Source organism: Rattus norvegicus, chromosome 8 (genome assembly GCF_036323735.1).
Source record: "Rattus norvegicus strain BN/NHsdMcwi chromosome 8, GRCr8, whole genome shotgun sequence".
Classification (NCBI taxonomy): domain Eukaryota; kingdom Metazoa; phylum Chordata; class Mammalia; order Rodentia; family Muridae; genus Rattus; species Rattus norvegicus.
In genome coordinates, this window is record NC_086026.1 from 67,279,784 (window position 1) to 67,561,855 (window position 282,072).

The following is a 282,072-nucleotide window of genomic DNA, read 5'->3' on the forward strand; positions in this document are numbered from 1 at the left end:
GAATTCTGAGCCCTTTGGCTTGGGGCTCTGCTGGGGGGGGGGGCTGAGTTGATCTGACAGTGAAGAGCAACATGTCACAACTTTTTTGTGACTTCTGTGCCAGGGGGTATCCTACAGAGACCTGCATGCACACAGCACAAATACCTGGTAATTCCTGTGACAGGAAAGGACTGGAAACACCCTTCATACTCCACCAGAGGGGATTGGTAGCAGCTATGACAAGTCCTTGTGCTGGAATACTACGCAGCTGTCAAAAGGGAAGGCAAAGGTTTCCTATGAATGAATGTGTCAAACCACGCTGGGATTTTTGTTGAGTGAAAAAGCAAGTACAAGTCATTTTAGAACAGAGACAATAATGGGTCACTAGGCCAAGGTGAAATCAGCATGCCCAGTGTGCCTGTAGCTTGGGAGAGGCCCTGCGCTCAGGGAAGAAACTGAAAATTGCCAGGGACCATGGGAAAGTTTTGTGCTTAACAGCCACTGTCTTAGTCAAGCCTTGTGCTCCTGCACTCAACCCCATTTACAGATGTGGGAATGTAGCACAGAGAATGAGGGAACATGCTCAGAGCCACACAGCAGAATTAGGGCCAGAGAAAGACTCCACCAGGCTAGATACTGAGCCAATGCCAAAACCACATCAATCACTTTTTATTTTTTTCCTCTCCATCTTTATTAAATTCGGTATTTCTTATTTACATTTCAAATATTGTTCCCTTTCCTGGTTTCCAGGCCAACATCCCCATAACCCTTCTCGATCCCCTTCTAAGAATGTGGGTGTTCCCCTCCCCATCTTCCCCCCATTCATGCCCTCCCCCGAACAATCCCGTTCACTGAGGGTCCAGCCTTGGCAGGGCCAAGGGCTTCCCCTTCCACTGGTATCCCTACTAGGCTATTCATTGCTACCTATGAATTTGGAGCCCAGGGTCAGTCCATATAGTCTTTGGGTAGTGGCTTAGTCCCTGGAAGCTCTGGTTGGTTGGCATTGTTGTTCATATGGGGTCTCAAGCCCCTTCAGCTCTTTCAGTCCTTTCTCTGATTCTTTCAATGGGGGTCCCGCTCTCAGTTCAGTGGTTTGCTGCTGGCATTCACCTATGTATTTGCCATACTCTGGCTGTGTCTCTCAGGAGAGATCTACATCCGGTTCCTGTCAGCCTGAACCTCTTTGCTTCATCCATCTTATCTAGTTTGGTGGCTGTATACGTATGGGCCACATGTGGGGCAGGCTCTGAATGGGCGTTCCTTCAGTTTCTGTTCTAAACTTTGCCTCCCTATCTTCTCCTAAGGGTATTCTTTTAAAGAAGGAGAGAAGCATCCACATTTTGGTCATCCTTCTTGAGTTTCATGTGTTCTGTGCATCTTGGGTAATTCAAGCATTCGGGCTAATATCCACTTATCAATGAGTGCATACCATGTGTGTTTTTCTGTGATTGGGTTACCTCACTCAGGATGATATTTTCCAGTTCTATATATTTGCCTATGAATTTTATAAAGTCATTGGTTTTGATAGCTGAGTAGTAGTCCATTGTGTAGATGTACCATATTTTCTGTATCCATTCCTCTGTTGAAGGGCATCTGGGTTCTTTCCAGCTTCTGGCTATTATAAGTAAGGCTGCTATGAACATAGTGGAGCATGTGTCTTTGTTGTATGTTGGAGCATCTTTTGGGTATATGCCCAAGAGAAGTATAGCTGCTGGGTCCTCAGGTAGTTCAATGTCCAATTTTCTGAGGAACCTCCAGACTGATTTCCAGAATGGTTGTACCAGTCTGCAATCCCACCAACAATGGAGGAGTGTTCCTCTTTCTCCACATCCTCGCCAGCATCTGCTGTTGTCGGAGTTTTTGATCTTAGCCATTCTGACTGGTGTGAGGTGGAATCTCAGGGTTGTTTTGATTTGCATTTCCCTTATGACTAAAGATGTTGAACATTTCTTTAGGTGTTTCTCAGACATTCGGCATTCCTCAGCTGTGAATTCTTTGTTTAGCTCTGAACTCCATTTTTTTTTCTTTTTTCTTTTTTTCGGAGCTGGGGACCAAACCCAGGGCCTTGCGCTTGCTAGGCAAGCGCTCTACCACTGAGCTAAATCCCCAACCCCTCCATTTTTTAATAAGGTTATTTATTTGTCTCCCTGCAATCTAACTTCGTGAGTTTTTTGTATATTTTGGCTATAAGTCCTCTATCTGTTGTAGGATTGGTAAAGATCTTTCCCAATCTGTCAGTTGCCATTTTAACCTAACAACAGTGTCCTTTGCCTTACAGAAGCTTTGTAGTTTTATGAGATTCCATAAGATTGATTCTTTTTTTTTCTTTTTTCTTTTTTTTGGAGCTGGGGACCGAACCCAGGGCCTTGCGGTTGCTAGGCAAGCGCTCTACCACTGAGCTAAATCCCCAACCCCAAGATCGATTCTTGATCTTAGAGCATAAGCCATTGGTGTTTTGTTCAGGAAATTTTCTCCAGTGCCCATGTGTTTGAGATTCTTCCCCACTTTTTCTTCTATTATTTTGAGTGTATCTGGTTTGATGTAGAGGTCCTTGATCCACTTGGACTTAAGCTTTGTACAGGGTGACAAGAATGGATCCATCTGCATTCTCCTACATGCTGACCTCCAGTTGAACCAGCACCATTTGCTGAAAATGCTATCTTCTTTCCATTGGATGGTTTTGGCTCCTTTGTCAAAAATCAAGTGCCCATAGGTGTGTGGGTTCATTTCTGGGTCTTTGATTCTATTCCACTGGTCTATCTGCCTGTCTCTGTACCAATACCATACAGTTTTTATCACTATTGCTCTGTAATACTGCTTGAGTTCAGGGATAGTGATTCCCCCGGAAGTCCTTTTATTGTTGAGGATTGTTTTAGCTATCCTGGGTTTTTTGTTATTCCAGATGAATTTGCAAATTGTTCCATCTAACTCTATGAAGAATTGGGTTGGAATTTTGATGGGGATTGCATTGAATCTGTAGATTGCTTTTGGTAAAATGGTCATTTTTACTATATTAATCCTGCCAATCCATGAGCATGGGTGATCTTTCCGTCTTCTGAGATCTTCTTCAATTTCTTTTTTCAGAGGCTTGAAGTTCTTATCATACAGATCTTTCCCTTGCTTGGTTAAAGTCACACTGAGGTATTTTATGTTATTTGGGTCTATTATGAAGGGCATCGTTTCCCTAATTTCTTTCTCAGCTTGTTTCTCTTTTGTGTAGACAAAGGCTACTGATTTATTTGAGTTAATTTTATACCCAGCCACTTTGCTGAAGGTGTTTATCAGGTTTAGTAGTTCTCTGGTGGAACTTTTGGGGTCACTTAAATATAAATCATATCATCTGCAAATAGTGATATTTTGACTTCTTCCTTTCCAATCTGTATCCCTTTGATCTGTCTGATTGCTCTGGCTAGGACTTCGAGAACTATATTAAATAAGTAGGGAGAGAGTGGGCACACTTGTCTAGTCCCTGATTTTAGTGGGATTACTTCGAGTTTCTCTCCATCTAGTTTAATGTTAGCTACTGGTTAACTGTACATGTCTTTTACTATGTTTGCATATGGGCCTTGAAGTCCTGTTCTTTCCAGGACTCTTATCATGAAGCAGTGTTGAATTTTGTCAAATGCTTTCTCAGCATCTAATGAAACACTTTTTAATCTTTTAGACAGGCTTTCATTAAGTAGCTCTGGCTAGCTTAGAACTCACTAGGTAGACGAGGCTAACCCAGAGCTTACTGAGATCCACCAGTTTATGCTACTACTACTCAGTCACTTTTCTTTTGCCTTTTAAAGTGGTTACTGATGGAATGGGTCGACTGGAGGGGAGGGGTGGTGGAAGGCATTATGAAAAACCCAGGAGGCTGTTCCAAGCTGGTCATTCAGATGAGAGTGAGGGCTGAGACATCACCAGTGGGAGCTGACACACGGAGCTCTGGGCTTGATTCTCAGCGCGGAGGAAACTGTCCATGAGGGCTTTAGTGTCCATGTAGCAGATAGGAAGTCGGATGTGGAGATGTGTTGGAGCTGCAGAGATAAGTCAGTGGTTTGCTGCTCTTCCAGAGGACCTGAGTTCAGTCCCTGGCACTGTCAGATGCTCACAGCTGTCCATAACTCCAGCTCCAGGTTCCGATGCCTCTGGGTTCTGCACTCACATGCACATATTCACAGGCAAGCATGCACACCTTCACAGAATACAGATAAGCCTTTACAAAGGAACTAAGAGATTGGGTGGTGAACTGGAGAGGGTGCTGAGGAAGACGGAGCCTAGGACTGTGCATCCATTCATTAACTTCTTCATGTTCCTGAACGTTGGGCTGGGCCACAGGTGCTGTTTCCAAGCTGAGTTTGTGTCTGTTATCACGTCAGAGTTTCATCCCCGCTGGTGGATCTAGGTGCTGGAGATTAAGCAACAGGGAGGGGCTGGAGAGATGGCTCAGCAGTTCAGAGCACAGGCTGCTCTTTCTAGAGGACCTGGGCTCAACCCCCAGCACCCTCATGGTGGCTAACAACCTTTTGTAACTCCAGTTCCAGAGTACCTGACACCCTCTTCTGGTCTCCATGGGCACAGCACACATATGATACACAGACATATATGCAAGCAAAACACCCATACGTATAAAATTTAAAAGAAAATATGATTAAGAAATGCATGATTCCCTGGGAGATCCACATGGTTGAAGGGGAAAACCAACTCCCTAAAGTTGTCCTCCGATCTCTACACATACACTGTGGAGTCTTCCTATCTATGCACACAAAATAAACAAATTTTTGTTTTGTTTTCAAGAAAAAAAATGTGATGATAGTTTGTTAAAACCATGGGAAGACAAAGACAGGTCAGTATGATTGGCAAGTCAGTATGATTGACAGGTTAGTATGACTGATGGGTGAGTATGATTGACAGGTCAGTATGAGTGACAGGTCATTATGACTGACAGACTCTACCAAGGAGATCTCTAAAATGTTAAGTGGGGTTGTCATGGACACTTAGATGTTTGAACAAAGATTTGGAGAGGAAGTGAGCACTGTAGATAACGAGGGGAGGCAGAGGTCTAGATGGGGAAGGGAGTGGATCTGACATGTTTCAGAAGCAGAAGTGTGGTAGATGCTATCCCTAAGACCAGCAATGTCCACTTCTTTACTTCCGGGCCTAGAAGAGGCTAGGCACAATGTGAGATCACTGTAACCATTAAGATGGGAGAGGAGGAGGTGGATAGCCCTTCCAAACCGAATCATCTTTGAGTAGATGAGTGATCCCTCCAGTGTCTGATAGCAGGTGATGCTGCATGTGACCCAGAGTCAGGATGACGTTGACTCTGTGGATGGAGTCCTGAAACAGAACTATGCCCGCATTCCTGTGTACAGAGGACAGACTTTTATGTGTTGCTGGGCAAAAATGAGAGTTATAGATGTCCCCAGGGACATTTCAATCAAACAATTGACTTCTAACTTGAGAGGAATGAGAAGCCTTGGGCAAGGTTTAGGTAGGATGGAGATGGGACCCCATGGCATCTTATTGGCAGTGAGCAAACTGGCTAGAACAGAAGTGACCAAGGTAGAACAAGGATGTTGTCAAGAGTCTCTGAGATGATCCAGATAGGAAAGGATGCCACTTGACTTGGTTCAAAGTGGTGGCAGTGGCCAGATGCTGGTGTCCTTGCACACTTATTGGTGGATTAGAGAGGAGGAGCAGACCATGGTGTTCCCACAGTTTTTGATCAGAGAAATAAGGAGAGAATGGCCACGCTGGGCTGGTAGAAAACTAGGGATCAGGGGAGAGGCTGGGGCACTGCAGCTGGAGCACTGGAGAGACTACAGTGACAGCAGGTAAATGGCAGGTGGTCAGGTGTGAACTTTGGCAGGTGGTCAGGTGTGAACTTTGGCAGGTGGTCAGGTGTGAACTTTGGCAGGTGGTCAGGTGTGAACTTTGGCAGGTGATCAGGTGTGAACTTTGGCAGGTGATCAGGTGTGAACTTTGGCAGGTGATCAAGTGTGAACTTTGATAGTACCTCAGAAAAGATACTGTATGCCTTGAAAGGGGACCCTTCAGCACCCAGACCACATGGGGACAAGAGCAGGTAGGGCTGATAGTGGGTATTAACAGCCTGGAATTGATGTCTAGCAGGCACTGGGTTTATCTTGTCTGGAGCCAGAGGGCTGAGGCCTCAAGGACACAGGAGCAGAGCAGGCTGGCTAGGGGGAGTGGTTTGCCTCTTTAGCGGGGAGCAAGAGAAGAGAGGCCAGGGCAAAGCCGTGTGTGGGGTACCTCTGAGGGAGAAAGGGGAACCAAGAAGGACCAGGTAGATGGAGTTGCCAGAGAGTCAAGATTCTGGCCTCTAAGATGGTTGGGTGCTGAGATTAGTATGGGATCCCAAGGATAGATGTAGAGGGAGGCAGATGATGGGGATAAGTGGAGACCTTGAGGTGGAAGTAGTCGTATGGGCTTCTGCAGAATGGGTGACTCAAGGGGAAGAGGGTTGGAGCCAAGAGGAAGCAGAAGGAGCTGAAGGGAGGTTGAGTATGTGGACACTGGTGGGTTCCCTGAGGGTCCTGCTGGTTCACATAAGTTTGGAGTGACCCCTGCTGTTTACCAGGGCTTCTGAGAGCTGAGTCTGTTGGAGAGGCTAACAGTCTCAGAACTGGAGGGAGGGACAAAAAGGAATGGGGGCCGCCTTTTCCACTGCACCCCACTAAGGCCGTGGAAGCCTCCAGCTGTTCTGGATCACTGGTGGTCTGACATTGGTGAAGAGATGACAGAAAGGACAGGAGGAGCCTTCCAGGGAGCTCCTAGTAGACACTGAGGTTCCAGGGTGAGGTCCCAGGGTGGGAAGATGGTCATAGTAAAGCCACCTAGCAGGGAAACTAGTGCCAGCAGGATGGGAAGGATGATGGGGGAGGGGGTGGGAACAGGGGTTATGGCTGGAGTATTGGCCACACATCCTAACCAGAGATGTCTACTGCCCTTGAATTTACCTCCTGGGCTCACAGTCTCCCCTGCGTACACCCAAAGATGCCAGAGGAGAACAGATGATGGGGGTCAGAACTCAGGGGAAGGACCTGGCTTCATAGCTGTTCCTATCTCCCTAAGGTCTTACCTACTAAACCATCACAGCAAAACACTTGCCTGTAGGGTGGATCTGTGATCTCCTAAGGATCTGACTACTTCTTCTTTCCTGAAAGTCGGAAGTATCTTTCTTCTGGGGTAGAACTAGCCACTGTCCACACAGGAGTGGGCACTACACACTTGGTGGGACTCTCAGTAAAGCTACGGGAGATTGTATCACTGTTCTCTCCTCTTGATAGGAGAAGCTGATGTTAGAAGGACAGGGACCCACCCTGCGCTGTACTGTATGGGGTGGCTGGTCTGTTGAGGTGGTCGATGTGGCATGCCATGTGAGACTTGCTAAGAGGTATTTTTGTCCCCTGCACAGGGCTGCCCGTCCACAGGCTGGTGTGGTCAGGTAAATTCCTGTTTTCCCCATCTGTCTCTAGTGGGTTCCCATGCCTGTTACAAAGGAATAACAATTTCCATTTTTGGTCACAAAACTTCAAGCAGGATCCCACACCATAAGTGTGTGCTTCCTCATTCTGGCTTTGTAGGTTTGGGGTTCCTTCCTCTGAAGGACCGTGAAGGAGGTATGAATTCCACAGCAGGCTAATAGGCACTCTGATGACAGGACTAAGCCTTAATCTTTACTCTCTGTCCAGTTCTATGCTGAAGTGTTGGCAGTGGTTTTCATCCCAGGAGGCCATTCCTGAGAAAAAGAAGGATCTGGAATAATAATAATAAAAAAAGATGTAGAAATTTCTCCTGGTTTCATCAGTCCTGCCAAGAGGCATTTTAGGACCTGAGTGAGCTTAAATCTTGGGGTGCCTATGAGGTCCCTTATCATGATCCTTCCTGCAGCAGCTCAGAGGCCCAAGTGGGAGGTAAGAGCAGGACCAGGTAAATCTCAAGTCTACAAGGTTCCTAACCCAGCACTTCCTTACCTCCAGGAGCTCCTGCAAAGTCTCTGTGCTTGTTCAAGGCTTTGTTCTAATGTTAACTTTTTAGTGATGTCCTCTCTGACCAGCCACCTAGAGTCACATCTGTCCTTCCTTTTCTACCTGTTTGCTCCTGAGGTTGGAGTCCGTGGGACAGATATTTTTGGGAGGTGGGGAATGTCTGGGTTAGAAGGTTTGGGGGCTGGGGATTTAGCTCAGTGGTAGATGCTTACCTAGGAAGCGCAAGGCCCTGGGTTCGGTCCCCAGCTCCGAAAAAAAAGAACCAAAAAAAAAAAAAAAAAAAAAAAGAAGGTTTAAATGCCTTGGCTTCCTGGCTGGGCTTGACCTGTCTGTGTGCTTTATCTAATCTCCCTAATGCTTTTACAAGAAATTTTATTATCTTCACTTCATGAATGAAACTGCTGGGAACAAGAGGAGGCTTGTGTGTAATCACCCAGAGAATCTATGGTAGTGAGGAATTTGAAACAAGGGCTCTGTGAGGTTTGAGGAGTGGCTCCAACCCAGAACCGAATCTGAATCCAAGGTGGGTGTCCTGGCTCTATGGAATGTGGGATTGGGAGGGGCCCAGAGGAGGAAGGGATTGAGGCTGGGGAGGGTGCTGACAATGGGTAGCCAAATGCCCTGGCTGGATGTGCAGGTGGATAAACCTTAGAGGAGAGCACACAGATCTGTGATAGCATCACTGGGGACTGCCCAATACCCGCCCCAGGCTTTGTAACTCCGAGCTACACATTCAACCTCTCTGTGGCTTTTCCATATTTGGGAGGAAAGCCTAGTGCAGCAGCGCTGGCTGTCTGGCTTGCCTTTGCTCACCTTTTGCACTCAGTCTGCTGAGACCCTGCACCCACTAACACCAGGGGCAACACCAGCAGTCTGGAAACCCCTAGTTTGTCAGTTCTGCCTAGCTCAGTTTTGGGTGTCCACTCTGCTGGCCAGCAGGGGTTTTCTAAGCCCCTTCCTGGGGCTTGTCCCTGGGTTCTCTTGGACTCCTACTTCTAATCTTTTCTGGGCCCAGGGTAGGAGCAAAAATGGAAACTCTACATGCCATATGTCTAGATACTTAAAAGTTGTACATCAAGCCAACACACTGCTAAATAGAGCATGCGCTCTCCGCCTACACGGCCAAGCACACAGACTAGTAAGCTCTCATATCAACCCGGGAGGCGGGTCTCGTTTAGACTCCTGGAGTACAGTCCTGAAAAGAGGCAGCATCATGGGGCAGGTGCCCATTCCTCCCCCAGAATAACCTTGACTGACACATGTCACTGGCCTATGCTATTCTTCCACAGGACATCCCCATACTCAGCAACCCTGGCTGCTGGCTACCTCCTAGCCAAGGGAAAAGACTTATACAGACCACATAGTGAAGCTTAGGGGGTCTTTTAGACTTGGAATTCTGGGTGCTTCACTGGGAGGAAAGAGAGAGTGGCCTTGGGTGGGCATGTCCTTAGGTTTGGCCCTATTGGAGGGGTGACTCTGGAGGAGGCCAGAGTGAACTTCTCTAGAATCCAGAATCCAGAGCTGGGGGTTTTGTTGTTTTGCTGGATTCAAGGGCTGTACTGCCTTCCAGGCTCTCCCACTCTGGTGTGGACGGCCTTACTCTGCTTGGACTCCGTATTTGAAGCGTCTGCTAACTATTGGAACCTTCATACTTGGCTGAACCCGTATTAGGGCTTCTCCTCAGCTCCAAGCCCTCCTTCTCTACCCAGCATGCCTCTTTTTCCTCATGTGAAAGAGGAGAGGGGGCTATAGCCACGTGTCCCCTACCTGTTTGGAACACTGATCTCAGCCAGCACATAAACTGGCCTGGCCTCATCTGGTTGTGTGTATACCTCAGTGCAGAAGTGCTTCACTCGGACCCTGCAGGCAGAGGGCATCCCTCCCCCACTTGTGTCCAGAAAGTGGGACACCAACTCCACTTTAGCCAGTGTTTCTCGCTCACTCAGCTGAAAAGCTGCAGCTTCCCTGAGGCTCCCAAGCCTCACCCAGCACTGACAGCTCCTTCTCTGATGCTGTGTGACAGGCCAATGTCAGGGCTCCCACACCTGCTCCCCTGCTGCTGCTACCTCCTGCCATGGGGGGCACGACATCTGCCACAAGGGCACCAGGCACCAGCAATTCTACCCTGCATGCTGCCACCTCTTGGCTCAATCTTTCAGGACTACCCCCTTACTGTCCCCTCTGCCTGTGCTGTGGGCATGACAGGAAGGCAAGGGGGAACCGGGGGTGCTGAGGATGTGCGGTCCTTCTGTTAGCAGAGGAAGGCTTTGCTTCCTGGGAGAGCGACAGGCATTCTCAAGAGTGTAGCAGGTTCTGAGCTGTGGCCACATAGGGCCTTGAGCCGTCCCGAGTCCAAATATGTAATCAGGAACCTGCTGAGCTGAGAACTAGGGACAGAGAGCTCACATAGCTGGATGCCACCTCAGGATCCACTCCTAGACAAGCCTCTTCCCAGCCGTTCTTTGGAAACCGATGGTCGTGTGCTTAGTATGAGCATTTCATGGCCCCCCACCCGACCCCAAGGCTTGGATATATGGTGGTGCTGCTGACATGGCTAGCACCAGACAGGATTGTTGCAGGAGGTTGTTGCTAGCTGAGTGGGGACCTGGTCGAGAGGGAGGGCAACCCATCCACCTAAACCTTCAGGAGAGGTATCTCCCATATACCTGTGACTTTCCTGGAACAAGTTTGTCCTGCCTTAGGTGGTCCCTCTCCCTCCTTTCTCTTCATTAGGGTATCCAAGCCCTTGTCCCCTTCCTGTCAAGCTACCTGTCCTGGTTAGACCTGTCAGTACAGGAACTCTTGGATGAAGGAGAGCCACCATGTGTGTGTCTGATCATATCAAATTCATAATTGACCATGAGTAACGTGGTTGGGTAATGGTGAGCCCAGACCCTTCCCAACGAGCTGGCCCCATGGGTGAGGTGAGGCACAAGGTGGATGTACTTATGAGAGGAACCCATGGGTCCACAGTCCCTCCACCCACTGAACCTGCTGCTTCTTCTTCAGTGCTCTGGTAACACCCTCTCCGAGAAGCCCTTCTGACTACAAAGAGCTCAGTTTACGTCTCATGTGAAGGACTCGTCATAATCAGTCCTTGCTCTAAGCTGAGACCTTTGGAAACTGCGGGTATCCTCTGCATCTTATTCAACCCGTGAGGACTCAGTCCATTCTTGCATGGAGCTGGGGAACGGCTCATGGTACTCTGGCCTGTGTGTGAGCTTCTTTTGGAGAAACAGGGGCTCGGCTGCAACCTCTGTCAGAGGCAGTCGACCCCTCCCTCTCCCCTCTGCTGTTTTCCTGCAGGACCAGCCCAGCTGCATCCCAGTTGGGGGATCAGGAAGGAAGGGAGGATCTGACCTCATGTCTGTCTTTCTAGCCCTGCCTGGTGCTGCCTCTGTGATAGAAAGGAGGCAAGCAAGGAAGTGGGGGTGCAGGATCAGTAGCTGTATGGGACTCCAGACCCTGGGTTAATGGGGAACAAGGGCTCCCAACTAAGGAGTGACCCAGGCTACATCATAGCAGTTCATACCCTGGGCTACATCATAGCAGTCTATGCCCCTGTTCCCGACTTTCTCCACCATGTGGTGAGGGCTAGGGCTTTACCCAGGAGAAATACCAGTGGCTACCAGGTTTCAAGCCTGCTGCAGGTCTAGGAGCTGTGGGAAGGCAGTTTGAGGCTAGAGGAGGCTTAGGCAGGCAAATCAGGAAGGCTAGGCTCCCTGTCTGAGGACCAGACACTTCCTCTCTAGGGACTGCACCTTTCTGATGAGATCCCCACCTGACTGGCTGCCCCGCCCACTCTCTCATTTCGAGAGCAAATGAGGTGATGCAGAGACTCTGAAAAGCATAAAGGTGGCATTATTTTTAGCAGGAGTCATATTTGACTTGCTAATCAGCTTTCTAAAAATAGCCTCATTTATTATGGCACAGGGAGAACCCTGGGTAGGAGTTGGTGCCCTGGATCCTTGGTGTGGCTCGATGACAGTTCTGCTGTGTGACTCTGGCTGGGCCCTGACCTCTCTGGACAGTTAGACAGTTAGATCATCCCTGCGAGCCACTGGCCCTGAGACGGAACTGGCATCAGGATTTGAGATGGAAGAGGAAAGAGACTTCCTCTTGTCTGGAGTGACTTCCGGGGACTGGATCCCTCTGAGTCATGTGCTAGAACAATTGGCATCACTAAGGCTGTCCGGGAACCTGCTGTTGAATTTATACAAATCTGTCTTGTCTTGATCATGGGCTGTCTGCTTGGTCTCCACCATAGCGACCAGTCACCAGGAAGGAGATGAGAATGGTTACAGAGAGGCATGGGGCCAGGCAAGGTAGAGAGGGACGGAAGGGTTACTGTGAGGCATCCAGTTTACTGGAGAACCCATTCTTTCTGCGTTTATTGAGTACATACTACGCCTCTGGCACCGTGTCCCATGCTGTGGAGATAATGGGGCAAACCAAGCCAGGACCTGTTCTTGCTTCCCCGGCCCCTCAGATCCAGTGGGAAGGAACAGGCACCATTTACACAACTGAAGTCTTGGTCTGACTACAGAGAGTGCCAGGAAGCACGGAGTGAGGATGATGGAGAGGGAAGGCCAGAGGCCGCTCCTTAGAGGGGTGACACAGGTCGAAACACGAACAGTGAATAAGTGGGCAAGGCGGGGCTGAGAATGGGGGATCCTGAGCAGGAGTGAAGGCCCACGGTGAGTGATGGGAGTGGAGGGGCTGGAAGAAGCCGGAATCCCTGACTTTACTATCACGTAGTTCCCTGAATACAAAGGCAACTTCCCATTGGAAGCTCTTCCAGTGGTTCAAGCAAAGGAGCATAGCGTTGAATCAGGGTGAGGGGAGAGGTGATGTGGAGGGCGGGGTGCTTAGCTGTGAAATTGAGAGCACTGGGGCATCAGCATGAGTGGGTAGGAGGGTTGAATTGATGGCTACTGATTCACAAATGATATGCTGGCCTCCTCGTCTGGTTTCTGTTCCTCCCGAGGAAATGTTCATCTATTGCCTGTACGAGTCATCCATCCCTCCACCTAGTGCTAGTCAAGCAAGCGCTGCCTTTTTCCTAGTATGGTCCTATCTGCCAAGTGTCTGCTATGACTCCCCAGTCCTGGCCCCTCTGGGCAGTGGAGAACTGTAGGGTGAGACTGCTGGCTTCGATGGGACTTCACTAAAATTGCCTGACTCTGGTAGCATCAGGCAACTAGGGAGGCAACAGTGAAGGGGCCCTCAGGCAAGCTAGGCCAGCCACAGTCCCTCTTATTCTCCTCTGTAGCCTTCTCCCAGGAAGGGGCCTAGCAGCTGGTCCTGGGCTGACCTGACAGGTATGACAGAACCTCTCACACTAGGGCCTCTGTAGGTGGCTAATAGCTAGAGGTTCTGCCTCAGGAGTGGCCACAACCAGTTCTAGTCCCCTGTCTCATGTCCCAGGTCACAATAAAGCTGGGGTACAAAAGGGTACATCAGAGGCCCACTGGTCCATCCTGTCAGATAGGGAGGGACTAAGGCCTCAGCCAAGTAGATGAGGTAGAGCCCTAGCCTGAGCTCCTTTCGATCTCTAGTTTTTAGTCTCCCGTCCCTTCTATCTTGCTTAACCTGCTGCTCTGGGGCCAGGCCACCCAAGTGTCTCTCCTCAGAGCCCAAGAGGGTCATCTCTACTCCTGCGGGAGCCCTCCTGACTGGCCCTTCTTCCCTTCGTCCCATTTCCTGCCCTGGGGGCTGAGGCATACCTCTCTCCCCACAGCAGCTCGACCATCAGCCTCCACCCCAATGTGATTGCGTGAGGACCTTTAGCATGCAGTCTCCTGCTTAGGCCTAGCTTCCATTGCAAGTTGACTTTCTATGCGGTTATGGCCTGGACACATTCTCTTCCCCAGTCTTTGCCATCTCCTGAGAGCAGAGTTGGAGTAGAGTTGAGTGCGTTTCTAGAATGTTCTCTCAGCTAGTGGGCACACAACACAAGAAGAGAGGGAGGGTTTTGTTTATTTCTTTTGTGCTCAGGTAAGAAAGGATGAACCTCTTTTGTTACCCCTGCCTTGTGTCCTAGGACCAGAGGCAGATGGCCGGCACCTGAGTGTGGCCTTTCTAGGGAACAGCAGTGCCCCCTACTGGCCACCTAAGGTGATCCCAGTTGAGATGTTTTGTTATAACCTGCTGGGTCGCCCCTACAAGGGAGGAAACTCAGTCAGGCTCCATGAAGGCCCTGTGGAGGCTGCAGAAGGGAACTGGAAGGACCATGGCTGGCTTAGCTTGCCCTCCATAAAATGGGATAATAGCACTCAACACCTAGAGCTTGCTTGGTGACTAGACAGACTGATGATGTAGTTTGAAAAGAGCTGTGCAGGTGGAGGATGTAGGTCAGAGGAGAGCAGAGTGGAGTTCTGGAAGCTGCCTCAGACGCCGGCCTGGGCTCTGCTGAGGAGAGAAGATCCTGCTTGGCATGGCTCTACTACCTAATGGCAGTACTGTCCACGTAGGCCAGACCTCCACCACTCCAAGGCAGGATGGTCTGTCTCTGGAAATGTCTCCTGGGACTGTCTAAGAGGCACAGGTGACCAAAGACTTTAGACTTTACCCTAAAGGCTCACCACCTGTTTTAGGTGACAATCTTAGGCCCAAACGAGTACTGATAGTCTTAGGCTCCTGGTTCCTTTTCTACTTCATTATTATCCCCTCCTCCAGTTCCCATCAGCCACTTTGAATTTCTTCTTAAGGGGATAGATACTGCAATTAAGACAAAAATCACAGAGAGGTTAAATTTCCTCAGAGCCACACAGCAAGTGAGTGGAGAACAGGGGTGGAGTCTACTGGAGCCAGTCCAATCCCCATACTATAGTACCTTTCAGGGCCTCTGTGAGTGTGTGTGTGTGTGTGTGTGTGTGTGTGTGTGTGTGTGTGTGTGTGTGTAGAAGTCTGGGGAAGTAGAGAGATGGAGCTTGAGTGCGCTTGGGAGGAATGTTGAGCTTGGGTTTGAGGTTTAGTGGGGCAGGGCAGAGAATGCTGGTGGGTTTGACCCTGTGTGACAAGAGTGTGGGGCTGCTCATGCTGTATGGGTTGTGAGAGGAGGGGCAGAGGGCTGTGTATATGGCTATGTTTAAGAGGCTAAGGAGCTATTAGCTGGGTAGCCGGAAGAAGGGAGAAGCTACTGATCAAGATTAGAAGTACAGAGTGGGTAGGTGTTGCTGGGGGTCCAGACAGAGAGAACCACACACAGACACAGGGAAGTGGGTACCAGAGAATTGAGGTGAACCTGTGGGTAGACGCTATATATAGGGATGTTTCCCTTCCCTTCCCTTCCTTTCCGTTCCCTTCCCTTCCCTTCGATTTCCTTTTATTCCTTTCTTTTTAAAAATTTGAGACAGGGTATAACTTGCATCCCTGACTGGCCTGAAAGTGGCTATATAGACAAAGCTGGCCTCACACTCACAGAGATCTGCCTGCTTCTGCCTTCCAAGTGCTGGGATTAAAGGCGTGTGCAGTGAGGGCAGCATCTCCCAGAGTCCTAACTGAGGGTACTGAGCTCCTCCCCCAGCACATGTGAGCAGCTCAGCCTCTCTGTAGGGTAGGTGCCCTCTGCAGTGGGTGGTAATAACATACTCAGACCAGCGACTACTTCCTAAGCTTCACCCGGGTGCACCCTGATGGTGACCCCAGCTCTTGGAGACTCATCTACTGCGTGGGCAGAGACTTTCCACTTGGCCGGGAGAGGCTTCTTCCTTTTCTACATGCAAGCCTTCCTGCTGGGGTGTTTCATCTGCCTCCTTCATCCCATACCCACCCAAGGCTGGCCCTGGGTGGGCTGAAGACTTCCTGCCTGGTTGGCACAGGAGTGGCAGAGGGAGGGCTCCTGCGATATCCCAGCTGGCCTGGGGGGCTGCACTCCCAGATTGGCCCCTGGGAGGGGCTCCCGACATGTTTCTTTAGATGTGTAATTGGAATCTCATGGGCTTGGTAATTAGGGGAGGCAGCAAAGCACTCTAGAAATGACTGTAATTATAGTTACAAACCAGCAGCTAAGCCAGGAGTTTCGGTGATCACCTGGGGGAACTGGCTGGGGGAGAGGAGAGAGTTGGCTACCGAGGGTTTACTGTGGGCCAGATGTCTACTGTGAGTATCATGAACCAGACACCAGGCCCCTCCACAGATCTCTGGGGGGGGCTCTCTAGACACCCCCAGAGGCCTGGAGACCATCTGGCTTCTGGCCCCAATATGACAGAGGGGAGACGCCTGGAGAAAAGTGGGGACTTGGCCAAAGTGACAGAGCATTAATAGCAGAACTAGGGTGGAACCCAGATGTCCTCTCAGAGAGAGAGAGAGAGAGAGAGAGAGAGAGAGAGAGAGAGAGAGAGAGAGAGAGAGAGAAAGAAGGAGGAGGAGAGGGAGAGGGAGAGAGGGAAGGAGGGGGAGAGAGAGAGAGAGGGAGAAAGAGAGAGACAACACTTTGGTTTCTGTTCTATGCCATGCTCTCTCCTTTCCTGTCAACTCCCTCCACAAGCTCGGCATACTCCTTGTCCCCTCTCTGGAGTATTTAGAGTCTAGCTTCAGCTCAGTAGCATCATTTCCTCTGGGACGCCTTCTCTGTCTCCTGACTGACCACCCTAGCTTGAGTGGGCGGTCTTCCTCAGCGCCAGTTTGTGTGAACCTGAGAACCGAGAATTGTTTTCAGGAATTTTGTGACGGTTGTTAAACATAGCTACTGTTAATAATTAAGTTACATAAACTTGTAATTAGGTATATTTATACACACTGGAAACATCGTCTTCTAACTTGCTACACTTTTCAATTATCTGAGCTCATAGGTTCTTTGTGCCTACTGTATCTGGTGGTGGAGACTCACTGATAGTGGTGTGAACCCACTTAGTGTTTAGTGGTGTTACACTGGGGTTCTTGAATCAGGAGGTAGGACTATTTAAAACACTTCAGTCCTGTACCCCTAGCGCCCTGCTCCCAGCTCACAGAGAAGGTTGTTGAAGTCTCCAGCTTCCACTGGCTTACCTTTGACCTTTTGGTCTCTAGCAGGCCTGGTGTCCAGCGAGGGCTTAAAAGATTGAAGCAAGGGAAGGGAGAAAGTGGTTATTACCTCTGGAAGACTCATTACCTGTTTTCAACAGCTGCCCTCAGGGTTGGTTCTGGGTCCTGCATTACCCTGGGGCTCTCAAGGGAACAGTACCATGGAAGGGGTCTATGGATCGGTAGGTCCTGGGATGTCGGGAGAGCTGCTTTCTAAGGCAAGGGCAGCAGGGCACCAGATAGCCAGGTAGGTGTGGGTGGTTTTGGCAGGCCTCACAGGCGGCTGGGCCCAGGAAAGGTCCTGCCTCTTCCTGCCCCTAATGGTCTTGGCAAGGTGCCACCTTCTGGTACCCCTCTTCCCCAGGCCACAGCAGGAAAATGGGTGGAAAGGCTTTGGAGTTGGGCCAGCTTTTAACAGGTATCTAGTGGGTGAAGGCTGACTGCATGCATAAGACAGGCTGAGCAGCTCCACTGTGGGAAGATATACTTGGGTACCCAGGCACGAAATTCCCAGGGGCCCTTCAATTCGAGGTGAGTACAGGACTTACTGGGGGCCAGAGGGAACAGTTTGTTCCCCAACTGGAAACTTTGAGACTAGCATGAAGCATGTGCACAGTAGTGGCTCAGTAAATGTCCGTCAAACCAGGAAAATAAAAACTAAACTCAGAAAGAGAATGGGACTCAGGCTTGACACCATTGCCACATTTGCCCTGACTTCACTCGGGGCTTTAAAATTTTTAGGGTGTTTTGAGACCGGTTCTCACTAATGTAGATCTGGCTGTCCTGTACTCGCCCTATGTAGCCCAGGCTGGCCTTGAACTCACAGAGCTCCATATGACTCAGCTTCCTGAATTCTGGGATTAAAGGCATGTGTTGCTACACTTGGTTATCACTTAAGGTTTCTGAGGGAACACAGGTAGGACCTGTGTGGGCACTGTGCGTTCTTCCTCAGACCCAGAACCCTATATCTCCCTGTTCTCCTCTCCCTGTCCTAATCTGCAATTCCGTCTTCCTCACAGGAAGCTGGGAGAAGCGAGTGAGTTAATTTCATACAAATCATCTAGATTTGGTTGACCCAAAGTAACCTTCTGAAACAAGCGAACTGCCACTGGCAGTTTCTAGGAAGCCCCTCACACCTTACCTGAGTTGATGGGAACTCACGGAGGGCTTCTCCTCTCCCATTTTCTGCTGCCCTCTAGTGGAACTCAGAAGTATCTCCCTAAGACGACACCGTGAACTTGTCTGCAGACGTAATTCTTCAGATTTCAATGGAAACTGGCCATTTAAAAAAAAGGTTGACTTTGCGTAGACTAAGAACCCTGTCCGCTTGTGCCCAAATAGAATTCACCTGTGGGTAGCCATTCGTTGGTGTGGGGTTTTTTGTAGCTGTAGTTAAAATGTAGCAAAAAGGCAACCAAGAGGTATCTTTTTCTTCTTGACATTGACAATTGACTAGTGGTAAGTTTTAGGGTGTTATGACCCGTAACCTAACCTGACACACTCCTGCCAGCATCCTCACCCACCACTTAAGATCCTCCAAACTTGGGGACAGCCTGTCAGTTTTCTCAAGTTCTTACTCTTTGTCCTACAATATTAAGACTGTGACCTTGTGTTTTGGCTCCTGCCCTGGCACTGTAGCAGCATCTTTGACACAGGGTAGAAAACAGAATTCTTTCTTCCAGCTCTGGAGAGCTGGGGAGCTGGAGGGTGAGGGCTGGCATCTGCTGAAGGTCTTCTTGAGGCACGATGCCTTAGTGGGAAGCGACGGGCGAGCGGGGACATGGAGGAGCAAGAGGAGCTAAGTGCTGTGATACGGAAAGCGGCCCTCTCCAGGGCAGCCCTTGCGTCCTAAGCACTGTTATTATTGTCATTATTTTGAGACTGGGTCTCAGCTCCCTAATTACCTATTACAGGCTCCGTCTCCCATTACTGTTGCATTAGGGATTAAGTTTCCAACACAGGATTTTTTTTTTTTTTGGCGATAGCTAATCTTTTAAAAAATGTTATTAGCATATGTTAATTATACATAATAATGGGCTTCTTCGTGACACTTCATGTATATACATATTGCCATTGGAGTCATTCTCATCACACTGTCTTCTTTCCTTCCACTGCCTCTAATCCTCATTCTCTTCCCAGTAGTGTGTGTGTGTGTGTGTGTGTGTGTGTGTGTGTGTGTGTTTCAGTGAGTTTCATTGGGGATGTTTATAGGAGCATGAATACCTTACCCGTGACTAGAGTAAGAAGGAAAGAAAACATCTCTCCCTTTCCCATCAATTGTTAACGCTGAATAAATACTTGGGAGAGATGGGACCCCATAAGCACCCACCCCATGACAGGGTGTCATGGGCTCAGTCTTGCCCAGTTGATGACATGCAATGTGAGATCAAGTGTACAACAGCCACGTCATGCCTGGAAGTCATCGTTTCACACGTCTTCCTGCTCCAAACCCTTCTCCCAGATCTTATGTTTTCTGTCCCCTCCTTCATCAATGTTCCCAGAGCCGGGGGCTGATGTAGATGTTCCTTGTACGGCTGGACATTCAAGTACCTTGGCCAGTTGGGTGTATTTCTCTGACCAAAGCTGATGGCAGCGTTATTCTGTAAGTACAAATGTAGTGCTCGGAAGGCAAGCTTGTCGGACACATCGTGTCCACTTAGCCAAACAACAGTTAGGACTTCTCCCCTGTGACCTCCTCGGCCACAGGCTTTTGATTTGGCTTACGGTACCAGATGTGGACGCACAGGGCATAGCAAACATGTTATTATTACACAGTGGGCTCATCTTGCAGTCATCCAGACTGTCACACCTGGGGGCCACAGAGGAGTAAGACTAGTGATGATAATTCTCCTTCAGCAGCCTTTTGGCACAGTGAGGGCTGGTCAGAAGGAAGGAAGCTTCCAGTCTAGTTCTGGCTTAATGTCTGTATCTCCTCAGGTCAAGGGGCAAGGCTCTCTAGGGGTACAATGAACCATAGCACAGCTTTTCCTCTGATACCTGCCTCAGAACATGTACGTGCTAGGTGCTCAGTGAGTAACTATGAATTAATAATGAATTCACTACAGCCAGATAAGAAAGGACCACTACAAAAAATGGGGGGCGTGGGCGACTCTCTAATTGGCTGCCGGGCTGCAAAACCATCTCTGGAGAGAGGCTGCTTTAAGGGAGAGATGAGGGTAGAGGAAGGTATGGCTAAACTGGAAGAGGGCTGGACATCTCCTTTGTTCCTCTGGTGGGAAGCCAACAAGAGCTAGGGGAGGACCCCGCCAATATCTTGAGTTCAGTGCACCCTCTCCCCGCAACCCCCCCCCCCCAACACACTAGGGAACTAGAATTCTGTTTTGGGAGAGGTAAGGTACAAGAAGCATGCACACCTTGCCTGAAGGTGCACGAAGCTTGACTCTTCCTAGAACACCTGGGGCCACGTGCTTGTGGGCCTGAGGACAACACGGCTAATGGCTACTCTAGATGCCAGCTAAGAGCCCGCCACACCTGCACCAGGTTTCTACGCCTTCCTCACGCAGTCCTTTCAAAACCCACACCTCTCAGTCCATTCAGGCCGCACCCCCTCATCCTCAGCTAACCCTCCCTCGTCAGTGCCCCAGCAACCCCTACATCCAATGAGGGAGCCTCTGAGCCCCGAGCTCCGCCCCCTTCCACCTGTCTCTGTGGTCTATCCCGCACCGAGCAGCAGCAATTGCTCTGCAAAGCCTTAAGCTCCGCCGAATACCAACCTGGCCCGCCTCGGGCGGTGCTGAAGGCGACAGTCTCCGGAGAGCTTGTGCAAATATATACTTTGAAGTCTGGCTTCCGGTTCCAGGATAGCTCTTTCTGGAGGTGACACTTCTTCAAGCGTGCTCTCTCCATCGGCAGGACTTGGAGGAGCTGGGAGCAACTACCCGCAGCAGCCCTGTTCCTGGACCCTCTCTCATGGCCTCAAGACATTGGTAAGTGGGAGCTTGTGACTGCTAGGGTCAGCATTGAGTCCCGCTTTTTTAAAAGTGCGCTCGGGGACAGAGTTTTTTTGTGCCATGCCCTTTTCTAGTCCTCAGTAAGATCTCCGAAGAAACCTTAATCCTTAGTTCCTTAGTTCCTTAGTCCGTCGCCTCCCGAACCGACCTCTTTCAGGCCCCAGCTTCAGAGCCGCGGGCCCAATGTTATGGTGGACATTGGCGCCCCCTAGTGGTAAGAAATTAAATCTCAACAGATCTCCGTAAGGCGAATGAGGCAGGTAGCCTATGTATCTAGGAGACAGGAGCCTTTTTTCAGTCTCAGTCCTTGCTACAGACATGGCCGAAGGTTGACTCAGCTCCATTCTTCCATCTGTATCTTAAGTGAGGCTGGATGCTGGCCTTTGTGTCCAGTGTCTGCCTTTCGAAGCCTCCCTTCAGGGCGCCGTCCTTGTGCCATGCAGAAGCCTCTCCCGTCAGCTCACACCTGTGCTACCCACTTGGAAGGTAGAACCTGAAATCACAGTAAAAGTGCCAGCAACTTCACTGTGGAAACCAGGGGATACGACTCTCCCCTACCCGCTCTTCTCAGGATGACAGAAATGGCCTTGCCAGTTGAAAATCACCTGTTACGGGATCTGTCCCCTTTGCAGATTAAGTCACTGGTTGCAATAAAGAAGGACTCTGTTAGGGGACAGAGGGATGGCCTATTAGTGAAGACTGCTTGTTGATCTTCCAGGGAACCCATGTTGGTTCCAGCACCCACCCGGGTGACTCATAATTGTTTGTAATTACAGTTCAAGGGGATCTAGTGGCTTCTTCTGGCCTCCTTGGGCACCCCTCCATTTATGGCAAACACACACACACACACACACACACACACACACACACACACACACCAAAGTTTTTTAAAAGTAGTATTCCTGTCACATGAAGTGACAAGATATTGCTTCTGGGTCCCTAAGTTGATTTGCCAAGCCCCCTGCTACCACAGCCCTGCTTGGGCACATGCATATGTGTGTAAGGTGTGTGGGGCATGCACATAGGGCTCGGGGTCTGCTCACCAAGGAGCTCACTCCTGGGCATTCTCAGTGAGCATGATAGTTGGGGGAAAATGCTTGGCCTTCAAATGAGAACCCTGCCCAAGTGAAAACCAGTACACTCTTAATAAAGCATCCAACGGTAACAGTTTATTAGCCTCGTTACTTTCTAAGTTTAGTAAGTTTAGTATCCATAGAAGCTTCACTGCATTTGAAAGAATGTGTGGGCTGGGTTTCTCTCTCTTTGAGAAGTCTCAGTTAAAAAACTGCTACTTCTAGCTGTACGGTTTCAAAAGAAAAATTACAGCTATCCTTTAACAACAACAACAACAAAAACAAACAACTTTGGAGCAAATTTTAGTATTTTAGCTCATGCCTTCATGGGGAGGAAAGTGGTCTGGAGTTCCAATGGCCAGGTTTACAGGGGTGCTGGGTCACCAGTATCTAAGGGGGAAAGGGAAGAGTACGCTACTGTGAGGAGACAGGGTGGGGCTGGCAGGGACCCTGAGGTCCAGGCCGAGTGTCCTCACTGCATCCTGACAGCAGTGGTCTGTGACAGCCATTCATTGTTCCAGCTGGAGAGCCAAGAGGTGCTGAACAGGGCAGCAGAATGAAGACCAGGGCTTAGGTTGTAGGTAGGTCTTAGGGGAATTCAGGTGGGGAAGTTCTCATAGGCTGCAGTGAGTGAGGCCCTGGGGCTGCTCTTCAGAAGTGCAACTTGTAGGCTTCCTAGCTGGGAACATGCTCTGCTGTGTGCTTTGGGTGGATATCACACATAAAGAACTCAGCTGGTGTTGTGAGGCAGTGAGGACTATCCCTGCTACTGCCACGAACGGGGGTGTGTGTGAGAGAGAGGGGGGAGAAGGAGGGGGAAAGGAGGGAGGGAGAGGGAGAGGAGAGAGGGAGAGGAGAGAGGGAGAGAGAGATAGAGGAAGAGGGAGAGGGAGGAAGGGAGAGGAAGAGGGAGAGGGAGAGGGACAGGGAGAGGGAGAGGGAGAGGGAGAGGGACAGGGAGAGGGAGAGGGAGAGGGAGAGGGAGAGGGACAGGGAGAGGGACAGGGAGAGGGAGAGGGACAGGGAGAGGGACAGGGAGAGGGACAGGGAGAGGGAGAGGGAGAGGGAGAGGGACAGGGAGAGGGACAGGGAGAGGGAGAGGGAGAGGGAGAGGATCTGGTCTCCTTTGCCTGCAGCTGTTGTGGGGACTTGGTACATAGCAAAGGGTTGTTAACTTTTGCTCTGTGGACTTTTTCACCAACTGCCTACATTCCTGCTTTGTCTTCTAGCTTCTACAGTGCCTCTGCCCCGCACCTGCTCTCAGCTCCGACAGAAGTCACTCCCTCAGAGTCTCACTATTGCTGGGTAATGAACTACCGTCCCCTCCCTGCCTTACCGCCGCCTTCCTTGGAACAGTGATTTAGAGATTTGAGTCTGTGCCTCCTGAACTGCCATTCCTAAGACCCCAAATAAACTCCTTTGACTTTCACAGTCTCTGTGTTTGAATCAATTAACAGATTCCAGACTATCTCTCTCCCATTAACCCCAAATCCTCAACTATCCAAAATTTTCTGTCAACTGTATTCTGTTTCCTTCCATTTCACTTTTTCTGGACAGAGGAGTAGATCAAGATCCAAAGGCTGGAGGTGTAGCTCAGTGTAGAAGCTTGCTTAGTGTGAGCAGGGCCCCGAGTTTGGTCCCTAGCGGAGCAAGAAAGAGAGGCAAAGGCATATGGTGCTCACAGGGAGGCCCAGGTACTTGTGGGGCTAAGGCAGGATGGCATGAGCTAGGAGTTTGAGCCCAGCCTGGGTGATATGAACCTCATCACAGACGACAGAAAAGAAGCAGAAAGAAGCAGAAAAAACAGAGAAGCAGAGAGTGAGGCTCCTGGCTTTTCCTTTAGGACAGGAACCAGTCATTGCCTGGGCAGGAAGGCAATGCCTCATCCTTCCCAGGAAAGCCTCTCGTCCCTCAAGGGGCCACAGGACAGTCTGCCCTAGTTTGCTCCTTATTGCTGCGATGAATGCCACCATCAAAAGCAACTCAGTTAGAGGCCATCATGGAGGGAAGTCAGGGCTGGACCTCAAGGCAAGAACCTGGAGGCAGGAGCTGAGGAGGCCTTGGAGGAAGACTGCTTATGGGCTTGCTCCTTATGACTTGCTCAGCATGCTTTTTAATGCAAACTAGGACCACTGCCCAGGGGTGGTACTGTGGATGGTGGACTGGGTCCTCACATAGCAATCATTAATCAAGAAAATGGGCTGGGGATTTAGCTCAGTGGTAGAGCACTTACCTAGGAAGTGCAAGGCCCTGGGTTCGGTCCCCAGCTCCGAAAAAAAGAACCAAAAAAAAAAAAAAAAAAAAAAAAAAAAAAGAAAATGCCTCCTGGTTGGGGATTTAGCTCAGTGGTAGAGTGCTTGCCTAGCAAGCGCAAGGCCCTGGGTTCGGTCCTCAACTCCTAAAAAGGAAAAATAAAATAAAATAAAATAAAATAAAATGCCTCCTTAGATATACTCACAGGTCAATGTGATGGAGGACATTCCTTAATTGAGTTTCCCTATTCCCAAGAGACTCATTGTGTGCCAAACTGACAGAAGCTGACAGACACACCTTCCCAAGGTGAAGCAAGAGGAAGAAAATAACGAGAGGAGAGAGATGGAAGCAGCTAGATGGAGAGATTAGATACAGAGAGACAGACGGGGAAGCAAAAGGACTGAGTGTGACTGGCTGGGGAGATGGCTCCTCGGGTAAGGTGCTTGCTGTGCAAGCATAGGGATCCGAGTTCAGATCCACAGCACTCATGTAAAAAAGGAACAAGGCAGGCGTGATGGTGTGCATCTGTAACCCACGTGTGGGGAGGTGAAGCCCCCGGGGACTTGACGGCCAATCCAAAATAGCCAACTGCAGGTTCATTGAGAGAACCTGTCTCAAAACAAACAAACCAAACTGGAGATGCGTTTGAAGAATACATCTGGATGTCAGTCTCTGGCCTCCATGTGTGCCTGCATGGGCAGACACACCTGCATACATGTGTACACACACACACACACACACACACACACACACACACACACACACAGAGGTGGGGAGGGAGAGAAAGAAAGTAATGATATAATGATATAAAGGGTTAAACAGTAGCACACTGCTACTGATTAGTAGAGCCATGCATCTCCAGGGCTGGTTTCTTGTCAAACACCTTTCCCCAGTCTTGAATAACTTGTTCTGTCTAGTAGGGTGGAGGTTGCAGGGTGGGGTGGGGAGCTGATGTGTGACTTAGTGAAACATGCCTGGAGCTGGACCCATGATGTATTTATCTTTAGTTATGTGTCTTGTGAGTGCAGGTACCCAGGAAGGCCAGAGGAGGGCGCTGGATCCCTGGAGCTGGAGTTACAGGCAGTTGTGAGCTGCTGGGGTTAAGTGCAGGAAACAGAACTTTGCCTCTTTATAAGAGAAGTGTGCGCTCCTCACCACTGGCCCCTCTTTCCAGCCCGAGGACACAGGCTTTCAAAGTGGTGCCCAAACATTAAGCCAAACCACAGTGCATGGCCTTTAGTTCAGGGAGGTTACTTGAGCTATTTTGAGAATTTGAGACCTTCCTAAGTACTTTATTGTCCTGGTAAGTTCTCGTCACAACTCTGACAGGCAGGTCATGATTACATACATTTTGGAGATGAAAACCTTAGTTCTCACGCAGCTCAAAGTGAGCTCCTCACATCCACACAATTACTCAGGGTCTGAACTAAGACTTGAACCCAAGTCCATCTGGTCCCGACGCCCCTATGCAGTTATGTCTGTGGTCTGCTCAGAACTTTTATGCATAGGAGAGACCCTCTCTCTTCTTTTCTAGTGTTTCTGAGGCTCCATCAATCCAGGGTGCTGTGTGGCCCTGAGGCAGGCAGGGTCTGTGCTTGCCTGGAATAGTTTTTGTCCACTGTGATTGGACAAAAACTGGCCAATCAGTTCCTCAGTGAGATCATGGCATGGAGAGGGTGGTCCTTCTCTGCTTTTGCTGCAGAAATTTCCAGGGTCTCAGGGTCAGGGAGATCTTTCTGGGCTTCTTTTTGGCTGTGCCTAGTTGACTGCGGGAGAAGGCGGCCAACACAGAAGAAAGAAAGGGGGGTAGGAACCAGAAACTTCCTGTGCCATGCAAGCTTCTGCCCTTGAACTTTTCAAGATTTTTTCAATGAAATTTTATTTATATGCGGATTTTCGTTTTAACCAGTTTCAGCTGGATGTCTGCCACATGTTCCACAAAGAACTCTGACACGAGTCTGTCATTGAAAAGGGTTATAAACACAGGAGCTCGTCCCTGGTGGAAGGGAAAGGTGTCTGGGATAGTGAAAGGAACCTAGGTAGAGTTGAGCCCAGGGTGCAGCTGGATCTCTGGGAGTCATGGGACAAGAATGAGAGCCCTGAGAGTGACCAGTGGGACTTTGTATAGATTTCCTCCCCATGCTTCTATCTCTGGCTTCATTTTTTCCATCAGCGTCCTCCCCAAGAGTGAGAGCTTAAGAATTTTCTGAAAGAGGTTTTGGATAGAGTTCAGTTGGGAGAGAGCTTGCCTACCATGCGTACAGCCTTGGGTTCCATTGCCAGCATTGAATAAACCAGTGTTTCTAAACCGGTTAATCCTGATCCTTGGATGGTAGCAGCAAGAGGATCAGGAGAAGGTCATCCTCGGCTGCACAAGTTCAAGACTAGTCTGGGTTAGAGGCCCTATCACAAAACCAAAACCAAAGTTCTGGAAGACATGTGATTGACCCAGCCATGTCTAGACCATGACAATTACAATTGTCCCCTCTAGGGAAGAGGGTAACTTGGACCTCACTTTTGTGGTTCTGGAGTCCCTGCTATAGAAGTGGCGCTTCACAAGAGAGAAGGACCAACAGAATGTCTACCACAAAAATGAAAACATTAATTACGTTTTCTTTGCCAGCCGTTGTGATACCTGCTGGGGTTTCCCAGTGTTCCCAATAGGTTTCTGTCCCTGTATGTTCTGGTATGCTAGAATGATAGCCCAGATGCTTGATAGGGTCGGATCATCAGCGTTATTCTGGTGAAACGGCATGAGGTCATGCATATGCTCTTTGCGTCCAGCTTTTCCTAACTTACAGAAGCAGGGAACTCTATCTGGCGTGCCAGCACCAAACAATCCCCACTCTTTCTTAGCTCCGAGTAGCTAGGTGATGTCACGTGGTTGTGTTCTAGCCAATGAGATGCCTGGCCTTGTGTGTGGCCTCAGGCAAGTAGGTAGAGCCAGTCCCTCTCCTATCCTCCCCCTTCCCCCCCTTTTTTTTCAACAGGTCTCATTTTGTAGTGCAGACTGACCTTTTCTTGCGATTTCCTCTTCTGGTCAATGGCATGGAGATGATGGGTCAGGAAGCATTGTGGATTGTGGGATAGCCTTGGGGAAGCAAACAGGTGTTCACATAGGAAGCAGGATGAGGGCACCTGGGGTTTGGGGAGAACTCACCACCAGCTCTGGGCTGCCTTTGGACTTCTTTTATGCAAGAGACATTATACTTCTATCTTCTGTAAGCTTGTGACTTGGATTTTCTCTTTATCTATTCAAATCTTATCCAGGCCAATAAGGCTCCTTTCCTAATGGTCCCGTTGATGTGTGTGTTAGTTTTTCCACAAACATAGATGGAAACGTTTGCTGACGACCCCACAGCTAGCAGCTGATGGATCAGTTAGACTCATGAACGTTTTGCCCTTTCTCACTGCGCCCTGGTGTCTCCCTGAAGTGGTCTTCAACAGGTTGAAGACCTGCAAGATGAAGGACCCGACGAGGCTTGGTCTCAGCCTAAATAATGGTTCCTCTGAGGGAGGAACTGGCTTTAATCTCACAAACCTGGTGTTTGAGTTTTCTGTCTGGAAACATGCCACAGATGTAGCTGTCTGCAAGTTTCTTATTAATTGAGTGTCCTCACCAGGTGGAAGCCACTCCAGGTTGATTCTCATATAGATAAGAGCTTGCTGCCCCTCTGTGCCCACTGAGCTGATGACAGTGTCTTGGATGCCCCCCACCCCCACCCCAACTCCTACCCCTTCCCCCCCAGAGGAGGGATGACTCTTGTAAATATCATGGGTGATTTATGCCCATAAGACGGTCACCTTTCTTCCCACCAGGCTCCGCATGGAGTCCAAGCAACAGAAATCAAGCATCCTGAGACCCTAAGGAGGATGTGTCACACTGCACCCTACATGACTGTGAAGTCCCAAGGAAGGCCTGGCCTCGGTCTGGCTTATTTCACATGGGCATTTTGGGGCTGGCATCTTTACATCTCCCTACAAATTGGTTCTTCGTGGTCACAGGATGGCTAGTAAGTCTCTGAGGCTAGTGCTCAGGTTGCAAGGTCTGAGAAGGATGACTTCGAGCTCCCTGAGACAGCACCTGGGTTTGGGGAGTGACAGCAGCAGGAACCTGATGGCTGTGGAGACTGCAGGTCTGGGAGAGCAGCTGCCAGGATGGGGAGAAGGGATGCTGAGGGCCAACACAGTCCTGCATTGGGAAGAGCCTACCTAGTTTTCACGCCATTGTGGGTGTGGTCCCTGCTGTTCCTCATTAGTGTCTGCGACCATCTGTGCTGGCAGGTGCTTCTTGCTTGGTTATGCCTTCGTGTCTGGCTGGTTACCTTGTTCCCATCTTGGCACCTAGAATTTTTAACTCCACTAAATGGACCTCTTAAAGAACAACGAACATTTTGTGACACAGGCATCAGCCTAGTGAAAACTCAACACAGGGCTTTGGACTGGTGGAAACGCATCTTTCTGCTAAAGGAAGAAGAGCCTACATATACTTGACCATGATCACCACAGTCCTTTCCCTCCTGCAGTTGCTTGGGTGGGACAGCGAGTTCACAGGCTTCTTCTGAAAGAATAAAGATTTTAAACTATCCCTCACTGACCCTGCTGTGAGGACAAGTGCACCTCACAGCAAAGAATAGCATAAAATGTTTTGGGCATGTAGCCTGGCTATAGGCACCACAAACCATCTGGCCTCGAGAAGGCCTGACTCAACAATCCTGAGAAAAACGAGAATTAGGGTCAGCTTGCCCCAGAAGGAGGGTGGCCTAGAGTTGAACTGAGCCCAAGTTACAAATCAATGAAATTGCTTTGTGTGACTTTTGCTAACTGCCTATGTAATTTTCCCTATAAATCTCTTCCCCTAATTGGGCTTGGGGTCGACTCCTCTGTCTCCTGTGTGAGCTCTGGTCCCTCAAATACACTTGTTTATTACATCAAGATCGGTTTCTTGTGAGTTCTTGGGGGTTGTGTCGTCTCTAGACTTGAGTGGGGGTCTCTAGACTTGGGTGGGGGTCTTCCCCACCCCGGTGGTCTTTCACTTCTTGCTTACCTGATGGCAACTTCTGTGCTGTTGCTTTGTGGGCTGAGAAGTCACAGGATCGTTTAAAAGTGTATTGGGATGGGCAAGATAAACCAGCCATGAAAGCAAAAGGCAGAGAAGAGTGAACAGTGCACCCGCTTCCTTCTGTGCGGCTGGTGGAGTGTGCACTGACCCTGGGAGCAGTCTAACCCCACTTCTGGACACACCACGTTACAGAAGTAGGTCTTTCTCCACTCCCTTTGCCGGTGATGACAGACATTTGTGTAGTGTCTTGGTGCCATCCGGTAGGGTGCATGCTCTGCAGCTGCCCTTGATCACCCCTCCAAGGCTGATTGCATTTCTACTTTTTATGACGTCCTTTAAAATACTAACCTGATGAATTTTGCTCTTCTGTACAGTGGATGGAGGCTCCGGACAATTGTTGGTGTTGGCTTTAGCTAGAAAAGTCTGTAGCTACTGGAAGCTGCTTCTATTCTCTGCTTCCTGGGTCTGCCTGAGAGACCAGTTTCACAAATGCAGAGACCTAATTCACCACTTAATTAATTAATTTCAGACGGGGTTTCACCATGTAGCCTGGGCTGGCCTCAAACTCATGGAGATTTGAAGTAGAATCCCAAATACAGTCCTTCAGAAATTCGCCTTTCAAAAGTCCTTAAGGACCTGCTAACCTGAAGTGGGTACAAAGGGAGTTGGAGCTTGATCCTACGCGGTCAGATTCACCATGAGGACAAGGGACCTGGTGCTTCATAAGGATTGCTCCCTGCTGAGCAAGACAGGAACCAACTCAGAACAAGGCATGGGATTAACTTCCGCCTGTGTCATAGACATTCTACTCCTGGGAGACCAAGAGAGGACTGCATCTTCAGTTGCCTTCTCATCATATGGTAAACCTCCCTTCCTGACGTGGTGGCTCATTGTGAGTTCAAGGCCAGTCTGGTTGACATAGGAGGTTCTAGGCCAGTGTGGGCTATGAGATCCTGTCTGAAAACAAAACAAAAACCAATCAAAGTATGCAAAACAAAACAACCTACAACCTAACAGCAGCATAAGTGAGCTGTGGATCTCTCACTTCACCTGTGACACTGGCGTATTTCAGTTGCCACAGGTCCCCCCTGCCCCCCGAGAGATGGTAATGGCAGTGTCTAAGTTTCTTGTCATTTCTCCAAAAAAAAAAAATGCAAAACCTGTATAGAGATCGAACTTTTGGTGGCGCTGGGCTTTGGACAGGATAGATCCTGTCATTTCTCTGAAAATTTGTTTAATCATGGCCAGACACTTTGAGTGTCCAAATCTGTAGCATTAACCCTCCAGGGCCTCAATCAATCTTTTAACTGATGCTGTGAAACCCATACCTTGTGGTGAGCCCAGTTACCCTCTGTTTTAGCTTAGACCTGGCTTGGTGTGCTACTACTGCAAGCACAACAGAGTAGGGGTGACGGCCTGCTACCTCAGAACAGCCTTCAGCTCTCTTTCAGGACTTTTGTCCTCATGGTGGGAGGATGCCTACCATCTTGGGAAGGATACACAGTTGAGGTAAGAAACCGAGGCCCATGACCCACAGCTAGGGAAAGCTGGGGGCTGCTGCTAACAGCCACTGAAATATCCTGAAGGAGGGGAAGGTCAGTGCAGCCTGTGTGGATGCTGGCCCCTAAGCTCCAGCGAAGCCTGCGGTGACTGGGGCCCCTCAGGAGGAGCTACGAGCTAGAGCTGTATGCCCGAGGCTGCTCCTGGTTGTCTGTTGCTAGGAAGTACAGGGGGCAACCAGCATTTGTTGTTTTAAAGCCATCACCCTTTCAGATAAGTTGCCACACATCATGGGGCACCAACCCAGTCGTGTCTGGGAAGGACATGCTGGGTTTCTAGAAGTTCTTTGGGAGATGTGAAGAAGCCTCCAGAAAACTCTCCCTTGTGTCTCTCATCTGCCTACAGTGAGCTCCCGGCTCCCTTTGTGATGGTCCTGTGGACAGGGTGAGGGGGCGAGCTCCAGTCTATGCCATTTCGGGAGTGGCTGCTCTACAGCAGAGGGGCTGGCTGTGGGCTCTGAGGTTTGAGCTTAGGTCAGGGCAACTGCTAAGGACAGAATCTGAATGTCTTCCATGCCCCCGCAATCCAGACTCCCTCCCTGGGCAGGAGTATGGGGTAGCAGCAAACCAAGGTGTTGGTTTTAAAAGCACACTTGGGCGGTCTGTCCCTTCGCCCCAGCATCTCAGAGAGGACTGGATGCTTGCCTTTCTTTGTGAAACTCATGCCACAGTTATTCCCGGCTGACGTCATTGCAGGCACAAGGCCATTAGTGATGCAAAACCAGCCCTCTGTAGCCCAGCTTTATCAGCAAGTCTGTGGCTGACAGGACAGCGCTCGCTCCCTCAGGGAATGTGACAGCTGCTCACTAGAAGTGCTCATTTTCTGCTAAAAAAAAAAAAAAAAAAAATGGCTGCTCTAAATTTGCTGGAAGTGATTCAAATGTTATTGGGATCTTGGGTCTTGGGTCAAGTAGCTTTGTGTGGACAACTGTCACTATCACATGTGACCCCTACCTAACCTGATAGACACAGAAGGGGTTAAGAGGATACAGTTCTCTGTGCTGATTGCTCTGTGGAGATGGAATTTCCATACTGTTCAATTTACCTGTTTGTTTGTTTATTGCTTTTTATAATTTTCGAAACACAGTCTCCCTACAAAGTCCAGGATAGCCTCAAAGTCACTCTGTAGCCCAGGCTAACCCTGAACTTGTGATTCTCTGACCTGAGCTTCTTCAATGCTGGGACTGCAGAGACAGACCTCCATGACCAGAACAATGGACTCGTTTAAAGTATACAGCTTGGGGATTTAGTTTTTAAAAAAGGTTTAGTTATTTTTATTTTTCTGTGTGGATGTTGTGTCTGCATGTATGGATGTATTCCATGTTTGTGCACGGCACCCTCAGAGGCCAGAAGAGGGTGCTGTGTCCCCTGGGACTGGAGTTACAGATGGTTGTGAGCTGTCATGTGGGTGTGGTCCAACTAGGGGTCTCTGGAAGAGCAGACAGTGCCCTTAACTGCTGAGACGTCTCTCCAGACCCTTTAATGCTTTTATTATGTGCACATTTTTATGGTTATCAGGATCAGCGGTTGTAAACCATTTTTATCTTTACTACCCTAAAACTCCCACTATGTGGGACGTCCAAGGTATTCCAAGTCCCCAGCCTTAAGCAGTCATCAGCCTACTCTGTTACATGTGTTTTAGTTGGTGTGTTTGCATGCAAGTGTTTCTCTCTGTGTCTCTTTGTCTCTGTCTCTCTCCATCTCTTTGCCTCTCTGTCTGTCTCTCTGTCTTTCTCTGTCTCTGTGTCTCTGTGTCTCTGTGTCTCTTTGTCTCTGTCTCTCTCCATCTCTCTGCCTCTCTGTCTCTGTCTCTGTCTCTGTCTCTCTCTGTCTCTCTCTCTCTGTCTCTCTCTGTCTCTGTCTCTCTCTCTCTCTGCTGGTCAGAAGTCTACATCAGATGCCTTTCTCAATCACTCTCCAGTTGCAGTTTTTGAAACTGAGTCGCTTACTGAACCTGGGCCACTTTGGCTAGACTGGCTGCCCTCCTGTTTCTGTTTCCCTAGTGCTAAGATCACTGACGCCTGTGAACAGTTTCTTACACAGTTGCTGAGGACTAGAACTCAGGGTCTTCAGGATTGTGTGTCAAGCACCTTACCAACTGGGCCATCCTCCCAGCCCCTATATGTGTGTGAAACGGCCATTTTGTTGGCAGACAAGAAAGGGAAATGATTTTCTTCAATATAAAACAGGACTAGTATAGTTGGTGTCAGACAGTGTTGTACATGGAAGGTGTGTTTTCTGATAAATACACTTTTATCAGGTGGGCTTAGTTCTTATCTGTTGGTTTAACAACTCTCAGTGACCGAGGGATGCATTCTGGGAAGGGAGAGGGTACAGGGTGTGTGGAGGAGCTGGTTGGGCCGGGAGGATGAGTCTGGGTTAGGTTTGGTGGGTGCAGGAGTTGAAAGCCTCACATGAGGAGGAGGAGGAGGAGGAAGGGGAGGAAGAAGAGGAGGAAAAGGAGGAAGAGGAAGAAGAGGAGGGGGAGGAGGAGGAGGAGGAAGAGGAGGAGGAGGAAGAGGGGGAGGAAGAGGAGGAGGAGGAGGAGGAAGAGGAGGAGGAGGAGGAAGAGGAGGAGGAGGAGGAGGAAGAGGAGGAGGAGGAAGAGGGGGAGGAAGAGGAGGAGGAGGAGGAGGAGAAAGTGAGCCGCAGAGCTTGTAGTAACTCATCTGCCAAGGTCTGGGAGCCGATCTACAGCCTGACCGTGGATCTTAGCTTAGTGGACCCTGAATCCCTCTAAGTCAGCCATACTGACCTCGAGTTACTGGGTGAGGGATAATGAGGAATCCGGTTCTAAGGTGAAATTCCTTTGCTTCTTCAAATCTTGCCAAGGTCAGAGGAGATGGCCTTGTCCTCCAATATGAACTGGAAATTTCAGCAGAAGTCAGTTGTGACTGAAGGCAAGCCTTACACAGGGACCTGGGGGGGATAGAGTCATCTCTTGATTGGACCTTGTGACTCTGTGGGGGAGACAGAGACCTGATCCCTGCTGTGCTCTAGTGACCCATGATAGGTATCTGTCCCCTCCTACCTCTGCCTCATTTTTCTGGTCTGTACCGTGGGGGCTGATAGAGATGAGCCTGTGACGTCAGGTAACTCAGCCAGCAGCTTCTGATTTGCAGGGTGTGCCCTCCTAATGTTAACTGCCCTTACTCATATCCCCAGTCTGCTTCTTGGCAGCACAGTGAAAGGGGCTTGAGAACCAAGTCCCCAGCCAGGAACAACCTGGACTTGAATCCATTCTGTGTTGCTGGTTGGCATGTGACTCTCGGCAAGCCGACATCTTGGCTGAGCTTCAGTCTCCTCTGTAGTTCAGGCAAAGTTTCTGAACCTATTCGGTAAGGAAGTTGTGAGGACGAAGAACCACGCAAAGCGCCTCGGACATGGCGAGCATCCAGTTTATTCCACAGACATGGGTGAGGCCGAGAAAGCTGAGTGCTTCTTCTGACATTCGGTGTCATCTTCCCTTGGGCGTTGACCCAGAGAGGTTAAGACAGAGCTCCTGGTTGCAAGCATCCTGACTTCTGTTAGATGACTGATCTGCTACTCACAGAAAGAATATTTAAGGGGCTTTGAAAGGAATCCAGGCCAAGGGTCTGGAGACCAGGGTACAAGAAGCCAGGGTACAAGAAGTCTACAGGACAAGGTTCAGGTCGCTATGAACCTTGTCCAGGCCTATGTCCTACTTATTGTGATTTATTCTTTCTTTATTAGAGTCCCAGACCCAGAGAGGTTAAGACAGAGCCCCAGATGCAAATTATTCCCCAGTGAGTCACTACCTTTGTGTGGCCAAGGAAAGAATTCTCTTTCCCTCTTGTCCTGAGCCCAACTTACCATTGCTGTGGAATCAGTGGAAGGAACTTTATATGAAAGAAGGTGGTCTCTTCCTGCCTCCATGGGCCTTGGCTCTCTGTCCCCTCACTCAGCTCCAGCTCCCTCACCTGCTCCCCCCTCCCTCCCATCTGGCTTCTTCTGGTTTCCTTCTACTGTTTTTCTGCCAGCCCAGACTTCTCTTATTTGGCTCACAAGAAGGGCAGTGACTTCTACTTGAGAAGAGGCATGGGAATTTACACCTAGACAACCCAGTCCAGGATACCCAGCTATTTTGATGAAAGCCAAGACTATTAATTGGCCCAGGAAGTTGAGTCAAATGGCTGCCAACCTAAATCAACAAGAATGCCATTCAGGCATGATGGGCTGTTATCCTTGCTAGGACCCCATGTAATAAATTTCTGTCCCTTCCCTGGCATATGCTAGTGACAACATAGGGCCATAGGAGTCCAGCTTCCTCCCACATTCTGATTCACATTCCCTCTCTTCTCCCCCTCCCTCTTTTCCCATTCCTCCCATCTTTTGAGATAGACTCTCATACAGCCCAGGCTGACTTCAAATTCATGGCTGAGGATATCTGTGAACCTCCATGCCTGATGCCTCCTGCACTGGGGCTGGGGGCAGGGTCAAGGTGACTGCCTTCCTCCCACAGTGACAATCCACTTTCCTTCTCGAAGTACCTAAGGAGGGCAAAGGCTGCATTAAAACTTAGCTTAGGTTTAATTCAATGAACTGGGGTTTTCTTTTTAAAGATAACCCATTTTTCATAAGAAAAAATAATGTGTTAGAAAAACTACAAATTTTTATTAGCCTTCTCATGGAATAACATTTGATAACACAAAAAAACCAACCAACCAACAAAAGCTAGTCATGGTGGTGCACACCTTCACTTCCAGCACTCAGGAGGTAGAGGAAGGTGCATCTCTGTGAGTTCAAGGCCAGCCTGGTCTACATAGAAAGTTCCAGGCTAACCAGTGCTGTGGGGGCCAGCCCCGATGGAGGTCTGCTTTCTCTTGTTGGTTCTTCTTGAGGCAGCGGAGGGGGAAGAGCGTCGGCGGCGGAGGGTAAGACTTTGTCTTATAAGATATTTAGGGTTGCTGTATAATAATGTTTACTTATCTAAGTCTAAGTTACTATGTTACTGTAGCTGATTTACTTATCTATGTCTAAGTCACTATGCTCTGCTACTGTAACTGTCCTGCCTTCTGTGTTCCTCTGAGTCCAGAAACTGCAGTCTCTGGCATTTAGCACCTCATTCTAAAACAGCAGGAGATAATGTAGAGGATTACTTGCTGGAGCCTTTTCCCTTCTGTCCCTATGCCTCTTGCTTGTCAGGCCAGGGGGAAGTTTGGAGCAATAAACTTCTATTGAACCAAGAGAAGTGAATAGCGCTTACAGAAGGAAAAGCTTTACACAGCCAAATATGCATAAACATATATAATTTCACACATGGATTCATAAATGCACATTTATACATTTCCACTAAAAATCAGTTGGGTCAACCTTACATGCATTCTCACAATTACATTCTTACACACACACATGCATACATTCTCATGATCACATACTTACACACACATCCATACTTACATATGCATATGGAGCAAAAGACCAAGCATCAGTGCAGAAAGAACTCACTCATTCTGGATGAAAGATGAGCTCCAATCTTTATTACATAGAGAAAGAAATAACTTCTATCCTTTTAATGCTAAGTGAATTAAGTTTGTAAGAGAAAAGGCCTGTTCCTTTTAATAAGACTAAGCCTGCCTTGCTATTAAGAAATGACCTGTTCTGTCCCATAGTAAGGAAAAACCTGCCTGCTCCTTCTGCTCTCTCCATCTTCTTATTTTTTCCTCTTTTCCTCTGCATTCTGCACATTGCTCTCTTATGTTACCTATAGTCTCTAAGTTACTCCTCTCTGCATTTCTTCTCAGCCCAGATCTTTTAGCTCAGTTCTACTTAGCTCAGTTCTCCTTAGCTCAAACCTGACTCTTTCGTTCAGTCCCTCTCTAGCTCAGTCCTTCTCTCTCTGTCCTTCTGTGTGTATTCTCTTTGTCCTCCACACTTAAACATCTTTCAGAATACATAATCACATGTTACAAAGTTCACCACAAGTTCATATGAAAAATCATAAATTGAAATAGAAGTTTACAACTGAGAATGTTTCCGTGAATATCCATCAGGAGTAATTATCTGGCTAACCTTTCATTACCAGTGTCAGCTCTACAGGTTCACTAAAGGTCTAAAACCATAGTTGTTAGAGAAGTTTTGTATAGATAAACCCAGTCAACATCTTATCCTCTGTCCTTGCACCTGTAACAAATCCTTTGTTCTCTTTTTATGACCTTTCAGTTAATTGTTTTACAACCTCTTGGAATGTGCTCCAGAGAAAGTCTGGTCACTATATAAGAGCAGTTAACTGGTGATACTTGGGAGACTGGCAGAGTTCTCACTGCAGTTTTTTTTTCTTTTATTCGGAGCTGGGGACTGAACCCAGGGCCTTGCGCTTCCTAGGCAAGCGCTCTACCACTGAGCTAAATCCCCAACCCCCTCACTGCAGTTTTAACTATCAGAAAGAGACTTAATAGCAGTCCCACTATAAAAGAACTTAATAATCACGTTATAATTTTAGGAATTCTTATAGGATCATCATTAAGACTAAAGAAGTCATCTATTTGTCTGTATAGCATCACTATGAGACAGTACAACTTCATAGGTCTACAGATATCTGCTCCAAAGGGGTGTGCTATTACTCAATGATTGTTATATATGTGTAATAATAGCAACAGGAAAAGCATTTTAATAGCAGGAATCTTTCCCAAAATGAATCCCTTACAGCCTTGCTTAATAAGGGCGGACCAGTCGCAGATTATATAATAATCCGAGGCTGGCCATCTCAGGATGATCACCTGCTAGTTATTAGCTTGTCCTGTTATGGCTCCTGACAAACCAGGGCTACACCATGAGACCCTATTAAATCCTATATGTATATGTAGCTCAGTGAGTTTTGACATATGTAAGAAGTAACTGAAAAAGAACATGCCAAGCTGGATGTAGTAGAACATATATACCTGTAATCTCAGTGTTTGAGAGGAAGAGAAAGGAGGGTTGCCTAGGCTAAGCCACATAGTAAAATCCTGTTTTGAAAGCAAAAGAAGAAAAAACATATTCTGGCACAGTGGTGAATGCATATAATCCCAGGGCTCAGGACACCAAGGCAAGGGGATCTTAAAAGCATAATAAAAATAATAGTAGTAGTACTTGGGGCTGGAGAGATGGTTCAGTGGTTAAGAGCACTGACTGGTCTTCCAGAGGACCCAGGTTCAAATCCCAATACCCACATGGCAACTCACAACTGTCTGTAAGTCCAAGATTTGACACCCTCATGCATACATGTAGGCAAAACATTAAAGCAATTAAATAGACAGATAGATAAAGATAGGTAGATAAAACAATACTTGCTACTCAGAACATTTTCAAAGAACATCGAGTATGTTTTGTTTGTCAAGGAGAAAAAAGTAGAATTTCAAGAATTAAGGAATGAGATCAGTTAATAATCAACCATTTGTAAGTCCCAGGAACATGAGAAAGATGTCTGCTGTCCTATAACTGGTCAGGTAGTCAGCTTCTCATGACCTGTGATCTCAGGCTATCTCTCATCTTAGAGGATATTTGTCAGCACCTAGGGGCCAGCAGAAGGCCTTGCTCATGCAAAACCTGCAGGGTATGAAAACAAACCCAACCACTGCAGAGTTATAAAGGGCTGGGGACCCGGTTGGAACCCAAGCAGGGAGGGGGTCCTAGCCATTAGCCAGGACATCTAAGCCTCATTTTCTTCCCATGAACGTAGAGAAGGAAAACTTGCCTTTTAACCTGTCTGAAGGGCAGTGGTCTTAGGGACCCATAAGGCAGACATTGAGGTCAGAGACCTGGAGTTGCCTGCCGGTGTTTGCCTAACTTTACCACAGACCTTTCAGACAGAAAGCTAGAAAGTTCTTTCTCTGCGTTTGGGCGGGGCTGTGTGGGCCCAGCCCTCTGGTGGAGGAGGGGGGAGGTCAACACTCCATCAGCTCCTCTCTTAGCCTTGAGCTAGTTAGTGGTTATAAGTGTGGCTCTGGAGGTTTGGGGCAGAGACACTTGTGCAGCAGGAAAGTGGCAGTCGTGGGGACAGTATGCTGGCAAAAGGTCTTTGCCTGCGCTCAGTGCTGGTCAAAAGCTGCCAACCTTTCCTGAGCCCTGTGTGGCAGGGTCCAGGGCTGGCCACTGGAAATGGAGCTGGTATCTCCTCTACCAACAGTCCTCGATCCTTCAATGAGATCCCTTCCCCTGGTGACAATGGTTGGATAAACCTGTACCACTTCCTGAGGGAGAACGGCACACACAGAATCCATTATCATCACATGCAGAATTTCCAGAAGTATGGCCCCATTTACAGGTAAGCCTGGCAGCAGGTGGAGGCAGGCGCAGGGAAGGCACGGGGCTCCCAATTCCTGTCGACCTTCTACTTTTGTTTCTTCAAGGTTGAGGCTGGGGCTGGGGCTGGGGCTGGGGCTGGGGCTGGGGCAGGGGCTGGGGCAGGAGCTGGGGCTGGGGCTGGGGCTGGGGCAGGGGCTGGGGCTGGGGCTGGGGCTGGGGCAGGGGCTGGGGCAGGAGCTGGGGCTGGGGCAGGGGCTGGGGCTGGGGCTGGGGCTGGGGCAGGAGCTGGGGCAGAGCTGGGGCTGGGGCAGGGGTTGGGGCAAGGGCTGGGGCTGGGGCTGAGGGGATAGTCCTTCATTTCTGGCTGCAAGACTTTAGCCTTCTATTGGTATGAAGGGGTGTGAGCAAGCAATGCCCTGTTCACCTACTACCCTTCAGCCACTCCAAGAGTCAAGCTTGCTGTCTCCATCTTCACAGGGAGAAAATGAGGCATTGGTCACTTGACTACTAGCAAGCCCCCCACCCCGCTTCTGTACCAGCCTCAGCTTTAGGCCCTTCATGGCTAGGAACTGAGCACGGACGGACAGTACGCGTGCTCTTAATCACTGAGCCATCTCCCCAGCCTTGAAGTTTTACTTTAATAGAGGTGAAAGGTGCCATCTGACTTTTGGGGCATGTGACGACTCAGAATTACAATTCAACAAGCGCCGGGCTGGCTTGGAATACGGGAGATACTGGGCATTCACTGCAGGACGACAAGGGAGTGCGCCACGGCTCCAAGCCTAGCAGAACAAGAAAATTCAGCACGAAATTCGACATGATTATGAATGGAAGGCTTGGGGTGGGGGTGGTGCTGGTCCTGGGGTGTGTCTCCTGGTTCAGGATAGTGCCCTGTCGTCCCTCAGAACAAGTCGCAAAGGTCACAGGTGCATGGGTCGGGTTTGGCTCTTCAGCAGCTCCAGGAAACACATGGCATAACCATTTCCCATCTCATAGGTGAAACTGAGACTCGGCAAAGTGAAGGTCCCAGCCGGAAACTGTGTATCGGTTGTGTGGAGGTCTGGCTGCCCAGGATGTTCGTGACTGCCTCAGGTTCGACATCAACCGCTCTTGTCTTTCCAGGGAGAAGCTGGGCAACATGGAGTCAGTTTACATCCTGGACCCTAAGGACGCAGCGACACTCTTCTCCTGCGAGGGTCCTAACCCGGAGCGCTACCTTGTGCCCCCCTGGGTGGCCTATCACCAGTATTACCAGAGGCCCATTGGGGTACTGTTTAAGTGAGTTCTGAGTGAGCCACATGTGTGGAGGGTGCTGGAGGGAAGTGGTAGGGAGAGGGGCGGGGTATAGAGGTGGGGAGCGGGGAGTGGCTCTGCTCATCTTCCTGTCCCATAAGGCAAATGATGGTGACAATGTCGATGATAGGGAACTATCCTGCCCACTTCCAGGGGAATGCCAGGCTGAAGTTCCTCATGAATAGTGAAGACTTTGCAAAGTTCTCACTAATTGCTTTAACCATGAAGTGCCACTTTATCAAGCACCTGCTAGGTAGGTACCAGGCCTAGTGCCAGGTGTTGGCAGTACAGTAGTAAATAAGGGCCTGACAGCCTGAAGGAGCTGTGAGAAACAGCAAAGTCTGCCATTGAGATGTAGATGCTGTTTTCTACCAAATTGCTCACTGATTAATTTATATATAAATATATATTATATAAAATTTTTTTATATAAATATATAATATAGAATGTTTTACACATACAGACACACACACACATATGTTTGAGACAGGGTCTTTTTTTTTTTAAGATTTATTTATTTATGAGTACACTGTCACTTTCTTCCGACACACCAGAAGAGGGCCTCAGATCCCTTTACAGATGGTTGTGAACCACCATGTGGTTGCTGGGAATTGAACTCAGGACCTCTGGAAGAGCAGTCAGTGCTCTTAACCACTGAGCTACCTCACCAGCCCAAGACGGGGCCTTTCTACATAGTCTAGAATTTTCTAGAAGTTGCTATGTAGACCAGGCTAGCCTCAAACAGACATCAGCCTGCCTTGGCCTCCTTTAAAGGTTAAAGACATATACCACCACACTGAAACATTTAAATGTGACTAAATCAAGGGTTGGCAAGACCCTGGAGCAACTGGAGCTTTTGTCCACTGTGGAAGGGACAGAAACGAGGCCTCTGTGTGAACAGTGCTTGAATGTTATCTCCCAATTCACGAAGTGTTTCTAACTTTAGTGACATGCCACGAGGTATTTCCTCTCAGGGAACAGGGTCATAGGCTAGAACGTTTTTCCTGGCTATAGTAAAAGAACTCAGGAAGCCTTCTAGATGGTTGAGACGAAGGAGGATGGTGGGCGAGAGGAGGTTGCGTATGCCCGTCACAAGTCTGAAATGGTAAACTGAGTGGAGGAGGCAAGTACTTCAAAGTCTGACAGGGAGCTAAAATGTCTGGAAAGAATTGCACGCTCTTTTTAGTGTCTTTTAGGAGAGATTCAGTAAAACTGTACACAAAAAAGGGGGAAGGGACTCAGGCTTGGGGGACTTCTATGTGGTGAGGATTGTATGGGGGGAGAGCAGGGTAGGTTGAAACCATGAGTTTACAAACTTCTTTGCCTTCATACTCTCAACTTTTCTTTAAAAAGTTTTTATTCATATCATTTTATTTATGTGTATGTGTCTGCATAAGTATATGCCATGTGTATACAGGTGCCTCTGGAGGCTAGAAGAGGGGCCAGTTCCTCTGCAGTTGTCACAAGTGCTTGTGAGGCGCCCTATAGGGTTGCTGGGAACTGAATTTGACTCCTTTATGAGAACAATGAGCCACCTTGACAGCTCACAACATCTTTAAACGAACTCCCCAAATTACAAAAAGAGCATCTCGGCCAGGTTGCAGTGGGGGTACACCCTTCTAATCCCAGCACTCGGGAGGCAGGGGCAGGCGGATCTCTGAGTCCGAGGCCAGGCAGGGCAGGGACTGGGTAGGAGAGGAGAGCAAAGGTTCGGGGGAGGAGAGACAATGAGGCTTCAGGCTCTGGAGCTTGAGAGCCTAATCCATCTGAGCCAGGACTGGCATCCGTGACCATGAGGTGGGCCCTGTGTTTCTCTAGGAGTTCAGATGCCTGGAGGAAAGACAGAATTGTCCTAAACCAAGAGGTGATGGCCCCTGACTCCATCAAGAACTTCGTGCCCCTGCTGGAAGGTGTAGCTCAGGACTTCATCAAAGTCTTACACAGACGCATCAAGCAGCAAAACTCTGGAAAGTTCTCAGGGGACATCAGCGATGACCTATTCCGCTTTGCCTTTGAGTGTAAGGATCTTGCACGTGGCTGACAGGAATGGGGGGTGGGGGGTGGGGGGAGCCTCTCAGGGGGTAGTCAAGTAGCTCTAATCGTGTTCATGTTACGGGAGTCCCCAAAACATAGGTTCCCCATGCTGCCGTTCCTCAAAAGCCAGAACTTGGCCTGGTCCTTCATGCTGCAAGTCTCTCTCTTGTAGAAACAAATCTCTGAAGTTGAGCAAGAAATAGGGGGGGAGGGGCTGGGGACTTAGCTCAGTGGTAGAGCGCTTACCTAGGAAGCGCAAGGCCCAAGGTTTGGTCCCCAGCTCCGGAAAAAAAGAACCAAAAAAAAAAAAAAAGAAATAGGGGGGGGCCTGCTGGATTGATCTGATTGTTGAAGGACACCTAGAAATTATCCAGACTGGGTAAGGCAGTTAGGTGACAGAGACCCGGGAACGGTAGGTTATGCTTATGGCTTAGTAGAAATCATGTGATTCCTGCAGAAGAGCTGGAGTATCCTGGGCTTGGTATGAAATTGGTGTTAACTTTTTTTTCCTGTGGTGAGAAGGCTTGAAGGTTGTAATCTTTTAGTTCCAGCCAGATTGAGTCTTAGGTGACTTGGAGACTGCTACAATCTCCCAGGCCCTGTGTGATGTAGTGAGTGCTGTCGATAACAAAGGGACAATTCCTGGACAATTCCTTCTGGCTCAGGTGGAGTCCATGATTCCCATCAAAGGATCCTGTTCAGGACCACCCCTACATCCCTTTAAGAGGCCTGAATTGAAGCCAGAAGGGCAGTCTTTCCATCTCTTGGGGCTCTGGTCTCAGTTTCTTTGCTGGCAAGAGCTCCTGTGTGTGGTAGACATGGGTGGGAGGCTCTCGGAGAGCTAGGCTGGAAGAGGGCCCTCAGCCTCAGTCTCTCACTGCAGCCATCACCAGTGTTGTATTTGGGGAGCGCCTGGGGATGTTGGAGGAGATCGTGGACCCTGAGTCCCAGCGGTTCATCGACGCCGTCTACCAGATGTTCCACACCAGTGTTCCCATGCTCAACATGCCTCCAGACTTATTTCGACTCTTTAGAACTAAGACCTGGAAGGACCATGCAGCTGCCTGGGATGTGATTTTCAGTAAAGGTGAGGATTCCTTTGGCTGTACTCAGGAGGTGGGCTACCACCTGGCTAACAGCCGCCTCTTTGTTCTGCAATTAGCCAATGGCCACTAGTTTACCATGGAGGAAAATCTCTGGTGAGCAAGGATGTGTGTCAGGGCTGGAGGCTGATTATTGGAGTTGATTGCTTTTTTTTCTCCTGGAGAAAGGGAGTGAGGATGTTCATGGTACTAATGACTAGGGGCCGGAGAGATGACTCAGCAGTTAAGGACACTTACTGCTCTCACAGAGGACCCAGCTTTGAATTCTAGGCCTCACATCAGGAGAATGACCACAGCCTGTAACTCCAGCTCCAGGGGGTTTGATGTACTCTTTTGGTCTCCACAGGCACCTACACTTACACACATTGGTGCATGCACGGAAACACACACACACACACACACACACACACACACACACACACAACATATATACACTAAAAAAATGAATCCTTTTTAAAAAGATGCTCAATACGTATTGAGTTGAGGGCTAGTATCTGAGTCATAGTTGTCTGTATGACAGGAGGTCTGAGGGGAGGGTCAGGGGTTGTCTAGAGGGAAGGTTGATGGAGAAAGCTGACTTGGGTGTGGTGGAATCTAATGTCACCTCAGCCATTTGTACCTATGTGACCTTGGGCAACCATCTCTACTAGTTGGTAAAGCACTTGCTTTGCAAGTGTGGATAGCTGAGTTCAGTTCCCAGCACTCAGATTAACTCATAGTGGCGCTTGCTTGTAATCCCATGGCTGGGAAGGCTGAGACGTGTGGTTTATTGGCCAGCTACCCTGAACTACTTGGTGAGCTCCAGGCCAATGAGAGATCCTAGCTCAAAGAAACAAGATGAACTGAAACAAGATGAAAGAAACAAGAACCTGAAGAACAGCAGCTGAGGTCGTGTGTTTCTTGCAACTCTCCATCTCCCCCACACAGTGGGGATGATCAAGAAATAAATGACAAGGGCTGGAGAACTGTGTCAGTTATTAAGAGCACTGGCTGCAGGGTTGGGGATTTAGCTCAGTGGTGGAGCGCTTGCCTAGGAAGCACAAGGCCCTGGGTTTGGTCCCCAGCTCCGGAAAAAAAAAAAAAAAAAGAACAAAAAAAAAAAAAAAAGAAAAGAAAAGAAAAAGAAAAAAAAGAGCACTGGCTGCTCTTCCAGAGGACCCTGGTTCAATTCCTAATCTACAGGGTAGCTCACAACTGTCTGTAACTCCAGTCCCAGGTAAATCAATACCCTCCTCTGGCCTTCATGGACATTGTACACACATGGTATTTAGACATACCAAAAAGAGGCTTAACAAAATGGCTGCCTAGCAGGGAGCCTCACCTTGCTCTTCTTCCTGCTCCACAGCTGATGAATACACCCAGAACTTCTACTGGGACTTAAGGCAGAAGCGAGACTTCAGCAAGTACCCTGGTGTCCTTTATAGCCTCCTGGGAGGCAACAAGCTGCCCTTCAAGAACATCCAGGCCAACATCACAGAGATGCTGGCAGGAGGGGTGGACACGGTGAGTTCTGTGGGCCTGGTGTGAGCCTCCTTGATGCCCACGTACTCCCTTCCCCACCAGCTGTGTTGTCTGAAGCTGTTCCAGGTGAGAAGCTGGGCACGACTATGATAAACTTCCCTCCCTTAGTGCTGGGCCTTAAACAGTGATCTCCTAGAAGAGTGAGGCCAAACTCTTGCCATGACCCTAACACCATTTACCACCCATAGGGCAGGATCTGAGACTGATTTATCTGTGAGAAAGAAGGGAATAACTTCAGTTCAGTTCCTGCATAGAATTTGGTTGTTTTTGAGATGGGGAGCTTAGGTAGCCCAGGGTGGCTTTGAACTCACTATGTAGTCAGGGATGCCTTGAACTCCTGATTCTTCTGCCTCCACTCTCTGAATTTAGGACTTGCAGAGGTGTTACCACCATGCTTTATTCTTTAAAGTATGCTTTCATTTGTTTCTCATGTGTATGAGAGTTTTGCCTGCATATATTTTTGAGCACCATGTGAGTGCCTGGTACCTCGGGAGAACAGAATATGGTGTCAGGTCCCTTGGAACTGGCTTTACAGTTGTGAGCCACTGTATTGGTGCTAAGGATTGAATACAAGGTCCTCTTACCTGCTGAACCATCTCTCCTGCCCCCATCATGCTTGATTTTACACAGTGCCAGGACTGTGAAACCCAAGGCTTCATGCATGCTAGGTAAACATTTTACCAACTAAGCTACATTTTCAGACCCTTTGTATATTTTTTGTTTGTTTGGACCAGGTCTCACTTTGTAGTGTAAGTAGACCTGGAATTCACTCTATAGCTCAGGATGGTCTTGAACTCACACCAACCTTCCTGCCTTGCGCTCCCAAGTGCTGGAATGATAGTGTCTTCAGGCCAGAGGCAGGAGTCTGGTAGTCTTGAGAGTATAAGCTACAATATCAGATTAGTAGATCCAACATTTATTTTTTTCACAGTTTGAAGCTAGACCCATTATTGAGGTATGCGCAGGAGTGATTCACTCTGAGCTTGGAAGGTGGTCATCTTACGTCTACATGGGGGCTTCCCTCTGTGGGTTATACTTTGTCCTTTCTCTTCTTCAGGCATGGTTACTGGGCTAGAGCTCACCAATGCCCCCTTATCCCCCAGAGTCTCCCTAAACGTCAAATCCAAATGCAGACACATTATGAGATATTAAGAGTTGGGATAGCCAGACCATGGGACACATGCTTTTAATCCAAGCACTCAGGAGGCAGAGTTAGGCAGATCTTTGTGAATTTGAGATCAGCCTGGTTTACAGAGCAAGTTCCAGGACAGCCAGGGCTGCACAGAGAAACCCCATCTTAAAAACCAAAACCAAACTAAACCAAACCAAACCAAAAAGAAGAGTTAGGATGAAGACATGTGGCTGGAGGCAGGTATTGCCGAGTCTATCACATGCCACAGTGCTAGATGGCAGAGGCTCACAGAGCTGTCCATTAGTAGTCTCTAAAGCAGAGTACTGCTTCTGGGTGTGCTTGTTCAGTGTTGGTCATGAGATTCCTCTCAGGGAGGCGGTTTGTTTTGATTCCAGTTGTGGTAATTGGGGTGGGGCAACCCCATCATGAGGTGATCTGCTTGCAAGATTCTGCTCTTGAAATCTCAACACCATCTAAGTTCCTCTTATCTTGGTGTCTTCAGCCTCAGAAAAGAGATAGCATAGGCAAACTAATCAACCTCGTGCAGCAGCTCTTACAGATGTCCTTCAAGTGATGAGATGATGTCTTTGAACAGAGTTGAGCAAGAATCTGAATCAGAGATGAAGGTTGTAAAAGCCGACGATGTGGATGTAGACAGTGAGGCCGGGTACTGGGTGGGTTCTCTGGCCGGCTTTTCTTACAAGATGCTGACCTCTTATCTTATGTTTTGTTGCCCATTGGGCAATTGAGGAGAGTCTGTGCTTTTAGCAAAAACAGACACAAAGGCCCTGTGACACTGTGAGGTATCATCTTTTCTTTTTAGAGGAAACAGAGAGGTTAAATAACCTGGCCGAGGCACACAGCTAATAGAGTAGAATGGGCTATGTCGATTAACAGCTATCTCTAGGAGTCAACTCTGTAAATACTTGGAGGCTCTGAGACAAGCACACATGTGATCTGTGTTTTCAAGGATCCACATTTGCTTTCTGGGTAGGTAAAGGAATGGGAGGAGGAGGAACTTCCTTGGGGGAAGGTTCCCCAGGGTCTGCAGCTCTGCCTAGCGAGGACACTGGGCATGTGTTGAAGAGGTTGTGGGAGAGGTGCTGTGGGCATCTAGGGTGGCAGTAGGCAGGTGTCCAAAGGGCCTCTGGATGTCTTTCGGAGACTCCGAGGAGCCAGGACTTTTAAGCCAAGAAGTAATTTGCCTTTTCCCCCCACTTTCTCCCCACTCCCCTTTTTTTTTGTCTCTGCTGGGAAGAAAGAGGTGTTTAAGCTTTTTGGACAGAAATATGATCCTTGATTAACATGTCTGCAATCCCTGTTCCCCATCCTGGGACAAAGGATGTTCCAGGCTGGGGCCTTATGTAGACTTCCTCTGCTACCTTGGTTGAGTCACTGTGGGGCTTGAGGAGGGTCACTGGTGCCTCTGGTGGATGGCTGCAACCTTTGGCTCATGTTGACACTACTTCATTAATCCCAGCGCGTCTCTTGCACCAACTGTAGCAAAGATGGAGAACAGATCCGTGGTCTGCTTTCAGGATGGTTGAATCTTCCTTTCAGGTCTGCTGCTGGGGAGAACGCTGAAGTTTAGGCTGCTAGAGGTGAGCTAGGTAGGCTATCCTGGAACTCTCTTTGTAGACCAGGCTGGCCTTGAACTTGGAGATCCACCAGCCTCTGCCTCCTAAGTGCTGGGATTAAAGGCGTGTGCCACTATGCCCAGTGACATGGACTTGGGTGTTCAAGCCTTACAGATGTGTGTGTGTGTGTGTGTGTGTGGTTTCTGGAAGACTCTGCAGCCTCTGGAAGATCTGGAGAGCATGCTTCCTTTGTTGGGAGATGAATGAGGGCTGGTGACATGATGCAGGGTAAAGGCAGAGATAAATGCTTCTCTGAATATCCCTTCCCAGGAGTAGCTGTTTTTTGAGGCAGTATAATCAGGTACCCCAGGCTAGCCTTGAAGGATGATCTTGAACTTCTGAATCCTCCTGCCTCCCAAATGCACCAACACGCTCAGCATATATGGTGTTGGGAATTGAGCTGAGGGCCTTTGTTTGTTTGGCAAGCACTTTGCTTCTTGACCACACCACAAGCTACCTTCTTGCACACCAAGAAAAGCCTTCTGAGCAGTGGCCTTTCGAAGGTTTTGCAAATAGTCTTGGAATATGGGGGTTGAGAGTAACGTGGGTCATACTGAGGTGACTTGAAGTGACAGGCCTTCTTGGCTTTCACAATCCGTGTTCCTGCCAGACCTCCATGACTCTGCAATGGAACCTTTATGAAATGGCACACAACTTGAAGGTACAGGAGATGCTGCGGGCTGAAGTTCTAGCTGCCCGGCGCCAGGCCCAGGGAGACATGGCCAAGATGGTCCAGTTGGTCCCACTCCTCAAAGCCAGCATCAAGGAGACACTGAGGCAAGTCCAGTACACCCATGACTCCCCATACCCAACCCCTGGAGAAGGACTTCAAGAATGGGCTAATGGAGATTAGAATCATGGAGTGAGAAGTTTGGAAGTGACAAGTAGGGCTGGGAAGATGGATCTGGAACCAGAACTCTGCCTTAGCTCCCTCTGAGTTGCTATAGTGGGGGGATGAAATTCCAGACTGGTGTGGGAGTCAGGGTGGAGGATAGAGCCTGACTCCAGGATCTGGGGCCATCTGTTTCTGAGGGTCCTCTTTCTGCAGACTCCACCCCATCTCTGTGACCTTGCAGAGGTATATTGTGAATGACCTGGTGCTTCGTAATTACAAGATTCCAGCCAAGGTAGGACTGAGGAGCTCTGCCAGTCAGATGGAGGAGAAGGGGGAGGAGGCTTCAGTTCCAGGCAGATGGTGGTGATGGGAGCTTCTATCTAAACCTTTCTTCCTGATGCTGGGCCATTGGTGGAATATGGCCGTTTGTGTGAAAGGTAGTGGTGGCGGGCATGATGGGTAATAGATACTGGAGTCCAGGGGTAGGAGGCTAACTTGATTGGTCTTTCTGGGTTGAGGGTGAGGTAAGAGTGGAGAAAACCATGTGTTATTCCTAATGTTGTGCCTTCAGCCTTCATCAGGGCTCACAGAGCCCTTATTCGAGCTACACAGCAGGCAGAAGGCCAGGCTCTGTCCTGTATTGGGCAGCTGGGCAGACAGGTTTGAAATCAGGGACCTGAGGAAGCTGAGCCTAGGGCTGTACTCAGGCTTGTGTAGGGGACTGGAACTGCTTAAGACTTGTCCCCCTTTGTCCTAGACTTTGGTGCAGGTGGCTAGCTATGCCATGGGTCGAGAATCCAGCTTCTTTCCCAATCCAAACAAGTTTGACCCAACTCGTTGGTTGGAAAAAAGCCAAAACACCACGCACTTCCGGTACTTGGGCTTTGGCTGGGGTGTTCGGCAGTGTCTGGGCCGGCGGATTGCAGAACTGGAAATGACCATCTTCCTCATCAACGTGAGTAGGGCTCTGGCTCTGGGACACGTCAGTCCCCGGGATTTCACTGACACCAATGAAGTCACTAACCCCACTCTGTCAGAATCCAGGGAGTGTGCAGGGCCAGGGCTCAGTAGTCTCCCACAATTCTTCGCTGTGTCTTCCTTTGGGCTAACCCACTTAACTACCCATTGTCATCTCCTGAGTATCTATCTGCCCCTCCCTACTCAGGAGGTGAGGTAGAGAGGTTGCTGCAGAGTAGTTAAGGTCAAAGCTAAACCCTGAAACAGAGCCTGGAGGGCCCATTTAGACACAGTGAGAGGTTGGATAGTTTGTGGTATGTTCTTTAGATCATACTCAAAAGATTGACCCTGTGCCTACAGATGTCATGTGTGTGTGACCCCAGGAGACACAAATCCTCCTTCTTGCCTCCTTCTTCTTCAGGTGCTGGAAAACTTCAGAATTGAAGTTCAAAGTATCCGTGATGTGGGGACCAAGTTCAACCTCATCCTGATGCCTGAGAAGCCTATCTTCTTCAACTTCCAGCCTCTCAAGCAGGACCTGGGCTCAACTATGCCCAGAAAAGGCGACACTGTATGAATTGCAGGCTGCAGTCACACGGGGAGATGTCTCACTGGGGCATTTGAGGGTGGTGTCTCTATATCTCCAGAAACAGCACTCTGTGATTACCTGTCCACGTTAGCTGGGCCCTCCTCTCTTTCATCCTGTCTCCCTTTCTACTTACTCAGGAGGTTAATAAACACATAAATGCTGGGAAGTGTTTTTATCTGTCAGACTCCTAAGACATTCATTATCCTCAGGGAGATGCACCCTGGTCCCTGGTCAACAGTGGGATGAGGGGCACGTGGGGAGATGAGAAACAGTTATTCAGCCCAATGGTGAACCCCCGTCCTCAGCAGTTCAGGAACTAGCAGAATCTACTCTAAGACCCAGGGAGCTCTGCTGTGAGGACGGGGTGACCTGAGAAATGTGGGTAATCTCTGTCCTTATGGGTGCAACTGCACGGGAGGTGAGGCTGGTATGGGGTTCTGCTTGCCTGACTGTAGTAGGAGCCCCGTGTGGAGTTGTAAGGACTTCCTCCTAAGGCTCCTCGGAAGCCTGTGGTGAAGAATCATGCGGCAAAGAGGACGATGTGAGGAAATGGATCCTGAAGACAGAAAGCCAAGAGGCTGCCCCGCCTCCCTCCCAGTGGGCATGCTCCAGGGACTGTATTTTAAGGGTGCAGGATAGTGTCTTGATAAGAATTTGGTTTATATGACATCTGTCCCAGTCAGGCCTATCATGCCCCTCTGGTTCTGGTTCTATAGCCTAGCCATGGGCAGGTACCAGAACCTTGCTGGCTCTTGGCTACCTAGCTCCAAGTCCTATAAATAGGTGTGGAGACTAAGCCAGCTCAGAACAGCATGGTCCTTGTTGGCTAGGCTGCAGGTTCTGGGTTTACTCTTGAGGTTTTTTTTCCTCCCTAGTCTATGACCCATGTCTCCCCCATCCCCTGTCTTTTATGCTGTGCTTCCTCTCAAAGATGACTCAGGACTATCAGTGCTAGAAAGGCCCTCCTTGCTCAGACAGACAGCAATGCATGGGGTAGATGAAGAATCTGGAGTTCAGAGAGGTTTCCAGTTAGTCATCCAGAATGTTCATGCCCCAGAACCCAGGCCAGCTGGGGCCCCAGCCCTCATGACTTCCTGCCTTGGCTACATTTATACACATATCACCTGTCCTGCCAGCCGTGATGGGATATTTGAATGACGTCATAGAAAAGCTTCAAGCCTTTCTGTTCTCGGGTAACTCTGAAGACCTAAGCCAGAGTAAAAGGATTTCAAACATGAAAGGTGTTGGGGGCTGAGGGGAAAACATGGTCTGTCTCTTGTCTTGCACAGAGCTTGGCTTCAGGCACCTTATTTCTAGTCCCCATGATCCCTCTCCTCAGAACTCTCTACAGGGATCGGCCCAGCTTTCGTTTCCAGGTCAGGCGGCAGGTACCAGGCAGCCTCAGAGAACCCAGGACCCAAGCTGGATGTGAAAAGAGTAGTCGGCCCACTGCCGATTGCTTACTCCAGAAGAAGGACACATGCTTACTGACTTACAGCATTTACTAAAGACATCTTTGGGGGTGGGTGAGTCCCCAGCACATGGAGGAGGGGGTCTGCTCCAGTCTCAGGTCTTCTGGGGGTGAGAGCCCTCAGTCTGGGAGTTTGAGGGTCTGATGAGCTTTGCATCTGAGCTGGGCAGGGAGGCTTCTGGTTTGGAGGGCAGCTGAGGATCCTTGGCTGCTCCAGCATTCTGTGACAAGCAGGACAGATGAGTACATCCCTGATCCAAGGGTACATTACCTCAGGGCATCTTACCTGGCAAGTCAGGCTTCTGAGACTCCAAAACCCAGTAGGCTGTGACTTCTGAATAACACTGGAGCCTATTTTATCACCGAAGGTGATGCCTAATATCTCTGGTCCCTGGTGTTAGATGAGTTTGCAGAGGTCGTTCTATGTTCCCTGGATACCCCTCATCCTTCAGGTTCTGTCTAGGGGTGGTAGAGCCTTGGCTGCGAGCAAAGTGCTGATAGCAGAGGGAAGGAAAGTCAGGGAAAAGCAGGTAGGATGCGAAGTACCAGGGCTGGCTCTTGCATGGGGAGCGGGACGTATCTGTGGGTAGCTATTTGTTCCTGGGAAGAAGGCAGTGTGAGTCTGTTCCCAGTATTGATGTCACCTAAGAAGGTGCCTTTAATCTCAGCTCTTAGGAGGCAGAGGCAGGAAAATCTCTGAGTTCGAAGCCAGCTTGGTCTACAAAGTGAGTTCTAGGGCATCCAGGGCTGTTACACAAGGAAACCCTGTCTTGAAAAGTGGTGAGAGAGAGAGAGAGAGAGAGAGAGAGAGAGAGAGAGAGAGAGAGAGAGAGAGAGAGAGAGAGAGAGAGAGATATGGGTGGGAAGAGGGAGGAGTTACAAGGTATTCTGTTCATGTGTGATACTGGAGTAGAACTAGAACCTTCTAGAAATGCTAGTATAGGCCATTTCTCGCCCACAGTGATCTCCTCCTAGACGTTCACAACAGCCAATGGGAAAGGGGACACCTGGGCAGACATTCCTGCCCCTTCAGATGAGTGGAGGAATGGAGGTCACTTGAATTTCAGTGTGCTGACAGTAGGACCTCAGCTCAGGTCTTCTGACACTTAGCTTGAGATCTATCCCCCATGGTTTTCTAAGGGCCCTGAGATTTGAAGTGGGATGGCTTCCAGCCCACCACCCAGCTCCCTGGAACATCTCTGACAGGGCCACTCACAGGCTGGTCTACAATGATGGAGTTTGGTGACTGTCCAAAGCCGTGTTGTTGCTCCTGAAGCCGAATGGCTAGATTTTGCTTCTCTCGTGCCCAGTGGCGAGCTGACTCCTCCAGCTTCAGACACGGAGGGAGGCCGGTGGAAAGCCAATAGTTAGTATGGCTCCCCTCCCCCCGAGCTAGGACACACAGAATCTGGGACTATCCTCTGGGAAAAGGCAACCTCTGGCAGGAGCAGAGGTGAGGAGCCAAACATGTAGCCTAAGACAGTCTCTGCAGTTTGTATGGAGTCCAGTCTGACTGGAGTCCACACTGGGCCTTGGCTCTGGTCACAGGCTAAGGCTGACCCTCACACACTGAACCCTGATTCTGTAGTCAGACACTGAGCCCTGACTCTGGCCATAGGCTGATAGGCCCAGCCTGATCAACCCCAGCACCTCACTTACCTGGTTTTCCAGGGACAAAATCCGACTCTGAGCCTGTTCTAGCTTGGCCAAGAGGCTAAACTTGTCTGAAGTTCCACCAAGGAAATCCTGTGGGAGCACACACTACTGTAAGGCTCTGCCTGGAAGTTGAGGCCATGAGGCTGTGGGAGCACAGGGTTCCTGTAAGGAAAGCCAGCCAGGCATGGGTTTCAAATTCAGCTACAGATACTGAGCCTCACTCCTGGGCCAGGGCCTCTTCCTTAAGATTGTCACAGGGCTTCATGTACACTTAATCCTCCACGTTGCTTCCCACTCAGTATTGGGGAGTCTAATATTAAAACCTTTTTTTAGGTGAGATAACATATATTCCAGGCTGGCCTTGAACTCACTACGTTGTGAGAATGACTTTACCTCTGTTCTTCTTGCCCATATTCTTCTGAGTTCTGGGATTACAGTGCATGTGTAGTTTTATGCGGTGCTGGGGATAGAGCACAGGGCCTCATGCATGCTAGGCAAGCACTCTATCAACTGAGCTACACCCCCAACTCATTCCTAATGCTCTAACATATCAACTGCTTATGCAAAATGCACCAACGGGATCCCTTTAGCACCAAGAATGTGGTTAAATTGGGAGTCTTTTTGTAGAGTAAAGGCTCACCAAAATGGAGGTTGCCCATCTCTCATGCTTTATCTGACTGCCCATGCATTGGGACATTGCAAACAGAACTCACTTCCTGGGATGAAGAGAGACACACTCACCTGCATCCTCATGCCACCATAACTTCAAATATTGACTCTGGGTTTGTATACCTCCCGGGACACCCACCTGTGCTGGCATGGTCTCTGTGTACTTGGAGTGGCCTGGGCCATTTGTGTCTTGTAGCCTCTCTGCCAAGTCTCCACCTGCTCCCAACTCCCCGGGATCCACCTGGGATGGGGAAAAGGGCTCTCCAAGGCTGCACCAATCCCAGGAGGTCCTGAGAGGCCCCACGGTGGGAGGGTGTCCAGATGGGAGCAAGCCATGTGGCAGGTGAAGTCAGGGTTCAGGGGTCAAGGGTGAGCTAGGGCCTTGCTCTCTCCCAGTAGACGACAGTGAGATAGTTATCTTAGGAGCAAAAGAGCAAGGCCCTAGTGTGAATGTTTCCAGTGGTGGTTGGTGCTGCAAAACCCAGATTCTGGGCTGAATCTTCAACTTGGCTCATGCTGGGGACTATTGTGGGCTACCTGCCGACCAGTGCCGGCAGGATCAAGCCAGGCCCTGTATGACGGCTCTTACCGGGAGGGCCTGCTGCTGCAGAATGATGGGGGCTGACTGCTGACGGTTCTTTTCCAACTCTGTCCTCAGCCTCGTGTTTTCTGCCAGCAGCATGGAATAAAGATCCATAGCCAGGTTCTCTCCTGCAGGGCCCAGGGGAATGCCAGAGGCTGTGAACACAGGGAAGGCTGTGAACGTGGGGACAGGTGCCTGTGACCGGCTTTCTCACTTCTATGTACCCATTGGCCTCAGTATCGATGGCTCCCTTTTGCCAGTGGAGTCAGGTCCAGCCATATCCCTCAGGCTGCCATCCCAGGCTGTTTAGATTTCTATCTCATTGTTTCCTCTGTGTCTCCCTGCTCGACTCTCCTTTCATTTGTCTCTCTGGTTACTTTCTGGTCCTTTGACCTGGTTGTCCTCCGTAGACTCACCCAGGCTCCAGGTGAATAAGGATCCTGAGATTTTCATTGTTCCTAAAGACTTTAAGACCCTCAATGCCTAACCATCCGAGGACAGTGGGCCCAGGGCCAGGCACACAGAGATACTTGGAAAGTCTCCCCACGTGGCCAGAGAGATGACCCACTTGGTGGGGTGCTGTCTTATTCTCTCCTGCTTATCAGGGCTGTTTCTGATTGGCAGTTGTGGATGGCTGTGGTTTACACCAATGGGGAAAATAAACTGATACTATCAGAGCGGTCTTGTCTGTTTGCTTTGTGAAGGCAGAGTAGAAAAGAGATGGGGAAGCTGAGGACTTGGAGACCGCTGCCTAGAAGGCCATCCATCCGGGGAAGTCTCTGTCTGCCCCTGTGGTTCATGGGCCTCAACCTTAGTGATCTGGCCTCTTTCTACACTGTCCTTGTGTTCTAAGGGGCTTCCTGACAGAGGAAGGCTCTGTCCACCACGGAAGCTCTGAGTACCTGAGAGAGGAGAGAGTAATACTTCCCAGGGTGTCTCTTTCCAGCTCACAGACATAACAGAGGACTGACCCTCCTCTGAAGGTTCTTGTAAAACTGGGGGCCCCCAGGGTGAGACAGAACTGGAAGGTCATCTATTCTGATCTACCTTGGGGAGCAAATGCATCCATGATAGGCTTCCCCTGTGGCCTGTTTGATGGTGCTGGCTCCTTCCTCTCGTGGAGCCTTTCCTCCAAAATCTGCTCCATCTTCTCGATCACCTGTGACAGAGGCCAAGGCTGGGCTGGCTTGAGAGCTTCACAACTCCTATGCTGCTGCCCCTCCTCCACGGCTGGCCCCAGCACCTGCCTTCTCCTGGTGCCGCACAGTGTCCTCTAGGCCCTTCATCTTCTGCAGCTTGTCCTGGTACCGCCTCAGCTGGGCAGCCTGTGGCTGCTGAGCCTGGTAGAGAAGCAGCAGCTCCTTCTCTCTATCATTCTTCTACAGGATGGAGGTGAATGGGTACATGGGAGTTACCCCAGCCACAAGGGCACCCGTGGGATCCTGCCGAACCCTGAACTGGCCAGCTTCCCTCCCCACTGTGTACTCTCTGCTCCTGATACTTCTCAGGACTTTGCTGGAAGGCACTGTCCAGCATTCCCTAGCTTACCCGAATCAGCTCATTCTGCAGGTGCTGCACCCTGTCTCGCAGCCTCTTCATATCCAGTTCATTCAGCAGAAGCCTCTGCTTCATGGACACTGCTGGGGTGGGAAGATTCACTGGCTGGAGAATCAGTGAAGGCAAGGGCACCCTAGCTCTGGGGCTTGGCCCAGGATTTTCTTGCCTAAGTCATTATAGCTAGGCAGGTTGTACAAGTGTGTCTACAGTGGGGAGGAGGAGAACGGAGAGGGAGAGGGGAGGAGACTCCTGAGATGGGACACACAGTATCTGGAGAAGGCTCTCTACCTCCCTGCTGTGAGCAGTGAGAGCCCTCTGCTGTGCTTAGCCCAGAGCCTGGGCCCCAGCAGGTATCCAGGGGCTCACCCAGGTTCTCCTCTTCAGCTCTGTTTTGCTCTTCTTCTATGCTCTGCTGGGTCAGGTGGCTCCTTAGCATGCGGTTCTCCTCCTCCAGAATGTTGGCCTGCTTCCTCAGTGCCAGGATGTCCTCGGCCATCTTCTGCATGGCCCGCCGGTAATTGTTCATCTCCTATAAACCCAGAATCCTCAGCTGAACCCTTACCCCATCCCCAAACCCCCAGGATCCCACTCTACATCTGCATGCACAGCGAGCTACTCTCAAGGTTGGTGAGCAGAGTTACCCTTAGGCTGTACCCTAAACCCTAGCTAGCAATTACCCAGAGAGTGGTTGGGCATGGTCCTCATCTCTCCTGGCAGCATTAAGATGGCCACACGGATGTGTCTCCTCAGGGACCACACTGATTCATGTGACACCAGGGGAACAGAGGGTTCAGGTAGCCAGTAAAGAAACCTGCAGGCAACAGTCTCAAAAAGATGGAGCCACGTTTCCAGGTTCCGAGTAAGTCATATCTATTTCTTCACCTTCTCTCTTCTCCTGCTCCCTCTCCTAACCCAACTCCTTCCCTGGAGGAACTTTAGACTGCCCGCCAAAGCCACTCGGGGGCTGAACTACCATCAACTTCCCAAACAGCCCAGCCTCCAAGAAGAGACAGCAAGAAGACCCTGAAGACTCAGGTAAGGTCTCAAGGTCAAGATCAGGATTCAGACATAAGTTGGAGGAGATTCAGGGATGGGGATAGGAAGCTAACTTAGGTCTGGAAGGGCAATGATCATTGTCTTAATGATCCCCAGACTTCCCCCACATCCCAGGCCTCCTGCTAAGCCTATGGGACAACCACTTTACAGAAGAAGCAACTGAGGACAAGCCCCAGAGGGGCAAGCAGCGTATTCAGTGTCAAAAGTGATGGGTAGTAAAGTCAGGGTCTGAAATTAAAGCTGCCGGTGTTGTGTCTGTTTGTTTTCTTTCTTTTTTTCTTTTATTGAAAAACAAAACTAAGTCTGCTTATATATGTACAGGGCAACTGAACAGAATGTATATACATTTTATGTTTGTGCAGGTGTGCCTGCGTGGGTATATATGGGTGTTCAGCCCTCAGGAATGAGATCCAACTCTGAAATAATGCAGTTTCTCCTCGGCCTGGAGCTCATCAGTTAGGCTAGATTGCTTGGTCAGTGAGCCCTTAGGGCTCCCCCGTTTTCACTTTTCTCATGCTAGGATTAGGAACACTCCATCACCATGCCTGGCATTTACATGGGTGCTTGGCATCAAACTCAAGATCCTACACTTGCAAGACAACTACTCTACTTACAGACCCATATCTTGAGCGCTGAGTTTGTATGCCAGTCAGATTCTGTACTATTATTACAAGTTCCAAGTGTGTGTGTGTGTGTGTGTGTGTGTTTCAGAGCAGGGTTTGGGAGGGAGGAGATGAGAGGTATGTGAGCCCTCTGAGCTGCCTGTGGGAAGCCTTGCTCTTGTGGGTGGGTCTCGCAGGACCAGCCTGGCTCCCAGGTTCCAGAAAACAACTCTTCCTGGTTTCCAGCTGCCTGGGGGTGGAATCCAGATATATCCAAGCTGTGGTCTCCCACCTGCTGCATGGTGGGGCACAGATTTCTAGGGGGGCTCCCCAGCCAGCAGGAGCTCATTGGACACCACTTGTCATCTGCCACTGCTGTCTAGCCTTCTGGCTATAGTCCCTCTGACTGGTGTCAGTGTTGGCTCTATCTCCCTAGCATCTGCTGTGGCTTCCCCAGATCTACGCCCATCTGGTATCCTCAGACAGGGTGCTAACTGGGACTCTGAACCTGGGACCACACACACACACACACACACACACACACACACACACACACACACACACACACACACACACACACACCACTTTGGAGTCAGGGATATGTGTGGAACTTGGGACCTGGGACCTCCTGGAGGCCCAGGTGTTGCTGTGAGCTCAGGTTGGGCTGTGCAGGTGCCAGGGAGTCAGATTCATTTCTGTTTTAACAGTTGTTCCACTCAACAAACTCCTCTTTCCTTTCTTTCTTACTACCCTGGGCTTGCTGCCTTCCCCTCTGCTGGGTGGCCTTCACTTTATGGCACATCCCATGACTGACTGGATCTAGGGCTGAGCTTGGCTGAAGGAAGTCTCTGATTATCTCAACAAAGGAGACTCATCTTTGGTCCTTCCCTAGCCTGCTTTGGTATCTTATCGCTCCAAGCAACACAGTCTGTAGCCTTACACTACCGCTTCTCTGGTGTCTGGTCTGTTTATAAGGAATGTCCTAGAATTAATTGTCCCGGTACAGAGAGAAGGCCACACTCTTGTGAAATGAAGAGATCATGTGGGAAGTTAACACAATCCTGACCTTAACTGGGATGGGAGGTGTACGTGCACATAGAACGAAATCTGGACAAGAGGTGGGCAGCTCCTTGGCTCATCCCATAGGGTCTGGTTAGCCCATGTCTCATTCAGAGAATTATCCCTGTTAAGACCCTGCAGTTCACCATCTCTGCCTTCCGGGATGTGAAGGAAGTGAGCACTGATCTGTTATTTATACCCTCCCCTCACAGGTGAAGAAAACAGAGACCATAACAAAGAAGGAAAGGACAGAGGGAGAGGTTGGCTTCTAGTAAGGTGGCCCCCTGCCTCAGCCAGCAGGTCCTTCTGGAGGAAGATCAGTGGGTCCTAGGGACTCCATCCCTGAAGAGCCCCTGTCTTCCTCACCAGCCTATCACTGCCTGCTCACCCTGGAAGAGAGACTTCTACCTGGAGACAGTGTGGGTTTCTGCCTCACCCACCCTCTCTACTCTGGCTGGTGTCTGTTTCTGTGGGAACCTCAGACGCCTCCATTTGCATGGCCAAGTGGAGATCTTGTCAGCACAGCTGGGTTGGGAGACCACAAGGTTCAAGCTGTCAGCCCTGACCCCTGGCCACAGCCTGCAGCCGGGCTACCCTCAGGGCCACATTCTGCGTCATGTCCTAGCCTTGAGAACACAGTGCTCCAGATTTTCCTTTCGGTCTCGCTCTCTAGTTGCTTCCTGGAGGATGAGACCCTGACTCAAATGACACTGTACCTGACCCCAAGGTTCCTTCTGCCTTCCTTACTGACACCTCTCATTAGTACTAGGACCTTCAGAGCCTGTCAGAGCAAGACACGTCAGAGTGCCTGGTTCTGGTTTCTCCAGCTGCCCCAGAGTACTGGTGGGCTCTACCGCAGCCACAGCACACAGCGGCTTGGAAAGTGGAGTTGCTGTTTTTAAACTCCAGGGTCCTCACCTTCAGGACGAGAAATCAGCCCCCAAGGACTAGTACGATGTAAGGACAGTAGGAAGGTTAGCCCTGACTAGCACTAAGGGTGCCTGGAGATAGCAACTCCCTTCCTAGAAACCCTTTAAGTTTCTTTAAAAACATTATTCAAAAGTGGCCCTGGGCAGTGGGCCCAGGAATTCTGCTTATAGGATGAGTCACAGTTTACTGGGCTGAGGTCATTCCAGTGAGGAAGGGGGTGGGGATTCTCTGACAAGAGCCCAAGGGGGATGCTTAGACCCTGGTCGGTGGTGTGGTAAAGTATGAAGCACATTACCCAGTGGGGGGGGCTTCCAAACAAACTGCCAATTGTGTAGTCAGGATAGCTCTTGTACCATTATTATGCAGATAGGGAAACTGAGGCTGGGAGTAGTACACCCAGAGACTGCTCAAAGTAGCATGATATCCCCCTGGGTGGTCAAGGCTTTCTGTGAGTCACGATGTATAGTTCTGGGCCGTGCAGGTCTTTGAACAGAGAGAAGCTAGACGGTCCTTGCCTTCAGTGGTCTACTCTACACTGAGGGGGTGGCAGACACTTTCTGTGTCTGTGGCAGAAAGAGCCTTCAGAAGGCCTGTCCCCAGCCTAGGAAACCTGGAGAGCTTCCTGGAGGTGGTGAGGACCTAAGCTGCTCTCGGAATATGGACAGGCTGTACCTGGAGGGAGGAGACAGAGGAGAAGTTGTGAGGAGGGGAGAGATGGGGAGAGCAGCAGGGCAAGCCAGAGAGACATGGGCTTGGGAGCATGGTCTCCACTACAGGGAACTGAAGGGAACACACTGGAGGAGTGTAGTAAGAGCTCACTGGCTGCTAGAATACTTAGGAATAGATGGGTATAGGGACCAAGAGACGTGCTGGGTAAGAGGCAGTGGGACCCTTGCCCAGCGGAGGCAGTGGCACAGAAACAAAATAAAGATAATAGATGTGGACCCAGCAGAGTGAGGCTGGGAAGGCACTCCTCTAGGATATGTGTCTCAGAGAGGAAGCACATGTTCAGATTTGGGGAATAGGGAGCGAAAAGACCAAGGGGTTGGTGGTGGTTGCTGAGAAGCAGGGACAATTGCCAGAGAGGAAGACAAAAGCCGGGTGGCCAAACCAAGGTCACAGGGCTCCTGAAGAATGCTGAGGCCGTGGAAAGTGGTGAAAGGGCTGGGAGCAGGAATCTGGAGTCCCCGGGCTTGCTTAGCCTCTGTCCCCAGGCCCACGGTCCTTGCTGGTGGGCACGAGATGCTGGCGTGTGGTTTGTTTTTACTGCCGCCAGAGGGCAGCCGCCTCCCACCAATACTCTGCTTTCAGTCCGTCCCAAGAGGCGGGCAAGGCTTTCGGAGATGCCGCCACACCTTGTGTTGTAAAGAGAGCTGAGTAGTGTTTCGCCATCTAGTCCCCCCGCCCCGCCCCCAGCACACGCATTCATTCTCTAAGTGATCCAGCTGTCTTTCCCAGACCCGCGCTGGTGATGCTGGGCGCCATCTGCTGAGAATCATCCACAGAAGCCAGAGAGGGGCAGTGACTTGCCTGAAGTCACACAGCAATTCTTAAACCTCATCGGGGTCCTTTGCTAGCTCTAGGGCAGATTATGGGCCTGAGGCGTGAGGGAGAGCTTGGAACAAGACCCGTAATGAAGCTATCTTAACTTCCCCCACAGCGGAGTCACTTGAAGCTGACCATCATGCAAACAGCACAGGCGGGAAGGAAGAGATGTGGTTTAGAAAGTATTACTCTTCTCCCACCTGTACATCATCTTTGGAAGGAGAGAAAATCTTCTACCCAACTAGCATACTCCATGAACCTAGAGGTCCCAGCTGCCTTTGGAGATGCCAGCTCCCCCCATCCCTAAGCCCAAGCCTACACCTAAGGATGGCCAGGTTCTTGTCTAGCTTCCTCTCGCTGAGGAAGAAGTTGACTCTCACCAAGGAGCCAGGGTTAGGTGTGTGTGTGTGTGTGTGGGAGGGGTCTGAAGTGCTACCCTGACCTAGCTCTCTCCAACTACCCAGCTCCCAGCTACCTCTGCTCTCTACACAGCCAGCTTCTCCTCCAGGTCCTGCCTCCTGGCTCTCTGCTCTCCTGTAGCTGGGTCTTCCTCTCAGCCTTCCTTCCTGGTGGAGCAACAGGACAGCTGAAAAAGCTTCCCTCTCATCGAGAGGTGGAGTCTAAGTGTGTGTCTGTGTCATTCCCTGCCCAACCCCAAGCAAACTGTCTATTGGCCTTGGAGACCCTTAGGAAGTAGGAAAATGACCGAAACTCCTCCTCCTCTCTCCTAAGCCCACTGTTTTCCCAGGGAGAAGCCCAACTAACCAGGGGAAGAAGAAGCCATGGTAACAGCCTGGCTGCCCTAACCCAGCCTCCAAGTCATTCCTACTGACAACACAAGTTGAAGTTCACCTGTTCTGACCAGCAGCCACCCCTGACCCATACCAGAGTGGCATGGCTGTCTACAAGCAACCAGGCCCCCACCCCAACAACTACTCAAGGGCCTGACAGACTTCCCTAGCTACCTCTCCTGTTGCCCTTGTCACCTTTAGATGCAAAGAGCTTCTGAGGGTCCCTCAGGATGCCAGAGACCTTTCTTGTTAACCTTGTAGTTTTCGTATTTTAAAAATAAAACAGAAACCTTCAGCTTCTGTAAATTGGTGCTGGCCTTGCTCCGTTACAAGGAACTGGGAGTCCACTCCAAGGAGCCGGCATGGGAGATAGACAGTCTGTGATTTGCTGAAAGAAGGGAGTGGCATTGCAGGGGTTTAAGTTCAGTGTGGCTAGGCAGCCACAGTACTCACAGGAACATCTAGTGCCACTGGAGTCCAGGTCCCTCTATCCTTAGTCCACTAAATTAAGAAGAAAAAAAAAAGCTTTCTTCCTATTAACCATGGAGGGGATGATCGGCACAGAACCAGTGGCCCCACCAGAAGGCAGGCAAGGGACCCTGAACAGCCCAGGATGTTGAAGCCCAGCCTGTAGGTGGTGGCCTCCGGGGGACTGCAACCCAGCAATGCATAACACAAAGGGCAGTGCTGGGGAGGGCTGGGGCAGGCCAGCTCTGCATCAGGGTTTTGGCTGGAGGTGAGAAAACCTTGGTGGAGGAATAGCCTTTTCTACCTGGAGCGGCCCTGGCTTCCCAACCTGAGCTTAGTTCTGTTGGGGTGGGGGAAGTCCTTGTTCTTAGAGAGCTGCCAGCAGCATGTGGGGACTTGCCATACAGAGGACACCACTCACCTCTGGAAGCACAAATGAGCAGCAAGAGGTGAGGGAGGTGTTTCTGGCCAGGCAAAGGAAGCTGGAGCCAGGGATAGTGTGTGCATGGGCTGGGACTTCCTAGACGTCACATCCGGCCTTTTGCTCTGAGGCCTCCCTCAACTTTGCCCTGTCTTTAAGGTTCTACCTTGGGTCCCCTTCTCCCAGGAAGTGCCAGGGAAATTGTAGGGTCAGAGCCTGGTCTCTAAGGCAGAGGTGAAACTTGAGTGGATGATGTGAGATTTGAGATGTGAGAACTGTATCACGGGTGGCAGTCCAGCACAGCTGTAAGGACCAGGATCTCATAGCACACAGGTGGACATCATAGCACACAGGTGGACATCATAGCACGCAGGTGGACATCATAGCACACAGGTGGACATTATAGCCACAGGTGGACATCATAGCACACAAGTGCAGATTGTAGCCACAGGTGGACTTCATAGCACAGGTGGACATCATAGCACACAGGTGCAGATTATAGCCATGGGTGGACTTCATAGCACACAGGTGGACATCATAGCATATGGGTAGGCTTCATATCACACAGGTGGACATCATAGCACACAGGTGGACATTATAGCCACAGGTGGACATCATAGCACACAAGTGAAAATCATAGCATACAGGTGCAGATTACAGCTGCAGGTGGACACCATAGAACATAGGTGGACCTGACCAGAGATCTGGAGCAGGCTCAGTGTGCCCAGCCTGCCTAATTAGCCAGGGTGGGTTGTGTCAGGCTTAGGAGCTCTGTGTCAGCACAGATAGTAGATGGGAGCCATAGCAAGTTCTAGAATAGAGGACTTGTTCATCTGAAATTCTGTTCATCAAATAATTTCCTTTGACTGACAGCTGGGCCTCTGAACCACAACAAATCCATGCAAAGTGCTATAGCAAATAGTTTCCCCTGCTGGGTAAAGGTTGCCCTCCCGGGGAGAGGGACACAGTAGCTCCTTTATTCAGTCCAAGGTTACAGCAAAGAAACAAAAGCACATTGCATTTTCTCTGTCTTCTGTTCTTTTCCTTCCCAAACAGCAGAGAAAGCTTTTGTGTTTACCTTCCTGAAGCTCGGAGGGGCTACAGGGCCTTGGCCTGCATCTGACCCCAGCCCTTGTCTAATTGGCCCCTGCAGGAGCCAGGCTGGCTAATTGGGCCGGGCCAGGACCATGGGGATGGAACCGGAATGGGCACAGATTTGCAGAGCTTTCTGAAAGTTACCATCTAGTTTCCTGAGCCTGTGCCCTGCCCCCAAGCCTCCCTCAGCTTTTCCTAGCTTTCAAGGTCCTCCTGGGTCCTCCTTCTCCAGAAAGACCCTACGCCCTGTAAGGCAGCGTCAGCTTTCCTCTGGGACGTGGCTTAGAGCCCTCCTGCTGCTGATTGCAATTTGGAGTTGACCTGGCTTCAGGCCCGAGAAGTTTAGGGCTGGTGTTCCAGGGGGCTGTGGAGGGGACAGAGCTCTCCCCAAAGTGGCTCTGATCACCCAATCACAAGGATCCTTGCCTGTTGGCCACTTCCTTTTTCCCCTGCTTTCAGAGTGAGGCTACCTATGATTATACTCATGAATTTCCCTGATGCTGTTCTCTGACTGCCAGAAGCCCCGACCTCTGACCTCTGTTTTCTTTTCCTCATCTGCCTTCTTCCTCCTCTGGGTTCTGAGTGTGGGATCTAGTGGCCTGGCCCTCCCCCACTTTACCTCCTACTCAGACAGGCTCTGGGAATGCCTCTGCTGGTTGCCTGGCAACACACCCCTACACACCTGCAGCTTGAAGGAGCTGACCCATCTCGGGAATCAGTGGGTATGGGGCAGACTTACAGAGCGGCTTTCAACTAGGCCCAGGGCAACCTTGGGGGCTGGAGGGGCTGGGTCTCCTGGCTCCCCCATCTGTGCTGATAGCAGTTCTGTTCCTCGGGATGGGTCCTCGGGGACTGTTGCTACAACAAGTGTCTGCTTGGTGACTGGGCCTAGCCCTGTAGCAAGCAGGAGGCAAATCGTGGGGCCTCTTTCTTTTGTCCTGGGGTGGGGGACTCTTGGATGGGGTGATAGAATGGGCTAGGCCAGGGAATTGCAAGGAAATGACAGGCCTAGAGAGAGCAGTGGGGGTCCTTCAGAACCTTAGGCTTCTGATACTGCCACTTGAAAACCCTCCCTACACCCTGTCCTCCTGCTCTGTCTTGTCGGACTGTCCCCTTCTGTTTCTTTCTCCAGGCTTTTTCACTCACCGGTCTCACCTTTTGTCTCCCTGAATCTCCCTGCACCTTTCTAGCTGCACCCAGGCCCCAGCAGCCTAAGCTGGGCTCACCCTCCTCCCAACAGGCACAAGGCTCCACACCCCAGAGGCCTCCAGCTTTGTTTTCCTGACGGTCTGGACAAATTCCTTTCCTTTTAGTTCAGTGCAGACGTGGGTGGATGTTTTTGAAAGGAACTCTCTAGGAAGCAAAGGAAAACAAACCCAAACACCCCAACCCACTACCTAGAAACGCAGGGTCACAGAGGCAGGGCTGTCCACGGCTGCCTGAGCTACACAACCCCCTCCTTGGACATCGGGTGGGGTGGGGGTGGTGCTGTTACTTAGCCTGTCTGTCCCAGGCATGTGTGGCTTACAGCTTTTCATGATAGGACCCCACCAGCGACCAACAAGATGCCTTGGCAGAAACAGGGACGTTGTAAAGATGTAGTACGGGTTTGCCACAGGCATAGATGACTGTAAGGGTTCCCTGGAACCTCTGGGGTGGTGTGGAATAGTCTGAGTCAGACACCTCTCCTTCAGAATCCTTATCCGCAGAGGCCTCTGGCCCTGTCAGTATTGCTGGCATAGGCTGGACTGGGGAAGACTCACTTATTCTGGTTTGCTGGCTTTGTTTTTCACTTTTTTTTCTTAGTGCAATAGGGATGGGCAAAGAAGTGGAACAATTCACCCCACCCTGTAACTCCTATTCAACTGGCCTAGTGAGGCGGAAAGACTCTGCCACAATTAGCTCAGAGAGGTCACTCAACACCTCTAGGCCTGGGTTCCATTCTGCATGGTGGTCCTCCATCAAATGGGGCTATCAGGGGACAACACATAGCTCCGACGCTCTGGGTACACTCCATGGCTCATAGGAGTGGCCTCAGAAATAGTATTTCTGGGGTTGGGGATTTAGCTCAGTGGTAGAGCGCTTGCCTAGCAAGCGGAAGGCCCTGGGTTCGGTCCCCAGCTCCGAAAAAAAGAAAAAAGAAAAAAAAAAGAAATAGTATTTCTTCTTTGTGTCACTCATGGGGGACTTTGGAGGGCCCAATACTCTCCAACAGGGAAGAGAGTATGAGACTCTGTGTGTGTGTGCGCGTGCGTGCGTCTGTGTGTGTGTGTGTGTGTGTGTGTGTGTGTGTGTGTGTGTGTGTGTGTCCCCTGACTGTAAGTCACTCAGTAAGCACCAAATACAGGCTCAAAACCACCCCAATCCTTCCTCTTGGCTTCTCCCCCGGCTGCTGCCTCCTGTGGTGCACCTCTCTCTCCCACAAATGTAGGACCAGAAGCCTAGAAGGAGGGCACTCTGCCACTGGTGGCTGCCCCTCTCCAGCCGGCCTCCAGCCGCTGTCCCAGAGGGGCCCCTTGGACCCCTTGTCTGCTGCACTGCCAATCGATCGAGTGCTCTACTATCCTCGGGCGTGCCATGAATTTTTCATCAAAAGCCTGGAGACTTTGGGAAACGCACAATTAGAAGCACCATCAATAACGTACCACGTGGAGGCATCCACAGGGCGCAGTCAGGCCCCAGACGTGACTGTCTTCAGTCTGCTCTGGCAGGAGACAGGAGGCTGTCCCTGAGAGCACCCTCGGGGGCCCAACCCTAGATACAGAACAAGTACAGCTGCAGTGAGAGAGGCAACCACACCCCTGGCTGCTTGAGCCAGCTCCTGGGAGCCCAGGCCAGCCACAGGAAGACTAGGCTGATTTGGGGTGATCTGTAGAGGAGTACCCACAGGTTGTTCCTTGCCCTGTGTAGCACATAAGATGCCAGACAGTTATAGGGAGACTTTGGTTTGTTGCTTTTTTTTTTTTTTTTTTTTTTGTGGACCTAGTGAGTAGTTTATCAAGTTTATCAAGAGGTTCCTCCAAGAGCTAGGTCAGTGCTCTAACAACTCCCAGGTCAGAAGGCTGTGCTGTAGGAGGGATGGAGTGGTGCACACCTGTAATCCTAGCACCTGAGAGGTAGGCGGGCAAAGTGGAAGATGGAGGCCACCTGGACTACACAGAGTTCCAGGCCAGCCTGAAAAACAAAATGGGATTACATCTTTTTTAAAATCCATGCTGATGGTGAAGACAGTCTATTCAGAAAGAACAGCTCAACAATACTGCCTCATTGCTCCTTTGGTTCTCTGGGCTGCATGCTGGAGCCACTAGATCATGGCTTGTCCTGACTGCCCTACCCACACAGAGGAGCTGTCCCACCCTAGGCTCCTGGGCTGCCCTTGCTCAACAGGCATGGCTTCTTTGTCCCTTTCCAGTCCTGTGACCCCAAAGGGTCCCTGTTCTTAGAGCCAAGACCCATCAAATCCAGGTTTTGGGGTCAGAGCTGAAACCAAACTGGAACCCCAGGACCCCTGTGCTCTGAGATCACTGGGTGTGAGAAGGGGGTTCCTCTGCAGGACCAGGACTCAGCCCGCTGGAGTCAGGTTGGGGTGAAGGGTTACAAGGACCTCAGGCCAAGCTTAGTTCACCAGGTTGAGGAGCTGGGGTGGAGAGGGAGGAGGGGGAGGGGGAAAAGGAAACAATGTCTCTGTCTTTGGTGATCCTAGATTGACCTTCCCTGAGAGTCGTGGTTGCAGGAAGAAGGCTGCTTGTGTCTATTCTGCGCCCACCTGAGGGGGCTGCGTGGCCCAGAAGCTCTTGATAAGGACACATGAAAAGCACAGATGCTGCCAACAAGTGCAAATTAATTGAGCAAAGCCTGGGTACACAGGCGCTGTGAACAGGCGGCTGACAGGAGGGGAGGGGCTGGCGGGGGACAGGGCAGGGAGCAGGGAGAAGCCTTAACGAGCACTTATCGATGTCTCGCTGGATCCACAGCCCAGAGCACAGTTATTGACAAAGCCTGTCTATAAATCTCCCAGCCATGTCTCTAGAAGCCTTAATTACGGGGCCTCATTACCCTTCACACCTCTAGGCTCTTAGGGACCAGCTTGGACAGGAATGGCTGATCCACAGCAGCCTTGCAGAGCCTTCCCAGGAAAGCTGCCCAGTTTGGGATGCCTGGGACAGGCTGGGGCTATGTGTCCAGAGAGCAGGCAGGGCTCAGGCTCCTCTGCTAAAGAAAGGATGTGAAAGGGATTTCAGAGCCAGAGAGCTCTGCATTCATGATTCAATTTGTCCAGTTACTGTTAACTCCAGTGAACACCTAATCTCTCTGTGCCTCAGTTTACTCCTATACAATGAGGAGAGGGTTGTATGTCCAGCTCATACAATATGAATATAATGCTGTCTGGCCATGGCTGGACCCTTGGGCTCTTCTGTTGTACAGCACATCCAAATCTGAGAACAGGTATTGTCCCAACCACAAAACGATGGCCCAACCTCTCCCACTCCTGGCTAATGTGAGGACCACTGCAGCCTCACCAGTGACAGGTTTGGCTTCACTCATTGGCTCCTGCCTTCTAGGTGTGAATTAGCAAAAGAGCAATTATATTCACGGAGCTGTCCGACCCTTCATCAGCATCACCAGCTGCAATTACAGCCCTGGTCTTTCTCACCACACTCAGCACCCGGAAGCTTTCTACACCAGCCAGTCAGCTGACCTGGAGGACAGCAGCTGTGCTCCTGTGGGGATGGCGAGTCACCCACTTGCTCCTTTGCACATTCTCTTTAGGAGAGCATATTGTCCAGGCTTTAATTGGAAGCAATTTTACCCCCTCCTCTGAATTATTCTTGTGAAGCTGTGTGATTGTGGCTTCCTATTCATTGTCCCCAGGGAGGCATCTGGCTAGAAGAGAAAGCCTGGGTCCGGGCTGTGGAGGGGAGGGGTCCTGGAGGTCTCTGCCTGGTCTCTGAGGGAAGGATTTCTGGGTGCATATTTGGGCCTTTTGGAGACCCAAAGATCCCCTTGAACCTGGTGGTGGTGGTGTATGTGTTTGTGCTGTGTGTGTGTGTGTGTGTGTGTGTGTGTGTGTGTAGTGGTGGATGAGTTGAGGTGACAGGGGGCTTAGGTGTCATGGGCAGCTGGAGGTACAGTAGATAAAAGTGGATCTGGTCCCTAGGGCTTTTGTTAGTCAGTCTCGGGTTAGCTGACAGGAGGAACACTCTTTTTGGGATCCAGGAGGGGCAGACTCAGAACAGGCATGTCTGCCTTGTGGCCAGAGGACTCACCCCTCTAGGATAGTTACGAGTGTGGCTCAACATCAACTTATACACTTACTCAAGACATTATGAGATTTTCTTGATATGAATTTGTATATATCATATGTATGTAATATATATGTATAAGTTGTTTCTACTTTTGAGTCTGAGTTTTGTAGAGGGTCAGACACGCTTGCTCCAGGGGCTCTCTCAGAAAGAGGCTGGTAGGCCTGAGAGATCCTTGGGTAAGTGCTCTAGGTGTTCTGTCTGGGTATGGGGAATGTCCCAGGCTCCACCTGGACTCTGAGCCTAGCACCCATCAGATTTCACAGAGCTCACCTTGGCAGCCTTTAGCCCAGGCCTCGGTTGTCTCAGCCCTGCGCTGCTGAAAGCCTCCAGTTCATCTGGGCTATCCACAGCCTGGCAAGCCGGGCAAGCTTCCAGAAACCTTGTGTCTGTCTTGGCCTGGTGAGGCTCCAGCTCAGGGTTCCAAGGTCCCTTGAGATCTCCCTCTCACCTGGCCTGTCACCTAGCCCCCTCATGGTTCGCCCTGCCTATCCCTGTCTTCCTGCAGGAATCCCGAGCCAGTGTTAATCCTGTGAGGGCTACTTTGATTGTCAGTCTGACAGGATCTGGGAGAAAAAGGAAGGTGGGCGACAGCACTCATCTCTGCCTCCTCACCAGGGATGCGATGTGACAGGTGTGTCCTGCTCCTGTGGCCATCAACTGAACCCTCAGCTCATGACCCAGGTTAAACCCTGTCCTCCTAAAGCTGCTTCTGCCAGGCACTTCACCACATGATGAGAAATGTAACTAACGCATCAAGTCCTGTTTTCTTTCCAGGCAGGGAAAACCCAATAGCAACTGGCAGTGATGGAGCGGGGCTTAATGGGTGTCTTACTTAGGTCTCTACTGCTGTGATAAAAACATGATGGCTAAAAGCAGCATGGGGAGGAAAGGGTTTATTTCAGCTTACATCTTCCAGGGAAATCAGGGCCAGAACTCAAGGCAGGAACTTGGAGGCAGAATTGATACAGAGGCCATGAAAGAGTGCTTCGTGAAGGAGGCTTGCTCAGCCTGATTTCCTATACAGCTCAGACCACCTGCCCAGCAGTCTTTCTGCATCACTCGTCAATCAAGACAAAACCCAGCAGACTTGCCTATAGGCCCGTCTGGAGGCATGTTCTCAACTGAGACTTCTTCCCAGTTTATGTCTAGATTTGTATCAAACCGACCAAAAGCCAGCCAGTACAATAGGGTACCTTGCTTTTCTCTTTGGGTGTCAGGGAATGGCTCTTGCCCATCTCAAACCCAGGACAGTCTTATCAAGCTTGCTCAGTGCCCTGCCTCTGTGACATCCTCTTCCTTTCCAGCTGCAGGTTTCCCTAAGTGGTCACAGAGTGGGGTGTGAAGATTTTCCAAGGCAGCCCCGACCACTGTCATATAGGATCTTGGAAAGTGAGAGAGATGAAACCTGGTTCCCAAGATTCCTTCCTCAATGGTCCCCTTCACCCAGAACCAGAGGCATTTCATAGCCCGAGAAGCCCTTTCTAGGCAACCAATCCTTACACAGACACAGACATGGCATATTCTCCCTGCTTAACAGTAAACGATAGAGATTTCTTTGAGCTCTGACTGATGGCTGAACAGGCAGCAGGAACCCTGGGTTAGCAAGCTGCTGGCTGGGTGTTTGATGTTTGGTCGGGTGCCGAGAGCTGTGTTAGATGTGAGAAGAATATTCTGGGTTCTCGGGAGGGCTTAGGCCCAGACTTCAGAGTCTTAGGGACTCATCAGGCAGAGCTGAGGACGGTGGGGAACCAAGGAAGATAGCAAGCGGATATGGATATCTGGGCTTTGGACAGGCTGTGTCTCAAGTAGGAGGTGGTCCGAGGAGAACAGACTCAGTCCCCAGAGCTTCCTAAGTGTCTCTCATCCCATAAAGAGGAGGAGAGACAAAAGCAAGAGGCTTTCATCACTACCCTCACAGCCCACCACCAGCAAAGTAGGGATCAGGAGGGGGTGTCCACAGAGCCTGATGCAGAAGCCGAGATGCCTCCAGTACCCCTAAAACAGCCACTTGCAATCCCTGAGCTACCGCTATTCACTGCAGTCCCCGAAGCCCACATATTTGCATATCTGAGAGCAAAAATAATTCTGCTGCCGGCTTAGCACCACCAAGGCTGCAGCCCCCTTTTGTCTGTTTGAATAAGAGCTGGCTAAGGGCGGAAGGATAATTAGTCCCCTGTGTGTAGTGTCCCCCATACCCCCCTTGAAGGTTTAAAGACAGATGCAGACTAAATACTCTGTGCTCACACTCCCACAGACGGCTGACTACGGGATGTCTGCATTGGCAGGAGCCGATAAATGGGCATTTTATCTGATTAAACTGGGAGTGAGCTGGCTGTTCTCTATTATCTGTAGGCTCGATTGGATATTTAGCGCTGTGTGTGTGTGTGTGTGTGTGTGTGTGTGTATGATTTTTCTGGTCTGTATCAAGAGAAAATTGGATTGTACTGAGCAGCATTTAATCTGGCACACAGGAGTACATTCTAATAGAGTCACAGAGCAGGAGGGAGGGACAGGAAACGGTGTCCTTGGACAACAGGGGCTTGTTTCTGCATGGGGCCTTCTGAGCTCTGAGGCTGCTCTCCCTTTGCAATCCTGTCCTGTGTCTCTGGGCACCACCCTTCCCATCTGGTGAGGAGTAAGTGGGAGCACCAGAGGTGCGTGCTGGAAAATGTGCCCCTTTAGCCCGGAGAATTCCCTCCTGCTTCTGGCTCCATGCTCCTGAAGGTGGCAGTGCACCCTTGCGCACACAAAAGAGGCTGTGGGTTGAAACTGAATGGGGTGAGAAGAAAAGGGGGCAGGCATGGTAGAAGGGAGCCTGGGAGCAGTGTCCTCTTCCCAACCCCACTAACAGCTACAACCTGTGATGGAGAATCCAAGAATCCTTTTGAGGGCTGATATACAGTGTACTGGTTAAGGCAGGGGATATAATATATTCCATATTGGGTGCTTTAATCCATTTGTAACTGAACATTGATGTGTGGGGGTTTCTCTCCTACTTTTGCATGCTCTGTCCTGTCTTTATGTTTACTAGGAAACTGAGGAAGCTTTCTATCCCAGATGGGTTGGGGGAGGGGTATGTGTGTCAGGATCCAGACTTCTGTGTTCTGAGTCAGGATCCTGGCTTACTCAGGCTGCTATGGATTAGAGTCTTAGACCTGAGCTTGTCACTCCTGCTGTTGGCTCCAGTAGATGACAAGATAGGGTTAGGTACCTTAACTGCACAATATCGGGTTGGAAGAAAAACTGAGCTATGACTAAAAGTCTGGGGACTGAAATTCAGTAATAACACATAGGCTTGGCATTGTATGCCTAGTGTCATGAGTAGGATGAGAGGGCTGGCAGCTTGCACAAAGGGACCAGCTCCAGTGCCCAGGTCAGCAAATCTCCCCCAGCTCTCCCTGGGTCTGGTGCCTGTGCCTTCTTTGAGAATTGATTACTCAGCCCCAAGAACTAATGACCTCATCTTCTCTACCGTATTTACCATGGACACCACACCCTTGCCAGCCCAGCACCAGTTAATCAAGGGCAGGATGGTCCATGGGTTGGAGCACCAGGCAGTGCTGGCATCTTGCTGAGAGCAAAGCTCGAGGCGCTCCAGCCTCATTAACTAGGATGGAGAGGATGCTATCAAATCCAGGCTCCATCCATAGATCAGAGCCCAGCCTGATCCAGAGAAGGGAAGGCCTGCAGGGGGACTTCCAGGCACAGGTCTTCCAATGATCTCCTCATCTGAACCTCTCCCTGAGGGTGATTTCTCCTCCCTCTGGGGACCCTGGCCCTGGGTGCTCACTCCTCCTTAGCATCTCTTAGCCAGACCCTTCAGGTACTTGGACCAGGTCCTGAGCTGGCCAGTACACACCCCAGCAGCCTTTCAGTTCTCTACCCTACACTTAGAAGACTTCTCTCTCCTTTCTAGAGGGCTATCCTCTCCCCATTTCACAGATAAAGAAGCTGAGGTCTAGAAGGGAAGGGAAGAGCTTGGGATTCAATTCTGGGAGATGACTGTGTTCTGGTCCAGGTCGTTTCCTTCTCCCACGTCCTGTGGGTCTCTCTGCTGGCCCAGGGCTTCTGAGCACAGGTATCCTTGGATGGAGTGATCTTTCTGTGACTGTTACTTGACGACAGGCTTCTGGAGAGAAGGACTGGGTGAGCTGTACTCTCTCCCCTTTCCCTGGTCAGTCTAAAAGGTCCCACAAGCACACTCATTGGCCAGCCTCCTGAAGAGTGGTCAGCTCATTAGAGTCCCAGTGCAATGCAGCCCACACTTGTCCGTCCTCTCAGAGACCTCAAAAGGTAAGTTGGGAAGACTGATCCTTGTACTTAATATCAGAGAGGTGGAGTGACTTCTCAAAAGTCACATAGCTCTTGGCAGAAATCTGCTAGAACTTCCCAAATTAGTGGTGGGCTCCATGTAATGAGGTCACAAGATGCTGGAAAAGCGGGCTGAATGAACGAATTCACATGATAGGCTTTGGGGAGGTAAGAGGCAGCTGGGGCACACAAAGAAGAATTCTTGATGTTTTCAATCCTAGTATGCATCGAACCCCTTCTTGGCTCCTTGAGCCTCCACTTAACTGGCCCAAGTCATCTTTCTTCCTTGGTCTCTGAGGTCCCTTCTTTCTGCTTTCTAAAGCTGACTTGCTTGTCTGGGCCTCTGCAGGCACTCTGGTTAATCACTGCAGAGATCCCTCCAGGCCACCCCCAGTATCTTTAAGTCCAATAGGGGTGTTGATGGCAGGTCCAGTCATGTCCTAAATCACCATCCCTGGGCTTAGGCCTGAACCTTAAAGTTATTTGGTAATCAGCCTTCTGGAGGATGTGTGGCTTCAGGCACCTCTTGATGCTGTAGGGCAGGGGATGCTGGGCCCTAGGGTCTCTGTCTAGGAGACAGTCTAGTGGTGTGGGTGGGGCTATGTCTCCCTGGTCAGTTGGATTAAACCCTTCCAGTGGGCAGTGGTTTTCAAAGCTGGACAGCACTGGTTTCTACCAGCTCCAGGGATGGGGTTGGGAAGGGGTGGGGGTGGGGGAGGGGAGCTGGCCAGCAGGGGGCCTTGCCCAGCCTGCTTGCTCCCAGCACACACCCACCGAGAGACAATAAATCGACAAACACTTAATCTCTCTGCAAATTGAAACACAGCCGTAAATATCTGGCGCATCCCAGTAGCTGAGTTATGAGTCTCGTTTATTAATCTCTTTAGTCTCAGGTGATGGATGGAGAAGGAGAATGGCCCGTCTGAGACGCAGCGGGGAAAGGGAGGGTGAGGAACAGCAGGCAGGGGTCTGGGGATAGGCTCTGAAGATAGAGCCATGGGGGAGGCCTGGAGATTTGTGTCTATTCTTTTTAGTCTCAGAGGGTCTTGGGGGAGGGGGTGTTTTCATTTCCACTGCTCACACTCTTGTTAACTTTCCCCACAGCCTCAAGAGGGAGCAAGGAGACAATATTCCTTTCATTTAACAATGAGAAGGTTGGATCAGAGAGGTGGAATGATTTCTCTAATCTCACACAGCCCTGGTGGTAGACAGAAGCTAGCTTTCTGCAGAAGAGACTACGGATCCTGTGTGGGATGATGGCCTCTCCCCTCTCCACGGTCTCCCTTTACTTCCCAAAGGTTTAGTAATTCATTCTCTTTCTCCTTTCTCACCCTTCTCTCCCCATGCTCTCTCCGTGTGCCCCTCTCCCTCCTCTTTTTTCTCCTCTTTGACCCTCTCCCTGCTACTGTGTCTCCCTCCCCTTCCTTCTCCCAGCATCTCTCTCTCCTCTTTCTTTCTGTATGTGTGTGATGTGTGTATGTATGTATTGATGTGTGTGTGTGTGTGTGCGTGTGTGTGTGTGCATGTGTGCATGTGTCCAGTAACACTGAGGAAGCAAAGGTAGGCACAGGAAAGAGAAGGAGCTGTTGAGGTCTCAGCTGGCTGTGACTTTTACACATTCACTGCATTTATTTTTAGAACCTCTTCTTCTTAGTTCCCTGGTTAGGAGGTGCAGAAGCAGAGGTCCTTGGGATGACTTCTAGGCTGCAGGAGCAGGGCCTATGAGGCTTTTGTAAGTGCAAGGTGGACATGTGCCTTGAGGTCAGAAGCAGAGAACTGGTGCTGTGTGGGTGACAAGAACTAGGTAGACTATTTGAGGCAGAGAAACTGGGGACAGTAGAGCCGGAGGGGTAAGAGGGATGGGATAACAGCTAAGCAGAGAAGATGGCTGCTGGCTTGGGTGTTGTGACCTGAAGGTCACCCAGGCAGGTGAATATTTTGGCACTGAGGTGAGCACAGGTGGCTCCTGCTCTTGGTCGCCTGGGTTTTTGTCTGTCTCCTCTGCCTTTTGTCTCTACAGTTCTGCAGAGGTGATGGTTATAACAATGGAAGATGTCCTCTCAGGGCTAAGGGGATCTTCCTCTCGTCCTGTTCTGCACGCCCAGCCAGCTCATGGTACCCTGGGTTGAGGCTGAGTGAATAAAGTCTAGGGGAACATTGGGCTTCCCTCTGGTGACTACTCCTGGTAGCCATAGAGGTTCCTTGCATGGGATGAATCCTCTGCCACCAGGTGGCGCTGACGGAGCCAAGGCTGGCTTTGAGCCTCCTGTCCCCTGGGTGGGGTCTGAGGGGAAGGATGGAGGCTCCAGTCGAATTTCAGAGGCTCAAGGAACTAGGGCACATCTGCTCCGATGTCTTCTGCTGACAGCGGCAGGAACTGGGGCCCACAGAGCGGAGTGGAGTTCAAGGTTACTTCAAGGAGAAATGAGAGTGAGGGCAGGGCCCAGTATGGAGCCAGGCCAGGAGAGGCTGGGCCCTGCTGTTGAAGGAAGCAGGGAATATGAAGGGGTCGAATGAGGCAGGCCTGGAGCAGAAAATTTCCATGCCTTGGAGGTGACCAGAGTAGATTTTCCCAGAGCAAATAAGGCAATTAGTTGCCTTTTGGCCATGCGAAGAAGGAACAGAGGCTCCAGGTCACAGGGATCTTCGCTATGTGACCACCTCCCCGCCCCTTTCTCAAGGCTGCACTGGTCTTCTCTGCTTCCCAAGGGAGCAGCTCTCCCATGTTACAAGCAATCAGGGAACAGGGACACGGAGTGACAGAACTGGGCAGGCACAGCAGAGATCCCCCCGCCCCCCCCCCCCCGCCCTTGTGCCAATCTGGGGAGGGTGGCCTTGGCCTGGGGAGTCTGAGCTTCTCCTGAGCCTGCACTTCTTCAGCCCTGTGCCTCAGGTGAAGACAGGACTTTCTCTCCATGGGCAAATGGGGCCCTGTCAGGGGGAGTCACCCTGCCACCCCTAAGTGCAGTTTAAACAGGACAAGGACAGCTAGCAATTTAAAGAGTCCTTGGGGTCAAGGTTGGAAGCCTGTAGGACTCACAGGAAAGGAAAAGAAAGGCTTTGCTTGGAGGTGGGGTAAGGGCTTGGGGGTGGGAGGAGGGTGGGGAAAGGCTTTCAAAGAGAGAATGAAAGAAATGAGTTATTCCAGTGTGGGGAGCTCGGAAAAACTCCACTGAATCTTTTAACAACCCTGTCAATTATTCATCTTCTAGTATGTAGGCCCTCTGGTAGGCCACAGAGCTGCTGTGAGCAGGGCAGAGGGAGGGAGTGAAGTGAGAGAAAAAAGAGAGGGAGGGAGGGAGTGGGGGATAATATCAGAGAGAAATGGGAATATACAGAGACAATGGCATGTGTGTGTGTGTGTGAGTACATATGGATATGTACAAGTGTGTGCACATGTGTGTATGAGTGTGTGTATGACTGTGTGTGTGTATATATACAAGTGTGTGCACATGTCTGTATGTGTATGTATGATTGTGTGTGTGCATGAATATGTACAAGTATGTGCACAGTGTGTATGTATGTATATGATTGTGTGTGCATGGCTATGTACAAGTATGTGTATATGTGTGTGTGAGTATGTATATGACTATGTGTATATGTTCATGGATATGTACAAGTGTGTGCATATGTGTGTATGTGTGTGTATGATTGTGTGTGTATGATTGTGTATATATGTGCATGGATATATACAAGTGTGTGCATATGTATGTATATATGTGTATATGAGTGTGTGTGTGTGTGTGTGTGTTTGTGTATGTAAGGCAATGGAGGGGAACAACCCTTATTTAAACCCCTGGATGGAAAAGACACTGAATAGCTTATCTAAAGCCTGGTCCTCCTCCTTCAGGAAGCCTTCTTTGGTCCCCTCTCCTTCTTCCTCTCTTCCCTCCTTCAGGGAGATCCTCTGGATCATGTCCCCTGCTGTCTGTACCTCAATATTCATGCTTGTCTGCTCCGTGTGGCTGATGATCTGTGGCTGTTTGCATCTGAGGAGATCTCCAGTTCTCAGTCCTCTGTCACCTCTCTTGCCCCCATGGCTTTACTGGGCATTCCTTAGACTGGGTCACCCTAGGCTTCTGACTAGTTGGAGCTGTCTCCTGAGTGGAACCCCTCAGTCACCTGCTGTGGCTCTGGCACCAGGAGACACGAGCCAGCTAGCATGAAGTAGTTCAGGTGTCCACGGGCTAAGGAAGAAATGCTGGCAAAGTAGGTCTTGGGAGAGCTGTGACCTTCAGAATGACTCAGAAGTTCAACCAACACTGCCAAAAACATATGTTCTGGGCTGCTCGTAAGGTACACAAATACTTCCTTTAGCTCTGCCTGGGATCTTCCCCTTGATCTCAGTGAGCCCACCCAGTACTGAGTTTTTTTACTGCCCTAAAAAAAAATCCTTGAAACGACTGCTTCAGAGATAAGTGTCTAGAGATGGTAAGAAATTGCTGGGCTTTGTAGGAGTTCCAGCCGGGGTCTGTATGCTGTGAGGGGAAGGGAACACTGCATAGAAAACCAAAGACCACATCCTCTCCCTGCTCTTCTGTCCCAAAGAGCTTCCTTCCTACTGAATATTCGATTTTCAGTGATCCCAAGTAGGCTCCCAGGAGGGAGCCAGAGACAAAATGGATTTGAGGCTCTGGGGAACACATGGCGACACCAGACAGAGACTGAGGCGCCACTAAAGTCAGGTGACGCTGAGAGGCTCAGGCAAAGCCACAGGAGAGAGCAGAGGGGGCTACTCATTCATCCTTGGGTCACTGCACAACTGTGTCACAAGGCACTCTGCCTCACCCACAGGCTCTGCTGCTGACACTCCCTGACACATGTCCCGAGTCACATACCTCATGACTGTGTAACTGCCACTCAGGTGCCTCAGGGTCCGCAGGTATCTGCTGCTATAAGTCTGTGCCTTTGCTCTGTCCACAATTATGCCTCCATGCCCTGGAGTGCTGGGTGACATCATCCTACACCAGCATCTATTGCTATGCAGCCACATACCTGGGCTCCATGGCTGTATTCTGTTGCTTGTCACTGTTTCCCGGTTGCCTGATTTCATCCATTGCTATGTAATTTTCTTCGGTTGCCATGGAGCAGTGACCCACGGCTGCATAGCTGCCTGTGATTGGCGTGGAACTATGACTGCTGCTACCCAGCTATATTCTATCACTTGCAACTGGGCGCTACTGGCTATGGGGAGGCGAGGTGCATGGCTGTGTTCTGCCCTCATCTTTCTGGTCTTCAGCCTGTAGCTGTGTGGGGTAGCAACCAGGACAGAGCGGTGGCAAGGGGGTTTGCGGGGAGAGCAGGGGCGGGGCGAGTGTCCGGGTACTGTGTTGAAGTGCTCAGTCAGGCATGGGAAGATAAAAGCTGAAGCCAAGAGTCAGGAGGAGGGTTCAAGGTTAGAATGGGTCTGGAGTAGACCAGAATAAGGGAAAGAAGGATAGACCCATTACCTTTCACAGGGTATGGAAGGTGGGTTAGCTAAGCACTGGCCTCCACAGCTACCCAACATTCCTCAGATGCTACACAACATGGGCTGATAAATCAGGAAGCCATGGGCTGGTATCACATGACTTCTGGACCAGGTCATAGCCACCATTGGTAAAATGAAAAGCAGGTTCCTCATGGTGGTTATTCTTGCTCAGAGTTTTTCCTAATGACTGATCTTAGCTTCCCAGGCTGCAGTCTGGTCCCTCTCCTTCAGTTTAATCCTAAAGTTAAGGTCAAGACTGACTGCCTGTCTATCTATGTTACACCATTCTTCCTTATATTTAAAGCTGTGGCCTCAAATGTCCACCCATCAGATCCATCTTACCCTGAAAGGCTCTTTCCCTCCCAAGCTGTTTTCCCCTCCCTTTCCCATTATCATCATCCTTAATCAATTTTATAGGTCCAATGAGCCTCCAGCCCAGCCATTCCACCCCTTTTATGTCTTCCACCACAGACAAACACACAACATTCAGTTATGCATGTTTACTATTGTGCACGCTCCGGGCCCTCAGAATCGCTACCCTCAGCTCAGGCCTTACCAGAGATCTCGACCACGCCTACCCCTGAGGCTTGGCACTGTTCACTCCTTGCTCACGCTATGCCTAGGATGTTAGTGGTGGACTTGGGAGGCTTGTCCAGACAGTTAGCATTGTCTGAATCTCTGCTCTTAGAGGTAGTGTGACTCAGGGGTGAGCTCTGTCTTCTGGGGTAGGGTAGGACTGAGGCTTGGTTTGCTCATATGCAGGTAGTAGGTTAAGGGCTCACTGTACCTCTCTGGTGGTAACCAGGGAGGACCACTGTCACCCTCTCCTTTCCTCTGCCCTTTCTTGTATGACTCTTTCTTTCTTTCTTCCTTTCTTCCTTTCTTTCTTTCTTTCTTTCTTTCTTTCTTTCTTTCCTTCCTTCCTTCCTTCCTTCCTTCCTTCCTTCCTTCCTTTCATTCTGCACTGGCTTTTAAAAACAAACTTTTTTTCCCCTATACTGCTTTGGGGCCAGGCTGTGCAGGTCGATAAGAATTGGTTTACTCTTGCCATTCCGAATCTCTCAGGCTGAACTCTGTACTTTTATCTTCAATGGACTTAGTGGCTGGGCTGGAGGTGGCTCCAGAACTCAGCTTCTCCACTGGGTAAAAGTGGAGTGTGTGTGCCAGAAATGTCCCTGAGAACTGTTCCTTGGACAGGAAGGCTCTGCTCTTGGGGAGGGTGCTCCATGTAGGGACATCTTGGCTACACCCAGCAGACAGTAGCCTTTCTTATCCTCTGCTGTTCTGTTTCAGAAAGGTGCCAAGTGTCAAGGGCAGGTGAGGAGGCTGTCAGTGGAGAAGGGCAAGTCCTCACAGGAGACCTGAGGATTAGACCGGTGGCTTTGCCTGGGGCCTTTCCTTGGGATCTTTGGAGCAGGATTTGCTCATGGGATCTCCTGTGGAGGGTTGTAGAAGCCATATATGGAATAATTTGTGGCCATTGACTGGAGTGGTGATGCCTCCACTAGGGTCCTTAACTGGGTTGTTGTTTGGGTGGGGTATGTTCTTCTACTGTCCGTACCAAGAGGCTGAGACTCGGAAGTGACCCATCCTGAGGCCAGGTCCCAACACCAAAGACACAGACCCTGTGCCTGAAAATAGTGGGATTTTTGTTTGTTTGATTTTATATACAACTCAACTGCTCATTTTACAAGTTACAGAGTCTCTTGGGGTCTTCCCATGGCCTAAGGGACATACTCTGAACTGGTCATAACTGAACAGGCTTTGCAGAAATTTCTCATAATTTCCATGAGAGTCTACCTAAGAGGCGAAGAAACGTCAAAGGGGGTTACACCTTCCCACTACTACTCTGGGGGTAACGTGCATGCAGAGTGTGCCCAGAAGCAGTCCACTTGCCACCTGGGGAGTCCAGTCTCAGTGGTGGCTTTTGAGCCCTCCTTCCCATTATCCCGTTCCAGCACAAGTCTTCTGTGACCTAAGGAGAAGCACTCACCACATCTCGGGGCTGAAGCTCCTCTGCTTCCTGAGAGGAGTCTAAGGAGCTCACGGACCAGGACTCACGGATGGCACCCAGATTCTCATCTAGGATCTTGGGGTTGAGGGTGGGCAGAGTCTTGCTGTTGTTTGGTGTCAAGAAGTTTTCTGGCCTCTAAAACAAATGGAGAGAGACTTTGAGCCGGCCCTCCCATGGTGCCTGCTATACTTCAAGCATTCTGGCATGGCTCTGGGGACCCCCGAGTGCCTGTCCTCCGTACACTCCCTGCCACCTGCCCCTTGCTCACTGTTGTCCCAGCTGCAGTGCCCCGCAGCTCCTCCAACAAACCCACCGATTCCCTGCTTCAGGACCTTTGCGTCTGCTTCTTTCTCTACCCAGAGATCCTTATACAACTGTCCCTGTACCATCATTTGCATCTCTCCCATGTACAATCTTTTAGAAGCCCTACCCTTTGACACAGAAGCTACCCCAGACTCTAAAGCAAGCCCACTATTCAAAGCATACCATTTTGTGGCGTTCAGAGTACTTATTCTATGAAAACGCAATTCAAACAGTGGGTTTACTTATTAACTCTCTCTGCCTTCCCCCAGTATTCACAAGATTCTACTTTCATGCAAACAAGGGCGTCATTATTATCCCTAGTGCCTTGTTCACTGTAGGCACTCAATAAATGTTTACAGATACTCAGAAAGTGTACCGTCCATGGAGATGACTTCCAAAGCATCCCATTCTTTTTATCTCCCTTTCTATCTCTCCTCTATTACCGCTCAGTTTGATCACCCCTGCGGTGTGCACTCTGGTGAGCCCTTCTTCTTCACCTTCCCTCTTCCTCCTGTCTTGGGAAGCCCTGGGCCTCTGCTCTCTCTTGGTTAATGGTTTTTGGGGTTGTTCTAGCTCTATGTCTGACTATATTTTTACTACCTATATTTTTACCACATTGCTCTGTGGTTCTAGGCTTGTTTCCTATTTTTATTCTAATAAAACTTCATGTTCTTTGGACTTAGGGACATGTATCAGTAGTCTTTTCTTGGGGGTAGTCACTTTCAAACATGTTTGGGGCCGGTGAAATGTCTCCACAGATAAAGGTGCTTACTGCCAAGCCTAAAGACACGAATTTGATCCCTGGGACCCGTGTGTTGGAAGGAGAAAGTCATCTTGTCCTTTGACTTCTACACATGCACCATGGCACAGGTGGACGTGTGCACAGACACACACAAGATAAAGAATGTAATGATTTTCTTTTATTAAGGAAAACGTGTTTGAAACCCATTGTTATTTCTCCCATCTGCCCATTGTTTGAAGCATCACACAGTCTCGGGGGTTGCAGAGGCCTCAAAGGTGACCGGGTCTCATCCTGCACTAGCTGTTGGAATCCCTGCTCAGCGGACATATTATCCACTGAGTGGTGTCTGCTAGAAGCAAACAGAGCCATGGGCTCAATGCCAAACAGGAGGGACACGCTCAGGGCTCTGGGTGCTCCAGCGCCTGTCTCTAAACAACTAAAGTGAGAAGGGTGTGGGTGTGCTTCACGGTGTGACAACTCACACATCTGGACTAGATAACCGAGGAAGATGAATTAGTGACCCGAGGCTGACTTTAGCAGGCCATTGGTTGCATGTCCTAGACAAAGTTTCTGTGATTTTAAATCTGTGAACACTAGTTCTGCTTTTTGCCTCACTGCTCCTTTTTGAAGAGGGGCAGGGTTCACTTAGATGTCCCAAATGGCACACCTTTCTATGCTCTGAAAGTGCCCAGGGCAGCATCCAAGTCACAGAGTTTGGGGTTTTCTGAGTGAGTGTTTGGATTAGGAAAAGCACTACATATGTCTCCTACTCAGAGATCCTGAGCACTTGGGGACGGGAAATTGATTCCGAGGTGAAGAGCAGTAGCTGCTCTTCCAAAGGATCTGGGTTCTAGTCAGGATTCCCAGTGCCTACATGGAGGCCCAGAGCCATCTGTGATTCTAGTTCAGGGGATCTGGTGCCCTCTTCAAACTTCTGTGGACACTAGGCATGCATATAGTGCACAGAATATAGGCAGGCAAAATATTCATACACATAAAGTAAAATGAATCTTAGAAGTGCTGAACATCAGACTGGGGGGTATTATGAAGGGCTTATTGGATGAAATGGTAGTGGGTGTCGGGGGTAGAAAAATAAGGAATAACTACCCGGGGCAAAGACCACCTCCCTAGTGACCAGGTAGGCCAAGCTTGGGTAAGATGCTGATTCAGGACCTGTAATGACATTTCTCCTCATTTCCAGGCAGAAAGCCAATCTCAATGCCCTGGATTTCATAGACTGCCATCTAATCCAGTTAGAGGAGGAAGTAGGACTAATGAAATCAAAAGAGGTCTCCAGAGGTGCCCCAGTCATTACAGAGAGCAAGAGCAATTGTTGAGGGAGTCACCTCCCCCACAGCCTGTCTCCTTGCTGTCCATCCTGGATGGTCTCAGGAGCAGCTAGGCCAACTCAGTGATGTGGAATTCATGTTTTTGGGTCAGGGTTACAGACCCAGCAGATATTTTTAGACAGATTCTGATTCTATGTATAAATTCCTTTAATTTCATGAAAAGATAAATTAAAAACGGGACTCTCAGTCCAGAATGGTGAATTCACCCCACCAGTCTCTGGTAGGCAGGGGAGTGTACTGAGGAGGGAAGGCAGAGGAAGGAGGAGGGGGCAGGCTGCTGGAGGGCAGGAGAGAGCAAAACTGTGGATCAACTGCCTATTCAGGCCTGGTCTGGCTTGGCTCACCCTGTTCTTTTCTGTGTGCTCACCCCACAAGCTTGTTTATTTGCTTTCTATTTGGCAGGCCTGCTGGGGCAGCATGGGGCTGACAAGTGGCCCCTCAGTCTGTAGCTCCGTGGTGGCACCAGATCTTGCTTCATTAGGGCTGTAATTGGGGACTGACTTTGAAAGCTCAAAGAGATGCACGGCCATGCACCAGCTCAGACTCAGTACTCAGCCCAGCCCCTGTTCTGTGCCAGCTGCTGCACACCACGTGAGAAGCACGGTGGGAGAAGATGTCCAGCAGACACTCAGCATCAGAGTGGGGTCTGTGGAGATAGGCTGGGCCAATGGCAATCCAAGCTGGCAGCCTCTTAGGTCACCTGTCTCCCCTCCCTACTCTCGACACCTCTGTTGCCCTCCTCCCTACTCCAACCCCTAGATCCCTGGACATGCAAAATGCAACAGCTCCAGCTTGCACTGGCAATTACAAAGCAACCCGGCTGCAGCTGCTGTCCGTGGTGCTGAAAGTGCCCGCTTTCCGGCCAGCCTACCTCTCTCCCCGCCTTGAGCTTTCTTGGTGGGGAACACAGGCTCTTAATTCAATTAGCTGGCCCTGAACCCTCCCCAGGGAGCCTGGAGCGGAAACTGACAAATTCTGTTTAACAAAGACATTTGTCCCCCGCCCGGCCAGGCTTAGGGCTCTGCTCTCCTGTATCCCGCTCATTAGGTATCTAACAAAGTGCGTCCTAAGAAATCTGCTTCCAATCGCTAGTAATTCAGGAGGCTTGATACAATTTTCTGCCTGATAAGGGTGGCTCGCCTGCTGGCAAGCACCATAATGAGCCCTGTGCAGTGGCTCCCTGATCAGCCACTGCTTTGTCATTTCCTGTGGCTGCAGTCGTAGGTTCTTATCTCTTCAGCTGTAGGCTAGGCTCAGACAGCAGGCCTCTTCAAGAGGGCTTGCCTCCCCGTGCATACGGCCAGCCTCATTTGTGGCATTCTGAGAGCCTTTGCAGCTGTGGCAGGTTTGAGCATCTGAGTGGCTCTTCCAGAATCTGGGTCTCACAAACAAGTCCAGGGTCACCGCTCACTACAGTATCCATATGCTCCCTCAGTCTCTAGGCACTTACACTCCCATGTCATGGTTCATGCTGGCCCTGGATACACCCCCACTTTCCCAATTTCCAAGCCACTATCTGAAGCATAACTCAAACCACGCCTCTGGATGACACTTCTCCTGCCCTTTGTATTCTCAAAGTAGCATCTCGCCCTGGATGCTTAATATCACAGGTGAGTCGTTGTTGGAGTGCTTTATTGCTAGGTACAGGTCAGGGGCCGAGTAAGTAGCTAATGAAGTCGTGTGTGTGTGTGTGTGTGTGTGTGTGTGTGTGTGTGTGTGATCTTGGCTGGGCTAGGGATCCGTCTGGCTTGGCTGGAGGACTAGGCTGGAGTGGCCTGATCTTGATTTGGGAAAATTCCTAGGCCAGCTTGCACTTGCTTATAAATTGTTTTTTTCCCCTACAAGCATCTACACTATTTTTTCTTTCTTCTCATGTCTTCAACCAACAAATTATGCATTCAGTTGCAAGGAAAGCAGCACAGAGGAGGCTTCAAACCTCCAGGTTCCTCAGCCTTCCTGGCATCTGACTTAGGACACTATTTCTTGAAGGGCATCGCAGGCTCACATTCTCAAGGCAACAATGGCCCCGAGGCTGCTGATAAATTAGAGATGAGCCCGCATCAGGCTTCCTGAGTTACCTGTGCCTGGAAGCAGCCTTGATCTTGGTCTAAGACTCAGAAGCAAGTTTTTAAATATCTACTTTTTCCATAGCCCCAGCTCTAGTCAGCGTATGTGGGGAAATTTAGCAAATTTGACCTCTGGAGAGATAGATAATCACCTTTCTCATTTCTTCATTCTCAGGAAACTTTCTGTGAGGGCTAAGAGCAGAACAGCTCAGTAGGTAAGGGTGCTTGCCACCAAGACTGAGAACCCAAGTTTGATCCTTAAGGCTCACGTAATGGATGGAGAGAAAGGGAGATGATGACTCCTGCAAGTTGTCCTCCAACCTCCACACGGAGGGTGGACGGGGACACACACACACACACACACACACACACACACACACACACACAAATGTAAGGCGGAAATTGCTGTGAAAATAAATGCAGTGCTGGTGATGTTTATCTTCAGTCCTTGACAAGGCCTTCTGATGTCTGCATGAGCAGAGAGCTGGTGGAGCAGCTGTCAGGAAGGGCAGGTGCTGAGTGATAGATTACAGGGGTTCTGCTATTCCCCTGTCCCAAGGCCCTGCCCCCATCCCTGAACTCAGTATGCTTGTCAGCAGCTCTGGAGAATATGCTGAGAGCTCCATTCCTGGGTGCTTGCACGACCTTGCTCTGGGCTCCCAGTCCAGGCCCCAGCTCCCTCGTCAGCACCTGCTACCTTCCTGAGTTTATAAGATTATAACTCCCTCTACAGATGAGGAAAGGGAAGCTCAGAGAAGACCCAGGATCCAAATCCAGGACTGAAGATGAACAGTGTGTATCATAGACTGAGCATTTGGACTATAGTCATGGATGACTTGGATCCTGAGGTGACAGATAGGTAGAACTCTCTGTGTGTTATAAAATCAACATCTGGAGTGACCTTAAGCCTAGAAAATGGGCTGAGATGACGATGAGGCACTGCAAGCATATTTTTCGCTAAGTTTGAGAGAGCAGAAATACATGAGGGTGGGCTGTCCCCCTCAGGTGTCACAGACTGCATCCCAGACCTCGGTGCCTCTCACTGCCTCAGAAGAATTCAAACAAGCAAACTCTGGCTTCGTGGAAGGGAAGCATGTGTTTAAAAAAGGAGCGATGGTCTTGTGCTACCCAGCAGTGCCAAGGGCATTTCACTGACTTGGAGACATTTTTAAGAGAAGACAGGACAAGAGAAGGTAAACACGAGTGAAGTCTGTGAAAAGTCCATCAGGGAGGAGGACTGGTGCAGGCAGGGGAGGGTGAATGAAGTGCTGTGGAGATGCATACTTGGAATTGCAGCCCACAGAAAGCTGAGGCAGTTGGATCATAAGTCTGAGGCCAGCCTGGGCGATATACACGAAGACTGTTTCAAAAAAGGAAAGCAGTAGATGCCAGGGGGTCTGACATCAACATGGGAGCTGAGTTCCCTGGACATGAGCTCAGGAAGAAGACAGGCCACTGGGAGAAAACACACAGAGGAAGGAAAAGGTTTACAAGTCTCTTTAGAGGGTAGATAGGGGTTCCTGGAAGTGAGGGAACTCCTGTCATGAGAAGCAAGCTAACAAGTCTATAGGACCGTGTCCTGTGTGTGTTTGTGTGTGTGTGTGTGTGTGTGTGTGTGCTTTCTGAGGTAGGCTGTATGGGAAGAGTGACATGGGAGACAAGAGACTGTGGTGTCCGTTTTGTCCTTGGAGCACGCAGCACCAGTGAAGGCAACCAACCCAAGAGTGGTGGAAAGCAGGTGGGAACCCAGGAAGACAGGGTGATGAGTTCTGCTCCACACCTTGCATCTGTGACCCAAGGGCCAGAGCGGTCCTGGTGTAAACACAGGCTTTCTTTTACCACCCACACCTGTCCCTTGCTTCTATACTGTGGATTGGAAAACCCTCCAGACTGCACCTGAGCTGAGGGAACAATGTTGTGAGGAGGGGTGGTACAGAGCTTTCTGTCTCCTGCCTTCTGACTAGGAAGAGTGAGAGCAGAGAGCATGGTGGGGGGCTTCAGGAAAGGCAGCCAGGGGGCAAGCTTGAATGCTGACAGGGGAAGGATGTCTTTTCTGGGCCCATCCTCCGATGATTGTGTTCTCAGAGCTGGATTCTGAGGGTGGGAATAGAGCCTTCCAAAGGACTGACTGACTGAGGCAAGAACTCTGTGACCCAGGATACCGACTGTCTAGGCAGACATGTTTGGTGGGGAAATGAAGGTAATTTTGGCTCAGGATTCCCTTAAGGACAAATCCAAAGCAAGCATACGAGGCTTTCAAAGATTCCTTCAAAGCCTGTTTGATTATATTGTCCTCTGTTTTCTCACTCCAGCCAGCTGACTGACTTTCACTCTGGTTATGAAGGCACCAAGGCACTCCTTTATGTGGTCTCAGTGATTATTCTACTGCCAAGGAAAGGAAGGGGGATTTGAGGACCAACTGGACTGTCTTCCACCTGTCTCTGAGAGCAAGACCTCAAATGCACCTCCTTGTACCAGATTCTAGGCATCTCGTGGGCTCCAAGTCTTTTCCATGTTCTTTAATGTTGCAGGCTGAGGAGGGGTGGCTACACGCCTGAGAAGCCTAACCTCTGCTTGCCTGATGTCCCCCAACACCAGTCGGCCACTAAACCTTGAACCCCAACCCTAAGAGGGGAAATGGCACCATGACCCAGGTGCTTGTGTGGTCCTGCCCTGCCTCACTTACAGGGCGCACTTCATGGCAGAGGCAAGAACAAACCCAATGAACACCTAGTATGCGCACAGGACGAGCTGAGGGAGAGTTGCTCATCTTGGGGTGCACTTCAAAGAGGCTGCCTACAAGCTGGAGGGCACCCTAGATGTGGTGGGGTTATTAAAAGAAGGCACGCTGCCTTGCTCGGAGAAGCCAAGCCTCTTGAGGGGGAATAACACATCCCACTCTTCAAAGAGAAAACACCAGATCAGAAGGAAGAAGCAGGACACCAAAGGTTGATTCCTGTGTGTTTGTGGAGGGGCCGTGGGCTCATCATGGATTCTTAGTGCCTATGGGTCCTCCAAAGTCTCCTTTAACTGGTTTTGTGGAGGAGAGGACCTGGTGTGTGTGTGCGTGTGTGTGCATGTGTGTGTGTGTATGTATGTGTGTGATTGTGTGATTGTATGTGTGATTGTGTGTGTGTGATTGTGTGATTGTATGTGTGATTGTGTGTGTGTGATTGTGTGATTGTATGTGTGATTGTGTGTGTGTGATTGTGTGATTGCGTGTGTATGTGATTGTGTGCGTGTGTGTGCATGTGTGTGTGTATGTATGTGTGTGATTGTGTGATTGTATGTGTGATTGTGTGATTGTATGTGTGATTGTGTGATTGTATGTGTGATTGTGTGTGTGATTGTGTGTATACGTAATTGTGTGCGTGTGTGGTGCATGTGTGTGTGTGATTGTGTGTATACGTAATTGTGTGCGTGTGTGGTGCATGTGTGTGTGTGATTGTGTGTATGTGTGATTGTGTGTATGATTGTGTGTATGTGTGATTGTGTGTGAGATTGTGTGTGTGATTGTGTGTATGTGAATGTGTGTGTCTGATAGTGTGTGTGTGTGTGTTCTAGTTTATGTATCTGCATGTATTTGCTCAGCTCTCTCCTGCACATACAGTTCCAGCTTTAGACAGATCACCAGAGGCAGAAAACGTCTACAGGGAAGTAACACATCAAGGTGACTACACCCTGACACCTCCGCCACTAACAATCCCCAACCTCTGAAGCACAACATCCCAAACCAGAGATAATGCTTGCCAATCACTAAGCGAGCAGGCTGTGCTAGCTGATCAATCTGTCAACATGCCTGCTGGCTGATGACACCATCCATGCAGCCTTGCCAGGGTGCGCTGCAGCCACAGAGAGCAAAGCCAGGAGCACAAGGGGAGACCTGGGAGGCAGGGGATCTCAGTGCGAGGGGAGTGTTTCTATCTCTCAGAGTCAGCGGCTGTGACATGGGGAGGGGCTGCTGTTAAAGGGATTGAGGTCTCTGTCCTGACAAAGCAAGGGGAGAGGATAGGGTGGCAGTGACTGTGGGTGTTCCTGTCCAGGTGGATTTGTTGAGAGAGACCTCTGCTGTCTCCTTTTAGATATCCCACCACTCTCTTGTCCCTGAGCTCTGAGACTGGGTGGTACAGAAATGGTGGGTACATCAGTCTGCATTTACCAGGTGTCTAAGGAATGGAAACACCCAGTCAGAAACTTCTACCCTCAGGCTGGAAGCACTTCCTCTCTATGCCCCTCTTGGCCACATTCGAGGATGTGTTACCCAAGGATGGACTTGTCAGTCGTGTAGGCCAGGTATCCCAAGACACCCTATTACCTCAAGTCCTCTCGGGCAGCTGGAGTGTGCACATGACCTGGTACTTAGTGGTGACTCCTGGAGCTTGTAGGCTGTCCTGAGAGAAATTAATGGGAGGTCCTTATTCTGACTCTGCCATCACTGGCCCATAGGCTGGGCATGGAGAAACAGCATGGACCACAAAGCTGCGGCCTCCTCTAAACATCATGGTGGAGGGATCCAGGCCTCTCACAGCAGCTAAGCTCCAACTTCAGTCAGGGATTGTTTCCTCAGGGATGCCAAACAGCCTTTCTAGGAAGTCTGGATCTTATCACCTGAGGAGTCATGAGGCTGTGTGAGCATCATGAACTGGCATCTGCTCATAAACCTTCGTGTTCATTCTATTCTCCATCTCCTGATCTCTATGAAGGGTAGAACTGTTTCTTATTTCTTCATCTTGTTTAATGCACTATCCCTTAACCCCAGCACAGCCGATGCACATTTAAGGGTGTGTGAGGATAATGATGTTCTTAAGGGGATGGGGATACAGAGAGAAGACTCTTAGATTTACCTGAGGCACCACCTGACTCCATCACCATTCCCAACACTCTTCTTTTAACCCTTAGTGGGAAGATAGCAAAAGAGCCTGTGTCTACACGAAGTGAGGGCAGTGTCCAAAATTAACTGAATTAATGTACCTCGAGGTGCATTATAGCCACAGGGTCATGTGGTGAACTGTTTGACCTGGCCAGTGTCTGTCATGGAGGGGATGCTCCTTAGATCTGTATAACCAGGCAGGATGAAGAGGTGGCCATCACCACTGCAAGGATCTGACAATTATTAGTCCGTTTGCAGCAGCCTTAGCAGTGACATCCCTAAATTGTTCTTCGATGTTGTAGAATCAAAGTGAGTCACTTGGTCACTTCTCAGATGGACTCACCAAGGAACAGCTGAGCTATGGAGAGATCATGTGTATGCCAACACAGGTATGAAAACGTCTGTCATTTCACACGTTTGGATGTGTGTGTACATTATGCATTAAGTGCATGCAAAACAGAGGAGGTGTGTGCACGTGCATATCTGTGCCTGTATGACTGTCCCTGTGTAAACACTCATGTGTGGCTGCATGAACATGTAGACACGTGTAGAACCTCTGTGTACAAATTCTTTTTTTTTTTTGGATGTAATAAGCAAAGGCGAGGTTTATTACGGAGATCTATTACGGGGATTTCCGGGCCAACACGTATCCCGCGCAGGAGACAGAGGTGTCGACCTGTGTACAAATTCTTAGCTGCTGATAGTACTTTTTTTTTCTTCTGGTACACACCTTATCTTGGTCCCCTTTCTTTTCCTTTCTTCTCAGAAATCTGTTACTAAAAGGTTTTTTTTTCTTCCCCACCCCACCTCCAGGGGAAGGGGGATACGGAAGGGGGAGCAAAATCACAAGGCCTAGATCAAAACACTCAGCAGCTAAATGAATTCGGCAGCGTTTTCCCGCATGACTTGGAGGGATAATTTAGTGAGGCGGCCAGCTGGAAGGAAAGGGATTAATTCTGCACTTAGCACAGTTTCAGTGAATAATTCATCACTGGAGACCTTTGTGCCCAGCCTTTGGGCAACAGGGGACATGTCCTACCCACCTGCCTGTTGCCTGTCTGGCCCCACCAGACTCCTGGTCAGGGACACATAGCTCTCTCTCCTTGTGGTTGCAGGGTGCATGTGTCCTGGGGCGAGGCAGAAGGCAGAGGGAGATGGCAAGAGACTGGCAGTAGCAATTGGCAGACCTAGACACTGAGAGGGCCCCAGAAGGCTAAGATACTCTGGGAGAGATGTCACATTTCCCAGCTTCTCCTTTCTTAGGATTTAAAAAACATTTTTAATTGAAAATTTTAGTTATGCATGTATGGTGAGTGAGTGAGTGAGTGTGTGTGTGTGTGAGTGTGAGTGAGTGAGTGTGTGTGTGTGTGTGTGTGTGTGTGTGTGTGTGTGTATGCTCTACCTTTAAATGAGCTCTGGGGATCTACCTCAGGTCGTCAAGCTTGAGTCATCTCTGTAGCCCTGGGTCTTTTGCTTTCTGTGACTCCACTCTCTGGGTTTTCTTGTTCTTGCTTTTGATTGGGTGGTGTGTATATGTGTAGGTTCCATGAGCAGGGACTGAGGGATCTGGAGAGGATGGTAGTGAACCCTGAGTTGAGGAGGGGCCTGGAGGGGGTGGGTGAGGCTTTCACATTGTCATCTCTTCTCAGATACTGTCCTCAGGGTCAACAATGTGGAATTCTCATGGTCTTCGTGGGGAAGGACCTAAAGCCCTGAACTATTCCACAGCTGTTTGACCTGAGAAGCTAGAAAGAGTAGGTTAGCCCATAATCAGCTCTTGAACATTTCCTGGGCTCGGGATCAAACTGTCCACATCCCAGTACCAGAGAGGAAGGAGTAGGAAGCTGTCAGGTACACCAGAGCCATGACCGACATCAAAGCTGGAGTTGGCCTAAGTAGAGCTGGCTGGAGAAGCAGTGGCCACTCACCAGGCATGGATGACCCTGACAATGTTCCTACTTGGATTAAGTTATGGCAAGCGGGATCCTAAAATGGGTCCTCAAGTCCCGACACCTCAATCTTTAGCATTGCCAAATAGAAAGTCATCACTTTGATGGTTCTGTTGCAGACCTTGAGACGCGATGATCCAGTTCTTTTTAAAAGCACAGAGTCTTCTCTGTCTTCTGACAGAAGAGAAAGTCAATTTCAAAGTGTGCTGGGGACTAGCTGTGCCTGCTGGCATCACAGTACAGGGACTGTGGTAAGAAGGCACGTGGGCGGTCTCCAGGAGCTGTGGGCGGTCTCCAGGAGCTGAGGGCACCTTGGCTAGCAGCCAGCAAGAAATATGGGCCACCAGTCCTGCCCTGCAAGGGGCTGGCTCCTGCCTGCACCCCTAGAGAAACTTGGGAATACACTAGTCCTCATATTCTAGAAAAGAATTTAGCCTGTTTACTGAGATTTTGATTACAGCCATGCTAAGCAATATGTACTCCAGAGGCTAGGAAAGGGGTCTCGCTAAACAATGATCCAACAGGAAGGGACCAATCTCCCCTGGAAGGGACCTCCCCTGGAACTTTGACCCCTAGTTAAGCAAGTATGGGTTAGGTTAGGTTTGGGTAGAGAGAAACTTGGGTCTTTGTGGCCTTTTGTTCTTTCCTCTTCCTAATCTTAGCATTCTGCCTGACTTCCCGGGGGTCTCAAATCCCTTCAGAGCTTTCCAACTGAACCAACTGACTCCTTCTTCTCCTTAGCCCCAGGCCCTGAGGATCAGCACCTGTGAAGGACATTGTCACCCACTTAGGGGATTATGGGAGCTGACACATGTCTGACCTTCCCAGGCTACCACGCTTACCTCCGAGGAAAGCAGCTGGAAGGCTAGATTCACTGAGGGGGCTTCTCCGTTGATGGTTTTTAGGTTGGTGTCCTGGGGAGGAGAAGGCGCATTAAGTCCACATGGCCAGGCCAGCTTCAGGCAGGCCTCTGCTCCACCTCTTGTTTTGGCTTCTCCAGGACGAGGGAAGGTGCCAAGGAGTGTGGGTGGGATACCAGAGCTGGCCTTCTGCCTGTTCCTGCCCTACTTCCATGCCGAGCTCTCACTCCATTCAAACCTGACTGGCACCTCCACACTCATCTTTTGGCGGAGCAGAAGTTTCTGCTTGCTGTTATGTCAGAAGTATTTAGGGAAACGGTGGCTCAGAAATAGACAACGATGCTGGTGGCATATGCCTGTAATCCCAGCACTTGGTAAGTGGAGGCAAGAGGGCCGGGAGCTCAGTTACCACTGGCTACGTAGCAAGTCTGAGGCCAGCCTTGGATACCTAAGAACCGGCCTCAAAAAGATAAGGGAAAATAAATGTAAAAGGTGATAAAATAATGATATGATTTCCCCCATATTTTTCTAGTGGGGATTGAACCTTTGGCCTTTTGCAAGCTTACACACTAGGCAAGTACTCTTCCACTGAAGCTGCACCCCAAGCCTCGGTCTGATTTTATTTTATTTTTACTTATTTATTTATTACTTACTTCTTTAAGATCCCCAGGATAGTCTCAAACTCCATCTGTAGCCCAGACAAGCCTCAAAGTTTCCATTTTTAAATTTCACTTCAGAATTTACAGGCCTGTGCCACCAGGTCTGACATTAGTGAGAATTTATTCTAAGTGCTTTATGTAGTTCCTGACCAAATTCCATAGCAATTGTGTGAGCACTCTTCTCTGTGTGTGTGTGTGTGTGTGTGTGTGTGTGTGTATGTATGTATGTATATGTGTGAATGTATGTGTATGTATGTGTGTGTGCATGTGTGTGTGTGCATGTGTGTATATTTGTATGTGTGTATGTGTGTGTATGTGTATGTATGTGTGTGTGCATGTGTATGTGTGTATGTGTGTGTGTGCTCGAGTGTGTGTATGTGACTATGTGTTCATAGATAAGAAAACTGAGGCACAATACTAAGTATTTTTCCCACAGGGAGAAGTATAATCACTTGAAAGCAGGCTCACGGTGAAGCCAGAATTGGAGCTCAGTCCCTCTGTCTCCAGGCCCTGAGTATAAACCTCTGCTTCCTGTGTCCTGGGTGTGTGGACAGAGGTGAAAAATGAGGTCTTGGGAGGTTGTCAACTGTCCCAGGTCCTACAGGAAGGTGGGGTAGGGAAAGCCTTGGACCCTGCCTGGGGAAGCCTGAGCTCTTACTGTTATTCTCCGAGGCCCCAGGTTTGCTTTTCTGGGGGCTCAGCCTGGCTTGTCACCCCAGCTGCACAGCCTTTGGTGCTCCTCACACGTGCAGGCTTCCTTGGGGGGTGCTCTGATAGAAGCTGTTAAGAAGCCACATTTACCTAGATGGTGGTGCCTCACGCCTCTGATCCTAGCACTTGGGGGGGGGCAGAAGCAGACTGATAGCTGAGTTCAAGGCCAGCCTGGTCTACAGAGTGAGCTCCAGGACAGCCAGGGCTGCACAGAGAACCCCTGTCTAGACAAAACTTTCCCCCCAAAAGCTATATTCTGTTCTTTAGGTGTGGCCATGGAGTAGGGGTGGGATGGGGCCCTGTGGGGGACCAACTAATAGTAGGGACTTACAAAGATGGGGAGTCGCTCCACTTGCAGCCCTTTCAAGCCTTTTCCTGTCAACATCTTGCGATATAGATGAGACTTCAGTGGTAACACGGAGACACCCAGGGGCTGGTTGAGGGTCCATGGTTCGCTGCTTTTCACTGTGTGAGGAAGGGCCAAATGAGGTCCTGTCAATGACTACCTGTTCGTACTGCCCCAGCAGATGGGTTTTTAGGTATTACCCAGGCCCCATCCTTGGCTATGGACAGGAAACTCTCTGGGCTCCAAATGACTACTTCCCTGCCTCCTGTTTCCCTTACACGTGCACTCACGCACACACATACACTCACACACACACATACACTCACACACACATGCACACATGCACGCACGTCCGCAGGCATGCACACGCACTTGCATGCACACACACTCTGCATCTTTGGTTCTTCAGAGATTTATCAGCTCAGCATGAACTCTAAACAGATTCTGAACCCATTGGTATTTATCTGGATTGCCCTGACTCTGCCCTCTGGGTGAGTGTGTTCCTCAATTTAGACTATGGGGCTGGACTTGGGATCAGCTGTTTCCTCTGCTGTTTTCCCAGTATACTCTCCCCTCACTGACAGAGACTTATGCTATCCAGGTAGGGATTGGCCTACAAGTCCTGGCCTGTGCTCTGCAGTTACCCTAGGGACTGTCTGTAGTGGGGGCTTCCTGGCTCTTGGAGGCCCTTGGGCAGTCCTTGCAGGAGACCCAAACATCCCTTCACAGGACTGTCCTGATGAATTCTGCCCTGATGGGATACTGGGTACTTACTTGAGGCAGAGGGGTAATACTCCAGCACCAGGGCTGTGTCCTCTGAGAAACTGGTGGCTCCATCTCGGCCTAGGAAGAGGAAGGACTGGTTCCACAAGGGCTGCTCCGGGGGTCCCCCGGGTTTGGACAACTGGAAGAGGGAGAGCAGATGTGGGTCACACTTCTTTCAGATTCAGTTGCACATGTGTCCCTTACTTGCCACAATTGTTTTTCTCAGTTATCAAAAGCCAAAAATAAATAAATAAATAAATAAATAAACAAACAAACAAACAAATACTAGTAAAACTCCTAAATTCTTACATTAGGACAACCACTCAATACCGTGTTCTCATTTCTTTCTGTGTATATTTTATATGTGTGATTATCTTTGGCCCTTTCTTACTTACAATCAAAACCTAAGCATACCCAGAGTCTCAAGAAACTCTCATTACTCATAGCTTTAGTAACTTCAAGGTACTCTGTGTTTGGTGGCATTGACCTATAATTCCAGCACTTGGAAGGTAGAGGCAAGAGGATTGGGAGTTCCTGGATAACTTGGGCCATATAAAGAGTTGGAGGACAACATCAGCTACATCGAGAGTTCGAGGCCAGCCTGGGTTGTCTAAAACTCGAAACAGAACCCACCTTCTTTAGATGATGCTTTGTCCTGTCCAACTGGACAAGGAAAAGTCCTTTTCTTTTCAAGTTCTTAATTTGTGTGTGTGTTTGTAAGTGTGCATGCATATGAGTGTGCATATGTGTGTGTACCATATGTGTGTGTACGAGTGTGCACATGTATGCATGTCTTTGTGCACGCAAGCACACCCACGCCACATTGCATATACAGAGGTCAAAGAACAACTTGCTTGAGTCAGCTCTCTCCATCATGTGTTGGACTTGGGGTAATCAAACTCAGATTGTTAGGGTTGGCAGCAGGTGTCTTAACCCATGGAGACATTTTGCTGTCCCATTTTTTAAAATAAATTTTTATCTATGACAATATTGAGCTGGTTGCTCTTTGCCACATACCTCTGCATCCCAGACTATTCTCTAAGCACGGATACCTGAAGTAATTGTTCAGGGGAAGAATTTTCATGCCCTAGGGTACTTGCTAGATGTGTGTTCTGTTTTCACACACAGCCTTTTTCTGTTCCGTGCAAGTTCCTCTAGCCCCGTTCAGAAGGTCACACGGGTCTTCAGATTTTAAAACCTGGGTTTATATGGCTTCAGGCCACTGGAGACTCAGGTGACTTGAAGGCACTGTCAGGCAGCAGATGGGGCACAGGCATGAAGATGGCTTGGAAGAGGAACATGACAGCATTGACTAATCCCTAAATAAGGTAGACTTTGGGTGGTCTAAAATCCTCAAAAGAAGCAGGGCCAGAGGAGGCTGGAAGGCCAGGCAAAGTGAAAGAGGAGGGAGGGGCTTCTGGTAGAAGAATGACAACAAGTAGAGGTGGCACAGAACTCAGCATGTGTGAAGGACCCTGGAGGCTGGGACTCATGGGAAAGCCCAGAACCCACATAAATAGGAAGGTGGGGTATAGCCTGTACCTCTCAGCATAGAGCCCTGCATGGCCTCAGCCTGGGCTGCCTTGCTCCCAGTGGGTCATGCTGGGAAGGAAGAGCTGTTGCTGTCAGGGGCTATTGGCAATGATGGCAGTGGTCCTACCTTTTGCTTCCTTGGGGTGGTGGGGAATATCAGTATAGATCTACTTCTTTTTTTTTTTTTTAAGATTTATTCATTTATTATATATAAGTACACTGTAGCTGTCTTCAGACACACCAGAAGAGGGCATCGGATCTCTTTACAGATGGTTGTGAGCCACCATGTGGTTGCTGGAAATTGAACTCAGGACCTCTGGAAGAGCAGTCAGGTGCTCTTAACCGCTGAGCCATCTCTACAGCCCTCTAGACCTACTTCTGATGGGGCAGAGCCCTCATGCCTGTCATACTCACAGGCCTGCTCTGGTCCTCAGGAGTCTTGCCCAAGGCTGAGCTGATAATCTTTCCCTGTCCCCAAGGAGATAGTTTGTGGTGAACACAGGGACAGATGTCCCTGAATACTAGATAGTGGCTGGTGTCATAGGCACATCCCTAAGATGTCACGGTGGAAGTTGCCTGGTCAGCAGCCTATGCTGCAGATGCCAGCTGTAAGCTCTGTGGGACTTGGTATTGATTTCTCAGGATTGATCCTCACACTGTGACCCTCCCAGAGTCATTCCCTTCTCCTGGGTATCAGAAGAAGGTAGTCACATTGCCTAGGCTAGTTTCCAGGCCCTGGGGCCCTCAGGGAGGAGGGACCGTGACTTGGTTTTCTGCTGCCTCATTTGTTGCCCCTATCCTGGGAAAGGGTTATTTAATGGATGCTAGCTGTCTGCTTTGGGACTTATTAACAGATCTAAATGGATTCTATACGGCAAGAGGTGGTAAGTGGCTGCCTGCCTAGTGAGGGACAGCCCTTCCCCTGAATGGGTTCCCAGGGTAAGTCTCCCAGGAGAAAGCCCTTCATACCTAGAATTGAGAAGGGTGAATCATACTCATAGTCTCTGTCTCTGTCTCTGTCTCTGTCTCTCTGTCTCTCTGTCTCTCTGTCTCTCTCTCTCTCTCTCTCTCACACACACACACACACACACACACACACACACACACACACACGCACACACAGAGTGCATATAGGACCCAGGGCTAAATAACAATTTGTTATCAGAGCCTTGTGAAAGTAAAGGTGCCATTGGCTGATCTTATGCTGTGCAGGGGTGAGGGGGAAGGGTGAGCATAGGGTAGGCATGGCCTGAAGATGCTAATGGGAAAGGCTATGGTGGGCTTCGGAATTAAGGAATATGATTAACCCTCAGCTGTGATCTTCAGAAAAGCCATTAACCCTCTGCCACTGAGGCAGACCTGCCTTCCCTGGGGATAGAGCCTTTATTCTCTATCCCCTTGTCCCTTACTCCTCCTCCCATTTCCTCTGAAGCCACCCTCACTCTCGCCTGCATCCCCTGCTGTCTGTTCTGCCCAGGCACAGTGGAGTCATGCTGGGAGGAAGAGCTGCTAGCAGCTTGTGCTGGCTGGGGCTTCCAGCAAGCTAGGACCCTTGGCTCCGGGCCCAGGGACCACATCAAGCTTATTGTTTGGATGACAGCAGGTCCCTTCCCCTCTCTGGGATCTAGTTGTTCTGTCAAATGCCATGTACTTCACACTTTGAAAAGCCAGCAGTTTGCAAGGTTGAAGGAGACAACGGGTATTTTGTGGGAAGGCAAAAGTTCAGTTAGACTGAACTCAGCCAGTGTTTCTGGGATGCCAGGACAGACACGTGTAGGGTATTGCAGGGACCATGGGAGAGACATGACTCCACCCCTTCCTTGAGCTTCTCTTCTAAGAGCATAGATGCATGCATGTGAATAAGTGCCTACACACTTCTGTCATCATGTAGTGGCCTGAGCACATTATTGTGGGAGCCACAGGAAGCACCAAGGGCTGAGGTCAAGGCTGGAGGTGACAGAGGACAGATGTAGAGAATGGTGGGTGAGGCTTCCCTGAGGCTGGGTGAGAACTGGAGCAATGAGTGCTGTGGCTGGGTAAACAGCACAGCTAACGGGGCTGGGTCCTGTGTGAGAGAGGATGAGGGGTCAGAGGGAAGCATGGAACTGAGGGAAAGCTGTGCCTTACTTGCTTCTCAGAGAACAACTGAGCAAGACTGGATCAGAGAGGCTGCTGCAATGGTCCAGGCAAGAAAGGCAGCCGCGGACTGGAGAGATGGCTCAGTGGTTAAGAGCACTGACTGCTCTTCCAGAGGTCCTGAGTTCATTTCCCAGCAACCACATGGTAGCTCCCAACAATCTGTAATGGGATCCGATGCCCTCTTCTGGTGTGTCTGAAGACAGCTACAGTGTACTTATATGTAATAAATAAATAAATCTTTTTTAAAAAGTGGGGGGGAGGAGAAGAAAGGCGGCCAGCACTGGCGTGAGTCCAGGGTGATGGGAAACTTGAGAGCTTGGGAAGATGCTTGTAGGGTTGGGACGGAAACAGATGGTGGACACAGGAGCTGTTTTCCTCCTTTGTTTCATTCTTGAGGGTTCTGCCCTAACTCTGCAGGCCGTAGGAGGTGCAGGAGCAGGCAGGTGGGTCCAGCAGGCAAACCTATGTCCTACCAAATGGATCTCTGCCATCCTCGCCAGGCTGGGAGAGGAATGGAACAGACGGGGTGGCCTGGCATATCCTTGCCTTACACCAAAAGGTAGAGCCTTCTTCTCCAGGTGCCTCTTCTCTTCATAGCTACTGGTTTAGACTCTCAGCACATCAGAGCCACACATCCCTCAGTGATTGACTCCAGCAAGTGCTTGTGACCCGATTTTAGCCAAGGAGACCAGAGAGGATTGGTTGGGAGCTTAGTGGGAGGGGTTAGTTATGCGTTTCTTATAATTCAGCCCTTTATTATCCCTTAATCATGTCTGTGCCAGAAACCTGGGCTAAGAGCAGCTAGATGCCCAAGTGGTCATTGCTAGATGTTAGAAGTCATGTCTTTAAAGCCAATCACCATGGCAGCACCTAATGCTATGGCCTCTTGTGATGTAGGGCAGTAGATAGGACATCTAAGTGGGGTTTCTGTGGGGTTCAAGTATCAGGTGCAATGGTAAAGTGGCTTTCAGGTGTGAAGCTCTGAAGGAGACAGAAGGGACTCTTAGCCTGGGCCAGCCTTTTTATTCTAACTGCCTATTGAGGCACGCATGAGTCAATAGGTCTGGAGGAATCCTACAGCCCTGATGTTAATTTGTTGAAGGTCACATAGTTAGCAAGCCACATAGCCAGACTCCAACCTAGGTCTGTTGGATCTGGCAGCCCCTTGCCCAAGCGCTTGTGGAAAACACACAGTGCTCCAAGATGTCAGAGGACCAGCCTTAGGAATTATCTGGTTCGGTCCCTGTCCCATCCACTGCAAAGATGAGTGATGAAGCTCAGAAGGGAGAGGGTAAGGGACTGTGTGATCTCTAGGCCCAGGGAATCTGGCTTGATACCAATATGCCAACATGCCCCTCTCCTGTTCTCCTTGCTGGTTCCTGGGCATCTCTGCACAGGAAATATGCAGCTTTAAACCCCACCCAGCTGCCGTCGAACTAGGTAATGATGTTACCTAGTGTCCTGTTGTTGCCGGGCTCTGGCTTTGAGTGCCACATGTGGGAGAAACACGGGGGAAGTCTGTAGTGAGGAGTGCCTACCGCCCCCACTCATGTGGAGTTAGGCAGTAGTGGTAGCCAGTGGTCAAGCCTGGAGAGGCTCACTCATTAAAGCAGGCAGTACCTCCTGCCTCTTGGGACAGCTGCTGATCGGCTCATAATTTTCTGTGCAAATGCAGGGCCATGTGTGAGATGACTCTGGGGAAATCAGGCTGAGGATTGGTTAGGGTTTGAAGCTGTTCCTATGATCCCCCTTTATCCCACCCTTCCCTGCCTACCATCACTCCTGCCTGTGTCTGAGCCTTCTTTAAATGTCTTTTAAATGAAAGCTGGGGCTCCAACAGAGTGTCTTGTTCTAATTTTAGCGGGCAGATGACAGGAGGGACTTCCAAGAACACCTTGTCTTCCAAGCCTCCTCCATCACGTGCAGCAAAGCTCTCAGTGGAGCAGTCGTAGACAGTCAACCTGACCACTTCCCAGGCCCAGCCATGACCTGTGTATCTCTTCTCCAGCATATTTAAATGTATGCCTCCATGTCCATTCCCAACATACACTACGTTTTGGGTTATACTATATACTATGCTACATAGATGGTTTCACTGCCCTGGACTGACACTTTCATATCAAAACATCAAGACCAATGGGCCAGCAAAATGGCTCAGTGCTGCAGAGGCTTGCTGTCAAGGCTAGCCAACTGAGTTTGATCTCCAGAACCTATGTAAAGCCAGTTCCATAAAGCTGCCCTCTGCCCTCCATACCATGGTATAGATGCCCTGCCTAGAGTTTGTATATATACACAGTGATAATGAATTAAAAGAAAAAATACCATCAAGCAATGACTACGTTGGCATAGTGGCACATGCCTGTCTTCTCAGGGCTGGAGGATAGGACAGGGAGATGGAGAGTAAGAAGCTAGCCAAGGCTACAGAAGGAGACCCTGTCTCCAAAACGACGTCAAGACTTGCCTGTCCTAATTACCCAGACATCAACACTCATTACCTATGGTTAAACATATGTTTCAGAGGCTGGGATAATGGCCAAGTCTGTAAAGACCTTGCCAGAGACCCGGATTCTGTCCTCCGCACACGTATAAAAAAGCTGGGCGAAGTGAGCGCCTGGAATCCCGGCACAGGGAGGCAGAGGCAGAGGCAGAGGCAGGAGGATCTCTGGGGCTTGCTGGCAGACAGTGTAGCTCAGTCAGTGAGCGCCAGCTTCAGTGAGACACTCTGCCTCAAAAGAGAAGGCGAAGAAGGGCTGGCGAGGTGGTTCAGTGGGTAAAGGTGCTTGCCGCCAAGTCTGATGACCTGAGTTCAATCCTTGGGAGCCATAAGGTGGGAAGAGAAAGTTGAATCCTATATGTTAACCTCTTTGACTTTTATACTTGTGCTGTGGCATGTAAGTACCCCTCCCCCCAAAAAATTTAAAAACATAAAAACAAATAAAGTGGAAAACCCTGGGCATTGACTTCTGTTCTCCACAGGCACACATGTGCACACATCGTCGTCGCCGTCGTCGTCGTCGTCGTCGTCGTCATCATCATCATCATCATCATCATCATCATCATCATCAAGGGCTTCACTCGCACAGTTCTGTGTCCCCCTATTCTTTTATCGTCCCTTGCCTCTGATAACACTACTGTATTTTTGTCCCTATGACTGTTAACTTAAGGTGCCCCATGACAGGTACACCTCAAGTTACTGTTTGTTATCTCCTCTTGTCACAGCTCTGATGGTCCCTGCTGGCTTGTTACTAGATTAGACAGGATATGGGTGGATGCTTAGTATCTCTGGGAGTCCTGAGAGCAGGTCCCTTACAGCTCACGGGAGCGACCCTGGGCAGCAGTGAGGTATAGCAAACGCTTTCAGCAGTCAGCCGAGCTGCTGGCTGATGACATGATGAACTAATGAGGCCACAGTGGGGAAGGAGCCATACCTGAGGACACCCGTTCTGGCTGACCCGAGGCACGTCGAAGGTCATTGGCGATGAGATAGGGAAAGAAACCTGGGTGAGGGGCAGCCCCACAGAGGCAGGGTCCTGCCTGGCCTTCCTGGCCCTAGAGAGACAAGGAGACAGTAGTTGGCACTCTCTGACCTATGGCCACCGTGACATCTGGAACTCACATTTAGACTCTAGGCCTAGGAGAAGGAGAGAATGCAGTGGCCTACCTCACTTAGGCCAGGACCTTGTAACATGCTGGTGTCAGGAGATGACAGCTATATAGATGTAGCCCCCAGGCTCCCTTAGCAGGGACCTGAGGTGCACCGTGGCGGTATCAGAGTAAGCCAGCTTTACTATTTTTAAAACTCGCCTTCCCACCTCATCTTTGAAAGACGTTAGCAGAATTCCTCCTGACCTGTGGGAATCCTGGCTTATGCTTAAGGAGTAAAGGGAGCCTGAGGGGAAGGTACAGATATATGTCTGTGTGTGACTGTCCGTGTGTGCACGTCCATGTGTGCATATGGTGCTTAAAGTTTGGGTCCATTGGTGTATGATTACTGCAGCAGGCCTCATGTCATTTTTGGGGACCACCAATTGCAGGAGCCTTAAGCCCTGAACCTGACAGGGAGAGGGGATTGTGGGGTAGTGGTCTTGGAGTGGCATGCTTGTTTAGAGGGGCAGAGGTACCCCTGGGTAGGAAAAGAACCTCTCTTGGCTTCCTTAACACTGGCTCCTTCTTGCTCTTCAGGCCGGCCTTCCCTACATGCTCAGAAATCTCAGGAGAGATCCCACATTCCTTTTCCAGGGGCTCAAGTCTGCTGGAAGAGAAAGGTGAAGTCTGCTGTGGGGAGCTCACTAGGGCCTCAGATCAAGGTGTGTGGAGAGCATCGTAGGGACTTAGGACAGGGGGAGGCTTTGCCCATCCCAGCCCCCCCCTCCTCAAGCTGCTCCGACTCACTTAAACTCAGTATAGCTGGGAACTACCCGAGCAATTACCACCATGGGGCTGGGATTGTTGACTAAGGGCTCATTGACTCCTCGAAGAAAGACCTGGAGAAGAGAAGAAGCAGGTGAAGGCTTGCGGCTGTGGCCTCCCAGAGGCACAGCCAGCGCCCCCCCCCCATCCCTGCCATCAATCCCACCCCCACACCCCTACACATGCCACGATCATGTGATCATCATGCCTCTGCCCATCCCTGGGACCTGAACCCCTTCCCCCTGCTCCTCTTGTCTTTTTCTTTGCTCAAAGCCTCTCTGCTTCAGGGAGTCACCCTCTGGGTCTGACTGGGGCAAGTGCCCCTGATTTCCTAGGGCATTACTGGAATTCAGCTGCCCTGAGGGACAAGTTATAGATGCTTGAGTCCAGGAGTGGGAGGTGGTCCAGGTAATTATGTACTCTGGTCATGGATCCTCCTAGGTTTCAAGAAGGGGGTTCTCTGATGAGAGTGTAAGACAAGAGGACACTTTGTAAACTGAGGGCACTAAGTCCAGGACATGTTTCTCCAACTGTGTTGGTCATACGGGAAACTTTCTGATTTGGCGTTCACCAACTCTGGGGTCTGCCCACTGCAGGGCTTTTCCCAGCAAAGGTCGGTTGGGAAGTCGATCCTCAGTATGAGCACCTGCCCACAATTCCTGCCAGCTCCCTGGGCCCTTCTTTTTGCTATACATCTCCCTTTCTCTCCTATGCTAACGCGTTCTTGCTTTTGCTTTTGCATAAACCAATTTCTTTCCCTGGGTGTCCCCACCCCCACCCTCTGCCAATCTATCCTGATAGCTGCTTGTCCTCCTCAAGGTTCCACAACAGCACCCCTGGCTTCCTTCTAGTCACTGTCACTGTTGCTAAAGCCTCCTCTGTAGCATTTGTCAGAATTGGAGCTTCCAACTTAGCCCTTGCTTGTTCTCTATTTGATATAATTGGCATGGCGGACACAAGTGTCTCCTGGACGGTTGCCTTCCCAGGTCTTAGCTTAGAGCCTGACACAGAGCCGACATTAGCAAGGTCTGGGGCATTGAGGAGGAAGTAGAGACTGATAAAGGGAGAGGGGTCTCTGGGCTTCTGAGTGTTAAGGGGAAGGATGGAGAAAGAGAGAGACCTGGGGACAGACTGGGAGAGACACAGTGGTCTTAGGGACAGTGGAGTTGAACTAGCCTCAAACCTTCCCAGGGGAAAAAGGCAGGAAGGGCAGGGGTCCTCAGGCACAGCCGGGGGTTTATTCCCTCTCTGGGTCTGTTGCAGCTGGGAAAACCTTGGCCAGACCCAGACCCGGACCAAGACCCCCTGTAGGCTTCAGTTTTCCATCCTGTACATTGACATTTTGGGTCTTCTGGCTCTAATCTCCAGTGCACAAAGAAGCCCAAGGCTAGGGGCTTACTCTGAAGGAAGCCCTCCCCTCACCTCATTATCCTTCCCTTCTCCTGGACCCATCTCTGATGGGCTGGCTGGTGGCTACCTCCACACCTGTGTGATCTGGTAAGTGCTTAAATCATTCTTAGTGTCTTTGGTTCTTAGTGGAGCCTCCCAGGAAGCCTCTGATGTCACTGGAGGGCTGTCAGGCATCATTGCTCACAAGAATGCCAACAGGTATGAGGGCTGAAGGTGACAGTCTAGGTGTGTCTTGAGGGGATGGATAATTTACATATGGTGTGTGCTGACTCTGGTCAGGTATGAATGAGACAGCGGTGCCAGCATCCCTGCTAGTGACAGCCTGTTGAGTAGCTGAAGCAATTTCTTTTCCAACCGTGTCCCCTCATCTATCATCAGCGAAAGTCAGCTCCTGCGGCTGTAATGGAGACCTGGTCGGGAGAAAGGTCTGTGCTGGAGTGGGGAGTGGGTGGGTGGGTGGGCTGCTGGGGGCAGGGGAGCTCAGACTCTATTAGACAAGCCAGAGACTGAGGCAGGGGTGGGGCAAGTTCACAGCTGTGTGGATGTGGCCCCTTGCTGGATGAAGCTTGGGGACAGTAAGGCCATCTTGTTTTTAATCTTCCTTGTCCTATATGTTGGACTGACTTGTCAGTTCTAGAAGGGAACCAGATAGAAGAGAGGGAGGAGACACCTACTGGCATCCAAGGGGTGGCTGTGGGGGAAGTGGTGATGTGAGGAGGGATCTCTGGGCTCTTATATCAGACCATTTTGTGTCTCAGTGTCCCCAGATGTGACGTGGGACTAGAGAATGGGTACTGCCTTGCCAGGATCATGGTGCTACATGGTGAGGGATCAAATCAGGTCTTCTGCTGAGGTAGGGAGAAAGCTTGAGTCACAGTCCTGTGGATTGCACACGGTTATTTGTGGATACGAGCCTGTTGCCTAGGGAAAGGCTCAGGGCCCGGATCCCTGGGCCATGTGTACCTCAAGCATCAATCATTCCTCCTGACACAGTCCTTGAGCTGAAAGGTGAACGGTCATGGTACGTGGCAATGCCTGGTCTGACAGTACATGAGGGTGTATAATAGCTCTTGGAAGAACGAGTGAGTGAGTGAGGTTGCAAATACTCAAGCAGTAGGTGAGCCAAACCTCAGGAAGGGTCTGTGAGTCTTAGGCCCTAGGTTATGAGTCATTCCATCAACAGGAAAGAACAGGACTGAACACAGCTAGGGGCTGGGCCAGGGCCTGGGAGATAGGCTCTTCCTTGCTCCTAGGAGCACAAAGTCCATGGGAACCTATGTTGCTTCCTAAAGGACGTGAGGAACTCAGGTGCCACTTAGCCCTTCTTCCTTCATTCAAGGGCAATACGGGAAGGAGAGGCCAGGCCACTTTTGTCCCAATCAGGGATTGTCCTCACAAACTCGGGCTATTTTTTTTCTTTTTCTTTTTCTTTTTCTTTTTTTTTTTTTTTTTTTCCGGAGCTGGGGACCGAACCCAGGGCCTTGCGCTTGCTAGGCAAGCGCTCTACCACTGAGCTAAATCCCCAACCCCTCGGGCTATTTTTTTGTTGACATTTTTAATAACGTATTCTTATTGTGTGTGGGAGGTATGCTTGTGTCATGGTGTGTATGTGTGTGTGTGTGTGTGTGTGTGTGTGTGTGTGTGTGTGTGTAGGCCAGAGAACAACCTTGTGGAATCGGTACTCTATGCATATTTCAGGGATTGAATTTAGGTTATCAGGTCTGCACAGCAAAGCGTTATCCATTGAGCTCTCTCACCAAGCCCACCAGCTAATTTGGGAAGGTCTCATTGCTTTTCCCCTTGATTTATTTCATAGACACCTCTCTCCACACGCTTCGGTCATTTAGAGGCAAAGGATTCTATCTGTCCCTGTAGCACCCCAATGCTGGTACCTCCAGAGCTGTGTGGTCATAGCCAATGTAGCGGGGTAGTAAGCTGCCCTTCCGAACCACAGTGGCGTACAGGCGGGTCTTGGCAGTGGCTTCATCTTCTTTCTCATTCTGCATGGGGGGAAGGCAGGATAGGATAGAAGGTACATAGGAAGGAGAGTGTCTAAGGGGCAGAACCTGCTCATAAATCCACCCCTGTGTGGACACTTGCCTAGCATTGCTCCACTGGGACTCCAGTGGTAATTAAAGCTCATGGTCCCTGGGAGCCCTTCCAAGAAGATCATCCAATAAATCTCCCGTTTTCCATCTGAATATTTCATTGCCCTCGCAGGGACTACTGCCGGCCTGTTCTCTTGGTGAAGAAGTGATAATGAGGCCTGTGCTGTAAGTGGACACAGGGTTAGGGGCCTGGCACATGCTCCAAGTGGCCAGATTCAGGCCTAGCTCCAGGGTCCCTTGGGGTCTTTGCTTCCCTACCTGCCCTGGTGCCCCTTCTGTAGTCCTAGAGCCCCAGGGAAGATAACGATCTCTGGCACCATAGTTGAAGAATTGCTCCACAAGAAGGTTAGTGCCAGGGCCTGGGGGGGAGGAGTAGGGATGGGAACCACACATGCTGAGTGCTTCCCGTGTGCCAGGCACTTTAGCCAGCACCACACAGAGCCTGTCCAGAGGCGCCTTGTCCCACCTTTGCTGTGGAACAGAGGAAGGCCAGGGTAAAGTGGCTTCCTGTGAGCATACAGCTAGAAAGTGGCAGAGCTGAGACAAACACAGACAATCTGATCTCACGGTGTGCTTGCCTTTGAAAGGGAGGGCTCTGGAATGCATGTGGAAGGGACAGCATCTGCTCCCCTATGGCCCAGCACACAGTAGCTGTTTAATAAGTACTTGAAAATCAGAGTGAATCTTCCTCACCAGTCAGCACTAAGGAGTCCAGTCCCAGGCTGAGAGGTTGAACTTTCTAGTCCAGGTTGATGCTCAGTTGTCCCCCTGGCACGGTTCATTCTAGGGAATGTTTGCCTGCCAAGTATATATTCTACATCTCTGGCTTGGGAGGAGCATGACCTGGACCCACCCTCAATGCGATATATCCTCAGAGAATTGGGAGGATCAGACCCTCGCCTACTCAGCCAGAGGTTAGGCCTAGGGCTTGCTTGGGCTTACCTTTTTTAACTCAAAGTGGTATGGGTGGAAGGCGCGTAGGTATTTAATGGGGATTTCATAGGACACCAGCTCCTCCTTCTTATTGCTGTCCATCACCTTGAGGGTCACATCTGGAGAGGGGGGAGGAAGCTTTTCCAGTGATGTGAGACAGCGAGGGGCAAAGGGACCTTGCCGAAACCAGACAGAGAATGGAAAATGCTGAGGGCTGCATGTTTCCTTGGGTAGCTATTTTGTTAAAATTGCAACACTCCTTTTTGGAGGGAGGCTCATAAAACTCAGGAAGCCCACTAAATGAAAAGGCTTAGAAAATGACAAGACTCACAAACCCCTCCCTAAGATTGTAACAGCAGTCAACACCTGGCAAAAGGAGACTATGGTGGAGTTGCCTGAAACTTGGTCCAGAATCTCTACAAGGCTGCATCATTTGTGTGTTGCCACTCATGCTGAGGGTGAGCATTTCAGTGACACAGCAGCCTGTGTCACCTGTGCTCTTGTAACTGCTCTATCCAGTTTTGTCAACTTGGCACAAGCTACAGTCATCAACAGTCAGGGAACTGACTCCATCAGACAGAACTGTAGGCATGCCTCTGAGGGCAATTTTTTAATTGCTAATTGATGGGGGGAGGGGCAGCCCACTACGGGTGGCGTCATCCTTAGGCCTATACGCATGGTCTGTATGAGACAAGTAGCTGAGCAAACCAGAAAAAGCAATCTAGTAATAGAGTTCCTCCACTGATATTTGCTCTAAGCTCCTGCCAAGAGTTCCTGCCTTGGCTTCCCCAACGATGGACTGTAACCTCTAAGCCAAATAAACCCTTTCTTCCCTAAGTTGTTATTGGTCAGTGTTTTATCAGAGCATCAGGGGAGAAAATTAATACAGTAAGTCCTTACCCGTGTTCCTTGAAGTAACCTTAATAAACTTACTGGTCCCTCAATAGACTTGAGAGGAATCATCAGGTTGTCATGGTACACCACCTGGGGTAAACATGTTTCCCCAGGGAAAGTCACACAACACATGTACGTGTAGGAAACACACATGTGCATACAACCCCCCAGACATTGTCTGCATTCCTATCCAGGGCGAGGCTTCATATCTTCCCTTGTCATAACACTCCCACCAGCTCCTCATGTGGGACGGGAAGGAGGGTGCCTTCATGCTTCAGGTAGGAAAACAGCCTCAGTAAAGAAAACAATTTACTCGTGCACACTCTCTAGGTAAGTACCTATAAAGCGTCTCCTCCGTGGGGCTGAGGTCAGGAGTACTATTTGTTCTCCAGAGGACTTGGGTTCAATTCCCAGCACCACATGGCAGCTCACAACACTGGTAACTCCAGTTCTGTCCTCTTCTGGTCTCCGTGGACACTGCATGCACGGGATGTACAGATGTACAGGCAGACAAAGCACCCGTACTCATAAAATAAAACCACATAACTTTAAAAAGCCTACTCCAAGTACACTAAGGTCTTTGGGGAGGTTAGATTTTATTTATTTATTTATTTTGTGGGTGAGTGTCGCCTCATGTATGCATGGTCACCATGTGAGAGACTTGTGCCTGCAGAGGCCAGGAGTGGGTGTCAGGTTCCCTAGAAATGGAGTTACAGACACATGTGAGCTGCCGTGCAGGTAAACTCGGAACTGAATCCAGGTCCTCTGCAATAATAAAAGAAATAGCACTGAGCTATTTCTCTGGTCTCTCTTCCAAAGACATTAAGATCAACACACCGTTTAGTGAACACTTTTACACTGTCTCATAAAATCAGGACAAACTTTAAGGAAAAGTCAACATCTCGGAAATGATCATAGCGCCCACTGATGGGCACCTGCTGTATTCTGGGCATGGTACCCAGCTATTGTTCCTATAAATTGTTATGGCAAGCATCATCACCTCTCTCTAAAATATGATCAATGGCACTCAGAGGGGCCATAGAACTGGAGCAACATCCTACCGCTAGGAAATAATGGGCGGCGAGGGTGCTGGATTGGCCACTCTTGATGCATTTTCTTATTCTTGGAAATCTGTGATTTGAAAAGGAGGAAGAGATATTGATGAGGAGAGAGAGGCAGAATAAAGGGGTTGGGGGAGGGAAGGTGAAGCCGGAAGGAGAAACTAAAAGAGATCCATCATAAAGCGGGCCAGGGAGAGCAAAGAATATGCTTGAGGGGTACCCTTCCCTAAAGACATTTCAGCACCAGGAATGGCTGCTGTCACAGCCCTGTGCACCCCTCCCACACACAGTGCCAAGTGACTAGAGGGTGGGAAGGAAGCTATTCTTTCTTTCTCAGTCTTCTTTACGGCTAACCAGAATACACAGAGAAGGGACAGCACTTGCCAAGAGCAGGCTACATGGGATCCATACCCGGTAGGAAAGTGGCACCAGAAAGTCTCATAGTTGACCAGGAGAAAGTATAATACCTCCAGGATTTGAAGTCAGTAGGTCTGGGTTTCCCTATTAAGATGCTAATTTATTTCCTCTAGGAAGTCACTTAGCCACTTTGAGTTTCTGTATAACTTTAATACTTTAAACAACGCAAACAGAAAGACTCTTACTCAATCCCTAAGATTGCAGAGGAAGGACTGTGTGCATTTGAATGAGCGATCCCGATCCCCCCGCCCCGCCCCCAGCTCTCGCCAGTCTCCCCTTGTTAACCATCTGCAGCTCTTCACACACTCACCCATCTCTGAGCAGACCTGAGAAGATTCTGCCGGGGTATCCCAGTATTCCCAGCCAAGACCAGACCACGGTACCAAGGAAGCTGTAAATGTATACCCACTTTGAGCCCCCCAAACCGACTGAGATTTTGTGAGACCCTGCATCTGACTGTTTTAGAGCAGCCTGCTTTTGTAGGAAACCAGCCCTGAGCTGTAATGGGGCAGGGGGTGGTGGTGATGGTCAGCCAGTCCTACTATGGTCTTGTCTTCATGTTCCAAACACGCTTCCTCGGCTTCCTGTTTGGGCACTGAACCCTTCCTCCTTCCGCCCCTCCTTATGTGTGGTCAACGTGCCATTTTGACTACCCACCCACTTTGGCCTTGACCCAGGGTCTAAATTTCCCATTTGCTTTTTATTAGTGTGTCCTTGAGCTACCTCCCACCCTTCCCTTGCCTCTTGGCCTGGCCCCCAATTCCCTACCCCCACTGCAATATCACCACAGCAACCAGTTCCACTTCGGTTCCAACAAGCAGCTTCAATCTGCAAAGAGGTGCCTGCCGATATACCGACTCATGTGTCTCCTCACCCTGCTGTCTCTCCTGTCTCTGTTAGTCCTGCCTCCTGCTACACGAAAGACCCCAAGACTACTGACCTCATCGCATCCTTCCTCATTTCATCCCAGTTGTGCATGGCAGGAGGGTCCACTCACATCACCACACACACACACACACACACACACACACACACACACACACACACACACAGGAAAGAGAGAATGTGTGCAGACAGCACATACGACATGCACATTAATGAGCCAGCATACAGGCACACAAAGGCATGGATGTATAAGCACGTATCTACATCTGTGTAGACTCCCAGGGTAATTTCCCCCTCTTCCATACCTTCTCAAACCATCCCTACTACTTCCTTTACAGGAAGAAAACTATTCTTTTGCCTGACTAGTCCCCCCCCCCCCCCTCGAGCCCACACAACTCCCGAGGTGCTGGAGCCTACTGTGTTATCTCCTTCCCTCTCACAGTCTCCGGACTGTCAGCCTTTAGCTCTGTGAAGTGAAAAAGAAGTCCTGCCTAAGCCCTTGGGGAGACCTCCAGGGGAGAAGTAACAGTCTGCCCTCTCTTCTAGAGCCACCAGCAAGAAGGGAGGATGATGCTCTGACTGGCTGCGTTTAGGGACATGGCAGGGGTGGGCCCTCTGCTCTGTGCTGCAAGTGCCCGGTGCTATTGCTCCCAGGCAGGTCTGACACTTGTGTAACCAGCGGTTCATACTTCAGTATGTGCAACGCAACCTCCCACAGTGAGAAACACACAGGGTACACTTGCATGTGTCTAGTTTGGTACCTGGTCCGAGACCCAGGGAGGACTAGCCAGGATTAAAGATCTATTCTAGCCATAGAGGCATTAATTAAACAAACCCAAATTCAGCCAGGACCTGGAGCTCCAGTGACATAACCCAGGTCTCGTGCTCTTTAAATTCTCTCAGCCTCAGTGATCTCTTCTAAGTAGCACAGCTCCTCTTAGAGGTGGTAGCTCATATGATGGATACGTGGGGATGTGCTACAAAACTATAACGTGTCATTTCAGTGGGACACGGCAGTAATAACCACCTTGAAAATAATCACAACGGTCATAAAAACGATAAACTCACATTGTCTGGAAAATTCATTTATGTGGAACAACTCATTTTTCCAGCAGGCTGGGGAGATGAGGCATGATGGGATTATGATTTTTTTTTAAATGCTTTTATCGCAGCCCAGGGAGGTGTTCAGCTGGTCTCCAGCTGTGTGGAGAGAGCCTGCTTTTGCCTTCCTCTCTCCACTGTATCTCCCACACGCTGGTGCCCAGCCCCCAACCTCACCTTCTCGTCCTGTGTCCTCTGCCTGGATCTCCACATTCACTGTGTCCCCCCAGATGGGGGCTCTGGTGGGTTCTGAGGTCACAGAGGTCCTTGCTTGAGGGCTGTGATTGTTGGCTTCTTCTGATGTGGTTTTTCTGGAGAGGAGGGGTGGTTGAGTTAGAGAGTGGCTTCTTCTTGGGCTTCGCTATGTGGACAGGGGAGACAGAAAGTGGGCAGCTCTCCTCACACAGACACTCATGTCATCCTGGGCTCAGTGAATGCCCAGCTCCTCCCCTCAGCTGTCCTGTTTGGTGGCCACACCATCTTCCTGGCCAGTGCTGGGGCCTTGGCTTAGTTTCAGAAGCCAGAAGCTTACAATGAAAGCAGGACAGATGCTATACCTGTCTGTGTTTTCCTGCCCCTTGCCAAAGAGGGCTCCTGGCAGGCACCTGTATGCACAAACCCCATCTGGACCCTCCTCTCTGGGGTCTGTTCAGTGGGAGAATGCTTCTGGATGACAGTTAGCCATATGCCACCCACCTAGCGTCTCACTCCTGGCTTTCATTTTCTAAGTGTGTGGCCCAGAGTCCCAGGCTGGCCCAGATGCTACAGTTCTGAATCCTTTCAGTGGGATATACTCATTCCCCCGCCTCCCATGATGCCCACTGTGTTCAGAACCTTGGACTGGACACTGGGAGCTGGGCGCAGGACAGAAGAAAGGGCTTCCCAGCCCTTGAGCACTTAGTCTCTCAGGGGGAGGCTATGCAGGTGAGGGAGGAGCCTGGGTTTTCTGCAGCTCGGTATAGACAATAGGTGTAGAGGACGACTGTCCCTGCGATCCAGGGCCATCAGACAGCTCGATAGAAGAATTAAGACCCTTGTGTTATTTCAGGCTGGAAATGGTGCTTCTACATTGATTATAGCAGTCATGGATGAGCAGTGCCTGACCCAGCCTGCAGGAGAGGAGCCCATACCATACACCCAGTGCGAGGGTGGGGGGTGCATCCCCCTCTGTCATCCCTTTGTCCTATCTCTGTGACCATGGCTGATTGAGGGGTGCCACATGAGCCTCTCCTGCCATTCTATATTTCCATTCTGTCTTAATAGCCGTCCCTGCAAAGCCGTAGAGCAGAGAGCTCCCGGACTTTGCCCTCAGCCCACCATGCTGGTATAAGCCCTCGGAGACGCCTCAGCTTCCCACGCAGGTGCTCTGCACCTCTGACAGAGGTAGAGGAGACAGCAGCAGCCGGCGGTGGCCATGGAAATGTGGGAGCACTAAGGACATGCAGGCCCTCCCACATGTCACAAACCTGCCCCCTCACAGGCTCATCCTTGGGAGCCTCTTAGGGATTTTTCAAATGACTCCATGTGTATAGAAAATACAAAACCGAGGATGTGGAAAGTCAGGACTAGACTGAGATGGAACCCATCACCTGTCCTTGCCAGCCTGTCTTCTCCCTCCCACCTCTGTCCTTTCTCCTCCTTTATCCAAGCTCTGGGGGTTTTGCGGGAACATGACTGATGTTAAAAGATGTACGAAATTAGATGGAGCGTTCCCTCAGGACCAGAAAGAGTTAAGTCTCCCCCAGTCTAGCCAAGAGGTGGTCAGGATAGGTGAGTGAGCTGAAGGCTGAAGGGAGGTGGGAGGAGGCCCAGGGGAGGGGGTGGGCAGGAGGAAGCTTTTAGTAGGTGGGGGAGTCTTTCAGGGTAATGGCTTTTCCTGGCACAGCTGACTGACTCCTCTGGGCCTTGTTGAGAATCTAGAACTGGAGCTGGGGGTGGGGAGAGCCTTCTGACTCCTTCCAGAATGGAAGTCAGGGACCAGTTGTCTCCTGACTCCCAGTCCCAGTTCTGCATGTGATCTTGCACCTGGCTGAGTTCTAGGTCACAGGTTCAGAGGGAGCTCAGGCTTCCCAGTACAGCTTCAGAGCTCAGGAGTTCTAAGACCTCATCTCTTTCAGCTGTCTACAAGGATTTAGGCTCCCCTCTCCATATCTCCAACGCCTCCCCCTTGCTAAACAGCCTGGCAGCTTCAGTCAGGGGCTAAAGGAACTGGTGCCTGTTTTCTCAGGCCTCAGACCTGGTTCAGTCTCAGCAGGATGGGACTGCAGTTGGGTTCAGAGGAGGGGTGCAGTTATCTTGGACCTCAAGCCGTAGGAAAATGTAATCTCCAGCAAGGCCTACACCTCCCCCAGAGTGCAAGAAGAGTGTGTCTGATAAATTGCAGGCCTCTGAGCCTGTATTACCTGAGGCTCCCACCCCAGCCTCGTGAGAGGCCCAGGTCCAAGCACAGCTGTGAGTGGGAGGGAATGAGAAGCTTCTTGTCTTTTTATTTTTCTTCAAGGTCATGACTTATGGAAAAATGCACTATCTGCTTCCCACTGTTGATGAGGGTTGGAGATGTGGACAATCAGCAGACATGGATGGAGGCTGAGGCACATGCACGCACGCGCACAACACAAACACACACATGCACACACACGCATGGATTGGCATACACATTGTTGCAGTTTGTATGCTCCACTATATACCCATTCTCTTACCTGACACTGAGACCATTGTGTGTATGTGCATGTGTGTACATGTATGTATGTATGAATATACACATATATGTAGAGGCTAGATGTTGACTGTAGGTAACTTCTATCTCCATCTTTTTTGAGACAGGATCTTTCAGAAAAGATTTGGCTAGACTAGCTAGCCAATAAGAGGTGGGCATCCTCCTGTCTCTGCATCCCCAGCACCTGGAGTGGGGTGGCAGTGGGGGTCATGGCAACATGGCTTTTTACATGGATATTGGGAACTGATCTGGACTCAGGACCTCGTGATTGCTCCACTTGCATGTTACTGGCTGAGCCATCTCTCTATGTCCCCTTGCCATCTCCATCCCGCTCCTCACTTCCCTGGCAGTCTGCTAGCCTCTGCTCTTCTCCAGGCCCATCTGAACCCATCTCCCCCATCTACAGAGGAGGTCTGGCTTCTCCAGAGAGTCAGTCCCAGGACAGACCACCAGGAGAGCAAAGCAAAGGGAAGGACCTCATTTCAGTCTGTTCTGGTTGCTCAAGCTTTAGTAGGATGAATAGAGCCAAAGTAATGTTCCCTTCTGTTTCTACACGGGGAAGGAAACACTCAAACAGGCTCCGAGAAAGGAAGGACAGATCTTTAGATGGGCATGTGGCAGACTAAAGGTTTTGCTACCCTTCAAAGTGGCCCATCACGATTCTATTGATGGCTCACCTGGAGAAACTAGGAAGACAGGCTTAGACTAGATGTTCTTGAGGTCAGCTTCCAGGCCCAGGCAATCCCCCACCCTGCCCCACAGCCTTCTTCAAGTCAACCTCTGAGCCAAGGTCACCAGCTTCCTCATCTTCTAGGAGGTAAGTGGCAGCCAGGCTCCCAAGCCTCAAGCCTCCTGGAAGGCACTTAGCAGCCTGAAGACCTCTCCCCAAGGTCAAGGACTGCATTCTTAACCCTGAGCTTACCTACTATGGCTAGCAAGGGAAGGTGTCTGGAGGAGGCAGGGCTCACGGAGATGTCCCCAGGAACAGCATGCTTTCCACAGGGAAGGCTGGCAGATTTGGAGGTCAGGAGTCAGCTCAGGGCAAGTCACAGGGTGGGAGGCTTAGACCTCCTGAATGAGTCCTTTCTGGAATTCTCTTTATTCTAGACCCCAGATTCAGGGTCCTCTGAGGTTGCAGAGAGGAAGGGAAAACCTTGATTCCTTTGGACTTGGCTAAGCCCCGTGCAACTGCTGGGCAAAATGCTGCCCCAGGGAATCCTTAAAGAGAGGGTGCTGATCTGAGGCAGGCAGAGTCCAGTCCAAAGCCCCCACTCATCCGTCTCTCACTTCAGACTTAGCCTGACAGTCACACCCCTGCCTCCTCATCTCTCTTCTGGCTCCTACGCTGTCCAAGTCCTTGTGGACTCCTGGATGTCAGAGTTCGTCATTTAGAGCATAAGTGAACTGTTATCTTCTGCAAAGTGGTGGGCTCTTATCTGAGTTTTATTGATTAATTGCAGTATTGATTAATTGCAGACTAATGAACCATCCCTAATTACTGACTACACCTGGCAAGGCCTCTGTGCTGGTTTCTAATTACACCTGGTCGGTTGTCTGTCCTGGTTAGGTTTTGTCAGTCTGACATACACTTAGACGTTCCTGAGAAGAGAGAACCTTTAAGCACTTTCCACTGTGGGCAGTGTCATCCTTTAGGCAGGGTGGGCCTGGGTTGCATAAGAAATGTCACTGAGCAAGCCTGGGAAAGCAAACTGGTAACAAGCGTTGATTTCTGCTTCCGCATCTGCCTTGAGTTTCTGCCTTGGCTTCCCTCTTGAGGGACTGTAACCTGTAAGCTGAACTCAGTGCTTTCTTTTCCAAGCTGTCTTTGGTCATAGTGTTTATGGCAATGTGGAAGTCAGCTAGGATAGCCTCCACTCACAGAACAGCTGGCTGGAGCCAGGAAAGTACAAGTCGAGGGCAGGAGTTCCCTGCCTTAGCTTTGGAAACAAGAAAGGCCAGGCTTTAAAGGTCAGGCTGGGTGTGATGGTGCATCGCTGTGATTCTTGCACTTGAAAGGAGAAGATCACAAGTTCGAGGCCAGCCTGGACTAAATAGCAAGTTCTAGGCCATCCAAGGCTTCACAGTACGACCTCATCTTAAAAAAACTCAAACAAACAAACAAACAAACAAACAAGACTTTGCCCCGCCCCATTCCTTCCCACTTCAGCTATTCTTAGAGGAACCTTTCATGGGGGTGGGGACATCATCCCTTTTTGGAACTGGAAAAGTAGGGGTCTTTAAATATGGTCCATGAGGGAACTGTGGTCAACAGAGCACAGCGCCTGGGGTAAATTTAGAGTCAACCCTGTATGCTGGATGCTCTCACATCCTCTTTTCTGAAAGGGACTTCCCTGTTTTCAAAAGATGGTTTTGTCTCTGAGGCTGGGGACAGCATGGGGCTGAAAGAACTGCTGTGTGTTGTACACAGCCTCAGGGACATCTGTCCTATATCATCGTTGGTGAGGTTCTCCAAAGTCACCTTCTTAGGGCAGGGAGGCAACAAAATCCTGCATGGGTGAGTGACAGTCCCCATGACAAGCTGTGGGCCTGGGTGAGACAACTTTAGAAGGTCTCATGACTTGAGACTCTCTCAACAGGTCAAGCACTGACTACCCACTCTTACAGCAGTCCCTGGAGGAGCCCAGGCCAGACACTGAGGTGAACTTCCCAGCTTCAGAATTCTTCCTGAATGTTCAGATTTATTGTCCCTGACCTATACCCTAGTTCTGAGGTCTAGGATATCTCCTTATCCAAGTGCTGGGGACTGCCCAGGTGTTCTCATGAGTGGGGACAGTGTCCTCTTACCAGTTTCTTCCTCCTGTGTACACTACTGACTTCAAGCCAGGAACCTGGCTAGCCACCTCAGGTGCTCATGTCTCCTAGCCTGGACCAGAGGGTCCCAAATTAGTGTGTGTGAATGGGGACACCGGATATCTGGAAAGCACATGAAGTAACACCCTGAAGCTGTGCTGGGCATCACTGGCTCAGATGCTGGGATCCTGCACTGCAGCAGCTTCTAGGCCTGCCCTGGAAATAGAGGGCATGCTCAGATTCCAAGGGCTGTCCCCGTAGAATTGTCTTTAAAATTGGGGAAGCAAAACCTGGCTATGGGGACTGGAATTCTTCAGATCCAGCTCAGATCTTGGCCTCCCCATTGTCACAGGGTCTTATAGCTGGGTGTTGACTCTGGTTTTACTAGATACACAGGCCATCCTCTGAGTCCCCAGCCACAGTTCTGAGGGTCATCTTTGGACCAAATTCCTCCAATACCTTCACAAAGCCCAAAACGCTGTCTTCAGCTCTAAAGATGCTGGGAAGACCTAGCAGTCCTTCCCGAACCCTCTTAGCCCTTTCTGTAGAGACTGGGGAGGCAATTTTTGCCATCTATGCTCGCCAGAGATAGACCCCACAGCTTGCTGAGGACTTCAGGCTGGTCCCACTGAAGGCCAGAGGAGGCGGATTAGACTTCAGGTGCACAGTTGTTGATTTGAGTCTTAACTCCTTGTTCACTGCTAGGGAACCAGACTTGTTTCCCAAACATTTCCTCCACTAATGCTGCCCTGTAGTGAATGGCCCCACACAGGATAAGAAGGCTCTGTCTACATGCCCACAGGGCAGAGGGGAGGCACAAACTGGGGCTCCTGGGGTTTTCAGACTGTAGTGAGGGTGGAAGAGACCCCAAGGAGGGAAGGGGCACATAGAAGAGGCCCCTGTGGAGTTGAAAGCAGCAATATTTGCAGTCGTGGAGACTAGAGGAATGGCTAGAGGCAGGGAAGGGAACCTGGCTATTCCGAAATGAGAAAAAAGAGGCCCCAAGAGGAGGAGAGCCTGCTCACACAGGCAGAGGGACAGTGCCAGGAAGTCACTCTCCTGGAAGAAGAGCAGCCAGCAAGGCTGGGCATAGCATTGAGTCTGAGCTGGGCAGGGAGTGGACGGCTATGATGGACCACTGCCGATTGTAGCTGACCAGGGCTGTCTGGCCTGATGGATTTCACATAGAAATCTAGACTTCAACCCTGAGCATGGACAATACAAGCCCCAGTTCCCTCAAATCAGAAATCAGTAGGCAGTTGTGTGCATGCAGGATGCTCTGAAGGAGCCAGGGCTGTTGGCTTTGCCAGAGTACTCTACAGCCTATTATACATCGCACACTGATGACCCCAGGATTATGCCACAGGGCTGGCCCTGAAGGTATGGACTTTGGCATTCCTAGTGAAGCCCCCCACCCTACTTCTGCTGGAAGCTGTGTGGCTAGGTGGAGGATGACAGGTACAGGGAGGAGGCAAGAGCAGGTGGGGCTGAATTGGGACCCAGAGGTCCCTGCAGGTGGCCTTCCGCTGTCATTGCTGGGAACTACACCACGAAACATTTGTTTCTGAAGCCCACAGGGGCCTAGCAGGGGCAGAGAGGGGTCACACAAAATGGAGAGGGAAACCTAAGCTCCCAGCTACCCATGGTGTCTGGGAAGCAAGAAGCCGGTCAGAGCTCCATGCACGCTCAGTGAAAAGCTGTGAGGCCAGCCTGTGTACCATGTGCCCCGAACTGGAGAAAGAGCCCTTCCTGCCCCTGCTGCTAGCTCTCTCCCAGGCAATGCTTGCTTCTGTGGGCAGTGTTGTCGTCCAGGCTGTATCTCAGGAGATTGGTGCCCTGGAGAGAACTCATGCTGTCGGGGGCTGAAAGTTCAGTTCAGACTGAGCCCTCTAGGGACATGTGCTGAGCTGATGTGGGGAACATCTGGAAAGAATGTTTGTAAGTCTGACTGGGGTGGAAGTGTCTCAGGACAGCCCCACTTCAAGCACCGCCACCAGCTGTGTTTACAGCTCTGGGACATAGGGAGGTTCTCACCGAACAAAAATGTGGAGGCCCTGAGCCTCGTGAGTAAAACCATATGGAGCAGGTGTGGGCAGGAAATCAGGCGACAGGGCTGGGGCCTTACAGGATGATGGAGTCCCAGGGCCCACCCAGCATCTGCTCTGCAGCCTTGTCTCTTTCCCCAGGGACATCCTCCTGGAAGACAAGGAGCCTCGATTGCTTCTAGAGTCAGTGGTTCCCACTGTTATCTTTATCCCTTCTACTCCACAGCAGCCCATCTCCTCAGTCCAGTCCTCACTCTGTAGGGCCTCGGTCTCCTTACCTACTGCAAGGGGATAATGTCACGTCCCTCCTGGGGCCCTGCTACTATGAGTATGAGTATGGGGATCTGGACTGCTGGTGCTTCAAACAGGACAAAGTTACACGTGGGGGCCACGTTCCTCCTGAAACTGTCCCCCAAGTATGGTCACTATTATCATTGGTTTGGCCAAGCCCCACTCCACAGTTGCTCAGGCAGGTCACCTGTGAGTCAGCCTCCCTCTACCTTCTCTGCTTATGGGACTCCTTGACCAAAGGAGGGGCAGGGAGGTAGGGCACAGGCTAGGTATCCAGGCTGGCCACTGGGCCTCTTTGGAAGGCTGAGTTAGGGCCATGATGCCAATGGCCATCTTCTAAGAGGAACGAGTGCTACATAAAAGGCCGGTGCAGCTGGGAGGTTGAACCGATGTTGGATTTTGGAATCCTGTATCCTCGCTTGGGGACCTATTCACTGTGTGACTTCAAGGATCCTAGAAATGCTCTGAGTTTCAGGATGCCCATGTGTAAGATGGGGTCTGAACTCTATACCCACTCTCTGGGCACATTTGTCGTTTACTTCTAGTGTCCTTTCCAATTAGTAACAAGGACACAGCCAAGATCAGGCTCAGTGGGGGCCAGGGTCAGGGCTTACTCTTGACTATTACTGTCTGGCCCTGACCTGCTTCTCACCCTTGGCTCAGCTAAGGCAGGCCTGGCTACATGACAGAGGAACCACCCAGGCTGGCTCTGTCTCCACTCATTAGCTCGGGGTAGCAGGCAGCCAAGGTAGCAGCTGCCAACACTGGCAGTCCTTCCCCAGACTTTGGCCAGGGGTCAGAATCTGTAGGCCATCTCCTAGTGCTACCCCATCCGGCCCACTGGGGTATCCCCACCTGTCAGGACCACTGCCTTCCTGGTCCCTGCTGGGCTGGGACTGACAGGTCTCTGCGTGCCAGGCTGGAAGATAGGCGCTGGACACTGGACAAGTTAGGGGAGTCCTGGGGCCTGGGCACTGACCCAGCAGACCTGGGTGTGGAGTCTGCCTTGTGTAATACAGCTAGGGTTCTAAAGAACAGAGAGCTTCCAGGCTAGAGAGCAAGCCAGACTACCAGACTTGTACCAACACGAAGGCCAAAGCTCACATCACATCCATGGAAAGACTGAGACCTTGAAGCTGAGGGACTGCTTGGCAATCACACCAGAAGGTCGGGGCAGTGGGCCAGATTCTGCCTCTTCCTGACCCTAGTTTGACTTCTTTCCCCTGCCCTGTGGCTTTTTTTCTGCTGGGTCTCATGTGCCCAGTATGAGTGCTGGGTGAGGACTGCCAGCATTGCCCAAGGCTCTTCACATATTCCCACGTGAGGTGTTCAGGCAACTTTCCCAACATCACACAGCAAGTGAGATCAGCACCCTGTCCATCCATCTATCCATCCACCCATCTATCCACCCATCCATCCATCCATCCATCCACCCACCCATCCATCCATCCATCCACCCACCCATCCATCCACCCATTACTAGCCTCCAGCTTCCTACATTCCATAGAATTGTGCAGTAGGGAAAGAACAGTGAACAAGAGACCTAGCAGTTGCTGTGGAATCACTGGGACCTGATATACAGCAAATGAACAATTCCATGGAGACAGAGCTGTGGAAGTCTGTAGTCCAAATGCAAGGGGAAGATTTAGCCTGGGAAATCAAGGGGGCTCTTCTTTGAGGAGGTTGGAAGAGAAACACAACTGCTTGGGGTAGGAGGGAACAGTGGTTCTGAAAGACCTGGGGGATGTCCATTATGGCTGAAGCAAAGATAGAAAAGGGGTGGGAGGTCATGCTGTTGAGAAGTTGGAAGGACTCGACCATGCTGGACTTGGAGTTCTCCCTATCCTGGGAGCAGTAGGGAGACATGGGTTGCTTTGGTATTTTGGGGCCACAGTAGCAAAAAGACACCTGACTTAGGAGGAGGTTGGCAAAGGTGGAAGACTGGATATACCAAGAGCAGGTGGGCAAGCAAGACAGTGGCCTATGGGCGGTGGAGACCCGTGGTCAAATTCAAGAGATGAAGAGGGCTTTGGCTCTCTTTGACACAGATTGGCTAGGGCAGGGTGTGATTCCTGATACCAGGGTAGCAATGAGAAGACATGGAGAGTGTTAGGAATGTGTAGCCGTGGAAGGAACTGAGGTGGGCCAACATCTGATGCTGTGTCGGAGACATGAGGAGCAAAGCCAGAGAGAACGTGGGAGTAGCCAAGAGAAGCCAAGGAAAGAAAGGGCTCTAAGACAGTGAGTGGTCACCAGGGATTAGAGCTACCAGGAGACTGTTTTACACAGAGGATGTAGCCCATGAGGGACTCAGGAAAGAATTGTTGCCACAGAGTAGTGGGTGGGATTATACGGTGGCTTGGACAGAGACGGGCAGAACCGTAAAACAAACCACTGGTCTCTCTGTAGACAGCGGTGCCGGGGTGAGTGTCTACTGAGGGGTGAATGACCTGAATCTTCTGTGCCTCCCACCAATGAGACAAATGAAAGAGTAGTTTGGGGCTTCCTGCCCTACCTACCACCCCAGCTATAAGCTTGCCTGCTGAAAAGGCAACAAAGCCAAAGAGGATAGGAGTCTGAAACAAGGATCCCATCTGAGGTGGGCCAACATGGCCATGCAAAGCAAAGTAAGCCAAACTGGATGACTAAACTCAGGACATCAGAGCCAGGATAAAAGTGCTTATAGTAGGGGTTGGGGATTTAGCTCAGTGGTAGAGCGCTTGCCTAAGAAGCGCAAGGCCCTGGGTTCGGTCCCCAGCTCCGAAAAAAAGAACCAAAAAAAAAAAAGTGCTTACAGTGCAGGGTTACATAGACGTGTGTGTGTGTGTGTGTGTGTGTGTGTGTGTGTGTGTGTGTGTGTGTGTGTGTTCTGGTCTTATTGTGTGTAATTGGAAAACAATACATGTTTGAAGTGTATACCATGATTTGACATGCCTACTACGAATGAGACCAGGTAATGGGGTTAACGGTCCACCCTTTCATGGTTATCCTTTTGTGTGTCTGTGGTGGGGATGCTTAAGGGTCACATTTCAAGTATATAGTGTAAAATTAACTATAGTTCCCATACTGTATAGCAGATCCCCAAGTGTATCCATGTTGTAGCTGGATGTTTGACCTCTCTGACTGACATCTCCCAAATTTTTCGATCCTCAGACCCTGGTGTTGCCCTTTAACTCTTTGTTTTGTGAGTTCAACAAGATTTCTCATTAAATGAGATAATGTATTTGTCTTTATGTTCCTGGCTTCACTTAGCGTAGTGTCTTTCATGTTAGAGGAAGTTACATATGGCATATGTGTGTGTGTGTGTGTGTGTGTGTGTGTGTGTGTGTGTGTATACACATAATTTTCCTATTCATTGATGGGTAAATGTTTAAGTTTGTTCCATGTCTTCAATGCAAATGATGCTGTAACAGTGGAGAGATTCAGATCTTGCTTTACGATACTGACTTCCTTTCCTTTGGCTATGTATCCAGGTGCAGGATTGGTGGATCATTTACTAACCCTATTTTAATGTTTGAGGAGCCTCCACAGTGTTTCCCACTGTATGAATTTGCATCTCTTGCAACAGTGTAGAAAGATTACCTTCCTTTCACACCCTCACCAGCACTTGCAATCAATGAATCAATCAATCAACCAATCAATCACTTGTGTGTTTATGGGGTTGAGTGGTGCATGTGCCAGGGTGCATGTGTGGAGGTCAGAAGACAACTTGTGGGACTCTGTTCTCTCCTTCTCCACGTGGGTTCCAGGGCTGAACTCAGATTGTCAGGCGTATGACCTGCACTTTTACCTTCTGAGCCATCCCAAGTGCTCCAGAGCTGGCTGCCTCTTACCTTCCTGGTGATAGCTTTCTCAACGGGTGTGGGACGGATGACCTTCAAGTTCTGATTTGCAAGTCTGTGGTAATTAGTAATGTTGAGCACCTTTTCCCACACCAGTCTTTCACTTGTATGTCTTTTACTTTACTATGCTATTTTATATTTTATTTTATTGAGATGGTTTCACGAAGCCTGGGCTAACCTTGAATTCACTGTGTGGCCAAGGAGGACCTTGAACTTCTGATCTTCCTCAGTGGCCAAGCGCTGACCTCACAGGTGTGTGCCATCAATGCTGGGTGTATGTGGTGCTGGGAATCAAAACCAGGGCTTTGTGCATGCATGCTAGGCAAGCTGTCTGACAGCTGAGCTCCGATCCTGGTCTGCTGGTGTGACTTCTTTGGGAGAGAATCTATTCAGGTTCTTCATACGTGTGCCAGAATGCATGAGTGCCTGTGTGAGTGAGCACATGGGTGTGTGTCCATACATGTGTGTCTGTGTGTGTTTCTGTGTATGTCTGCGTGTGTGCATGTGTGTGTGTATGTGTGTGTTTATGTGTATGTCTCTCTGTGTGTCTGTGTGTGTCTGTGTGTGTCTGTGTGTTTATGTATATGTCTGTGTGTGTCTGTGTGTCTCTGTGTTTATGTATATGTCTGTATGTGTGTGTGTTTATGTGTATGTCTGTGTGTGCATGTGTGTGTTTATGTGTATGTCTGTGTGTGTGTGTGTGTGTGTGTGTCTGTGTGTGCATGCTGTAATAGTAGTGGTGCTTGGGGATCAAACCCAGGGCTTGGTATATGTTAGGTAAGCCCTCTGCCACTAAGCTATACTCCCAGCCCCCTTCACCCATTTTGATTTTTATTTCTTTGTTTTATTTTTTTAGACAGGGTCTTACTGTGTATCCCTGGCTTGCCTGGAACTCGCTTTGCAGACCAGGCTGGCTCAAACTCTCTGAGATCCACTTGCCTCTGCCTCCCTGTAGCTGGGATTACAGTTGTGTGCCACCACAGCAGGGTCTTTTAAACACTGAGTTGATTTTCTGCCCCTGGGATTTGTAAACTCTCCACATGCTTGGGGTGTTGACTTCTCATTAGACGTGCGGTTTGCACACATTTCAGACCATTCTGCTTCTTCGTGTCAGCAGTAGCTTTTCTCTGCTGTACGGAGCTTTTCTGCTCCTTGTCACCCACTTGTTTATTTTGCTTTTGTTGCTTATACGTTTGATGTCAAATTAAAAAAAAATCACTGCCAAGACCAATGTAAGGATCCTAGGGAAACTGTTTACTCCTAGGTCTTAACAGTTTCAGACTTTACATTTGAATGTTTATAATTAAAAAGAAACATATTGAAAGATTCGTGTGAGGAAAGGCTCTAGCGGACTTCTTTGTTGCTTGCTGTGTTCTGGGTCGTAATCAGGCCTGGAAAGGCATCGGGTTCTTTCTAGGGCTTAGGGATCAGCTCTAGGGTCTTGAGAATTCTTGGTTCTTGCTCTGGGATTTCTACCTGGGGCTTGGGGTTCTGCACTGAAAGCCAGCTCTGGGTCCTGGCAGCTGGGCCTTCATTTCCCAGAAGCCCTTCCTTCTCCTTTTCATTTGCATCTCATTAGCACCACTTGGAGCTGCTGGAGCTCTGGGACCAGGCTGGAGCCTGGCACAGGCCCTGCTCCCATCGTGTAGGAGGGGCAGGGATGCACGCCTCCCACTTTCTACCCTTCGTGCTGTGCCATTGGGTCAGAGGGACTAGGGTGTTCTCGGCTCTTGACACGCCTATCCAGGCTCTTGTTCCCTAAGCTCCCTTCCCTTGCGTGTTCCCATAGCAACAGGGTGATGGTGCAAGGGTCTTAGGAGCAACACAGCCACCCAGCTCTCCTCCCCTCCACAGCCAGGCTGAGTTGCTGACAAGCAGGGCTTCAATCTCCTGAGATGATCAGTGATAATTGGTTTATGGAAATAGCTAAGAACCTGAGGGATGCTCCCCAGTAGACCCCAGCCTCCCACCAAGCCAGCTTTCTGCCACCTGTCCTTCCCTGGTTCAGAAACAGAGCTGGGGGAGGGGAGGGCAAGAAGCTAGACTGGGCTGGTGAGGTTTTCCTAGGGAAAGCAGGCAAGACCTTCACCTGTTGTTCTCCAGCAGAGCCTCCAGGACCCCTTTCCCTGTGGGAGTGGAGATCTGAGTGGGCTGATTGTCATCTTAGCCTGGCTTTTGTTCCCTTGGCCCATTTGTCTGTGTGTATGTGGGGTGCATTGTTGGCGACATGGAGAATGAGAACAGAGGGAGGGCTGGCTGGCTACTATGTTGCCTTATATGCTCTTTGAGGAGAACTGAGGATCACGAGATAGGCAGAAGACATGGTATGACAGGCCCTCTCCACCGGGGTAAATGAGCATGCGCAAAGAGCAGCAGAGTTTACGTGTGTTGTGGTAAAGGACTAAAAGCCCCATGACAGAAATGATTAGGAAGAGGCAAGGACCCACAGGAGGGTAGCTTCGAGCAGCGAGGCCTCTTAGGGTCCCAAAAGCCAGGAAGGCAGACCTCAAGTCTTTCTGCAACAGGAGAGTGAGGACTCGAGAAAGCTGCACGTAGATTAAAGTAGGCAGAAGGCCAGTTTGCAGAGAAAGACCAGAAGTCCTTCCCTACCCAGGCTCACGTTTCAGAGCATTCCAGGGGGAAAGCCAGGGGTGGTCTATACTCAGTGGGATGGAAATGACCAGTAGAAGGGTAATTAGCACCTCCGAGTTTTTCTGTTTGCTTTTCTAGCCTTCACCAATTCTTCTGAGTGCTGTTTCTCTTTCTAACTATCTGTCCCTAGTTGCTCCCCCACCCTCTGGGGACAGACTTCAAATGCCCAGGCTGGTAACATTCCCCTAGACCATCCCCATCCCACACTGAACACAGCCTAGGCACTACAGACAAGGGCTTGCCCCTGTGAGGTCAGGCGGAGCTCAGTCCTGGCATGGGTTACCACACAGCCAGGGACAAGACAGGTCTCTCATTTGCACAGGAGCTCACTTTCCAAATATTCATCAGATGGTTTCTGTTTGCAGACCCAGACCCAGTCCTACCTCAGTTTTCCCAGCTACTTACACCACCACGTAGGGCCACGGTTCAGAGCTATCCTTGCAGGTAGGAAGGTTGGTAGCTCCATACAGAGTGACCATGACAGTCTCCTTATTACAGGGAGCCAGGTAGTTGGTGTCAGGATATGGGTCCAGAGAGGTATCCAGGCGGTCCTGTGGTTCTTCAGGAACCTGTGGGGAAAGCCAGGGCTAAGTGGACTCTTTTGATGGAGTATTTCTCTTTACTGTTACTGGTAACTTCTACCAGGTGGGTCAAAACTTTCCATGGTATAATTTACAAAACAAAACAGAAATCATGAAGAAATTTCATAAAAACTGGTGTGGTGGTGCACACCAGCCCTCAAGAGGCAGGAGCATTGGAAGGACCAGAAGTTCAGGGTCATCTTTGGCTCCTCCGGTTTGAGGCCAGCCTGGGCTACACGAGACCTTGTTACAAAACTACAGACGTGTCAGTGAGTTAGCTCAACCTTTGCTGTGTGAGCCTGATGGCGAGAATTGGATTGTGGGAACCCATGGTGGGAAGTTAATACTTCTAAAAATGTTTTCTCTGGTCTCCACACGCACGCCGTGGCACGCACGCTCTTGCACTCACCCACACGTATACAATAATAGTAAATAAAATAAAAATGATATGATTGGAAAATACAAGGTTTACATTTCAGATAAGCCTATGACTTTGTGTTTAGCTGTGTTCACAGACAGTCTTGCCTGCAGGAGTCTGGATGTGGCCCAGGGCTAGTGGCTGGATAGGCCCGACTGACCAGTACCTTTTCCTCTCTGTAACATTACCTGCTCCCCCAACTACAGAACAGTAGCCTAGGAAGCCATTTTCTCTCTACTTCTGTACTTCTCTCTACCTCTTGCTTCTTCCTTAGCCTTTGGTGTGCCCCCGTGTGCAGCAGAAGTCAGCCCACCTTAGTTTGTAAGCAATCTGTCTGTCCTCCGGTTTCTGCTCCTGCTTTTACCTCTGTAACTCCTCCGTGCCACATGCTCCTCAGGTCCTAGTGACCTCTACCTTTCTTCTTTCCTATATCTTTACCTTAGACCACCTCTGTCATCTCACATATGGGGACTGGGACCTGACATGATGCACCACTCTGCCCCGCCCTCCTGACTCCTAGCATGGGAAGAGAAGGCAGCATGGCTTAGCCCAGGTACATCTAGGAATGCTACTTCATTCAGATTCTCAGGACCATTGTACTGCATGGTGAGCGCAGCAGAAGCCAGGCTCCCTTAATCGTCCTAGCAGCCCTTCCCCACCTCAGCCTTTGTCTGGTATTTTCATCACCTGGGCAGAAATTTCCAAAAGATTTCAAACTCCACATCCCCTGACCCATCCCTCACGTGCTGCAGACTGTGGTCCCTGCCTAACAAGTTGTCTCATTAGGAGGTGAGAACAGGGCTTCCCAGCCCTAGATGTGCCAGCTCTGTAGAGACTTCTCCCCTTCCTATGACTGAGGATTAAACCTGCTCCCTCCCCCAACAGGACCCAGCAGGGCCTGTCACCATCTGCAGAGGTGTTGATGAGAGTTAACTCCCCCCCCCACACACACACATGGCAAGGGTAGGGGGAAGGGAGGGGGGAGCCCTGCTAGTGGAGGAGGGGAGCATTCACAGACCAATGCCTCTCCTAGATCAGAGGACTTCTTCTAGTGTACTAGCCCACATAACCAGAGGTCGCCTAGCAGGTTTGTTTTCCTGTTCTGGTACAGGAGTGACAGCAGCTGACAAGCCAGGAGGCTCCTCTGTCCCTTCTGAGATGCGCCGGCACAGAGCCGTTTCCCTGCACTCCGGTGGGAGCATCTAGAATGATTTCTGATTCAGCTTTTCCAGGACTTGGTGTGACTAAAGTTCTCTGAAGTTAGACTAGGAGAGGTAACTGATGTCCCTTGTACTGCCAGATGGACACCCTTGCCACTGCGAGGGCGCAAGCCTACCGTGGCACTCTAGGGGGGGCGGGGGTTACAGAAGCGAAGGTCCCTTAGCATGATCGTTGTCTATGGGCTTCCCTGCCTCCTTGGCAGCTCTGGAGGCCACCAGGCCTCTGCCAGGTCCTCCGATTGGATCTCTTCCTTCCCCGTCTCCTCCCTTTCAGGACAGATTTCCAGGAAACATAGCTTGGAGAGAGTTGGGTAGGGACACTTGTGCTTCACTTGTGTGCTTGAGGCCAGCTGTTAGTCAGGTACCTCTTGAAGCCTGTAGGCATGTACCCCATGGATGTACTGGGTGGGGGTCCAAGGTGTGGGTTGTAGAGGGGACAGGCAGTGAGCCAGGGCACCTTTGCCTCTGTCCTTGCTCGTGGGTCCCTGCATCAGGACCAATGTGTTCTGCTGCCTCTGCCCCTGGTCACATGGAAGAATTTGTGAAGGAATAGGATATGTATCTACCGATGCCGACACCTATACCTACGTATACTAGGTTACAAGGTGAGGAGAGGAGCTGGGGCTGGACAGATGGCTCAGTGGTTAAGAGCACTGACTGCTCTTCCAGAAGTCCTGAGTTCAATTCCCAGCAACCACATGGTGGCTCACAACCATCTGTAATGGGATCTGATGCCCTCTTCTGGTGTGCATGAAAGCGGCAGCTACAGTGTACTCACATACATACAATAAATAAATCTTAACACAACAACAACAACAACAGCAACAACAACAGCAACAACAACAACAACAACAACAAAACAGAAAACAAGGTGAGGAGAAAACTGAGTGAAGGTGCTGACCCTGGGCAGAGAAGCTTCAGAATCTTCTTCCATGAAAGCAGAGCTCTATGCTCACCACAGCTCTCAGGCCCTGCTCTTGCTCACCCATGCAATGACTGTAGACAGCAGGCTAGTGGTAAGCTCAAAGCCTGCCCATTTCCAAGCAGAGTTCCTTTGGCCACCCCTTAGGATTTGGGCTCTAGGCAGGCTTGAAAACTGCTGATCTCAGCGCATCATGGTGTCCTTGGGAATCCCAGAATGTTCTTTGCTTGGGTCAGCATTGGATGTGTGAGGGAGCATGAGAGCAGGAAGGGAGGAGCAGCAGACAAGCCAAGGCTCACAGAGGTGGGGGTGGAGAGGGAGGTACAGGGAGTGGGCTTCTGGCAGAGACCAGGATGAAACCAGACTCTTCTCCCATTCTATTCCCTCTTCCCAGAAACCCGGGAAGCAACAGGAAGCTATGAAGCCCAGATCTCTCCTCTAGAAGGGTCCACATCTGAAAACATACCAGCTAGAGGAGGCCACATTGAGTCTTCCAGAGGGATGTTGGGCTGAGAGGGTCTGGTGACTCCGATGTGCCATTTGGGCAAATTTTTAGACTCCGGTGGATGCTGGGCTTAAAAACTGCTCTCTCAGGCCAGTGTGATGGCTCACCAGGTAAAAGTTCTTGCCGCACAGGCCTGCTAACTTGTGATGGATCCTATAAACTACATAGAAAGCCAGGGGAGGGAACATGCATCTCTAACCTTAGCACTCTTGAGGCAAGATGGAAGCTAAAGATCCCCCCCCCCCAAACTTACGGGTCACTACCCTGGCATGAGGGATGGACAGAAATGAGAGATCTTGTTTCAGAACAAGATAGGAGAACACCAGTTCCCAAAAGTTACTCTGTGACCTCCCCTCAACACTCACACATGTACACACTCCACCTCCACCATCACCACCACCAACAAAAACAGTACTTCACTACCCTAGCTTTGATGGCCAGCCTTGCCTGGGCACTAGGATAGCCTGCAAGGCCCCTTCATACTGAGGGAAAGGGCTCAGGATATGAGACCTCTCCACTCTTTTCATGCGTCTTTACCCGGTTCATTTCCTGGGTTACTATGCTTACCCCGAGGGCCCGTAGCCTCAGGATTTACTGATAATGGCAGAAGTTCCAGAGCCTGATGCAGGAGTGCTTTTCACATGATGACACAGGGCTGAGCTGCAGCTCAGTGGGAGAGCACATACTTATTACGCACGAGGCCCCAGGCTGATTCCTCAGCTCCACAGAAACATGTAAAATGTCAGAAACCTCAGGGAAAATAACTGGTAGGTTTGATTACAGTTTTCAAAAAACCAGGTTGGGGAGCTAGCTTTCAGGTAGAAAGTCTGCCTGGTATGCATAGCCCTTAAATTCAATCTTCAATATGAGGGGGAAGGGAGGGAGGGAGGGGACACTTTACAACGTCCACCTAACCAGGCCTGGTGGCTCATGCCTGGAATCCTGTCACTCTGGAGGCACCACAACTCTGAGGCTTGCCTGGTCTACATACTGAGTTCCAGACCAGCTAGGGCCACATAGTGAGACCCTGTATCAGAAAGCAAAGGAAAAAAAACCGAAAGAAAAAAGATGATAAATAAAACAGAATTAATATTTCTTTTTTTTTTTTTTTTGGTTCTTTTTTTCGGAGCTGGGGACCGAACCCAGGGCCTTGCGCTTCCTAGGCAAGCGCTCTACCACTGAGCTAAATCCCCAGCCCCCAGAATTAATATTTCTAACGCACTAGGAGCACTGGAATTTAGAAATGTTACATGAATAAAAATGTTACAGGCTGAGGAGTGGCCAAAGAAACTAAATGGGGGGGCTAAGTATGGCAGTATGGCTCAGTAGGTAAAGTTCTTGCCTGCACAACTTTATTGAGCACCTACTATATGCCAAACACTGTATTTATTATACAGCAGAATTTTATATTATATGGTAGTAATCAAAATAATCTAATAAAATAAAGAAGAGCAAAACACTGAATGCTATCTATTCCAGGGACCCTGACACCATCACACAGACATGCATGCAGGCAAAACACCAAGGCACATAAAATTAAATACACCTTAAAGGAAAGGAAAAGTTACTTCAGCAAGGAGAACAGCTGAGGCACTGGAAGGGACACTGGGCCAGCCAGAGACAGGAAGCAGAGCTGAAGTGAGGTCTCTAAATGCTGCTGACACCCCACCTTTGCTACAAGTATTTATTTCCTTTTCCCTGCCTCCAGCCCCATAACCTAAGACACCCTGGAAGTTCAGAGCCGACATCAGGGCACCAGCACTGGGCTTGTGCGGAGTGAGGAGGGGGCGGAGTTCAGATTCACAGCATCCACACCAAAGCCGGGCACATGGCGGCCTCACTCTGGTTCCCAGTGCTGGGAGTTGGGGTGGAAGATGGACAAGGGCATCCTAGCTATTGAGCTCACCGGCAGCCAGCCTAGTCAGTCAGTGAGTCAGTGAGCTCCAGGTTCAGGGAGAGGCCCTTACTCAAAAAATGAGGGGGAGTGACAGACACTTGATGTCCCTCTCTGGCCTCCGTACACACACACACACACACACAATCAAAGAAATATGAATGTGTGATATTACAGGGGAGCGGTCTGTCCTTATAGGGAAATGGCACAGACACAGGTTTGGTTTTGCCACCAAATGAAAGGGGGAGGTATGTGAGCCCTTCCACTGAACTGCTGGCATTCCTGGCTCTGGGACCCTCCTGGCAGGTTCTTGCCATTCTTCCACAATTCCTTATTGAACATGTACTCTGTCCTATGCACTGTTCTAAGTGTAGGGGATACAGCAGTGATCAAAACAGGGGAACAACCATGCAGCCAAGGATTGCATGGTGGCTGATGGGCAACATCAGTGGGCTCTCAGGCCAGGGCAGGCCAAGTCAACCACCATCTTGGGGTATTGCATGTCATCCCTGAGAGCCTCAGAACAGAACACCTAATCACCACCACTCTCGGCTCACAGCGGTGATTGAGACCCAGAGAAGGAACACTCTTGTCGAGCTTGTCACCGTCAGAGGACAAGGATGAGATTACGCAGCTGTTACAGACTCTGCCCTAGCCTCACCTTTGTCTTCTGTCGTCCCATCCTCTTGGGGGCAAGAAGTGTTCACTTAGCAATCTTGGGGTTAGTATTAGCACTGGATACGGGCAGGGGATCAGTCATGGGCCTCGACAGCCAGCATGCCCAGATACCTTGAGTCTTTACCCATCAGTGTGGTCTCAGGGGTGCCACACACTGCTTTTGGGGGCTGGACTGGGTAGGGGAAGTTGAGTGGGCGGATACAATATGAATCCTTCTCAGAAGTGAGAGATCCCGTGGGTGGAGGTGCCTTGGAGTATTTAGGCCATGATCAGCTGAGCAGGGGGTTAGGGAACTGACTCCTGGCAGCCACAGGAGGGTCACGTGGGGTGAACCTTGCTCTGCCCAGTCTTGGGAAAGTACAGAGTTCTCCATTTAGCTGGATCACCTAGGCAACACTGTATGACATCACAGGCCAGAATCGGTCACACGGATGCAGTGCAGCAGGGTGGAGTCAGAAGCCCTCTTCTCTTTCCCCTGCACTGACTGGTGACCAGTCCCTGCTATCCTGTCCTTAGTGAATGTGACTGGATCACCACACTGTGTGCCCAGTCCCTCGTTCTTACCACAGCACAGAAGACCGATCACTATCCTCAGAGATGATGCAGGGAAGTTCTATAGGTAGTCACCTAGCCTCCTTGGGCTCAGCCATTAAAGTGCCTGCCTTGTAAGCATGGGGACCTGAGTTCAGATCCCTAGCACCCATGTAAAAAGCAGGGCTGTAGTCATCACTGGGAAACGGTGGTTGGTGCATCCTGAACTCACCCGCCAGCCTAGCCAGTGGGTGAGGTCCAGGAGAAGTGAGAGAACCCACCTCTGGCCTGAGACTGAGAAAGAGACCTGACATCATCAACCTCTGGCTTCCACGTGCACAAGAGTAGACGTCTACGACCACCATATGCACGCAACTTCCCCCTCGCCCACCATGAACATGCTCACAGGCATACAACACACCAAATAAACATTAAAAAACTCAAGGAATGGTTTCTTCTTGGAGGGCGGTAGAACTATGGGGGAGAGAATGGGTAAAGGACTGAAACATACATTGTTGGTGACACACTAAGAATCGCTAACATTTTTCTGTGTATTGTCTGCATGCATGGCTGTGACCACATTGTGTACATTGCTGGCAGAGGTCAGCTGGATGAAGTGGGAAACATGAGGGCTCAAGTAGACATGTGATTCAAAGTCAGGCTCTTTTCCTCCCAGTTCCAGGGGCAATCCATCTGTACAAGTCCCAGGACAGTGCCTCTCCATCTTAGAGACCCCAGCTAGGCTTCCCTTTTCCCCTTAGAACCTGGCTTCCCCATCATCTCCATTTCTTTCCCCTCCTGCTGAGTGGCAGGGTTGGATAAGGTAGGAAACACAGGTGGTGTGGGTTTTGGAGCAACTCACCCATAGCTGTGTGGCTGTAGATAAAGTATTAACCTCTCTGGGCTTTAGTTCCCTCCATCATATGATTAGGAATCAGGGCCACTCTAGGAGCTGAGACAAAATGCTCACTCTGGAGCTTGGTTTTGCCTAGCAGACATGGACTGGAGAAATAACAGATGTCTGCAGATGCTAGCCATATACTTCTAACCCGGTGCTTGGTCGTTACACCCTCCTCCAGATACCCTAGCCTATTCATTTCTGTTCCCAGGCTGGTTCCCATGGCCACAGCAACACCCCTTCTCTGTAGGGTCTCGCTTGCTCGGGACCCTCTTCCCAGGAGGTTCAGAAGGAAAGCAGCCTCGTTTGTGCATGGCGACAGATGCCTTAGTTTGTGTGGTTTTGGGGTGGCTCTTACACTGTGTTTAATCCTCAAAGAGTGAGGGTTGGGGGCTTAGCAACGTCACTATTCCTCTTTAGGTTTTTATTTTGACAGCTGCCAACTCGGGCAGTACCCTGATAGCATTAATTCCTCCCAGCCCTGCTGGTGTATGCAGTAGGTGCTCCCTTGGTGGCTGAAAGAAGTAAGACCGTGCAAGATCCCGTGCTCTGACACAGTGTTGATTCCACTGCCAACCGGCTAAGCCTCCAGGGGCTGCCCTGACCTCACATCGCCTAGGAGTCTGAGGCTCTGAGTTTCTGTGGAGATCTTTGGTCTTTCCTTTGCTTCAGTTACAGTTTCAATAGAGTCACGTGAAGCCAGTTCATACTTTCTATTAAAATGTCAGTTGAGTCTATGCTTTAGTCTCTGCAGTCCCACTGTGCTAGGGACATCGTGTTAGGTGGGTCTGTGGTTCCGGCTTGTCTTCTCCCTACCCTCTGTCTTTGGGGGAGGGTATACTGTTGGGTCTCTTTGTAGGGTGTCCTGTTCCTTCTCACCAAAGAACCCAAAGACAGAACGGACCACTTCCTCCTCAACAGCTCTGGCAAGAAGGCAGGCGAGCATCTTGCGAGGCAGTTTGAGTCTCCGTTGTTGTCACTTAAGATGTGAGTGCCTCTCATATGAACCCCACATCCTTTCTTCCTCTTTTCCACTCTGTTCTGTATCCCAGTAGGTGATCTCAGCTACGGCCACATTGGGTTCTACATAGGTTGGGCTTCCTTGAGGTACCTGCTAGCATCTGGAAAACTCCATCCCGTTGTGGTTTGAATCCTTCCACCAAAGCTTCCCAGGCTGCTGTCCCAGAAAGCTGCCCTTCGGGCTGAGTTCATGTTCTAAACTCTTGCCTTTCAAGCCCGGGGTCACAAGGATGATTGATATGACAATCCCACCTTATTCCTCTTAAACCGGAGGCAGCTGCTCTGTGAGCCCTTCTTGTAGGCCTACACTCTTGCCTGAAATCCTACAGTCGCCACCACCATCCTTCTTCGGCACCTCGGTACATCCCTGCACTTAATGAACATAAACTATGAGTGGAGGCTCTGGCCAGCAGCCCTAAGTACACTGTTTCAGTTAAGCCTCGTGTTATGACCCTCGTAAACGACTCTTGTCACTCTCTTTGTCATGAGGGACAGGTGCTCTGAGGAAATAGACCTATTTAAGGTCACCAGCTCCACCAGCTCTGAAGACGGAGCTGGGATTTTAATCCAGGCCTGAAGGCTGGGACTCTGTGAGCGTGCGTGGCAAGCTCTCTGAGCATGCGTGGCAAGGTCTCTGAGCATGCGCAGTAAGGCCTATTGACTCCCCGTTTTTTTTTTAGTAGTCACATTCTTATTTCTCTTTCAAAACCAGGGTAACCATGGATGGGGTTAAGAGCAGACACAGACAACTGTGGGTTGTTTTTGTTGTTACTGTTTTGTGCTGGGGATTGACCAGAGAGTAGTTTCTCTACTATTGAGAAACCACGCCTCAGCCACAGCTAGCCTTTTGAATGAGAGCAGGCAGCTGGCTCTGTGACCTTAAAGCTAGACGATGGCATCAGAAATGAGCAAGCAGTGTAAAGCAGAGTGGAGTCTCATCTGAACATAGTGGCCTGGCATCTGAAGGAGGCCACTGCTTCCCAGCTCTAACGGATCGTTTCCCCCCTGTCCCCAGATGGTAACGTCAGGACATCTGAGCTGTGGCTGGTAGTATTAACGTGGCCTTGGTCCAGTTTTGGCCAAGCCCTGTGGACTCAAACCGCAGTGACAGGACCTACTGGCTACATTGGCCACAGTTAACAGTAGTAGTCTAGGAGATTACTTCTGCCTCTCTTTGGTCCCTTAGTATGAAAGGAAACCGTAGGGAAGCTCAGGAAATAGATACTGGGTTGGCTGGATGTGGCTATGACAACCTCTATAACTATGCACATGGCCGCCTGCTCTTGCAAGCCTCAGTCCCCAGGACAGTTACAGCAAGCAGTAGCAAGTAAGCAGGAGTAAGTTCAGCTACCAAGTACATGATGTGGTGGAAGCCGTAGGGCTCATCTTTAGCCTTGGTGTGCTGTAGTCCCTTTGACCTTAGACACCTCAGTGACCTCATCGGCTAAGCAGCTGTGCTGGTTGACTCCTACAGAGGGCCAGAGAGTGGGGCCAGAAGGAGCTAGATAGCCCAGAGGAGGTTTCCCTCACCTTTCTAGCAGTTTATGTGATAGAGAGTGCCCATGGCCCTGGCTTTGTCTCCAGCAGACATGGGGGTGACATGTTGGTTAGCTCTGCTCCCATCTGCTTAGCACGCACCCTGATTGATTGCCCTGTTGGAAGATTCTTCTCAGTGTTGAGTAACCAGAGCTCTCATCTGAGGCAGCTCAGGCCCCACTGTCAACTCATAAATCACTTTACTAAAGATGCAGCATGGCTTTTGAACATTTTTCTTCTAAAAGGATCGATAACTCGTTAACAAGCGATTGAATAAAGGGTAACAGAGGAAGCTGCCTGCTATTCCCTTCCATTAGGAAGGGGCAGAGGTGGCAGGTACCCTGCCAAGGTGGACGGTGTCCATTTACTAAGCACAAGGCTGCCGTTGAGCAACCAGTCTTCAGTGTATGCCCGTGCCTCCTCAGCCCCAACCCTTCTAACAGGTCTGCATGTCCCAAGAATTTCCGTCTCTCCAGCTCTGCTTTATACCCATGCTCCAGGCCCTTCTGAGTAGCCAATGGCCTCTTTAGCCTTGGAGACTTATATATGCCGCTGTATCTGCCTGATGGTCCCTCCACAGCTGAAGTCATGGACAGCTGACCACAGCAAATCTTCCCTGAAACCTGCCCACTCCTTTCCCGACATAAAGGCATCGGACCCACAGTTCATAGGCATCCCTTCTCCCTGAACTCATGAGATACCATTTACTCCTCTAGGACAGGGTCTGTCTTCCTTGAGGGCAGGGACCATGCATGGCGAAGCTATGTCTCGGGGGCCAGCGCAGCACAGCAAAGTTTGTACCAGGTAGGTGCTTGATGAGTGAGCAGCATCCTCATGGAATGCCTCCCTCCCCTCTTCTGCTTTAGCCTGGAATGGTGATGTTTCTCTAGTGTGATACCTCTTGGTGCCTCTCTCCCCACAAGGGCGGACAGCATCTGCAAATCTCAGACGAGTGAGTAACATGTAGTGGGTACCTAATATGTCACAGAATAGCGTGTATAACTTTGTATAGGTTAATCCTCTCTGTAGTTCCTATTTATTAATGATTGTTGTTGTTTTGCTCTGTAGCCTGGGCTGGTCTAGAACTCCCTACATAGTCCAGGCTGGCCTTGAATGTGTGGTGCTTCTATTTCCTCTGCCTCCCAAGTGTTGGGGTTATAAATGTGTGCTACCATACAGGATCCTGTGGTTCTCATTTTAAAGGCAAGGAAACTAGGGCTAGGAATGTAGCTCAGATGGTAGAATGCTTGCCTAGTGTATACAATGCTCTATCCCCAGCATTGCATAAAGCTGGGCATGGCAGCATAGGCCTGTAATCCCAGCACTTAGAAGGCCAAGAAGGATAATAAGTTCAAGGTCAGCCTTGGCTATATAGCAGCTTAAACCAAGGCTGGGCTACATGTTAAGAGGAGGAGGAGAAGGAGGGAGAAGAAGAAGAGGAAGAGGAGGATACTGAAGCCACACTGAAGAATTTGTTTCCATCCCAGCATTCTCCCTTACTATAGGTAACCTGGGAATTGTGGGACAGTAGAGACCAGAGCACCCATCCCAGGACAAATCTTAAGGCTGGTTCTGCAACCAGCATGAAACAGAAGGTCTGAGGGGCTCCAGTTATAGGAAGCCACTCACTCACTCAGGCAGCCTGGTGGACCTGGAATGGCTCTCTCTCAGACCTCCAGCTCAGCACTGGCTACTCCTGCCCACATCGCCTGCTGCCTCCACCAGAGAGCAGAGCCTTTGGCCCTAATCTCATTTGAGGCCATGAAATCACATTTGCAGTGTGTTAATGCAGCATGGAGCTGGCCCAGCTGTCTTGTCTCCTGGCAGAGAGAGGAACCTAGAAAGCCATCTCGCCGGGAGGGGAAGTCTTTTCAGGAACACCAGGAGACAGAAAGCAATTATGCTCTAAGAGGAAGATTAAAATAATGTCTATACTCACCATGCTCACCCAAGGGCCTCAGCACCATTCAGCCTGCAGTGGCTTGGGGCAAGCTTTCTGCTGGGGGTAGGGGAGAAGGGAAGCCATGACCAAGCCCTCACCGGCCCCCAGATCACTGTCTCCCCAGTAATCTCCAAGTCTCCCCAAAGAAACCAACATGTTCCAGGGCCCAGGCCTTTGTTCCAGCTGTCCTCTGCTTAGAATATAGCCTCTGAGGATCCCAGTTTCCTGAGGTCTTGCCAAGTGCTTTTCTGTGATTCTCATTGATCCTCAGTTCCCTTATGACCTGGGGAATTGAGCTGCATAGGTAAAGTTCCACAGCTGAAGGTCAGCAGACCAGAACTTTCCATTACCTACCTCCCTTCTTTACTCAATACAGTCTGCCTCCAAGTATGTATGTATGTATGAATGTATGTATGTATGTATGTATGTATGTATGTGTATGTGTGTATGTGTGTGTATGTGTGTATGTATATATGTGTGTATGTGTGTGTATGTATGTGTATATGTGTGTATGTGTGTGTTTGTGTGTATGTATGTATGTGTGTATGTGTGTATGTGTGTATGTGTGTGTGTATGTGTGTGTATGTACAAATAGTTTCTAGGGTTGGCATACTTGGCATGCTTAAAGCCTGGGCTCAATCTCTGGCATCTCAAGAATAACAAAATAAAATTGCATCTGAACTGAATGCATAGACTTTTCCTTGCTATGAGTCTCCAGACAATACAGTACAACTATCTACAATGTTCCAGCATTTCACTAGATATTATGAAGAATCTAGAGATGAATTAAAGTGTGTAGGAAGAGCCAGGTGCAGCTGCATACTCCTGTAAGCCAAACATTTAGGAGGCTGAGACAGGAGGATCACAAGCTTGGGGACAGCCTGGGATGTCTAGTAGACCCTATATCTCTTACTACTACTACTACTACTACTACTACTACTACTACTACTACTGCTGCTGCTGCTGCTGCTGCTGCTGCTGCTGCTGCTGCTGCTGCTACTACTACTACTACTACTACTACTACTACTACTACTACTAGCAATTGTAGCAATAATAATGATAAAAGTACACAGAAATATGTGCAAAGGTTCTATGTAAACACCATGTCATTTTCACTTAAAGAACTTGGGCATCTACAGACTGGCCCTTTGAGAGGTCCTTAGAGTCAATTCTCAGGATACCAAGGACAAGTGTACCATCTTCTCTTCCATTTCTTTAGCCTTCCCAGAGTGAACCAGTTTGTGTCCCCTCCTTTACTCAATGACTTTGCAATCTCACTATGCTGTATTTGTCTTTCTGGGGGTTCTGAGAGGCCAGACCTGGCTCAGAATCAGGGACCAACAGACACTGCATGGAGGAACTAAGACTGCCTCCCTGAGGGTGCCGGGCAAGGACAGGTGGCTCCTCCTGCCCCCACAGCTGAATCCAGGGTGCCTTCCACGCCATCTGTTTTTAGGGAGTTTGGGGGACCCTGTCTCATCCAAGAAGCCTTCAGGACTGCAGGGAAGCCAGCCTTTCTCTTAACTTTCACAGTCATCTTGTGAGGGAGGCATTACATGCCCTCTATAGGGGAGGAAACAGGGACAGAGAAGTAATGTGACTCCCCCAGGGGCAGTGGGAGGCAGTGACCTGGAGCTCACTTGAGTGTAAAGCCGACTGTGGTGCTTGCTGGTGTAAGACCCTCATTCTTCGGACAGAGTATCGGAGGGTTTACTCATGTGCTGGGAATTTTGATGCAGTATTTCTTCTACGTCTCACCAGCCAGTTCTAGGGAGCCACAAAATTTGTCCTGAACTCTTCACACTGAACATCCCCAACTTCACTCCAGCCTTGATCCCAAACCACCCAGTCCACGAGTCCATCGCTGGGACGGTCAGCTGAACACTGGGTAACCTGTCTTAGCTGATCTTGGTATCATATCATATTCATAAGATGCCACCAGGAAGCCCAGCTACTTCCTTCTGCTCTTGTCCAAGGGGTCAAGACTTGAAGCAGTAGGGTCCACTTCTAAGGGATTGAGGAAGAGTTTGCAAATTGTGAGTCTGCCTGGCCAGGAATGCAGTTCGTCATCCCTCACCCTACACTGATGCTGACTGCTGGAGCAGAGAGTCCGGAACATGCTGTAGAGAGCAGGATTCCATCTTGGCTTTGGTGCTGGCTCTGCAGGACCTTGCCTTCTCTAGGATTTAGTTTCCTCCACAGAAATGGAATACTGTCAGGCTACCCTGCCTTCCTCCTGAGACCAATGCGGTGCTCTAATGAGGCTTTGTGGGTGCCCAGTGAAGTATGGACTCTGCCTTGGTCAGTCTGGCTCAGAGCAGCTTCCATGACAGAAATCCCAAAGCCTGTGGAGACACCACCTCCTCTCCATCCCCTTGGTATTTCTACAATTCTTTACTTCCTGAGTTCTCCTTACCAGCCAATTTCTTTCCTGGCTCCATATCCTGCCTCTGCACTGTGCTCTTTCTGAGAGTTCCATTAGAACCCTCTCCTGCCCCATCTATCCTTGAGGCATGGCTCAGCTATCATCCTGATGTCTGTGAGGAGGGTTTTACACCATATAAGTTCCCACCCTTCTCTTCACCCAAACCCCATGGCTTCCTCACTAGACATCACTGTGCCCATTGTTTGGCTGAGGACTACGAGGCCCAAGGAGGTTGGGGACTCCAGCTGAGTCGTAACTGTTCAGATGCAGCTAGGAACTGAGGTTCAAAGCTCCAGTCTTCTAAATCCTCCCAGAGCTGCTGCTCTGCAGTGATCTGAGGCCTTGGGGCTCACTTATAGATATTGTGGGTTTGGAAAGTCACTGTTCGTGCCTTCTATCTCCTCCGAGATATATCCCTGTGGCTATATGGACATTTCTCCAAGGGCTGGACACACAGAAACTCAGTCTGCTGCTCGGGAAAGTGAATAGAATGAAGGCACGGGTGGGTGGATGGATGAATGAACGATGCCACCTTATGTCAAGTGAGGTTGGACCACAGTACCACCGGGAAGGCTGTGGGAGTGAGACAGGGGAAGGACACCCATATGAATGCTTGGCTTATCCCAGGAAAGGGACTACTTTGTGCTGGCCTTGGCATCTGCTGACCCTGAGACTTTGCAGACTCAGTCTAGGCTGAGGGTGGCTGTGCTGACAGCTCGTAGGCCAACCATCATGGAGACCAAGCATCCAGGCTGTCAGCTTCCCCTGCTGCCTGCCCCCGTCTGCTGTCAGAGTTGAATTAAATATCAGTTTCACACAGCGCTTTAATCTCACCTCATACATCACACTTGCCGTGTCCCCTACTCATTTGGTAGATATTGTGCTCTGGCGTCTGTAGAGACGAAACCAGGAGGCATGGGTCTACATGTGGGGGTATGCATGTGTACTTCCCATGTGTGCATGTTTCTTATGGACTTGTCTTTGGGAGAGGACATGGTGTGTTTTTGCACACATATGATCACTATGTACATGTGTGCTTCTGTGAGCCTAAACACCTGTGAAGGAAATTGCTGGGAATGACAGATGGGTTCACATTTCCCTGGAGCTGGGGTTCGGCTGAGGATTTCAGAAGCAGGCACCCCCTTCCTCTCCATTACCCTCAACTGGATTTTCTGTCTCTCTCTATCTCTCTCTGTCTCTCTGTCTCTGTCTTTCTCTGTTCTCTCTCACACACTCATGCACAGGGCATCCTCTCTCTCACACACACATACTCATATGTATGCAGGCTCTCTCTCTCTCTTTCTCTCTCTCTCTCTCTCTCTCTCACACACACACACACACACACACACACACACACACACACACACGTAGGCTCCCTCTCTGTCTTTCTCTGTCTCTCTGTCTGTCTCTCTCTCTCTCTGTCTCTCTGTCTCTGTCTCTCTCTCTCTCACACACACACACTCATATGCAGACTCTCTTTGTCTCTCTGTCTCTCTCATACACACACACACACACACACACACACACACAGGCTCACACTTGCAGGCACCCAGGAGGTGTGAGTCAGCACCAGTTCTTGCCGGTGGGAGAGGGGAGAGGCAGAGAGGAGGCGGGCCAGCAGGGCCATCTGCTCTGTTCCCTTACAACAATCTGCTAATGGAGCCACTTCCCAGACTAGCACCCAGACTGGCCCTCTCTACCCTGCAGTGTGGTATCTGACCCAGGGATAGTGGGACTCACAAGTCCACAGCATTCCTCTTTTGGGAGCCAGGCAAGAAGGAGCAATCTTGTTTTCTAGGTGCAGAAACAGAGGCCTGAACTATACCTTGCTCAACACAGATTCTCCTGTGCACTCGTTGCTAGAACAGCAAGCTTCTGTTAAACGCCTGCTGCAGGGCATGCTGGACTGTATACCAACCACTTCTCTTTCACTCAGATCTTCCCAGTAATGGTGGATACAGGAGTTGTTCTCACCCATTTCACAGGTGGGGAAGCAGAGGCTGAGAATGGCCTGTAACTTATACAAGGTCAAGGTGCTGCTAAACCAGAGCTTAACCTGCATCGAGTCCTTCTGATCCATGTGCCTGCTCTGTCCAGCCAGCTGATAAAGAAGGGGCCTCTATGACAGGATTCCAAGGGCTTTTAGAGACAGCTCAAAGATCAGGCAGTGTGGAGACAGAGGCAGAGGCTTGTGCAGGGACATAAGTACAGGACCCCGGCTTCTGATGCTCACCTAGGAGAGGCACCCTGGGTGGGACCCCTGGATCCTCCCTTGAGGATTCATTGGATAGGAAGTGCTTCATTACAGGTGGTCAACGGGCCATTATGGGGCCAGCCAGTCCCTGGCTCCTCTCCTTGGTGTGTGTGTGTGTGTGTGTGTGTGTGTGTGTGTGCGCGCGCGCGCGCGCGCCGTGCGCTGGGGGAGGGGTTGGAAATACTCACTGCCCTATCCTCCCCAGGGCCAGAACTGGCTACTCCACTGCTCTGCCAGTCTCAGCCTCACCACCATAGAGACAGGCTACACCCCTCCCTGTGCGGGTGACAGCACTCTCTGAGAACGCCTTGACAGCGCCTTTGTTCCTCAGAAATAAAAGAAAATCGAGGTACAAAGGGAAACCTCAGGTAGCTTTTAGCAGGGCTCAGCTGCCTGGGGCAGAGTGTGTTTAAGCTGGAGGCACTTGTCACTGGAGCTTGAGGGGAGAGCCTGAGACCCCGCCCAGTCCCTATGTGGTAAGAGGGGTGGGAGGGTGCATGTCCCCATGATCACGTTTACTCAGGAAAAAAAAGCTCTTTCAAATAATGGCAAAGGAGAAAAAAAATCAATGAAAATTGATAGGGAAATGTAAAACAGGGCTCTCTCTTTCTCTCCCCGCCCTCCCGTGTGTGTGTGTGTGTGTGTGTGTGTGTGTGTGTGTGTGTATTTGTGTGTAGGGAGAGAGGGGGTGGGGGAGGGGCATTTGCCAGGGACTAAACTGACCAGCTTGGGGCTCCAGGCCCAGAAAGGTGGGGGCTGGGAGTCAATCCCTGGCACGTGCCTGCAGAAAGGGGCTGGTGGCTGGGGGGAGGGGTGGCAGCTGAGTCTCTAACTCGAGTTAAGAGAGAGATTAATATATTCAATCTGCTCCAGGGTAATTGAGGGAACAATTGGAGTGTTTTTCTAAAGCCCATAAAACTGCCTCATTTGCAAGGAAGAGCCGCCTTTGCTGCAGTCCGCAGATTTGATGGAGGCCAGACAGGCAGAGAAGGGACAGCGTTGGGATCCCGGTACAGAGAAGATTCTCGGAGAGTCGGCCTTACCAGCCAGGGAAGGGGCTGGCAGCTCAATTCTAACCTGCGCTTTCGTTCTGCACCTCCAACCACTTCCTTTTTGTAGTCCCAAACCTATCTCCCAACCTGTGAAATGGGTCACAGCATTCCTCTCTACCAGGGCCGAGACAGGTGGAAGCTTTGAAAGACCAGGGAAGCAGGTCCGCACTGAGGGACCGGGACAACAAAGAGGTGCCCAGTTCTCCCTCCCTACCCCTCCAGGCCAGGCCCCTGAGAGTGAATGGGCAGTAAAGAGTGGAGTTAATGAAATCCGCATCGTGCGCCTCTCCCGCTTGAACCACTCTAGTCTCCAGGGCAATGGGAATAGCGCAGGCAATAGCAAGCAATAAAAGGCATAATGAATTTAAAAGCAGCCAGGAGAGAGAGAAGACTGGCAGCGCTCTGGCCCGAAGCTGGAGGGTTCCTGGGGCAGCGAAAGTGCAGACCCGCAGCTCTAGCCAGAATCGGGACCGGGAACAAACAGGCTGGATGGGGGTGGGGAGAGGGAGGGAACAAAGAGAAAGGAATGAGGTTACCACCGAGGTGTAGGGACAGAGGGAAGAGGTGAGGCTAGCCACTCAGCTCCCTCCATAGCCACTTGGTTCTCCTCCACTTCTTAAATAAAAGCCCCTAGCTTGTTAGTGCCGGAGCTACGATTAGAATCCACAGGCTTCAAGCCAGGTGCTTCTCATTTGGTGGTTGCTTTATTAGCTTCTTTCTTTCTTTTCCTGTTCCTCTGGGGCAAAAATGAATAAATAAATAAATAAATGGAAAGGTGTTTTAAATGGAAGAAATAAAAAAGAAAATTAAAAGCGTCTTTTAAAAGACTCCAGGGAAACAGAATCATTTCCATGAAACAAAACCGTGATTGTTTGGAAGAGGTACGGCGGCGGGGCGGGACGATCTCGTCACACCCTCCTCCCTCTTCCTCAAGAATCTGGACCACAGGATCTTGCGGGAGGAAATCAAGGTTCAAAATCGCAGGAATCCCCAAGGTGGCCCCTGGAGCTATGAGCAAGGGATTCAACTCATGTTTCCAGAAACCCCATACCTGGGAATTTCCAGCTCAAAGTTTCCCTCTTCAACAGCTTGCCTGTGGGAAGGTGTCACTGAACTAGTGACCTTTGAGGGCACAATGACTCAGGGATCAAAGCTACCATTCTTCTTTTCTCTCCCCAACCCTACCAAGAGGCATAGTGGGTTTGGGGGGGGGGTAGCTGGTTATAGCTCAGACTTGCCTGCATTTTCTACCCTTCTCCCCCGGGTCCCTCTGCCCAGCACTGTACAGCTCAACCCGCTTCTTCTGATCAAACCTTCTTTTAGGCAAAGTCATGATTAGTCATGTGATCTCAAAGCTTCCAGGAAGTGAATTCAGGTAGCACCACGTAAGGGCAGGCATCTAAGGAAGCCCCTGTGCCCCAGGGAAGATGACAGTCAGTGGCTGCAGGGAACTTGAGGTAGCTCCTGCCAGTGTGCTCTTAGGGTCCTCCTTTGTGAGTCAGGGCGCCCCTGGGGGACCTCCACCCTCAGTCTCTGGCTGCTCATGTTGGAAATATTCTTGGGAACAGTTCCTGCTAACCGCCCCCACCCCCTGGAAAATATTAGCTCGGAGCAACAACATTTGGTGTGCCCATTTAGAACCAAGAGCACCATAGTCAGAAAGCAAAAGGAGTCAGACTCAGCCAGCACACATTGATACTGAGAGCCCTCTTCCCTGCACCCCAGTTAGATGCCTGCCCACCCTTCATCTCATTGTTCTATTGCCCCGCCCCATGACCTTCATCTGTTATGCTTGGGAAAATGGCACACACTATCTAAAGCAAAAAGTACTCTTGAAACTGAAGTCCTACATTGAACAAGTTGTCGAGACGTTTGGTGCTAACAGGGCTGAGAACAGGTTGGAATGAATGAGCCCTGTGCTGGGCAAAGGCTGGAGGAAATGCCTTCGTACTGAAGCTTTTGCTTCTGGAGCCCAGAAATCTGTTCTTAGCCTTGCACTGAATTTTTCTGGACCCCCAAAATGAAGTTCTCTCTTGTCCCTTTTATTCCTCCTGTTTGCGGATTTCGAGGGTCCCTATAGTTCCAGGCTACAGGTCCAAAGAGCAATAGGGCCCCACTGCTCTTTGTGTCCTGCCACGGCCTCCAGGTGACTATAGGGACAGGAGCCTGCTTTCCTTAGGCTGAGCTGCTGGGCTGAGTCTGTCTAGCTACAAGCGTGTCCCTTGTTCACAGGGAACCCTCCATTGTCTGTGGGCTCTGGCACTGTCATCAGGGCTGTGATTGCTGACCCCCCCATCCCCTCTAAAGGGTACGATTTTCCTCTCCCTTGAAAGCTATTTTCTTGTCTCTGTAGAAGCAGACATCTGACACTTTAAGAGGGAGTACGGCACAGAGATGATAGCTTTAAATAACAGAAATTAGAGCTGCTAAGGTCGGCTGCAGCCATCTCGCCAGCCTCCCTCCCCCCAGTGGTCCCAACCTCCTTCACCCACATTTTACACTGTAGCAGGAGTTCACCATCCACCACATGGCTCAGGCTGCCCAGGCTGAGTGGAGACCCAAAGAGCAGGGACAGTGTGTTCCTGATCCTTGGTCTCCTCCCGAGTGTCCTGTGTCTAGATAACACTATTAGACAGAGGGGCAGGGCCGGGAACACAGGGAGCTTTCAGCCTCACCTAGGCTGCCAATCTCATCCAACTTAGCGTCCAGAACAGAATGGGTGGGGATGAGCACAGGATCGGGTCAGAAAGGTGTGGTCATTGATTCAGATGAATGGACAAAGGTCAGAGTGGGCCACGTTAGTTAGCCAGGAGGTCTGGATGAGAGCAGTTGCTTGGGGGGCCCTGTCATATGCTGCAGGTAGCTTACTTTGCCTGAAATCCTGTCCTCACAGTCCCCCTCCCACACCTCACTTTTTGCCTCCAGAATTGAATACCTCCCCCTGCTCTTCACCAGGATATTTCAGTTCCTCCCACTTCTTCCCCCATTGAACCTCTCCATGATCAAACTCAGTTTCCCTCCCTGCCTCTACTAAGTGCCAGGTGAGAGAGAGGGAGACAGGGAGAGAGAGAGAGGGAGACAGGGAGAGAGAGGGGGAGACAGGGAGAGGGAGACGGAGAGAGTGCTCTATCTCAGCTTGTCCCTCTGCTGCCTGCTGAACCACCCTCTTCTCTTTGCTACCTTATCCTAGACCTCACTCCTGGAACCTCCTTCAAACTGCTACTCCTAAGCTTCACTCACCTAGTAAGTGTCTGGCACAGCCAAATATGGAATGGAGGAGTCCATAGACGAGTGGGGAAGGAAGCAAAGAGCCCTTTCAAAATGGCGCATCTCCTGAGAAAGCCTTTCCTGACTCACACTCCCCACTTTCAGAGCCTTCCTGACAGCACTGAGGACCATGTGTAATACCCATATTGTATCCAACTATATTGGCTCTAGTGACACTCCCTGCTTAGAGGCTGTCCTAGCATTGGCTTCCACACCCTACTACGTGCTAAGGTTTCCAATAAATGTTGAGATTTAGTGGTGCCAGAATCCTGAGGTGTGTCTCCTTCACCTGTGAAATGGGCTGCTTGTCCTGGGAGTTCTCAATTGGACACAATGCCTGGATGAGAGAGTGGCCATAGTAGGGAATCCTCCCACCGAAGGGCTGGCACCCCTCACCTCAGCCTGATGCTGACAGGGTCCTGCTTCCCAGCTGAGCCCCTCCTGGTGTCTGTCCATGCTGGATGGATTCACAGAAGAGACTTCTGCCTTGTCACTCAGGACCTCCCTCGAAGTCTGCTGAGAACACGGGAGATTGAGATTAGGGACTGTAGGGCTGTTGACAGCCAGGTTCATCAGAGGCGGTGTCCTGAGCTGGGACCCAAGAGCACCCACCTGTAGCTCTGGTTGGCCAGGCTCCAGACGGCAGTTTGAGGCAGAGGACCGAGGGGCCCTGTGCACATGGAAGGCCACACTGTACGCCAGGCCCCCACAGTGGCGGGCTGTGGGGTCCTCACTGGCCCGGAGAAGAGCCAGGTTGCCACAATAGCGGTACAGATCTTCATGATCCTGCGCTGTGAGGTTCATTCGGGGCTCATCTGGCCGTGGGTAGATGGGGAAGATGGCCTCACCTACCTTCTGAGCCACCTGTCCTGAGGATCCATCCAGCCTCAGAGCCTCCACACGCAGGTGTGCATCGCTCTGCCCATCATTCTTACAGAACCCTGGGTGGAAAACATGGCTTTAAATGTGGTCTCCAGGATATCCCTCCCTCCTCCAAGGGGTGAGAAGGATAGCCAGGGCCCTGTGGCAACTTGAACTGAACCCAAGTGAGCTTGGCTAAGAGTTCCCTTATGGGTGACTCCTCTCAGCTCTCCTCACCCAAGATTCCTTGTTTACCTGTGCCTCATGTGACTCCACCAGAGAGAGGAGGCCCATGGGATTGTTCTGGGTGCTGACACCACTCTGGGCCAGAGAGGAGTTTGGCCAACCTTAGCCTGGGATATACACCAGGACTGTTGCCTGGAAAGTCCTCCTTCTAAGTCTGAATCTGAGAGATCACTTAGCTGGTTTTGACTTACAATTCCTGCCTCTTTGTACCCAATCTGGATACTCCCAGAAAGTAAGACCAGGATCCTCTCTCTATCCGTGTCTGTCCAGTCTTCATGCCTACAATCAGCAGTAGCTCAGCAGTAGCTTCTAGCATCATTCCATCCATGTATCGTTCACCTCCTAGATCTAAACGTGCTTTGGGCTTGCCTCTATTGAATTCATACCTGCCCCCCCCCCCAGTTCCTCTTCACCTTTGCCCTCTATGAGAGCAGTTTCAGCGTCCACGTCATACTGAAGGAAGCAGGAGCTTTGACAGGACCAGCATTTGCCCAAGGCCACATAGTCACACAGGCAGAGCTTCAAATTGAGGCTAGAGCCCTGTCTCTGGCTGTCCCAGTTCCCTTGCAGTCCCCCAGGGTTCTGATCAGGTCTAGGGCAAAAGTCCCAAGGATTCTCCTTCCCCCAACCCTTGACTTCAGTTTGTACCTTTGGGCAAAGTAAAGATAAATTTGTTCCTGGTGAAGGCGAGGCTCTGGCCAGGATCCTGCTGCTCAATGACCTCAGTGACAGCTGAGCAGGCTGGAAGGGGGTCCCCATCGTTGACTTGTAACTGCACTCCAGCACTGGAGCCCGCCTGCAGTGGGTTCTCAGCTGACAGCCTCAGGGCATACCGGCCCTCCTCGTTAAACCCCACACTCAAGATCTCAAATTCCAGGTCCAGTGTCTTCTCTCCAGCCTTCAGTCTCCGGGTCAGCAGGGATGCCGGGAGGTAGGGATCGGGACCTCTGAAGGCCATGGCTTCAGCCAGGGTCGGAACTCCAGGCTGAGCCCTGCCCTCTCGTGCTCACAGTCCCATCCTGGGTCCAGGCTGAAAGCAGACAGATTGGGCACTTGGGGCCACACCTCACCCTTCTCTGTTTGTTTGAGAAGGATCCAGGCAACAAGCCAGGAAGCTGAGCCTGAACTGGGGGACAAAAGCATCGATGATTCCTCCTACATAGTATTTGATCTCTCAGTAAATATTTATTGAGACCCTACTGTTTATGAGGCGCTGTCTTGGACATTTTGAATACAGCAGTGAACCAGACACATCCCTGCCCTCCTGAAGCCTGTCTTCTAGTGAAGGTAGCAGCAGAGAAGGCAAAAATATAAAGAAATACGGAGAGCAAATGATTAGAGCTGGGGCTCGTCAGCAATGTACTTGCTGTACAAGAGTGAGAATCTCAGTTGATTCCAGAACCCATGGAAGCTGGGAGTGGGGGTGCACGCCTGACATTTTAGTGGTGGGAAGGCCCAGGCAGGAAGATCCCTGAAACTGGAAAGTCAGACTAAGAGAGTCAGTGAGTTCCTGTCTCAAAAAAAAGGTGAAAGGATCTTGAGGAATAATGCCTGAGGTTAAGCTCTGGCCTCTCTGAACACACACTCGTGTGCGTGCACACACACACACACACACACACATGCACACATACCTATACACACAAACACGCACACATACCTGTACACACAAACACGCACACTTACCTGTACACACAAACACACACATACCTGTACACACAAACACACACATACCTGTACACACAAACACACACATACTTGTACACACATACTTGTACACACAAACACACACATACTTGTACACACACATACTTGTACACACAAACACACACGTGTACCCGTACACACAAATATACACACATATGTACCTGTACATACAAACACACACACACAAACACACAAATGTACACATATCCTATACACACATTTGTACTCATAATCATATTTACATTCTTAAACCATATGCATAGCATGTGCACACACACATACACACATGCACTTACATCCAAATTCTCAAGTGTACTAAGATACGATATACATTCTATGTATGGGGGCACATGGGTATGTAGTGTTCAGAACTATCCATCTCTGGGGAGCTTGTCTCTACCCAGGAGTCCTTAGTGTGGATGTGGAGAGGTCTCTAGGGTAGGAGAATGAATGACCCACATCTGCTTCTGCAGCCAGCTTACCTTATTCAAGACACAGCTTAGAGGGGACTTGGTGTCTCAAAGAGAGGTTGTCAGTCTAGAGTCTGGGCTTCTTCCTCTGAGTTTCAGTGGAAATCTGAGGATCCTAGACACTCTTCAAAACAGACTAAGACTACTGTCACCACCACCACCACCACCACCACCACCACCACCACCACCACCACCACAACCACCTACTGTGTCCAGCATAGTTTTGTTCAGTACAAGAACCTGGAAAGGAGGATTATAGTAGACTCAGCAGTTAAGAGCACTGACTGCTCTTCCAGAGGTCCTGAGTTCAATTCCCAGCAACTACGTGGTGCTCACAACTCATCTGTAATTGGATCTGATGCCCTCTTCTGGTATGTCTGAAGACAGTGACAGTGTGCTCATAACTAAAATAAATAAATCTTTAAAAAAAAAGGAACAAATTTTATTTTTCCCACTGCTGTTTATATATTATCTAGCTGCTAGAGATGGCATTGCAAGCAGATCTTGAGCAGTCTCTTTTTAAGTATATATAATTTATTTATTTCTATTCTATGTGCATTGGTGTTCTCCTGAATGTATATTTGTGTGAGGATGTCAGATGCCCTGGAACTGGAATTACAGACAATTGTGAGCTGCCATGTGGGTGCTGGGAATTGAACCCAGGTCCTTCAGAACAGCCAGCCCTCTTAACCACTGAGACATTTCTCCAGACCCAAGCACAGACTCTTTGACCCCCCCTCCCTTATCTGAGTTCTTTCTTTTGTACTTCCTTGAATTTGTGGCCTAATTTTTCTTCCACTGGGGGACATTTGCATTGGCTTTATCTCCTGCCTGTGGTTTTCCACAGTCATGGGGCCCCACACCTGGGTCAGGGTTTGTGCTTGAGGAAGGAATGTCAAACCATCTAGATCTGAACAATTAGCACCATGACCACCACCATTGTCACCCCTACGTCACCACTGCCATCCTCATTGTCTAATGGTGTTAATATCATTGCCACTTTTTGGTGATAACTTTTACCCTGAGTAGTTTCTGGACACCAGACACTCTTGTGGTTCTATAAGGTAGACATAACTATGGGATGGAGAAGCCATTCTGTAGCCCTACTGGTTCAGAACCCTGTAAGTCACACAGGGAAAAGGCCACAGAATGCCTGTTTTGGGGGGATGATGGGTGGCCTGCATGTGGCCAGCCATGGACTGGAGGCTGTGATTTGTCTCTGCCTGTCTGTCCTGAAACAAAATGGCTTGGCTCTCTTCCTTTGGATGTCTGAAGCCACCTCCAGAGATGCCATAGATGAGAATCCATCTGACCTGCTCCAAGACCCAGTGACCTCTACACACTGCACTGCTCCCCCGCTGCTCCAGAGGGTGAGGTCTGTGTGCAGAGGAACTGAGGTTTTTCCCAGATGGTTCTTCCAGTCTCTTCAGAACCGCTGTTCTCCTGATGACCTCTCCATCTTGTCACAAAGCCTCTGAGGTGGCTTTTTAGCTTCCCCATCATTTAGGACCTCCACTATCTAGCATCCATTCTTTCCAAGTATACCCCTTCTCTACTCTGTCTCTAGGATAGACTCTCTCTCTCTCTCTCTCTCTCTCTCTCTCTCTCTCTCTCTCTCTCTCTCTGTGTGTGTGTGTGTGTGTGTGTGTGTACACACGCATGTAGTAGTTAAAAAACAAACAAAAAACCTTAGGCAAAACCCGAAAACTAGGTTGATGGGATTTCTCAGTGGGTAAAAGCACTTCTTGCTACCAAGCCCAACAGCCTGAGTTTGATTCCTGGGACCTACATGGCAGAAGAGAACCAACTCCCAAAAAATTGTCTTCTGATCCCCACGAATTCTGTGGAACAAAAATTCACTCACGTACACAATAGATAGATAGATAGATAGATAGATAGATAGATAGATAGATAGATAGATAGATAGATGATAGATAGAAGACAGATAGATGTAAAAATTTTAAAGACAACAACAAAAACCCTGAGTCTGGGGCAGTAGCTCAGTTGCTAGGATTCTTGCCTAGTGTACGCCAAGCCTTAGGTGTGATTTCAGAACCGCATAAATATGAGTATAATGCAGGAGGCAGAGGCAGGGAGATCAGAAGTTCAAGGTCATCCTTGACTACATATCAAGTGTGAGGCCAGCTTGGGCTACAAGAAGAAAACAAGTAACACCAAAACAACAATTATTTGTTAAATTACATATATAGATATAGGCAGATAATGTTTTTTAAAGTATAGTTCAAGAGCATTTTCTCTCTGCTATTTTATCAAGCTCTAGAACTTTTTGTCTTGTAAAACAGAAACTGTTCCCCCATTAAATAACAACTCCCTTCCCCCAGCGCTCATTCCCTGGCAACCTTACCTTTCGCTTCCTACGTCTGTGTCTGCGTGCCCTTTGGACAGCCTTCTCCAGGTGTTCCTATGAATGGAGACTCTCAGCACTGTCCTTTCAGACTGGCTCACTGCGCACAGGATAGCATCTTGGGGAAGGCTCAAATTACACCAGGCAAGGTCTGTGCTGCACCTTCACACTGCCTGCCTTTGCCTCTGCCCCCACTGCTTTCTGAAGCAAGACTGCTCCTCCTGCAGCCCCTCCAGGGATGCCCTCCTCAGCTACCTTGTACCCTTTCCTGTCCTGTTGCAACCGATGATCTACCTACTCCTTATTGAAGTTTCTTTAGGGGCTGAGGGGTGGTTTGTGGGCCCGGATCAGGTCGGGTAATAGGGACCTGGGAGGTGGTTAAAGGATTATGGAGTGGATGAATGATTCATTGATGAAGACAACTCAGCCAGGGCTGGAGGAGGCTCAGCTGTGAAGAGCACTGGCTCCGTCTCCACAGGACCCAGGTTTGACTTCCAGCATGCGCATGATGGCTGCCAATCCTCTCTAACTCCAGCCCCAGGGAGCCCAACACCCTCTCTTGCCTTTGTGGGCTCTCCATACACACGATGCACAGACATACACACAGGTTATGCACCCAAGTACGTTGAATAATAGTAAGAAGTTGAACACAACTCGGCTTCTATTCACAACTCTTTCCTCTTGGTTCCATCTGTGAGAAGTTAAGAGCATTTAGGGCTTTTGAACTCAACTTGAGGTGAGTCCAGAAGGGAGGGAAGCCATGACAGACTGTGAAGCAGGACAGAGGCAGGACCCCTTGTTACTTAGAATTCCCAGAAGAGCCTTGGTCTCAATTCTGCAGAGACCTACCTGCATCTTAGCATGTCAGGACTGGACAGCATCCATGTTTTACACTTAGGGAAACTGAGTCCAGTTGAGCACAGAAAAAAAGGTCTGGACTCCCATTCTTAACAGCTTTCAAAAGGCTCAATCCTCAGGTGAGGCTCTCCTGGGTTGCAGAACCTATGCTCCCCTTCAGTGTAAGAAGGCCTAGAGCGCCAGTGTTCTCAGAGGGCTGGCTTCCAAGACACTTTCTGCAGTCCTAGCATGAAACATTAGTGGGGCCCTGGACTCTCCTTTCTTCTGCAGAAGAATGGCCACTCAGAGGCTGCTGGGGTCTGGAAGAGCCTGGGTCTGTAATTAGCCGCCCCAGAGGGCCTCTTCCTGTTTTTCACAATGGCTCTTTTCAGCCTGCCTGCCAGCACCCCTAGGCTCCTGAGGGCTCTTAGGCCCCCATCTCCAGGCACCTACCTCCTACTCTCTCTCTCCACCCACCCACTCCCAGCCTCTGCATAGAGCTGAGTTCTCACCAAAAAGCAGGAGCATCTGAGAGTCCTCTGCAACTTCCTGAGACCTGTAGCTGGGAGCTCATTGCTTCCACGGCAGAGGAAACACGTCAGAGAAGACAGGTGGGTGGAGGGAGTGGGCTCAGGTCTCCCGATGTCCAGGCTGTGGGATCCCTAGATCACCCCATCTCCCCATAGATCTGCATCCTGCTCCTGTCCAACCCAGCTCCTTCCAAAGCCTCCCTCCTCTAGCCGATCCTATTCCCTTCAGGTCTGAGTGACACCAGCTCACAGGGTGATAGGATTACAAAGTAAAGCAGGGTGACCAATCTGTCTCCACATCAGTCCGAGAAATTAAGGCCCAGGTTCAAGGATTTGGACTTATAATCACTCATCTTATAGGTGGCAAAGGCATGGAAGGTTTGGCTGCCTAAAACACTGTCTTCTCTGTGGTACTTTTGAGCCTGTCCCCCTCAGACAGAAGCCCCAAGCTCAACATTGACCAAGCCAAGAGCGACAGAGCTATAACTGAAATCCTCTGACCTGGCTTTAGCAGGGTAGAAGCTGTGGGAATGAGCTGGGGCTCACAGGGATCCTGGGGATCACCCTCTGCAAACCCCTCCATCAGCTTTGCCTTTGAAGGCTAAAGTTCCAGGGGCAGCAGAAGGAGGAGGGCAGGCTCATTGGCAGCAGCAGCAGCAGCACTGCCCTTTGGGAGTCTGTTGACTGTTGGATCTCCCAGCAGGCTCATGATACCCAGGGGTGGCTAGCTGGCTCATTCCTGTAGACTCCAGGTGTCCAGGAACTCCCCATAGACAGAGTAGGTAAGTTGTAAAACTGAGCAAGAACTGGGATGGGTAGCAGGGGAAGTTGGCCTGGTCAGAGGCCTGATGGAGGAAGATCGGGGCTAAGAAAGGTCTTGTCTGAAACCTTTGGGAGGAAGCAAATTTCATAGGTGTGTGTGTGTGTGTGTGTGTGTGTGTGTGTGTGTGTGTGTGTGTGTGAGAGAGAGAGAGAGAGAGAGAGAGAGAGAGAGAGTGAGAGAGTGTTAGAGACAGAATGAGGCATAACAACTGTTAGGAGAGAGAGGCATGATGGGTTAGAGCATGGTAAAGTGCTTGCCTTGCAAGAGAGAGGACTGGAATTTGAACCTTAGAATCCACATAAAAATAGTGGGCGTGGTAGCATCCCCATGTAATCTCAGCACTGGGGAGATAGAAGTGGCAGAAACCCTGCAAACGTAGTTTAGTTGTTGAGCTTCAGACCAATGATAGACACTATCTCAAAAGAGGGAGGCAGCACTGTGCACAGATTACACACATGTAGAGAGGCACACAGACACATATATGCACATACATGGAGGCACACACATATACAAATGGGATGTGCATGCACACACAGAGGCACACACACACAGAGACACACAAGCATATGCATATATAAAAAAGGAAAAACACATATATTCTAAACTGGGCACAATTGCTTATAAATGTAATCCTAGCACTAAGGAGGCAGAGTCAGGAGGATTGCTACAAGTTCAAGGCCAGCATGAGCAACTGGATTTATAAATAAAGCAAGGAAGGGAGGGTTAGAAATAAATTTGGGAACAAAGAAGGAGACCACCACTCCAACTGAAATGTCTGGACAAAGCAAATTTTACTTTTGATCAAGAGGGTGAGCTCAGAAGACCAAAGATACTGAGACCGGCGAGTGCATTGGGTTTTATCCTAATCAGCGATGACTGCGCCTTTCCCCTTCAGCTGGGGTCTGACCTCACAGTCGTAATTCAATTGGCTAGTCTGAAAAGAATTGGCACACTGAAAATGATCGAAGGGGAAAGAAGTCACTTGCTCCAGGCCATCAAATTCTTGGAATAGAGCAGCTGGCCTTTGTGTAAGCAAAGGTTTTACTGAATAGCGTGTATGGGGGATTAAAACATTCTCACAGAAGTCTTATAAGGGGAGGAAGATAAAAGGGTTTGAGTTGTTTTTCCTAAGTACACATTTTGTAGCATTTGATAGAAAAGATTCATATTTGGCACTTTTTACAGAGGAAAGAAAGGTGTACAGGAAGGGATACAGAAAGATGGAGAAAAGCTCATGTTCAGGATGGAGGGACCCATGGACAGGGATGGACAGCCAGGCAGGACAAGGAGATGGAAAACGTTTAGTGTTGGAGACGGACAGACAGCTGCACACGGTCAGTGGGCAGAGAAGCTGTTAAGTGCTATGGCCCAGGCCTGCCACTTGAGTTAGTGAACTGAAGGGTCTTCACCTTATCCCAGAATGGCTATCCTAACTAGTAGAGCAAGCTCAAACTATAGGAAGGGGAGGCTTCTGGGGGCAGAACAGCGTTTCTTGAGTGGAATGGGATGGAGAGATATTGGATAGGAATCTCCAACCTAACTTTTCCCTTAGTTACTGACCCTGCCACATCAAGCAATTGACTGTGATAGACCATGGAACCATATGACAGACTGTTCACCCTGCGGTCTATCCTCAGCTCAGGATCCATCTTTGCAGCTAACTTACTATTCTGCTCTACTCAACTCACACATTTGCCCTATAGTCCCAGAAGAGCTCTTGAGATCTGGCCTTCAAAACTCCATTTTAGCTGTCTGGAAACAGGAAGAGGTAAAGAAAGCACCCCTGCTTAAAAGCGGGTCCTAAGAGTTATGCTCAATACGTTTTCCATTTCACTGACTAATACTTAGTCTTCTGGTTGCATCTAGCTGCAAGGGAGTCTGGGGGATGAGCAATGCTGCCTGAGAGTGGAGCCCACTCAGTGCAGCTCCATGCTGCCTTCCAGCTCCTTCTCTACGTCAAGCTTCAGCATGTCCTTACACTTTTCTGTCACTTATTCAAGGATCATACATGTGATGCAAGTTTGAAGCATTTATTTACGAGATGGAAAACCCTTTCTGCTGGGTTCGCCCCTCACCCTATGTGTTGAGATTGAAGCGGGCAGGAAGAAAGGGATCAAGAAAGACCCCTCTCCTATGCCCCCCTCAGTCATCTGCTTCTCAGACATCATTTAGGACACACAGCACCAATACATGGACATTCTGTGGCACCTGAGCTGGCATGTCTGATGGCTGCTAACTCTCTTTACAAACGCAGTGGAGGACAGCCGGTGCCTCCCTGGTTGGGGCTGTTTGCTTCTCCTGTGTTAAAGAGTAAATCCTAGATGTAACCTAAAGGAGACGGTATGTAAGCTTAAAGGTAACAGAGAAGGAAATGAGAGCAGAACTGTCCCTTAGGGAGGGGAGACCTGTCCTTCCACACCTCAAAGCCCCGCCCCTCTATGCAGAACTTCAGACTCAAGGCTGACCCCTAAACTCAAAGCTCAACCTCTCTACTCTCTCTTCCCTCCATCCCCCAGCCCCTGGCAGCTGCTAAGTTTGGGCTTTCAGGCCTTGTTGCCCCCTCCCACACCTGAATCCAACAAGTAGTCCTCAAGTTCCCTTCTGTGTCTTTTTAAAAATTCCTTGATCCAGGAGACCCAGGACCTGCAAAAGGTTGCCTGCATCCCATGGCAACAGCGAGACCGCTCTGAACGGTTCGCTGTATGCCTGCCAGATTCACCCCTCATGCTCTCACCCAAACACACACACCTCTTCTTATCTGAAGCACACAACAGGACGGTGGCTTCTCTATGGCTCTGTTATTGACTGGATGTGTGTCGCGGATGTGCGTCTTGGAATCTGCCTTGTTGGGAAGTACCTTCTTTATTGCAGTGAAATGGTTCATCGCTGTAGACTATCAGAGCATCTTGATGGATGGGCACAGCACTTATTGCTTTCTGGTTTATTTTTTTTTTCCTTATTATAAACAGCTTTGGGCTTCTTGTCTGCGTATCTACGAAAGGGACTTTTGGCATTTGGCTTAATCAGGTCTACCTAAAAACAGTTCTTCCCAAGAAGGGGCCATCAGCGTGCAGCTGACTGCCAGCTTTCCAGTGACAGCCTTGGGCTGTTTGTGTTCCTTCTCCACCTCTCTCCTGAGGGGCAGCCCAGTACCTCACTCCTGGGTAGAGCCACACTCCTGCTCTCTTCTCCTGGGGCCACTGAGAGCCTATGGATCCAGGAGGCCCACACTGGTTGACTGCAGCAACTTTCTTTTTCATACAAGAGAGACTGCCTAGGTCTTGCTCCTGAGAGGTAGGACTCCTTTCTTGGCCTAGCCCTCATCACTCTCTCCTTACTCAACATGCCACAGTAAATGGCTTAGCATCTTTTAAGTGCTTTTAAGTTTCCTCCCCATGTGGCTGCTTCCCCCCAGGGCACCCTTTTAAGGAGAGTGAATGGGGAGGAGAGAGAGCAAGGCACAAGTGCTGGGCATCTGGTGTTGTCCCCATTACCTTGGGACTGTGCAAAAATGTGGTAGGATGGAGAGTAAGTGTGAGCTTCAGCCTCTTCGTGAGGTGTGGAAGAGGAGGGTCTCTGAGGGGCTCTTTGGCTTCCTCCTACAATGGCTCATACCAGAAATTCCAGCTTCATCCAGTGTGGTCCCCCTCCTCCCTACCCCGTGGTCAGGGCCCTCAGCACAGCTGAGCAGCAGCAGGATGCTGATCAGTTATTAAAAGCCGAGCTGGTGGCTGGGCTCAGTACAATTCATCAGGCCGCGGCCTCCTGGGAGTGGTGGATAGTGACAAATGAGGGTAGGTAGGGGGGTTCCTGAGCTGCCCATAGCCACAGCTGGGGAAACTCAGCCATCAAAGCCCTAGCTTCTCCAGTGGGGGTGATTCTGAGGGCGGGGGGGGGGAGGTGATCAAGTTTCGGGCAAATGGTTTAGGGGCGGGAGAGACTCCACGGGCAGAAGCGAGCTCCTGCCCGGTTGTTGTGTAGGGGCCCCAGCGGCTCAGGAGCACGGAGCTGAGCAGACAAAAGGGGGTAGGCCCCGCTGATCCCAGAGGTCTAGGGCTGGGAGGAGGCTGCTTTCCAGGAGATCATGCAGTAGTTCTTAAAACAGGTGTGGGCACCCTGCTTAAGACAACTACTGTGGCCTCACAGCCAGCCAGTCTCCGGGATCCCAGCTCTGACAGGTCAGGAGCACTCGGCCGAATCGCCCCAGATCTGTGAAGGAAGAGGTCCAGAAGGGGAAAGTCAAGGAAGCTTTCAAGGCGAAGTGGGCTGGAGCCATCCTGAAGAGTTAGGTAGGACTGTGACCCAGACACAAACTGTGGAGGCCTGAAGGGTGGGAGCAGGGGGAGGGGCTATTCGGAGGACCAGATTGCAACCGTGGGCATGGCAGGGGGCTGGGAAGTGAGTGGAAGCTTGAAAAAAACATACGGGAAGGTTACAAAAGTCACATCAGAGAAGGACCCACGTTCTATGACAAGAGATGCATAGAAAGCTCTGTCCTGGGGTAGGCGGGAGATCTTCGAGTAGTCAGCACAAAGCTCAAAACTGCGTCTCAGGGCCTCACCTTGGCGGTACCACCCAGGGAAGATGTAAGGGAAAGGAGACCCCCCTAGACCCTTACAGCCCTGCAACCTTCATGGGGTTTATGGCCCTCCAGATCTGAAGCCTGTGCAGCATGTAGATGCCACCAACAGTGCCTCGATAGAAGGGAGACTCATTACTCCATGAGAGTAAGAATGCTGCCTTTGCCCTGAGCAGAGGTTGAGCCCTCCATCATCTCTCCCATGCTCTGTCCCAACCCACTCCTCTGGGAGAGGAAGAGCATGCCCCTCCCCTGGACCAGCCAGCTAGCTACCCTGCTCGGCTTACTGCATCTTCCTTCAACCCAGCACGTGGTGCTATAGGCGAGGAAGCACAGAGTTCCAGGGAGGCATCCCATGATGTTCTGACCCTCCTGTTTGGCAAAGGAAGAAAGAGACAGAAAACACCCACACTCATTTTCTCTCAAGCTTAGCAGCCAACAGGTTGCTTCCAAGCTCACTGTGTGGGGCCAAGATAGTTTGGCTCCTGTGTGTGCTGGGTGTGCTAGTGTTGATGATTGAGTGTGTGTGTGTGTGTGTGTGTGTGTGTGTGTGTGTGTGTGTGTGTGTGTGTGTGATGTACAGGTGGGAAGACCCATAATTCCCTGTCTTCTTGGGGCCACAAAAGCCTTTCTGCTTACTTGCATGCTCTCTGGGGGACCATCACCCAGCTCCAGGGTAGACTGAAGCACCCACTGGGTATCTTTCTGTGGGATTGGGGGGTAGCTGAGTTTTGGGTGCTGTAAGACTTGGGGTATGTTGCTGGGTTGAGAGAACAGGCTGGGATAGGAGGCTAGAGGGCGATGGGGTCTGTGCGCTATGGCTGCTGTTCACTGGGGTTTGGACCTTCCTTCGTCATATCCCCAGGCTGAAGCCCTGGGCTTTTGAAAGTGAGTTTGTGTGCATGTGAAGCTCTGAGGAGACCAGGGGAAAGCACTGGTGTTCCGGGGGTTCTCGTGGAGTTGCTGACATAAAGGAGATACTGCTGGATTGTGTCAGTGCCTTAGAGTTCCGGGAGGTGCTTTCGCGGTTCTGGGGTGCTGCTGCCCCCACATTTCTTGCAGGTTGCTGTTGGCTCCCTCTGAACTTAGCACTTTGCCCTTTGAAGATTTTGATAACCACAGGCACCCACGTGGGCCTCTATTCCTGGACACAAACATTCCTCAGGTTTAATCAACTTGAACAAAAACATCAAGAGGAAGGAAGCCTTCTCCCAAAGCTTTTCAGGACCAGCTCCATTCCAAGGTTTCTCTCTACCAAGGCCAGGTGACCAAGGGCCTTAGCTGGATTAAGTCTTGGCACTCTGTCACCAGAGCTCACACAAGCTGTAGTGGGAGGGCAGCTCTGCCATCCCTTGTGCTGTACTTTTTGCCTTCCTCTCTCAGCTTCCTAAGACACATCATTCTTGTGACCATGCCTATTTGACCTCTCTGAACGAAGGGCCCTGTTCCATATCCCCTCTGCCAGGAAGCCCCCAAGATTGTTTTCTTGAACCTTTGGCCTCCACTTTCCTCTGGTCTCTATAGTTCTTTCTTTCAAGTCCCTCTTTTCTGTAGCACGCCATTCTGAGAGCAGAACTCACACGGGCTACTATGGAGCCAGCTCCCAGGAGCAGGCTGGGTCCTCTGGCCCAGGACTTTGCAGAAATCCTTCAGCAGCATCTCTTATCATCCCTGGATCCCAACCTTTGTCCTTACCAGCTTGCCCATGTGGCTAATGCAATTTATTAGCATTCTCCAAGCTAATCCCCTGGTCTGCAGGTGGGAGGACCATGCTGTTCTTATTTCGGGGTGAAGAAGAGCCTTGGGGTTAAGAAGTGGGCCACACGGTTACTCATTACCTACGGCTCTTCCCCCTGCTCCCACCAGAGTGGATGGAAGAACCAGAGGGAAGATAGAAGGCACGGGGGGGGGGGCACGGGGGCGGGGCAGGGTGCTGAACAGCCACAGCCTGGCTTCTGTGGCTTTGATATGCTTTGATATGCTTGCTACAACAATGTCTGGTGTGGTGCCTCCACATTCTCCGGCTGTGAAGTCACTGAAGACAGTCTTGGGGGAGAAGCCACAATAGAAGAATCTGTAGGCTGGTTGCCACAGAGGTAGGGCTAAGACCCAACCGGAGTAAGGAGTCACTCAAGGCTGCAGGGGCAGAACCACCACTCGACCACAGGTAGTCTGCCTCTCCCTAAATTTTCCTACCCTCTGCCATGTGGAAACCTGCCCTGCTTTCCTTGCTCTGCCCCAGGCGCTGGCCCCAGTGCTGCTTCTGGGTCCATGGGAACAGAGAAAGACAAAGCTTACACTTTCCTTATCCCTGCCAGGGAGGTAGGGCTGCCACCAAGGTGGCTGTGCATCTCCCTAGGGAAAAAGGAGGTGGCATTTCAGAATCTTTGGCAGCATTTATAGGAACCCCTCTGGGGAGCAGATTTGGTACAGGGAGGTGGGGTAGTGATCAGACCTGGCCTTGGCAAGGGGCTATCTACATGGTTTGCCCTTGAGTGGACAGAGGCTCCTTTGGGTGGTCTGATAGGGCCCCTCCCTCCCTTCAGGTTTAGGCTGCATATAGCTGGCTCTGAACTGACCGTCTCCCCTTTCCTTCTCCCACTGTACTTTCTCTTCAGCTCTGATGGTTCATGGTGGACTGCCTCTTTCTAACCTCCCTAAATGTTAAAGTTCATGGAATGACTTATGACATCAGTAGGTGAGACAGAGCTCAGAGATAATCGGAATGAATGAGTGAGAAAGGCTTGGGAGGTAGCAGGGAACCCCTCTAAGGCAGGATAAAGTTGACAGGTAGAGATATCCAGCCATTGTCTTGTTCAAGCAGTGGCCATAGTCTAGGGGTGAGCTCTCTTTGTTAAAGGTATCATGAGAGGCAGGGTTGAGATATGGGTTGATCGCTCTCTACACTGAGTGCCTGTGACCCTTGAGGGGTGAAGGCCATGCTAGGCTCTGGCATTGGCGCAGAGGGCTCCAGCAATCTTGGCACATGGCAGCCTTACGACAAAGGACCATGAGTGAAGAAGGACCATTAAAATAAGTGCTTTTGCCAGACTGGATATAACGGCTTCGTGATCTTGGAGCCAGGCATAGTCCTAAAGGAAAGAAAGAGAGCGGAGGAAGGCAAGGCAGGGGCCTGTCTCCAGAGAGCCCGAGGGGCAGGATTTACCCGACCCCTGATAGCTGACGGTTCACTGTAGGCTTCTGAGTTGCGTCCGAGAAAGCTCCATCTTCACAATTCCTCTGTGGGATGGGGAGGAAGAGGAAGACTTCTTCCTGGAAGATAAGATGTGTGGGAAGGAGGCAACGAAGGTTCGTAGGCCTCAGGCTCCATCCAGTCTTGTGGGCCTGGCTGGCAGTGCAAAGGGGGCCCTGTGAGACTGGGGCTCTGCCCACTCTGAACGTTCACCCTGGAGCTTCCTTCTACAGTGAACAAGCAAGTGCCTCTCTGTTGTCTGGGCCTGGGGACCAGCTGGTGTCCTTCAGGGCTCCACCCAAAGGTGATTTTTTTTTCAGGAATTCTTTTGCAAACACAATTCCCACGGGACTGGTCAGGACAACCTTCCCCCTGCAGCCCCCAGGCTCTGGAGGTTATATAATATATGTTGGTAGGCTAGTCCTCCAAACTGTGCACTTTCTAGTCCTAGCATCCAAAGCAGTGCTGGCACATAGTAGGTGGTCAGTCAGTTTCTGGTCAAAGAATAAATAAATGAATGAATGTCTTTTTTATAAGGATGGGAGGTGTCAGATAGCTCCATGGGTAAAGGTGTTTGCCATCAGAGACCAGCAACCTGTGTTCTGTCCTCTCCAGGACCCACATGATGGAGAGGGGGGATGGATTTCTATAAAGTTGTCTTCTGCCATGGCATGTGTTTCTGCCCCCCAACTACACATTCACAAAATAAATAAATGCTATAAAAATGCTTTTAAAGCTTATCTGGACGGGGCCATGGCCCAAATCCCCTGTGGAGTGTTGAAGGATTGAAAGCCTCAGACTGTCAGGTCGAGCTGAGAACAGCTCTCTGCTTTGTCTGCCTCTTGCTCCTCCCCACAGGCTGGGCCAGGGAAGGGAGGGGGCAGCCAGGGGTCCAGCTCCTCTGGGAGGATAGGAAAACCCTCACCCCTTCACCGGGGCTGGAACAAGAACAGCAGCAGGCAGGCGAAGTTCATCTTCTTGCAGGTCTGGTTTGAGTTTGAAGGACTCATTTCCGCCTGTGGGGGTGAGTTATCTTCTTGTGAAATCAAGTCGTAAGAACAAAAAGGTTTTACTAGAGTAACACGTGTGTTCTCCCTCATATATACTCAGGAGACCATGTGGATAGGTTCCCTCCCTGTCTCCGTGGCCAGCCCCAGTAGGGTGTTGCCTTAAGATGCCACGATGCTGGGTTCTGAAGAGGGGCTATGCCTAGGCAGAGAGCTTGGGGCAGGTGCTGGAGGTAGACTTGCGCACGGTCAGCAGCCATTCGTCTTCGGGGTCTCATCAAGAGTTATGGTGTGTTCCCAGCACTGAGGCTGAAAAGGTAAAGAGGCTGGCTAGGGGCAAATGAGACTGGGGGATGGTCTCAAGGGAGCCTTGGTGAAGAGGGGAGGGCTTGGGCTGGACCCCAGAGCAGGAGGGGTGGAGAGACCAGCTGCAGGACAGACCAAGTGGAGCCGGCCACAGCCCGCCCACCCTTTCATCTCTGCGGCTCCTTCCTCCTTGGTCCCCCTTTCTACTCTGTCTGTGGGTCCATCTGGGTGGGCTTGGGGCGGGGAAGGAAGGGGTCTCTGCGGGCAGTTTGCACAAGAGGAATCTTTGAAAGTGAACCAACTGGTAACAGGTCATTTGGTCCACTAGGCGCTCCCAGCAAGAGCCCGAACCTCCAGGGGTGCAGAATACTCTGTCAGACCAGGCAAGATTGGGTAGGAAAGTTCAAGAGGAGACTCTGTGTGCCCCCACACAACCCCACTGCCCCTCCTCCAGCTCTCCCCTGACCTGAAGTCCCAGACGACTTTTCCCAGAGAGCTAAAAGCAAGAAAGTAACCTTTAGGATTAAAAAGAAATGTTCCTTTGTTTGTTTCTTTCTTTTTTTTCTTTTAAGCCTCTTTTCACATTTGTATGCCTCCCCCTTCCCTCCCCCTTGTCTGGGGTCAAGGAAGAAGAGCTGGAGCATGGAATCCCAGGCCTCTGAGAATGGAAGCCAGACCTCCTCCGGGGTGACAGATGACTACAGCAGCTGGTACATCGAGGAACCTCTAGGAGCTGAGGAGGTGCAGCCAGAGGGGTAAGTGTGGCAGTTGGCTCAGGCAGCCATCAGAGCCGGCTCTAGTAGAGAGGTTGCCAAGATGGAGGCAGCGAGACCCCGGGCAAGTGTCTAAGATTGGCTTTCCCATTTATCTGCTGTGTGACCTCTCAGCAGCTCGCAGCCTTTTTGGGTCTCAGACTTTCTATAAAACCTGGGGACAACAGTTCTTGATCTATTATTAAGAAGGGCTTGAGGCCATGTGGATGGGGAGCAGTGTGTGTGTGTGTGTGGGGGGGGGCTGTCACAGACCTCTGTGATGATTGGTGTAGGGTTTGTCTCTGGGGCTTTACAGGCATAGGAAAGTCAGGAACTGTAGGAGAAAAAAACCTGGGAAGCCAGGGGCCACACTGGGGCACACCGTTATCTCTGGACCACTCTGAGTGGAGGGAGTTTGGGAAGGAATGGAGAGAGAGAGGAGGCCTTGTTCTTGAAGCAAGTGTACAGGCTAGTCCAAGGAGGGCCTGCAGGTAGGTCAGCTTCCCCTCACCCCATGGTTGTTCTGAGAACTCCTGGCCTAGACCCTTCCTATCTGTGTTTAGTTTGGCCACCTTGGCAGAGGAGCTGGGGTTTTCTGTGGCATGGTACTGCTCTCCCTAAGACTGCCTACCTCTGGGGTACCCTGAGTTTGGCTCTCCCCTGAAAGGTGAGGCAGAGAGGTGGGGGGTGGGGTGAGATGGGGTGGAGGGGTGGTAGGAAGCCAGATGTGTGCACATCTGTTCACCATTAAAATCTGAAACTGGAGAAGGAAAAAATGCTCAAGTGTTTCCCCAGAGGCTAGGACTGCAGCCTGGCTTGGTTGGGGTCACCCAGCAGGGATTGAGGCCCCACCCAGGCTCGAGGGAAAGAGCTGTTGTTTGGAGGACTTAGGGTTCTGGCCACCTGCAGAAGAAGCCTGTGGTCAGCCAGACTGTGACTCCCCCTCTCTCAGCCTCCCCAGCTCAGCTACACAGTGGTGGACTAGAGGAGGGGCCTAGCCTCTCCAAGGAAACTAAAGCTCTTAACTTGGGGTAAGGAAGGACCCAATCAGAAACTGTGTCCTTGTGAGTATCAGGGACCAACTGGGCACAGGCTGGAAGCCAGGTGCCTGTAACGAGCTCTTGCTGGGATATCTGTGTATAGTCTCAGAATAGAGTAAGTGTATGGTGGGGACTGGGTCTTCAGAGAAAAGGGTCTATAGAATGAAGGGGATTACTGGAATTTACCATTTTAGGGGGAAAACAAGTCTAGACACCACCCCCTCTTCTTTCCCTCCTCCCCCAGAGATGAGAAAGGAGGCCAGGAGGGAGTACAGGGGATTCCCTAAGAGATGAACTTGAGTTCACCTCTCCCTATGTGAGTCAGACACCCCAGGGGTGTGCTACATCAAAGCTTTGAAGAGTTCCAGGATGCAGACTTTCTGTACCTTAGCGTGTACCGTAGGATGGAGCTGCGGTGGGGCCCCAGGGTCAGGATAGACTCAGCCACAGGCTTCTTGCACGGGCAGGCTCCACAGTATTTTAGTGCCTCTCATGCCAGCTTTAACCTTGCCCTGGCCTTCCTCTGGACCAACCGAGAGACTTGTCTAGTGCTAGCCACACTGCCTTCTCTGTTGTCAGGCTCTCTCCATAGTCCAGGGTACCTCTTTCCTTCTTTTCCTAGGGAGATGCAGAACTGTCCAACTGAAGCCCAAAAGCACCTTAAAGGTCACGTTTGCATTGCCGTGATCCAGTGCCCAACAAGAAGCCACTTCAGGGGGGAAGGGATTGTGTGGCTCGTGGTTTGAGGACCCAGTCCATCACGGCAGCACAGGCATAGCAAAAGGTGCTTACGAGCATCTGGGCAGTAAGGAAACAGCAGGACGAGTGCTAGTACTGTGCCCAGGCGGTGGTACTGTCCATGTTCAGGAAGGGTCTCCTCCTTTCTGTTCCTTTTCTCTGGAACACCCTCGAAGACAATAGCAAGAGCTGCCCCACTGATTTCTAGGCATTGCTAATGCAGTCAAGCTGACAATGAAGACTGCTGACCCTCTCAACTACTTCTCAGAAGCCACATAGAACTTTCTGTCTCTCCCCTCTACACTCTTTAGTACCTGTTTGTATCTCTCCTGAGGTACAATTCTCCTGAGAGGGAATTCTCAGTGGTCCTCCTGGTGATATCTATGTTATCCTCTGACCAATCATACAAAAGCTGAGTCCCCACCCATGGACAGCGAACACATTAAACTAGGTGTCAGCTAGAAACCTTACATTTAGTAAGGACCAGAGGTTCTGAAGACAAGTCCCTAAATAAGGTTCCCAGGCTTGGAGTGGCTTCTAGTTTGATGTGGGTTTGTGAGAAAGTGGCCAAGCTACTTAAAGGTCAGAGTGCTGCGTCCCTGTCCTGGCAAGGCTGGAAGTGCTGGGCTGAGTAGAAACTAGACACGGAGAAGGATTTAGGGACTAGAGGGATGCTCCTGAGGCCCTAGGGCTGGTCAGAGCTCCACCCATTCCCCACACTGCAAGACCTAAGCTCAGACAAGATACCCATCCCCCACTCTCCTGCATGGCAGGCACATTCCCACTGGGAGCAAATTTGCTGGGGCTAGAAGTGGTGCAGGAAAGACCCATTTGACCTTCTCCACCTCAATGATGAGCTCAGGAAATCCTGCAAGAAAGATGGATGGAGGAGGCTGACCGTGCAGGTGGTCCCAGGACTCTGCACAGGTCTTTACTTCTCTTTGCGATCTAGCAGGTTGGGGTATCCTAACCTTCTGACAAGGCAAACCAAGCCACAGCATCAACTCCTTTCAACTTCAGCCTTTCCCTAGTCCCTCCCCCCAACTCTTCACTCCTCCCACCCCATCCCACATGCCACAGTCCCATCTTCTCAGGCCTCACTCACCTTGGACACCTCCCTCTACCTCTCAGACCCAAGCCTTGCAGGCTAGAAAACCATCAGTCCTGTAACCCAGCCTCCTCACTTACCCATCTGTAGCCTCAAGCTTTCTCTGCCATGGGAGCCAGCCATGGAAGTTACTTTTGTGGTCCTCACTGAGCTCTTTCCTTCTGTGCTTAAGTCACCTTCAGAGCGGGACATCTGCCAGCCCCCAGGGAGCCTCTGTGGTGATTAGGAAAAAGAATACTTCATTTAGTGTGTTCAGCTCAGCAGGTACAGGACGTGGAGGGCTGTATGGCCTCGATTTCTGACCATTTTTATTTCCTTGGCCAAGCATCCTTGGGCAGTTTGTGCAAACTGTTTCGCTGTACATTAACACTTTTAATGAGATGGACTGGGAAAAGAGAGAGCTTCCTTCCAGTCCTGGATCAATCAAGCACCAGAAGCAAGTCAGACAGGACTAAATGCTAGATTGTTTGATTCCGGTAGTGTGCTCAACCTCTGCTCTGTGAAGGAGTCTGTGAGGCTAGGAGCAGCTGGGGTCCCCTAAAGGTAGATGGATGAGGAGGATGCTTGGAGGATAGAGATTGTCTGGGTGAGCGAGAATAGATATTTAGATCAAGCTTGCTTACTCTGTGTCTCCCAAGATTCTCCTTCCTCTAGCCCTATAGCATGACACAAGGCCGGCATAGCACAGGGTTTGGGAGTCCAGACTCACCCTGAAAATCAGAACTGAACAGACTTGGGTGGGGACTGAGGGAGATGCTGGTGAGGCCTCCTCTGTGGGCAATGCCTTAAAGCCTACCTACAGCTAAACCTGTGGATCATTTGTTCCACAGGGTGAATCCCCTTTGCCAGCCCACTGTACCGCCTGCCCTGCACCATGCCTGCTTGGCCTCACTGTCGGTAAGTCCAGCCTGCCTTGCCACCCACCGCCAGTCCAGGCAGAAGGATCTATGTTCCCATTTGGGATGGTGCTAGAGACCTAGTGTCCCCAGGGAAGGTTATTTGGGAGCTCTCCCTACAGGGATCCCAAGCCTGAAGTGCTGACCTACTCTGTTGTCTTTTAGCCAGTCTCTAAGATGTCACATGACTGAATATGCAATTGGGTGGGTGAGAAGTGTTTTTTTTTTTTGTTTGTTTGTTTGTTTTTTGAGACTGACAGGGACAAATCTTGGAACTCAGATCCCTGGGAAGCCTGACATCCAAGCCCTGTGCTTCTCTCTTCCTCCAGCTCCTGGCTCTGCTGCTGCTGGCCTTACTGGTGAGACGTCGCAGGCTTTGGCCACACTGTGCTCATTGCAGACCTGGACTGCCCAGGTTTGTACTAGACTCTGCAAAGCCGCATTTGAGACCCAGCTGATAAGGCTCCTCTAGGAAGTTGGGTGACTTCTTAGATGTTTAAAGCCAACTCTGACTTCAGGAACAGCCCTGTCTTTCTCGGTCTGGAGCCCTTTCTTGGCTTAGGCTGGTAGGTATAACAAGAGGTGAAGAGGCTACTCCATCTACTTGCTTGAGTGTTTAGGACATGGAAGAAAGGATTCTAGAGAAACGTAGGTCCTGGTATGTAGCCCTCAGACTTAGAGTGGTCATTACCCCCTGATGCTTCTCAGAGATATTTCTCTTGAGAGCATCTTGGGATTGTGAGTAGTGAGCAATCGCCCTGTGGCCTCTATGGCTACAACTTTCTTTTCCTTTTTCCTTTGGCTTTCCTTTGCAACTCTGGAGAGTGAGCTAGGTGTCATCCTGAGGGCATGGGACTGGGCTGGCTGGAGAGGAAGACTGCAAACATTGGAAAAGGTGCCAGCCACAAGCCCCGTGGGAATGGGAGGCTGCTGTGAAAGCACCCCGAGATTCTGCTTGGCGCAGGGAGAATTCTCCTTTGCTGTGGGCAGCAGACGAAGCGGGCTGGGGCTCTCAGAGCACCAGGACAAGCTAGAGTAGAGAAGCAGAGAACCCGAGCCTGGGACTGCTGTGCCCTCTGTCTGCCCTCTGCTCTGGTCCACACCCAGCCCAGGGAGGCTGTCTTTACACAAGGATGTTATGACTCTGTGTTCTCTGAAGATCTGCCAGCCCAGACTGACAGATCTCTTCAGGAGGAGGCGGCTGTTTCCTGGAGCTCCCCTGGTGGGCGGAGTATCTGGAGCTTGTTCTCAGCGCCTTGTGCCCCAGGGCCCAGCTCAGGATGGGTTCTAGGCTCTCAGCAAGCGTGCTGGCAGTGAATGAACAGATGGTGAAGAGATCCTTCGCCCCTCTGGACAATAGACTTGACCGTTCAGGGAGCACACTGTGGAGGGGCAAAGGCTCAGGGACTGACTGCCTTCTTGTTATCCTGTCCCTGTCTATGGCAGCCCTGTGGATTTCTTGGCTGGGAACCGATCCTGGACAGTTCCTACTGCTGTCTTTGTGGCCCTCTTCAGCAATCTGTGCCTGTTGCTCCCTGATGAGAACCCACTGCCTTTCCTGAACCGCACTGCAGCATCCAGTCCAGGTATCCAGCAAGAGATCCTGGAGCTGGCCTGATGGGGACAGGCCAGGGTGGGGTCCTGGTTTATTAAGGTTGGCTGGGGGAGGTGACAGCAACAGGAACAGCTGTCAGTAGGGGGTACCGCTGGCCGAAGGATGACCTCTTTAGACCAACAGTCTCCACAAAGGGTGGGGAACATTAATAGCTCTAGTTTACAATAGAGAGAACTAAGGGTCAGAGAAGAAAACAATGAAAAGTAGTACTTAGTTTATTCAGTACTTACTCAGGCACTGCACTAAGCACTTCTCCGTTTGCCTTTGCCTTTCTACAGATGGAGAGCCGGAGACATCAAGAGGTAACTTGGCTAGGATCGCAGAGCCTTTGCTCAGATCCGAGCAAAGTGAGCTCTCACGCACTGGGACAGCTGAGGGGCTTGGAAGATGGAGACAGAAAAAGCATCTCTCGTGGGTATGTTCTAGGCCCCGAGTCCTTCTCTCTCTTAGCGTCTCTCATTTGTTTCCTCTCTCTAGGGCCCTGGAAGCTCCTGGCTCTGCTCTACTACCCAGCCCTCTACTACCCTCTGGCTGCCTGTGCTACGGCAGGGCACCGAGCTGCATACTTACTGGGTACTGTGCTATCTTGGGTTCACGTCAGTGTTCAGGTCTGGCAGAGAGCAGAGTGTCCTCAGGACCCCAAGGTAACCCTGGCTCCCAGTGGCTTAGCGCAGAAAGGTGCGCCTGCCTGACTCTCACATCTGTCCACACACTGGGCTTCCTTGCTCTCCTGTCATTCTCGGGATCTCATGCCCATCGACCCACGTCAGCACCAAGCTTGGCTGCTCTGGGGTTGAGACCTGGGGCAGGGATCTGTGCCCTGTTCCCAGCGGTTTTCAGCCTAGGAGGGCAGAGTGGAGGACTCCTACAGCTGCTCTCCCCTGATTTCTGAGTCTTTCTTTGGGCAAGAAGAATAGAGAGAGGCAAGTGTTGTGGGGGGAAATAACCTCAGAGTTCTAAAGGAGAATTCTAGAACCCTAGAACTAGCTTCACTGGCACTGGCGAGGGACTATGAAGTTCCCCAGTCCAGACCCAAAAAGAAATGGCGTTTCAGTTTCCTAGCCAGACAATTCCAGTTTCACAGCTTCACCACTTTGTTCATTCAGTCAACAAACATTTCCAGGCTTTGAGATATACCTGTGGACAAAATAAAGCAAGTCCCTAGCTTTCTAGGAGCTGTCCTTCCAGAAGTAGAGACACAATACACAAGCAAGGTGGTACTACCTAGTGCTGAGTGCTCTGAGAGAAGTGGCACTTGCCTGGGACTCAGTTTCCCCACTTGTCAAAGGGGTTGGTAACACCAATCTCTCCAGAAAGATGAAGATTAGGAATTGTTTTTAAAGTCAAGTATCATGGATACCAACTGTAATCCTAGTTCTTGGGAAGCTGAGGCAGGAGGATAACTAATATGAGGCCAACTTGAACTACATAGCTAGCTAGACCTTGGCTCAAAATAGAAAACAATGCCCCCATTCCCCAATACAAAAATCTAAGAGGTTTTTTTGCCAAGGAACTTGGATACTGTTTAGCACCTAGAATTTGGTATACAAGAAGCCCTCTGCCCTCAAAATAAATCCCATATAGAATTGAAAGTTGAATGAAGGAATATGGAAGAAGACGACCTAGGGAGGTCTCACATGGATTCTGGAGCATGTACTAGATCAATTGTACTAGACACAATTAGGCCTTTGTCTAATTTATTTTTAGATTTAACTTTTTTAAAAAAATGTGTATGAGTGTCTGTATGTACGCATATATACATAGACATACACAAGCATACACATCACATGCATGTAGCACCGTGGAAGCCAGAAGTGGGCACCAGATCCTAGGAATTATAGTTGCAGACAGCTGTGAGTTGCCACATAGGTGCTGGACATCAAACCCAAGCCCCTAAAGAGCAGCCAATAGTCTTCACCGCTGAGCCATCTCTTCACCACCCCCTTTTGTCTAGTTTTTAACAGTATGTGCCCTAACATGCTGGGAGCACAAAAACGGAGAAAGCGGATGGCAGGTTGCAAGTCTCACTGAAGTCCATGGGGGTCTAGGACGAGCTTGTGACACATTCTTTAGGCCATTGGGGCATAAGATGGGGAGGTAACCTAGTCTGGAGGCCCTAGAATTAAGGGCTTACCATAGTTCCTGGGCCATTCCCAGTTCCTTGTGGGGTGGAAATGGATCCTGGAAAGAAGGCAGAAGGCAGGTCTAATTGACTGTCTGTCTGTCCAGATCTACAAGCACTACTCCTTGCTGGCCTCCCTGCCTCTGCTTCTGAGTCTTGGATTCCTGAGCCTTTGGTATCCAGTACAAGTGGTGCAGAGTATCCGTCATCGGACAGGAGCAGGCTCCCAGGTAAAGGTGCAGGCAGGGGTGCCTCTGTGTGTGTGTGTGTGTGTGTGTGTGTGTGTGTGTGTGTGTGTCAGAGGAACAGAGAGGTGGGGAGGGGAGAAAGAGAAAGAGAAAGAGAGAGACAGAGAGACAGAAAGAGACAAAGGCAGAAACACCCTGGGTCAGAGGACAACTTTTGTGAGTTTTCTTTTTCCACCATCTGGGTCCTGGGGTTCAAACTCAGGTTGTCAGGTTCAGCAAGCACTTTTACTTACTGAAAGCCTCAGGAAAAAATCAGAGTAACTGCTTTGTATTGTCCTCCCTCCCCAGGCTGAGGGCTAAGCCAGGTTCTTGAAGATCTCCAGGGTACCCAGGCTGTAGGCAGAGTGGGGACTCAGCAAAGCAGAACTATATTCAGGGATTCAGTTCTTTGAAACCCCTGAGGGTTGCAGCAACGAGCTATCCAAGAGTCCTTCCTGCGAGTCTGCAGAGTTCTGCAGATGTCAGGCTGGTCCAGGAAGCTCATTCTGAACTGATCTGAAGTGTTGGATGATGTCAGGTGCAGGGGAGTGTGGGCTGGTGGAAGGGGCTTCCTGGAGTCAGAATTCAGTGAGTGTCAAGGACAGAGAGCAGCTGGAGTGGGAGAGATGCTGACGAAGGAACGAGCTGGTCATAGGGGTGGGGCTGTGCTGTTTATACACAGACTTGTGCCCTGGGCAGAATGAAGCTCAGATACTCTACAGGCAGAGGCTTTATCTGTTGGAAGAGTGCTTGCCTAGCATTCATAAGACCCTGGGTTTTTGGTCCTAAGCACCAAGTAAATTGGGCATCGTGCCTTTCAGAACTTGGGAGGCAGAGGCAGGAGAACCAGAAGTTCAAGGCCAGTGTAAGATATAAAAGATAATGATTTTTTTTAAAAAAGAAAGTATCATGAATTGTTTGAAGGAATGGATGCTATAAATGGATGCCTCATGACAAGAGAGGCAGGGCTTAGTAATTCTTGAAAATTACTAAGAACTTATCAAGAAAGGCTTCTAAGCTTCTCCCACATGTCAGGCTCTGGCTGGATGTTGGGACTTCAGAACCCACTGACTTGGACCTCCAGCAGGTAGTGCCTTGTACCGGCTGGGAGATGGGCACCACCATAAACCCAGTGACACAAGTCTGTAGCCATAGGATTGTGGGTGCAGAGGTCATGAGGCCTCCTAGGGAGGGGGGAGGCCAAGGAGAGGGCCCAGATGGGGTGAGTAAGGCAGGCTGGAGGGGGAAAGCAAGTGCAAAGAGATGAGTGAGTTGCCAGCCGCAAACCCAGCCTGGCTGAATGTCTCTGAGCACAAGCATGGGCTTGAACAACACAGCTCCCCTCCCCCAGCTGACCTAGGGCAGGTAGCTGAGAAGCGGGGCCACCCAAGGTGGTGTTCTTTGGGGTTCATGCTGCTCGGGTCACAGATAGGCAGAGGCCTTGGCAGGCACCCAACTGGAGTTAAGGAGAAATGAAGGGCATGGAGAGGGGAAGCCTGTGGACTCAGGAGGCTTGTCCCGTCCAGGAGACCCTTGCCTCTTGATTTGCCTCCAGATTTGCTATTCATACATAGCAGGATCCTAAGTGCTCACCACCTGCTCTCCTGAGATTTACATTCTCTCTGCAAAGCCTAGGGTCCCCCAGAGGACACAGGAGGCCATGTCCCCAGAGATAGGGTTTCTTCTGCCCCTCCTTCTTTCCTCCATACTTCCAAGAGAATTAAATCCTTTTGGACATTAGTCAGAAAGATTTAAGCCACAAGGGACTCAGTTAAGCTTTGAGCTGACCCACTCCTACCCTGGGCTCCAGGTTGCCCTGGTAACAGGTGACCCTGGCCTGTATTCTCCCACTGATCCAAACAGAAGTTCATCCCACCTTCCCATGTGCCTCTGCCACTGTGCAGGCAGCTTAAGGCCTGGAATGTGGCTTGGGTAAATGCCCTTACCCTGTGATCTTCCTAGAGTAAGCCACGGCAGGAGGGGAGCCTAGGGTATATGCCCTAGACTGGCACCATCTTTCGCCCTGAGCAGCAGTGAGCCCATGGGGCCAAGGCTTTCCCTTGGCCCTGGTCCTGGCCATAGGAGGACAGAAAGCCAAGATCTGACTAAGAAGGAATCTTGGGAAGAACGTCCCAGTATTTCAGGTTCCGTGATAGGAGTTTGACTCTTTATTTGTGAAGGATGTAGCTCTCCAGGGTGTGACCCTTGTCCCCATAGATCATAGATCAGCCTCCCCACACTCTACCACCACTGTCCTAATCAGGAGGCATTGCAGAAGCCACTTGGTGTCCATTCATTTGTTCACCCGTTCTTTCGTTCATTCATCCATTCAGTGTCCTGGGCCAGGGCTCCAGGGACTGCTGGTGGCAGATCTCAGACATTGCAACACTTGTTCATACAGGGGCTACAGACCAGCTACTCCGAGAAGTATCTGAGAGCCCTCCTCTGTCCAAAGAAGCTGGACAGCTGGTAAGGCCTGGGCATGCCTCAGCAGGCCGAGTGGGGCTGAGGGAGCAGTATGTGGGAGGGTAGGGCTGAACGAGTGCTGTGGAGGGGGTTCCTGTTATTGTCATGGTGCTGGGGCCCAACTTGAACGTGGCCTTGAGCAAAGGCCTCTCTCCTGAGGCTCAGCCTCTCCTGATCTGTCTGTAGCTCCCATCCCGCCTCCAAGCGTAGCCTTCTGTCTCGGGCTTGGGCCTTTTCCCAGCATTCCATCTACACTCCAGAGCCAGGTATGTGATGCAGTGGAGGCCCAGAGTTAAGAGGAGCCTTTGCCCAGAGAAGCTGGTGGGAAGGGTCGGCTTATTCCTCAGAACCCTCAGAAGGACAGCTGCTAGTCTTGGACAAGGAGCACACTGGCCTGGCTTGGAAGGGATGGGGCCAGAGGCTGGGTCACATTGTTCTCCACATGCCTTCTTCCGGCGACTGTAGGATTCTGCCTGCCCTTGAAGCTGGTGATCTCGGCCACCCTGACAGGAACAGCCACTTACCAGGTGTGTCCTGCTGTTTGCAGTGCCCATTGTCCCCGAAACCCTGTCCTCGGCCCTCCACACGTGGGACAACCCAGGCCCAAATCAGATCCCCCTCCCCGTGTGCCCCCTTATCCAGCCAGCTGTTCTGCTTCTTGGAAACAACAGCTTATGCAGTGGGAGGGATGCTAGCCCTTAGCAGGTTTATATAATGATTCGTAAGTTTCAACGTCATATAAACATGGACTTAAATTGTACCTCCATTGTGCACCTCCTGGGTGACCTTGGCCAAGTTTCTCCACCCCCGTGAACCTATTAGCTCTTCTGTAAAATAGAAGAAATAAAATCACTTTTCTACATGGGGAGGATTTTGTGAGTCGCCATGTTTGATAAATCACCACCACCTTTAGCGCAATTCCGGAAAACAAATGAAATACCCAGGGACCGAGGCTGTGGCTTAGTTGGTAGAGTGTGTGCCTAGCATACACGGAAGCCTGGTTTCATCCCCAGCATCGCTTAGACATAAGCCTGTAATCTCAGCACTTAGGAGGTGAGGCGGGGGCTCAGAAGTCCAAGACTGTCCCTAGTGACAAAGTTAGTGTGAGGCTGGCTTGGGCTGGAGGAGACCCTGTCTGGAAAAGACAAACAAATAAGAAACAGAACGACAACACCACCCAAACTCCTGAGGTGATATAGATCTGGTTTATCTCCATTTTACAATCAGGGAAAACGAGGCAGAGCGAACCCGACTCAGCCAAGTTCCCACAGCTAATATTTTAGGGCAGCCAATATTTGAACCCAAGAACGTCTAGCGTTAATATTCATTTGCTTTCTTTACCATGGAAAACTTGGACTCTCTCTCACACACCTATGTGAGTGGTGTGTGTGTGTGTGTGTGTGTGCGCGCGCGCGCGCGTGTGTGTGTGTGTGTGTGTTCGTGCGTGCATGCCAAAGGACAACTCCCAGGATCATTCTTTGATTGCTGTACACCTTGCATTAAAGATAGAATCTCTCACTGGCCTGGCCTGGAGCTTGCCGGGCAGGCTAGGTGGCCTGGTTAGTGAGCACCAGGGATCTGCCTGTCTCTGCTTTCCCAGTACTAGGGTTATAAGCAAGAGACACTGTGCTCCTCTTTTAAATGGGCTCTGGGAAATCGAATTCAGGTTCACCAAGCACCTATTGACTGAACCATCAGCCCAGCCCAAAGATGGAAATGCTTAGATAGACAAGTAGAGGTAAATAAATAGGTGTAGCCTATCTTTGACGTGGTGGGCTGAAGTCATACATTCATGTCACATTCTGTTTGAAGAGAGAACCTGCTCTCAGGGCAGTTTAGGGATATGTGGCTGCAGCTGGTTAGAGTCTCCTCTAGCAGACTAGGAAATACTTTTTCAGGGTGGTACACACAGCTAGTCCCCTTCGTCCTCACAGTGGGGCTTTTCCAGGTGGCCCTGCTGTTGCTGGTGAGCGTGGTGCCTACTGTGCAGAAGGTGAGGGCAGGGATCACCACAGATGTCTCCTACCTGCTGGCGGGCTTTGGGATTGTGCTCTCTGAAGACAGGCAGGAGGTGGTAGAGCTGGTGAAGCATCACCTATGGGCCGTGGAAGGTGAGATCGCTTGATATTCCTTAACATAGTGGGGATGGGAGACAGGCTACTGGATGTGGTTTTAGTCTGCCCTGAACACAGTCCTGTTCTGGGTCTCCACTCCTCATCTCAAAATGGGAGCAGTTGGAGCTTCCACATCTGTGCAGTCTATGATCCTTTTTAACCTCTGTGACATCTCCCTCTCTCCCAGTCCCAGTATCTTTGACTAACTCTCTAGCTGTAGTGAAAGAGAAGCCCATGGCTATATGACCTCAGGGTAGAGAAGGAGGAGAAGACTAGTAGGTGGGATGGGAGCTGGAACTTATGGGTAATAAATCCCTCTTGGCACAGGGTACAGCCTGCTAGGATACCTTCTTTCTCTTCCCAATCCTTGTCTGTCTGAACCGTCTCCTTCTTCCTGCTTCCTATGAAATGAGCCTCAAGGCTCACCACCAGTCACCCCTTCAGGGTCTGATACGCCTTATAGTGACCTTCCTATCCACCCCTAGCCTCTCCCAGAAGTTTGTGGGAGACACACAGAGTGGGACTGGCCTCAGGTTGTACAACGGGGCACAGTAGATGGAATATAGATCCCTGAAGCCCAAGTTTGGGCTTCCTTCCACCTTGTCACAAAGTCTGAGAGTCATATCTCATGGGGACATGTTCCATTGGCCCACTTGAGATTCCCTTACTGAAATTACCATTCTGGCTTTGGGGGGGACTCGCATGCAATGGTTGGAGCTTAGGCAGCCAACGTTGCAGATGGAGGTGTGGTTGCTTTAAATATTTTCCTGACACCATCCTTGTTCCACAGGCCAGGACATGCTGGCAGTGCAAAGCAGAGCAGGGAGGGTGCAGAGGCATGAGCTGTCAAGCCCTCCCTGAACAGTTCCTGTGAGAGACCCTGTGCATTGCTGTGAGGGTCTAGAGTGAGGTTGGCTGGCATGTGGGTTTGGAGTATGTCAGTTGCACCCACAGTATTGTTATACATTTGTTCAGAGTTTTCTATTCACCACTACAGGGGATGGGGCCTGACTTTATATGACTGAATGGCCTGGGTTGTGGAGAGAGTTGAGAAGAAAGGCCCCACTCAGAGGAGATAGGTAGCAGTTGACACCTCCTTCATTATGGTAGGTAGTGAGACACAACTCTCTGTGGCAGATGGATTTACTGCCAGAGTCATTCTAGGAAGTGGGCCACAGCAACATGGCCGTCAGATTGAAGCCTGTGCTTGTCACAAGGCCCCCTTGAAGTCAGCTACATGAGCAGAAAGAGAGGAGCTGCAGGCAGATGCCAGGTAGGAATCTCTCATTACAGGGGTTATAGCAATGTAAGCAACAAAACCAAGGTGAAGGCCCTGTCTATGACTCAAAGCTGCCCTTTCTCTTTCTTGGGTATCATATGTTACTGGGCAGGATGGAGCCATAGACGATGTCAGGCCAGTGTTGCACCCAAGAACTGGAGCTAGACCCTAGTGGTTTCCTCTTAGAATAAAGTGCAGGGGTCTGAGGATCTGGACAAGCCTCTAGCCCCTGCTCTCCTCTGCTCTCTCCCATCCAGCATGTTATATCTCAGCTCTGGTCTTGTCCTGCTCATTAACCTTCCTGCTTCTGATCCGCTCCCTGAGGACTCACAGGTCAGTTACAGGACCTGACACTCAGGTACAGAGATAGGGCAGGGAACTAAGCCCTGAGGACTTGAGGGACCCCAATCCAGGAGGGAGGGACAAGCCACTGTAAGTCAGGCTGCCACAGAGTGCATGCCCTGTCCCCAAGTTGGCTGTGTGTGGTGGGAGGAGAAGGTGGGGCTCACTTACCCTGGGGATGGGTAAACAGGGCCATGGGGCCACGGGGACATGTCTGGTTGTCTTCAAGTTCTGTGAGTGGTACAGGGGACAATACATTGCTGGAGAGTTTGCCTGTGAGAAGGGGCCCTGGGAGGACTGGTAAAGAAGAATCCAGTTCCAATGGTTGAAGAGGCTGAGGGATGAAGGGTACCAAAGGCAGGAGTGACTACATGAAGAGTATCAGAGGAGAAAAGCGCACAGAGGATGGGATGCGAGCAAGCACTGTGGAGAGTAGAGGGCCATTCAAGAGTCTGTTCTGACAGATGACTGGTGCAGAGAACTGGTCTACCTTCTCTGGGCACTCACCAGGCCTCAGTGTTCCTACTGGAGAACTCTAGACCACAGAGCTGGCCCTACTTGCCCTGGAATTTGAGGCCCTCTGCCTTGCCTTACTCCCTGGTGGCCCAGCTGGGTGCCGGTTCTGTTTCTAGTGGTGGTTCAGGTTCTGCCCTCTGTCTGAGGTCTTCCAGGACTCTACCAACTTTGCCTCCTCAGGAAGACCACCCCCAGATTGAGTTAACCACCAGGATTCTGAATCCCTGAGGTTCCCTGATACCAGCCATATGCTCACCCTAGGTTACCATTTAGAGGTACTGTGTTGTTGTCCCCCAAGGTCACTATTTGTTCTCAACCCAGGGCCAATCTTAAAGCACTGCACCGAGGGGCTGCCCTGGATCTGGGTCCCCCTCTTCAGAGTACTCACCCCTCTCGCCAAGCCATAGTCTGCTGGATGAGCTTCAGTGCCTACCAGACGGCCTTCAGCTGCCTTGGTGAGCCCACTTGGTTTGTTCCCAGAGCTGAGCCCTGGTGGGAAGTATGGGTACTTGGCAAAGACTTTCCTGGGCTGGGCAGGGCAGTAGGAGGAACACACCTGTCCTTCTTGCTCTCAGGAAGCTTGCTCTGGAGGGTGGTGAAGGAGCCCCCAGAAAGGGGGACCCTTCATAGGAAGGTACATCTGGGTAATTGTGTACATGATGGACATAGGTCTGAATGTAGCACATTTAAGGTAGCACGTGGATGCTTCTGGTAGGAGAAGGCTGGCCATAGCGAGTTGCCTCAGGGTGAAGGGTTCCTCATTCTGGGAGATGCCAGCAAGGATCCATGGACATGTCAGGGTTGCATAGGGGTGCTGCCCTGAGATAATCTGCTCAGATGACCCTCAGGGACTCTTCTAGACTATGTCTCAAGTTCTCCTCTCAGACTCATGGTATGCAACATACTTGAACTTTGAGTACCTGGTTCCTCCTGGAAGTCCAAAGGCCAGACCTGGTCCTCAGATCTCCTATTCTCACCCAGGGGAGGAGGCAAAGTGTGATGGGGGATGGAGGAAAGAGTAGAAGTAAAAGGTTTGTTCCTCACCCTGGTCAACCTTAGGCCTTCCAAGTCCTTCTGTATACGCCATCCTAGGTGACTATAGCCCGATGGTTTCCATAGCTACACTCAGCACCTACAGGGGCTAAGCTCACAGTCACACACATGCTTATTTAAACAGTAATTATGCCCAAGAACTCAGGATCAAGCTGGGGACAATAACATGGATTCTGAGGCCCTTGGAATCTTAAAAGATCCTTCCAAGATAGGGACTACTATCCTTATTTTATAGACGAAGAAACCAAGGCTCAGGCAGTGACCTGGAATGGGAGTAGCACAGAAACCCTGGGCTTCCTTGAGTTAACTTGCTCCTAGAGAAACTTTTGTCTGTCCCCTTGTCCCTTCTGCCCCCTGCAGGGCTCCTGGTGCAGCAGGTCATCTTCTTCCTGGGGACCACAATCCTGGCCTTCCTAGTGTTTGTGCCTTTACTCCATGGTAGGAACCTCTTGCTCCTCCGGTCCCTGGAATCCACATGGTGAGTGAGGCGAAGAACAGAGGCTTTGGGATTTTCTGAAGGGCCCACTAACCGCAGCCCTCTCCACATCCCACCCACATACAGGCCCTTCTGGCTGACTCTGGTCTTGGCTGTAATCCTGCAGAACATAGCAGCCAATTGGGTCTTCCTAGAGTCTCACCACGGATACCCGGAGCTGACCAACCGGTAAGGTGGGCTCTGAGTTTGTGGTTCCCTCAGACCCCAGACTCCTCTCTCTGTAGATTTTTGTCCTCTAAAAATGCTTCTTTCTTACCTGTCACAGAGCTAATCTTCTTCCAGGAGATCTTTGGGCTGCTGAGAACCCACAGCCTTGCAAGCCCAGGGCTTTGTGTATGGTAGACACACAGTCTACTACTGAGCTGTTAACCCAGCTCTGCCAAGTGTCTTTCTTGCTTTGAGGATCACTAACATCCTATTCCCTCAGATGTTTCACTTTGGAGCAAGGGTGTGGGAAGATCTTGGCTCCCAAGAGGAGCTTGGACTTTGTGTACAGGGGACCCAGAGGAGGAAGATGGGAATATCGGGGAGGGTTGAGGAGATGACTCCGTTGGTAAGGTGCTTGCTATGCAAGCACGAGAACCTATGTTGCTTCTCAGCCCACACATAAAAAGTCGGGCATCGTGGCACATGTCTGGAAGATCCCTGGGACTTGTTAGCCAACTTAGTTTTGCTAAATCAGTGAGCTCCAAGTTGAGTGAGAGATCCGGTCTCAAAAACAAGTGACAGAGGCAGACACCTGAAACTAAACTCTTTTCTTCCTGGGCTGCACAAAAGCACACCCAGTAAGAGACTAAGGGCAGAAAGGTAAGACCCCGGCCTGGCACAAGACTGTAGGGGAGACCCACCTCAGCCTTTCTCTTCCCTATCCCCAGGCGCATGCTCTGCGTAGCCACTTTTCTTCTCTTCCCCATCAACATGCTGGTGGGAGCCATAATGGCTATTTGGCGGGTGCTCCTCTCTTCTCTCTACAACACTGTTCACCTCGGCCAGATGGACCTCAGCCTGCTGCCGCAGAGAGCTGCCTCCCTGGATCCAGGTAAGGTCACTAGGCGGGGACCGAGGGACTGAGCTGTCCAAGCAGCTGCTGCACCCCGACCTCTGAGCTGATCTGATGGGGCAGGCTTCTGCGTCCACGTGCAGCAGGTGTGTGAGCACTGATAAGGCTCTGTGGTGCGAGGCATGTGTGTGCAATGTGTGCACGCTGCCAGGGCTTCACAGGTGTGTGCAGCATGTGTGTGCTGAGATGTGCCAGAGCGTCTTGGTGCAGGACAAGCATGTGAAGGAAGCAGAGGTGGCTGTGGTGTATTCTAACAAGGGTGCCAGTGTTTGTGTACAGTGTGTGGGCTCCATGCTTTGCTCGATGCTGGAGTGTATGCATACTCCCTGAATGCCTCTTTCTGTTTCTGAATACCTCTAGTCTGCCAAGGGCCCCTTATGCCTCAGCCTTCTGTCTCCAACCCATCCTAGGCTATCACACATACCGAAACTTCCTGAGGATTGAGGCCAGCCAGTCACACCCAGGAGTCATAGCCTTCTGTGCCCTGCTCCTTCATGTGCCAAGTCCACAGCCCCAGCCCCCACTGGCCCCCCAGGACAGCCTCAGACCAGCAGCAGAAGAAGAAGGTACTTCTTTACCCTGACTGGACATAGATAGAATCCCAGTTTCTCAGGAAGGAGTCATGGGAAGCCCCTTCCAAACTAGTGAGCCAGGAAGTCTCTTGTCCTCTGTCTGTCCTTCAGTTTCCTGTTGTCACCCTCCTGCTTGGGTCTCAGGGTACTTTTGTCTTTAACATGGGCTTGCACATACATATGTGTTATATGTGCACGGAGAATGGAATGGCTGTCTTGATCCTCCTCCCTGACTTCCTCCGGAGTGAGGTAATACCTCCTTCTGCCCAGGAGGTCTATGGTAGGGGATACTAGGCCAGCCCTCACCTTCTGCTGTCTGTCTGACAGCCTCACGTTCCTTCACCTCATCCCCTCCCTGCTCTCCTACTAGCAGGGTAGGATGCTTCTGCAGCCCAGATTTCTGCCCCAGCTGGTAGCTGGAACCCTGGCTTTGTCTGGGGCTTTTAGATTCCTCTCAGGTCTGTGGCCCAAGGAAGCTTGGCTGGGGCTCATAGAAGGCCTTTCTCTCTCCCTTGCAACCCCCTCTCTCTCAGGTATGCAATTGCTACAGACCAAGGACCTGATGGCCAAGGGAGCAGGACCCAAAGGCAGCCGGAGCAGGGCCCGGTGGGGTCTGGCCTACACATTGCTCCACAACCCAAGTCTGCAGGCCTTTCGGAAGGCAGCCCTTACTAGTGCCAAGGCCAATGGCACCCAGCCCTGAGGGTGAAGAAAACCACACCACCCTGCTTTTATGTGCTAAGGCACATTCTTGTCTACATCCTCCCTCTCATTCATGTCAGCAAGCCCCTCCCCCAGCAGCAACTCTGCCAACCAGGGGATCAGGGGACTGGAGTCACTGTGTCTACACCACCAGCTTCCAGAGGACTTTGGTCTGTGCTTGTCCACAAGACTACCAGCTAGGGCTCTAGAGGAAACAGCTAGTGGGTTCTTTGTCCTGGAACAGTCAGGGAAAGGGTGGGCACATTTAGGCCTCTCCTCCGCACACTGGCTCTGCCATCAGCTTGCTGGGCCTCAGTGAGGCCCCTCTTACTCCCTGTTGGTAATGAAAATCCAGAATATCTCCTATCCCAGCTCGCCCCACCTCAGCCTCCCACCATAAAGGTGGAGCCTGTGTGGGTTTCCTCTCTGCCCCAGCTCTCTGCTTCCTCTCTCTTCCACTCCCGCCCCTTCTTGTGCAGCCAAGTCAGACTCCAAGAGGCCCCACGGAACTGCCCTCTCCAAAAACCAGATTTTTTTTTGTAGTTTTAATGCTGTTAGTTGTCATGAAAGAAGTTAGTGTGCTCTCTGTAATAAATGTGCCTCTGAGGAACACTCCTCCTCACTGGAGGAGGGCTCTCAGGGGAACCACTACACTGTCTGTAAATTTACTCTGAGCTCCATGTGGGACAGTTGGGGGCACTTTGGGTGTTCCAGCAGTGTGCTGGGCTGGACACTGGGGAAGTGTAGGGAGAGTCCCTGGGTTGGCGTAATATGACTAGGGGCCCTACAATGTCATTCCTAGACAGTATAGATGTTGGACTTTCAGGTTTTAAAGAACGGGCAGGATCTGGGGAGAAGCGACTTCAGGAATGGCAGAGACTCTAGGGAATAAAGAAAGGCTTGGAGGGGGCTCAGGGCAGAGGAGGCTAATGTGAGTGGAGTGAGCTTGCACAGGGCAGCAGAGACACAGACACACTGGGGTCTTGGACAAGACGGAAGATGTATGAATCAGAGAGATGCTCTTCATGTGGTTCCCCCTGTTTAGATGAGGGAGCCTCAAAATCATGCCTGTTCAGTCCCAACCATAGGTCAAACACATGCACGGGTCACCAGACGTGCCTCCTAGCCATTCGAACCCATATCTGGGCTGCCCAGGGGCCAAAGAAAGCATGCTCTAAGTCCCCCTTAGCCGACTGCAAAATGCCTTCTGTGTGGGATATCGGTAATCCACGCAGTCACAGGGGGACCACTCTGATCCTATGTCTCTGCTTTTAACGAGGAGACAGTCACAAGAGAACATAATCTATCTAGGGCACCTAGGAAAGTGTGGGTCAAAAAAAAGGGCCTGGTTCACTCTGGAGGTGGGAGAAGATCCAAGAAAACCTCCTGGAGGAGGTGATGTAGAAAACTGAGTCTACGGGAAGAAAAGGTTATAGTGGGGGAAGGGCAGGCGTAGGGTATGTAAAGACGATGCAGCTTCACAGGCAACGCAAGAAGGCGTAGATAGGAGTGGACCACGTGGGGGAGCCAGGAAAAGATCCATAGCTGGATGAAGTTCATGCTATGGACAGTGGGAGCCCCAAAAGACTAAAGCAAAGGAGTGGCTAGTTCACTAGGGACCCAATAGTCCCCATGCCACTCTGCCTCAAGGGGTAGATGCCAGGTACTGAATGAATCTTCCAGATGCCCAGCCTGCTCAGCGGTGAGTGGAGTGGGAATGGACACAGGGCTCCAAGTCAGAACTGTCAAGTCTAAATGGTCAGTCAACTGGACCTTTAAACACTACCTTGTCTTTGTGCTCTGAGGGAAAATAGACTCTCGCGTAGCCCAGGCTGGACTCAAATTTGCTGTGGAGCATAAGAATCTGATCTTCCTGAATGTTTCTTGAGTGCCCACCTTCTGAGCATTGAAGTTAGAAGCGTTCACCACTACTCCAGGGCCTTGTGCATGCCAGGCAAGCACTCTGCCATTTCTGGCCCACCCTTTGTTCTTTGAGTTCTGACACACGTGAAAACCAGAGATGGTTAGTAACTTACCCCAGGAGCACAGCATATGGGATCTGGCTCTATCCTACTGCTTTCTCTCAGTCGTGAAGATATTCTTGGCCCTGGCTGGTTGATGCTGACAAGGACTCGACATGAGCTGCAAGTTGGAGGAGGATGAGGGAGAAATGAGGCCCCACATGTGGACCCCAGTATGGGGGAGGGGCTGGCCAGCTGCCAAACTCACAGCTGCTACTCCAGACTCAATCTCCTGCCTTCATTCTGCTGAGCTCAGCAGTCCTAGGGCTCTGGGAAAAGGCCAGGCCTTCCCCTGAAGGTCATCGTCCCTGTGAGCTCACATCCAGTCTTTAAAGATAGCAAATAGGAAGACGCCTCTGAGCCAGCACAGGCCTGGAGTTCTGCAGCATCTCCTCCCGCAGAACTAGCTACAATCTTGCCACTGTGGTTAGCCCCCAACTCCCAGTCCTACCTCAGGTCGGAGGTTTCTACTCCGTTGGAGCATCCATCTGGAGAGAGAGCCTGAATGCAGTTGTTTGTCTCCTTCCTCCTGTCTTCAGTTTCTTCCTTGTGCTCTGTTCCCTAGTTCCCCATCCTTCCTTCCTCTTACCCAATCTGTCCCCAGCCATATTCTCTATTCCTGATGCTCTTCTTGGGGCTACAGCCCAGGCCTTCCCATCACCTTACAAACCCTTTCCAAAATGTAGAAAGCAATGCTCAGATTTCCATCTCCCTCGTCTCACGGGCTAGTTTGAAGACAGGAAATCTGCAGCTTGGCTCTTGTTAAGGCTTAGTAATGAGTCTGGGCTCCCCTCCTATGCCACCTGAAATTCCCCACATATGTCCTCAGGTTCTTGTCCTGTGTTGGCACAACTCTTGCATATGGCCATCCCATCCTCTGATCAAGACTCTTTGGTCCCAACAGAATTCCAAGCAGACGAAAGCAGGGCATCAGAAATACTGTTTATTTTTTCTGCTACCCAGACTGGCTAGCCTCTTTGGAGGGGCAGGCTACTGGTGCATCCTCGGAAGGACGGGAGGAACAAGTGTCTCAAGAGGCAGACACAAGCTGTGGGACTTGGGGACTTGGAGTGAGAAGAGAGAAAGGCCCAGTCAGGGATGATTTCCATATCTCATCAGAGGACATCATGAGGACAGGGAGGGCTTTAGCCTTCTCTTCCCTTGCCTCTGGTACCTCCTTTCCAGATCCTATACTGACTACTCCAGACCCCCTTCTAGCCCAGCCCCAGTGCCTACCTACAAACTCCTTATCTCTGTGATCTAGAACTCTCAAAGCGGGTCAGGTTAGGGCATCCCTGTTGCCCTGCTAGCATGCTGCCCCTGCTAGGAACACAGGCAGTGCTGTTAGCAGCAATTAGCACTAGAGACAATGAGTTTGGGGATATAGTTCTATCCTAGTTGCTAATTCCGAGCAGATCTGCAAGATGGAGTAATGAGGGGCCGGGAAGAGCTTAGAAAAGGTGGTAGGAAAATGTGAAGTTCCCGGCTTAACCTCAGGCCTCACCGATTCCAGACCTCGAGGTACTAAGAAGGCAGGAATGTGGTCATGGAGGGGTTAGGAAGGCCGTGGGGGGCGGGCAGGGCGTAGTTAGAAGCAGGAAAGGAAGAGAACAAGCAGGCTTTGGCCTAGCAGGAGTACGCCTGAGAGCTGCTGCGCAGGCCTTCCTTCGGCTGTTACTGCAGCCTCTGGGGGCCCAGCACGGCTGAGGTAAATGATAACCACATTATCTTCCGGTCCAGACGGCTGTACCTCATTGTCAACCGTATAACAGCCCTTGCCCTCCACTGTTTTGCCATGGAACTTGCGCCCCACTGCATCCTCTCCCCCCTCACCTGGAGTGGCCAACGCCACATTTACAGAGCTCTCAGCACTGCCTAGCTCATTGGTGGCCAGGCAGCTATAGGTGCCCTCCTCCAGTTTGCCAAAGTCGGGGATAAGCAGGCTGCCATTGGCAAAGGCCTGGAAGCGTGGCTGCCCACTGGCTGCAAGGGCGCCAGGCAGGGGACGTCCATCAGTGCCTACATTAGGACTGGCGATCTCCACCGTGCCTCCTGGCGTGTGAATGTGCCAGTGAAGCTGGGGGACTGGCTGTCCATCCACGTCACAGTGGAGTGCCAGCACGAAGCCAGGCCGTAACTCTGCTCCATCTTGGCTGGGTTGATAGCTTAGTTGCACTGAGGGTGCTGAGCAGGGCAGGGGCGGCAGGCGGCTTAATGGGGTACCCTTCAGCACATGGGGTGACGTACAGGCAATGTTGTCCTGTTCTGGAATAGACACGGCTGTGGCCAAGGCCCACGTCTTGAACCACACGATGCCACAGGTGCAGTCGAAAGGGTTGTGATTGATCTGCAAGTGGGACAGCGAGGTGAGCGGCGCGAAGGTGCCCTCCGCTAACGCGTGCAGGCGGTTGTGATTGAGCTGCAGAGAACGCAGGGCATGGAGGCTGCGGAAGGCATCCCGGGGAATGAATGCTAACTCATTGCTGTCCATCTTGAGCAGCTGCAAAGCACTGAGGTTGTGCAGATCGCTCCAGGCAAACTCAGAGATGAGGTTGTGGCTGAGGTCCAGACTCTTGAGGTGGCCCAGAGGGGCCAGAGCACCAACAGCCACGGAGCGGATCTCATTGTGTGCCAGCCACAGCGACTGCAATAGGGGCACTTCTCTGAAGGATCCCTCCAGCAAGACTGGCAGCCTGTTGGCCGACAGGCTCAGTGTGGTCACATTGGCTGGGAAGCCCGGTGGCACACCGTCTAGGTCACGATAGGCACAGTCTGCAATCTGGAAGCCATACTTCTCCCCACAGTCACAGGCCTCTGGACAAGCTCGAACCAGGTTCAGGAGAACAACCCAGCAAAGCAGGCACAGTGCCTGCATGGTACGTCCTATGGGGAAGGGCATGCCACCCGGGTGAGCCTAGGGATTCATAGAAAGGACTTGTCCCTCCTCAGATTCCTGCCCAAACTCTCCCCATTAGAAGGCCCTGTTCCACATAACCCAGCCAAAATCTGGTACCGCCTAACCCGCCACCCTCGCCCCCACAGGAGAAGAAACCGAGGCCCAGAGGAGGGCTGGGACTTGCCAAGGTCGTGCAGGCAGGCAGGGTGAAGACAGGATGGACGTGGACCCCAGCTTCTTCTTTGCACACAGCTCTTTCTGCCTCAGCCTGTTCTTAGCTGAGTTTATGACTTGAAATCTGTTTCCCGGCCACCCCCCTCCCCTAGCACTTCACAGAACCTCCCTTCTGCCCTCCCACATCCTGGCTACAGCCCCTCCCACTAGAGCCCCCCATAGGTATGTTTTGCTGCCCTGGTCCAGACAAGGCCCCTTGTGCAATGCACACACACACACCCTCCACCCCTCCCACTCTGTGGCCTGTTCTGTTCAAACTACCCCAGGCAGCTGCCTAAATAAACCAGCTAGGACCTCTCAGCTAAGGCAGGGGGGCCAGAGGCTCAGCCCAAATGCAGCTGGGAGTTCTGGGGTTGAGATTGTCCAAGCAGATGCTCTCTAAACGGCTCTGAGTAAGAGCCTGTTCCAAGTCCCTCAGACCCAAAGGGATGTGCTAAGAACACACCCCCAACTCCCTCACCCCCAGCCACAGGGGCCCTTTCTTTCCTGACTCACCTCCAAACTGTTCTGAAGTCAAGCTGAGCAGTTTTTAAGACAGAACCAAAGCACTTAAGGACTGGATTGTTTGCAAGTCCACAGGACCAGGACGCTGGAGGAAGGGTTTGCCCACCCTGTTGAACTGGGTGCCTGGGACAGCACTGAGCAGGGGCTACAGGGAAGGTTCTGTGCTGCTAGACTCCTTTCAACAAAACAAAAGTGAGTTTCAGCCACAGGGACTCTGCTTCATAAATGACACTAGAAACTGGACGGGGAAAGAGGCCAAATTTAGGGTTGTTAATGTGTGTGTGTGTTTCTCTCTCTCTCTCTTCTCTGAAGTTCCAACTTCCTTAAAGTCACAGCACTATCTGGGCAGGAACCAAAAAAGATGAGGCCAGAAAGTTTTTTTGGTTTTGTTTTTTAAATGGGGGAGGGTAAGAAACTGGATCTTGTGGAAAGTGGAAAATTTCTAACCTCTCTTCCAAGAAGAAAAAAGAAGGGGCCCCTTCCTCCTGCCTGGCTGTTCTGGTGTTTGTGTGCGCAGCTGAGTGTGTGCTGTGGGCTTGGTGGTGGCGGGGAGTGGATGTTACTGTGTGTGGATGAGTCTGTGTATTAGAGGCTTGCAGTAGGAGACGCTGTGTTTGTGAGAGTTTGAGACTGTGAGGATGCTTGTGTGTGTCTGTGTGATGGTGCGTTTGTATACGGACATGAATTAGTTTCTTCGTGAGTGTGTATTCCTATGTGTCTTTCTGTGTGTGTGTGTGTGTGTGTGTGTGTGTGTGTGTGTGTGTTTGGGGGGCTTCTTGATGAAAAACTGTGAGGGTCAAAGTGTAGGAAACAGCCACCAGGCTCTAGCCCCTGGGCAAGAAGCCAAAGTGTTAGTTTTTTTTTTTAAGTAAATATATCCAGAAGGCTGAGGCTGTTGGGCAGGGAGCTCCCAAGGCAGCAGCCCAGCCCCACACTGAGTGGGCTGTGTGTGCAGGCAAGATGACAGAGATGACAGCATGCCTGACAGAGAGCAGGAGTCAGCCTTGGCAGAGGCGTCACTGGCTGGGGATTCTGAACACCCTGGCTTGTAGGCCCCAGCACTCAGCGCAACGTTGAGAGGCCTCACTTCAGGAATGGTCCCTGGGGCTCAATCCCCTTGATGCTGAAGTCCTGTAACCTGCTAGACAATCTGGTGAGCTTTGCCACCATCCCACACTGAGTGAAAGGGGCAGCTGCATCCTGAGGGGCAGATGTGAGACTTTTCTTTCTGAGCATGAAGGACCATGGGTAGGAATGGAGCAAGGAAGAGCTCCAAGTCAAAGGAGCTGGGGAGAACTGAAAGACAAGGGAGCCAGAAAAACTTCCGAGCGTGGACCCCTCCGCTCTCCACAGAATATGCCTGTCTGCTTCCCACTAGCTGCCTTCACCCATGGTTTCTCTTCCTGTCTGTTAGCCTGAGAGAGTCTGCTTACCCTCTCAGTGAGGCCAAGGGGACAAGGGTATTGTCATGACTGGAACTTTATGAGGAGCCCCTCCCCAGTTCCCCACATCCCCTGCCTGTCGGGAAGCTGCTGGAGATCGCCCCCCCCCCCCACAGTACTGCCTGCAGACACCAAGTCTGAAGCTAGGGAAGTTATTGTAGATTCCTTTAGGTGTGCCCCTCTCTCCTCTCCTGCCCCCAGGAAGCCTTCATTTGCACCTTCCTTATTGTATGGGTGAGTTTGTGTTGGAAAAGCAGAGGCTGGAGGCTTTCACATCCAGATCCAACAGAGCAGGGGGAATCTGGGCCCAGTGTTTGTCAGGGGCAAATCACCTGTGACTAGGGCCTCACTAGGTTTCTCAGAACACAGCCACACACATTCACTCACTGCACAAAGCCCATGCCATCAGCCCCACCTGCAGGGCCCTCCACGGAGCTCAAAGTCCCCACTCTACCCTACTTCTCTAAAGTCCACCCAAGAACAGGTCAGCCAAGCTCCCTACCCCTCAATCCCTTCTGCTATGTGTGCTTCCTTCTGGCGTAGACGATAGAAGCCAAGTGGTACACGTCTTTATTCTCAGCAGTTGGGAGGCAGAGGCAGGTAGATTTTTGTGAGTTTCACAGAGTTCCGGGACAGCCAGGGAAAAACAAAAACCTTCCAAAAAACAGACAAACCCTAAAAGAAGGAGGAAGAGGAGGGGGAGGGGAGGAAGAGGAAGAAGAGGGAAGGAAGAAATAAAGAAAAGAATAAAAAAAGAAATAAAAAGAAACTACCTCATCACACAGCCTTCTGAGGTCCCTAAGTCTGGGGTTGTCCTCCTCACTAATGGATCTCACTGCCTGCCCAGCCTTCCCTTCCCCACGCTTGCTCTGATCTGCAGTCATTTGTTCTTCCATGGGTAGACAGATGCCTTGCCTTGCAGGTTGCTGTTGAACCTGGTACACATATGAAGTATACATATGAAGTACACATATGAAGTACCAGGTATACCCAGAAGTGCTTGGGTGTATGAATGAGTTGGGTCATCAGATGCCACAGAGGAGTGTTTTAGGGTCACTGTTCTCTTCCTGGGGGGCACAAATGAGGACTCTAGGCCAGATGGGAGGAGGGGTGTACCGAAGGAAAGTTCCTTACAATGAGGACATTTCAGGGAAGTCTGTGTACAAGGTCAAGGAGCCAAACTTTTTGTGGATGTCCCATGAACAGCAGGCCTGGCCTCCTCATTCCCTACCAGCAACGATCTTGATGGCAGCCAAACCCCAGTCCCTAGAATTCCATTTCAAAATATACCTGGAGGCTGAGGGCAGGAGAAACAAGTGGGTGTGGCCCAAGCAGAGGAGAGTGTAGTGTCAGCCCAGGTCTGCCACTAAGGCTGCCAGGGTACAGGGCCTCTGCCACCCGGGAGGCGATGAAACAAGGGCTAGATCAGAGCAGGCGCCATCTGACCTTTTCATGACCCCTTTCACAATGGAACATGTAAATCACCCCCAGCAGAGCACTAGGAGCAGTTCATAGCTGTTCAGGATACAACCTCTTCAAGCAACTGTTTCCTGTCCCATCGGTGACCCCAGATGAAGCTCTTTCCTGCTAAGGCTACTCCAGAGGATACAATGTAGCAAGCCAGAAGGGGTAGGAATCTCCTCCCAGCCTGTTGCTAGCTCCCTGCCCACCACTGAGGCCATCCTTGCTCAGGTCAGAGTAGGCCCTGAGAGGGTATGCGAGGCCTTGACTGTCACCCACAGGCAGGAGATTGGAGAGCCTTTCTCAGATCCTCAAGCCCTCTGAGCGATCTTAGTCTGCAACAGTCCTCAAAGGAGGGGTACTGCGGAAAAGAGAGAGGAAAAGCAACCCCTCCTGCCAGCCCACATCCCTGCCCCCAGGGTTCTTTGCCAGCTTGCAGAGTGGCCAACCAACTGCCCTGCTCTGCCTGCTGGTCTTTCAAAGATCTTCACTGTTACATCTACCAGGCCTAGAAGAAGTTGATGGTTGGTCTCCCTAGGAGGGGCTGGCACTCACTCTCCCTTCCCCAGCCTTTTCTTCTTTTTCCTTTCTCATTCTGCAGACTCAGTCTTCTCTCCTGCGTCCCCCCCCCACTTCTCTTTCCTCCTGTCCCACCACCTTCAACTAAGGCGGCCAGTCCCACACCAGCTTCGGCTGCACAGCAGGAAGCCCCCCAGCCCAGGGAGGCCCCTAAGGGGCCTCTGCACCCTGCCAGGCCACATCAGCTTTTCCTGGAAGGCAGGGAAAAAATCCCAAACATAGAGGTGTGTGTACGTATGTAGGGGTAGAGGTGCGGGAGTGGGGGGTCAGATTCATCGGGGAAAGAAAGCTGGAAAGGAAAAGAAACCCAGGAAGTAACAGCCACTGAGCTAGGACGGAGTTGCAGAGTGAGACATAGAGTACATGTCTGGGGAGGAGGGTGGCGGTGACCCAGGTGGAGAAAGGAAGCCAAGAGGAGCAAGAGGAGGCAGGCCTGAAACGAGATGAAGAAAGGTCTGGAGTCTGAAATAGAAACATTGTGCTGTCACAATACACACTGAACTGCCCCAGCAAAGGGCAGCCTTGGTCTCTGACTCATACCAAGTGTCCTCCACACAGCTTGGAGGAGCCCTTGCGAGGAAGCTGACTCTCACAGGGATTTGTTTCACTAAGTACATGTGTGTGAGTGCATGTTAGAGCCAGGAGGAGCCCACGGTGTGCACACTCAAGACTACGGATGGGATAGCAGGGCACACCTAATTTTCTCTACTGCATCTGCCTCTACCTGGAGACTCCCGCTGACTCTGCCCTAGCCAAGCCTGACTCCTGAGACTGCCTTACCCACTGTCTCCTGCTGACTCTGCCCTAGCTAAACCTGACTGACTCTGAGACCGCCTTACCCACTGCCCCCTCGCCTCTCACTTTCCCCACCATTCATGGTTTCTGTTTCGGGGTCTCTGACCTCAGAAACCATAAGCCTGTGGTTGGCCAGCTCCTAGCTACTGCTAGCACTCACCCACCCTGGCCACCAAGTTGTTGTACACTTCTGTTACAACGCTTACTTCTTTCTTATCTTTTGAGATCTGTTCGAATGCAAGCTCCCAGAAAGGCCCTGGCAGGCTTTTGTCGTTGTGTTTTATCTGTCCTTCCCAGCCTTTCTTTACCTATTCTCTATACATTTCCTGTCTATCTCTCCAATCTAACAGTGAGCCCTGAATGGACAAGGACATGATTGTGCTTACTGCTGTCCCCCAAGGAATGGCAAGGGACCGCCTTTTAGAAGATGCTCAATAAATAGTTACCGAGTAACACAATGGTTTGAACATGCTTGGCCTACAGGAGTGGCACTATTAGGAGGTATGTGTGTGTCCTTGTTGGGGTAGGTGTGGCCTTGTTGGGGAAGTGGAGCATGCTGACGCTAAAAGAGAAACCAAACAAGAGATTCTTATAACTGAATTCCAAGACTTACTTCTTAGTCTTCCTGTCCCCTCACCATTTCCTAGGGCAGTGGTTCTCAACCTTCCTAATGCTGTACTCTTTAATACACTTCCTCATGTTGTGGTGACCTCAACAATAAAATTATCTTCACTGCTATTTCATAACTGTAATTGTGCTACCATGAATCATAGTGTAAACATCTGTGTTTTCCAATGGTCTTCGGCGACATGTGAAAGGTTCATTTGACCACAAAAAGGGGTTGAGATTCACCTCCCTAGGGGGTTAGCTTCCCATGATGTCTGTATTTATTTCTATTGTGGTCACATGCCACAACCCTATTCAGAACATTTGCAGGGCTCTGGCAAGGCCACAGTGAGAGACTCACACCCTGTGGATACATATATGTACCATCCCCCACAAGCTGCCCAACAGTTACCAATTCTTCCTCCTTGACAAATACACTTCCATAGCCACCTAGAAGAGCAGGTTCAAACTTAGCTTTTGCAAAAGGGGACATCTGAATGGAAAGGGAAGACAGTGTGGAGACTGGGCAGCTGTAGAGGGATGCATCTATTAGAGAGGAACCCCCTAAAATGGCCATCGGCCTGCAGAGCCCAAGGAAAGGCAGAGAGCAGGTCCCAGTCCTCCACAGTCCATAGAGGGAACCAGCCCTGAGGACTTCTAGCCTTCACAACTGTCACATTCTGGCCTGTGATGTGATATGGTACATCTGTCACCTAGTTTGGGGGGGTCTAATCACTTCACTCTTTGAAGAAGTATGGTTTCATTTCCCTTATATAGTCCTCTTTCCTCCTTCTCTAGCCATTCTCATTTTGCTAGCTAAAATATCCTTGGGGCAGGGTGCTGGAGAGATGGTACAATGGTTAAGAGCACTGGCTGTTCCTCCAGGTGACCCAGGTTCAATTCCCAGCACCCACCCCGACCTGGTGGCTCACAAGTGTCTGTAACTCCAGTTCAAGAAGGCCAGACACCCTTTTCTGGTCTCTGAACATACCAGGTGAGTGTCTATTGCATAGACACATATGTTGTGTAGGCAAAAAAAAAACCAAAACAAAAAACAAAAAAACCAACCCATATACATAAAATAAAATGAAAAAATGTTAAACATGTAAAAAGTAGTCTTGGGGCAGATGAGGTGGATCAGTAGATAAAAACTTGATGACCTGAGTCTGAGAGAGAGAGAACTCCAGCAGGATGTCCTCTGACCTCCACACTGGAGTCGTGGTAAGTCCACATGCACACACATGGATCAGCATGCACACAAACAAATAATTGTTCTGCTGGTTACACGACGCAGATGTGCGCACTAGGACTTCGCACTCCACAGAGGTGTCACGTACTCTAAGGACATTCTGCTGTAAGTGGGAAACTCTGGGGGAAGCTTTTATTTCTTTCTTCTCTTTTATTTTTCCCTAATTAAGTCTCTCATAGTTTTACCTGTACATTATAAAGGATGATATTTTTATGATTCAAAAAATCCTAAGTCCAATGGTGTAAAAGTAACTTTTATTCTCCTGCTCTAGGCTCGCTGCCTCTGTCTGCTAAACTAGGCCTAATCCTAGAAGCTTCCAGCCTCTGTACAATCTTATCTAGGCCTAGAATGTTTCCAGCGTCTGAGACTCGCTGCTGAATAATCTCACCCTTTTTAGTTCTGTCTGACCTCTTCCTGGCTGATTCAACTCAGCTGTTCTGGGTCAAAATTCCTTTCCAAGCTGACAGATCCAATCTGGCTTCTCTTGGCTTTTCATAAATGGCCTTGCTTGGCCTTGTATTAACTTTGGCAATATATTCTAATCTTCTGGCTCCTTCTCATTCCATGGCTCATTCTGTCTTCACCCATGTCTAACTTTTCTCTCTCTGCAACCTGTCTCTCTGTAACTGTCCCAGTAAAGCTGCCTCCTCTCTTCCTCTGCACTGTTCCCTCTTGTGTTGCTTCCCTTTCCTCTCCTGAGAGTTGGGCAGATCCTATTCTGTCAAATCTTTCTCTGAGACGTCACTTTGTCTGCCACTCAATTAGACTTCATTTTCAAACATGAGTGCTTCCTTCTAAGACCTAACTTTTCTTTCGTTGTTTGGGGCCACAGGTGTGTACTAAGGGCATGTCTGTGCTCCAGCCAGAGGGATTAAAGCTGTGTGCTAAGGCCGAGCCTCACCGCAACTACAAGTAGGTTTTTCCAGCCAGCAACGCAATCTTGAGGTTCACAGTGTGATCAGCTATTCTGCAACATAGTGGTTTCACTTTGTTCTCGGAACCTAAAAGTTGTTTTTTTTTTAATCAGTAACTTAAGATTCCATTCTCATGTTCATGTGAGTACTGTCTGTGCCACTGCTGAGGACTATCCAGGCTTTACATTTCCTTCTCTCCTGACCCAGCGTCAGGACACCATCAAGGTCAGATACTTTCTGCTGTTTCTCGGCTCCATCAATCGCCGAGAAGTATGAGAGCCTCATTTGCCTTATATTGGGGGCTATGGCTTCTCTGGGAGAGCGTCTGAGCTACCTGAAATCCTAATTGCTTTCTTTATTCTTATTGTCAAAAGAATAATGAATGGGCCTTCACCAGATGCTAAAAATAAACCTGGCTTTGTGCACAGCCCCTGTGCTGACTTCATCTGGGGTAAAAATCATCTAGTTGCTTGCCGAATTGACACTGCACATGTACATTTCCTCCCCTCTCCCTCTCCCTCTCCCTCTCCCTTTCCCCCTCTCCCTCTCCCTCTCTCCTCTGTCCTCTCTCCTCTCTCTCTCCCTCTCCCTCTCCCTCTCCTTCTCCCTCTCCCTCTCCCTTTCCCCCTCTCCCTCTCCCTCTCTCCTCTGTCCTCTCTCCTCTCCCTCTCCCTCTCTCCCTCTCCCTCTCTCCCTCTCCCCTCTCTCCCTCTCCCTCTCCCTCTTCTTCTCCCTCTCCCTCTTTTCCTCTCCCTCTCCCTTTCCCCCTCTCCCTCTCCCTTTCTCCCTCTCCCTCTCTCCTCTGTCCTCTCTCCTCTCTCTCTCTCCTTTATGTAGCTTCAGACTACGTTTTGATCTTGGGACACTTGGAATTTCTGCTTCTGCCTCTCTAGACCTAGGATTATAAACTACTACACATGTAGTCCACTGTCTATTTAGAGTCATGACCCACTAGGTTGGCTAAGTGATACTCAGGCAGTGCCTTTAACAGCCTTAGGAATCTTTGCAGAATTGTTTTTTGTTGTTCGTTTTTATTTGATTTTGACAGAAGAAGATTAGGGAACAATTTACTAGTTGCATCCATGTTTGTAACTTTTGTTACAAATGTGTATGTCTGTGTGTGTGTGTGTGTGTGTGCGCGCGCGCACGCGCGCGTGTGTGTTTCAGGGTTATACAGACCAACCCCTATCCCTCTGAAGCTCCTACTAAAATCCCAAAATTTCTGTCATTGTGTTTTGAAAGAAAAGAGGCATCAGTGAGCAGGAGGAATAACCTATTACTGTTATTCCACTAGATAGACATAACAATAAAACTACTAATGAGTTATTGCTGCACCCACAAATCAATGCATGTCTCAGTCCTCATCAGGGACACTTCTTGTGGTAGATGGTAATTAATACAGAAACCTAAACTGGTCAATGTGCAGAGAACAAAAAACATCAATATCTACATCACATCTCTCCCTCTACTCGTGGCTTATGGATGGATCTATAAGAGAAGGTGGAAAAATCATAGGAGCCAGAGCATATGACTTCAAAACTGTGGTTTCTAGCCACAAGGAGACAAATGCCCATGCAAACTCAGAGAGACTGTGGCAACATGCATCAGACCTGAAAACCTCAAGCCAGGGAACTCTCACCCCAGCTCAGAGGCTCTCAGTATTTGATTGTCACCGGAAGAGGGAAAGTCCATTTTTACCCCCAGTGAAGTAGCACCTGATGTGGAAACTTGAATGAGAATATCTGCTCCACCCCAACCCTGTAGGATCTTTTGTTTGAAAATGCAGTGGTGCCCAATTAGTGGAACTGTTTGATAAGGATTAGGAGGTGTGGCCTTGTTGGAGAAGGTGTTTCGCTGGTGGCTTCCTTTGAGGTTTCAAAAACCTACAACCAGGCCCAGTCTCTCTCTCTCTCCCTCTCTCCCTTCCTCCCTCCCTCAAACTTATGGATCAGGTGTGAGCTCTCAGCTACTGCGTCAGCATCAGGCTTGACTGCAGCTATGCTCCCTGCCACAATAACCATGTAAGCAAGCTCCTACTTAAATGCTTTTTGCTTTGGTTATGGTGTCTTCTCACAGCAATAGAATAGTAACTCAGGCACCAGCTAAACCAGGAGGAGAGATGAATATGAACAAAATACTTTGTGTGAAATTCTCAAAGAATAAATAAAAAACATTTTTTCCAACAAAAGAAAGCAAGACCAGAACCCAGAGTCTCTGATTCTTAATCTCTTATTCTGCCGTGTGGAAGAGGGGCCGTACACAGTGAACTCACCCCTGCAACTCCCTTCTTCGTTTCTTCTGAAACACAAGGGAACTTGGAGGGCTCTGGCAGGAGCTTCTGGGGGGAAGAGTGGGGAGCCTGTGTCTACCACCCACACTGTTGCACAGACAAAGCTGACTGCCCAATGTCACGCACATTCCTTGGGTCTTTTCCACACCTGTTCCTACTCTTCTGTTTCATGGGAAGAATTTTCTTCTTGTTTTCTTTCTGTCTCAGTTTCATGGGAGACAGACAGTTGTGAGTGCCCATCAAAAAGACCACGTAAGGCTCCAAAGAACAACTGCGGAAAATTGAAACTCTGAAATGGACGAAATCCAGGGCCGCTTGTACGTTGCTGGTGGCCTAGCTACCTCAGAAGATAATGAGGGAGATTTGTAAAAAGCAAAGCATACGCTAAGCGTGCAATCCACTAAGTCTAATCTTACAACTTAAGAAAAATAAAAACGCATGTTTGCATACATAAAAACCTGTATACATATGCACATAATAGCATATTCTTAATTACCAAACACTAGAAACCACAAATGTCCATCAGCTACAGAATGGATAAAAGATGCGGTGGAGAAATGGGGAAGCTGCCAACTGGTACAGCAGCTTGAGGGCTTCTCAGGAGCCTGGCGCGTAGGGCAGGCTCTCGAGAATGACAACCCAGAGACAGTCTTGTGTGGGCGCATGACTGTAATGCCAGCACTTGGGAGCTGCAGAGTGAAACCCTGTCTCAACAGTCACAGGGCCACCAGCAAGACGGCTCACCCGGTAAAGCACTTGCTGCCAAGCCTGATGACCTGAGTGTGATCCCTGGGACCCTCACGATGAGTGGAGAGCCAACTCTGAAAAGTTCTTGCATGTGCACACACGTGCGTAAAGTTTTTAAATGTAGTTTTAGAAATCTTAACTCTCTTCAAAGAGAGAAAATCCATAACAATCCATGCCATAATCTTCTATAGCTTTGGATGAGACCATAAAGACATAAAAACAGATGTTGATTTGGAATAATGTGTGATAGCAACTATTCCATAGGATGTATACGTGATTATAAATTAATGGTATATAGTATACATGCTGTTAGTTAATCTGAGCCATAGGACCAGACAGAGATTGTCGGCTGGAATTAATGCAGCCAGTTGAATAATATATTTGAGAAAATACCATTTTTTAAAAGAGACATCTTGTTTTTTGTGTATGAATGTTACCTGAACATATATGTGCATACCTTATGCATGCCTGGTGCCTTCAGAGGCCAGAAGAGAGCACTGGATCCCTGGACTGAAGTTACAAGTAATTGTGAGCCACTGTGTAAGTGCTGGGAACCAAAACCAGGACCTTTTAAAAATGGCATTTTCTCAAATATATTTTATATATAAGATCACACCTCCTAATGATCCCCAAACAGCTCTAACACCTGGGGATCAAGTATTCAAATGTCCTAGACTTTTTGGAGGGGGCACATCTCACTTTGGAGGTTGGGGGAGTACTACATGAGGTGGTCCAAACTCAGAAAGACAAAAACTATGTGTTTTCCCTTTTATGGGGATCTTAATGTAAATATTTTACAAGGTGTGAGTATAGGTAAAATCTTTTTAAAAAAAATATAGAAAAGTGAAAAGAAAGACCATATTAGATAGTGAGAAAAGATGCACGGAGAGCAAAAGGACACATGGGACATGAAAGGAGAAAGAATCTGGCATCAACTATGAGGAAGAAACAGGTGACAGGGCATGGGGGAGGTGGGAGCAGGAGGAGACTCACAAAACACATTGTTAAAGACGCCACAATGTGTCTAACATTACATCCTGATTTTTTTAAAATTAAGTTACAGATTTTCTAAAGAAGTTGAAAAAGCCCTATTTAACTTAGCTGCTCTTCTCCTCTGATTTTGTTATTTTGTTCCAAAGGAGTCATTTCTAAGAGTCAGTCTTTCTTTCTCCCCCCCTCCCTCTATCCTTCCCTCCTTCTCTGTCTCTCTCTCCCTCATGCTCTCTCTCCCCGTCTCTTTCCCCCTCTCTTCCTCTCTCTCCCCTCCCCCTCTCTCCCTCTTTCCTGCTCTCTCTCCCCTCTCCTCCCTCTCTCTCTCTCCCTGCCCCTCCCTCTTCCCCAGCAGATGAGTTTTTGTATGTGTTCTTGGTTCATCCCTTGTCTGGCCTCTCAGATGAAGCAGTCTGAAAGAGAGCACATTGCTTCCATGTGCTTTGGCAGTGACCTTTCCCTCTGGTCTCATCCCCCATGGATTTCCACACTAGAGAAAGACATTTTCCTTTTCCTACACTTTGAAAAGCTGACTTATGGGAGGCCAGTGTTTTAACAGCTTTCCTACAAGACATCTTGTGTGCATATGTCTGAGAAAACTATCTCATTCCATTTCCATAAATAATAATTTAAAAAAAAAGCCCTCACCCAGTACTTCTGCATGGTTTGGGGAAACTGAAAAGTGAGCCCAGACCACGTTATGAAAGTGTCATCTCACAGGTAACAAAGTCACGAGTCTTTTCAGTATTATGTAACTGAGTCAGGTGAGTTTTAAATTTTTCTTGTGTAGCATAGACTAAGTGGCGTTTTTCAGTTTATATTTATATCCTTGCCAAAAAAACAGACAGATGAGCAAATCCTAGCTTCAATAGGGTAAGCCATCAAGTTTTTTTTTCTTTTTTGTTTTTTGTTTTTTGTTTTTGAAACAGGTTGGTCTCAAACTTGCAAAAGATGACCTTGAACTCCCGATGACCCTGCCTCCACCTCACAAGGGCTGGAATGACAGGTGAGTGCCACAGTGGCTGCAAGATCCTGCTGAGATAAAACACTGACCAAAAGCCACAGGAGGCAAGAAAGGGTTTTCACCGAACCCTTTATAGTAGGCACTGAAGGAAGTCAGTGAAGGAACCTGGAGGCAGGAACTAAAAGCAGACCACGGAGGAGCTGCTCACTGGCCTGTTCTCGGGCTTGCTCAGCCTGCTTTCTTATACAACCCAGGCCCACTTCTGTAGGGTTTCCATCACCCACCGTGAACTGGACCCTCTCCCATCAATTAACAATTAAGGAAACGCCCCATAGCTAGGCCCATCAGCCAATCTGATGGAGGCAATCCCTTAACTGACCTTGTTTCTTCTCTGGTGACTTCAGTTTGTATTGGATTAGTAACAATCTAGCACAAACTTGAAACTAGTTTTCAAATGAAAACACCAGGAGCTATGAAAAACATGTTGCTGCAGTCGAACCCATTGCTGGTTATGCTAGAGCATGTGTGATTGATGAAATAACTCACAAAACCAGGGGAGGAGGGACCCAGGTATTATCCAAATGTCCTGTTTAGTTCCCTCACAGTGTTTTAGTTATGACCTGTGAATCCTACTTATACTCTATTTTCTAGAGCATCGAAGACGTAATAAGGTGGGGTTGGGGATTTAGCTCAGTGGTAGAGCGCTTGCCTAGCAAGCGCAAGGCCCTGGGTTCGGTCCCCAGCTCCGAAAAAAAAGAAAAAAGAAGATGCAATAAGGTAAAGAGAGGTCCCCGGTGCGATGCCGTCAGATACTAGGGCCATTTGTTTCCTTCCTTTAAATTTTTATAAATGTTTCTTCTCTCATACAATGAATGCATCTTGACTTCCTCTTCCCCTCTCCTCACCAGTCCCCAGAAAAGAACAGGCCTCCACAAAATCTGATGTTTTCAACAGGACCTTCATCAGTACCTTTCTGAATGACAGAACCAAACACCCTTGATTTATTCTAGAATGCCTGCCCGTTGATTTCGATGTAACCATCTCATTCTAGATGATGGAAACCCACGTCCATGTTGGAGAACAGACCTCTCCCTGCCAGGGGCAAGGCTACAGCACAAGCCCAGGTTGTATTCCTCCCACCCCAAGGATGGCAGACAAGCATCTCCGGGGGGGAAAGCAGGAGTGTGACACCTCCCTAGATGGGAGCTGGCTCTCAGGGTGACTTTCCTAGACCAATGCACAGCTATTCAGCTGTGCAAATGGGAAAGTGGGAGGTGATGTAATCACCCTACCAGTCCCGGCTTTACACGTGACTGAGAGAAAGGGTCCAGGAGGCTATTAGTGACCTCAGGGTTTCCTAGCACAAAACTCCATGCAGGGGGTGGGTGGGGGTGGGGAAGGCGAGCAGCTACAGCTCCTATGATGAGCCTGCATTATGGCAGAGGGAACCAGCTGGGCACACAGATCTGATGACTCCTGTTGCCAACTATCCACAGGGAAAACTGTGTTCTGGTTGGTTGCTAGGCTTGCAAGGGTGCTGTACCACGCACCAGCTTGGGGAACAAGCAGGGAGAGCAAGCCTTAGGAAAATTTTCCTAAGAAAGATGGGCCACCAAGCCACAGGCTAGCCACAGCAAGGCCAGTTGGACATTAGTAATATTTGGCCTGAAGCCCAAACCCCAAAGATCATCCTGCTGAAAGGGATGAGCTTCCTTCCCGCTGCTGGATAATTGCATTGTTCCTAGCTTGTTGGTGTGACAGAGAAGGGTAATCAGATAAAAATGGACTTAAATGATTTCTTAACCAAAAGGGAGAGTCACCCATCAATATTAAGAAGATCAGACTATAACAATACTCAAGATGCATGCATGTTTGCAAAAGCTTTCTAAAAAAAGACTAGGTTACTTGGAGGGGCAGGATCAGGACTGGGGCAGGTGATGCAATGATTAGCAACATTCATGTGTGTCCCGTCTGCTTTGCCCAGTCTGGTTTTTGTCATCGTTTTTTGTTTGTTTGCTTGCTTGCTTTTTGCCCTAAGTGGGATGTTGGTTCTGTTGAACGATGTCATTTTTCCATGCTTCTAGAGCAGAATTAGGCATACCAGGAAGGAAGCAGAGGCATCTGCCTTGTCGGAGGACAGACACCGATCCAGAAATAGTGCAGAGCTGGTCAGGAGTGTGGAAGAGATAACAAGATACAGCTAAGCTGCCAGGGTTGGGAACAGCCTGAGAGCTGGGGCTGGGAGGAGAGAGGGGATGGAGGGGGTAGCAGGGTTCAGATTTTTGTTGACTTAGCTTTTTCAAGAATGCTGAGGCTTATAGCTCAGCTTCCTGCCTGTCACCAGGATAAGCCAAAGGCTGAGGATCTCAATCAATCTCTCTCTCTCTCTCTCTCTCTCTCTCTCTCTCTCTGTGTGTGTGTGTGTCTGTCTGTCTGTCTGTCTCTGTGTCTCTCTCTGTGTCTGTCTGTCTCTGTCTCTGTCTGTGTCTCTGCTTGCCTGTCTCTCTCTGTGTGTGTGTGTGTCTGTCTGTCTCTGCCTGTCTCTCTCTGTGTGTCTGTCTGTCTCTGTCTCTGTCTGTGTGTCTCTGTCTGCCTGTCTGCCTCTCTCTCTCTCTCTCTCTCTCTCTCTCTCTCTCTCTCTCTCTGTGTGTGTGTGTGTGCGCGCGCCTGTCTCAGTCTCTGTGTGTCTGTCTGTCTCTGTCTCTGTCTGTGTGTCTCTGTCTGTCTGTCTGTCTGTCTGTCTGTCTGTCTCTCTCTCTCTCACACACACACACACACACACACACATACACACACACACACACAGGCACAGTGGCAAGAAGCTGGATGAGGTAATAAACATGATGAGAAAGCAAAGCAGGGACCTTGAGTCACTCGAGTCACTGGCAATATATTTTTTTATTTCTGAGCAGTTATTTTAGCTTCATGTGATGCTGTCACCAGCGGCCATATGGACTCAGTTACTGTGAACCAGTCAGCAGCTGCTGCCGCAGCGGAGTGTTAGAGCTTCACTTTAGCTAGGCTGCAACACCAGCTACTCGGAGGGAGAGCAAGAGGTGCAAAGCTCTAGGACCCGCCTGGGCTACAGTGTGTGTTCAAGGGCACGAGCCTGGGTGACATGGGGACACTGTTTTAAAATAGAAGTTAGCCAAGTTCATTGTGATGTAGCTCAGTGGTAGAGCACTTGTCTAGCATTTGTGAGAGTGTCATACTCACCCCAGTCCCTAGTCCGAGAGAGAGAGAGAGAGAGAGAGAGAGAGAGAGAGAGAGAGAGAGAGAGAGATAAGGGCATGACTCTCTCAGAAGTAACTTCAGTTTGCTCACTTAGTGACTACATTCATTTCTGATAGAGCAGGATATATTTCTAGAATATTTGGTGGTGACAGCTACGAACTGGGCCAAGGAAGGATGGACGAGGAACAAATTTTCCCAACTTTAGTCTCTGCTTCTGAAATCTAGCAAGTCCTTCCTTCCTTCCTTCCCTCCCTGCCTGCCTCTCTCTATTTCTTCATTGTTTGCTTCCCCCTTGTTGTTTCATATTAAACACTGGCTGTGCCTATGGCATGGTTAAGTTCTAGGAAAGAATGGGGCCCCATCAGTAGTTTCAACCATAAGGCTTGAACACTGCTGTTTTCTGAAGTTATCTACATTTTCATTCCCAGAAAATGGTGACTGCAACACCATTTGTCAACTCAAAAACAAATCTGTGTGGAAACAGGATGGCATTATTAGAAAGAGAGATTGTAGCAATATGGTGGGCACTCCTATCTTAGAAATCAGAGAACTCCCCCAAAATCAAATGAGAAAAGGGGTTTGTTTTGTAGGGTGAAGGAGGGGTGAGTGGAGAGGAGCAAACTTGTTGAAGGGAAGCTGAAGAAGCAAGAGGAGCACCAAGTTCCTGGGAGAAGGCTGATGAGGGGTTGTATTCCGCTGTGCTCCAGGCTTGCCCTGGCTAGGAGAAAGCAGGGCCTGGGGGCTTAGGTGAGAGGATGCCGCACAAAGTCAGAGCAAGGCAGGGCAGAGGCTGAGGAAGGAGGTTGTGAACAGTCTTGGGAACTGATACTTTCAGTGGATTGGTGGCTGATTAGACAAAGTGACTGCTGATAGATTACGTTCCTCAACCTCATTCCGGGAAGCGTCCTCTCACACACCCACGTACAGACAGACCCATGGGGCTCCCTTCCTGCTGACATTCTGATTGCTTTATTCTGTGTTTCATAGTTTTCTAGGCCATTCAGCAGTAGTTCCCTTATGGCGGGGGGGAAAAATGAACCTAATTATATCTGAAGCACATCCAATAGCCAGAGAAAAATGGAAAAACCAACTCCAACCTCTTCCTTTGTCTCTTGAATAAAAGGGGGCCAGAAGAAATAAGAGAAAGAAGATTTGTACCAACACAGATCATGAGGGGAAACACAATAAAATTTTGCAAAAGGTGAGAGCGACACGGTAGAGAGAAAATAGAAAGTGTTTCAAATCCAACCACACATGTCTTTAAGCATAGTAAATTATAACTCTATTGTGACCCACGGAGAGAACGGTATTCCACCTGGGACTCTCAAGTCCAGTTAGACACGCTCTGGAGTATTCTGTTACTTACTGCTACCTGACAAACACTCCCAAAATGTGGCATTTCAGATGAAAGTGGTTTATTGCTTTTTGAAATTGTATGTTTTGGCCATCTAGGAAATTCTGCTGGTCTTGTCAGGCTGGCCCATAGGGTTGCTGTCTGCTCACCGGAGAGCCTTAGATGTAATAAGTGCCTTGTTCTATTGAAAAACAAAAGATGTCTAAGAGTGTTCCCCTGTCCATGATCAACTCCCTGGGCATCAATGCATGTAGTCTGAGACATAAAGATAAAAACCTATTGAGAAGATTTGTCATCTCATCATCCAAGTGTTACCAATTTGTCAGGTGCTGGTTTTGCTGCAAACCTTTAATCCCAGAACTTGGGAGGTAGAAGCAGGCAGAGCTCTGAGAGTTTAAGGCCAGCCTGGTCTACATAGTGAAACCGTGTCTTAAAACAAATGCTATAACCTAAGATTCAAGCACCTGAGAGGCGGATAAAGAAAGATCATTGGAAAGTTGAGGCCAGCCTGGTCTACATAGTATATTCCAGACCAACCAAGGTTACACAATGAAATCGTGTCTGCAAACACTCTTGTGGAATATCACGCACGTGTGTTCTCAGTGTGCAGGGATTAGAGGCAGCAGGATCAGGAGTTCTAGGTCATCCTTGGTTGTACAGGGAGTTTACATGCTAGTTATACAAGTTAGACTACATGAAACAAGAACAAAATCAACCGAACACACAGAAACCCCCTTCAAGTTGACATGCATGACATCAGAGACTTTGTGAATCTCAGCTAATACCAGATTTTGATCAAACGTGCTAAGGAAAAGCCTAAGTCTTTTAGTCTTTTATTTTGTGCTATGGAAAGTGCCACAGAGTGGAGTCTGGAGATGCAGCTCAGTGATGACGCACTGAGCTAGTATGTTCAAGGTCACAGGTTCGATCCCTAGCACTTTGAGGAAAAACAAAACAAAAGAGCAGGACAGAGTCATTACCATTAAGAAGCAGCTTTGCAATTTGCCAACTTACTAGGCTGTGCTGTTTCTCAGAGCTCTTCCTCTGGAATAATTTTAGTTGGAGTGGGCACAGTGACATTTTAGAAGGCCACGGAAGAAAGGTAGCAGCTGTCTGGGTGCTTCCTTGCCATGTCACCTCCTCAATGCAGGCAGCAGTGGGTCTGAAAAGGCTCTACTCTCTCCTATGATCCTTCTTCAGCTTCCCTGACACTTGGGCCAGGTGTGCATTTAGCTATGTGAAATAGTCACCTGCTTCTTCAGCAAGAGGCCTGTATCATCATCCAAAACAGAGAGAGTTCCCATCGGTCCTATGGATCCCAGTGTGTGCTCTTGGGTTCCGGCCAATAGTTGTTCCATTTAGTTTACATGTGCACCTCCTTTTATACCCAGGCTTCTCTGCAGACACGAGGCTCCAGCACAAGACCCTTTCCAAGATTTGGAAAGGTAAGAGCCTAGAAACAGATACGTGGATGGATAAACAGATAGGTAGATAGGCAGAACTATGTCCACCCAGTGGGATCTGCTTCTAGTCAGTTGAACCTTGACTGATACTGAGGCCATTAGAGATATAACAAAGATTTGGGGAGAAAAATTATTGTAAAGGTATATCACACAGTTTAATGTTGCTTTTCTTAAATCTGCGAACATGTTCAAAACTCAGAATCTGCTGTGATTTCTTTATCCACGATAAGGACATATTTTGTGATGCATAATTTTCTACTATTGATTGTTTAATGGTTACATACATTCTTTTGAAGCCTTAAAAACCCAGGGTTCTTACCTGCTTTGTTAGAAGACAGGGTGGGAACTGAAGGGACGAATGGCTCAGTGGGTAAGGCACTTGCCTGGCAAGTGTGACGACTGAAGTTCACCAGACACCCAGCGCCCATGAAATGTTGACTTCCATAGTTAAGTCGGTTACAGTAACAGAAATAAAGAAAATAAGCAAACAAAAGGAACAAGGTAACTACCAACGTCAAGAACAGAAGGTTGTGCAAGAAAAGAAAAGAAACTGCAGTGTAAGTCTGCACAGGGACCAGCTGGGAGTGTTTGCATAATTATCGTAATGACAACTTTGAACACTGATTTAAGCAATCACTGAGACTTAATTACAACAGAAGAAAGGAGGGAAGCAGAAAAAGAGAGAGAGAGAGAGAGAGAGAGAGAGAGAGAGAGAGGAGAGAGAGGGGGAGAGAGGAGAGATAGAAGGAGACAGGAGAGAGAAAGAGAGAGAGAGAGAGAGAGAGAGAGAGAGAGAGAGAGAGAGAGAGAGAGAGAGACCAGGAAAGCATACCATAGTAGAAGTGGAAAAAGTTGTGATGGTTGCCCTGGGGAACTGAAATCAGAAGAAAGGCACAAGGGCTGGATTTTTACTTGGAGAAATATTTGATTAAAAATAAATTTTAATAATAGAGGATATATTAGGCATATATTATAAAACAAAAGAAATGAGAATTGCAATCTTAACATTGGGGGAAAAAGAATAGATTTATGCTAAAATCGCACACCGAGGGTGGTGACACATGAGCAGACACTGTGGCACCCTGGGATGTCACAGACCCAGGCAATCACACAACACAGCTTCACCATACAGAGAGGAGAGAGAAAAGCACACTAGCAACCACACTGTGTGTGGTGTGCATGTGAGTTTGTATGTGTGTCTGTGTGTGCGTTTGTACGTGGTGTGTGTGTTTCTCTGAGTGTGTTCATGTGTGTTCATGTGTGTTGTGTGTGCTCATGTGTGTTTGTGTGTATTGTGTGTGTGTTGATGTGTGTGTTGTGTGTATGTGTGCAAGGTATGCATATGTGTTTACGTGTGTTTTTCCATGCAATGTTTATGTGTGCTTATGTGTGTTTGTGCTGTGCATGTTTGTTTATATGTGTGTCTGTTTATGCGTGCTATATGTGTGTTTGTATTTTGTGTGTGGATGTGGTATATATGTGTGTGTGCATGTATGTGTGTGCATGTGTACATCTCTGTGTGTGGTGTGTGTGTGTTTGTATGGTGTGTGTGTACATGATCCTGGGTGTTCTGTGCAGGGCTCAGAGGACAACCTCAGAGAAGCTAACCATCTTTTCTTTTCAAGGCTTTTTTTAAAATAAAATGTTTTTATCTTATTGTTTTGTTGTATTAATGTTTCCAGAAGAGTGTGTTGAGTCCCTTGGACTGGAGTTACAGACTGTCATAAGTGGCTGTTTGTGTGCTGGAGTCCGGCCCTTGGTCCTGTGCTGGAGCAGAGCTCTCACCCTCCGAGGCGCCTCTGCAGGGTCCCTCCTTGACGTGAGCTACATGGCTGCGTTAGAGTGAAAGGCACACATTACAACACTCCACCTCTTTGGAGGGTTCTGTGGGTCAAACTCAGGTCTTTACGTTTGTACAGCAAATGCTTTACCGATTGAGCTGTCTCCCAGTCTCAATATTACAAAACCAAACCAAACCAACACCACCAACAAAAACAAACAAGCAACCGTTGCTTTTGAATTTGTTCTGTAGCTCAGGTGGCTTGAATTTGTGATTCTCCTTCCTCAGACTCCTGAGTAGCTAAGATTTGGGGTCTGCACTACCAGGCTGGCTAAAGTGGAAGATTTTAAATAAATTTCCCACAAGTCCACAGATCAGATAAAAAAAATAAGCAAATATATGAGTGATTCAGTAATAATTAACTTGGCCTTAAAGATCATATAATATATTTTATCCAATAGTTAGAAAGTATTTATTCTCTTTAAACACACATGGAATTAAAACAACTTTCTTTAAAAAAAAACCATAAGAGGGCCAGCAAGATGGTTCACTGAGTTAAATGTTGCCACCAAACTTGATGATCTGAGTTCAATTCCAGGGGGCCACTTAGTAGGAGGAGAGAACTGGCTCTCCAACATACACAAATTAACTAATTAATTGATTTGCTTATTTTAGAAGGGAGATTAGCCAAAGGTATACCAAAAGCAACAGTTCACAAAGTCATCTACCTGAAAAACTAAAAAATATGTTTGTAAGAGTTCTTGGCTTAGAAACTGGACAGATGATTCAGTGGTTAGGACAGCAAGGTGTGGGGCTGGAGAGGTGGCTCAGTGGTTAAGAACACTTATGCTCCTGCCGAGGACCTGGATTCACTTCCCACCACCCGCTCCGTGGCTAACAACTGTCTAACTACAGTTCTGGGGGATCCAGAGCCCTCTGCTGTGCAGACATACATGCAGCTACGCTCGTGAAATGATGTTTTCTAAAAGGCAAACACCGCTCTTGCAGAGGACCAGAGCTCGGGTCCCCAGCACACAAGTCAGGCAGCTCATCGCCACGTGGAGCTCCAACCCCAGGAGGATCCCAAGTCTCTAACCTGGCATCCACACGCATGCACAGATCCACACAGAAAAACAGAAAATTAAACATAAAATACAGACTGAAAAGAATCTCAGCTTCGGGAGGAGATTCAAACCAAGATTATAAAATTTTGCAGTAATTTTCAGGTATTGTATTTTATTTAGAGTCAGAGTCCAAGCCACTAACTTCAGATTGGTTCAAATGTTCTCGTAGAAATTTTAGCCCTGAGCAATGCCCATCAAGTAGAATTGTAACCAACTTGATAGACACATCCCGTCTACCTCCAGAACATCTTCATTGGTCACCACATACTAAACACAGACCTTTTGAAAGAACACTGAAAACATTACATACCCGAACAAGTTACTAAAACAATATGCAGACTGTTGAAAGCACTTGCTTGCTCTTCCAACGGGCCTGAGTTTGCTTCCCAGCACCTATGCCAGGGGCTGGAACTTGTCTGTAACCCCGGAAATCAGGACATCTAATGTCTCTGACTTCCTTGGGCACCTGCTCTCATGTGCACACACCCACATGTGGGTGCAAGTACACACACACACACACACACACACACACACACAATTAAAAATGAGATGACAGAATATGTTTTTAAAAATAAACACAAAGGTCATAGACCATTCTGCTCCAAAGCAATAAAAGTTTTCATAAGTAATTGTGTTACCAAGACGCTAAAGGAGAGAGAATAAAATAATAATAAACTCAAAGGAAATATAAAGGAAATTAAGGACAAAGATAAGAGGCAGACACTGAGACTCTAGGTAAGGAATAAGGGTTGATTGACAAATACAAAGTTGGGTCTTTCAAATAGTGTTCAACATGAGAATCTTTTGATTAAAGAATGAAAATGAGAGAGAGAGAGAGAGAGAGAGAGAGAGAGAGAGAGAGAGAATACAAATTAATGACAGTTAGAGAGATAATGAGCTCATGAGCCCACGGATAAAGCAAACAAGAATTAGTCCAGGCATGGCGAGACAGCTCAATCTCTCAGGAAGCTGAGACAGAAGGGTTACTGTGCTGAACTTGTCTACATTTTAAGATCTTGTCTCAAAAGCTAAATGAGGGTTGTCTCTAAAACTAATATTGAGAACAGTGTCTCCTCCCTATAACCACAGCACTTGGAGGGCTGAAGCAGGTGGACTTCCATGAGTTTGAGATCCGTATGGGCCACATGGTGAGTGAATCCAAGGCTAACCTGGGCTACAGAGTGAGACTCTGTCTCTAGAAAGAAGTATAGCTGAGGTTCTGCCTCGGAAATGAAAAATAAAGCAAAAGCCGAGCATGGGGACACATGCCTTTAACCCCAGCACTGGGGAACAGAGTTCAAGGCTAGCCTGGGCTACATATTGTGATGCTGTCTCAAAAGCAAAACAGTAATAATAATAATAATCAAAACCAGTGTGGTAGAATTAAAATATTGTGGAAAATCAAGGAAAAGGCAACCATTTTTTGGAACTAACAGTGAGTTCAACAAAAGTTGTAGGATATAGGATCGATGTGCAAAATAATTGTACCTTTTATATACTAATTATAAACATGCAGAGATTAAAATTTCTGACAATGCATTTTACAATCACCTACCAAAAGAAATTATGTATGTATGTATCTATGAATGTACGCAACTGAAACCATATTCAGAGTCTGTAATGAAAAATTGCAAAATCCAAGCTGACTTCAATAAATGGAAAGACAAGGCCATGCTTGTGGGTCCAAGGTTCACGCTAGTGAAGGTGTCTGTGGGCTAGTGCGGTTCTATGCGGATCTCAGCCAGGCCTCTGTAAACAGACTGCTTATTCTGCAGTGTATGAAGGCAGACGCAGCCTTCAGGATGGCTAAAATAGCCTCGCGGCAGGCAAAATAAAGTGGGAGGCATCGCTGCACCTGACATTTGGGTTTACTTTCTACAGCAATCAATACAGTGTGGAGGACTATATACAGAACTCGGTGGCACAGACTGGGGAACCGGAAGCAGGCCCACCCACATCTGCCCAACTGATTTCTAACGAAGACCACAAAGCAGTCTATGGTGGAAAGATAGCTTTTCAACAGCAGTGCTCTCTGCCACACTGCAAGCCTTACACAAAACAGATCAGGGAGGCAGATACAATCTATAACATTAAAGCTTTTCTAAACACACACACACACACACACACACACACACACACACACACACACCATAGAAAGGAAATCTTTACTATCTAGAGCTGCGCAAAGACTTCTCGGATTTAACCACAAAAATAAGGAAACTTGGTCAGTTTGATCTCATAAGACATAAAGGGCTTATCCTGTGTAAGACTGGGCAAAGGAGATCAAAAGACAAACTACTGAATGGGAGAAGCCGTGTGCAAACCTTGGTGTGCGGTTAGCATTTGTAAAGTGCTCTCCAAGTATTGGGATGAATGCATTACAAACAATCCCACTAGAAAATGACCACAGGTTTAAGATCAGTTTATTTTAGGATCTGTCTTTGGGGCCAGCGAGGTAGCTCTCTGAGTACAGCTCTGTGCAGCAAGCCTGACAAGCCAACTGCAGAAAGACAGAGTGAGTTCCTGAAAGTTCTCCTGTGTCTTACATGTCCATGCCACAGCACATGCATGCTCTCTCTCTCTCTCTCTCTCTCTCTCTCTCTCTCTCTCTCTCTCTCACACACACACACACACACACACACACACGCATGCATGCACGCAAATCACACACACACACACATGCATGCATGCACGCAAATCACACACACAAGATTCTTTTTAATAAAATGGTGGGATCTTGTTTGTTTCATAGCCTAGGCTGGCCCTGAACTCACGATCCTCCTGAGCACTGGGATTGTGAACACATACCACAACACTAAAGAGATACCTAACAGTTTGAGCCACTGGTCAATGAAAGCTAAAACCACAAGGTACTGGTACACATCTACTGAAAAGCCTGATACTAAAAAGTGACGATCTCAAATGCTGGCAATGGTGCAGAGAAATTGGTCCACATTCACTGTAGTGGGTGTGACAATGACCCTCCAAAGAGATGCATGTCCTCACCAGGTGTAGTGGCTCACATGTGTGTGATCAGAATTCAGGAAGATCACAAGTCTGCGGCCAGCCTGAGCTACATACACAGTGAGTCAGCCTAGGCTACACAATAAGATCCTGTTTCAAAAAAAAAAATTAAACACAAACCAGCAAGCATGATGGCACATGCTCTGATCTCAGCACTCGGGAGGTAGAAGCAAGAGAATCAGGAGTTCAAAGCCATCCTCAGCTTAAAAGTGGTACAGGAGATTCTTTCTCAAAAATCAGCAAGCGAACAAGCAAAGATGTGTAGCAGAATCCCCAAAACTTGTAAAGCGTTCAGAGTGAGGAAAATGTCATCTTTGTGATTAGAAAATGGTTGGGTCACCTTGATATTCTCATCAGGGAACACTAAGCAACTCCCAGGTGGGCTGCAAATATGAGTGTCTAGTAATGCTTTTAGGATAAAATAAGAGAATATTTTAAAGACCTTAGGCAAAGATTTCCTAAATACAGGCTGAAAAAGCATTAATCACAGGAAGAAATATTGTTAAATTGGAATGTATTAATATAAAACCAAATTCATAAAATGTCATCATTAAGAGAGTGAAAAGAGGGGCTGGAGAGATGGCCCGGTGGTTAAGAGCACTGGCTGGTCTTCCAGAGGACGGGAGTTCAATTCCAAGTACCCACATGGCAGCTCACAACTGTCTGTAACTCCAGTTTCAGGGGACACCTTCACCAGACATACTTCACATAGATATTCATATAGGCAAACACCCTTAAAATAAAAATAAATAAATCGTATTTTAAAAATACAGAAAAAGAGAAAGAGAGACGAGGAGAGAAGAGAAGGGAAGGGAAGGGAAGGGAAGGGAAGGGAAGGGAAGGGAAGGGAAGGGAAGGGAAGGGAAGGGAAGAGAAACCAGAGACAGGAAAGGGGCATTTTAAATTCAAAGGATTTATAACCAGAGCCAGAGCATGTAACTGACTCCTACAGTAAGAAAGAGATAACCCAGGGTGGAGATGTAGCCAAGTCCGTAGAGTGTCTGCCCAGAGTGTACAAAGCCCTGTGAATGAAAGCCAGTTTTCTCTTCAGTACCCAGCATGGTGTGGTGGTCCATGCCTGCAATCCTAGTACTTGAGAGGTGGAGTGAGCTGGAGGCAGGTGGATCAGAACTGCAAGGCTGATAGGGAGCGTGAAGCCAGCCTATAATACATGAAACCCTGTCTAAGAAGAAAAACAAAGATGGGATTAGAAAGACGGCTCATCGGACAAAGAGTTTGTAGCCATGCCTACTGACACGAGTTTGGTCTCCAGAACTCCCACGGAAGAAGAAGAGCCTCCCACAAGTTGTCCTCTGTTACGCACCCTTATGTGCATCATGCAGATGATAAATAAGTGTAAAAAATGAAAAGGAGAAGACAGATACAATCCAGTAACGAAGGAAGAAAGATACTTTTAAAACTTTTTAAAATATTTGGTTGTTTTGAGACAGATTCTTGCAAAATAGTGTTCTGGCTGGCCTTGACGTTACTAACACTGGACACTGCATAACAGGACAGGCAGGAAACAGAGGTCTCACACTTCATCAGTCATTGGTTAATGCCAGGTAAAGCTACAGCATAGTACTGATACCAACCCCACAGAATGTCTAAAGCTCCAAGCAGATTGGAGCCGCAGTGAGGACCCTCAAGGCTGCTGTAAATAAATGGTATAATCTGGAAAAACTAGGAATTTCTACCAAAGCTGAGCATAGGCGAATCCTTTACCTTTGACAGTTTAGACCTACAGAAATGCATAGATTTCCCAAAAGACACAAAGAGAACATTAATGGCAGTGTTATGTGTAATAACCCAGACAGGAAACAGCCCAAATGCCCATCAACAATGGGACGGGGAGGTGAGGTGCAGTGTGTTCTTAGAAGATCACCACAGCTAGAGTGAAGAGCTGTGTGAATCCCACAGACTGAGGGCCGTGCAGTGGAGGAAGCTGGACGGAGTGTGATTGCATTACATAAAGTTCCAGTACGGGCAAAGGGCCTGGGGGCAGAATTAGGGAGTCGGGGAGGGAAATAGATCAAAGATGAGACAGCAGCCAGGGCTGGTCAATTTATCTCTGTTGATCTGGGTGCAGGACTGGCATGTTTTTCTATTTGTGGCAATGTTTTGTTTGTTTTTGTTTGTTTGTTTTGCACATTATGCTAGTCTAAGGAACAATGCACCTTGTAATAGGACCTCGAGAACATACATTGCAAAATAACACAAAGTCATAGGCTAGCTCTCCAAGGGCTAGGGGTTAGTGACAGGGTGGTGTCTGCCTTCCCAGCATTAGGATCAGAAAGGCACACTACCATGCCTGGCTTTTGTATGTGGGCTCTGGAACTGAACTCAAGTGTTCATATTTGCATGCCAAACATTTTAGTGACTTGGCTCTCTTCTTGGGGGCAAGACAAACATCCTTTTCAAACTCGAATGATCATTTATAGAACGGCTATATATTACTCTTTGGAATAGGTTCTAGCAATCACCAATCAAATAATGAGAGACGCCACCTCTATCCTCTGACAGCAATGCATTGAAATTAGTATTAAAGACATGATTTTAAAATGACAGGAAAACTGTACATTTGAAAAGGTAAAAGCATGTGTCTAAATTATTCATGGGCCCAAGAACAAATCTTACAGGAATGAAATATTTAAGACTGAACGACAGTGCAAACAGTAGCTTTCAAAACTTCGGGTGGGGCCTGAAGGAGTATGCTTAAGAGGGCATTAATAGTTCTATGTGTGTCTATTACGATGAAGAAAGCTTAAAAATTAATGAATTAAAAACCGAACTCAGAAGGTAAACATGGAGAAGAGGATGAACTGGCCAGGCAGTCCTTGTCCCATATCTCTGCAGTACCAACCTCAGAGAGAGCTGCCACGTGGGTACAAAAGGAGCCAGCAACCTCCAGCACTCTCCTGAGGCATCCATGGAGGCAGCCAAAGGCCTCTATGCTCACCCAGCAGGAGCCAGTCGAGCCTCCTACACTCCACCTCTTTGGAGTCTCCTTCAGTCTGAGCTTGAGCTGCAAGGTAACTCTCCACAGACTCTTCGCAGAGCAGAGTTTGCCGGGCAACAGTTGCGCACGCCTGAGGTGTCAGCGTTCAGGAAGCAGGGCATAGAGAACTTGGCTAGACTACCTAGTGAGATCTAAATAACACGAAAACAATTCTGCTAGATTTACAGCTGGTACCTTGCTCTGGGACACCCAGCAAGGGCGTCAGTTCTGTGTTGGTCCCCATCTGATTTGTCTCACAGTATCCTAGGGCCACTGTAGCTAGAGATGAGGAAGAGAGAAATCCTAGAAACCTGGTGGGGTGAGGATGCTTTTGGGTGCACTTGGGGAGACTGAATGGAGTTGGGGTAGTGGCGTTAACTATTTTATTACATGGATATATCCATATGCCATTCACGTGATATAATAAAATACCTTAGGAGGGTTCTAGAAGAAATGTAAAGTGTTAACTACAGTTTTTATTGGCTGGAGAAATTATAAATAATTTATTCTTAATACTTCTTTTTTTTTTTTATTTCATGAGTTTTCTCTATCCCTTCTGCCCAAACCACAGAAGCCATTGGCTGCATGTGGCTGTTGCTCAGGTGAGATGCATCTGACATTGAGGGACTGATGTTTTGATTGTACTTAATTTTAATGAACTAAAGCTAAAGACAGCCACAAGTGGCTGGCGGTGCTGTCTTGGATAGGCTGGATGAAAAATAAGCACAATTAATGTTGCTCATCCCCAAGGATTTTGTTTTGTTTTAATTTGTTTCATTGGTGTTGAGATGAGTCTCACTATGTATCCCTGGATAGCCTAGAACTTGCTGTCAAGACCAAAGCTGGCCTCACAGCCACCAAGATCTGCCTGCCTCTGCATCCGGAGTGCTGGGATTAATCAAAAGCCAACAACTCCATCCAGTCCCAAACGCTATCTTTCCATTATTTAAAGGTGTAGGGTGTGGGGAGGTGGCTCAGTGGATAGAGCATTTGCTACACAGAAGCATGAGGACTGGAGATCAAGATCTAGAACTCACATAGATGTCTGGGCAGGAGTGGTGGCCACCGGTAACCCCAGCTAACAGAAAGACGGGGCTAACTAGAGTGACCTGGCTAGCTAGTCTAGCTGATCTGCAAACTCAGGGCTCAGCCAGAAGACCCTGCCTCAGCAAACAAAGCAGAGTGAAGGAGGAAGACACCGGACATCAGCTCTGGCCCTCTGCATGTGCACACGGGCCATACACATACATACAAACATGCATACACACATACACAAGCTGAAAATTATAGCGTAATAAATGTAATGGGTGACATAAACCTTAAGTGCAGCTTGGTAGGTGACTGTCACTTAGATGGAGATCTGCAACATTTCTGGGCCTCAGAAGTCCTCCGAGCCCCGCCTACTGCATAGTGTCCCCCAGTGTCCTCCCACCATCCTTACTCGCCTTGAAGTTTGCTGTGAGTGACTCCATGCATTGCTTTCTCCTCTGTGGCTGGCTCCTTCGTTCAGCACTTTGCCATTGACACTGTGCACAGTTGCAATTGGTCTTTTTCATGTCTGAGTAGTATTCCATTATAGACTACAGGTTATTTTCTCTGCTTTACTGTTGGAACTATTTCAAAGACATATACTGTGAGCATTTGTGTGCTTATGTCTATGAAAAGACTCGATAGGTCTAAGAGGCCCTATCTGTTGGGTATATATCCAAGAGTGAAACTGGCAAGTCCTAAAGTTCCTTTGACTTCTGTATATTGCCAAGAATTTTCCTAAGAGGTGACTCTCCAGTTTTCAGTAACAACATAAGGGAACTAGTTTAAGCAGGAACTTCATGTTTAATTTTTAAAGAATATTTTGCATTTATTCATTGGTACTATCTGTTCCAAGTCCCCCTTTCCTTTTCCCTGAACTTTCTTCAACATCTCCTCCCTCCTCTCCCCCTCCCTCCTCCTCTTCTCCCTCCTCCTCTCCCCCTCCTCTCCCTCCTCCTCTCCCCCCTCCTCTCCCTCCTCCTCCTCTTCCTCCTCCTCTCCCTCTTCTTCCTCCCCCTCCTCCTCCTCTCCCTCTCTCTCCTCCTCCTCCCCCTCCTCCTCTCCCTCTCCCTCCTCCTCTTCATCATCCTTATCATACGTTGAGTCCAGCAAGTGCTGTATGCATAAATGTGGACAACTTACCAGTTGCCACACTCCTGAATAAAAATAATTCCCCTTCCCTCAGCAGCCATCAAATGCCAATAATTCCTTGGCTACGGATGGAGCCTCGTGAATCCCTTCCCAAGCCATTCTGGAATTATCGACTGGTTTGATGTTAACTAGAGCGTGTGTGGGTTACCACAGCTGTAGTAGATTCTTAAGGGCAACAGCCACGTCCTGTCCACGAGACAGCATTTTGGAACACTCCTCCCATCCTCTGGTTCTTACGTCCTCTCTGCCCCCTCTTCTGGAATGTTCTCTGAGCCTTGGGGTTTGAAACAGATGTCTCACTGGGGCTAAGCACCCAATAGTCACATTTTTCTCTATAGTTTGACTCTGTCTTGATCACTGGTCACTTCAGTTTCTCTGACCAAGGGTGAGAGCCGCGCTAATCTATGGGATCAAACCTAAGTATTAGGAGACAGCTTGACAACCTGTCTATTGAGCAAAATGACAAGGCCTACGATTTCTGTAGCCACGAGTTTTTGGGCAGGTTTGAGGTACTAAGCACAAATTTCCCTCTGTGGAGCAGAACTCAACTCCAACCAGAAACTAGCTGGCTACCCCATAACAGTCATGCCCCTGTTGTACCCATGGGCACATTGTGGTTGGTATTGTATCATGCAGGGTCTAACACTGGGTAAGCCCACTGGTGGCTTTTCTCCCCATTGGTCAGAATATCACCTGTTGGTATGAGAGCAGTCAGAAGGAAAAGAATTTCCAGGTTAATTCCAGTTTTATTTCCTTACGTGTCACAACCAAAGTGTGTCCTGTCTTCAGTCACAGGGTCACACGGGAGTCCAGAGCAATGACAAGAGCCTGAGCAAGAATTTTTAAATTTAAATTTAAACTTTGAAGTTTTTATTTGTTTGTTTGGACAAGGTCTTGCTATGTCACTCAGAATAGGCCAAAACTTAATTTTGTCCATACCCCAGGATGGTCTCAGATTCATAACCCTCCTGTCTTGGACTTAAGTGGGCATCACTTTTATTGCCGTGGATAGAATGTTCTTTTGAGAAATAAAAGACAGCAAGATAAATCTCTTTTTAAACTCCATAATTATCATTATTGGTAAATTTAAAACATATAAAATACTGTATCTTTGTAAAATCAGATTAATGGGGAAATAGGAGGGGTTCAGCCTGACTCAAAGAACCAGACAAACCTCCACTCTGAAAATCACCAGCTGTGTGACCTTCAACAAGTTACTAACCCTCTCTGTTCTCTGGCTTCTTCTCATGTCTGTTGGAATGTCAGTCACAGGATTGACATAAGGATTAATGAAATGATTACTGTAAAGCCTAATGTGGTCCTGGAATATGAGAATATGGTAAATAGTCAACCGACTTTGGCTATTAATGGTATTGTTATTATTAGTGCTAATAGTAGGTAGTGATCGCTAGACTATCCAGTCTAAATGATTAACAAGTCACTGTTACTAAAAACATACCTGGTAATTAATTCCCTTCCTTATTCTTTGTCTGCTTTGACACTGATCAATTCTTACGAAGTTCTTCCCTCTTTTCTCTGACCCAGGCAGTTTTTCTCTCAAATGGTTGAATACTTTGGTTTCTAGACTCAATTTGAGGGCCAGTTCAACAGAGTGTTGCTAAGAGAAAAATGTATGTAGTTTGCCGAAACCAAATTAGTTCCATACACAAGGGAGTAAGTTTAATCCATTAACATATATATATATATATGTATATATATATATATGAGCTTTTTTATTCTCCTTGCTCCTCGTGGACTAAAATTTCATTATTAAACGTTATTTATACATCTAAACAATGAACACCCACTAAGCACGGTTTCAAAACCATCTCGTTTCCTAACTACTCACTCACCCCACTGGTGCCATAAAACCTTCCCGACTGACCTAACCCCTTTTTTTTTTCTCCTTAGCATAGGGTATCTGAATGGCTTTAAAAATGTCAACTCTTCTTAGGGCTGCTGGTCTTATTTTGAACTAAACGTTAATACTGTAAGACATGTCATAATGGAATCTGCTTTTCAGGCTAGTCCCAGTAGATCTTTCATTTTCAGTGTGACACTGTTCCCTGTTGAGCCCTGAGGAAAAACCATGTCACTTAAATATCCAGGTGTGGGTGGGCATGTTTCAAACACAATCAATTAATTGACATATTACCAGTGGATTGGCTTTGTTTCCTGCAGCCCCAGCTTTCGAGCTTGGTCTGTCAATATCTTGCAGTGTATAAGAGAAAGGCACCCATTACTTCAACCATGGCAGTTTTCTCATCCTCACACGGAGCCCATGTTATGTCCTGACATCTGGGCACAGTTTTCCCCTAACACGCATGCACTGTAATGTCTTAGATGGCCTCCCAGTTTCCCTGCTCAGTGCCCATTCTGGTATGAGCCCCCGCCCCACCCCCACTGCAAGTTATGCCTCTGCCCTCTTTCTCTGAAGAGTATGCCATATACAAGTTCTCGTGTTAAGAACCTTGAGTGAGAACCACAGAGAGATGCCCCTTCCCCACTTTACTGACCAAAAACCATTGCTCTGGGAACTTCAAAGGGCAACTAAATTTCCCATCACTGTCAGGAAATAGCAGTCTCCCACATTGTTGGCCTCCTCTGTTTGTCAAGGCGTTCACTTTACTTCTGGTTGCCATCTGATTATCACAGGTGGAGGACTGCACCAGGGACACGGACCTGGGAGCAGGGGTCCCCATACTGTCTCCTTCCTTAACAGAGAAGCCCCACCTCCCTTTGTTCCTTCACATAACTCGATCCTCAGGATGGTTCTCATTCTAGCTGATCCTCAGGAAATACTTGTGGGGGAGCCATCCTTTCAAATCACCTTTCTGCAGACAGACTTCTGATTGAATTCAAGGCCACATCCGGGGCGTCTGGTTTCTATAGTGCAAAGAATTATTGCTCCTGATACAATGTTCTGAGGTCTGAAGCTACTGCTGTCATATTGCATTTTCTGACCATTTCCCAGGTCCCTCAACACACACACACACACACACACACACACACACAGAGAGAGAGAGAGAGAGACAGAGAGAGAGAGAGACAGAGACAGAGAGAGACAGAGACAGAGAGACAGAGACAGAGAGATTTCCAATTCATTAGACCTCATCCTCATGTAAAGTCCTTATACATTTTATGACCATACATACTCCATGAGGAAACCAAAGCCCACAAAGGCGCTCAAAGGAGCTGGATTGAATGAGATGCTGTGAACCTCTGGAGTCGGGGATAGAGATGAGGACAACATCACCAATGTCCTACAAGTCCTCAGAGGGGCAGAGTCAAGCTGGAGGGGTGGTAGCAAGAAAACAAACTTGAAAAGCTCAACAGTGGGCTCATTGTAGCGATGGTGGGTAAATAATGAGTTCCCCAGCTCCGGATAAAGACAGCTGGATCTACAAATTGAACCTCACGTGGGTAGCTGAGTCAAAATAGCTGGTAAGAGAACAAGGGGAAAGAAAGGCCACAAATGATAGAATAAAATTGGCATGGCGCTTTAGAGGAAAAGGCACAGGCTAAAGGTTATTCTGCGCATGTGCAACATTTGAAGAGAAAATGGAGAGCTCCTTCGAGGGCCCCTGTCTATCTGCACAGCCAGCAGATAGCCCTTAGCGTCCTGGCCCCTGGCCTCCACACCTACCTGTTGTGTTCTATGAGCAGAACCTGGAGATCTCTGGCATACGGAGCACCCAGTCAAGTTGAGCACTGTCTGCTTCTCTGACTGGAAGCTTGGATCCAGACAAAGGATTGAACTCTCAGCTCCCCCTGTTCCTCCTGCACTGAACACTCAGGCTCTCTGAGGGTCTTAAGAAAACTCCCAATCCTTAGGATGGGATGGGAACAGGAAATAGCCTTTTTTCCACTGCAGATCCATGACCAGAGGACTTAGCCCTGTATCCAGGTGCTATCTTGTGTGCAAATCTTACAACCAGTCCTGGGAATTAACAGTGCCTGTCCCTACCCAGATTGGGATTAGTCTTCCTGAAAGATAGCATTCCTGGTAATGAGTGGGCTGTGAACAAGGATTTGGTAGGGAGTTAGCAGAGCCTGAGGCGCGGATGAAATGCTGGGTGTCTGCCCTGGGCCTGTTCTGCATCCTACACTGGTCCAAGATCTGATACCCATGGAAGCAAGGAGGAGGAAGAGAAGGAAGGATGGAATTTTAAAATCTAACCCCTCATGTCTCTTCTTTCCTTTTCGTCTCCCTTTCTCATCCAGATGAAACCCACAGGAAGTGGACCTCAGCACGTTGGCTGGTCAGGAGCACAACATCCAGTCTTGATCTCCAACCCTTGTCTGCCAGTCTCCACTTGTAGAACAATTAAGTCAGTGTGATTTCAGATCGGACTCTGTGTTGTACCATACGACCTCAGCAACCCCTGACAGCTCCCATACATTACCATCACCGGCTGAACAGGCCTGACCACCCTAGAGACACACACACACACACACACACACACACACACACACACACAGACACTGACTTCAAATTAATGTGCCAGCTTATCCAGTGGAGTGAGCCTTAGGCAACCTTTCCCTTTGTGCAATCACCTACCTGTTCTGAAATGTATGGTGTGACTTCTCTCTGCAAACCACAGCAAGTCCTACCTCTAGGAAATCTCTCCAATCTTTCCCTTGCCCATCCCCCCAGGTTCCCAGAGAGTGCACAAGGTGATGCTGAGAAACAGAACACACACACACACACACACACACACACACACACACACACACACACACACACGCACACAGAGTGATTGACCAACAGCCTCAACCCAAAGAGAACAGGGAACAGCCTGACTCTAGACACTAGACAAGTGTGGCCTGACTCTAGTGCTGGCAGCCCCTCACTCCCTGAGAGCTCTCCCTGTTCTCTGACAGCCTCCTCCCACCCCCAAGTGGTTTCACTTCTCCAGCCAGGAGCTGAAAGGCCCCCAGAGCAGCGGCTAGGGGCAAACACCTGGAAAAATCACTTGACCACCAGGCAAAAATGCAAAAGGAATCCCAAAGGGCACCTTCCTTGGTTTCCGGCTTCAACCCTCAGCGTCCTTCCTTTGTTGTCCCCCCCCCCCAACTTCCTACCCGACCCTCACCCGACCCCAAAAACTCACCGAACCCTGTTCAAATCGATTATTTTATTGACAGTTTACATACAGAAGCATTTAGAAAAGGACGTGGGCTCCGGGGTCAACTCCTCACCGGGCCACCCACGCTTGTGCTGCACTTCGACCAGAGCCAGAGCCTTGGTCCAGACGCCTGAAACCCACCCCCAGACGTTTTCCTAAAAGAACTAAAACCTGACTCCACGTAGTCCCCTCGCCGCTCCCGCCCTCTCCCTCCCTCCTTCCTCGTCCACCTGCCCGCCCGCTCCCTCCCCTCCGCCCCCCTACACTATACTGTCACACTTTACAGGACACAGAAGTCTATAGCCCACGCTCAGCGGGGACTACACGCTGGGCAAACTCTATTTTCCCGGGAGGAGGGGCGACGCGGGGAACTAGGGTGTCCCTCCCCGACTTCGCACTCAGCTGCCGCCTCACTCAGGCCTGAGGCAGGCCTGCTCGTTAGATGCGCCCGGGGAGTCACAGCTCCCTGCGTCCCCAGCACGCTCCTGCTGGGGTCTGGACCCCATGGAGTAGCAAGAGCCACTGTGGCACGCACCAACCTCTGGCGTCTGCAACACAATGACAACGAAACTGGCCCGGGAACCAAGGACTCGCTCTTTGAGGAAAAGGGGTGCGCAATCCCGGAGCGCTTGACATTAGGAGAGAGCCAGAAGAAAACAGATTCCGACTCTCACACCTGACAAACTCACACCCCACACACTCGCACCCGATTTCCCAGAAGGTGGGAAGGGGGTATTAGCACCAGACCCAGAAATTTCGCTGTTTTTTTTTTTTTTTAAAAAACAACGAAAATAAGAAAATCAGTGCGCTGAGTTGGAAGGCCTACCAGGAACCCAGCTTGGCTCCAACTAGGGATGGGGGGACGCGCAGATTTGGATCATTATAGGAAAGGAGCTTTGAGAGTAAAAATTTGCGGGCACATGCAACCTTGAAAAGGCAGAGTAGGATCAAGGTGAGAGCCACAGTGCTCCACACTAGGGACCTGTCCTGGGGATCCCGGACAAACGCGGGACCAACCCATTATTATCACCAGATGTGGCCAACAACTGGCGTGGCACGTTCCCCTTGCCTCCTAGTTCCACCGGATGGGGTGCGCGATGGGTTTCGCAGTCCGTCGTGGTGGAATGGAAAGTGAAGATGGTTTCTCCACGCCCTTGGGTGGTGTCTTAGAGGAGGTAGGAGCCTGACTCTGTGCTTTGGGTAGGGATGGGGATTCAAGCCCACCAAGAGAATGACCTTTGAATTCGGCCCACTCCTAGAAACCCCTAGTAGTGACCCCTGGGGAGGGCTAAGGAGGCAGAGTAACTAAAGGCTTGGGGGTGGGGCGGGGTCCTGTGGGGTAGTAAAGTCCTGCCATCCCTAGGCTACAAGGTACCCAAGGTGGGGGTGGGCAGGCCAGCCGTGCTGGGGACTCAGCCCGCTGTCTGCCTGTAGTTGCCGTTTATCTCCTGGGCGATGTTGACTGCTTCCGCTCCCAGGGGCAGCCGATCGCTGTACTCAGAACCAGCCTCGAACTCTTCTTGGTTGGCTTTGGACTGAGACTCCACCAATGAGCAAGCTGCCAGGCTTTCCTCTCTCTGAAGGTCCCCACTTGGGTCGCCCTGCTCCACATCTTCATCAAGGCCTTCTTCCGGGACCTCCTCTGGCTCCTCACCTCCCGCCTCGCCGCGGGCGGGGTAGCTTTTCTCAGACTCGAGGTAGGAGGCACGCGGGTCGAAATCGGCAGCGATGCGTTTCTCCATAGGGTCCGGGGCCTGTGGCCTCAGGATTAAACGATATGGTTTGCCCGGGTGTTTGGCCAGTAGATGGCAGCAGGCGGCACCCAGCAGGGGCACGGTGGCCAGCACCAGGAGAAAAACGCTCACGGTTACGATAACCAGCAGGGATGGCAGCTCTTTCTTGGTGGAAAACACCACTTGCACGTGGCACGCCTCGCCCGCCAGTGCCAGGCATACGGAGTAGTTGGTGCCAGGCCGCAGGCCGCGAAACCAGTAGGCATTGACCCCCTCCTCCACTCGTGACCACTGAACCGCTGTGCCACCTCCCGCAGGACACAGATAGAGTAGGCGCAGTGGCCGCCTCCCAGGCCGCCGCGCTCCGCTAGCACCATCTGGTCCAGGGCCCCAGCGCGCAGCAAGTGGCGTCAGCTGCACCCGAGCCTCACGCTCTGCTACGTCCAGCGCGATTACGCCCAACTCAAAAACGTGCGGCTTGAGATCTGAGCTCTGGTTGAATGCATGGTTAGACACATAGCGAGAGGGGTCCCCATGGCCACAGTGCTTCTCCCCCATCGGATCTGCAGGGATCTGACCTCCCATCTGCTCTTCTTCATCTGTCTCCTCCAACTCTGCCTCCGTTTCTCCGAGGATGCTGACTCGGGCCAGACCTTGACCTTTGGTTTTGCCTTCAGGCTTGAAGGGCAGGACACTGTTGCTACGGCCCTTAGTGGTGGCCTTGCGCTCAGAGGTCGGGGCCTGTGCATCAGGTTCTTCCCCTGTTCCAGGAGCGTGTTTTGGCGGCCCCGCTGCAGCCACCGTCACCCGTAAGGACGTTGAGTTGGTGCCCAGCTCATTGTGTGCACGACAAGTGTAGATGCCTGCCTCCTTGGCACTCAGGAGGGGCACCAACAGAGAGCCATTTGCGAGGGCCAAGAAGCGCGGGGTGGCTGGAGGCGCTGGCCAAGCAGGTGCTGGAGTGGGGGTTGGCGCTTCAGTTTGCGTAGGCTGGTCCTCATCTCCGTCACCCTCCCCATCATCTACTTTTTCTCCTCCATCTTCTTCCTTGCTGAGAACCGGTGGCACTAAGACTACAGTGCCACCAGGGATCTGAAGTTGCCATTGCAGGCGGGGTGTGGGGTGGCCTTCGGCGACGCAGTGTAACAAGAAAGACAAGCCTGCGCGCAGAGGGGTGCCAGGAGCCTCAGGCGGCGGTTCTGCGCTCAGACGCACGCTGGGCGGTGCGCAGGGCAGGGCTGGCAGACGGTGCACTGGCACGCCCTGGAGTTCAGGGGGCGAGGCGCACGCTATGGAATCAGGCTCTGGTAAGGAGACCCGGGTGCTCGCCGCCCAGGCCTGAAGCCACACGAGACCACAGCTGCAGTGGAAGGGGTTGTGATAGAGTTGCAGGTGAGACAGCGCGCTTAGAGCGTCGAACGTGCCGGGCTCCAGGGTACGCAGCCGGTTGTTGTTGATGCGCAGAGAGCGCAGGTCCGGGAGCGCGCCGAGTGCATCCCGGGGCAGCGATCCCAGGCGGTTGTGGTTCATTTTCAGCAGCTGCAGCGCGCTCAGGTTACGAAGGTCGCTCCAAGGGAAGTTGGATATGAGGTTGTGGCTTAGGTCGAGGTTCTTGAGCTGACTCAGCACTGCCAATGCCCCTGACTCTACGGTGCGCACCTCACTGTGAGCCAGCCACAGCGAAGTGACCTGCGTGACGTTGACGAAGGCCCCCCGCCTTAATACCGTAATCTTGTTGGCAGACAGACTAAGCGTGGTCACGTTGGCTGGCAGTCCTTCTGGGACCTCGCGCAGCTCCTTGTAGGCACAGTCTGCAAACTGGTGGGCGTACTTGTCAACACAGGCACAAGGCTCGGGACACGCTCTGGCCACTCCTAGCAAAGCCCAGGCCAAACAAAGGGATCCAAAGGGCCCCATCATGGCTCCTGCAGAGGGAAGTCAAGGTGAAGGGTGAGACAGTCACTTACACCACACCTCTCTCCCCTCCCCTAACAAACTCTACCTCCTAAACCTATGTGGGCTCCAGAAACCTTGGGTACTGAATGGAGCCCAGTGAAAGCCTGCAGACTCAATGAAGGCTTGCTTTCAGAAAGTGTCTTCTTTCTCCAGAGGGCATGGAGCACCCCTCCCCCAGCCCCCATCAATCCCCTCAGCTGGAGCTGCCCCCTCCAAAGCACCCAATGCTTCTGGTCTACAATGGGCCCCACACGGACCCTTCTTTCTCTATCTTCATTTTACTTGATGAAATGGAGAGGTAGGAAGATTTCGTTCATGACTAACTGTCTCCTTTGGAATCCTTTGTCCCACGCACAGCAATCGCACACACTTCCTTACAAGCAACAACAGCGCAAACAAAAACTCAGGCATCTCCCTGATACCTCCAACTACAAGGCACTGAGACTCTACCAGGAGGTTCACAATGAGTTATACAGACACAAAAACAAGGGCACCCAGACATCTACACAATATACCCAGGAGCCCTCATTGTTCTCGAAACTCAATGCAGCTTTGCCACAGTGTTCTCCACCGGGAAGCAAAGCACTTTCCTGTGTACAGTGAGAACTGACAGGCGCAGGGACACAAGTCCTCATGTGAACCATTCCACACTCAGAGACATAGATGCTACACTGCCCTCCTCAGAGACTGAAGCCCTAGCCGATAGGCAACATGGAGAACTTGTGAGGTGTGGTGTGGGGAATCTAGGAAGCCTCCACCCACTTATGCCTTCTAGCCTCTCTGCCCTGGGCTGCAGCTCCCCTCAGGGGAGAGTCACAACTGTTCAACCATTCTTCCAGCTGAGAAGAAAATTTTACCTGCCTCCCAACCCCCATGCCTAGAGCAGGCATGTTGTGGAGACAGTCTCTAAAGCTTCCTCTTTGGATTCCACAGAGCCCAGGTGAATCCCTCTGCCCACAGTTTTTAGGGGACAGTCTCTAGCTAATAAACTCGGAGACAGTCCAAGTCTCTATACCTGAGTGCACCCCCTATCTCTAGACATACAAATACATTAACATAGACCCCCTGCCCCAACTTGAGGCTCCTGTCAGTCTTTGTAGACCCTCTCCCACACCCTGCCTTTGAAATTAGCTGGTTCCCTTCTTGCTTTTGCTTTTAAGGGAGGTACCTCCCTTCCCTGTTCCTCCCAGACAGCCACCCAACCCTGGCTAGGCTGGACCGACCTTGTGGGCTGTGGTTGTGGGGTCCTTCCACTGTTTACCTGCTGCTCTCTGACCTGCAGTGTGCCGCCTTCAGACTGCAAGCCGTTCTCCAGAATCAGGTGACAGTCCAAGGGCGCTTCTGGCATCTGTTGCTGTGGCAGTGGGGAGAAAGGGGTAGTATATTGAAAGAACTCCTCTTGGCCCGAAGTCCTACTTCAATTTTGTCCTTTCTTATCTGTTCGCCCTACTTCTCGATGATTGCAGGTTGGAGAGCCGTCGCGCGCCCACGGGCTCAGCGGGAACGCGCACAGTCTCCCACCTCGTGCAGCGTTTACATTTGTTAAAGCCATAGAGATCCTCTACTCACTCCAGGCTGAGTTCTGTCAGTTTCAAGGGGCTCCATATGCCCATAGCCCTAGGCTCTGCCCTCCCCAGCCCCCCTCCGTACCCCTATAACCCATTTTCTATTTCTCCCAACATTTACACATTTGATAACATGGTCACTATTCCTCGTTATGTCTCCAAAGCCCTCCCCAACACACACACACACACACACACACACACACACACACACACACACACACACACACACCCTCTCCACATGACCTTCACAGGTTAGTAGAACTACCCGTCAACATGTAATAATCGCGTCAACGCGCTAAGTTCTCCCTACCTTCACACACATTTTCACAAGCACACCTTCACTCGAACACTCACCGTTCTCTTTCGCGCACACAAATATCCACGCTCACTCACCCTCACGCGCCCGTCCCGCCAGCGCCCGCGAGCTTTTGCTTTTAACTGAATACGATCCTTTCTACGCCCCGCAACACGTGAGACAAACCATCTTTGAGGAATTTGGGAGAAAGAAAGGCATAGGACTGGAGGGGCGTGTCTTTGCCTTTAAACACTTTTTTCCTCCCCAAAGCAAGCAGCCGCACAGAAAGACCTCCAGCGGGACCTGCTGAACTGCGCTGCCTGGCTCTCCCGGACCCTTTCCTTCCAGCCGGCTGCTAGCCTCCCCCTCCCCGAAGCCTCGTTCAACACGATGCATAATTGATAGTGTTAGCAGAGCGCCTCACCCTCTCTGTCATTTTTTGCCTGGATCTGGGCAGATACAAATCCCGGCTCCCCTCCGCCCCCAATCACCGCCAAACTAACTCGCCAGACGAGAAGGCACAACCCTGCAGGGTGCGCTGAGAGGTGCGCAGGAGAGAAGATGCCCACCTCCCCAGCCCATCCAGACCCTGCTCAACCTCTTTAGCTTGAACTCCACACTCAGGTCTTTTGTGGCAAGACCAGTGCGTGCACTCCACTGCCCGTGAGCTCGCTGGTGCTTACAGTGGGATGAGTATCTTCTGAGCTCCTTAAACACTATGTTGAACTCACCCAAATGTCTCATTCTGCTCTTGCTTGCTGCAGGCTAATAGAGCACCGAGGTTACCACTGATGGTGATGACAGGGAACAGGATAGTTACAAAAAAACCGTTTGCTCTTCTTAAGTGCTGTGGACTAGGGACTTATACCCATGAGCATTTCCTGCACTCCCACCCCTCAGTATCCTCTCAGCATCTCTAGCAAGCATGCCCTCAACCCCTGCATGCTCGTGTACACACACACACACACACACACACACACACACACACACACACACACACACACAGAGTTAAAGCCTAGGCAGCAACCACCGCCCTGCCATCTCACGCCCTCATGTAACAGCTGGCCTCAGCAGACTTGGGACTAGCTGTTCTCTTTGGCAAACCCTGGACATTTCTCTCTTTTAGCGACAAGCAGGAGGATTTCAAGGGATGTCTAGGCATTTGACTAAAATGCATCATCTCACTCCCCCGCCTACGGCATCCCAGGAGGCAGAGCTGTTAGCCAGTACTGGTAAGGGGGCATAGGTTTTCAGAGACATGTGGAGTCCCCACTCCTTCTTTTTCATATACACTGTAATACTGGGGTTCTCGTGGTCTCCCAGCCATCATCAGAGTCAGCCTTCTGTCTTGGTTGGATGGCAGTGTGTTTGGGGCCTCTGCAGAGATCAATACCCCGATTTGAGTGTTAAGCATTTTAATGAGCAGGAAGGGGGCGCAGAGAAATGCAGGAAGAACGCTGCATCTAAAGGGACCACCCGGCAGGGTTTCTGAGGCTCCTTTGTAAATTAAATATGAACACACTGGTGTGTGCACGCTTTGGTCCCTCCCTCTTCCCTACTCCTGGCTACGGGCTCCTGGGACACCCCCCACCCCCACTCACAAGCTCAGCCAAGTTCGGAATCTAGAACTTCACACCTGCTCAGGCCTGGAAACCCCACAGACCGAACCAAGAAGAGGGTGCTTGAGTGGTCCAAGGAAGATGTCTTTGAGAAGGGAGCGGGGATGAGAACTCTGACTCCTCCCTGCCTGGAATCCTGCACGTCTGAGACCGTCCAGCGCAAGGCTTTAACCTGGGACATGGCCTCAGAGGTTTGGAACAGCCGGCCTGATACCGACTTCTTTGTCTGCAAAGCAAGAAGAATGTCCTGTCTTAATGTTCACGTTCTAGCAACCTTGAGGCGGGTGCTTTGCACCAGAAGAGGGTGTGGCAGCAGAGAGACTAAGACTCTGTGCTCTAGGATGGAGAGTCCTGGGGACTTTCCTGGTGAGGGAGAGAAAGACGCAAGGCGTGGGCGTTTCTCGGTCAGTGGACATCCATCCATTCGATTTTTACTTCTAGTCAGTTCGTTTTTGAGTTTGGAGGGACGCAAGCCTGCCGAGCGATAACTTAGAAGGAGCGAAGGGCCAAGGACTGGAAGGAAGAATGGGCTTTTAGCTCTCCTGGACCGCGCGGACGTGCAAGCGTGTCTGGGGTAAGCTCTCCGAACTCTGGCTTTCTTCCCCAAGGAGGCCAAAGCCAGGGGACTCCATGTGGAGAGGGCGGTTCCAGCATCTCCAGGATAGTTTAAGGGCGTGGCGACCACGCTGGCTGGAATACTGATTCCTGTGAACCCCGGCTTCCCACCCACTCTCCCGAAAAATGCTTTTGTTGCCCGAATTTGCACCAGGGAGAAGACATCCCTTACCCCGTCTTCAACCCTGCAGAATCTAGTGCCGTTCCAGACAAGGCCAGCCGAAGTCGCCTCTAGCAGCGTCCGCAGGGTCTTGGGTAGGAGCTGCAATTCCTAATTCAACCACTAAGCTCTGCTAGAAGACGGTAGGCAGAGCCTTGGCGCCGCCCAGAATTGCCGTCGATTGCTTTTAATGTTAATAATACAATGACCTAGGAAAGCAGAGCCGGGCGTAAAAACACTTCCCACCCACCACCCCTGCCCTACGTCTCTGATCTTTAAAGGCACAAGTGTTTAATCAGGTGAGTGCAGTAAAAGTGAGAGAAAAGAGCGATAGAAAGTTGCCAAGATCGAAAACAGTGGGCTCCAGATTCAGAATCTGTCCAGGTCAGGCACAAGCTTTTACCAAGCTGCACTCCTGACTGTAGACAGACGCAGAGGTCAAGAGCTAAGGCCCCTAGACTGTTTTGTGGATCGATCTCCACAAACTTCAACCTTGAGGTCCCAGATGGTCCAGGTGGTGGGAGAGCTGAAACCGAAGGCTCTACGGACTTGCTCCCCTGGCTAGGTCCGTGAAGATCTGGGGTTCAACCTTGGTCCCCGCGCGCCCCCTGCTGGATACTGCCTGCAGAGTGCAGAGGTAAGGACCTTGAAGGAACTTTGCGAGAGGGCCTAGGCACCAAAGAGATCTCTGCCCAGGGCTTTTCAGTACTATCGTGGGGGACGGGCTTAACCAAAACCCTCGAGTTTTCTCTCAGTATGTCCAGCCTGCTCACCCATGAAAACACAACCGGCCCTCCTTACTCTAACGGTTTGGCCTGTTCGTGGCCCGTTGAGTTCCCAGAGCTCAGAATCCAACAGTGCACCATTCTCCTGTCAGTCAATCGGTGAGCATAGTTGCATCAGCAAGAAAGCGTCCATCATACATACCTTCCTGACCCTGACCAGAAGCGCCTTCTCTTGCAGGCCCGTCCCTGCCTGTCATAACTCTGCCAGAGGCCCCATTGTCCCTTCTGAGCGGACAAAGGAAGCATATTGGCCTTAGACTGGGCGAAGAGTGGGGTTAGAAAACTGAAGGAATAGGTGTCTGACTAAAGGTTTAGGACAGGTAATGTGTGCAGTATTCTGCCGCAACTGCTCAGTCATGTGCCCTTGTATTTTACTGCGGCACGTGGGTGAATTTGATGAACTTGCCAAGGAGCGGGGGAAGAGCTTCCAAGAACAAGATAGCCTGGTATCAGCAGCCTGCTTGGGAGACCTTCCCTCCAGCTGTGCTACATCCGGAAGCTCTGGAACGCACTGCCTCACACTTTACAGTGCCTGCAAGTTAACAAGTTAACACACGCACGCACGCACGCACGCACGCGCACGCACGCACGCACACATGCCTAGTGGGGCAGATGATTCCAGCAAGCATTTCAACTTTCCTTTCATAATTTCTTTCAGAAAGGTTACTCCCCCAGAGAAGCCAGGACCTGTTTCTACGCCATCACTTCTCTTTGCAGCACCGGACTCCATCACACACCGGCTATGGGGTCCTGGCTTAACCTCTCTGCATCTCTAAGAAATAAAAGACAGAGGATCCAGAGATGGGCCAGGGGTTAAGACCACTGGCTGCTCTTGCAGCAGACCTGGGTTGGATCCCAGCACCCCTATGACAGCTCACAGCTCTTTGTAACTCTTTGTGGCCTCCCCAGGCATCAGATGTAGGTGTGGCACACAGACAGATCCATGCAGCCATTCACCCCTCCTCATAAAATAAAAATAAATAAATCTGTAGAAAGATTATGAATGAGATAATTTCCTCATGAGGATTAAATGAGCCAAGACATTGCAAAGCACTCAGTCTGTGGAACCCGGTGCTTAGTGAGGCACATTTTCTCACCGACTGCTGGATAGAATCAGCCGCCATTGTTGTCTTACAGACTTGGGTCCAGATAAGAGGAACATGCTGGCACATGCATCCCTGGTGCTATGTCCTGCTTATCTCGCAGGGAGAAGAGCTTGGCTCTGCCTGGAGACATCTTTCTTCACCAGCTGTCCCCTCTGTAAGGAGTCAGAATTGCTATTATTCATACAGGTTTTTTGGTTTCATATCCTCAGCAGATTGTGGTGCATGTGGCTGCCACCAGCGTGCCTGCCTGGGAATCGAGACTTGCTGCTACAGCACCGGCAGAAGGTTTTTAATTAAAACCGCATTCTCTTTAAGTATTTATTGAGCTCCGGGACTGTAATTATTTTTTCTAGAGAGAAACAAAAGCAAGCCCACATCTGTGTATGAGGAGACTGTTGATTTCTGAGGAAAACAGCAACCTGTGGCAGGTAGCTGGAGGCAGTGGGGAGGGACTTCTGGAGTGGTTCAAACGAAGCCTGACATTATTAACAAACCAAGGTCTAGCCCACCAACACCTTCCTTCCAGGGCTTTCATTAAATTAGCTCGACATGCCGGCGTAGCCATGAAAATTAACAATGGCTCTTCTGGCAGGAGCTTGTGTAATTTGTCTGGGTGTGCATTTGAGTTGCTGATTTTGGGGAGTCCTTGGAAGGCACAGCACTCCTCATACATAGTGCCCTGCTCCACCAATGCAGGGCTGGCTCCCCAAGGAGAGGGCCCGGAGTGGCCAGTCTCCCCGTGGCAGGACTCAATGTGATCAAGATGGAGGAGGACGGTCCAGCAGGTAATTACGGCGTTTTTTACACTGAGCTAGATGGCCTGGGCCTCAGGAGCCACACGATGGAAGGACAGGATGTTTCCATGTAAGTTGTTCCCTAACTTTCACATGCGCCACTGTGACTAGCGTGCACACCCACATATACACAACATTTTTAGAATCTTAAAGAATTTAAGGGCTGAAGAGATTGCACAGAGGTTAAGAGTAGGACCTGAGTTCAATTCCCATTATCCACATAGGACAGATCATAACCAACCACACAGAACTGCAGCTCCAGGGAGAGCCGATGCCTTTGGGCTCTTGAGGTTGTTGGGTTTTTTTGTTTGTTTTGTTTAGTTTTGTTTTGTTTTGTTTTTTTCTTTTTCTTTTTTTCGGAGCTGGGGACCGAACCCAGGGCCTTGTGCTTGCTAGGCAAGCGCTCTACCACTGAGCTAAATCCCCAACCCCGAGGTTGTTGTTTAAAGTCTTAACTTGACTGGCATAAAAAAAAAAGTTAAGTAGGGGCTGAAGAGACAGCTCAGCACTTAAGAGGATGCCCTCTTATGGTGGGTCTGAAAACAGCCACAGTGTACTCATACACATAAAATAAATAAGTAAAACTCTTTTTTTTATGCTAAATGAATTTCAGCTTGGGAATAAGACAGCACCTCAAACAATTTGGAAAATGCCCCTGAATATACTTCTGCCACTAGGACTGTGTATTCATGCAAAGCGACGGTCTCAGCATTGGTGATTATAGATCAAATTGATGATCAATTCTGAGTGACACTGAAGAGGTTTTATCACCCGCAGTGTCAAATATTTGGCCAAGATTTAACTTTTGATGTGAAAATAAATAGGTGCACACATCTCATCTGCATGAAAGTCAATTCACTCCCATCTTTAATAATGACTAGATATACGTATACATGCATTGCTTTAAAATAGATTTCTTTCTGGTGCTATCAGGTTGATGTCTGGTTTGTGCTTCCATTGTGACTAGAAGGTTTCAGAAGCCGTGGGCTTGTGGACAGAAGACCGGTTTTGTATCCCAAAGCCATGCCTTTCTCTGTATTATATTGGTCACACAGTGATTTAGGATCCCCCATCTCTAAATCAATCCTGGCCAAGAAGATGGGGTGATCAATTTAGAGTAATAGAGTCTTGAGTCAATCCCAAATTGCCCCACAAGCAGGGATCCCCTTTCGTTAGCTGGAGATTTGCATCTTCAAAGAAAGCTGAGGTCAGAATGAATTGCAGTGTCTGACTATAGCTAGAATGAGCTGGAGTCAGTTTTTACACGGAGATGAGGCTGGTCTGTCCATTCCGTGACCAGTGTCAGGACTCAGGCAGGGGTCTCACTCAGGGCAGTGTGTGTAACTTGCCGGGCATACCAACCAGAAGATCCTCTGCTTTCACAGAATTCCTGAAAGGATGGATGAGTCTGTTCTAGGAAATGCCTGTGCTGGGATCCAAAGCTATTTTGGTAGCAGCAGACACTGTATATTTATGAGCAGGATATGTTTATGAGCTCAAAGATGTTCCTGCATGACTTTACATCCTGAGCTTGTCACCCGTCCATGGTAGAAAAAAGAGGCATTACACCATTGGCTGACAAACAAGAGGAAGAAGACACCAGTGGTCACAAGAAGAACCTAGAGGAAGTAGAAAGTCATGAGGATGTTACTGGGTTTGACTTGCCACTCCTAGCTACTGTCCCTTCTGGGTTTCCATTCTTCTGGTTGTTTAGCTGACCTTTGCTTTTGTTTGAAAGAGTCTCATGTGGTCCAGGCTGGCTGCAGTGGTTTGAATCAGATGCCCGCCCTATCCCCCAAGTCTCAGGCATTTGATTACTTGATCTCTGATTGGTGGCTATTTGGGGGAGAATTAGGAGATGTGGCCTTATTAGAGGAAGTATGCCACTGGGGGCTATGCTTTGAGATTTCAAAAAGACTCACTCCATTCCCAGTGTCCTCTCTGTTTCTTCCTTGCCGTTCAAGGTGTGACCTCTGAGCTTCTGTCCATTCCTCTGCCACCACCAGTCTGCCACCATGGATGCTAATTCTCAAAATGAAGCCTTGAACACATGCTGGACCCTGACCAAGGAACTTTCTGGTCCCCTATGACTTGCTGGAGTCCCTCACACCTATGTTGAAAATACAGCCATGCCTATCTCAGTCACCCACTGTCACCACTGCCTGATGACCAAGCTGAGACAGTCTCTAAAGATCAGGCTTGTCTGGACACACGGCTCCAGGAAGCAGAGGCTGTGAGCTGGACGCGCATGTGGCCCCCTATATAAATTCCCTTCCATCCCCTCCTATATAAACTCCAAGCATCCTCATCCCCCTTCCCAGGGACCCCTTCTCCCACCAGAAAGTGCCAGCCCCTTACTGTTGAAAGAAATATCTGTGAGGTCAAGACCCACGGCCTTTCTATGTTGCCTCAGAAATCTAACATGATCCCTTCGGAACCTAAGGCCAAAATAAGCTGTTTATTCTCTTGCCTTGGTTATAGTGTTTTATTACAGATAAAAAACTAATTAAGACTCGACCTCAAATTTTATACAAGGATTTTAACTCTTTTTTTTTTTTTTTTTTTTTTTTTGAGACAGTGTTTCTCTGTGTAGCCCTGGCTGTCCTGGTGCTCATTCAGTAAACCAGGCTGGCCTCCCAAGTTTTGGGATTAAAGACACACCATCTGGCAAATTTTATATTAAGTTAAGGATGACATTGGATTTCTGACCCCCCTCCCTCTGCTTCCTGGAGGGCCATGATTACGCTTGTTTAGGTAGGTGCTGGGGATCAAACCTGGAACTTTGTGCTTGCTAGGCAAAGCAAGTGAACTATACTCCCAGTCCTTGGTCACTTACTCTCCTCGGGAGAGATAGAGTACCGCAGCTGTAAACATTGAATCCTTATGAAGTTTAGCTGGCTCTGTTCAAAATTGTTATTTGTAGGCCCTAGAAAGGATTTTTTTTTCTGAGATAGACTGAGATAACCCCAAGATAGTGTGTCTCAATGGGGTAGATGGTAGCAGGAGAGCAAATGGTATGCTTGCATAGCAGCCCGGCCTCTGCACTTAATTTCCCATTACCCAATCTTCCTATATGAACTCCAAGTGTCCCCTTTACTTTTTGAGGGCCCCTCTTTCCCCAGAAGAATGTCTGCCCTTCACTGTTTTGAAATAAACGGTCTCTTCTGTAGAGGTCAGACTGGTCTCTTCTACCTTCAGTCTCTTTATGCTACCTCAGAAATCTAACAAGGAAAGTGGACCAGATGCACCCAGGGTCCTTTAAGTGCCACCATTACTGAGATCTGTTTCTGGGATGCTGTAACCTTAGGAGCAACTGGTTTTCAGATTGAGTTGGACTTCTTAGGCAGGCTGTTATAGCAATAAGGTTGTCCTGAGCAAACCCAAAGTCTCCTATCCCTTCCCTCATGTCCTCAGCAGGGTCAGCCTTTCTCTTGACTTCTCATTGTAGCATGCTTTATCTCTTGAAGTCATTGGAACACTTGGACCTGGGGAGCTAATTCCACAACACCCCCCCCCACAAACACTGTACATTGCTCTATGGATATAGAGAGTCCCAAAGGCAGCGGGGGGGGGGGGACCACTCGTAGAGGTTCGAATCTGATCAGTGAATATTTGATTGGGACATCACCAAGGCAGGGGACACAGGGATGCCTCCTTCTGCTCAGCAGTTCACTGTTGCCTGGATCTTCACAGCACATAGAGAGGGGCTACAGTACACAGGGGCTCAGAGTTCTTCTCCTGTAGACTTCCCAAGGCAGGACCTGGGAGAGGGTCTCCCGCTCTATTCCTCAGCCTCAGAGCTCTTTCCTATCCTCTGGCCCCATTGAAGCTCAGAGCGGATGAAAGGATGGGACAACATCACATCCCTCTTGGTTCTCTTAGGCTCTTGATGTTCTCTTTACTCTTGGAGCTGGTTTTCTAGAAGCACCATTGTTGTTTTGTGTGCAGGTGGCTGGTTAAGGAATACTCCAGAAGAAAGCAGTAAAGGGGAAGAAGGGAGAGCAGGCGAGGAGGGAGTGAGGCAGTGGTGTGCATCCCAGAAAGCTCCCAGGCAGAACAACCCCTCAGAGCTCTTCCCACCTCCAGTCAAGGGGACCTGACTTCCAGGAAGTATGGCATCAGCATGGGCTGAGGACTGCCAGGGGGTAGAAACTTGTATGCATTTTCCTCTCTGTGCCTGCACACAGTTCTAGTAGCTTGGAGAGACTGGGTAAGGCCTGGACCACCTTAGGGGATCAGGAGAGAGGGGGCATGAAGGGTACTGTGGAGCTGTGGTGACAGCCTGAAAGAGTCCCCAGTGTCACCAAGCATCATCGGAGGTCTGGGGTCCCCTATCTCTGGTTCATGTCCTATAGTAGAGGAGGGGAGACATCGGAGGGAGAGACAGCAAAGGAGGCTAGAAGAGGCACAGCATATGGTGGCTCTGAGTCACCTGGTCTCCAGGGCCAGTCCACATCAGAGATATGCTGAGCTTTGTGGCAAAGTGTAAGCCCTCTACTTGGGAGACCCTGTACAGATGAGGCCTTTGCAGGGGTGAGGAAAGGTGCCTCTGAAGGGGAGACTGGTAGCCTTTCTTAAGGTCCCCACATCAACCCTCCAGAGTTCAAGAGCATCAGGACAGGAGACATGATCACAGCCACCAAGAAAGACAGTTAAACTCTCCCGTTGGAGACCTAGAAGGAAGGAAGGAAGGAAGGAAGGAAGGAAGGAAGGAAGGAAAGAGGAAGGAAGGAAGGAAGGAAGGAAGGAAGGAAAGAAGGTAGGCAGGAAGGCTTCACAGACCACCCCAGTTCTACAACCAGGCTAGGTCAGCTCCAGTGGTTTCATCCTGGGGATGACTAAGCATGGTTCACCATCAGGGAAGATCAAGGCTTCACAGGTTGAGCTTCCTGCTGAACCCCTGTGAAGCTTTGGGGAAATCTCTCTCCCTTCTCAGACTCAGTTTCCCCATCTTGTGCTAAGTATTCCTCCTATCTTTTGACCTGAACAGAGTCACTCTTTCCCCAGGTCAGTCTCTACAAAAATCCAAGTTGAGGAGAGTCCCTCAGTCTAGACCCTCCCCAAGAGACAACTTGTCCCCAGGCACAGCCCATTTTCAAACACCCCAAATGAGCCTTTCTGGAAAGACAGCAAAGGGGAAACTCCCGTGTAGCCATTGTGTGAGGATTTGAGCCTCATCTCCCTCAGTCCTTATCTCCAGACCCAGCTGCAAACTTGATGTATTTATTTGCTCTGATGTGTGTAAGGGGGCGGGGCTCTATCCAACCCACAAGTCTGCGGCACTGTGAGAAAGTGACCTTCCTACAGATGGCTGTCTACTAACCAGGCGGGGGTCAGAAGGAGGCGGGGACTGCTATAAATCCCTTCAGCCTGCCACCCAGGAGGTGACCCCATCAAGGTAAAGGACATCGTTGAGGGGGCTTGGAAAGGTGGGATAGAACCTAAATTCAGAATGGACTGGAATCAGGCAAGAGGGGACAATAAGAAGAGGAGGAATAAGAGAGTGGAGGGTATTAGGGGCAAAAGCCTGTTCTGGGAGGCAATGTCAGCACACAGGCTGACCCTATTGAGAAGAGAGATGGATTCTCATTGTGTGTGTTCTTTAGCTGATTGGCTAAAGGTTAGTGCTTGCTTAATTCTTAGGAGTTATATTTTTAGTTTATTATCACCCTTAATTTGCAATGAGTGCAGTTTTAGATAATCAGGTAAACAACCTTTTTTTTCCTGGTCTCAGCACGCTGGTCTTACTGGCTGGCTCTTCGGAAATTCTCTATGCTTAGCTAGCTGGTTTTTGTAATCAATCTGGCTATCAAGCTGAGGATATTTATAAGATGTATGAATTGCATTGTACTCTAGGTAGTTGGTCCAAGAGAGAATTCCTCTGAGCTGAGTTTAAGGAAGTTTCCCCAAGCCAAGACTGAAGGAATTTTCCCCCTCACTTGACAACAATCATTTTTTATGGTTGGATAGAGACTTTCAAATTTCGCGCGCGCGCACGGTGTGTGAATGATGGGGGAGAGTGAGTGGAAATTCTAGATCCTTCTCTTCACAGGCATCTTTGTCATTCAGGCCCAGTGGATCTGGAGCTGACATCTGGGTTCAGAGACACAAGCTAATGATGGTCCTGCCTACCATTCTGGAGCCCCAGCTTTTGTGTGATCCCAGCCTCAGCATGGCCCTCCTGTATGACTAGGACTGTGACTACTCTGAGGGGGAATGTATCCTCAGAGATCTCACCCATATCGTCTTTCATTGCTTTCCATATGTCCCCACCCGACAGCAGGCTCAGCACTCACGCCATGACCAGCTCCAACTTGCACTGTGACTGGAGGTGGGGCCTCTCCAGAAACTGTACATCCTCAACAATGGCAGCACCCCCACTCCCAGGGCAGGGAAACTATCCCTGGCGGACAGCTGACAACTTTACAGAAATCACCACTGTGATTTCTCACTCTCCAAACAGCTGCGTTGCATAGGTACAGCTGTGAACGAACGAAAACACTCCTTCTAGAGGTCACAAACCGAAAACGTCCCAGAGAAGGCCCCGGCATAACTGGCATTAACACACAAGTGGGAGGAATGTGAAAATAGGACCAAATTATTTCAAAAGATCCTTTAAGGAGTGGAGTAATATAACAAAAAGATATTGAGAGACACTGCCCTAAAATTCAAAAACATTAGGACAAGCTTGAGCAGTGGGTCAGGTTGAGGGAGACAGGAGCTTCGAGGGCCTCCATTTCTCGTCACCAGAGATTGGGCAATCAGGATGCCACTGTAAGGAGACAGGAAACTGCCCCCTCCTCACCCCAAGCTCAAGGTCAGATATCTGGTGGGGTGGCCTAGGCATCGGCTCCCTGTGGGGCCAATTCTTCTTCTGCCGGCATAGGCCAGAGAGCTGACCTTGAGCAAGATATTGGCTTTGCAGGTCCCTGTGTTCACTGGTAGGATGAAGATGACGGCGTGATGAAATAGTGTAGCTGGGAGGAGGCGTTGAAGCCACTTGCTCTGGTGGTGAAGTCATGTGGTCGGGCAGCAGTCTCCCTCCTAGTATGATAGCTGGGAGACTATGCACCAAGATGGCGCCTGATGTACTGACTCTTGCCCCCTAGAGAGATCGGCACATGGCTCAGTCTTTCCTGTGATTGGTGGACTTGGCCCCACTGGGGTTCAATGAGCTGCAGCAGAGGGCTTTCTAGATGCTTCTAAGAGCTGGTCCAAGAAATGGATAGGGCATTGGGGTGCCATGTGAACAGAAGTTCCTCAGAAGCTTCAGGGACTCACTCCTTCATTGCTAACGCTACAACTGAAGAGTAAAGAGTGAGTGGCCCGGATTTTCCCAGGATTCCTGATCTTCCCTGTAGACGCGACCCTGAGTCTAATCTAACCCCACACCTTACCATTTACCCTCAGCTGAACCCACGCACCCCACCCCAGTTCTAACCTGGGCCCTAACCTGGCTCAGCTTTCACTCTCCCATGGTCCTCGTCCTAATTTTACTGATTATCCAACATTTCCCAAACGCTTCCACATTTACAGGTTTGCTGTGCCTGTGTCCCTGCTGGGCTTACAGTTACTTAACGGTGATGATAAGCAGGTCTTTGTAGAATTCCAAATTAGTGGCATTCTGAGCTACTGTACCTCAGAAATCAGCGAGATTGGTAAAATTGTTCTTGATAGGTGTTCAAATAAATATAAAGAGTTCAACGTTTGAAAATTGTTCTCCATGGGTCAGCTACCTAAAGCTGTCTCCTATAGTGCCAGAAGAATGCCCAACACATTACAAAGGGCTGGGATACAATATGTCTAGGCCACCAACCCCAGCAGAGCTGTGCACAATGGTCTGACAAACCTCTAGTCAGACATGTGGGCTGTGGCGCCCTCTGCTGACAGAAGCTGGGAGTAGTGTAAGCTTGGCGCATCTTCTACCTGGGATGGTTCAGAGTCCTGACTTAACGGCTAGAGTGCCACAGCCAGGGAGTCCACACTAATTAGCTGTGCCCTTAATAGAGAGAAAAAAAAGAGGCAGAAACCCGGAATGCGGGGGAACCAGACAAACCTAGGGTGTTGACAGGGACCGTCTCAGAAGACCTAGGGGATCTGCTGAGAGGGACAGGATCAAGGTTAAACTTTGAAGGTGAAATGGAGTATGGTCCAGGGTGGCAGAGCAGGCACCTCAGTAGCATTCGGTGTAGTGCAGGATAGGGAAACATGGTTGGGGATAGACTAAAGCAGACCTTCAAGGGACATCCACAAGGGCATGAGCTAGCCTTTGTTCCCAAAAGAGAGGCTGGGGCAGGAATGAGCCAAGCAGCCCCTGGAAGCCTGACCTTACTTCAGGTCCTTGTCCCACTGGGTATGTCAGGAACACAGAGCTGCTCCCTTACTATGATGTAGTGGTGCCTGACTCTTGGCTCGCTCCCATAGATCTAGATGCCTCCCCCGTGCCCCAACACAGTGTGTCATATTGTTACAGTGCTAAGACTTGGTGTTCGTTTTCTTAAAACGTGGTAACTCTCATCTTATTTGTCTATAAAATAAGACCTTAAGTCACATGCACTACTCTTCTTTTTAATTCCAGCAAAGATCTCATGAAGTAAAAATATAACATACATTACCTCACTTTACAGAGGAGCTGCCTGAGGACCAGGGAGTTAGGAGTACCAGATCAGGGCCACAATCTACCAAAAACTGAATCCCAACTCCCAGACCAAATAAGGTGTTGGTTGCTGTGTCTGTGGGTAAATCTTGACAAAAATGTAAAATGTGGCACACGCAGCTAAACTTCGATATATTTTGGTCGAAAGGTCAAGCTGAGAGACTAAAGCTCTGGAAGTGGAACTTGGGCATCTGGGACAGGAAGTGAGTACATTGGTGCTGAACAAGCCTGGCAGCTTACCCAGCCCAGGAACTGATCCCCTAGTATGCTGTGCACTGAAGCTTTGAAAGTTGTGAGCTAAGCTCCATCCAGGATATCAAAGACAACAGAGGGACCACACATTGCCAATTTCCTACGCTGCTCCTCACTTTCAATTTATCGGATTTTATTGCCAGCTCTAGAAACTTGAAAACGGGGGAGGCCAGCAGCGAAGTGCCTGCAGGTCCTGGTCTCTGGTTCGTGCCTCCTTTGGGAGGCAATCCTTGAAGTTGATGCCTCTCCCTTTTGGAAGCCACCCTGAGGGAAGTCCACCTAGGCTTCCCTACTTGAAATAGAGGATTCATGTCCTTAGCTCTGAACAAGGAGATGCTCAGCTCTGCCAGACTCTGAAAGACTTTTCCCAAAGCTGAGTTGGGCAATTACCTGCTCACCCATGCCTGGGAGAGCATTTTGTCCTCAGGAAAAAAGGCACTTCAAAGGCTCCTCTAGGGAAGGAGGGATGAGAAGAGCTAGGGTTTCAGGATTCACATGTTTACTAAAGGCTGTGACAGCAGTGACAGGGCGGGGCTTCCTTCTGTCACTAAGCTATCAGCAGCTGAAGACAAGCAACCTAGTGAGGCAGGGACTCAGTGGGCCCTGTTTAGTTCAGGGATAGGACAAGGGCAAGGTATAAGACACGGCCCCGCACTGCCTTGCCAGTACAGCCAGGCGAGGGTCTCAAACTCCTTTCCCCTCCCACCCTTATCCCCACACAGAACCAGAGCTCTAATGCATAGTTTCCAGAGTTCAGCCTTACTGTGGTAGGAATGAGCGTCTGCAGAATGCCTTAGAGCAGCAGTTCTCAACCTGCTGTTGACCCATCTGGGGGTCAAACAACCCTTTCATAGGGGTCGCATATCAGATGCTTTCATTACAGTTCATGGACAGTAGCAAAATTACAGTTATGAAGCAGCAACAAAATCATTTTATGGTTGGGGGCCACCGCAACCTGAGTATTAAAGGGTCAAAGCATTGGGAAGGTTGAGGAAACATCGCCTTAGAACACCCACAGGATGAGTCAGAGGTGTGGGCACGCAGACATCACCCATATGAAAGTGGAGGCCTCAAGATGCAAACACGGGCACTCTGGGCTACGTGGAAAACACCATAGGAGCAACCAAGAGTGGGTCAGGGTGAGGAGGACAGCAGCAGCAGTAGCAGCAGCAGCACAACAACCGCAGGGAACAACTGACCCCCACGATGGCCATGCGGCCAGGGACCAATGGCTCAAAATGAGAGCTGGGCTCCAAGTTACCTGTTGTCCCAGTGAACCTGCTGTCTGACCCTGAAAGTCCAGGATGGCAGGGCTGGCTGTGTGGGGGCTGAGATAACACCGCAGGTCAGCCAGCTCACCTCAGAGAACACTGGGGTTCTGGCCCTTTCCTAGTCATCCTCAATGTGCAAGGCCAGGGCCTTTCTCTGCTGCCCTTAGGGGGATGGTCTGAGGCAGCAGTCATGCTCAGAATTGAGCATGCAGAACCACCCAGAGAACGTGTTAGCACTACAGGCCCTGCTCCAGAGATTCCGGAGACCTTCGGTAAAGCCCACGGGTTCGCCATCCCAAGCTTGAGGTGCCCGTGCTCCACAGATGCCCCTTGGAAGGGCTGAGTGCAGGGAGGAGTCTGGTGGCTTGATGAACCGAGGACTAAAAACGGGCATGGGTGGATCGACAGTTCCTGACTTTCTGCTGCTGCAAGGCCCCTTTAGAACAAAAGTACTTTAAGAAAAATAGAACTGAACGCAGTTGGCCTCTGGTCAGTTGGGGCTGAGAGAACCCAAATTCTCGAGGGCGATTTGGTTCGAAAGGCACTTTGAGTGCTCATGGGGCTGCTGGTATAGCGGTTGGTACCACCTTAAAGTATTGTCTGTGGGCTATCAGCAGGTCACTTGGGACACGGATTGAGCATCCAGGGAGAGCTGCAAGGCCACCCATGGTAGTGGTAGGTGGTGACTGGGGGCCTTGGGAGCCCAGAAATCATGCCTTCTTTATGCAACCCTTCCTGGTTCTGGCTTCTGAAAGGGAGATCTAGGCCCGGGGTACCTTTCATGTCCGCTGCAGGGACTTTAGAGAAAATTGAGTTTGGTCCCAGAGAAAGGACACCTGTTCTGAACTAAATGACGGGGACCTGGGAATGTAGTGAAGGGTGGGGCCTGGCTCAGAGACAGCCCTCCTTCTGTGCTGAGCGGCTAGGCCAGGCATCCCTTATTTTCAGCTCTGCCAGAGAGAGAAAGAGCAGTGCCTTCTGCCCCAGCAGGGATGTGCCCTTCCAACTGTCCATCCATGTAGGCACTCAGAGCCTGCAGGAATTGGGCAATCTGGGTGGAAGCTGATGATGGGGTGGTCTGCAGGCTCAGATAGTGGACATACTTCTTCAAGCCCTCTTGCCGGTTGCTGCGGTATGCGGTCAGCAATTCTAGGAAGCTCACATTGTGGAGGGCCAGCAGGCGGGCCTCAGGCTGGGGCAGGACCTGTGCCTGAATTAGGGGCTGCAGGGAAGCAAAGCACTGTAAGCTACTGAAGGAGTAGATATGCTGGGCCAGCTGCAGACCTGGGGAGACCTCAAGGAGGCAGCACAGATCTCTCATGGCCAGCACAGCAGCCAAGGCACTCCGTTCGCTCATGTTTCTCGCCAGGTAGGTCTTCGCTAGGTTCCTAAGTTTGAAGCTGCTGGCGCTGGGTATGCGTTCCTGGATGAGGGGCAACACAGCCAAGAACCCCGAGATGGCGTCCTGGAATTCCCACAGTTTGTTAATGTCGTTCAGGGCCTGGAAGAAGATGGGGAGTCCGGGCCCCCACAGCCTAGGACATGCCAAGAGGGGACGGTGCATGGAGTTGAGGAAGCTGAGGAAGTGCTGCAGCCCGGACTCCAGGGAGACGGCCTTAGAGTAGACGCTGAAGGCCTCGGGCTGGATGAGCACACGGAACTTGCTTTCCCGGTTCACCGCAGCCAGTTGGCTAATTTTCTGGGCTAGGCAGGAAAGAAGGGTAGGGTGAGGTTTCAGGGTTCAGGAGGGTTCACTGAGGTGGGTGCAAGGGATCGGGGCTGCTGACTCGTTGTCTAGAAATCCCACCTGGAAGCCTGCTGGCAGGAACCAAGTATCTTCCATATGTAGCCCTTGCCTGGCTCTGATGGGGGTTGGGGGGCTCACCTGTCCCACAGCTGGCTTTTCCTATTTCTCCTGCCCTGGAGTTTGCCCAACCTTTAGAGTTCTGCCCATTTTCTATTTCCTCAACCTCCACCTCTCACAGAGACCCCACAGTGTTTCTTATCGGCCTTCTATTCTGTTCCCACCTCCAACCCCATCTGTCCCTGCTGGATTGGAGCCCTGGGCTGCACCCCTTAAAAGCATGGCCCAGAGTCTCCTCCTGAAACCCAAAGATGGTTTTTCTGTGCTAAATATCTAATGATTCTGGCTGGCTGGGCTACTCCCAATACCGGGCCCATAACTGCTGACCAGAGTAAAGGGCCAAAGCTGAGAGGCCAGACAGAGAGGAAGACTAGGGACTTCCAGAAGGAGTCACAACTCTCTGTGACCTGGGTTATTCAGGCCTCCTTATGTATCTGCTGGTGGGCTGGGCCCTGTTCTGGGAAATGTGTGTTTATAGCCAAAAGTCAAGAGTGGATTACTTGTCAACAATGGCCTATCCACTGTTCCTGGTCTCTCCACAAAGGTTTTTTCAGAGGTGAATCTGTGGAGTTATATTTCTCCCTCCCATGTCCAGGTTCCATTGCAGATATGGCAACACTTGGCATCCCAGTTCTGTCCACCTGGCTGTCATTGCTGACTAGGGGATGGCTGGAGCCTTAGACGTGGTTCTACCTGTCTTTTCCCTGGGGACTCAGAGACTAAGCTAAGAAGAGGCAGGTTAGGTCTCAGGGAACCCACTTTCATTATCAATCTTGAGGTCGAAGAAAACCAGGGTCCTGTCTTCTAAGTGGGGTTCAGCAAGGCTCTCATCCAAGGCCTTGAGGGAATTGGGGCCCTCCAGCTGGATGCTACTGGACTCACTGCTGCTGTCGTCCAGCTCGTGGGAGGGCTGCAACACAAAGAAGCCAACAGGTTAGGAGTTCAGAGGCCTTGAAGGTCCAAGGCTAGGTGAGTCTGCGCTCTGGAGCAAGTGTGCACACAGGTAGCTGTGGGGATGTTACCTGCTAGCACAGTCGGAGCCTCTCTGTGCACAGGAGAGGGCAGACTAGTGGGAATGCACAACTGTGTATGCAGGTGTGAACTGAATGTGTCCCATGTAAGTAAGGGTCACACACATGAGCCAGGGCACACAGCTTAGGAAGGGAGGTATGAAAGGGTAAGACCATGCTGGGGAACATGAATGTATACAGGTGTGTACGTGAGAGGTATGAATCTATAAACTGTTGACACAAGTTCGTGAAAGTGTGAGATGGGGTGGGACGGGACATGTTGTGCCTGCTTGCAGAGGCTCAGGGAAGGGGCCAATGACTCTGGTGGGCAAGGCCTGAGATATCTGCTACTAATTTCATCTCTCTGAGAAGACTCAGAAGAAACTAACAGCACAAATGGAGACAAGAGAAAGGGGCCTCATCAGCAACCCCAGGTGATTCTTTGGAAAGGGGAGGAGCCTATCTTTCCTTGTCCTCAAAGACAGCCTGACCCATGACATCTTACATTACAGGGAAGGCAAGGGTTGCTTGGCCTCTTGAAGTCCACATCTAGGTGGGCACACATCCCCTGCCTGGGAGACGACCCTGGAGGGAGTAGCTCAGAGACTCAGATCCTTGAGTTATTCCTATCTCAGCTGTACAAGGAGGACTGGAGCTCTGGGACCCACCCCAGGCTTCCAATCAGGCCCTGCTCTCCAGCATCCAGGATGTCCTGGCTGGAACAGCATTTCAAAACCCTCAAGGATGGGAAGGGTGCTCTCTAACTGAGATTTTCCCAAGGAGCAGGGTTGGGGTGGGGATTGGCTACAGACAGGGTAGACCTCTGAGGATAACTAACAGAGTTACTTATCAGCATAGCGGATGAGTGTCCTACGAACTCCACTTCTGGATATTAGCCATGGCCCACGAGGAAGAGAAGGCCAGTGTCACTGGCCCAGCTGGGGAAAAGCCCAGATCAGGCCCCAGGTCTATCTTCTATAGATTGCTCTGGTTGTCAATGGGGCTATGACCCAGGGCTGTGGCTTCTGCAGAACGCCTCTGGCTGCAGAGAAAGTTAACATCCCTGCTGCCCTAACTGTGTTTTTTGTTAACTTGACACAAGCTGGAGTTATCTTATAAGGGGGAGCCACAATGTAGGAGAATGCCTCCCTTCTTAACTAGTGATTGATATAGAGGGGGCAAAGCCCACTGTGCGCGGTGCCATCCCTGGGCAGATGGTCCTTTGGTGTATAAGAAAGCAGGATGAGCAAGCCAGGAGGAGCAGTAAGCCAGCAAAAAGTCCTCTTCCATAGATTCTGAATCAGTTCCTGCCTTGAGTTCCTGTCCTGACTTCCCTGGACGACGAACTACAAGCTGTAACCTGAAATAAGTGGCCACAGCATTTATCACCCACCCTTCCAAAACACTTGCTTTCCACAAGCCGTCAGCCAAGAGAAGTCATGCTGCTCCCTAGAAAACTAACCATGGCTGGGCTTTCCTAAAGGAGGCTGCTTTTCATTCAACTTACACCAACTTCCTCCCAGCCTATCTTCACCCAGACTCTTCTCATTGCTTCTCCTTCCCTGTGAGGACCTTTCTGAAGGCATCGTCCTGGTTGCGAGCTGAGAGCAGTAGACTGTTCTTCCCCATGGGAGAATTCTGGTCATTTTCTGTCTGTGGCCTCCTCCAGGGTCCGTACTATCATTCTGGGTTTCTGTCATTAGACTCTCAGTGCCTGTCCTCAGACTTGGACTGGTAGGCAGAGCTGAGCCACCCTGACTATGTCCTTCTCTGGTCTAGGTTCACCCTTGCCAGAGGCTGAAGAGCTGCCTCACTGGCCTAGTCAATTCTTCTACCAGTGACATGACACAGGGCCTGCGTCTTCCTTGGTCTTCCTTCTCACTCATTGCAAAAGCTCCTTTGTGGCCCTTACTCACATTATACAAAAGCCCCTTTGTGGCCCAGGGGCTTCCACCTGACTCTGCTTCTGACCATGTCCCTTCAGGCCTTGAAAGCAGTCTTCAGAGCAAGACACCTGGAGCACCACACGCTCTACCTTCTGACTACTGCCTCCATCGTCACACCACATCCCTTACAGCGGGGGAACCTTCTCTGAGGGAACCTGTGGGTGCGACCCTAACAGGATGCCCCCTTTCCTTCTTTGAACTGTGGTTGGAGGAAAGGCAGGTCTTTTAGCCTGGACATAACCCCCACCCCTTGCCCTGCCCCCAGGAACTGCCAAGCACTGTGGCAGAGGCCGGTCTCACTGCAACACCATGCACTTAAGCTAGACAGCTGTAAACTCCTTATTCACCCCTTCTCTTAAATCTGAAACCAGCTTGGGAGTAATGCAGCATTTAAGCAAGACATTTCTAAAGACGAGAGTCTACAGGAAGGGTGCACAGGGCGTCTGGATTAGCATCTTACCCTCCAGAAGCCTTCACTTCTCCATTTTATTCCAAATATCAGAATAGCTGGGTGTGGAGAAGGAGAGAGGGAGAGAAGAAAGGAAGGAGGGAGGAAGAACAGACGGAGAGAAGAAAGGAAAAGAGAGACTGAAAATGGGAAAGAGAAGTGGAGGCAGAAGAGAACAGGGCTGAGAAAAGAGAATTCTCAGGCAGGCAGGGGTGGGACCAGCAAAGAGAAGGCCAAAGAATTAAACAACAACAACAACAACAACAACAACAACAACACACACACACACACACACACAAACAAACTGTGGAGTGAGATTATGAGAGACCAAGGAATGGGATGGGGCACTTATGTGTCATGGTGGGCCATAAGATACCTTCTCATCCCCTCTCATCCCTTCTCTTCTCTTCTCTTCCCTTCCCTTCCCTTCCCTTCCCTTCCCTTCCCTCCCCTCCCCTCCCCTCATGTTCCCCCATGGAGGTGAGAGCTAGCCTTTCTTGTCCTTCCTGTATCCCATTCACTAACATAAATGTCACTCCCCTCAAAACAAATGAACATTCCTCTCACACAGACATGCAACCGAATCCCCCAGTTCAGTGGTGCTTGACTTTGGCAAGACCTGAGAAGCCTAGGAAGTCCAGGAGGTTCATGGGACAGTTCACTTAGAACCTGTGGGGGTGGGATCCAGCAATGTGCTGTTGCTTCAAGTCCTCACTGCACAGCTGGGCCTGAGAACCTCTGGTCTACACAGGCATTCATTCCACGTTTGACGATAAACTGAACAGATAAAAGTCAACTCCGTTTGGGAAGCTGGCATTTAGTTTGGGGAGCCATATAGAATCTTCCATCGATGATCAGCAAGAGTTGTGGTCCTGAAGAACTTTCTCAAGCCTAAGCATCAGCCATAGCTGGGCTCAGTTTAGTAAGACACATGTGTCTCTGGGGTTTAAAGACACAAGCTCCTAGCTCTTGCAGTCTTGAAGGCCTTGGAGACAAGGCACAGATATTAGCAAAGTAGGCCACGTAACTGGCGGCTAGGACCCTCCTGCCTGCTGCTGCAGCCCTTCTGCACGCAGCTCTGCTCTTGGGCAAGCAGTTCCTACCTTCTTGGCCAAGCTCCTGACTCGAATTCTCTGATCTGCACACTCATTGGTAGCATGGCGGCATCTCAGCACCAGAGATTCATGGGCCTCCCTTCCTGTGCCAATCATCCTTGCTGGGTCTACCACAGGCATTCCTGCTTGGTCCTGATACTGTCAAGGTCTCTGGTCATCTGTCACAAAAATGGATGAGAATACCTCTCTCTTCTGCTGTGAGACTCTTCAGCCCTGGCTAGGTGCCCACCCATCTTTCCAGGGCTTACGTACAGCTTTTCTCCCGTGGACTCCACAAGAGACTAGGACTTGCCTTCTCTCCAAATCTGAGACCCTGCTGCCTCATCTAGCAAGAGTGAGCTCTTCTAAAACACTCCCCCTTGTGCCGTCTCTCCCCTGGGACAGGGGAGTCTTGTAACCGACATTGATGCAGGCCACGCTGAGGCCTATCCTTACTGTCTCGTTTGGAAAAGGTGGCACTTCAGCAGGCCAGTAGTATAGAACGGCCCCTCATTACAAAGCAAGACAAAGGTCCTACAGAGAGGACATAGGGATGGGTACTCTGGAGCGCTCTCTATTCCTCTAAACTGCAAAGTGGAGATTTGTGGGGAGGCGTGCTATAGCGCTTCAGGGGTTTGGAAGGGTCTCCTGGAAGACAGGAGGGAAAGGCATGAAGGGTTTAGTATATTGTTCAATTTGGGACTTCTCTTATGGACAGTTTTTACATATATAGACTAAAGCAGTGGACTCTTCTGCCCCCCAACCCCGGCTTGTTCTGCAGTGAGTAATGGTCACCTCTTCCTAACCCAAAATGTGTATCTCCCTCCTCCCTTGGTGATCCTGATAGCCCACTGATGGTGGAGATGGATCTCATCTTCCTCTCCCTACCTGCTACGTTGCTTCTGGCATCTCCTGAGCTCAACCATGCACAATGTCCGGGGAAACCACTGGAATACTATTCTCCACTGTTCCTTCGTAGGTTTCCAATTCCATCCAGGGCCAGTAGCGTGAGCATTATCAAAGATGATGATGAGATAGAAAGAAATGTCCAGGTAACAGAAGAACATAGGCAACAGAAAGGCAAGAATTTTGGCTACAGGTGAGAAATAAGGGGTACCCTGCCCTCAGCAATGCACCTCTGCAGAGGGCAGAGTGATAATCCAAGGGGGAGACAGAGAGAATGTGCACAGTGCACACGGGGCTTTAGGCAAAGCTGCTGGAAGGCCCTGGCATTCTGGCCTAGCAGGCTGGAGCAAGCACGGGCATCAGCTACTTTTAGGCAACTACTCAGAGTGGGCTGCCCTTACCCAGAGACTGTACACAGTACAGGGGAAAGAGGGTCCAGAACCAAAGCCAGAATGCTAACCTTTACAAGATCAAGGAGACCTGGAATGGAGCAGCCAGAAATGCAAAGAGAAATGGACTTCTGGGAGAAGCCATCCCAGTCAAGAATGCTGTGGACTATCTAGGACCATGGTGCTGAGAGGCCTGGAGCGTCCCTGGTGCCGGCAGTGTAGACATGGTATGGAGATGCAGAAAGAAGTGGATGAATCAGAAGACACAGGGGGTGAGCAGGAGATAGAGTGAGGCTTCTCACCCGGCAAGGGCTGGGCCAGGACTCAGTAGTGGGTCTTAGAGGCAGACAGACTTCCCCTCCAACCAGGCAGAAGTGGCAGATGAAGCCAAGTGCCAACAGCGGGCAGATCTGTAATTAGGTAACAGATGCTCATTCCCACACCGCCAAAAGGGCTTCTGTGTCCTCCCAGGAGCAGAAGGTACAGTCAACAGGTTAGAGGGAGGATCAGGAGGAAGCTCAGAGAAGAAGTATCCCCGAGGAGACAACAGGAGGATATGACCAGAGGTCCTTAGTTCTTTGCCTTCCTGTGTGGCATTTCTCTAACATGTCTCCAGGGGGCAGCAGAGAGTCAACAGGGAAGAGACTCCCTGAAGAATCCCCGACTCTTCTGTGGTTGTTTCTGCCAGCAGATCTCCGTAAGATAATGGTTGAACAAGGAATAGCTGGTAGGAGGTGATGGTAGATCTGAGAGCCCAGGGAACATGAGACTGTGGTCTGAGTCAGAGCAGTTCATTCAGAGACAGTGTGGAGGCACGTGGTGTGGCCATACGGTTGGCTGCCAGAGTTGTCAAGAAGCGGAGGTCAGATGGTGGGTGTTGAAATCAACCAGGAAGAAAGCAAGACATGAAGGGAAGGAGGAATTCTAGGGGATGGGGCAGATGGTCCTATCTTTCCTCCATGAGAGGGGAGGTGGATAGATAGATATCTGAGACAAAGACGTCAAAGCCACCAGTGATGGACAATGACACTACAGGTCTTCCCCTGCTTTCCACTTTGGATGCTCAGAGTGTGGAGGGAAGAGAGCCATGGTCTTCCCCTGCGAAGAGCTAAGTTTCATGTAGGGAGAAGACAAACAGCCCTGCTGGGAAGACCCTACACGGGATCTGATGGCCTGAGGAAAAAGAGTTCACAATGGAGATTATTTAAAAGTATTTATTGAGCGGTCATACCTGCCAAGCTTTGGGATGGACAGAATCTCTACATTTGTGGACAGGGATGTCTGGCCATAAGATTGCAGAGTGGGACGGGGTGGCAAGCAGCCATGGAGGAGGGAAGAACTCAGGTTCTCAGAGACCCATCTGAGAGAGGGCCCAGGCCTGGACTGGTAGAGATGTGACCTCTTGGTTGGGTAGAGTTGTGGTAATAAAGTTTCAAAGACTTCGAGGAGGGCCTTGAACTTGGGGATTCTCCAGGGGGCCTTGGTTAGAATCTCTGGGGTGGGGACCTGCTTCCTGAGCACCACCCATGGAAGAAGCATTGGTCTGAGAAGCCATGGAAAAGTAAGGGAGAAAAAGTAAATTGCAAAGTCACTAGTGAAGACTGGTGGAGCCCTGGAGGGAGTATCGAAGGGACTGGAAGGTTCTGTGCGTCGAGCAGAATGTGTTGATATGGCATATGGCATCTGTGTATGGGCATTAGCAGGATGCCTGGGAAGCCCTATGTAGCAGGAGTGGTGGCCTGAACTATAAGAGGAGGCCTGTGTCAGGGTACAATACCCCTGGAGGACAGGCTACCAAAGGTGTGATGAAGGCAGGTGGCTCTCCTTGCTTTGTGTGAGAAAATGCAGATCTGAGAACAGCAGCACACTTCTGGCAAGTGGTAGGCTGGCTGGAAGACTCAGTCAGAGCTTGCTCAGTAGGATGATGGGAGGACCAACTCGGTGGGTGGCAGGTACCTTGGTGTAGACTACAGGTTCTGCTGGGGTGGGGGGTCCAACATAGCTGGGAGGGTCTTCAGGTACTTAGCAGGGAGATGTGTGCTGGTAAAGAGGGTTCTGTACACTCTCCAATACAGGATCTCAGACTGTGAGCTTGGGGACCATAGGGACCTCCAGTCTAACCTCTTACTCTTCTCATGCTCTGCTTTCTCTGGACACTTAACAGCCTAGTTTCTGATGACATACATGCCTCCAGGTACAGAACAGTCACTGGTTTCATTATAAGATGCCTTCAAAGAAGTTTTCTAATATGAGGTAAGATCTTGCATAGAGCGTCTCTGGTGGTTTGAATGAGGATGTTCCCCATAAGCTCATATGTTTGAATCCTTGGACTCTAGTCGGTGGAACTGTTTGGAAAGGATTAGGAGGTGTGGCCTTGTTGGAGTTAGGTGGGTCACTGGGAGTGGACTTTGAGGTTTCAAAAGTCTACGTCATTCCCAGTTAGCAGCTCTCTCTGTAACTTGTGTTTGTGGGTCAGACGTGAGTTCTTGGCTCTGGCTCTGGCTCCGGGTCCGGCACCAGCATGATGCCTGTTGCCTGCTGCTAAGCTCCTTGTCATGATGAGCATAGACTGACCCTCTAAAACTACAAAGCCAAACAAGCTCTCTCTACTCTAAGATGCCTTTGCATCGGTGTCTCTCCGCAGCAACAGAAAAGTAAACAAGGCATCTCTTATCCATTGTTTGATACCCATAGGTACACTCTACCTATCACTAACCTTCACTGACCGACTTTGTGGTTGCTTTTCAGTCAGAATCCCTCTACACAGCCCTGGGTTTCCTGGAACTCACTCTATAGACCAGGCTGGCCTTGAACTCGCAGAGATCCATACCTGCCTCTGCTTCCCAAGTGTTGGAATTAAAGGTGTGTGTCACCACGATGCCTGGGAATGAACTCTTGTCCAGCTTTCCTCATGGAGTACTTGGCAGATAGAAAATACACAAGGAAGCTCTAGAGAAGGGCTTTGGATATTACAGAGGATAGCCAAGGCCTGGAGCAAGCAGCCCAGCAAGCATCACAGAGGTGTTCTTGCCTGGTGCAGGAAGAGGACCAGGATGCAATAAGCACGCAGCTAGTGCCTGCAAATGGTCCTGGCTATGACTTAGGCTTTATTGCCTTGCTGGGGAACTTCCCAGCTGCCAGGTGAGCCTGAGAGTCACCTGCTGTGGCTGTGGCCTTTGGGACCTTGAACAAGGGGAGGCAGAAGTCCTAGGCTGAACTCCGAGTTACTCACCAGATTCTCGGCATCTGAGTCCTCTGAGCTGCTGATCACTACGATTCGCTCCTCTGAAATGGACAGGGGGAGGCAGCATTAAATCCTTCCTGGGATGTCCACTGGCTGGGGTAAGACAGCCAGGAGAATCCTTGTAAGCCAATGGGCTGGGGATGATGGATGCCCTGTCCTGTGTGCATTAGGAGGAGATGGAGTGTTTATGTCCCCAGAGTGCAGAGATTGGCACTGGCAGTTTTAGAGGGAAGGAGGCAGAGCTAAGGCCCCTCGGGTGCCTCACACTGGAACCATAGCAAAGTACAGGGTAAACTACGGTGCCATACTCAGTGGCTGCTCAGAGCAACTCAGACACGGGAGTCCTGGTGGCTTTGAGTGTCCAGGTGGGATTGGAATGAGGAGCTGGGGCCTGGGGTGCTCCAGATGTCTGAGGGCAGTATGACGATCCTACACAGGTATTCCCCTGCCTAATCCTCTTACCTGTTTCCCCTGCATCACTGGCCACATGGTTGTTGTTGGGCAGGGGTGTCTCTTTTTCAGGGATGGTGCTCTCAGTGCTGGAAGTCCCATCCGGATGGGGAGGTGAGATGGCCTTGGAAGTGCTGGGCCTAGGCTGCTCAGGGGAGCTTGTCGACAACCTGTCCTCGTTCTCATCCGTGGACTCCATCTTGATAATCTTTCTGCAGCAATCTATGTGGCAGCACTTCCTCTTCATGGGGCTGACTGTCTGAGAGGCCTCCTGAGGAGCGGGGAGTTAGAGAGGTGACTCAGGTGCCTCTGATGTCGCTGGGCTGAGACACTGAACTGAGCACCAGGAGTCTGTGGCACGTTTTCGCTCCCGTTCTTTTGGGCATGCTGAGCACGTGTCTGCAAACAGGAGGCCCTCTCAGGTTGCCATGCACACTGGTCATGGCCGCTGACCAACAGTCTCAGTTGATCGGACTCATAGCTTTGGCTGTCTCAGCATCCCAGCTGGGCTGAGAGTGGCTCAAGCTTATTTCGAGTTTCGGGGGGGGGGGGGCGGCACAGCCCAGAGCAACGGAGAATGTGGAGCAAATAAAGACCTTAGAAAGGCCCAGATTCTTATAAGATTACACCTCACTGTTGGCAGGAGTCTAGGCCTTTTAGATGGAGGCAGGGTTGAATAGGGGGCTTACCTCTCTGTACGTGGGGCCTTGCATAGAGAAGGCATACACTGGTACAGGGTGTGCTCCAGGTACTGATTTTACCATAGCCACAGGTTGGGTCTTAGACAGCTCCATGGCCTGAGCCTGTGCCCTCTGCACTTCCTTGGGCTGTAAAATCAGGTAACAAGGAAGTTAGAAATGACTAGTGACCCTAGGCCTACCACCTGCCTCAGGTTTAAGTAACTTGGTCCCAATCGAAGAGTGCACTGGGACAAGTAGTTCTTCCCAAACCCACCATGATGTCACAGCCTTCTGACCTTGGGTTGCTGGTACCCAGGCACCACTTCAATCTGCATGTGTCCTGACAGGGCAGGAAGCTACCTCAGGGACCACAGTGCCCAGTTCCTCAGAACATGCTTCACAACCAGCCTAGCTTGTGTGCCTCTGGAGACCAGCTGCTTGCTGTTGAAAGTGACACTTCCCTGAGCAGTGATACAGTGGCAGCGGTGAGGAACTCGGAAGCCAGCCTCCAAGGAGCGTGCCTTACCCCTGAGTCTTAACTCTATCGAGCAGCTGATACACAAGCTGGAATTACTTAAAACTCACTGGGCCTCAGTCTCCCTCCATGAAATGGAATAATAACACTCGCTTCATATGGCAATAAGGATGAAATATGCCAAATGCCATCATCGTGCCTAGAAGAGCATCTAGTACTTACAGAGACCCATGAGTGAGGGTGATGAGGATGGCTAGTGAATACTAGTTTGATTACCATCCCATGTCAGACTTGGTGTTCAGGGCTTTGTGTCTCTGTCTCTAAATGAAGCAGGAGCAGCTCCTCAAATAGTGAAAAGGAGCTGGAGAGATGGTTCAGTGGTTAAGAACATTGGCTGCTCTTGCAAAGGAGCTGGGTTCGATTCTCAGAACCCACAGGACAGCTCATAACCATCTTTTACCCCAGGATTAGGGGACCAGACACCCTCTTCTGGTCTCTGCAGGTATTGCATGCATATGGTACACTTAACATGCAAGCAAAACACTCATATACATAAAATAAAAGTGAATAAATCTTCTTTTTTAATGAAAGAATTACCACACGGCTTACCAATTCTACTCCTAGGTACTACCTCAAAAGTATGGAAGTTAGATGTTCAACTGCAAACTGTGTGTGGGGCTGGGCAGGAAGCCCAGTGGTAAAGCACGGCCTCCCACGTTCCAAGGCCCGGATATTCCATCCTCAGAACAGGAGGCAGACAGCTTAACCATCTTATCTTTGCCTTTATGGCTCTGCAGTTGCTGGCGTATAAAAGGCCGGGAACTCCCTGTAGGCAAGGCTGGGTGCCTCTGCTTCTGTTCCCTCAGCACAACACTCACCAGAGTTGAAGAAGCAGAGGGATAGTAAGGTGAATGTGTGTGGAGGGGGCAGTGCTATGTCAACTGGTGCTGCCTCTCCTGACAGCACTGGCTATGCAACCATATTCCAGCCTCACATGACCTTTGCTCCCACACATTGCTACGGACTTCTTTCCTGAGTCCTATCAGCCCGCAAGTGACAACCACGGTGAAAAGGAGGAAGCCCTATGAAAAAAAGAGCGCTTGCGTGCCCAAGTTCAAGTTCCAACTAGCTCACCACCGATTCTCTTTGGGTCTTACATCCCTGAAAGAGGTTTTTAGACTCCACACGCTCTTATAGCTCTAAAATTCTCAAAAGTCCTGCCTCCCCCAAGTCCTTTTCCCAGTGCTGTAACCCGCAGCAATCCCTTTTCCATGGCTTACCCCAAGGCAAAGCTAGAAAGGTTTAATACCCTTGCTGCCCACCAGAAGGTCTACCCGGTCCTGGGCCCACATCTTGACATCCAGCCGCACACAACAGAGTGACCAAGCTGGGGAGGGGAAGGATGCCAGGCTCAGGAAGGAAGGAGCTCATCCTGCTGCAGGAGAGCCATGCCTACGAGTGTTGGAAAGAATGCCCGTGCGCTTCTATCCTGAGAAGTCTCAGTTGGAGCAATCAGAACAGGAGGTACCGCCTCAAGAATGGGTAAACTCCCTGCTCCCAGTGGCATGCGTATGAAAGTCACTGAGTCAAAGATACAGCAGAGGGAATGCAACATGAGATTATCTAAGGGTGTTCCCAACCCTGAGGAGCTAGTCTTTTAGGTACATGATGGCCCTGGAATCTGTGGGCTTGAGCTCTGACTCCTAGCCCTAAGTCCAAGAACCAAGTGCGTGGGAGTGGAGGTCCATCTATGCCAGCCCCAGAAATTGGCTCAGACAGTCTGTGCGAGCTTCAGATACATCCCGTGTCACGTCGAACAGGGCTGCAGTTTACACTCTACATTCACTGCCTGCCCACCCATGGGTCTGACCCCTCCTGGACTGGCTTGTGGCACATCAAGAGCTAGTCGGGCATTAAGGAACCTTGCACCAGAGACAGCCAACCCTTCCTTGACCCTCTCCTCCTGAGAGCTCCAGCCCAGCCACCTGCTGTCCTCTCTCAGGCACTCTCCCTCATCACAGGACATCAGGACCTCCAAGCATTCGCGTGCTGTGCCCTCCTACCCCTCCTCACACATCAAACTCCTCTCACCTGCTCAAGGTCAGTCGAGTTCCCAGGAGTGCTGGCTGACTCTGGGTGAGCGCTGGCTGCCTCTGGCTGAGCGCTGGCTGCCTCTGGGTGAGTGCTGGCTGCCTCTGGCTGAGCGCTGGCTGCCTCTGGGTGAGTGCTGGCTGCCTCTGGGCTGGCTCTCCCAGCTACAGCTACATCTGGGGGAAAACCAAAACAAAACATAGAGAGCATTCTAGTAGGAATTCTTAGCTGGGACGGAGACAGAGGGGAGGTCCTTGATGCTTTCCTTGGGTATTCATTCGTGGGTACACCCCCACAGAGGGGCTGGAGTTGGCTGCTGCAGGGATGAACCTAAATAGAATGGAATAGGGTGGAGTGGGGTGGGGTGTGGGCAGTAGCACTGGGTGACACCTTTGTCTCTAAACCCCAAGTGCACATCTATGCATCTGCCTAGATGGAGAAGATAGAAGTCCATCTCCATTCTAGGACCCTATCTTTATAAGCCCCTGGCTTATGTGGTCCAGGAGGGAGCCCTCCTATCCTTGGAACCTGCGGGGAACCAAAAGGGGCACCCCCCAACCGCTGCTCAGAGCTAACGTCCCCGCTTAAAGAGTTAAACAAAACCCCTGAATGTGTAAATGTGTACTCATGGTCTCTGGAAAGCCACTGATGCCACCCGCTCATTCAGGGCACAGCTCCTGGATTTTGATTCAGAGCCAAGCATGTCTCTAGCTATGGGATGTAGCCCAGGATACTCTCCCAGTTGGACAACACTTGAGGTCAGGAACTGGCCTGCCACTCCCATACATCATAAAAGCCCAATAACAGAGACTCTAGGACCTAGAGACTGACAGATGACTGCTTTGTTCTAGGGGAATTCTTCCTTTCAGTGTCTGACTAAACACCTCATAGCTAGGTTTTCTGAGCTTCCTCCTCTCCTAACCTTACAGACCAGTTGACTTCTTTTTTGCTGGGCATAGGAGGCTGATACCGAGAGTGGGCTGCAATGATACCACATCCGGTTCTCAGCTCTCAGTTTCCACCTGTTCCCCAAGGCTCACAAAGTCACATCTACTCCATAATCTTATAAGTTTGTAAAGTGTCTCCTCCAGATGCTTGCCACACCAGATCAGCATATCCTCTTATTCTGTTCCCTGGATCCTCAGACCTGATACTTGTCTTTCATCTACTGAATGGAGATCATCTCTTCCAATTTGCCTGCCCCTGGGTGCAACAGTGAAGCATGGGTCCTTTAAATGACAAACCAGCTGCCTATGAGCATGGCCTCAACTCTTACCTGTCCTCTGGGTGATGAAGGAGACGAGGTCCTGCAGGCACAACTTGAACTCCTCGAAGCCGCTGGTGCGCAGCTGGACTTTGTGATTCTGAGGCTCCTCCTGGCGCAAGCGACAGAGTGCCTTGCGCAGAAAGCCATGCATATCCAGCACCTCCTGTTCGGAGGCGTAGAGCTTCATCCTCTTGACCAGCGCCCCACCAGTGCGGATGCGCTGCAGCACAGCTTCCAGGTGGCCCAGCTGGCCAGCTATTTCCTGGTAGTCGCGCTGGTAGCGCACATTCACCGCCTCGAGCAACTCGCGCTCCTGAGCCTGCACGTGTTCTATCACCTGGCGCACGCGTGCGCGGATCTGCTTCTCAGTGTCTGAGCGTGCGTCATCCAACTGGCCTATGGCTGAGTGCATCTGTGCATGGGCACTGTCGAAGGTTCTGCCCTGCTCCTCCAGAGCCTGCGTCATGGTGCCCAGCTCCTCATGCAGCTGCTGGATCTCCTTACCAATTTCACACTGGAGATGGCTGTGGTTGCGGTCCAGAAGCGCGCATTCACAACACAGAGGCTTGGCGCAGCCTCGGCAGTAGATGCTGTGGACACATAAGACCAACATACTGTTTCTCGGTTTATGCTTTTCCCCTGCTCAGTGTCTATGGATTTGGTTATAGAACCAGATCTATCCATAAAATACCAGACAATAAAAAGAGATGGTTCAACAAGTAAAGATGCTCACAGCCAAGCTTAACAACCTCAGTTGGATCTCCAAAACCTTTTTGATGGAAGGAGACAACCAACTTCTGCAAGCTGTCCTCTGAGCACTACATGTGTGCCACAACACATGTGCACCCATACACATACACACATAAAAAAATACATGTTAAAAAAAAAACTACCATAGTAACGATTCTTCCACCTACGCAGCAATGCAAATACAAGAGAAATAACCACTTCCTGCCACTTCTTAACATCCCCTAACCCCAGCTCTGACCCTACTCTGCCCACTTAGGCCCAAGTTGAGTATGGTATGGCTTCTTCCACATCCAAACTCCGAAGTACGTGCGTGCCACACTGGTCAAGTACTTTAATTATTCCCTTGTACAGATGAAGATTAGTATGGAGGGCTAATGTTTGATCTTTAAAAATAAAACCAAAGCACAATCACCTGGTAATTCCCCCCCTAGTCTTTCATTCAGGACATCCCTTTAGGTTCACAGGGACAAACCTAACGTATTCTTTTTTAATCGCTCCATTACAGCTACACAGACAACTATTTACTTCAGCAGGCTTCCTTTGGATAAATACTCAGGTGATTTCCTGTTTGTGCATTTTCTTTCTTCCTTTCCTCTCTCTTTCATTTTTTTGACTGATATGAACAGTCATTTAATAACATAATGTTCATGTCAGGCAGCCTAATGTATGGACGCCTTTCTCTCTATGAAATATAGTACAAACAGCAGACTGCTAGATCAATGAATGTACATCTCTCTTAATGTTTTATGCATGTAAAATATTAATAATGTGAGGTCATGAATATGCTAATTCATTGGACTTTTCTAGTGCTACAATGTATTTCACAACATCATAGTGTACATGATAACTATATATAATTTTTACTAGTCAATTTAATACACATTTAGGCTAACAGAGACTTTCACAGCATCTATTGTAATCACTCTATCTAGTTTTAAAATATGTTACAAGGTCAAGGGACTGTACATGTGTGATTAATTAAGGATCAAGGGCTCGTAGGAGCTGCAGAGGTGCTCAACAGTTTAGAGCACTCGGTGCTCTTGCAGTTTGATTCCCGGCACCTACACTGTGGATCACAACGATCTGTAACCCCAGTTCCAGGAGATCTGATGTTCTCTTCTTACATCTGTGGGCCCCAAGCACACATGTGGTACACATACACGCATGCAGGGGAAACACATAAATAAATAAACAAATCTTTAAAAATGTCTTAAGTACACATATGGTACACACACACACATGCAGGGAAAACATAAATAAATAAACAAGTCTTTAAAAATGTTTTAAAAGAATTTTAAGATTGAGAGATTGTTCTGAGTTATCTGGATGTTATCATGTGTAATAGGAGAAAGAAGAGAGGTGGGGTCTGTGAGAGAGGCTGGAGTGATGCTCTCTTCCTGGCTTAGGAGGCAGAAGGGAACATGTATTAAGGTATAGGGGCAACACAGAACGGAGAGAACAGATTCTCTTCAGGAGTCTGCCAAGGAAGCCAAGCTTGGCTGGAACTTTGATTTAATCTCAGAACCATTTCAGATGTCTGGAATCCAAAAAGACAAGATAAAGGAGCTGTATTGATTTAAACGCCTGAGTCTGTGGTGATTCACTAGCGCAGCAATAGGAAGTTACCACAGAAGTCAGGTAGCAGTCTCTGTCCTGGCTCTTAACCATTGTGATGCTGTTGCTTTAAATGTTAGAGGAAGAGTATCTCAGTTACTTCTCCAGAGATATTATGCAATTGGTCTCACCCCCACTCCCGATGTTAAGAAAACGCTCACTTGTGACCTAGGGAAAGGTATTTTCTGGTGTTATTTTGGTCTAAGTTACTTAGACCAGCATAACCTGAAACTATCAACAGGGAGCTGGTCAGACCGTGGTCCCCAGCTTCACCAGTTCTCAACCTACCCAGGCCACTCAAAGTGAAGAAGTCTCAGGGCTCCCTCAGACACAGGAAGGTTAGTCCAAGCCAGCAGAAGATTCCCAGAGAGCTCAGAGTGGTGCAAGAAAAGACCCCAAGCATGCAGGTCTCCCAGCCGTGGGAGTCTGATGTAAGCCAGAGGGAGAATGCCTGACTGAAGTGAACAGTGAACGGCAATGGACCAGAGGGAAGGCTGTACAGATAAAGCCCTGACCCCAGGTCCATGCCATTTGCCAATGGTCCCAATTCTCTGAGAAGGCTGAGGGTAGACCTGGAATTGGGGTAATGCATCAAGGGGCTGCCACCTAGACTCAGGAGTGATCTTTTGAGCCAAGTGATTTCTTCCTCTTCATCTGAGGGACACTCATTGAGCACATACTGTGTGCTTGGCACCATGAAAGAGGTGAGATGGGTACCTACACAGGGAGGCCTGTGCAAGAACCTAGATTCAGGCAAGCAGAAAGCTGGGTCTCCGGGAGGGCAAAAGGATAGTTCTTTGCTCCCAAATACACAAAAGAATAAACTAAAACACTACCAACCCAACAAAAAATTATTCAGCAAAAAGGCTAGATTACCCCAGAATTGAGAGTAAATATATACATACATACATATATGTATGTATGTATATATGTATATATGTGTATATATATGGGAGGAGTTTAGGGGAGGAGTTAGGGGAGGAGTTGGGGGAGGGGAAAGAATATGATTATGATAGCCCACATCTGTAATCCCAGTCCTGAGGAGGCAGAGGTGGCTTCCTGGAGTTTGCAGCCTGGCAGTCTGACTGAATTGGTGCGCTCTGTGGAGAGCTACTGAGAAGACAGTAACATCAACTTCCAGCCAACAAAAACATACACAGTCATGCAAATACACAGTCACACACATACACACATAGAGTCATACACACAAACACATAGAGTCATACACACACACACATACACACTATGTACACATAGTCATACACACAGTCACACACACAATCATGCATACATGTACATAGTCATGCACACATAGAGTTATATACACATACACAGAGTCATGCACACACACAGGCAGCACACAAAAGATAAGCCAAGCTTTATTCTTTAGACAATAACAGTGATTGAATTGTTTTTCTTAAATCTGTTCTATTTCCACTAAACAAAATAGCAAAATAGAATACCCAAATAATTAGTTAAGGCCATGAGGTTTTTTTAGGGGGGGGGTGGATAGTCAAGACACTAAGGTAAGATTAATAGCATTTGTTAAGTAACATTTAAAAAAAAACAGCCAGCTCTGCCATTTATCTCTGCCCATTTTGAATTATCATGCTAATCTTAACAGCTTTGGCAGGATATGTTCAAAGTACAGGATATGCTAAGCCAGGAATTTGTTACAAAATTCATCCTTAAACGTTAACAGAATCTGGTAATATACAAAATAGTCAGTGATTCCCTATGCGACACAAGCAACTCTGGAATCATCAAATAAGTTATAAAAATGATTGTTATGTGGCTTTGCCTGTAGATGGTAGTTCTAATCTTTGTTCCCACATAAAGGATGTTAAAAAGTTCCCTTCAAAGCACAGTGATAGTTTTAGGTTATTAATAAGAAAGCACTTGAAAATAATAAAGCAAAAGGTGTGGTATTTTCGGCAGCAAAGCAAGAGAAAGATAAGAAGATAGGAAAGGGGAGGGCAATGTCACTGAGATAAACAGAGAGTTTTAGATGAGTGGAGTCTGTCACATTCCAGAATAACTTGATACAAAATGCTCAACATCACGACAGCTTGGATGTCTCTGTTGCTGCAATGAAACACCATGACCAACTTGGGGAAGAAAGGGTTTATTTGGTCTACACTTCCACACTGAAGGAAGCCAAGGTAGGAATGCAAGCAAGACAGGTACCTAGAGACAGGAGCTGATGCAGAAGCCATGATGGAGGATGCTGCTTACAACTCCTTCCTTGTTCCTTGTGGCTTGCTCAGCCTACTTTCTTATTGAATCCAGGCCCACCAGCCCAGGGTTGGAATCATCCACAATGGAACGGGTCCTCCCGCATCAATCACTAATCAAGAAAATGTCCGACAGCTTCACCTACAGCCCAATGTTATAAAGGCATTGTCTCAATCTGAGACTCTCTCCTCTCCAGTGATGCTAGCTTACGTCAAGTCAACATTTTAGCCAGCACATTTGTTAACTAAAAAATTTCAAGAATAAGAAATACTTTGGGGGACTAAGACAGAATAGGGGATCCTGGGGAGATGACTTGGTGCTTGCTGCACAAGGGTGAGGACCTGAGTTTGGGTTCCCAGCACTTGTGGAGAAAGCTCAGAACAAGTTATTCAGAGACTGAGCTCCATGGTCAGCAACAGACCACGCCTCAAAACAGTAAGGTGAAGACCGAAGGAGATGGTCAGCGTTAACCTCTGGCCTCCCAGTATACATGTCTGAGCACACTTACCCCTCACTCACATACAGGAGTGCACGCGTGCGTACACACACACACACACACACACACACACACAGAAAAAGAAAATCGATTTTCCCTTAGACCTCTGCTTTCTTTGGTGCATAAGACACAGCAGTGTGTACAACACTCAGAAGGAGGGAGAGTGTGACCTGTGGACACCATATCTGGATAAGACAACGCTCAAGTATAAGCAACTTGGAACTCGAAAGTCCTCCTTGCAGGAAAATATTTACTGACAACATTCCTTCAGTCAGGAGCCCAACCAAAACAAAGAATCTGGGCGTCAACAGCCTGTAGCTCAGAGGCAGAGAGCACATGTCCTGAGCCCCATCTCCAGTCTGAGGAGCGCGACGTTACTGTAAACCGTCCTGGGTTGATCACTACAGCAGATCGTCCGAGGCTGAGAGTCTGTTAATACTGAGATGGTGTGCTTCATTACAAACTGTAAGACTTCAATAGTTTTTAAGTATTTGTGTGTGTGTGTGTGTGTGTGTGTGTGTGTGTGTGTGTGTAAGTCAGAGGACATAGTTTGTGTGTGGAGATCAAAAGACAATTTGCAGGACTCACTTCTCTCTGCCGTGAGGCCTCTGGGATCAACTCAGGTCATTAGGCATAGGAGCAAGTGCTCTTACCCACTGGACCATCTTCCCAGCCTCTCCAATAATCTTTTAAAGTCTAGGCATTGAGGTTTAAAATAGTTAATCTTGGAGGAATCTTTTTGGAAGGGTGGTCTTCCTTCCTTCCTTCCTTCTTCCCTTCCTTCCTTCCTTCTTCCCTTCCTTCCTTCCTTTTCTTCCTTCCTTCGGTCCTTTCTCCCCTTCCTGGTGACTGGGAATTGAACCCAGGGCTCATGGAACTCACTAGATACCCCATCCCCAGCCCCTTGAAGTTGGGAAGTCTAATTTGTTTTTTCTATTTGATTTGAGGAAAAGGAAACTCTGCGTTGCTCTAGCAGCATGTTTCCTTTTGCAGTACAGTTCTAAAGGGAAGCCAGTCGGAGCTCTACATAAGCAACCTGCAGGGTCCTTCTGCTAGCTGCAGGCTGGCAGGCAGGAGAACTTAACCTCGGCAGTCAGGGATCTTTCATTCTGTTCTGTCCCTGGGTGGAACAGCCCTCCCTCTAGGTTAGCTCCTATAACCTCCATTTCAATATCCTTCGGGCACTGGAAACAGTCTTAGCTGAGGGTCAGGGATTCAGAGAACATCTCGGAAGATGGGTGGGTGCTCTACTGTGGGACGAAGGAAGGTGGGATCAAATCACAACGCCCCATCCTGCGGCTCTATGGGAAAAGGCTCCTCAGGAGTCAGGATGCTTCCCATGACATCGGCGAAAAACTGTCCTTTGCCCTCATTTCTGGTCATACCTGGCACTTTGTTTTCTTTGATTCTTTGCAGTAGCCATTTTTTCTGAGACACCTTGAAGGTGTTTTCCCCCTTCTGACAACAGGACGGAATCAGACTTCCTTTTAAGAAGGCTACAGCTTCGAGTTTTGAGAGAAAAAGACGACTTAAAGGTCAAGCTGAGCGGCCCCTAGCATTCCCAGCGACTTTGCAAGGAGAGAATTTGACCCACTGGAGAGAACACCGAGACTCTGAATAATATGCACACCAGTTTCTTGTCCACTCCCCCACCCACCAGGACTCAAGGCTAGCTATATGTAACCTCCTCAGTGCTTGGCAATCCTCTGGCAGCCCTGAGGAGAGAGCCTTTTGTAAACCGAGTGGCCTTGGCAGGAAGCCAGGCCGCAGAAATACAAAGCTGTCCTGGTGGCAGGATCTACGTGTGTATAACCAGGCCCGGGGGGGGGGGGTGTCTCTTGGGCAGGCCTGAGCCAGACCTCCTTCCTGGCTTAAGGGGCCTATTAACCATTTTACACTCCAGAAACTAACAAAGCACTTCTCGTTCGTTTTTTACAAATTGTTTTTCATGAAACTCATAGAACTCAACATACTTCCTCAAAGTATGATTTAAAGACTTAGTCTTTTATCAACGCTCCCTTAATCCTCCTCACAATCAGATACAAGATCCCCCCCTCCATCAAACTGCCAGGCACCGTATCTGAAGCCATCTCCAGGGGCCTACATTCCTTGCCAGGGAGCACTGCCCTGTGTGGACCTAGCACAGCCTTTGGCTCAAAAGCTGAATATTCAGACTTCAGTTCTCATTCGCTCAGCAATAACCGTTTCAGTGCTCAAAGTAAACTGTTGCCTCCCTAATTGATTGCTCAGCGGTGGCAGAGAGATAGACACGGTTCCAGTTAGTTTCACTTTATGATTCAACATTGATTACTAACTCATAAACTTAATTAACATTAGTCTCACTGTTAACTACTCTTCTGCACTGGCCAAGGTCTCATGCTCCATCTCTGTTGAGCAGCCAAATCCAATGCCACTGCTAGAGAGGAGAGAGCAGGACCCCCAGGGACTTACACCCTAACCCTGATCTTGCCTTGAGTTATTTTAAAATCCTTGCTTCTTCTCTGAAACATCACAAGGTCCAGATGTGCAGGGGAATCTTTTTTATACACATAGCATCCTACCAAATGGACCATGGCTATTACTGGATATGAAACAACTCTCTTGGGTAAGTGCATATAAAAATCAAGAAAGGCGTCATTTCCCATCTTTTCTGTTATGCTGCCCAGCTGCTAGCAGGAGTCTCTCTCCAGCCATGTGGTGGTACTCCCCCTGCCCCGGTCAGAAATCACTGAGCCCCGAGAAGATGCAGCACACTAAAAGTTGCACAGGGTGTGGGTGGGTGGGGACAGGCAGGGTTGGGAAGGAAGTGGCTGCTAGGCATCCAGGGGGCAAAACTCAGGTAGATTCTCTCAGAGGCAGATTCAGGCCAGGCAAGGGAGTCTCCAAGTTTGTACCTCTGGCTTGCCCCACTACAGTCCCAATGGTAAGCAGAACCATCAGCACGTCCCCCTTCAACAGCGGCCAACCCTTCCAGGCTCTGTCATGGCTTTACTGCTGTATGTCATTGGTTCCTGCCTGGAGCTGCCAACCACCTCAGCTTCTCATCTTGAAGATTCTCCTCTGGGTTTCCCATCACACCACATTTCTTTTTTTAAGATTTTTTTTTAATTTATGTTACATGTACACTGTCAATCTCTTCATGCATACCAGAAGAGGGCATCGCGTGGTTGTGAGCCACCATGTGGTTGCTGGGAATTGAACTCAGGACCTCTGGAAGAGCAGTCAGCGCTCTTAACCACTGAGCCATCTCTCCAGCCCCCCACCACACTTTTTAAATTTGATTAACAAGTCTTTAGTTTTCTCCATAGGGCTATAGTATCTGCCCATAGACTTTGATGGCCCTGAATGAATTCCCTTACCCCAATCCACCACTCTTTAGGCTCTGATATCCAGACACAGGGAGCCCTAGATCCCTAACACTCAGGGGTGGAAGGCCCCTCAGTTGAGCCTCCAGGTCCTTTGGGCTCTGACAATGTGAGACCCAGTTGTGTCCCATCCTCTTCTCCCCTCTCCCAGCCCACAGCCCTCAATTTGCTAAGGGACTTCCTTTTCCCTTCAGATCTTACACTTTCGTTTCTGAATATAGCCAACACATGGTAATACGTCCTGTCAAAATCTTTGTGAACAGGAGTAAAATAGAGATAAGAATGCAGCCAAGTGAATAAATATTGGCCTTGGAGCTGCCTACGTCACCCACTTGAGACAAAGAACCAGAGTGCAGGGAGAGGACCGAGCCATGAGTTGAGGCAGTGAGTTTCCAACAGTGTAGTCCACTGTCTCACTAACACTCCACAGCGACTCAATGAGAAGACATGAGTGTGCATGAAAACAAGGCACTCGATGAACAGGCTGAATGTTCTAGAAAGCATGGAATAAAATCATTAACTTCACTGGGCATGGTGGCTCACGCCTTTATTTCCAGCACTCTGGAGGCAGAGGCAGGCGAATCAAGAGTTCAAGGCCAGCCTGAATAGTCTAAAGCCAGTTTCAGGTCAGCCAGAACTACACAAAGAAACAGTCTCTAAAAACCATGCAAGGAAAAAAAAAATCATAACTTCTTGCAAACCCAGCTCACCTTTCCTGTCCTAGGATAGCATACTTTGTAAGGCTTGCAGACTCTCTAGAGCTCTGCCTTGCTCACAAGTCTTCTTCCTTTTGGCCTTTCTCTTCCCTTCCACGGGGCACTGCAACTTTGCGTCAATATGACACCCTCTTAGAAGTGTCTCCCTGTCTGTCCAGGCTGAGCACGTGGCTTTCTGCAATGTAGGCTGATGTGCCTTCCTTCCTTCTTCCTTCTGCCCACACACTATCAGTGTCCTGAGCAGGTGACAGTGTCAAGGGAACATAACAAAAGAGGCAGTGTAATCAGAGTCACTGTGAAAACACAGTTGGGTGGTTAGTAAGACAGCCTTTCCCACCTTGTCACTCCTCTGTGACCTTAGCTGTTCCCTGATGATCCACCACAGGTTCCCAAGAGGGCAAGGCTGGATCTGTTTGTCCTCACACTGCAACACTTAACAGTGAACACGGCTCACTACAGGCGTCACATGATGGTGGGCTGAAACAAGTCACACCACAGGTGTGGTGATCAAATGCCAAGGACCTGAACACAGACCCTAACCCCAGACTAAAGCCAGCTCTTGCACTGCTCCCCAGGAAGAGCTATATGCCAGCTCAATGACAAAGGCCAGGGTGGTTTATTTTGGCTTGTGGCTGGAGGCAAATTGTGGGCTATTTATGACACTGAAGTTGGTGAAAAAAATAACAAAGTTTTCCATAACCACCAGTCTGAAAAAAAAAACTGAAAAACCTCAAGATGGTGACAAAGAAACAATAGACAAAATTGTCCCATGGCCTCTACATATATGAGTACACACATGCACTTATATATGCACTATACACACACACACACACATTTGTACACATACGCATGCACACACACATACACAATTTATATTGAACCTGTACAGACTTTTTCATTATTCCCAAATATTACAGTATAAAAACTATTTACACAGTATTTATATTTTTTAGCATCATTATAAGTAATTTTTTTAAAGGCTGGGTCTCACTATGGAGCACTGGCTGGCCTGGAACTTGCTCTGTAGACTAGAGTGTCCTCAAGCTACAAAGATCTGCCTGCCTCTACCGCCCCCATGCTGGGATAAAAGGCATCCTGACTTACAAGTAAACTTGAAGTGGCTTAGAGTTCGTAGGAAGAAGGCAAGCACTTCTCTGTGGTGGTATTGTGGAGTGGGGATCAGTCATCTCCTCTAGTATGAAGGGGGACTGCATTATCACGCTCAAAGAAATGAAAGATTTCAAATTAAAGAGACTATTATAAAGCAGACAGGAAAACCTAATGCAAAAACCCATACAAACTACATTAGAAATTGATTATACTTATTGTTACAGAGAGTAGCCAAATTAAAATATTTCAAAATGAAACCCAGCCAGGAACAAAATTAATAATAGATCATGGTTCAGCTGAGTTTTTCCTCCTAAGAACCAAAATCTAGTTCAAAGAAAAGACATAGATTTAATTCATCACACTACAAGACCAAAGATCATATAAGAGATTATTTTTAACACAGGCATGAGCTCTTTTTTGGACTGATTCAAAGTCATACACACTCTAAGAGAGAGATGGACACCTTTGATCCTCTAAAACTAAAGCGTAATTTAGAGAGGGCCCTGTAAGAACTCCTCAAAGGAAAAGAAAAGTGGGATTCAAACACAATTCACAGAAGACAGGAAACACAAGGGACCATAAAGAGAGAGGAGCTATTTGATCGCAACAGTGCCCACAAAAGGCAAATTAAGCAGCAGAACGCGCTGCAGAGGAATGGGGGTGGGGGCAGGACTCCTTGTGTGAATCTGACAGGAAGCAAGCTCCTAGAGTGCAGAGGTTAAGGAGTGTCCCCAAAGAGGAAACATTCTCTGTTCCCATTGACTCCTCAAAAACTAGACCCTATGCAAGCAATCTACTTCTGAGTGGCCAAAAGTTTATTTATCATACACTACCTTATTGGCTAAACGGTTGGAAACTAGCCCTGATAAGGTTACCCGACCTGCATTTTATTCACAAAGAAACTTAAAAGAAGCATTCCAAATTAGCAACTGCAGCCGCCCTCTGGATGGAGGGAAAGTGTTGGAAACTAAGCAGATGGGAACAGAATGGAGATGGCACGTTCTTTTATTCAGTATAAATTTTGTTTGTGGGCCATATAAATAGATTCCCTATATAAATAGAAAAAGTGAATTTCTTTGCTCTTTGCATGTAGTCATTTTCAGATAGCACTCCCTGAGGCTGTAGTTTCAACTTTTCAAACACTATTTAACCTGCCCCTATCCAGCTTACTGAGATTCCTGGGGCCTCCAAAGGAAAAGTCTACTCTTTTTTTTTTTCTATTCTTTTTTTTGGAGCTGGGGACCGAACCCAGGGCCTTGCGCTTGCTAGGCAAGCGCTCTACCACTGAGCCAAATCCCCAACCCCAAAGTCTACTCTTAAGACATCTAAAGTTCGGTGGTGACAAATACTAAAATGTACTGTTTTTACACATCACATTTTTCCCCCAAGAGGGGCATTAGAAACGCCTACGAGCCAGCGGACCTCATTTTGAGTGACAGTTCCCTGAAGCTCCCCCCCACCCCCCACCCCCAGCTCCAGGATGCCTCACTTACTTAGTCTGCGCAGGAGTGCGGTGGTTGGTATTGGAGCAGAAGATGTTGGACTTGCGAGTACTGTCGAGGAATTCGCGCACTGAGTTGTCGCGGAGCTCGGCCAGGGGCCGGGCCTCGTGTTTGAGGTACCACTGGTGTGCATCAAAGCACTTGCCACACATGAGCTGTTCACACTCGAAACACCAGAAGTCAGCCAACTCTTTGCAGCGAGTGCACGCAGCCTGCGCATCCACAATCTGCCGGAACACCGCCAGGCGCCGCTGCAGGCTCTCGAAGAACACGTTATCCAGGGCCTCCGCATTAGCATTGGCCGACCCCGGTGCCTGGCAGATCGGGCATTGCAGGCCGGGCGCCTCCAGGCATCCGGAGCATAGCGTGTGCAGGCAAGGCAGCAGTTTGGGGCACTTGGCTTGGGTCTGGCAGCCCGGGCAGCGCAGAAACTGAAATTCCTCCTTTATGGCTTGCTGGTGAACCAAGGAGAGAGAAGTGAGGCCTACAGAAAGCCCCAAAGTCCTGTCCCCTCCACTGGCCACCCATTCCTTCAGCTGGAGGCTGGAGTAGGTAGGACCTCACATTCCATTCCTGGGAGTCACTGGATCCTGTCCTGGCTTATCGGCAGCCCAGTTCCTCATTTACTGAGGCCTTGCAGCTCTCGCCACACAATTTACTGGACTCCCATCTACTTATCCTCAGACTCACTAGTAGACACTGAGATACAAGACTGGATACATCTTTGCCTTTAAAGAACTCGAGTCTGGAAAAGTACCAACTTCATATAAAGTGCTTAACACAGTTGGTGGGATAGTCCTCAAAAAGTTAGACTTAAACCACCAGAACTTCTACTTTTCATATATACTCAAAAGAACTGGGAAAAATATCCAGGCATATAATTATATACTAATGTGCCTAGCTAGCAACACCACCACAAAAGTCACAGTGACCCAAGTGTCCATTAGCACAGGAATACGTGAACAACACGTGGCTGCAAATGTAACGAAATACTATTCAACCTTAAAAAGGAATGAAATTTTTGATACATTCAACAACCTGGATGAACCTTGAAGACATTGTGTTAAATGAAATATGCCTGCTATAAAATGAGAAATACTGTGTAATTCCAGTCATACTAAACAATAAGACTAGTTAGTTCATAGATACAAAAGGTAGAGCTGGTGTGTAAATGGTCCAAAGTTCTCAGTACAGTACTGGGCACATGAGAAGTACCCGTTAATGTTAACTAGTATTTTTAACCCTCAGTTATACAACGCTAATATAAAAAGTTATGGCAATGTGGCCTTATTTGTGCTTTTGTCAAGAGAAAAAGGAATGAAGAATAGCGGGATGGGGGTAGTTCCTTCAGGGGGGGTTGAGGCAATACTTCCGGGAGGACCATGAGCTAGGCTTCCTTAGGAAAAGACCCATGACCTTGGGGATGCATACATTAATCCCAGAGCTCAGAAAGCAGAGACAGGTGGTCTCTAGGAGTTTGAGGCCAACCTGGTTTACACAGTGAGCTCCAGCTAGGCCAAGACTACAAAGTGAGACCCTGTGTTCAAGACGATAAAATAAAATAAAAATCCCTAAACACCTCATACACATAAAATAAATGTATGGAGAGAGAGAGAGAGAGAGAGAGAGAGAGAGAGAGAGAGAGAGAGAGAGAGAGAGACTGACTCTGCATGGATCATGTTGGTTTTAGCAGGCACTTTGATCTGGACCAGGTTTTGTTCTGTTTTGTTTTGAAACAGGTCTTGCTGTGATGCCCTCGGCAGTCTTGAACTCTCTTTGTAGACTAGGCTGGCCTGTAACCTGTCATCCTCCTCCAACTCCCACATCCCAAGTTCTATTGCTCCTGGGATGTGCGACCACTGCTGAGAAACTGGAAGTGTTTGTGTGTGGGTCGGGGTGGGGGTGCTATAGTTAGTTCTGCCATGCCTGGGACATGCCTTTAGCTCCAGGCCATGGCAGAGATAGGAGATAAAGGGCAAGGCTTCAGGGAGTAGGAGTTGCAACCCAACTGTCCCCAGGGCTTCTGTAACTCATCCTGTTCCTATTTTATTCTACGCTATCAGTTCTATCCATGCCCAGTCAGGGGGTTCAGGACCCTGGTGTCTCTTTAGGACACTAACTCACTTTTCTATAATGACCTTCTCTGTTCTCAACTTCCCCACCAAAGTAAACGAATAAAAAACCCTAGCATCCCCTCATCTCCTAATCCAGTAGTACCTCCGCGGGGCTTTGGCTGTGTTCATGGTCTTCGGAGGGTTCCTCTGGGGGAGGCATGGTGGGCGTGGGGATCAGGGCAGGATCCAGTTGCTGACAGAGAGATCCAGAGGGTGCAGGCGCCTTCTGCGTAGAGCCTGGTTCAGTTTCGATTTCTGGATTGGGTCTGTGAGGGCGGGAAATGCGTCCCAGACTTGAGCCAGAAAAGTGAGCTGCGGGGAGGTGCCCGCGGAGGGCCCGCCTCCCGAGAGGAAGTGAGACAGGACTGGGCGGGTCTAGGGGCGGAGAGGCTCGTTCTGTAGTCTCCCTTCTAAAGTTAAGAGAAAGACTGCGAAGTTATGGAACAAACTCAGATAGAGCCAGAAAGGTTAACCAAACAAGCACGTAAACAAGCCCGGCAGGCTGGCACAGCTCTGTAGCAGAATGTTCGCGAGCTTGACTGCTCTACAAGTAAAGATCCTATCACGCACTCAGCATGCACACTAGGAGAGATGCAGAGCTGACTGCCTAACAGAGAGGCGTTTATTTCCCGGACTGGGAGCTATTCAACTCACCTCACAGTTCTGTGTCTTTCTAGTTAAAAGCCAGGTAGAGAAATAAACCCCCTCTTTGAGCGAGCCCCCAAGTGACCCTAAATGGAGACGTCGACCCAGTATTGGGATGGGTTTGCCTGGAAAGGCATCCCTCAGCTGAGAATGAAGCATGAGATAGAAAATCACCAGGGATTCAGGGTTGCACGGACACTCTAAAGAGAGGCACGCACCTGGAAAGGAGTGGAGGTCTAAAACAAGAGAGCCAGTTTGGGAAGTAGTTAGGACCATTTTCAGACTTGAGATGGGGCTCCTGTGATGATGTCAGAGAAGATTAGATTAATCATAAAATGAGAGATGAACCAGTTCTGTATATGATCAGAGAGTTGGTGAAGGGTTTGCTACAAAGTGTCAACTTTGTCTCTCGGATGACCTTGAGGCAGGTGGCCTATGAAAAGTGGTTGTGGGAGGCAGCCAGACCTGAGTCAGTGGAAGGACAGTGATGACAGAACAGGATGATGTGACGAATAGGTCTGGTGAATGTGCTCTGTATGGAGGTAGAGAAGTCAGGGAGGAGCTGGCCAGCAGCAGTGAAAAGAACAAGAAGATAGAAAGTTAGCTTTTTGGCCAATGAAAAGCAATTCAGAACCCAGTGAGTGAGGAAAGCACACAACTGCAGACACTCTCATTGGACAGTGCCTTTGGCTTCTGACTTCAGTCTGTTCCCACCCACTTTTCTGGCCCCTGTGTGCATCCACCCTACTCTCTGTTCTAACTGATTAGAAGGGATGGTGTAACTTAAGAGTTGGGGCGAGTTGGGTGCTAAAGGGAAACCCAGCATCCTGGAGACTATGAAAGGCCTTGAAAGTATGCCATACCTCCAAGCTGACCAGTATTCCTTGGCCTTTAAAATTAGGCCATCAAACTAAGATCAGCCAAATGTGGTGGGCAGTTGTTTCAGTCATATTGTGTACAAATATTTGTGGTTTTTCCCTTCAATTTTTTATTATGCGATGTGATATCTATTAAGAGAATTTCAATGATTATCATATTGAAGATTGAGATACTAAAAGAATGCCCCTCAAGAGACATTGCCACCTATTCTAAATTTATAATATATTTGCAGTTGTATGAGGAATAGCTGTATCGTGTTAGGTGTAATTACAACATGGTTAAAAACATAATGTGCTTGCAATTTTACATCGGATAGTTATATTATGTTTAGGCATTATTATGACCTGTTCATTGTTTTCACTTGGAAATTAATAAGAAGATATGATTTGTGTAAGTTGACAAGGGGTGGACTTGTGATAACTACTTTGGATTGTCACCTTGACTACATCTGAAATTAACTAAAACTCCACTCCTGATACCAACTTGTCTTAGGGTGTGTGTTGCTGTGACAAAACGCCATGACCAAAAAGCCAGTTGGGGAGGAAAGGGTTTATTTTGCTTACACTTCCACATTGTAATGCATCAATTAGGGAAAATGAGGTCAGGAACTCAAATAGGGCAGGAACCTGGAGGCAGGAGCTGATGCAGAGGCCATGGAGGGTGCTGCTTACTGGCTTGCTTCCCATGCTTGCTCAGCTTACTTTCTTATAGAACCCAGGACCAGCAGCCCAGGGTTGGCCCCACCCACAATGGGCTGGGCCCTCCAGCATCAATCATTCATTGAGAAAATGCTCTTCAGGCTTGCCTACAGCACAACCTTATAGAGACATTTTCTCAATTGGAGTTCCTTCCTTTCAGATGACTCTAGCCTGTGTCAAGTTGTCATAAAATTAGCTAGCATAGCAGTCATAGGTAGAGGGACTTAGAAATGGGCTATGGCAGGGATCTGGGGAGGCAAGACTGGGAAAGATTCATCCTTTCCTCGCTTTGTAAGATAGCCTTCTGTCAGCCTCCCAGCAACCTATTGGAGTATGCTTTCTACCTTCATTTGTGCTTTCTAAAGCCACAGAGAGACAAAGTTCCCTCAAGTGCCTGGATCAAGGAGTCTGATGTAATGCCGTGACAGCCCTCCTGTCTTATAACTCTGTGCTGTACCCACCACCATCGCCGCTGCCACCAACACTGTCCACTGCCATGTTTCCTGAGGTGTCTGCATGTGAAATTTTTCTTTTATACCAAAGTTCAGGCCTTCTGAGTTCAACTTGTCCACAGTGACTTGGATCTACCATCATTAAGCAAATAAAGACAGGAGTCTGTATGACAGGCTCTGTTTTCTTGGCTGTGGGGGGGGGTGGTGGGGGGGCGAAGACCAATTTGCTGACCACACCAGAAGAAAGCCTAACTCTGGATAAGCACATCCCTCAATGTGTTGAGTTTGGAGGACTGGTTTGAGGCCAAAAACATTCCCCTGATTCTGGAGAAAACGCTCCTGCAATGCATCTTTAAAGCCAAACTTACTTGTTTCCTTCAGGAAGGAAGTGGTCAGGACGCCTCAAGATGCTTTAGTTTAGAACCAAGGCCACATCCCCCAAACTGTGCTCCCGCCATTCGGTCCTCCCAGCGCAGGGGGTGCTGTGGGGCGGCGGGCATGGATCCCGCCTGATTCCTGATCCTACGCAGCCACTGTTGTGGTGGTGCGAGTGAAGCCGGAAGCAGTGGGGACGAGGAGGGGCGGAGCTGCCACGGGCTGGGCAGGGCAGGCTCCCAGTGGAAGCTCTGGGCGTGTCCCAGTTAGAAGTCATGCTTGGCAGGTCGGGCTACCGGGCACTGCCCTTAGGGGATTTTGATCGTTTCCAGCAATCGAGCTTCGGCTTTCTGGGTTCGCAGAAGGGTTGCTTGTCCCCAGAGCCCGGCGGCGTGGGGCCGGGGGCCGGTGAGTGGCTGCCCAGCACTGCGGACAGAGGGACTAGTCAGTACCTCCCAGACCTGTACTCTACCTCTAGAAGGAAGGAGAGTGAAGGGAATAGGCTATGAAAAGGGAGGCATACAAGGCGTCAGGATGCTGCTACTGGTTTGTCTTCCCTAGGGCCACCAGCTGCGGCTTTGGAAGCCGAGCAATCTTATCTTCCCAAACCTTAACCCACCACGTTACTATTTCCAGGATAGCCCATCATGCTTAGGAAGAAAACAGAGCCCTAGGCAGAGAAAGCCACAACCCACAAGGCATCTGTACAGAAATGGAAAGAGTCACCCTAGGGTAGCAGCACAGGGAGCAGGATTCTCTTGTGTCCTGGTGAAGATGCACAGAACAAAATGCCAGGCCTGCAAGCTGCCCGGCTTGTTTGCTTTCTCTCTCCAAAGCCTCTTGTGGCTCCTTCGGCTCACACTTCTCAGCCTGACATTGGAGTATTAGGGTCCTCTGTGGTTCTCCGGTATTGGCAGTGTGTTGGAAGCTTTGGTATTGCTGAATGAATCCCCCCCCCCCCATTCTGCCCTCTGCTCTTAAGATTGCCTCTGACTAAGAGATCAGGAGTTGGTTTAAGACTTAGAATGCCCTGCAGGTAGGGGCTTCTTGAAGGATAGAACAGACAGCTCTTGTCACCTCCCTGTACTGGGCTGGGGAGGAGAGAGCAGGTAGCAAGCTCACCCTCAGATTCTGGGCCTGTTTACTCAACACCCATTCTGGATTCTCAGTTCTTCAGGCGTCAGAATCCTTGGCTTTAGCCTCATCTTCCCAGCTCTTGCCTCCAAACAGCTTGAATTGAAACACACATTTAAAAAATATTTTAAGGATATTACATATTTTCAGGATATTACAGTGGGAATAAAGGTCAAACTAGAAAGGGACACTTTAGTCCCACTCTGTTACTGACAAACAATTAGTTTTATCCTTGTTAGCTGAGGCGTTTTCTCTGTAAGGACCCCTTGAAAGCACACTTACGGGGCTGCTGGTGGAATGTGTTAAGACCAGCACTGCCCGTTTCACCCAGCATGAGTGTTCTGTCCCGTGTTTTGGAAGGCGGTACACATTAGACAAGGGGTTGTTGACTCGTGCTATGTCCAGCAAAGAGAAATTTCATGGACCGTTTTCTCAGATTCTGTGCCTCTTACTTGGGAGAGGAAAATCTTGGTTGCACAGGTTCATTATGGTGGAGACCCCAAACTAGCTATAGGGAGCCTCTGAAGCAGAACACAGGCGACAGGTACACACGGCCCACTGTACTCTGGGACACTGTACTCGAAGTTGTCCTGCCAGGCCCAGCTGGTGTTCTATGGTTCCTTCCCCTCTTTTGTCCTCAGATGCGCCAGAGAGCTGGCCTTCCTGTCTCTGCCATGGCCTCATCAGCTTCCTGGGGTTCTTGCTGCTGCTGCTCACCTTTCCCATTTCTGGCTGGTTTGCTCTGAAGGTAAGTAAGGCTGGCTGGATGCTGTGGGGGAGCTGGGAGGCACAGTGAACGCATCGATGAATAGATTCCCCATATTCGGCCCCTTGCCTCTAAATACTGTCACACCTCTATGAAATAGGCAAGTCGAGGGTTGCTCATTTTGTAATGAATGGCTCGTCCTGGCCGTCAACTTGACATGCCTGTGAAGAGGGAACCTCACCCGAGGGACTGCCTTCGTCCTGTGGCCACATCTTTGGAGGCGTTTCGATTGCTTGACTAGTGTAGGAGGGCCCAGCCCCCTGTGGTGCAATCCCTGGACAGTTGAGCCTGAGCCACTGGGCACTAATCATCCTTCCCCTGTGGTCTCTGCTTTCACTTCTGTGGCCCCCCTCAGTTTCCTGCTTGAGTTCCTGCCTTAGTTTCTTCCCTCAGTGATAGTCTGTAACCCAGATGCCAAATAAACTCTTTCCTCCCCGAGTTTCTTTTGATCACGGTGATTCTCACAGTAACAGGAAAAAACTAAGGCAGTTCCCATCCTCCAGATGAGTAAACTGAAGCCCAGACTGAACCTTTAGGCAGGAAGGAGCAGAAATGTTTCCTGAGTCCTGGAATCTGGACACATACACTTCCTTTGCAAAATCATCCTCCCTTCGATTCAGGACCACTCGAAAGAAAAGCACCCAGCATACCCAGCATGCACCGTATAGTGAAACTCCGGTCTCCTTTTGCATACGGGTTGGTGCTTGTGGGTGAGGATGGGGAGACAGATGTAGTTGAACAACACACCTGAAAGCCCCAGGGTAGGCGACGCCCAGGCAGGCCTTCCCCTCTGCATGGCCCTAGGCTGTGAAGTCCCTAGAAAACCTCCATGTTTGTGGGTCTAGAAGAGAGCACTGAGGTGAACCCAGATCCTACTTCTATGGTACCACTGAAGCAAATGTCCTGTAACCAACCACAGGTGTGTGGCCTGGCCTCTGGCCTTTGGTTCTCAATTTAGACTTAACTATTTTTATCAAGGGGATCCAGGGATCTGAAAGTGGTGAAGCCATTTGCTCAGGGCATTTGTTAGAGCAGCCCAGCCTTTTCCTCGACTAATCCAAGAGCAAACCGTTCCCTGGAATGAGTCATGACTAGCGTCGGGCCCCGGAGGTGAAGTTTCTCTGGTCAAGTCAGTACTTGTGGTGACTGAGACATGGCCCGTCACTGAGCTCTGTCTTCAGATCATGCCCCTTTCACTGACGGACTGTGTAATTGTTGAGTCCGTCTCTCAGCCCAGTGTCTCTTGTCTAAGCACAGCTACGTGTGCTAGTGTTCTTGTCGCTGTGACAGAGTCGAGAGGGCGGGCTTGGTTTGGCTCTCAGCCTCACAAGTGTGTCAGCCTTTGGTTGCTTGACCCAGTGTGTTTGACCGGAGCATCAGAGTGGTGAGGGTAAACCACCGGAAGTCCCTCACCTCATGGCAGAGGAACAGGAAAATGGGAAGTGGCCCAGGTTGACTTCTGGCCTACACTATACACACCGAAAGGCATTTGACTGTCTGGGTGATTTGTGGGGGGCAGAGAGGGACCTAGCAAATAACATTGGCCAGCCGAGGCCGGCCACTTCCAAAACCCTTTGCTTTGCCATCATGGACAGATTGTGCCCACCTACGAGAGAATGATTGTGTTTCGACTGGGCCGGATCCGTAACCCCCAGGGGCCTGGCATGGTTCTTCTCTTGCCCTTCATTGACTCCTTCCAGAGGGTGGATCTGAGGACCCGAGCCTTCAATGTCCCTCCTTGCAAGGTCAGAGGCTTCTCAGCGGCCCCACATAAAAGGAATGAGGCCTGTGCATGGTGAACTGTGGGCAGACCGGGGCTTTGACCTCTCCCTAACTCTACCTTCTTGGAGATAACATTTTGCGTTTGAGGGGCTGGCTACCAGGCTGGTGGGCCAAGCTGAGTAGTCTCAGTGGGTACAACCCCACAGTGGCCTCCAGCCCTTTTAATGTTTTCTCTTTCCTGGTCTTCTGAAACAGCTGGCCTCTAAGGATGGGGCTGTGCTGTCTGTGGGAGCTGATGTCCAGTTCCGCATCTGGGACCCAGTGCTATCCGTGATGGCTGTGAAGGACCTGAACGCAGCCACTCGCATGACAGCCCACAATGCCATGACCAAGGCCCTTCTCAGAAGGCCACTGCAGGAGATCCAGATGGAGAAGCTCAAGATCGGTGACCAGCTCCTGGTAGGTGGCTTTCTCATAAGGTGGGGCCCAGGGTCTGGCAGCAAGGCCTGGCTTCCTCTGCCAGGTCACTTTGAATGAGGACCAGATTACGCTGGACCATGACTC

The 282,072-nt window shown here is 49.8% G+C and overlaps 7 protein-coding genes and 4 long non-coding RNA genes across 44 annotated transcripts in view; 5 read left to right on the forward strand and 6 right to left on the reverse strand.

Moving 5' to 3' along the window:
* Positions 1-472: 472 nt before the first annotated feature.
* LOC134480058 (uncharacterized) lies at positions 473-20,793 on the reverse strand. Of its 2 annotated transcripts, XR_010054190.1 has the most exons (4): positions 20,720-20,793; positions 18,127-18,260; positions 16,971-17,013; positions 473-4,372 (listed from the first exon to the last, which is right to left on the reverse strand). It is a non-coding gene; the product is annotated as an uncharacterized LOC134480058 (long non-coding RNA). The 2 variants fall into 2 exon arrangements; XR_010054191.1 differs by lacking the exon at positions 16,971-17,013.
* On the forward strand, positions 20,595-23,460 carry LOC103693105 (uncharacterized). Its single transcript, XR_593938.3, has 2 exons — positions 20,595-20,932; positions 23,259-23,460. It is a non-coding gene; the product is annotated as an uncharacterized LOC103693105 (long non-coding RNA).
* Positions 23,461-38,881: 15,421 nt separating this feature from the next.
* Positions 38,882-50,413, forward strand: Cyp11a1 (cytochrome P450, family 11, subfamily a, polypeptide 1). Its single transcript, NM_017286.3, has 9 exons — positions 38,882-39,169; positions 40,273-40,428; positions 42,262-42,461; positions 43,361-43,564; positions 44,926-45,083; positions 48,481-48,647; positions 48,919-48,997; positions 49,463-49,660; positions 50,084-50,413. The coding sequence occupies exons 1-9, from the start codon at positions 38,907-38,909 to the stop codon at positions 50,237-50,239; spliced, it is 1,581 nt and encodes a 526-aa protein (NP_058982.1). The 5' UTR covers positions 38,882-38,906; the 3' UTR covers positions 50,240-50,413.
* Positions 50,414-51,735: 1,322 nt separating this feature from the next.
* On the reverse strand, positions 51,736-150,411 carry Ccdc33 (coiled-coil domain containing 33). Of its 19 annotated transcripts, XM_063265488.1 has the most exons (22): positions 150,022-150,411; positions 148,879-149,207; positions 148,663-148,779; positions 127,529-127,692; positions 112,944-113,077; positions 108,418-108,527; positions 107,260-107,367; positions 103,940-104,031; positions 102,976-103,096; positions 95,885-96,014; positions 95,096-95,229; positions 93,377-93,448; positions 81,235-81,390; positions 56,554-56,716; positions 56,179-56,270; positions 55,878-56,009; positions 55,678-55,789; positions 54,637-54,785; positions 54,187-54,288; positions 53,382-53,468; positions 52,939-53,052; positions 51,736-51,943 (listed from the first exon to the last, which is right to left on the reverse strand). In XM_063265488.1, exons 1-22 carry the CDS (start codon positions 150,329-150,331, stop codon positions 51,818-51,820), a joined length of 3,054 nt encoding a protein of 1,017 aa, XP_063121558.1. In that variant the 5' UTR covers positions 150,332-150,411; the 3' UTR covers positions 51,736-51,817. The 19 variants fall into 19 exon arrangements, 16 of the variants coding, with proteins under 16 accessions (XP_063121558.1, XP_038937401.1, XP_038937404.1 ...); XM_039081473.2 differs by lacking the exons at positions 148,663-148,779; positions 148,879-149,207; positions 150,022-150,411 and adding an exon at positions 133,325-133,720 and having other exon boundaries at positions 51,736-52,216; positions 56,179-56,267; XM_039081476.2 differs by lacking the exons at positions 148,663-148,779; positions 148,879-149,207; positions 150,022-150,411 and adding an exon at positions 133,325-133,720 and having other exon boundaries at positions 51,736-52,216; positions 55,878-55,970.
* Positions 150,412-164,973: 14,562 nt separating this feature from the next.
* Positions 164,974-184,936, forward strand: Stra6 (signaling receptor and transporter of retinol STRA6). The gene is made up of 19 exons (NM_001029924.2): positions 164,974-165,198; positions 165,814-165,942; positions 169,656-169,722; positions 170,051-170,136; positions 171,168-171,307; positions 171,615-171,638; positions 171,814-171,980; positions 173,566-173,688; positions 176,087-176,154; positions 176,338-176,417; positions 176,617-176,678; positions 178,100-178,262; positions 179,802-179,877; positions 180,724-180,857; positions 181,816-181,933; positions 182,018-182,119; positions 182,827-182,990; positions 183,422-183,577; positions 184,117-184,936. The coding sequence occupies exons 2-19, from the start codon at positions 165,830-165,832 to the stop codon at positions 184,284-184,286; spliced, it is 2,013 nt and encodes a 670-aa protein (NP_001025095.1). The 5' UTR covers positions 164,974-165,198; positions 165,814-165,829; the 3' UTR covers positions 184,287-184,936.
* LOC120094173 (uncharacterized) lies at positions 168,172-173,140 on the reverse strand. The gene is made up of 4 exons (XR_005488219.2): positions 171,907-173,140; positions 171,567-171,715; positions 168,906-169,038; positions 168,172-168,585 (listed from the first exon to the last, which is right to left on the reverse strand). It is a non-coding gene; the product is annotated as an uncharacterized LOC120094173 (long non-coding RNA).
* Positions 184,937-187,229: 2,293 nt separating the features above from the next.
* Islr (immunoglobulin superfamily containing leucine-rich repeat) lies at positions 187,230-190,206 on the reverse strand. Of its 2 annotated transcripts, none has more exons than XM_006243176.5 (2): positions 189,932-190,206; positions 187,230-189,189 (listed from the first exon to the last, which is right to left on the reverse strand). In XM_006243176.5, exon 2 carries the CDS (start codon positions 189,179-189,181, stop codon positions 187,895-187,897), a length of 1,287 nt encoding a protein of 428 aa, XP_006243238.1. In that variant the 5' UTR covers positions 189,182-189,189; positions 189,932-190,206; the 3' UTR covers positions 187,230-187,894. The 2 variants fall into 2 exon arrangements, with proteins under 2 accessions (XP_006243238.1, NP_001119772.1); NM_001126300.1 differs by lacking the exon at positions 189,932-190,206 and adding an exon at positions 189,387-189,475.
* A 34,052-nt stretch (positions 190,207-224,258) lies between these two features.
* On the reverse strand, positions 224,259-232,342 carry Islr2 (immunoglobulin superfamily containing leucine-rich repeat 2). Of its 11 annotated transcripts, none has more exons than XM_039082410.2 (3): positions 232,220-232,342; positions 229,230-229,307; positions 224,259-227,922 (listed from the first exon to the last, which is right to left on the reverse strand). In XM_039082410.2, exon 3 carries the CDS (start codon positions 227,915-227,917, stop codon positions 225,677-225,679), a length of 2,241 nt encoding a protein of 746 aa, XP_038938338.1. In that variant the 5' UTR covers positions 227,918-227,922; positions 229,230-229,307; positions 232,220-232,342; the 3' UTR covers positions 224,259-225,676. The 11 variants fall into 11 exon arrangements, with proteins under 11 accessions (XP_038938338.1, XP_008764595.1, XP_063120786.1 ...); XM_008766373.4 differs by having other exon boundaries at positions 229,215-229,307; XM_063264716.1 differs by having other exon boundaries at positions 229,177-229,307.
* A 205-nt stretch (positions 232,343-232,547) lies between these two features.
* On the forward strand, positions 232,548-233,992 carry LOC134480059 (uncharacterized). Its single transcript, XR_010054192.1, has 2 exons — positions 232,548-232,844; positions 233,651-233,992. It is a non-coding gene; the product is annotated as an uncharacterized LOC134480059 (long non-coding RNA).
* A 9,388-nt stretch (positions 233,993-243,380) lies between these two features.
* Positions 243,381-278,018, reverse strand: Pml (PML nuclear body scaffold). 3 transcript variants are annotated; one of them, XM_063265489.1, is made up of 10 exons: positions 277,880-278,018; positions 274,941-275,103; positions 272,715-273,178; positions 260,945-261,525; positions 259,669-259,844; positions 257,112-257,249; positions 256,435-256,693; positions 255,961-256,013; positions 247,695-247,845; positions 243,440-246,775 (listed from the first exon to the last, which is right to left on the reverse strand). In XM_063265489.1, exons 2-10 carry the CDS (start codon positions 274,995-274,997, stop codon positions 245,994-245,996), a joined length of 2,661 nt encoding a protein of 886 aa, XP_063121559.1. In that variant the 5' UTR covers positions 274,998-275,103; positions 277,880-278,018; the 3' UTR covers positions 243,440-245,993. The 3 variants fall into 3 exon arrangements, with proteins under 3 accessions (NP_001414234.1, XP_063121559.1, XP_063121561.1); NM_001427305.1 differs by lacking the exon at positions 277,880-278,018 and having other exon boundaries at positions 243,381-246,775; positions 274,941-275,105; XM_063265491.1 differs by lacking the exon at positions 277,880-278,018 and having other exon boundaries at positions 243,440-246,770; positions 274,941-275,141.
* A 44-nt stretch (positions 278,019-278,062) lies between these two features.
* Stoml1 (stomatin like 1) overlaps positions 278,063-282,072 on the forward strand; it is a 7,889-nt gene continuing 3,879 nt past the window's right edge. Inside the window, exons 1-4 of one of the 2 annotated variants that reach the window (NM_001305238.1) lie at positions 278,083-278,294; positions 279,662-279,768; positions 281,382-281,531; positions 281,764-281,967. In NM_001305238.1, the coding sequence (NP_001292167.1) occupies positions 278,162-278,294; positions 279,662-279,768; positions 281,382-281,531; positions 281,764-281,967 (594 nt within the window). In that variant the 5' untranslated portion in view covers positions 278,083-278,161. Of the gene's footprint in view, positions 278,295-279,661; positions 279,769-281,381; positions 281,532-281,763; positions 281,968-282,072 lie in introns of both variants that reach the window. The other variant, XM_006243184.5, reaches the window with a different exon arrangement.

Bases quoted from the DNA above. Each gene is read 5' to 3' on its own strand.
- Ccdc33 (XM_063265488.1), bottom strand. From the start codon at position 150,331: ATGGCCTTCAGAGGTCCCGATCCCTACCTCCCGGCATCCCTGCTGACC. The intron at 148,780-148,878 runs GTGGGTGCTCTT...TGTTCTCAGCAG, and splicing joins CTGGCCAACCAGAGCTACAG to ACTTCGAGGGAGGTCCTGAG. The intron at 54,786-55,677 runs GTAGATCAGAAT...CTGTGTTCACAG, and splicing joins GGATGCATTTGCTCCCCAAG to CCTCTGGCATTCCCCTGGGC.
- Pml (NM_001427305.1), bottom strand. From the start codon at position 274,997: ATGCCTCCCCCAGAGGAACCCTCCGAAGACCATGAACACAGCCAAAGC. The intron at 261,526-272,714 runs GTAAGTGAGGCA...ATGTGTCCACAG, and splicing joins CGCACTCCTGCGCAGACTAA to CATCTACTGCCGAGGCTGCG. The intron at 256,694-257,111 runs GTAAGCCCCCTA...CCCGCTCCTCAG, and splicing joins AAGGCCCCACGTACAGAGAG to GAGGCCTCTCAGACAGTCAG.
- Stra6 (NM_001029924.2), top strand. From the start codon at position 165,830: ATGGAATCCCAGGCCTCTGAGAATGGAAGCCAGACCTCCTCCGGGGTG. The intron at 169,723-170,050 runs GTAAGTCCAGCC...CTCTTCCTCCAG, and splicing joins CCTGCTTGGCCTCACTGTCG to CTCCTGGCTCTGCTGCTGCT. The intron at 171,981-173,565 runs GTAACCCTGGCT...CTGTCTGTCCAG, and splicing joins AGTGTCCTCAGGACCCCAAG to ATCTACAAGCACTACTCCTT.
- Islr (XM_006243176.5), bottom strand. From the start codon at position 189,181: ATGCAGGCACTGTGCCTGCTTTGCTGGGTTGTTCTCCTGAACCTGGTT.
- Islr2 (XM_039082410.2), bottom strand. From the start codon at position 227,917: ATGATGGGGCCCTTTGGATCCCTTTGTTTGGCCTGGGCTTTGCTAGGA.
- Cyp11a1 (NM_017286.3), top strand. From the start codon at position 38,907: ATGCTGGCAAAAGGTCTTTGCCTGCGCTCAGTGCTGGTCAAAAGCTGC. The intron at 45,084-48,480 runs GTGAGTTCTGTG...TGTTCCTGCCAG, and splicing joins TGGCAGGAGGGGTGGACACG to ACCTCCATGACTCTGCAATG. The intron at 49,661-50,083 runs GTGAGTAGGGCT...CTTCTTCTTCAG, and splicing joins TGACCATCTTCCTCATCAAC to GTGCTGGAAAACTTCAGAAT.